This window comes from Anabrus simplex, chromosome 1 (genome assembly GCF_040414725.1).
Source record: "Anabrus simplex isolate iqAnaSimp1 chromosome 1, ASM4041472v1, whole genome shotgun sequence".
NCBI classification, from domain to species: domain Eukaryota; kingdom Metazoa; phylum Arthropoda; class Insecta; order Orthoptera; family Tettigoniidae; genus Anabrus; species Anabrus simplex.
The window spans coordinates 464,099,207-464,387,564 of NC_090265.1; the positions used below are offsets into that span (position 1 = coordinate 464,099,207).

General features: G+C 40.1%; 1 protein-coding gene across 2 annotated transcripts; it reads left to right on the forward strand.

Moving 5' to 3' along the window:
- Nucleotides 1-88,487: 88,487 nt before the first annotated feature.
- Nucleotides 88,488-240,716, forward strand: LOC136867320 (uncharacterized). 2 transcript variants are annotated; one of them, XM_067144484.2, is made up of 4 exons: nt 88,488-90,026; nt 195,610-195,776; nt 217,024-217,229; nt 239,851-240,142. In XM_067144484.2, exons 1-4 carry the CDS (start codon nt 89,498-89,500, stop codon nt 239,993-239,995), a joined length of 1,047 nt encoding a protein of 348 aa, XP_067000585.2. In that variant the 5' UTR covers nt 88,488-89,497; the 3' UTR covers nt 239,996-240,142. The 2 variants fall into 2 exon arrangements, with proteins under 2 accessions (XP_067000585.2, XP_067000577.2); XM_067144476.2 differs by having other exon boundaries at nt 88,493-90,026; nt 217,024-217,203; nt 239,851-240,716.
- Nucleotides 240,717-288,358: the final 47,642 nt, after the last annotated feature.

The following is a 288,358-nucleotide window of genomic DNA, read 5'->3' on the forward strand; positions in this document are numbered from 1 at the left end:
AATCTGTACTTGGCATAAGATCGGTTTAGGAGCACCCATCGAAGAAAAGGAACCTCGCCAGGGGAGTGATATGAACACGGATCTGACAGGATCGCACTATAGCAAGTACGCTACGATGATACCAGCTGAAAACCAGGGTGTGATCGTGTTTGATGCTGATTTCTTGGTATGGCTCTCAAACCTGTCTTAGCCACTTGCAAATTTAGCAACACCGCCTCGCAAACCCATTTGAATTCGATCTGATTGGCTGACAAGATGTCAACGGTGCGATATACCGAATTACTTTTTTCAATTTATTTATTGGTACGTTCAACCCTCTAACGCGCATAGACACGATTTACGTTGTTTCCGATTATCCTGTAGGTGACGAAGTAGGCAATCAATCAATCAATCAATCAATCAATCAATCAATCAATCAATCAATCACCACTGATCTGCATTTAGGGCAGTCACCCAGGTGGAAGATTCCGTATCTTTTTTACCTAGTCTTTTCTTAAATAATTGCAAGGAATTTGGAAATTTAATGAGCATCTCCCTTGATAAATTATTCGAATCCATAACTCCTCTTCCTATAAACGAATATTTGCCCCAGTTTGTCACTCAGTCTAAAATATTTTCTATGTCTCACTGGAAGCCTACAGTTGAGCCTTACTGGAACAACCTCTCCTAAACTATCATCACACCAGACAGTAATTTTGCAAGTGTGTCTTCAATCAACTCCTACACTTGCTGACAAATAAAAACTGAGTGGACACTTGTACAAAAGAATCAGCATCAGACTTTGAATACCTCGTCTCGTGCAATGGTATTTCGTAATAAAATAGCTCTTAATTAATATGCATTTGCTCAACGCATACTTTGCCAATAAACGTGCGTAGTCCTATTATGTTAAGAAAGTGACAAACAGAGTTCAGGGCAGTTTGTAGCGAATGTTATCACTCAAACTCGTTCTAAAGGCACAGAAGCCTGCTCCATGTATTAACCAAGAAATCTTTATCATAATGTGCTCCTTTCTTTCAGTCCTCCTTGAACTCGGGAACATAGAAGTTCGAGCTGATAGCGTTCTGTGTCAGGAAGTGTGTGAAATTGTCGCCTAGTTCTTCAAGAACGAACGTACGAAATTAAATGAGTTAAGACTCAAGCCGTTCGGAGCAATTTCATAGATTCGTGTCTAGATTTACTCGTAACAAACCTATCAGGACAAGTTCTTGTCATCCGGCGTCCTTTGAGACTGTTAGCGGTTAAGGACAACTTCTTGTCATCCGGTGTCCTTTGAGACTGTTAGCGGTTAAGGAGGAGTTGAACGTATTGTTATGGCTTATCGGGGTCTTTAAAATAAAATTACTACACAGAAAGGTGGCGTGTTTTGCTATCCACTAAAATAACTTTTATTTACTCGTAATTAAGAGCTCACTCGCGTCTAGTTTTCCACTCGACGCTAATACCAGCACTCTCGTTCTCAACACGGCCTCACACAGCACAGTGTTGCTCCAGAATATTTCACAATGCCAAGACTTGGTGAACTCCACTCAGCCGTCTGATGGACTCATTCCCGATGAACGACTCGTCACAGACTGGCGACATCTCGAACTACTTACTTTCACCCGCGATTGACTCACCGCTGACTCACTCGTCTGACTCCAGACGGACTGGAGTGCACCAGTTGCACTTTGTTTAAAGGTTCGCAGAAAATTCTAGTAGTTCCCACTTCCAGATCATTCTTACCGCCTGATCTATTGTTATCGCGAGCCTCAATAGTTCACCGTCCATCTGTCCTTGTATAGGTATTTAATACTGCCCTGTGGGACGCCCCTCTTAATCACTAGAGCATCAGATACTGTAACACTTCACCTCCTCTAATTCTCTGAGTTCTGTTTTCTAGAAATGAAGCCACCCATTCAAACACTCTTTTGTCTATTCCTATAGCGCTCATTTTCGTCAATATTTTCCCATCATCTACCCTATCAAAAGTCATGGATAGGTCAACAACGACACAGTCCATTCTGACCTCCTGAATCTAAAATATCTTCTATACCTTGCTGAAATCCTACAAATTGAAACTCACTGGAATAACCTTTCCTAAAACCGAACTGCCTTCTATCAAACCAGTTAGTAATTTCGCATATTTAATATAGTCAGAAAGAATGTTTTCCCACAGCTTACAAACAACACATGATAAGCTGACTAGTCTGTAATTATTCACTTTATGTTTATCACTCTATTCCTTGTAGGGTCTACAGTGGGGCTACTGTTGCAACTCTCCATTCATTTGGTATCACTCCTTCACGCAAACAGGAATCAAATATTTCAGATATGACACTATATCCCAACACATTGCCTTTAATATCTCTCCAGAAATCTTATCAATCCCAGCTACTTTTCCGGCTTTCAACTTTTATATATTTTTGTAAATTTTATTACGATAGGCAAATTTCAGTCATTCGCCAGTATTAGTCACCTCTTCAATCTGATATTACCGATGCTGCTGAGTGAATACTTCTACCTTCTGTAAGTCCTCACAAGTACCCTCCCCTTGTTCATAACGATCCCTGGTATATCATTCCTCGAACCTGTTTCTGCCTTGAAGTATCTATACACATCCTTCCATTGCTCCCTAAAATTCGCATGGCTGCCAATTATGTCTGCAATCATGCTGTACTTAGCTGACATTTTAGCTAAATACAATTTCCTGGTAAGCTTTTTCAATCTCTCCTTACTCCCGCAACCATTCCTAGCTATTTCTTTCTAATCTGCACCTCCTTCTTAATCTTAATTTACTGTTATAATATAATGCGTCCTTACCATCCCTTGCCACTTTTAGAGGTACATATCTATTTTCACACTCCTCAACATTTGCTTTAAACCCATGTCATAAGCTATTTACATTTTATTTACCAATTTTCATTGATCATAATTGCTTTTTTTAATCTCCCCATACCTCTCTTATCAACCACATAATATTGCGTAATATTCCCACTTCTACGACATTCCTTTCTATCACATTTATTTTGAACTACGACAGAGACAGCTTCATGATCACTTATGCGATTTACCACTTCAGTTTCCCTAGAGTTCATCTGGTTTTATCAGCACCACGTCTAGGATACTTTTTTCCTCTAGTTGGTTCCATCACTCTCTGATTCAGCTTTCCTTCCTATATTAAATTATTCACCATTTTTGGTCATGCATTCTGTCGTTCGCAGTCCCTTCCCTGTTAACATTTGGCTAAGTTCAGATCACCCGCTACAACAACGTTCCTTTTTGTGTCGTTCCCCATATAGCTGATTGACTTATCAAATAACTCCGCATCAGCGTCAGCGCTAGCCTTGCGAGGTCTGTACAACCCAAGAATATCAAGTTGCCTATTATCCTTAGGGATAAGCCATGCACCTAGAATTTCGTATTTTCCCTCCTTACCTTTTTCGTAGCTTACAAATTCTTCTTTCTTCAGTATGAATACTCTCCATTCTATCGATCCTAACATGTCTCTACGATAAACACTCCAGTTCCGTAAGAAAATTTCCGCATCTATAATATCACTTCTCAGCCATGATTCGATTCCTAATACAATATATGGTAAATTTTTCTTCTTCTTTATCTGTTTACCCTCCAGGGTCGGTTTTTCTCTCGGACTCAGCGAGGAATCCCAGCTGTACCAACTTAAGGGCAGTGTCCTGGAGCTTCAGACTCTGGGTCGATGGATACAACTGGGGAGGATGACCAGCCTCACCTGCGGGGGGATGGGACGATTGGGAGGGATAGACAAGGAAGAGGGAAGGAAGCTACCGTGGCCTTAAGTTAGGTACCATTCCGGCATTTGCCTGGAGGAGAAGTGGGAAACCACGGAAAACCACTTGGAGGTTGGCTGAGGTGGGAATCGAACCCACCTCTACTCAGTTGACCTCCCAGACTGAGTGGATCCCGTTCCAGCCCTCGTACCACTTTTCAAATTTCGTGGCAGAGCTGGGAATCGAACCCGGGCCTCCGGGGGTGGCAGCTAATCACACTAACCACTACACCACAGAAGCGGATTGGTAAATTTATACCTATTAAGTTACTTAATTCTATTCCTTTCCTTACTATACTCCTACAGTCTAACATTAACCATTTTATGTCATCCTTACTTGACCTCCTGCTTCCAATGCTGTCATCACCGCTCCCTAGTCCACCCCGTTTCCCTAAATGTATCTCCCTACAACTCTTCTAAACAAACCCCCTAACTTATAATTATGTACCATTGGGGTTCAAGTGAAGGCCATCTGAACGTAGATCCTTATATCCTACCCACCCATTAGGATCTATAAATTTCATTCCCAGTTTTCAGCATACCCATTCCATAGTCTCATTTAAATCCCCAATTTCCAATTCCATCATTTCCATTTGATGGAGGAATCCATTGATATGAATCCAACGCAGAGCCTGTTAGTCTAGTATACGATACAATATCTATTCTATGATGTCTCTAGCACTGTAGTAGTTCCTATATTTGTCACTAATTTACATACTCTTTATTGATTTTCCGATGTTCCTAAGAGTTATTTCATTGTGAAAGCTTAACATATCCTGTGGTTGTCTTTTCAAGTGAATGAATATCTTTAAAATAGTCATTATGACGCCATGTACAATAGGTGGTCTCTGTGTAATTCTCTGTCCGGCTCTGCAACTAACTGGTTAGTATGCTGGCCTTCGGTCCAAGAAGTCCCGGGTTAGATTCCTGGCCGGGTCGAGGATTTTAACTTTCATTAGTATTTTCTGTGGTTCGGGCCTGAGAGTTGGTACCGTCTTCAAAAATAAATTTCACACACTTTAGAGCTCCATTCTCACAGCCGTGCAGGTGGCCGCTGGGCGTCATTTCGAAAGACCTCACCAGGCCTCTCTAGAGGCCATATGTCACTATAAATTACAGTAGAACCACGTTTATTCTGATATCCGGACTGATTGTGTAGATAATATTTCTACACGTGCTTTAAACTTCAGAGGATTTAAATGTAAAAATTAAAATTCTTAATGTCTAAGACAATTGTTGTGAAATACTCTGAGGTGATTTTCTGTTAATCAAAATTAATATTTTAGAATAAAAATATTTCTTTTGTCGATTAAATTCTCTTGATCTAAACAATCGTTTTTTGCTACCGTACATTGTTATGTTGGTGTGTGAAAAATTAGGCGTGTGAACGTAAAACATGTATTACTTTGAAAAAATTGCAATTTTGAAAAAATTTGACTGTATAGTGCGAATGTTTCAGTGGTTTAGGCAAAATTTCCGCTTCCTTTCTACTGTTCGTTGTACTGTAAACATGATATCCGAAAGAAATAAAGAAAGAAAGAAAGAAAGAAAGAAAGAATAAAAGAAAGAAAGAAAGAAAGAAAGTAGTTATTACATTGAGAAGAAACTGGACGCGCTGTAAAGATTCTATCAAGGCGAACTCTTGAAGACCATGTCGTTACATAATTTACCATATTATTCGGATTTTCGTTCATTCGGATCGGACCTGATTCTATTTGAGTCGGTTAAACGAGGTCCCACGTATTCACGTCCCTCTACCCTCCTTTCTCCATAATTGAGCTTCAAGATGGTTTGCAATTTGATATTTGTAAAAATTTGCCTTTGCTTGCGGAACGTAGTGTTTACAGAGCACTATTTTTTCTAGTATAGGCTAGAGCAATTTTGTTACTTTCATTGCCCTGTCCTAGTGTTACCCTTGGCTGCGACATTATGAAAGTGACTGAGGTATGAGCAATGCTAGTAATGCCATTCCTGATGCAGCCAGTCCCTGTTATGAATGATCTGAAAATGTTGCTCATAGGGTCGGGCTTGGCAGACTGATATGTAACACCAACTTCTGGCTCGGTGAGGAAAGCAAGAGGAAACTACTTCACTCGTCATTTCCCTAGTACGCCTCTTCAGTGATGACTAGGCCATCTATGACAGCTGATAGCAGAGCTGTTGAGGATCCAATCAGCCTTAGGGCTGAGTACCAAACATACATATATTTATAAAAATACTTGAGGCAGGTTTCATCGGCGTATAACTTTTATATTAGATTTTCTTCAAATGAAAATGTTCCAAGAAGAGTTACTATAACAGTCGAAAGTTATCGTAAGCCTGTGTGCTATAACTTCATTGTTGCCGTAGTGTATAATACTGTATTAGCTTTCCAAAAGAGGTCACTGGGCTGGGAGAGGAGTCGGTCTGCCAGACAGGTCTGCACTTTGTTGTCCGAACCAAAACAGCTAACACTGAAGCATTTCCTCTGAAAGTCAAAGAAGTAGAAAACGCAGGGCCGCATGTCTATACTATACAGTATATTGATTGTTGCAGGATTCCCATCACAAGATGTGCAAATGAGCGGTTGTTTTGAGGGAGACGTGTAGCCTAGAGTCATCGTGTAACGACATAACACAACACTGGAATTTTAATTTCTTGACATTTTGTTCTTTACAGCTTCACGCGATAGTTTCAATATCTGACAGCATATTGCATTATTCACGGAAGCCTACTCATGGAGGAATTATTCAATGCTTTGTAAAGAAGGAAGTAAAGGCAGTAAATGCTGCACTAGAGACAAAAGAGGACATCATTAAGAGAAGTTCCAGATTTCAAGTTTCTAAGTATTAAACAGAAATAAACAGAAATATTCTGAATATTTGAGTGTGACTTGATAATATAATCTGATGAAATGAAATGTCGTATGGCTTTTAGTACCGGGATATCCCAGGACGGATTCGGCTCGCCAGGTGCAGGTCTTTCTATTTGACTCCCGTAGGCGACCTGCGCGTCGTGATGAGGATGAAATGATGATGAAGACGACACATACACCCAGCCCCCGTGCCACTGGAATTAACCAATTAAGGTTAAAATCCCCGACCCAGTCTGGAATCGAACCCGGGACCCTCTGAACCGAAGGCCAGTACGCTGACCGTTCAGCCAACGAGTCGGACATATAATCTGATGATGTTATTTCAAGAACAAAACATGTCATTCTTTGTTTAATAGTCTGTATTATTATTCCTTGTTAATCTGGCTGTTTTGCAAGTATGTTATAGTGTTATATTTATATTTACCGTGTGTGTTCGAAAGACTGAAAAGCTTTCAGGTTAAAAGTTACATTGAATTCAATGAATCTCAGACTTCTCTCGCCTAAGAAAACAGTCATTATATTTTTCGAATCGTATAGTACAAGTAGAATGTTGTTGATGGTAGAGGTATTGAATGCTGCATGCTGCTTCGTTTCATTTCTTGTTCGAAGTGGTGTACAGAGTAGTATAGCAATGTAAGTTCTAAACCACCTCCTCAGCATTTTTTCTGCTGAGTCTGCACCCGAGGTCATTGACCCCGGCCAAGGTCATTGACCCCAGTCACGTGGCCACAACGTCACGGCCACGTGCTATTGTTTGTTTAAAAAAAAGCCACGTGCTCTTGACAGCTGTCATCTTGACAGACCCTAACCTCACTTTTTTAAGCACGTGGTCGCGGCTAGCATCACTGCTGTCATCTTAACCACGTGGGCGCGGAATTTGAATAAGTGACAGTTGTCAAGATGACAGCTGCTAAGCACGTGGCTTTGTTTACAAACAATAGCACGTGGCCGTGACGTCATGACCACATGACTGGGGTAAATGACCTCGGGTGCTGACACAGCTGAAAAAATGCTGACAAGGTGGTTTAGAACATACATTGCTATACTACTGTACAGCATTGCATTCTGTCCCTTTTCTGTAGAGGAAGATCCGATCACTCTCGTATCATACGCAAGTCAATTCGACGAATCTCTTAAGCATCCAGCAAGGAATTTGGCAACCATTTTGAACACACTTTCCTATATGCTAATCTCTCACTCACACCTGTCCACAAGCTACCGTGACTGACATATTCCAGGGAACGTACTGTAACTCTACAATATTCCTTCACGCGTTTTGTAACTACTCGAGCAGTTTCGTAGTAATGCAAGTGTGATATTTCCTAATGACTAGGTGGGCTCGGATTTGAAACCTGAGTGCAGTTTTATTTTGGAATAGCAGCGAGACATATCAGATATTTCCGAGCCACCCTGGCCCATTCCAAATCAAGTCAGATGCCCTTATTGACGTCACGTAATTTTTCAGACGAAAAACTAGGATCCATCGGAACTAGTTCGTCGGCCATGTGGCTTGAGAGCCAGCAACTAAGCCACAGTACCAACCACTTTATTGTCAAATGAATGCTTTCTCATTATCTAAGAAAGTACTTGTATTCACATGCGCCGCAATATGGTCGTAGCCGAAATGGTTATGCTTAGTGAACGGTACTTCACCTGGAACAACATGGGTTCGATCCCCCGATATGATATCGGAAAACTTACAAACGAAATTTCAGTTTCAGCAGAGTCACATGGAAATCAGAAAAAACCTACACCAGAAATTAGTACCAGATTAATTCATGGTGGCACAGGCGGGCGGGCATGGAACTAATCACTCTTTTGCTCCCACACAGTGCCGAGGTTACGGCTGGTGAAAACCTCTACATTCCACTCTCCAACAAGGAGCTCCTTCTGTGGATAAATGGTAGAGTGTCGGCCTGCGGACATTAAGGTCCGAGGAGAAGTCAGTTATTGAAATCCCATTAGATACTCCATGTCATAAAATGTTGGCATGTAAATAATCTCTGTTGACACTTTTGGTATTCATCAAACAAAATTAATTAAAATTCGGCGAAGGACCACCTTACAGAGTTCCAGTTTCTCTGTCATCTGGTAGAGTGAAACTGAATGTCGAAATTGACACCAAGATAGACTAAACAGCGTCGAATCAAAACGTCAGAAACCGTTAGTTGAGGCCATACAATTATTATTATTAGCGTATGTCACCTCATCTTCAGCATTCTTCTGTAACATCATATTTCCAAAGTTTCTATTCTCTTTCTTTCCGAGCTAGTTATCGTCCATATTTTACTTCCATACATTGCCACGCTCCAGACGAAAGTATTCAAAACATGACACTGATGTAGTAAGATTTCATTGATCTTTCTCAACAAGTTAAGTGATGTAGAATTCTTATGATTGATGTTAAGAAATATTGGTTCTCATATGTATGGTGATGCTCCTCGGAAGAATACTGATAGCTTCAGTAATGGTATTATAATGTCCTCCTTTTATTTCCACATATCTTCAATAATGAGCTCATTCCCCTAAAAGGAGCCTCCATCACCATTTTCGTTCAACTATGGTTTATAATTATTCCGTCATATGTTCTACAATCTCGTCAGTCTAGATTTCCCTCGCTCACCTTATTCTAATTGCCTTCAGTGAATTGGCTTCGAGTAACACCGTCTACCAGGGATGGCCATGTTATCTTACATAACATGAGCGCACGTGTTGGTTTACGTACAGTAACATACATGTTAGTATACATGTAGCTTGCATATCATGGGAGGCGTGTTTAAAGCTCACATACCATGCCATGAGTGTAGCTCACTTAGCCTAAATTCCATTCAGTACTGAGACACTTCTTTTACTTCAAGTCTGAAGGCATCCTTCCCAATCCCTTTCTCAAGCATTAAATTAATAATAATAATAATAATAATAATAATAATAATAATAATAATAATAATAATAACGGTGATATTTGGATCACCAGTCCATAAACTGCTTTGATTCAGCTCTCCATGCCACCATATCCTGTGCAAATCTCTTCATTTCTACATAAATACCAGATGCTAAAGCTACTCTAATTTGTTTGTCATATCCATACCTTGGTCTACCACTGCCGTTCTTACCGTCTACACTTCCCTCAAAAACCAACGGAACTGAACTGTCCTATCATTCTATCCCTTCTGGTCAAATTTCTCGAAATCGTTATCTTGTCATCAATTCGATTCAATATCTCTTTACTCGCGCTTCGATCTACCCATCTCATCTTCAGCATTCTTCTGTAACACCATATTTCAAAGTTTCTATTCTCTTTATTTCTGAGCTAGTTAACATCCATGGTTCTCTTCCATACAATGCCACGCTCCAGACGAAAGTATTCAAAAACATCTTTCTAATTTCTATATCAAAGTTCGAAGTGAACAATGGATTGGGTTATCTTTCCTCTCTTAAGAACGGCCTTCGTTAATAATTGTGCTAGTTTTCCGTGGTTTCCCATTTCCACATCAGGCAAATGCTGGAGCTGTACCTTAATTAAGGCCACGGCCACTTCCTTCCCACTCCTAGGCCTTTCCTATCCCACCGTCGCCACCGTCGGTGCGACGTAAAGCCCCAAGCAAAAAAAATAATTGTGCTAGTCTGAATTGTGTGTTCTCCTAACTTCTGGCATCGTTAGTTATACCACAAAATAAACAACGGAATTCGTGTGCCAGTGTAATGAAGTACGGTGGAAAAGAATACTTCAAATCTTTCACTGACAGTTTTGCGGAATATTTCTCCTCCGTACCTCAGAGAAGCAAGAGGAGTTTGATTTACTGAAAAGTAAGAATACGGAAAAAAATCCATTGATTAAAGTGAAAAATGTTAATGAATTGAAATTGAAGTGGAAATTGAAAGAAACTGAATTGAAGTGGAATTGAAATTCAAAATGCAATACGCGAGATGAAATCTGAAAAAAGGCGCCGGCTCAGATCGAATCCCTCCGTATAAAATTAAAGGCTGTGGAGATATCTCCTGAGTTATCCATTGATTCTTACTTGATCTAGCCGTTTTTCCTAACCTTTCTTCAACAGCCCTACTGATATCATTCTTCATGACTGTCCATTCTTAACCTCTTGTGTTTTTCATTTAGTCCTCATGCAACATGTTCCTTGAAAAAATCCCTCGCTCTCTTTTCCTTCAGCTTGTCTAGCTCCATTCTCCTTGCATTCCTTCCTTTCTTAAATTTCTTCAACTTCAGCAATTATAAGCAACAGTGGCAGATGGACAGAACAAATAAAAAGTTCAAAAATGAAAGAAGAATGTTCTTTGGCTAGTATGAAAATACTACCGGGCGAGTGAGCTTGCATCCGGGAGAGAGTGGGTTCGAATCCCACTGTCGGCAGCCCTGAAGATGGTTTTCCGTGGTCTATTTAAAGAAAAGGAAATAGGCCTATATTTAAAAAGATTCGAACAATAGTTTCATGCTTAAAAATAAGCAAAATCTAATTTTTTCCGATTTCGTTTTAAACAATTAATTGGGAATGTCCGACTCGTTGGCTGAACGGTCAGCGTACTGGCCTTCGGTTCAGAGGGTCTCGGGTTCGATTCCCGGCCGGGTCGGGGATTTTAACCTTAATTGATTAATTCCAATGGCACGGGGGCTGGGTGTATGTGCTGTCTTCATCATTTCATCCTCATAACGACGCGCAGGTCGCCTACGGGAGTCAACTAGAAAGACCTGCACCTGGCGAGCCGAACCCGTTCTGGGATATCCCGGCACTAAAAGCCATACGACATTTCATTTCATTTTAATTGGGAATATTAATGTCGTTCATGTCGGACTACTCACACTAAATTCTAAAATAGGATGTAGAAACAATAATATTATTATTATAAACTCTTAAATCGGGATGTTTATCTTGATAGAATTCTGGTGGACACTTTTCTCGGCACCATCCTTATTTTTCTTATTCGGCCCACAGCCAAATCCGTTGGTAGTTTCGGGCACGTCACCTTCGGATTCGAATCCTTAGAATGTGATAACTCTTTCAATTCAGTTAATTATTTTCAGTTTCAAGTCAATGAATACTTTCCTATGTGAAGAGAATCCTTCGAAGTATTATTTAGCATAACATAACACCATTCAGCTCGTCATCAAACCTGCCGGGAGTAATAGGCTCCTTATGATTCTAACGAGGACTAGGGTTTATTAATTAAATTAAACAGCGATCAACAACGGGGAATATGGATCGTTTCCATTATCATCATCATCTTCATCTTCATCATCATCTTCATCTTCATCATCATCGTAATCAGCAAAGTCTGATAAGGAAGTCTAGCCTTATTCCAGTGAAACGGGAAGGAAGGATGGTGACATTTGAGAGTCTATAAATAACTGGATTGCAATCTGGTCGTGGGTTCGAATTATCTGTCATCCTTGTGAAAGTGTGTTATATAGACCTACACTATAACCATCTTTGTCTGCTTTTAGTGAACAGAAAGCTGAGTGTGATAGGTTGCAGCAGCTGTTTGACCTGCCTTTAAAAGTCCACGACTGCTTGAAGCACCACCATACCAGACTTACTTTACAGTTTTGACACCAATGTTAAAAGTAGGCCTCTTTGTCTGTGCCTGAGTGCTTGCTTGACCGACTGGCTAGTCGCCGGCTGACTCGCTCACTCACGAGTTCTCTTTTTAATCCGTCTCAAATGTCTACCACTCAGCAACTTCCTTGAAGAGTTATTGAGTTATTCTACAGTTCCCTCTGGTGCATGAGCTTAGATTACAGTGACTCTAACGAAATGATGACGACATACAAGATTGTTCTAATCTACTATAGTGTCTAGTCGTCCTACTAGAGTTACCATACATGTTACATTAATAACATACATACATACCTATCAGGGGCGTAGCCAAGGGAGGTTACTGGTGGGTAGATCCCACCTCTACCCCATGGAATTCTTCTTCTTCTTCCTTATCTGTTTACCTTTTTCCCTCAGACTCGGCGAGGGATCACACTCTACCGCCTCAAGGGCAGTGTCCTGAAGCTTCAGGCTCTGGGTGGGGGATACAACTGGGGAGAATGACCAGTACCTCGCCCAGGCGGCCTCATCTACTATGCTGAACAGGGGCTTTGTGGGCGATGGGAAGATTAGAAGGGACAAGCAAGGAAGAGGGGAGGAAGCTGCCGTGGCTTTAAGTTAGGTACCATCCCGGCATTTGTCTGGAGAAGAAATGGGAAACCACGGGAAACCACTTCGAGGGTGGCTGAGGTGGGAATCGAACCCACCTCTACTGAGTTGTCCTCCAGAGGCTGAGTAGACCCCGTTCCAGCCCTCGTACCACTTCTCAAATTTCGTGGCAGAGCCGGAAATCGAACCCGAACCTCCGGGGGTGGCAGCTAATCACGCTAATCACTACACCACAGAGGTGGATCCATGGAAATTTTACCAAAGAAAATAAACAGGAATTGACAATAAACCAATGAAAGTCGACTCAATGGAATGGCTCTTTTGATCATTCACAGAGACGTACTTGTAAAACCAACAGATCTCTTGAATCTATTTTCTAAGAAGCCTTGAAAGTTGGATTTTAGATTGTAATCTGAAGGTAGTATTTGTCGTAAAACTATTAACCTTGGTCATATAGTTATTGTTCATTCATTCATTCATCATCTGTTTACCCTCCAGGTTCGGTTTTTCCCTCGGACTCAGCGAGGGATCCCACCTCTACCGCCTCAAGGGCAGTGTCCTGGAGCTTCAGACTCTTGGTCGGGGGATACAACTGGGGAGAATGACCAATACCTCGCCCAGGCGGCCTCACCTGCTATGCTGAACAGGGGCCTTGTGGAGAGATGGGAAGATTGGAAGGGATAGTTAAGGAAGAGGGAAGGAAGCGGCCGTGGCCTTAAGTTAGGTACCATCCCGGCATTCGCCTGGAGGAGAAGTGGGAAACCACGGAAAACCACTGCGAGGTTGGCTGAGGTGCGAATCGAACCCACCTCTACTCAGTTGACCTCCCGAGGCTGAGTGGACCCCGTTCCAGCCCTCGTACCACTTTTCAAATTTTGTGGCAGAGCCGGGAATCGAACCCGGGCCTCCGGGGGTGGCAGCTAATCACGCTATATAGTTATTGTTCTGTATTTTAATATAAGATTTTGTAGTGTACTGCTATCTGAATATTATCATAATTCACTTGTATCAGTGTCCTTATAAAGATACTCTTGCATGCGCACACCACATAAGCACCTTCACTATGTTTTATCATCATTTTGTAACTTTAACACCACCACCCCCTCCCACCTACAGGTCGATCCTGGCTACGCTACTGATACATACATACTGTACGTACTGCCTAACTCAGTAGCTCAGAAGGTAGAGCGCTGGCCTTCTAAGACAACTTGACGAGTCAGTCCTGGCTAAAAAGAAGGTGCTCAAATGCATCAGCACTGTGTCGGTAGATTAACTGGCACGTAAAAGAACTCCTCCAGGACGTCGCAAAAACCATAGTTAGTAGGGCATAACATCTATGAAATTATTATTATTATTATTATTATTATTATTATTATTATTATTATTATTATTATTATTATTATTATGTTCAAGCTAGCCTAGGAGGTGCATTTGTTTAATCACTGTCTTTTTGTTTCTAAGATCGCTAATTGATACTTGCCTAAGGTGGGAGGCATTTAAGTATGTTTAAATGCGACAGCTCCGTATCATTGGATTCCAGAAAACTGCAGTGTTACAAGGTAAAACTTTGACACATCTATAACACTAAATTTTTGAAAGTCTTGGTAAGACAGGTATGACAGTCGAGGGAAAGAAATTGTTCCATTTTGACAATAACGCGTGAAATGACCATTAACTCCTCCGATTTGAAGTGCAACGCTTGGCAATGGTCACAACGAACACAAAGGTAGCCAGTGCTAGTCCTACGAGCAGCGAGTATACATTGTTCCAAGAATTCACATTTCAGGCCAATTTTGAAAGGTACGGTATGTTTTAATACCGATTCAGACGAACCCTATTTAAAGAAACAATACGTTGGGCATGTCGCCGGGGACAAATACTGCTTCTCTTGCAAACTTCCTTGCTGAATGAAAGACCAAGTATAACAAACAACCTTCCGCACACGACTACAAAGTCAAACCAGCCTTTTTGATTCTCGGGATCGCACACCGCGTTGTGTCTTCATTTCTCTCCTACACCAATGTCCGGCTCCATGGCTAACTGGTTAGCGTGCTGGCCTTTGGTTACAGGGGTCCCGGGTTCGATTCCCCGCAGGGTCAGGAATTTTAACCATAATTGGTTAATTTCCCTGGCACGGGGACTGGGTGTATGTGTCGTCTTCATCATCATTTCATACTCGTCACGACGCGCAGGTCGCCTACAGGAGTCAAATATAAAGACCTGCACCTGGCGAGCCGAAGTCCTCGGACACATCACGGCACTAAAAGCCGTACGCCATTTCATTTCCTAGACCAATGCGAACACATTCGTGAGTCTGGCTGCAGCAACCTGCGTAGAAAACAAAACACGGAGCGTTGAGAGACCTTTCCCAAATCGCCGTCTAGGCCAATGTAGAATACGCTGCTGTATTGGGCTCTTCGACTGAGCGGTGTCGCAGACGAATGAAAACGGTGATTTTTGTATAACAGCTTAGACAAATGTACAGTCACACACACTTTTCTTTTTAAAGACTCAGTGGCAGTACCCGGAAGTATAGTCCTCGGCACGTAAGCCTGATCACCAAAGGAACAACCTAACTATTTCTCCACTGTTAACACTGAAGGTAGTGATTCATCGTTATTTTCTGACGATTGGGTTCGATTGAGTGTTGCTACCCATACAGGTTAGGGACCCTACTTCCCAATAGTGTCTTACAATTATTTTTAATCTAGCATGTTAGCACTATGTAGTCATGATTTTTTCGTACTTGCTAGATTATACATATTGCTACTGCCGTATTGTGAAAATCACTAGTGTTACATTTGGGAGTATAAGTAAAGCGTATTTTCTTTTCTGTAGGATTGTAAATCTGTAAGTAGAATTGTTCGAATAATGTATTTAAAAACGTAGTAGGTGTGAAATGACGAACGCAGCATTTTGTTAATACGATCTTATTTCGTCTAATTCATATGTGTATGTTGGGTATTCAGCCCGAAGGGTGGTTTGTTCCTCTACAGCTCTACCAACAGCTGTCATAGATAGCCTAGGTATCACTGAAGAGGCGTACTAGGTAAATGATGAGTGAGGTAGTTTCCCGTTGCTTTCCTCACTAGCCAGAAGTTGCTATTACATATCAGTCTGCCAAGCCCAGTGAAATGCATGCACCAACCGACCCTATGAACAATATTTTCATACCATTCATAACAGGCTGCAAAAGGAACGCTATTACTAGAATCGCTCATACCTCGGTCACTTTCTATTGTCAAAGCCAAGGAGACAGGTCAATGAAAGTAACAAATTTATACTAGGCCATTCCAGAAGATGTAGTGCACTGTGAATATTACATCCCGCCCGAATTCAATTAGGATGTATAAAAATCTGCTAGAACTCCTCCGTAAAGGATAGTAATATTATCTACTCTATCAAGATCAATTCAGTTGAATGAATGAATGAACTAAAACCTACAACCTGTTTTCCAGTCATTGACCGTTCGATGGGGTCGCCACTCCCAACGTGATTTATTAATGACTGATAGATGCTATGAAATGAGAATGGAGAGTGTTGCTGGAATGAAAGATGACAGGGAAAACCGGAGTGCTCAGAGAAAAACCTGTCCCGTCTACGCTTTGTCCAGCACAAATCTCACATGGAGTGACCGAGATTTGAACCACGGTATCCAGCGGTGAGAGGCCGACGCACTGCCGTCTAAGCCACGGAGGCTGTCACGACTTTGGTACGGTTTGCAGACTTAAGCTTTGTTTATTTTTATCGACTTACCGGTACGGCATGTGCATGGGCGCCCGCAAGGGGGGGTAAGGGGAGGCGCTTGCCCCCCCCCCCTGGAATTCTAAAATGGTTGATGTTCAATTGTTTAATATCATACCAGATTATTTCATAAACTGAACTTACTGACAGTCATCTAGGAACTGTTATAAGCAGAAATTTCTGTAAAGAATTTAATGTTGCTGACGTTATATTGGTTTTTATATTCAAGAAAATTGTTAATGTGCCCTCCCCCCTGGAAAAGATCCTGCGGGCGCCCATGGGCATGTGCATATGTGGTAATTATATTTGCTTACGGGTATTTTTACAGCGTGATTTCACTTCAGACCGACAGGTAACAGCACATGCAAGAAGGGTGCTGAATTATTTATACCAGGCAAACACCGAAGAATACGGTTATAGGTTATAGTAATGCGTGTATCCGAATAAAGACAGAAATATATTTTTTTAAACTGAGTAAGGGTGAGAGAGAAAGAATGGTTATTTCCTTACTTCCTCACTGAGCTTGAAAACCGACTTAACTATTAATATCTTGAATGATCATTTACTTGGATAAGGGGAACTCCATTATTTATCGATACTTACATTGAGGTTAGTTTGTTGACAGTTACATCCATAGCCGACTACAGTTACAAGCCGGAGTCATGTAAGTTTTGGAACGTCCAGTGGAGGCCAAGGTGAAAGCGCGGGATCTATCCGTGTATACTGATGTCTAGTGAACTTCGTTTCGTGTTTCGTTTAATTTTTCACGGAGATAGTTTGGTATATATATAACAAGATAAGTGATAGAATAAGCATACGTAGAGCCTATTATCGAAATAATGTGAAGCTTTCTAAGCCCAGCCCAGTCTGGTGGTATTTGAAGGTGCTCGAATACGTCAGCCTCGTGTCGGTAGATTTACTAGCATGTTAAAGAACTCCTCCTGGACAAAATTCCAGCATCTTGGCGTCTCCCCAAAATCGTAAAATTAATGGGACGTTAAATCAATAACGTTATTATTTGTGAAGGTGCGGACTGAATTTGGCTTATTAATAAAATGTTTCGTGTATTTGCAGATACCCAGAAAATGTTGTGTTCCATGTATCGTAACAACTATAGCTTTAAAAGGGGGTTTTGTTGCCTCGTTTAGTTTTCCTTCAAACGAATAATTCATACAAAAATGGATTTGTCATTTTAAACGGGATAATTGGGAAACTGGGAAGGATTCAGTCGTATGCATAAAACATGCCACACACGTCCAACAAATGTCTAATTAATTTCCCAAATATGCCAAAATATTTGTCGTCGAAAAGTGTTAAAAGAAAAGATCCTGAAGGTAGGAGCCTGTAAATGAAGAGTAGGATCAACAAGAAGATGGATGATATGCCAAATGTAACCCATTTACTCAAAATTCACCAAGATATGAATGTCACTGTACTGTGCAGTATATGTAAAGTTATCAGGTGTTGGTAAAAGAAATGGCATGTTTAGCAAACGGAAAAATATCAAAGTGGTCTCAACTAAATGCATACCGGTATTTATTAAATTATATAGGAACCACTTCTTGTAATGTTAGTAGTAAATGTGTACAAATAAACATATTAAAATGCTTCGCAATCTCATAGAGTATCGTGAGGTAAGCAGTGAAAGCACACTCTTTGTTTTGCCACAGATTTTTGAGGGAACAATTCAAACTTTGCACTAAAAGGGCCGAACTGAGTGGCTCAGCGCTGGCCTTTTGACCCCAACTTGGCAGGTTCGATCCTGGCTCAGTCCGGTAGTATTCGAAGGTGCTTAAATACGTCATCCTCGTGTCGGTAGATTTACTGGCACGTAAAATAACTCCTGAGGGACTAAATTCTGGCACCACGGCGTCTCCACAAACCATACAAGTAGTTAGTGGGACGTACAACAAATATTATTATTATTTCACTGAAAAGAAGAAGATTTAGGCCCTATCAAAAAAAGTTTCGTTTGAACTGGGAAAGCAAATTATTTACCGCCAAGAAAGTTTTAAAGTTATAACTTAGAAAGAAGGTATAGTTAGTACTTATAGCTTATTGGTTGTAACTACAATGTTACTGCTCTTCAAGTCTTAGAAAGTGAGATGAAAATTAGGATTAAGGGTGTTCTAGGGTTGCGGTGGTGATGCTGGAATGGAAAAGTGAGGTTTGGCTGTACCCAAATAAAATGTCTGATTCCATCAAGACAGTTATTATTGGGCTTAATATGGATGTAATAAACAACTTAGACTCACTTTAATCATGTAAATTTCTTTGTGGGCATTTTGAGATGTCAGGGGTAATATGCTGTACATTTCTGGGTATACACTAAGGACAATATCCAGAAAGTTAAGCTGTGACACTTGTTTAGGTCTGCTGCAGAGTAATGAACAGGTGATCCCTATTTTGAAGTACTTCAGAGGTGGGTTAGTGGTGCCATCACAATGTGTTGTGTGTGTCTGCAGAACAGTGGTATACGAAGACTACCCGGATTGTGAAAATTGTAAAGAATTCATGTTCTCTCTATCCTGAGCTGCTTTAGAAAGAGATGACAATTAACAGTTCTGGTTTGAACACCGTCGTTGTGGGCGTGACAGTAATGGTGCGATAGATGGTTTATTGTCTATATTTTCCAATGTCCTGTTAAATAAGTGCTGAAAGCAGATGAAGAACACGAGTTATGTCAACAGTGAGGATAAAAGCACTAAGCGGAGGAAGCTGTCATCGCTCCACAATAATTTAGTTTGTGAGTACCGGTACTGTTCTTAAAGTGTTTTGTTTATATTCATGTAAAATGTGTATTTCTAACTTCAGTGGATGCATTTACTGATGTGTGTGTTTCTTAGTACCATTTTACGAAGAGTATGCATTTATCATGTCCGCCTCTGTGGTGTAGTGGTTAGCGTGATTAGCTGCCACCCCCGGAGGCCCGGGTTCGATTCCCGGCTCTGCCACGAAATTTGAAAAGTGGTATGAGGGCTGGAACGGGGTCCACTCAGCCTCGGAAGGTCAACTGAGTAGAGGTGGGTTCGATTCCCACCTCAGCCATCCTGGAAGTGGTTTTCCGTGGTTTCCCACTTCTCCTCCAGGCGAATGCCGGGATGGTACCTAACATAAGGCCACGGCCGCTTCCTTCCCTCTTCCTTGCCTATCCCTTCCAATCTTCCCATCCCTCCACAAGGCCCCTGTTCAGCATAGCAGGTGAGGCCGCCTGGGCGAGGTACTGGTCATTCTCCCCAGTTGTATCCCCGACCAAGAGTCTGAAGCTCCAGGACACTGCCCTTGAGGCGGTAGAGGTGGGATCCCTCGCTGTGTCCGAGGGAAAAGCCGACCCTGGAGGGTAAACAGATGATGATGCATTTATCATAATCATCGTGTTAGTCTAAATGTAGTAAATATGGGTGAACTCATTCAAAATCGGACACGCCCCCTTTTCTCTCGGCCTCCGCTTGGCTTTAACTGTAGATGGCTCTGGTTACATCTCAATATGTAACTACTGTAGTCAAGTTGGCAGCAGTAATGAGCCATTTAAAAAAAAGAGAATAGGGCAGCTTTTTAGTGTATAGCCGTATGTGCCGAGTACTATACCGAGTACTATAAATCAGAAATGATAGAAATAAGTACCAGGATAATTAATGAATTCAGAAGTAGCTGGGCATAGAGCTGCACAATGTCGATGATACGAGTGATGGAAGCCACTGTCCTTAATTTCTGCATGGTCCTTTATAATGTGCACGAAGATAGCTTTGCGTTTGCTTTATAAGATGACTGTATTCTTTGTATACATACTTCATTGCATTGTAAGTAGCGGTAATGTTGTGCCTCTCGTACGAAGCTATCAATAACTGAACAACAATAAAGTGACCTAAAACCCTGAAATGAGACAAAAATGACCAATGTACTCCAGCGTGTAGTAGTAGTGACTGTTGGTTTTAAGGACAAAGCAGTGGAATTATCTGCCCCTCTTAACAATGGCTACTGGAAAAATGAGGAAGAATTCCAACACATCGCAGGATGAAGATATCGACTAAAGAAAGAGAAGGATCCGAAAATGAAAGACTAGGTCTCGCAATCCAAATACCATTGTAGTTGGAAGAGAAGAAACGTTGAGCTACAGTATCACAAGACAGTGGGAGCAATTCCAGACTCGGCAAAGGTCACGCTTTTACTGCTCCAAATTCTCCTAGTGTAAACATAACTCACTTTACAAGTGCCTCAAAACGAATCTCTATAAGCATAAATTGTAGCCACGCGATAGAAATTTGCTAAGTAGAGTGCACACACCTTGAGAGTCTCTCTTTCTATTTGCCACGACAGCAAGAAAAGTGACCGTGTATTAACTATTCATTTTCCCCTAGTGGGAATGGCCGCATGTGGTCGCACAGTTATCACTAGGGAATTTCTTTCTTTTCCTCTTGCGTCGTAGTGCCGGAGAACCATTTCTTTTTGCCACAGCAATTTTCCTCTCTCGGACCGATGCGACGGCCTACCGCGAAAATGATCTCGATTTTTCTCGCATACAAATTAGTTATTTGTTTTAAGTAGCACCAACACAAACAGGTCTTATGGCGACGATGGGATAGGAAAGGGCTAGAATTGGGAAAGAAGTGACCGTGGCTTTAATTAAGACCCGGTGTGAAAACAACTGAAAACCCCCTTCAGGGCTGTTGACAGTGGGGCTCGAACCCACCATATCTTGAATGTAAGCTCACCGCCGCGTGACCCAAACTGCGTGACAACTTGCTCGGTAAACAAAGTATTTATTTTATTGTTTTTGTTAGTGGTTTAACGTCTCGCTAACACATTGAAGATTTTCGGCGATGCAAGGATGGGAATGGGCTAGAATTAAGAAAGAAGCGTCCGTGGCCTTTAAGGTACACCCCTGGCATTTGCCTGATGTGAAAATGGGAAACTACGGAAAACCATCTTCAGGACTGCCGACTTCCGCTTCCTTCCACTTCCTAGGCCTTTCCTATCCCATCGTCGCCATAAGATATATCTGTGTCGGTGCGGCGTAAAGCAAATAGCAAAAAAAAAGCAGTTCATAGAGAGATATGAGCGACTATCGTCCAGTCGACTTGATGTCAGTGATTTATAAGGTGTTCTCGGCGGAAATCATAAAGACGATCAGCCGCACCTTACAGAAAAGTCAACCAGAAGGCCAAACATGATTTCGAGCCGGTTGTTGTTATAGACCTACAGTGGACCATGTTTTGCAAACGGTGTCTCAGACGATTGAAAAGACGCTCGAATACAATCAGAGAATCTATATAGCCCTTATCGAAAATTTTAAAAAAAGCACTTGACTCGGTAGAGCACACACCTCTACTAGGAGCGCTGAAAAAACAAAGAGCTGAAAAAGTGCATTCGAATACTTTCAAAACTTTATTCATATTAGTGCTGAAATTAGCAAGAGGATTCAAGCTCAAAGCGGTTTCTATCATAGTGTAAGAAACACGTTATGGACAAAGATGTGCCAATGGAAGCAAAGGAAACTATGTACAAGATATATTACGTACCCATAACAACTTATGGAGCAGAAACTTGGACAATGATAAAGAAGGTTGAGAGTCGAATACAGGCAGCCGAAATGAAGTTCTTGAGGAGTATGATACAGAAGAGTAGAAGAGACAAAATAAGGAATGAGAAAACCGGGGAGAAACTGGAGTGTAAAAAATGAATGATAGAATAGAGAAGAGCTGACTAAGATGGTTTGAGCACACAAAGCGAATGAGTGATGAAAGAATGTCAATAAAACGTTATGGAAATGCAAATGTAAGGAAGGAGAGGCTGCGGACGACCACGACTGAGATGAAACAACAAGATCCAACGCACTATTAGAGAAAGAAATCTGAGCTGGGACACAATGTTGGAGTAGGAGTGGTGGAAAGACCGAAGAAAGTGGAGAAGAACTATATTTGCCCCTACCCGGCTACAACTGGATAATGGGAAATGATGATTATGATGGTGATACTAATATTAGTGCAAAATTAAGATTGAACAAAGAGGGGAGATTGATCCGGCTGGAAAGAGGGATTCGACAGGGTGATGTCGCCGAAACTCTTCATCACTTTCCGAAAGGAAGTATTTCGGAAGATTAAAAGACAACTAGACAGCTTAGATGGAAAGTTGTATAATCTGTGGGTTGCTGACGATATTATCCTCTATTCTAAATCCGCAAAGGAGTTGACAACACTGATGAAGGAAGCCTGTGAACCTAGTAAAGTGGCGGACCTACACATAAACCCCCCAAAAAAGACAAAACTCATGACAGACAGCGGGAAGCTTATTACAGCAGCGTGGTCAAGTTCTGGAGCACGAAGTTCAACTGTCAGAATAATAATATAATTGGTTATACATCCACCAAACTACACATTATTTTATGATGTTCAGAGACCCCAAGGTGCCTGAAGTTTGTCCCATAGGAGTTATTTTACGTACCAGTAAATATACTGTCACGAGGCTGCCGTAGTTGAGCAATTTCAAATACCACCGGGCTGAGTCAGGATCGAACCTGTCAATACAGAGAAACATAATAATTACAACATGAAACTGAAAAGGAGACACATTAAAGATCAGCCAGAGAAAAGTAGAAGGGAAAAATATTAGGCATCGCCTTGAAGGATAGAATAAGCAAAACGAAAGTGAGGTAAAGGTGGGAAATACAGGACGTAGAAACTGCAGCTAGTTGCCCTAACGCGGAGGAACATCAAAAGGTGGACACACAGACTCGTCACCTGGAACCCACTGATCGCGAGAACGAAACTAGGAAGCTAGAAGACGAGGTATTCAGAGGAGCTGTAGAAAATGTTTAGAAAACAGTAGCCTAGTTGAGAAAGGCAAAAGGGAGAGAGGACTGGGAAAGACTAGTCAGCAAAGTCGTCTGAAAGGCAGAAATTCCCTGGAATGGCTACCCTGGATTTTCCAAACTAGCCACCTTTCAGCACTTGGCGGGCGGGTGCAACTCTGAATTCCGACTGGCCAACCAAGCAGACGACCGGTGACCACGGATAAACCGTGGCTCTATATCTGCATTCGGGAGGCGGAGAAGTGTTGGTCACCTCCGTTCTCTGTCTTGAGAAAAGTTTCTGTGGTTTTCCACTCTCCTGCAGTAAGGCGAACGCCGGGACAGTTCCTAGTATAGGGGACGGCAGCACTCATCAACTCATCTCGAAATCACAAGTCACCGTACCACATCTCCTGGCCTGTGAAAGATCGTAGCCATCGAAGGGGCCAGCCTCCCCATCCAGGGCAGGAATGAAACCTTTTAGTAGAAGCAGTACCCTACATGGGATGCTTCTAGGCTACCTGTAAATCATTTCTACCCATGAATAGGCTAAATGGGGGGATTCAGTGGCCACTACCACCTAACGCATCTGAGAGGCGACCTCCGCCTGACGAATGTGCCGGCGACCAGTGGATGCTTAACCTCACATAATGTCATAACATTGCGCTGGCTACGTGCGCAAGCTTAACCTAGCAGGCTTGGATTTGAATCCAGGCGTAACGTCACAGGGACACTAACCAGACAAACCCAACTTCGATTCCCAGGCTAACCGCATAAGAATGGAAGCTTAATCTTAGAGACTTGCATTCGACTCCAGGCTTAAACTTACAGTCACTATTCTTACACACTCAAGTTCGATGCCTCGACTAACCGCTTAAGAGGGCAAACCTTAACACTAAAGGCTTGGATTTGACTCCAAGTTTAACCTTACAGGGCAGAGGCTCACAATTTTTAACTTAGGATCTATTAATTTTATCGGACTAACTTTTGGGAGCTGACGCAAGGGCTACAGACAAGATGTCTGCTATACATTGCTCGTATGCGACTACCTCTGGAGAGCTACCTGAGCCGCTCACAACTTGTAACTTAGGACCCATTAGTCTTTTCAGGCTAACTTTGAGGAACTGACGCAAGGGCTACTGAGCCAGATGGCTGGTATATATTGCTCTTATGGGGCTAACTCTGGACAGCTACCTCAGGGCTCACAACTTGAAACATAGAACCTATTCGTCTTATCAGACTAACTTTGGGGGACTAACGTAAGGGATACTGAGCCAAAATGGCTGCTATACATTGCTCTTATGGGACTACATATGAAGATGAACCTCAGAAGCTCACAAATTGTAACTTCGAGTTGGGTATCCCGGATAGCCTCGCAGACTCGACTTCGACTACTTGACTAGCCCTAACCTCACAAGTCCAAGTTCGACTGCCCGGCTAACCTTGCAGGCTCGAGTTTGACTCCTTGGCTAACCCTAACCTTGAAAACAACGGCTGAATTAGTTTCGTAGTACGCGCGTTCTGAGTTTGAGTTCAAGGTTTCGATTCTCGTAGGCTTCAGTTAATTCTGCCAGTGGAAGTTGCTTTATCCTCGTCCTTCTCCTCCTCAATCGAACAGCGTTACCACAGTTGTCCATAAGTGGTACTCCCATACAGTATAGCCAAAATGTAAGAAATCTTGGCATAATATTTGACGCACATCTGTCCTGGTCTGCCCAAACTATATCTGTGTGTAGGAAAATATACGGAACGCTACGCTGTCTCAGTAAATTCAAATTCACTTTCCCTTTTAAACTAAAGAAAATTCTTGTTGAATCACTCGCATTACCTCATTTTGATTATTGCGACATAGTTTACAACAACCTAGGAGTAGACTGGGGAAGGAAATTACAGTGCGCTCAGAATGCCTGTGTAAGATTTATCTGTGGACTTCGTTACGCTGACCATGTCACACCGTCTTACACGCGGCTCGGGTGGCTTCGCCTGCAAGAACGACGCACACTTCATACTCTTTGCTTCTTGCATACTATTCTTAAAAGTTCTCAACCAGCCTATCTCCGTGATCGAATGAAGCTCCTCTCCACAGACCATAACAAAAATACCCGATCCTGCAGCACCATGTGTTTATCCCTTCCTGTACACAGAACAGCAATCTACACGAAATCATTCACCGTTACCGCAGCCCGACAATGGAATCTCTTACCAGTGGACGTCAGAAGCATGTCCAGCAGCTTAGCTTTTAAACATGCCTGTGTCGAAATACTAGGTAAACATGCATGAATCATCAAATTATGACCTGAAAACACCTACTCCTACCGCCTCAAACTTTTTCTTAAGTAGTTGTTATAGTACTCATTATTCATAATGATATTCTTAGTACTCATTATTCATAGTTATATTCTTAGTACTCATTATTCATAATTATACCCTTAGTACTCATTATTCATAATTATATTCTGCACTTTACGTACGATTTATATTATATAGATGATATGATCTTTTTTTTAAGTGTGGTTACTTTTGTTAATGGTATTACTGTTACTATTGTCCATATTATCATATTATTGTCATCAGTAGTTATTATTAAGTGTTCTAGGTTAAGACTGGTTAAGTGTAAGAAAGGGAGTACATCCCTAACTTTGCCAGGATAAATAAAACATATTACTTACTTACTTACTTACTTACTCACAAGGGGCTCTATCCTTCACCACCTCACACTCGTATTACTGAAGAAAAACGTGCGCGTGTGTGTCTGTTTTTCAAAGTGAGTGGCAGGTTTGATTTGACTGTGCACTTGTTTCTTAACACTCAGAGCAAACTCTTGCGGTGATCACGTTGCCTGCTGCGCTACCCTCCGAGTTTATCTTCGCGCATTACTCTATGTCATTTGGTGACTGGAACACTCAATTTCTGATTTTAACTTTCGATCTTACAGATTTGAACTCTGGAGATTTCTAGTGGCCTACATAGTTTTTACATGACCCGAGGGTAGATCCCTTGTGTTCAGTACCGAAGACTGTTCGCGCTACTTGCCTTACCTGATATACTTAGGACGTTCCCGAGACATTTAACTGTCACAGTCGTCTAAGAGGTATTCATGAAATAATGCTTAACCTGTAACGCGATACAAAATAGTTATACTTCGACAGCTGTACATGTGTTCGTTAATGAAACTAGAACTAATTAAGTTATTCGGAGCGGTGGTTAAAGGGATAGGCTTACTGTAACGAAGAAATCAATATCGTTTCTTTTTTTGCTTATCATATTGCTAAGAGCCAGCCCTGTGGTAGCCCCTTTCGGCACTTCCTGGAAGAGGCTAGTAAGTCAGAGGACCGGGGATCTCCAAGCCGGCCTGTAGGCCCGCCTTTCCCTGTATTGTTCTCGTAGGCTGGTTTACCTGTGAGTTTCTGGGAGATGCAACGAGAATGTTCAATCCCTAGTCAAGTCACGAATATTCTAGTACACATCAACCGAACTATACAAAGGGAGGCCAGCCGCGGACAGTCAGCCAGTGTTAGACTCCATGTTTGAGTCAGTGTCTGTCTCGGAGTCAGTGATACAGTCGCTGTGGGACTCGGTACTGGAGTCAATGTGAGGCTCAGTGTGTTGGGGTTCGGTAGCTGGGCTGAGGGAGACAGAGTTGTTGGCTGTAGCTAGTGTCCCACCGAGGTCTGAACGAGGAGTTGTGGTTGTTTCTGCGTCAGAGAGACGAGTGAGTAGCTGAACTGAAGAAGGTGTACGGAACGGAAGACTGTATACTACCTGGGAGTACTGTCTGACTGTGTACTTCTGTGGACTGAAGATCATCGTTGAGTCGGCGACCGGAGGAGCTATCGTGAGTGTAAGTGGAATAGCACTAATGGCAGTTTTGTGAGTACTGTCCTGCTGTTGAGCACTGTTGAATTGTTACTGTTTAGTTGTACACCACACGTGACTGTGTAAATCACTGGAATCGAACCAAGGAACAGTCATTGTATGTTCCGTGGCGAGTAGCTCTGTGTCCAAATATAGCTGTCTGCACATAGTTGCTGTCTAAGGTGACTGTACTTGGAGAAGTGTAAGTAAGGCGGGTCTGTGAATAGGATTATAGACCTTACAGGTATGTGTGTGTACAAAACCGAGACTTCTAACTAGACAGCAATTATTATTAAGCATGGCCATTCATGTTTGAATAGAATTGTTTGTGTATATATACCGGGTGGTACAGCTGCCCCTATTTTTTCCCGAATAAATGCAACCAGCTAGGACGTAAATGCCTCTTAGTCCCATCTTGCGCAACACCTTACAGCAATGTTATGTGCAGTTAACCCGATGTAGACTTCTCCGCACAATGGAAAAATGGTACAAGAGGCAGTAAGTGAGGTCCGTCTCAAAAACACTGTACCATTGTATGTAGAGCGGTGTCCAATACTCTACTAATTTTTACGAAATGTTACTATACTGTACAAACCATAAACACGCCTATAGCTGTCGGTAGAGAATAGCGCGCCTGATTGGTCCAAGAGGCCATTTTCGTTTGATAGAAAGGGCGGTCGTGGTATCATAGAAAACGTGATAGGGTAAGACCAATTACAGACATGTCAATGCACCACCATTTTGTACAGTCTCATCACATCGAAATTGATAGAAACGTGTTTTGCACTGTAGTTTATAATCTGTGGCACGCAAATGCTGTACAGCAGATGTGATAGCTTACGCCATGTAATTACTACCGTTAGAGCGATCAAAAAAGGCATAAAACGGGACCAAAAGGCTGTAACTCATCAGTAACTTATCGAAGCGGGAACTTCCGCTCTCCTCGTGAATACAGAGTTACAAGGATGGCGCTTGTACGTTGGAAATAGCTGCGCGGAATTACGTATGGAAGACGTACCTCGATAGGTTACTTGAAGCAGGAAGGGTTCCAACCATTCTTGAGTCATGCATTTTTTTATGTCATTTCGTATTCGCCTAGGCATCGTTTACGAAGACCTTTCTGAAGTCTCCGATATTCTTCTACGGAAGTTATAATAAACAGGTATCATAAATATCGCCACATACGCACCGATTGTGAATACCACCTGAAACATAACGCTGGACTAATTCAACCAAGTAACGCGTAGAAAATGGTTGGAACTATCTGGGCGTAAGAGAGACGCGATTCTTTAGTTCACTGTGGTGTTTGCACATTCGAGTTCAGAACTTTCAACATCAACGATCAGTATCGAAGCGATAGCCTAGGTAATTCCATTAGTACAGAGATACGAGACCAATTCTTTGTCGCCTGTAGTGGCTACATGGCACCAATCGCAGCGAGCATACGATATGTTAGCAAGCATTTAGAGTTCGAATCTAGTTACGAGCTTTTCAATTTTATTTTTATATTATACTTGTAAGGCCATTCGTAATAAATATTTAACGTTCATAAGTCTCAAAAGTAATTTGCCACCTTTACAAAGAAAGCATACATACGAAAGGAATAATAACATGCGACTTCCATATGGCAAACGACTACAGGGAATGAAGCGCAGTGCACGTGTTGTCAACATTCTGACCCACCCATTCAACCAAGCAACTGCGCACGTTCGACTCGAAGACCAACTAACAGCGGTCTACACTTCATACGTAGGGCACATGAAACAGCATGTCGTAATCCTAGCAGCAACGTGTGAGCACGTACTGTACGGTTAGCACGAAAGCAAACATTATGTATTCACGGGATGATTATGTGAATATGGTACTACTTTATGGAGAAGCAAGGCAAAATGCACGGGAAGCCAGACGCTTGTATCAAGAACGATTTCCTGGACGAAGGCTGCCAACTGCAGATACATTTCGACGTGCTGAAAGACGGTTGCGTGCAACGGGGTCATTTCAAACATTGCCCCCGTTCGGGATGCTCCAGTGACGTCTGGAAATAACGACGAAGCTGTTCAAAATGCAATTGCATAAAACCCGCACACAAGCTCACGGGCCATAGGAAATGAACTGAACATCAGTCATGTATCTGTACTGCGAATATTGCACCGCCATAAATTCCACCCTTTCCATCAACAGCTGCACCAGGAACTTCACGGAGATGACTTTCCAAAACGGATAGAATTTTCGCAATGGATATTACAAAGAGTTGAAGCTGATGCGAATTTCTTAATGGACATTCTCTTTAGTGATGAATCCAGATTTCACAACAACGGAACTGTTAATCGACACAACTTCCATTACTGGAGCGTTGAAAATCCTCACTGGATCAGGGGAGCTCGATTTCAGGTACAATGGGGCGTCAACGTGTGGTGCGGGATACTAGGTGACAAGATAATTGGACCATATTTCTTCGAAGGAAACCTCACGGGACGACGCTATCTAGAGTTTCTTCGTGAGTACCTCCCACTCTTATTGGAGGATGTGCCCCTTATGACACGGTTACGGATGTGGTTCCAGCAGGATGGAGCTCCCCCACACTGGTCGTTGGCAGTACGGAACCACTTGCATAGGACATATCCTGGACGATGGATTGGACGAGGGGGTCCGGTCACATGGCCGGCTAGATCACCTGACCTTACTCCGCTCGACTTTTTCCTCTGGGGTTATTTAAAGGAAAGAGTCTATGAGCAGGAGCCTGAGAGCCCGAATCATTTACGGCGGCTCATCACGGAAGCCTGCAGGCAGATTTCACCACATATGTTGCAGCAAGCAAGAATGTCTCTCCTCCACCGTGCTCAGATGTGCATTAACGAAGCAGGTGGTCATTTTGAACATTTGCTTCATTAATCGAATGGCCATGCATAAGCCCATCGCACCGCTGTCGGTACAATCTCACTTTATTGCAAATAGCTCTTTTAAGAGCTCCTTAAAAAACAAACATAGCTGAGTACCTGCAATATGAGAACTGATCATGATTTAGATTTGTCGTCAACAACACGACTCTCACGAACATCAACAACGCAATAAAAATATTCGTCGTACACAGGACTCGAACCGCCTACTAACGAACACCGGTACTCTCCTCGAACTTTTAGCAAGCTCGGCTATCACGGGTTGCTGTTTAGCGCTGTTGTGTTGCTGCTACTTCTAGTCATTCACCAATAATATTCTTTGTACAGGACGTTTCTGCGACACATAATTTTCACGATTCTTTACCATCAATCGGTATTTTATCATTAATGCTGATTTGCTTGACACGAATAAACGAATTATGGAAAGCGTTGTAAGAGCAGACATTGTAGTGAGTAGTCAAGGTCAATATTTTTAGGTTCGACTATAATCTGCGGGTTGCATAAAACTGCATGAATAGGGGCAGCTGTACCACCCGGTATATATATGTATGCGTGCGTGCGTGTGTGTGTGTGTGTGTGTGTGTGTGTGTGTGTGTGTGTGTGTGTGTGTGTGTGTGTGTGTGCATTGATTGGGTCATTCTGAATAGAATTAAAGTGATGAAACAGTACAACTCGGATACAGCTATAAACATATCTTTAAAATGCATTGCTTAATTCACGCATACACATCCTACAGTCTTTAATCATTGGAGTTGGTCCATCCCAGTCAGTAGACCACTTTTTACCACGATCACTGTAATGTCGTCAACGTCTACATGCCGCTAAGTCTCTTGAAATCTTAGTGTGGAAGTGTTGGTGGTGACTATTGTTTTAAGAGGAAGTACAACTGGGCAATCAGTTTCAATTAACACTAATCAGAGGGAAAATGTGAGGGCTTGACACCTTTAAAAATGAATACATCGGCCAAAGTACACAAGGGCCACGAAGGGCGTGAACATTAAAGACTCCGTAGCCCTCGGGATCTAATAGCGTCGGGGTCTGAAAAGAACAAGAGTTAAGCAAGGGAGGACAGGTAAGATAGAAGAAAGTGAGGAGCCTGGAACAAGTAAATGGAAGCAATGCCGGGACTAAGCCAAGGGCCCCGTGGTCGACAACCCACGCTTCCAAGTTAAGAGTCCATGGGGCCCTTTTAGTCACCTCTTACAACAGGAAGGGGTTATGTTGGGTGTTACTGGACCACCCCCACCAACAGCGGTCTTTGTATGGAGGGGTAGAATATCCCGAAAGTAGTCTATGTGAGAAGACGCATACGTAAACAGAGAGTCGGGCGGTAAATAATGAATTAGATGCTTTGGAATGTCAATAAGCTCCTGTATTTATAAAAAGACTTAATATAATTACTCATTAGTACATCAGACTCAATGGTGCACAAGCAAATTTCACATTTACAGATTTTTTGGTGGGAACCCTTTCATCTTCTTTAATCGTCTCATTGCTCATCTCGTCTATGGTGTGATCCATGTGTCTTTAGAGGTCGTTTCATCTCTATATGCTTTGATCAGAGGCATCAATACATAATTTACAGGTCTAAGTTCACGCATACACTGTCTATAGTCTCTTTTCTTATTGGATTTGAGCCATCAAAATCATCTCCACCTTGACAACTTATGCATGCGGCTACTTCTAATGACATCTTACTGTGGAAAGGTAGCATTTCCCAAGCGAAATGCATATCTTAAACAAAGTATGTTAATAGAAACCCAGGTGGTAAATACGTAATCGAATGCTGTGGCGTACGATGTAAGGCGTTTATTTTCATAATAAACTATAATAGACTTACTAACTAATGCATCGATAGGTTCGATGCAAGATTTTCATTAAAAGTTTCGCTTACTTCTTTGATATCAAGATAATTCACTGAGTTGTCTCCGCTTTCTTCGTTCTGCTCCATGATCTTCGACGCAGAAGGACACACAGATGTAAAAACATTCTTACGTATCGTCAGGTAACGATATTCGATTAGCGTGTGAATGATGGGACAATAGGTTGTTGTGTTAGCAGGAATATTTTCAGATATATCAAATTCTAGACGAATATTGACAGCAAAATATTTTATAGTCTCTTCATTATAAGAGCAATCTATAACTAAAATCGGTGCTTATTTTTTATTTCATTCAAGATAAAACAGCGAACGATCTTTCTGATAATGTGATGATTGAAATTTACAAAACATGTCATACACCAAAGTAAATTTACTCTTCTTGAAATTAATCACCATGTTTTCGTAGGGGAAATTCCGTTGATGTATAGTCAAATATTTCTTAATTTGCAGTGATCATGGTTGAATTTACGATTTCTTCGAAATGCACAAATAATATATACTGGTTCTTCAGTGAAACGTTATGTTTTTGCAGCTCAGCTATACTTATTTATAGTTGGTAATACAGGATACTCATGCAGCTCCCAACTTCGCGAACGTACATGTAATGGTGTATCATTTTCTACAATCTTGATCAATCGAAGTTTTTCTCGATCAGAAAATGGCGCATGCGGAATCCTCCACAAGATACATTAAACCATGAATGCCGAGACTATTTGTGCTGCTGCTGCTGCTTTAAGATCAGTGTAATCACTTGGATTATGGATTAGAATTAGCTCTCCTTTTGTGTTGATTATAATATATCTATAATCTTCAGGGAAGTCCAACACGTTGAATGAACGGTCAGCGTACTGGCCTTCGGTTCAGAGGGTCCCGGGTTCGATTCCAGGCCCAGTCGGGGATTTTAACCTTCATTGGTTAATTCCAATGGCCCGGGTGCTGGGTGTTCGTGCTGTCCCCAACATCCCTGCAACTCACACACTACACATAACACTATCCTCCACCTCAATAACAAGCAGTTACCTATACACGGCAGATGCCGCCCACCCTCATCGGAGGGTCTACCTTACAAGGGCTGCACTCGGCTAGAAATAGCCACACGAAATTATTATTATCTTCAGTGAAGCCGAGAATATGTTTTAATGATAACATACTTGTAAAAGTACCATATTTATTCATCGAGCAGTTGCTAGTAGCTTTTGAACACACCCTGTCATCCGTAAATGATTACTTTCTTCAACACTAAAATAAAGGTAGAGTTTCATTGCACGTGTAATACCAGCCTTATTCATCCTGTCTACTTCTACACTATTTACTTCATAACGAGCTTCAGAAAATAGAAAGGATGGACCATGGTTGTTTGGTTGAGATGTGCTCAGACATCTTCCATCTGCCTTATCTACGAGTCCTTCATATAGACGTATCTTTCATGAGGTAGGCTGTTTACATCTTGATAGTTGATGAAGATGACGATGACGCGAATTTCACCATTGTTATTGATTCCAAACATAAAATATTTGATAAGAATGGCACTTCGTACTACAGTACACCTGCTTGAGTTTCTACCATGCTCATAATGTCTAGCATCTCTTCAATACTGCTGTAGTTGAGTATAACCTAAGTCGTAGAGAATTTGCCTATGCGCATCTGTTGACTCTTCACAAACATGTGGTATCTTTCCTCGATGTACACCGTGTTTTATAGATTTTCATACTGGTTTAAGATTAAGTTTATGAGTTACGTACTTGTGACCATCTAAATTAATGAGCTGGTTTTGTTTATTCACAAGCCTAAGGGTGATATCACTGATGTGTGTTACAGTCACTACATTATGAAGCACTGCTGACGGTTTCTCACGATTGCTATAACCACCTTCTTCTGTAATGATGAATTCGTGCAAGATGTGCGAAGGTTGTTGATTACTATACAAGTCTGCATTGATTTTACGACTGATGCTTACATGATGGTCATCGAAAAGTGTTATAGGTTTATTAGACTCACTGCGTACGTTCGGTGTTGGTTCTCTTGATGAAAATCCGAGCAACGGTCCAATTGAATCAGGTTTTTATATAAAGCCAATCTTGAAAGAAGATTCAATGACACATTTATCTGTGATGTTGCTTTCTGTAAGTAAGAAATTATACTTATTATTACTAAAACTGTGATCACCAAACTGTTCAATCAACGTAGTTTCAATGTGTGCATGATCTACTGAATACGTACCTGAAGGTAGCGTTAGCACATACTCATCGTAATAGGACTTGTTTATTCCATCTCGCACGTTATAGATTCTATTGTAGCTTTCGAACGATACTAGTCCCAGACAACGAAACTAATGATTGAGTTCGATCGCTAGATTATAGTAGACAGTTATTGTAGGTCCTCCTCCGCGTGCTGAAGAATGAAGTTATCGATCTGCATGATTTAGGATGTGCATTGTGCAGAAACGATTGAAATGCAGATCATGCAGATCGATAACTTCATTCTTCAGCGACGTTGGGCATCAGGTGTACACTAATGCTCTTTGCCTATAATCTGGGCTTCATATAGAAACATTAGACATAATCGGACGCACATGTGTGCATTCAATTTTGTGCGCGGTTTTTATTGTAAATAATGCCTACACTGCTTATGAAATAGCGTATGAGCTCAAATGGAGGGGTAAGTCTCCATAGTATCGAAATACCCTACTTTTAATTTACATTTTACGTAAGCAACGTAATGAGTTCCAGGTCCACGACTGTCGTCTAAGTTAATCATAGCACCTTCACGTTCGTTTGGGTATGTGGTAGCTGATTTTGCATAAACACACAGCGAAAATAATAAATTCGTAGTTGTTTGGGAAACGCAGCAACTTCTTCGCAGGTTAGAGCTCGATGTGGCAGTGCATTTAGTAGACGTTGCTTGGCTATATGTAGGTACCAAGCTGCTTCTTGTATGGCGCTAGCTTCATGTGTACACCTTTACGCGCAATTCAATTATTATGACTCCACTCTCTTTCAACTGTTGCTTTGCCCCTTCTGCAGCCTTGACAGTTCTCGTTACAGCACTAGCGCCACCCACCCGCTTGTCCAGAAAACAGCGCTGGCAGGAATCCGCCTCGTTTCGGTACATGAATAATTCGTACATACTTGCGAAACATTGCTTTACCCTTAGGGAAATTCTCGCTTTCTATTTTATAGCACCAGTGACGACAAGTGCTGCTCTCTTCTCGGCAAGAGTAGCTTTAGGTGATATCACACCCACCATAGCCTTATCACGGCCGACTTGATGCGTCGCTCTAGCTAGAGCGTAGCGAGGGATCCAGTCGGCCGTGGCCTTACGAAGCAGAAATGTTATCAGTTCCACTTCTCATTTCAGGTTAGTTTTTACGATAAGCAATACCATGCTCTTTGTATCCAACATGTTAATACCACGATCACCACGCGCCAACCGTGCCTCGAATCGATTTCTACGTCCACAATTCTGATAGCCAGTAAAATGAAGCAGAAAAGGAAGAAGATATATCACTTTATTATGAGCCTATGCCTAACATACGTCCTCACCTTCCTCACAGCACGTCTCTGCACCCTTTTCTGCGTATTTTTATCCGCTGTCTTCGCAAATGTGATAAGTGTTCATAAGTGAAGTCAACTCTTTTGTATGTCCTTGATACGGTTTAATGAGCTGACATGTACGACAGAGTCTCACTGAGTGTCTCTAAACTAGAATCACTTGTTTATGATGTAAACTATTCGTTTGATGCTCCGACTGAACACGGTCTTGCGTCCACTCACAAAGCACCTTCTCCCACATTTTCTTTACAGCATTCACAGTTACATTCACTATAAATACCTTTGGTAATGCATACAGCTATTCTTCAGTAAATGTGTTAAGTTTCTTTTTGCAAATAAAAAACTTTACGATCACCTTTTGAATAGCGTTACACGTAGTATCAAATAGAAATGACATGATGTCTTCACAGAATAAATATATTTCCCTCCTTCTGAAACGACATGTGTACACCGTAATTTATGTTTGTAGCCCATCTCCCGTCATGCATTGTGACACAACCGATCTAAAAGCAAACGCACATGGCGCAAAGAAATTATAGTCGTTTCTACAGAATTCTTCTTTGTAATGATCGACATCCTAAATCATGGTGATCGATAACTTCACATGTTGATGGTAGATACTCGCTCAGCCGTTCCTTCTTTCAACAACACTTCAAAAACAATGAGCGTTCATGAACATAGCTAGAAATGGATAAGGAATAACTTTTTCTTCCCACCACAGCCCCAGATTCTTTTAATCCATTGCATCTGCCTTTTTATCTTCATCCGCTTGCACGCAGTAAAACAAAGCGGGCTAAACACTAAACTGACGTCCTTTGGTGCCCTCAACACAGTGCAATCCAACAGAGCTACCTGTTTGAACACAATTTGTTGCCGTTCACTTTAAAGCCTTGAACATCAACTATCAATGTTCTTGTCATAATGCAACAAAAAGCAAACAACTCTCAAGCACGGAATCTTATCGACTAATTAAAACTTGCTACTCATAGCGTGTTTATTAAAAACTTGTGTTCACGATAGAGAGAGAGCCTTGTAGCGAACAAGTCAACACACATGACCGCGTCCACGTGATCACTGCATGTCAAAACAGTGTGACCTTAGTACAGGGCCTCTCAGGGTGCATGCGCGTGGTGCATGCACTGTGCACGGTGCAAAAGACGACTTGGCTTGGTTGACCAGAGTGCAGACCCCCACTCCTCGATTTGGAGCAATAGCGCTGTCTCTCTCTTTCCCCACGCCTGTCTCGCTCGCTCCGCCTGTCTCCCTCTCCCCCACTTGCGCCGTAGCGCTTCAAATCCTGGCTGAGTTGAGCCGAGTATAGCCGAGTAGCCCAGAGACGAAGCGTTGATCCGAGCCATACCGAGCGGCACCGAGCGGCACCGATGCACAGTGCACGGAGCTCTTGCGCCTCGCTCTGCACGCGTGAGATTTTGGGCGTTTGAGAGGCCCTGCCTTAGTATTTCACACGCTCTGCCACGCCATCTTGCCTCACACGTTAGACATAGCTGCCACAGCTGTCACAGCTTCGAGTGTATTGTGAACACATATAAAACTACTGTAGGCTACTATAAGTCTCCAGAGTTCAAATCTATACATTCTAAAGTTCAGAAATTTAGTCTTCCAATCACCAAAAAACGCGTAAAGGTAAACCTGGAGGCTAGAGCAACAGGCCACGAGATCACCGCAACAATTTTCTCTGGGCGTCAAGAAACAGGTGTGTAGATAAGACACAACCTGTTACTCACTCCGAAACACACATATTTGTCTTCAATAATGCGAGTGGAGGAGGAGGATAGAGTCCTTTATGAAGAGGAGGATAGAGCCAATAGCAGTACCCAGTAATAGAATTATCTGAAGCCACCAAGAATCGAAATCTTGAACTCATGCTCAGGAATGGCTAACTACTAAACTAATTCAGAACTCGAGTTAGTAATGTTAAGGTGTGTCAAAGAGTTGAACTCAAGTCTCCGAGGTTAGGCGAGAGGGCCTGTAAGGAGTCGAACTCTAGTCTGCGAGGTTAGCCGGAGAGTCAAACTTGGGCTTGTGAGTTTAGGGCTAGTCAATTAGTCTAACTAGAGTCTGTAATGTTACCCGGGATGTCGAAATGGAAGTTCCCTGCAGTATTATCTTCATTTTTAGCCCCCAAAATAGTAATATATAGCAGCCCTTGCATTAGCTTTTCAAAGTTAGTCCGTTGAGAGTAATACGTATCAAATTGCAAACTGCAAGTTCAGACTGTAGTAACTATAGTAAAATAATTCATCTTACATAAAACACATTTCAAATGATAAAAGTGGCTTCCAACGAACTCCATGTAGTTTTGAAACGAAATCTAGGTTATTCAAGCTCTCTGTATGTTTGCAGGATCATTCGTGACGAACAAGAAGAGCCCCCGGAAGATATTCCACCTAGTTGGTACTATCTTTTAAAATATGCACCAGTGACTTCCTGCAATGTTGAACGGTCTTTCTCAGCCTACCAGAGAATTTTACGGATCAGCGCCAAAACATCACAATGGAAAACATGGAGAAATACTTGGTGACGCACTGAGCATCACAATAAAAAAGTTGCTATACTACTTGTGTTACTTAATAGGGGTTTAAAGATATATTCTATGTTAACTCCATTCAGTAACGTTCCCTGGTTTCATTTTCAGGGCACGAGGGCAACAGGAAATTAGCTACAATAATGCATTGTGTAATAAACTCCGAGATTTACAGTGCATAACATTAATTTGCAATATTTGAGGTTGTTTTTTCTTTGCTAGTTGCTTTACGTCGCGCCGACAGATGGTCTTATGGCGATGGTGGGACAGGGAAGGGCTGGGAGTGGAAAGGTACAGCCCCAGCATTTGCCTGGTGTGAAAATTGGAAACAACGGAAAACCATTTTCAGGGCTGCCGACAGTGGGGTTCGAACCTACTATCTCCCGAATACTGGATACTGGCCGCACTTAAGCGACTGCAGCTATCGAGCTCGGTGCCGCTTCATTTAGTATGTTCACCAGCAACTTGACCTCTTAATATTTATAACAAATGTCCTACTTGGAAAGCAGCGTAACAGTCAACCGGAGCGATGGCCGAGTGGTCACCGTACTTGCCCACGAGCCGCGACGACGTGAGATCGAGGCCCGCTGGAGCTATATTCCTTTTATACAAATTAAATTGTTATTTGAGAGAACTTGAAGGTAAAAATGCGAATAGAACATTAGGCAAACTTCAGTGAACTTTATTTTCTACCGCAAATATATATATATATATACACAGAGGGAGAGAGAGAGAGAGAGAGAGAGAGAGAGAGAGAGATCCAGCAGTAACTGTGAGAACGTTTAGACCTATATTAATTCCAGGTAGAAAATAAAGTGTGTCCGCCTCTGTGGTGTAGTGGTTAGTGTGATTAGCTGCCACCCACGGAGGCCCGGGTTCGATTCCCGGCTCTGCCACGAAATTTGAAATGTGGTACGAGGGCTGGAACGGGGTCCACTCAGCCTCGGGAGGTCAACTGAGTAGAGGTTGGTTCGATTCCCGCCTCAGCCATCCTGGAAGTGGTTTTCCGTGGTTTCCCACTTCTCGTCCAGACAAATGCCCGGTTGGTACCTAACTTAAGGCCACGGCCACTTCCTTCCCTCTTCCTTGTCTATCCCTTCCAATCTTCCCATCCCCCGCAAGGCCCCTGTTCAGCATAGCAGGTGAGGCCACCTGGGCGAGGTACTGGTCATTCTCCCCGGTTGTATCCCCCGATCCAGAGTCTGAAGCTCCAGGACACTGCCCTTGAGGCAGTAGAGGTGGGATCCCTCGCTGAGTCCGAGGGAAAAACCAACCCTGGAAGGTAAGCAGATTAAGCAGCAGCAGCAGCAGCAGCAATTTGCGTAACGTTTTTGTTCCCATCTTTATGTTCCCTCACGTATTAAATTTGTAAAAAAATTATAGTTGGGACGAGACTCTAACTCACTTCTACGAGATTCGCAGACAAGTACAGTGACCACTAGGTCACCAGTCCGTTTGCCTGTTATGTAACTCCAATTTCATATGCGTTGCATTGGAATCGGGGATTCATCAATTTTTCAGAAATTATTGGGTTGCGGACCTGACATGTTTAAGTAAAATTTGTTCGCCTTTTAGTGTGTTATCACCTCCACTTTGACCGGAGCGGATCCTGTGTCGTGACATATGACCTCATTTCTTTGAAAACCGAAAGCGCAAAGAGAATGAGTATTGACCTAAACGCTTATACACGAGTTACTGTTGAGTGTCCCCCTACAGTAACATTGAAGCTCGTTGCAATTCGTTGAAATCGGTTGACCACAGGGTCTGGCCTCTCCTTGTTAGATATTATGCTTGACACAGTCTTCATGTAATTGTAAGCGACTATGTTCACGAGCGCAAGGCAAAGGTGTGTAAAATTCTGCAAAGAATTCTTGCTGCCATGGCAACATTAACAAGGCATTACATTATTTTCCCCGCAATAAAGGAATGCCCGAAAATCATTCAAGACATATCAATTATCACATTTTCCCGGTGATGTAGGAGCCTTAGATTGCACTCATATAAGAATAGGCTATATCAAATGTTGTGATATAACAGTCCGTTCTTTCATTTTTCAAGCACACTCGCATACTTTCAAATTAAATCTATAACAACATTTGTCACGCATTCATCATAATAACGCTTGTGTTGCCTCTTACTAGACATGTTTACGTCTTAGCGGTCTCCGCTAACCATAACCTTTAATAATGTCAACCATGTGTGATAAATTACTTGTTCTACTTCTTGAAATTTTAATGGGCTTCTGATGATAAAATACTATTTCAACACACCACTAGGAGCGCTTTATGTAAAGAAACAAAAGACGCTCACTGCCAGACGCGTTTAGAAATCTCACGGAAATGTCTTAATTTGTCTATAGTTGTTTCGCAACAAATGTTCGAAATGTGTTCGTGAAAAAGAATACTTTTACCCGAAGTGTTAAGTTAATAACAATTGTTAGTTAGTATTTGTTGAGTAAAATTTAACACAGAGTTGGAGAAACCGGGCCTATACGAGTTGCGTATCTATAGCTGTGATGGTGTGGGAGATATGGGGGTTGGAAGTGGCCGACTATATATATGACGGTTTGAAAAGTTCTCTGGAATCACTGCTAGATGTCAGTGCTAGAGCAACGAGGTTCCCGCGCAATAATCATACATCCTTTGTGAGTGAACACGTGGCGCGTCAATACTCTAGCTACAGGGGTGTGGTAGTGACGACTCTTTGTTGTTGTTCCCGCGTAGTGATTTGTGACAATGGAAAAAACTGAGATTCGAGCAGTGATTAAATACTTTGTAAAGAAAGGTATGAAAGCAAAGGAAATTCATGCCGACTTTCAGAACACACTGGGGGACTCTGCTCCTTCATTTTCAACTGTTGCTAAGTGGACCAGCGAGTTTAAATTTGGTCGGGAGAGCTTGGGTGATGATCCGCGTAGTGGACGGCCAAAAAGTGTTACGACCCCAGAATTTATCGCAAAAGTGCATAAAATGGTTATGGAGGATCGTCGACTGAAAGTGCGGGAGATTGCTGAAGCTGTAGGGATGTCTTCTGAAGGGGTATATTATATTTTAACTGAAGAATTGGGTATGAAAAAATTATCCGCAAGATGGATGCCGCGGCTCTTGACATTGGACAATAAACGCACCAGATTGGAAATGTCCGAACAAAGTCTGGCCCGTTTTCAGTGCAACCAACAAGATTTTGTGCGCCGGTTTGTGACTACAGATGAAACTTGGGTCCACTACTATACCCCAGAGACAAAACAGCAGTCAAAACAGTGGAAACATGCTGATTCACCACCACCAAAGAAAGCAAAGGCAGTGCGTTCGGGCGGAAATGTCATAGCCTCAGTTTTCTGGGATGCAAAAGGCATTCTGCTGATAGATTATCTTCCTAATGGCCAAACAATTACGGCAATACTATGCAAAACTCCTAGACCAACTACAGGAAAAGATACGCGAAACAAGGCCTGGTTTTGGCAAGGAAAAACATCTTTCATCAGGACAACGCTCCGCCGCACACAAGTGTTTTTGCTATGGCAAACCTTCATGAACTGGGGTACGAAGTCACATCCACCTTATTCACCTGATTTGGCACCATAAGACTTTCATCTATTCCCCAAGCTGAAAATTTTCCTCGGTGGACGGAGTTCTACCAGGGAAGAACTGACAGCCGAATTGGAGAGGTATTTTGCAGGCCTGGATGAATCTCATTTTCGAGGTGGGATCAAGGCATTGGAACATCGCTGGACCAAATGCATTAGTCTACAGGGAGACTATGTTGAAAAATAAAAGCAGTTCCACCGAGGTAAGATACTTAATTTTAGTACATTCCGAAAACTTTTCAAACCAGCTATGTATATACATTTCACCTTGCAGATAGAACTACCCATCACAGACCACTGGTCTTTATGTGTGGTAGTAGCCTTGAGTCTCCCGTCGGGGTTGCGTGTCTGTAGCTGTGGTGGTATGGGAGATGTGGTGGTTGACAGTGACCGACTATATATAAAAATAGACTTGTGTGTTCGTATACTTCACCTTGCAGCCACAACTACCCATTACAGACCACACCACAGGTGTTTGTGTGTGGTATTAGCCTCGAGTCTCCCATCGTAGATTATGGTGGTTGCAAGTTCTATAGCTGTGGTGGTGTGGGAGATGTGGGGCTTGAAATTGGCTGACTTCGTCATTGAATGTATTAAAATGAAGGATCCGAGTGAGAATGCACTTTAGAAATCTGTGATGTGTACTCCTTGGTTTTATATACTACCTTTGATTCATCTGGTAGCAGTAAGGTGATCTCAGAACCATATCAGTTTGCTGCTTGAGTACATCTGTGAGTATTTTCTGTAATTCTTGAACATAAAGCAGATACTGAAACAGCTCTTTAACGATATCATTTAGGCAGTAAACCTAACCGGCAAAGAAAAAAATGAAAATCGGTTTTTATACCAAGAATTCCATTGATCTCAAATTATTTGTCATTTTGTTTCAAACGATTACAATTTCCAATGAGATTACCTTATAATATGATTATCAATAAGGCTCAGGGTCAAATGTTCTTACCGGGCGAGTTGGCCGTGGGGTTTGGGGCGCGCAGCTGTAAGCTCGCATCGGGGAGATAGTGGATTCGAATCCCACTGTCGGCAGCCCTGAAGATGGTTTTCCGTGGTTTCCCATTTTCACATCAGGCAAATGCTGTGGCTGTACCTTGCTTAAGGCCACGGCCGCTTTCTTCCTATTCCCAGGCCTTTCCTGTCCAATCGTCGCCATAAGACATATCTGTGTCCGTGCGACGCAAAAAAAAAAAAAAAATGTTCCATTATTGCGGACTTAATCTGAAAGATTCCTGTTTCACACATGGTCACCTCTACGTTGCTTTCTCTCGTGTCGGACAAGCAGAAAATCTGTTTGTGCATGCGCCAGACAACAATACATCAATAATTGTAGTGTATACGAATGTATATTTATGAAATGGCTTAATATCTTTATGTACCCCGAAAAATGAACAAATAAAAGAAGAAAAAGAAAAGTGGTATTTTAATCCACGTTTCCTGTATTATATAGAGAAAACAGCACGGAAGTACAAAAAACCAGCGAAGCGGGGTGTCTTCAGATAATGATAATAATATAAATGCCTGCCGCTTCATTTTTTTTTTTTTTTTTGCTAGTTGCTTTACGTCGCATCGACACAGATAGGTCTTATGGCGACGATGGGACAGGAAAGGGCTAGGAGTGGGAAGGAACCGTGGCCTTAATTAAGGTACAGCCCCAGCATTTGCTTGGTGTGAAAATGGGAAACCACGGAAAACCATTTTCAGGGCTGCCGACAGTGGGGTTCGAACCTACTATCTCCCGAATACTGGATACCGGCCGCACTTAAGCGACTGCAGCTATCGAGCTCGGTGCCGCTTCATTTAGTATGTTCACCAGCAACTTGACCTCTTAATATTTATAACAAATGTCCTCCTTTCGTGGTTCCCATTTGCTCTTATAAGCAATCAGGGTCTTTGTTTTCACGATTGTTACTTCCTGCATACGCATAAGATGTTCCAAATCTACCCACATTGCACTTGCGTTCATCAAAGTCGGCTTGGAAACATTGCAGTGGAAGGATACTGTGCATTTCATAATTTTTCAATACGGTAAATATATTGTTGGCTAATAAGCTGGTTTAAAAGTGAGGTAATTGCTGGACAAAGCAGAGAATGGACAGTATAATCTCTCCGATAATCGTGTCGTTTTCTCCAAATTATTTGGGATCGGCATTACAGATGGTTCAAGCCCATTTTTACGACTGAATGTATTTGCACCCCTATGTGGAGGATGTATTCACTGTTGCGTGTTTCTGTGATCCCTGGTAGTGTCACATGTCATATGTGAGTGACGATGCACTGTATATTAGGACGAACACACATACTTAACCTCCGAGCTTCAGGAGTTAATCAGATGCGGCTAAAATACTTTGCCCGGCCGGGAATCAAACCCGGAACCCTCTGAACTGAAGGCTACAGTACTGGCCATTCTGCGAAGGAGCTAGAATAATCCAGCAATATGCTAACGTTCAATAAATAGACTATACTCCGTATGGCTCTACTTCTAAATTGACGTTTTAGCAGATTTTGGCTCTGTCTGGTGGTTATGCGCTGAAGCATAGACATCCAACCAATCCCAAGCTGCCATTCATATCGATTTATATCGGCAGAGCACGATCTCGAAACCCAGTTGCCAACTCTAATATTTACATTCGCCACGTGGTTAACCTATCTCGCTCAGCGTGTTTGGTATTCGGTACGGTTCGCGATCTTTTGCATTTTCCTTCAATATTTAGTGTGTTTTCCATATTGTTGGAGGGTTCCAGTGACTCTGAGATCAGTAGTGTGTTCCCTTTGCAGGCCATAACCTCCTTTCTGTGCCAGCCATTAGCCGTTAGTGATGTGTTATTCCCTCATTCTCTTTTATTGTTAATAATATATTCTCTTTTAGTGCCAGATATTGTTAGAAAGTGTAGTTCTTGTGAATTTGTTTTCAATCCATATTCATTCGTTTTTCTGAGTATGTATTACAATTTAAAAGGGCTGTTTACCGCGGTCATATTGCATCAGCTGTTCTCGCAGGCGTAGCGCGCTGGCAACAGAGGGAAGGCGATGCTCATTTGTTTTGTGAAACTTCAATTTAGAAGTAAGGCCGTGCGGAGTATAGAAGAGAGAGAGAGAGAGAGAGAGAGAGAGAGAGAGAGAGAGAGAGAGAGTGTGACATATCTCAGCTATAGACATATTTCTACTTCGATACTGCTTAGTCTCTGATCTGCTAGACCAGCATTCAGCCGGGATGAGGTTAAGGAAGTTAAAGACGAGTCCTGCTTGTCCATCGATCGCAATGGACTGGTCGATCGCCACAACTTCTGAAGTCGATTTTCATTTAGTTTCATTTTCTTCTTCATCATCATCTTCTTCTTCGTTATCTGTTTACCCTCCAGGGTCGGTTTTTCCCTCGGACTCAGAGTGAGATCCAGCCTCTACCGCCTCAAGGACAGCGTACTGGAGCTTCAGACCCTGGGTCGGGGATACAACTGGGGAGCATGACCAGTACCTATCCCAGGCGGCCTCACCTGCTATGCTGAACAGGGCCCTTGTGGAGGATGGGAAGATTGGAAGGGATAGACAAGGAAGAGGGAAGGAAGCGGCCGTGGCCTTAAGTTAGGTACCTTCCCGGCATTTGCCTGGAGGAGAAGTGGGAAATCATGGAAAAGCACTTCAGGGTTGGTTGAGGTGGGAATCGAACCCACCTCTACTCACTTGACCTCCCTAGGCTGAGTGGACCCCGTTCCAGCCCTCGTACCACTTTTCAAATTTCGTGGCAGAGCCGGGAATTGAACCCTGGCCTCCCGGGGTGGCAGTTAATCACACTAACCACTACCACTACACCAGAGGCGGACTAGTTTCATTTTATTTTGAATTGAAAATTGTGGACTGCAAGTACTGTACATTACGCTGAGTTATGTTGTTTTTGTGAAAAAGGCACGTAACATTTTGGTATTAACATTGTATTTGTATTATTAGCACAATTAATTTTGATGTCCGGTTGCTTGGCTGAATTGGCAGCGCAGTGGTCTTCCGCTCAGAGGTCCTCGGGTTCGATTTAAGACCGGAGAGGGAATTTTAACATCGTCTGGTTAGTTCCTCTGGTTTGGAGGCTGTTCATCTGAATGCAGTACACGCCATCATTTCCGTTCAGCACATCACACTACAAACGGCTACAGACACACGCATTAGTGAGTTTTACGTCCCACTAACTACTTTTACGGTTTTCGGAGATAGAGTGTGTACTTCTCTGCACATAGGGTTGGCGTCAAGAAAGGCATCCGTCTGTAAAACTGGGCCAATTCCATACAATGTGCTGACCCCAGTTAATAGTCCGGCTCCATGGGTAAATGGTTAGGGTTCTGGCCTTTGGTCACAGGGGTTCCTGGTTCGATTCCCGGCAGGGTCGGGAATTTTAACCATCATTGGTTAATTTCCTTAGCACGGGGGCTGGGTGTATGTGTTGTCTTCATCATAATTTCATCCTCATCACGACGCGCAGGTCGCCTATGGGAGTCAAATCAAAAGACCTGCACCGGGCGAGCCGATCTTGTCCTGGGATCTCCCGGCGCTAAAAGCCATACGCCATTTCATTTTCATACCCCAGTTAATTGGGAAAATGGGAAGAAGAGTGCGCTTAATTTTAGCTTAATGCTGGCTGTTGAAATTCGATAATTAACTAAACTAATTTCATGACGATGATCTCAGGGATAAAAAGATCGTACATCCCTCTTATAAATTTTCTCATAATATTATAGTTTCAAGCCACATTGCTGAAAATTGTACATAATAACGGATATTCCTAGTATAATGCCTATCGCAGGGCTGAGTGGCTCAGACGGTTGAGGCGCTGGCCTTCTGATCCCAACGTGACAGGTTCGATCCTGTCTCAGTCCGGTGGTATTTGAAGGTGCTCAAATACGCCAGCCTCGTGTCTGTAGATTTACTAGCACGTAAAAGAACTCGTGCGGGACTAAATTCCGGCACCTCGGCGTCTCCGTAAACCGTAAAAGAGCAGTCAGTGGGACGTAAAGCAAATAGCATTATTATTATTATTTAGTATATTGCCTATCAACGTAATATGCGTCCTCCTCTGTGGTGTAGTATTTAGTCCGAGGGAAAAACCAACCCGGGAGGGTAAACAGATTAGGAAGGAGAAGAAGAACATAAGTCTTACTTCCACGGCGAAGACGACCTTCGTCCGCAACAGCTTTCAGTTAACGATGTTCACATTACAACTGCCTGGCTCCATGGCTGAGTGTTCAGTTTCTTATCCTTCTGATCTCGGGACCCTGGTTCGATTTCCGGCTGGGTCATGGAATTTTAATCGTTAACAATCTCTCGATCCGGCCAGTAATCGTACTGAAAGCTAAGACGCTAACCACTCAGCCATGGAACTGGGCATATTACGCATTGAATGTGTACGATAGCAGTTGGCAGGTCACTTTTGCACTGATCACTTTAGCCATACAACGATTGACAGATGGTTATTTGGATCCTCCCACTAGTGCAAAAGTAGGTGAGCGTTGCCAGGCTCCGGTACTGTATCGTGTGTTGCCAGTTCTAGTCAAGCTTTGAGCACATTTGCTTCAGTTCTTTGTTCGTAAATTCATTTAATGTTTCAATCACATATGACTGACTTTATGCCTAGCTGAGGTGTGATCATATCTGGGAAGAACGTGGGTTCAAGTCAAAATATGTACTTCTAGAGAGGCCCATGGTTCTGGTGTTCAACTAGTCTACATAGGAATCGAGTATCAGGTTAATTCATGGAGCAATGGCGGACGGACATAAAGCTCCCCATATGTTCTTCTATCTTTCTGTCCCACCTAGAACCGAGGTTACGGATAGTGGACCGAGCTCGATAGCTGCAGTCGCTTAAGTGCGGCCAGTACCCAGTATTCGGGAGATGGTAGCTTCGAAGCCCACTGCCGGCAGCCCCGTGGTTTCCCATGTTTACACCAGGCAAATGCTGGGGCTGTACCTTAATTAAGGCCACGGCCGCTTCCTTTCCACTCCCAGCTCCCTGTCCCATCGTCGCCATAAAACCTATCTGTGTCAGTGCGACGTAAAGCAACTAGCAACGGATAGTGGGAGGCTTTGCTTTCTACTTCTCTAAAACCTTAATGACCTGCACAAGAGATGAATTTGATTTGATTTGATTTGATTTGATTTGATTTGATTTGATTTGATTTGATTTGATTTGATTTGATTTGATTTGATTTGATTTGATTTGATTTGATTTGATTTGATTTGATTTGATTTGATTTTGGTTGAAACAAACATAGACATGTTTTTTTCTATTGGCTTTACGTCGCACCGACACAGATAGGTCTTATGGCGACGATGGGTTAGGAAAGTGCTAGGACTGGAGAGGAAGCGGCCGTGGCCTTAATAAAGGTACAGTCCCAGCATTTGCCTGGTGTGAAAATGGGAAACCACGGAAAAACATCTTCAGTGCTGCCGACAATGGGGTTCGAACCCACTATATCCAAGATGCAAGCTCACAGCCGCGCGCCCCTAACCGCACGGCCAACTCGGCAGCCCTGAAGATGGTTTTCCGTGGTTTCCCATTTTCACGAAGCAAATTGTAAAAATAAACGTCGGGAAACAAATTCAATGCAAGAAATGATAACTGCTAGCCCAAAGTATTACGGGATAATTACACTGTTACTGTAATACGAAAGGAAAAAGAACAATATCCCGATACATTTTTGAACTGATATCAGCATATGCAAAAGTTTATCTGCTCATTTATTTCAAACTGAAGTTCAAAACAAATTGAAACTGCCTAAATTGTTAGAAATATCGAAGTAAAAATACATGTACGCATTTATTGGACACAGAGTACATCCGACGTTCAAGTATGAGAAGAGAGGGCGAGTGGAAAAAAAAGATCAGGAGCCATCTATAGCTTACTGAGAAGTAGGCTAATGCCATTATCAGTCTGTCTGCCTCTTATCGAGGAAGATACTCAAACTGATAACCTCCATTTATATGGAATGAAGCATGCAACTGCACTGACCTCCTTTTCTCATTTGCACAGTGTGATGTATCCGTGGTAAGCTGGCTATGCTATGGACACTTCTCCCAGCTTCCTCAATGCGAGAACTCTTTAAGAGAATTAAATGCAGTGTGCGAACGGAAACATTTCACGCCAAGGGTGGGAATCTGTGAATAAAATAAATATCATAAACGTAATAGCATAGAAAGAGGATGTTTAATTTCAGTAAATTCCATTTAGTATGACCAGTCCAGTTATACAGAATGTAGGAAAAACGCCGTCCAAAATACCAGACTGTAGTAAAAGGGATGAGGGCAATTAAAATGAGGTTAAGAATCAATTATCTAACTCGCAATTTTCATCCATATTCAAATGAGACATGTAACGTAATAGCGTTTTATCAGAGGTCTGCAACCGGGAAAGGAGGGGTTCCGCAAGTAGTATTATTGGACCTTTATGTTTTCTTACACATATATAAACGTTATGTGTGTCTGACTCGTTGTATGAATGGTCAGCGTTGAGGCCTTCGGTACAGAGGGTCTCGGGATCGATTCCCGACCGTTTCAGGGGTTTCAACGCGTCTGATTCATCCTTTTGGCTCGGGGATTGGAATTTTGTGTTTGTTCCAACACTCCCTCTTCATATTCAGACAACGCATCACCCTACAAACCACCGCAGAAGCACGCAATAGTAATTACAACCCTCCATATAAGGTTGTGTCAGGAAGGGCATTTGGCCGTAAAACAGAGTCAAATCCACATGTGAGGCACAGTTCGTACAGGGAAACTCACAGATGTGGGAAAAGCGGTACGAGAAGACGATATAACTATTATGAGCAAAGATCACCGGTAAGGCTTTTTGTTGATGATGATGTAATGTATAGTGTAATAAATAAGTTACAGGATAGAGTGAGACTGCAAGGAAGACATCGATTATGTTTTGAGATGTACAGAAGACAATGGTATGATGGTAACATGTAAACTCGTGTCCTCATTCCGAGATGGTACAGCTCTTTTCAGGCTCACCCCCAGTGGAGGCGAGCTGCATGTACCTTTAGAACCACACACCAGCCCTCCTGCCATTCTTAAATTCCTGGCAGTACCGGGAATCAAACCCGGGCCCGGGAAGACGGAAGCTAATAAAATAACATTAACCGTTACGCTATGGAGGCGGATGGTATGGTGGTAAACAAGGAAATTAGGATGTAAGTTTCACAAAGAGGAAAAGTCCTCTCAGTTTTAATTACAGTGTTGTTTGGGAAGAAGTAGGGTAAAGTGATACATATATTCGTGACAAATCTTTGAATAATCTAAGTATCATGAACTTCCCTATTGTAGACTAAGCATTTCAACATTACTACTACTAGTTCCTGAATTCTTAACAGATATCTATAGCTGCTTGCATTGATCTTCAACGCGCTAGCGGACACAGGATACTTATTCCAAGATTTATCACGAACAAACCTCCCTTTACTCTACTTCATGGGGATCTTTGGAAGTACTTAGGTGTTAATGAAAGAAATCACATTGACGAGGTTGTAACGAACGTTACGGAGCTCTTCGTATGGTTATGCGAATATTTAGGGGTTGTAGTAAAGATGAGGCCGGGCTGAGTGGCTCAGACGGTTGAGGCGCTGGCCTTCTGACCCCCAGCTTAGCACGTTCGATCCTGGCTCAGTCCGGTGGGATTCGAAGGTGCTTAAATACGTCAGCCTCGTGTCGGTAGATTTACTGGCACGTAAAAGAACTCCTGCGGGACTAAATTCCGGCACCTCGCGCCTCCGAAAACCACAAAAGTAGTTAGTGGGACGTAAAAAATATTATTATTATTATTATTATTATTATTATTATTATTATTATTATTATTATTATTATTATTATTATTATTATAAAGATGTAAAGGAAGAGGCATATAAGTATTTGGTAACACCCCATTTAGAGTATATTCCCAGGCTTACCAGACACGATAACTGGAAAAATTACAACGCAAAGCAGCACGGTTTATTCTGGATGATTTCTGGCGAAAGAGTAGTGGTACAAAAATATTACAAACTTTGAGCTGGGAATACTAGGGAAAAGGTGACTAGCGGCTTGACTAAACGGTATGTTTCGAGCTGTCAATAGAGAGGTAGATGGGAATGACATCAATAGACGAGTACGTTTGAGTGGAGCTTTTCAAGGTAGGAAAGATTATAATATGAAGATAAAATTAGAATTCAAGAGGAAACATTTAAGCAAATATTCGTTTATAGGAAGATAAATTAGGGACTGGAATAATTATCAAGGGAGATGTTCGATAAATTTCCAACTTATTTCAAATAGTTTAAACTGATAAGGAATCTCCTACCTTGGGGACAGCCCATAACTTCAGTGTCGATTGATTGATTGATTGATTGATTGATTGATTGATTGATTGATTGATTGATTGATTGATTGATTGATTGATTGATTGATTGATTGATTGATTGATTGATTGATTGATTGATTGATTGGAAGGCCTCGACAGGAGCCCCTACGACGTCCCAAATAACAGTTATGCTACGAAATTAACTTTTTCCGCGTGTAGTGGTCATAAAACGTCAACGCACAGGTTTTCTCTACCAAATAGCAGAATAAGGCGACCTATTCAGAGTTATAATTAATTTTGGCAGGTAAGCACCAAATATGTCACCAGAGATCCTTCACTTACCAACATCGTACGGCATGAATTGCAAATTGTCTCCCTTCCGCCCATCAAAAATCCGACTACTGTTCGATACTGGTCGAGGCCCCTGAGTGTAATGAAGGAAATTGTTGTGAGGAAGTGTGAACAGCACCAAGAAAGAGACACGTGAAAGTTCCATCACTGCTATTAGGATCTTCTATTTAGTGCTAAAACATTTTACTTACCTCATTCCAGTGGTTCAATCAATCAATCAATCATTGGCCTGCATTTAGGGCTACCACCCAGATGACAGATTGCCTATCAATTGATTACTTAGTCTTAAATGATATCAAAGAACTTGGAAATATATGGAATATTTCTCTTGAAAAATAGTAAATTATTATGTGTAGTCTACGCATCACACCTAAGCGCTCTGAGTTACAACAAAAACGTCATACTGTTAATACCATAGCCACATGATCCCCAGTTGTATGTAGAATCCGAACCTCATGGATATGACTTCTCATTTCAAAAGCCCCACAGGGATTCATACCGCATTCACCTTGACCAGTACAATGTCACTCGGCCGACAATTAGAAGTGGTTATTCAAAGTAAGGATGGAAGTATTTGAACAAAGATAGACTAATAGTAACGCTCGGCCATCACGACATTTTAGCATCCATGATAACGTTATTTTTATTTAGTTCTTCTTCCGGGTTGAACGGTGTTGTTGTTTCCTGTACAGTACATTCCGTACAGTTCGCCGACTTAGCTGCCTGCGGGACTAATTATATTTCAAAAAATGTGTCGATCTCCGTTTATGTACATATTTCACAAATCTACTATGCTATCGTAGCAGGGGGAGAGGTGATACTCCCACGTGGCGCGTCGCAGGTGGCGGATAGGGCGGTCCTAACCAGCTTGTCAGCTGACTTGAGGGAAATAAAATACCTTTCGCGGACCAAACACACAACCCCCTGCGGGTGGGGGACGCACATGTAGAATATACCCACGGTATCCCCTGCCTGTCGTAAGAGGCGACTAACAGGGACGACCATGAGATTACCTGTGATTAGCAGCATCACGCGAGTCGACTGCCCTTGCGATTAGTCCCACTATGCGAGGAATACCGCGGGTCTGTGGGTGGGTCACTTTGGATTTACAGTACCCGTGTATAGTATCCGCTACTATGTCGGAGGCTCTCCTTGGTCCAGGTTCGGTTGGAAAACCCCAGGGAGATAAAAAGAAGCTAACCTAGCTGGGGTGTTTCAGTATCTGACTGTGAACATTATGGGTCTGCATTTCGAGGAACACCACGGGTCTGGGTGTCGCCTGTGATTAGTACCACTATATGAGCTACACCGTAGGTCTGCGTTGCCTGTGATTAGGACCCACTATGTCAGGAACACCACGGGGTAGTACGGGTCACTGTGATTAGTACCACTATGTGAGGAACACCATGGGTTTGCGTTGCCTATGAGCGGCGCCATTATGTGAGAAACACCATAGGTCTACATTCTATACTTAGCAGGTTGCTAAGCTACTAACACTTTCATTAATATTCTGATATACTGGCATGTGTTTTCATCCTTAGTAATGTTATTGCATGAAGCCATGTTTGATTACTATCTGAGAAGCCAGAGAGTATACACTTCCTCTTATGATGAAAGAATACTATTCTCTGCTAGATACTCTTTGAATCTCTGACCTTCCTCAGCTTCTGAATATACTCAACAGATGGCAGAACGTTTCTAATAACTCACATGTTGCTAAGAGAAAACACTCTACGTACATACAGACGAGAAGCAATCAAGTCGACTAGCCTTTTGTATGATCATTAATAAAGCGCAGGGTCAAACGCTTGAAAAAGTGGGTGTCTACTTATCCGAACCAGTATTCAGCCACGGCAAATTGTATGTTGCACTATCTAGGGAAAGATCGTTTTAAAATATTGAGATCCAGATACGGCCGAATAGTCGAAGCACAGTGAATATTGTATGGAAAGAAGTGTTGTAAGCTACATTACGAATGAATCAATTACTATGTACCGGTATTAAATATTCAATAAAACTATTGAAAAGGGCAGGCAAAACAATATGATTGCGACAGGCATATCAAGACGAGTTATCTGACCAATTTATAAGCAATGCTGCGGAGCAGTACAGGTCCACTAGTTAAGATGTAAGATTTGTTCCAGCGATACTGATACCGATAGATATTGAATACAGTAATATGAAATACTTATTTCTAGAAAATACACAGGGCTAAGCACTCATGCTTACAGTATGTATAATTTGTAGACTACTCATGCATCCTATCATTACCATTCTTGGCTTAACATTCCCTCTTCAACAACTTTGGTTAAGTGCACTGGGCTGCGTGGCTCGTACGGAAGAGTGCTGACTTACTGAACCCAAATTGGCAGATTCGATCCCAGCTCAGTCTGTGATAGTACCTGAAAATGATGAAATTCGCCAGCGTCCTATCGATATATTTAACTGCACGTAAAGGAGCTCCTGCGGTACAAAGTTCTAGAAGCGTAGCTTCTCCGAAAACCGTAAAAGTAGTTAGTGAGACGTAACACCTTCTTCTTCTACTATTTCTTCTTCTACATCTTTTCCACATCTGTGGGGTCGCGGTTGCAAACTGTGTCACACATGTGGAATTGATCCTGTTTGACAGTGGATGCCCTTCCTGACGCCAGCCCTATATGGAGGGATGTAATCACTATTCTCTGTTTCTGTGATGGTTGGTAGTGTACTGCGTTGTCATAATATGAAGAGGAAAGTGTTGGGTCAAACATAAAATCCCAGTCCCCGAGCCATAAAAATTAATCAGACACGATTAAAATCCCCGAACCGACCGGGAATCGAACCCGGGAACCTCTGAACTGAAGGCCTCAACGCTGATCATTCAGCCAAGGAGAGTGAGACGTAATACCAATAACATTATTATTATTATTATTATTATTATTATTATTATTAAGTAAAATAGTACCTTATCCAAACCTGCATATTGATAACCTTGTCAGTGTCTATGCCTAAGCCAGGGAACCACCCCCAATAAGTACCCATTGCACATGGCCTTAGTGAAAAAGGAGTGCAAGTGTTCGCATCCTAACATTTTGATTTTCGGCCACTCCTTTGAAATTCACTTGAAAATACTTAAAATCCTATGTGGGCTTATGGCCCGAAGTTACAGAGGCTAAGCCTATACTATGGAGATGACTAGATGTTTAGAAAGTTTTAAATTACAAGAGGTAAATTTTGAAGTTTAAAAAATCAAAGTTACCTCAGTACCAAGTTGAAGGGGAATATAAGAGGGTTCGCACTCTTTATTCCTTAAGTCATACTAAGGTCTTAGACCTGATTGAAAATATACCTTGAAAGATTACATTAAGAAAGGATTTTTGGAACCTTCCCCTCGAGTTAGCTTTTTGAGACCATTACATGATTAAAAGTTATCTGCCATTACCTTGAGCTTGTGGGCCTACTGGAGATGGACGAGACAAGCCCCCTGCCACCTCTATGGACACATTCTAAACCTCTTGACTGGAGTGATCGAAAGACAACATGGCCCAAAAGGTCCCAGCTTTTATGGCGGAGAGGAAGGTTCTAGAATTCTCTGGGATGAGGCCTGCACACACCCACAATTTTGATTGGTTGATTAAATAAATATAAAAAATTCTTGATTGGCTAAAATTTTAAGCAAGCGGGAAGTGATAGAAGTGCTAACAACCTTAGAACACCAAAAACAATCTACAAACAATTCAGTTTAGGAAACCAATGAATACAACAATTCTCTTGAAAATTAATTGTCCATCCTCCCACCAGAAGGGGCACATAAGTCGACAGTAGAAACATCTGACGGTAAACATTCAAACTTCTTCCAATAGAAAGTTCACTGTTCGTACTATAGATGGCCTTCTGAAAAGCGCTTGGTTTGAATGTACGGAGCTGGTATACCTCCGGTGTAATAATAATAATAATAATAATAATAATAATAATAATAATAATAATAATAATAATAATAATAATAATAATAATGTAATTGGCTTTACGTCCCACTAACTACTTCTACGGTTTTCGGAGACGCCGAGGTGCTGGCATTTGTCCCTACAGGAGTTACTTTACGAGCCATTAAATCTACCGACAGGAGGCTGACGTATTTGAGCACCTTCAAATACCATCGGACTAAACCAGGGTCGAACCTGCTAAGCTGGGGTCAGAAGGACAGCGCCTCAACTGTCTAGCCGGGCCTCATTGTGGGTCTCCATTTGGCCGGCTGGTCGAATCGTGCAATATCGAGATTTGTGGGGCATTCGGTGTGACAGTGGCCTGAAGGCAAGCATAGTTGTCATCAAAGTTCCGGTCGACCACTTGTGACCACCACAAGGGAGAATCGTCGTACTGTGCACCAAGCATATAGTAACCCCTTCATATCTACGCCTGCCATCCGAGAACAAGTAATGGACTCCCTGCAACATTCTGTGTCATCCCGCACCATTGGTCAGAGACTGGCAGCAGCCGGACTAGGGAATTACCGTCCCATGCGTAGACTGCTGCCGTTAGCACCACAACACAAACGGCCGCATTTGGAGTAGAGCCGTGACCGGAAAGCGTGGACTGCTGATAAATGACATCGCATTGTGTTCAGCGATGACTTGCGGTTCTGCACTACCCTGGATGTGCATCGTCTGTGAGTATGGCGGTGACCTGGGGGTAGGTCATATTTTTCTAATGTTTTTGGAGAGGCACAGCGGTGTTACTCCTGGCGTCATGGTGTGGGGAGCCATCGGACACGACTTCAGGCCACAGCTGGTAGTGATTGAGGGAACTCTGAAGGCACAATGGTACGTAATGGACAAACTGCTCATGTGACAGTATCATTTTTCAACAGGACAATGCTCGTCCACACATGTATCTATGAACTGTCTGCGTGATGCTGACGACCCCGATAGAACATGTGTGGGACCAGCTCGGACGTAAACTCCGGGCCAGTGCCATATCTGGAATATCAAGGACCATTTACAACATCGTGGTCCAGCTTGCCTCAGGAGAGGATATAACGGCTTTATGATACCCTTCCCAACCGCATCGGTGCATGCATCCAGTCCAGAGGGGGTGCAACATCATATTGATAAATGGGCTGGTACTGACAATGTCTTTGTAAATTTGACTCGATTTAGTAATCACTGAAATAACATCATGTACCCTCTCAACACGTGAAATTTCATTTAGTTTACTCCTTTCCTTCTGGGTGCTTCAATGTTCTTCGTTTTGTTTTTGTATTTTTGTATGTGTGTTAGGTAGTGTATATAGTATATAGGTTTGTGTTTACGTATTTTTACATTGTAATCATGAATGTTATTTTTTATATGTAACCCCTCAAAGACGAAACTGATGGTGTTCTCTACGAAGACAATTCGGACAAATTTCACAATAAAAGATAAAATAGTTGAGCAAGTGTCTTCTCTCAAATATCTGGATACCATCTTGGATGACCAATGTAACTCCAAACGGGAGATAATATCTAGAAATGAGCAGGCCAGGAAACAATTCATTACCATGAAGAAATTCTTTGTGAGGTCAGATCTCAGTCTCCAACTACGAATTCGTATGATCCCCTGCTATATATTTTCTGTTCTCCTATATGGATGTGAAAGCTGGACTCTGGATCCAATCTTAGAAAAACGTATTGATGCCTTCGAAATGTTCCTGTATCGCTGTCTCTTGCGGATATCCTGGGTAATGAAAATCTCAAATGCCGAGGTCCTTCGTCGGGTGAAAAAGCAAAAAGAACTACTGCTTACCATAAAACAGAGGAAAACACAATACCTAGGACATATCATGAGAGGTGAGAGGTATCAGTTATTACAACTTATTATCGAAGGGAAGATACAGGGGAAGATATCTGTTGGGAGAAGAAGAAATTCATGGCTGAAGGACCTTCGAAGATGGCACTGCTGTACTTCAGAAGTGGCATTCCATTCTGCGCTGTCAAGATCAGAGCTAGTTACGTGGATCGCCAACCTCCGCTCGGAGACGGCGTCTTAAGAAGAAGAGCGCCTGCATGTTGTAACATAGCCTAATTTGTACAGAGGATAATGTCAGAAAGAGTACTCCCTTGTTGATAGTCAGCATGTGTTATAAATAACGTAATAGGGTAATTGGAATATGTAAATATCTTTTTTTTTGCTAGTTGTTTTACGTCGCACCGACACAGATAGGTCTTACGGCGACGATGGGACAGGAAAGGGCTAGGAGTGGGAAGGAAGCGGCCGTGGCCTTAGTTAAGGTACAGCCCCAGCATTTGCCTGGTGTGAAAATGGGAAACCACGGAAAACCATCTTCAGGGCTGCCGATAGTGGGATTCGAACCTACTATCTCCCGGATGCAAGCTCACAGCTATGTAAATATCCTCTCTTTAGAAGAATTGGTCTATATTGTGACTACATGGAACTATGACTATATGTCACCCCTGTGCCTGGGGGCGGTAGAATAACACTCACGATATCTCCTGCCTATCGAAAGAGGTGACTAAAATGGGCTCCAGGAGCTCTTAACTTGGAAGCGTGGGTTGGTGACCACGGGGCCCTTAGCTGAGTTCTGGTATTGCTTCCACTTACTTGCACCGGGCTTCTCACTTTCATCTATCCTATATGACCTCCCTTGGTCAACTCACGCTCTTTTCCGACCCCGACAGTATTAGGCCTAGGTAGTCCTTTACTTTCACGCCCATCATGGTCTTTGTCTTTCTTCATTTTTTACATTTTTCGAAGTTTCGGACCTCTTCCATTTTCCCATCTGATTAGTGTTAATAGAGGATGGTTGTCGAGTTGTACTTCCTTTTAAAAACAATAATCATCATCACCACCACTATGAATACGTGTGGCGTCCCCTAAAAATAGATGAGATCTCCAGTGGTCACTTTGAATAAAATGTGCTAGGAGATTATAAAGAGATGAGTATGCTCATCTCCAACTACGTTGTCATAATATCTGCATGAGAGCATCTTGAAGGATTTCGTTGTAGTTATTTGCCATGTACGATCCTGTAACTAAAGTTAAATATATATCTGGAAAGGAACCTCAGTAATGGGTCAGTTAGTTTCTCTGTAGCGAAAATAACCAGTTCAATGTATATCTGAATTCTGTGAAAGTATTGAAGTCAAGTTTTAGCTATCAAGATTTCTCGTGAGCTGGCAGTTGTGGTATTAAACAGGATAAGTTTGCCCATTTAGAAGTTGTAACCGTCCAGGCTTCTCCAGCCCTACTAATTTAATATAATATCATTTTACGCGATATCATTTGATATCAAGTTTATCCGCCATCGGCAATTATTCGTAATAACATATTTATTCGACGTCAAGCATTTGTAAATAAGGTTTTTGCAATCGTGTTGTATATATTATAACATCATTTATTATTTAGTATTATATTATGAAAGATAGGAATTTATTATGTATTGGATTTGGTTAAAATGTTGAAATATAGTTGTTGTCATTTCATCTCATATTTGTATATACGGAAAAGGTTATTCTTGAGCGTGGAAAATTACATGACTCATGGGTTTAACTCATGAGCCAAGGCTAGTAAACAGCGACCCGCGAGCGAGGCTTGCAAGCTGGTCAGCTACATCATCGCCACGCCTACTGGACTTGTCAAGAAAGAAGAGAAGGGGAGTTGATAAATCGATCTACGAATCAGATACTTCGTTGTATATGAGTTTTGAGATTGAACTGTTACCAAGAGTGGGGGTGAGCCCGCATATATAGAGATTCTCACCACGAGAACGGCACCTAACGTCCTAACTACCAATTCTGCTGTGATCCTAACTACTATTAGAACTTCTACTGTGAACATCTACTGTGAACGACGTTATTGATTTTTGAAACAGTGTGTGGTCGCTCCGCGACATAGTTATTTTTGTACAATGTGTTATCGCTTCGATACAGTACTTAGATGCGGTTATGTTATCGGATCTGCGTGAGACGAAACAAGCTTACGGCTTGTGTTATATTCAGTAAATCTTCTGGAAGAAGAACTATGTTTAGTTCAAGTCTACGGAATTTGGTACAAGTCTGTACCGTATAAATAGTATAGCTCAGTTGGATTGAGATTTCTACTAATATGGAAAAATTCATATCTCTGAATTTTCTCCTCATACGATCAACGCTGATCAGCTTTTACAAGTATAGGGCCAATGTCTAATTTAAAGACTAGGCAATTAGGGAGTGCTAGTCCAGATAACCCGTACCAGATCAGAGAAGGAAGGAAGGATGCCCATGGAGCAAATTCTACATCGAGAAGAAGAGAACGAGTAACCACGGAAACCGGATGACTTCAACGGAAGCTGCAATTGGTGAGCTTCAATTAGATAAAGCAAGCAATTAGTAAATTCAGTAAAGTAAATTCAAAATTCCTCCACGCTTTAAGGAACTTTTCCGATTCATCTCATTTTTTTTGTATAATAAATTCATTTGTATTTTATATTGCGTTAATTTTCTTTCTTAAGCGATACTTAATGGTTAATTATTTAAAATCCTACCCGTGTGATTTAAGTATAAGTCTCTATGCTAGTAAATATAAATTTTGGTTTACAGTTTTGTTTAAAACTGTAACCCTGGCGCCCAAACATCACATAGAGAAATGGGAAACCATGGAATGTTAATTGTTTCTATTTGCGTGGCAATTTACGGGCAAGCCACAAGTAGGTTATTTGATATTCATATGTCCCAAGGTAATAACTTTCATCTCCCCAAGTGTCTTGATGAGGAGAGCGAACAGTTACAAAGTTAAATAATTACATATCATTCATCATCTTCAAGACATCAAATTCACAAAGAGGAAGAACAACTGCATTCAAACTGTAAGTGAAGTTAAAGTTGTATTGGACCTCTTCGATCATCTTCAAGAATTCAGATGATTATTTTCTATTACTGCAACAACATCTGATACTCCAGTTCACCCTAAATAGCCTGTGTAGATCACAATTATTTAAGCAACATATTAGTTTAGTTTATTTAGTAATAATATTATATAGTCAGTCTCTGTGGTGTAGTGGTTAGTCTGCCTAGCTGCCAACCCCCGGAGGCCCGGGTTCGATTCCCGGCTCTGCCACGAAATTTGAAAAATGGTACGAGGGCTGGAACGGGGTCCACTCAGCCTCGAGAGGTCAACTGAGTAGAGAGGGGTTTGATTCCCACCTCAGCCATCCTCGAAGTGGTTTTCCGTGGATTCCCACTTCTCCTCCAGGCAAATGCTGGCATGGCACCTAAATTAAGGCCACGGCTGCTTCTTTTCCTTTTCCTTTTCTGTCCCTTCCAATCTTCCCATCATTCCACAAGGCCCCTGTTCAGCATTGCCCCCCCCCCTTAGCGAGGCACTGATCCTCCTCCACAGTTGTATCCTCCGACTCAAAGTCTCATGCTCTAGAACGCTGCCCGTAAGGCGGTTGAATCCGGGGAAGAAACCAACCTGGAGGGAGAAAGAAAGAAGAAAAATAATATTTTATTTCTTAACGTTCTTATGTATAAAATGAGTAGATTAGTTATTTTATTTTATTTTATTTATCATATCCTCAAAAGCATGTTTACAAGTACCGAGCGAGTTGATTGCGTGGTTCTGGCAGTTTGGGTGTGAGTATGCATTCAGGAGATGGTGGGTTCGAACCCCGCTTTCGGCAGTCCTGAAGATGGTTTCCCGCCATTTCTCGTTTTCGTATCAGGTGGTCGCTTCCTTCGCAGTCCTAGTCCTGTACTACCCCATCACCACCGTAAGATCTATCTTAGTTGGTGCGACGTAAAACCAATAGTAAAAAAAGGGCGGGGGGAGAGAGAAGACGTTCACAAGTGTGGGTTAGATAAGGCCTTCAATCAGATTTGGATTCCTGAATCATTGGACACAACCGCAGATTAATTCACGCTGTGACTATTTAAATTTCATTTTTGAATTTTATGAAATTGTGATATATGCTTCCTGGAGAATCTGCCCGGAAAACTAGGTAGAATCTACATCAGTGCCAACCATAGGTGAATGAAAAAAAAAAGGCGAAAAGATGGAATATTGTTCTCCTGGGAGCGAATAATTATTTATATTTTGTACGGCCACAGTCTTCAGAAATATATTATAGTAGGTGAACATACTGTAGTAAGAAATTATGATGATTTTCTTATCATGACAATTGGCTGGAGTTAGAGAACATTCCACTCTCAGCCAATCTAGAATTGCTCGGTGACCTGAGTTTCAGTGCATCGAACAAATCTTAAATTCGCGACAGAGCTGAAAATCAAACCTAGCCAAATCCTTTCAGGTGAACCAATTCCACCTTTACTTTTTCGATCTCATTTATTGTTAGTTGTTAACATTTTCAGGGTCGAATTTTTGTATAACGTATAACAAAAATCAATATATTTTATCTTCATCGTGTTCCTCAGAATGCTCTAAAACAAAACAAAAAAACGGGACATTAGGAATATACGAGTTTTCGCCGATTTTTCGATGATACAGACCACCATCTGATCTGTAGTGAACTAAGTATCTCTAGGCCTGGGGTAGAGAAAGTGAAATCTGTCTGCAAACGAATAAAGGTAGAAAATCTCCAGGACAAGGAAATTAGACAGAAGTACATGGATATGATTAGTGAGAAGTTTCGAACAGTGGACAGTAAGCAGGCTCAGGATGTAGAAAGAGAATGGGTGGCATACAGATATGCTGTAGTAGAAACAGCAAGGGAATGCCTAGGAACAACTGTGTGTAAAGATGGAAAAAGGCGAACATCTTGGTGGATGATAAAGTGAGAGCAGAATGTAAACGTAAAAAGAAGGCTTATCAGAAATGGCTCCAAACAAGGGCCGAGACAGACAGGGATTTGTACGTAGAAAGAAACAGAGTGAAACAAATAGTTGTTGAATCCAAAAAGAAGTCATGGGAAGATTTTGGTAATAACCTGGAAAGGCTAGGTCAAGCAGCAGGGAAACCTTTCTGGACAGTAATAAAGAATCTTAGGAATGGAGGGGAAAAGGAAATGAACAGTGTTTTGAGTAATTCAGGTGAACTCATAATAGATCCCAGGGATTCACTGGAGAGGTGGAGGGAATATTTTGAACATCATCTCAATATAAAAGGAAATCATGCGGTGTTGCAAACAGCCAAGTTCATGGGGAGGAGGAAAATGATGTTGGTGAAATTATGCTTGAGGAAGTGGAAAGGATGGTAAATAAACTCCATTGTCACAACGCAGCGGGAATAGATGAAATTAGACCTGAAATGGTGAAGTATAGTGGGAAGGCAGGGATGAAATGGCTTCATAGAGTAGTAAAATTAGCGTGGAGTGTTGGTAAGGTACCTTCAGATTGGACAAAAGCAGTAATTGCACCTATCTATAAGCAAGGGAACAGGAAGGATTGCAACAACTATCCGAGGTATCTCATTGATTAGTATACCAGGCAAAGTATTCACTGGCATCTTGGAAGGGAGGGTGCGATCAGTCGTTGAGAGGAAGTTGGATGAAAACCAGTGTGGTTTCAGACCACAGAGAGGCTGTCAGGATCAGATTTTTAGTATGCACCAGGTAATTGAAAAATGCTAGGAGAGGAATAGGCAGTTGTGTTTATGTTTCGTAGATCTAGAGAAATCATATGACAGGGTACCGAGGGAAAAGATGTTCACTATACTGGGGGACTATGGAATTAAAGGTAGATTATTAAAATCAATCAAGGGCATTTATGTTGACAATAATGGGCTTCAGTGAGAATTGATGGTAGAATGAGTTCTTGGTTCAGGGTACTTACACGGGTTAGACAAGGCTGTAATCTTTGCTGTTCGTAGTTTACATGGATCATCTGCTGAAATGTTTAAAATGACAGGGAGGGATTAAGTTAGGTGGAAATGTAGTAAGCAGTTTGGCCTATGCTGACGACTTGGTCTTAACGGCAGACTGTGCCGAAAGCCTGCAGTCTAATATCTTGGAACTTGAAAATAGGAGCAATGAGTATGGTATGAAAATTAGCCTCTCGAAGACTAAATTGATGTCAGTAGGTAAGAAATTCAACAGAATTGAATGTCAGATTGGTGATACAAAGCTAGAACAGGTCGATAATTTCAAGTATTTAGGTTGTGTGTTCTCCCAGGTGGTAATATAGTAAGTGAGATTGAATCAAGGTGTAGTAAAGCTAATGCAGTGAGCTCGCAGTTGCGATCAGCAGTATTTTGTAAGAAGGAAGTCAGCTCCCAGACGAAGCTATCTTTACATCGGTCTGTTTTCAGACCAACTTTGCTTTACGGGAGCGAAAGCTGGGTGGACTCAGGATATCTTATTCATAAGTTAGAAGTAACAGACATGAAAGTAGCAAGAATGATTGCTGGTACAAACAGGTGGGAACAATGGCAGGAGGGTAGTCGGAATGCGGAGATAAAGGCTAATTTAGGAATGAACTCAATGGATGAAGCTGTAGGCATAAACCGGCTTCGGTGGTGGGGACATGTGCGGCGAATGGAGGAGGATATGTTACCTAGGAGAATAGTGGACTCTGCTATGGAGGGTAAGAGAATTAGAGGGAGACCAAGACGACGATGGTTAGACTCATTTTCTAACGATTTAAAGATAAGAGGTATAGAACTAAATGAGGCCACAACACTAGGTGCAAATCGAGGATTGTGGCGACGTTTAGTAAATTCTCAGAGGCTTGCAGACTGAACGCTGAAAGGCATAACAGTCTATAATGATAATGTATGTATGTATGTATGTATGTATGTAAAATCAACATTTTCACGTGCATAAATCATTTTAATAGATTGAGTGTTGGTATAACGTAATCATAGTTATATTACAATATTATACAAGATGATACCAGGGCCTTATTTTGCCGCGCTGGGCCATTAGCAAAACGCCCCCCCCCCCCCCCTATCAGTGAAATTGCCGGTGTATGCGAAAATAATCGGAAGAAAGGGAATGAAATGAATGATCAATATAAACATTATGAATATTAAAGAGGAAAATATACACAGATAACACTCCACAAGTCAATGAACCAATGTTTGGTTTCACTTATCAATATGAGATCACTACAAAAACGTTTTCTTCACGCTTTCTGTTAGGCAAAGGAATCGATCACATAGTATTCTAATAGTTCACTTCCAGTGCACAGAAGAGAAAATTCTTATAAGCTTTCCTTAGAAAGAGAAGTTTTACAATCTGTTTTGCGTCACACCGACACAGATACTGTAGGTCTTATCGTGACGATGGGACAGGAAAGGATAGGAGTGCTAAAGAAGCGACCGTGGCCTTAACTAAGGTACAGCTCCAGCTTTTCCCAGGTATGAAAATGGGAAACCACGGAAAACCATATTCAGACTTGCCGACAGTGAGGTTCGAACCCACTATCTCCCGAATGCAAGCTGTTAGCTACGTGACCCAAACCGCATAGCCACTTACTCGGTAGAAAGAGAAGAAAGAAGATATGTTCACATTAGTCGTAATAAGGAACGGCCAAACTATTGCATACAGGGGCTCACAGACACAAACGAAAACTTACGTGTACACATTTTCAAATCCCTTTTACCGAAACATAATGTGTAAAACAAGTGTTATTGCCTTTGAAGTAATACGATGAGCGCCGACCAATAAGGAAGTTAATTCTGTGTTGCACATGACATCAGAACGTATTTGAAGTTAACACGTTGACCATTCTTAAGAAACTGTGATAAAAGCTTCTGTCATCAGCGCGAATACTAAATTTAAAGCATAATAAAACATCTTGATTCGAAGAAAGTGTTGCCGCCCCGGGCCATGTTGGTAGATACGTAAATATGGAGCTGGCAGATACCACAACGCTTTACTATACAATATGCAGTAGTACAGTCAACTGCCATTTCTCGATGGATGCAGTACATGTGCATCTGTCCGTTCACACCTGCCACTCTCATACATGGCTCTGACAGTATGGAAGTTGCCGATGTGTGTGTGTGGTGTTCAGTAATGACCGGAGCTAGGAATTTTAGGTGTTGCACCTTAATACCTTTTTTTGCTATTGAGATACAAGCAACTTTTGCACTTTTTTAAATGTCAGCACCTTTTCCACGTGTTTAATACTTTTTTTGGCTATTTTGCCACAATTTTTCCTAAAGAAATTAAACAAGGAAAACCGAATGTTTCTTCTAATAAAGCTTGGTTCTATGTAGTTCTCAATTCGCCGCTGCACCGGGCAAGTTGGCCGTGCGATCAAGGGCGCGCGGCTGTGAGCTTGCATCCAGGAGATAGTGGGTTTGAACCCGAATGTCGGCAACACTGAAGATGATTTTCCGTGGTTTCCCATTATCACACCAGGCAAATGCTGGGGCTGTACCTTAAATAAGGCCACCGCTGCTTCCTTCCAACTCCTATACCTTTCATATCCCATCGTCGCATAAGACCTATCTGTGTCGGTGCGACGTAAAGCCACTAGCAAAAATATTGCCGCTAGGATCGTAGGCTCCCCATGCCGCACTTATCAGAGCTTAAGTTTGAAACTGGTGATTGTCTATTAGCTTGCCGCCCTCCATCAGCTGCTTATCTGCCGGCCTTGTTAGTATTATGTACGTGACGATTCAGAATACGCTTTGACTGCGTGTGGTGTCTGCCATCTCCCTATGTTTCCAGTATTAGTATCAGTATCAAGTACACTGAAACAGAAAATGAACGCCGAGAAAATACGTGATAGTGCTAAACAGTTTACAGTATTATAACCCAGATGGTATTCAGAGCGACGGGTCTGTTCTGAAGTGCAATGGTTGTGATATATCAATTACAACTGATAAAAATTGCCAACGTAATCATGTTATGCAGCATATAGTTAGCGTAAAACAGTGAAGAGGAACTACAATGACGTAGTAAGGGTGCAGTGTGATAACAGTTCATTGGCGAGCTTATAGCTCCTCCAAATTCAGAAAAAAGAAATGTATATATACAAAGACAACAAAGATATTTGTGGTGCATGGTATTCCTCTTTTCACCCTTAACAACCCGATGGTGAAAAGGTATTTTCAGAAATATAATGGAAGGTCTGTTCCAGATGAAAGCATATTATGAAAATCATATTCTCAGCCTCTGTATGGAGAAAAATTACAACAGATCAGGCAAGTAATGCATGAAAATCCAGTATATTTTCTACTCGATGACACCAGAGACAGGCAAAACAGATAATTCTAGACATTTTAATAGCATCCCTAATTGGACAGCAAGTGAAACCGTTGTTGTTCAAAATGTACTTTCTGAATTAAACCAACAATACCAGACTGACCCAAAGTTTAATGAATCATGTATTTATTGTGGCCTGAAGGAATACAGTATAATCGAGTGTGGATAGTACTTGCAGACCAATCATTTTACAAGTAATCGGTATTTGTCAACCTGAAACCTATGTACTATAAAATGAAGCATGTGACCTGTATTGCACATGCATTGCATCGAGTTTGTGAAGAACTAGCAACAACCAGGCATTTAACATCGACTGCAAACAAAATATTCAACACTTGTGTTTAATGATGTTGAACATTTCTTTTCTACGTTTACTTAGTGACCGGAGATGCAACCTCACTGAACATAACATCGAAATGTTTAACAGTCTTCTGGACATGTGATTTTAATAACATCGTGTTCTGGAACTTGTTTTAGGCAGATTTTTAATACATAATAATATTATGTGAATTTTGTGTCCTTATCTATCTATCTATCTATCTATCTATCTATCGTCGTTGGCCGATACTCATATCAGAGTTTTCGTTTCTCGCCTGCATTTCCGTGATCCTTACTCCACACGATGAAGATGGCGCTGATTACTTATTAGACCAATTCTTGCATAAAACATGCGGCCACACATGTTGCATCCCATGGAAGGTGGGAGACCTGGCAGTGTTTGACGTAGCTTCTTTATCTGGCGAGTTTCCTCTTCCTGTCTTCGACGCTCCTGCTCAAACTGTGCAACTGCAGCTGAGACGGTAGCACGCCAGCGAGGGTGATCCAATGGGAGAGTATGCCAAGTATTTGGGTTTATATCTACTCTTCTCATGGTCTGCTTAAGTTGGTCTTTATATTGCTTCAGAGGAGCACCATGAGTCCTCTTGCCAGTGCTGAGTTCACCGTACAGGATTTGCCGAGGGAGTCTGCTGTCACTCATACGATGGACATGGCCTGCCCATCTAAGCCGATGACCAACGATAGTGGCTTCGATACTGTTTAGCTTTGCTTTCTTGACAACTGCTATATTAGTTATATAGCCATCCCATTTGACGTTGGTAATGGATCTAAGCTTTTGTTGATAAAAGCGTTCCAGTTTCTTGATGTCCCGGCTATATAGTGTCCAGGTTTCATACCGGTAGAGTGACGTAGAAATAACAACAGCTTTGTACACCATTGTTTTCCTGCGGATACTTAGATCTTTGTTCTGGAATACACGATGTGAGAGACGTCCAAAGGCCGCATGGGCAGCCTGTATTCTGTTTTCCAAGTTGTTCTCAAAGGTACAGTGCGTTGAGAGAATACTCCCAAGGTACGAGAAGTGCTCCACACTTTCCGGAGCTGTGCCAGATATGGTGACGTCAAAATCTGGGTCGGGGTGTCCAGGAGCAGGCTGGGTAAGCACTTTGGTCTTCTGAATGTTGACAGTCAGGCCAAACCGTTCATAATCTCTGATGAAGCAGATCACAGGTTGTTGAAGCTCTTCTGGTGCGTGGCCTGGAGAAACATTGTCATCCGCATATTGCAATATGTGACTCGCGTGGAATAGTTTAATCTTTCGAGTGAAGTCTGGCCCGGTTAAAAAGCCCCCCGTCATACCGATATTTAATTTCCACACCTGTGTTTGTGCAGGCGTTATCTCATAAAGCATAGCTGCCAGGTACAGGACGAAAAGTGTAGGTGCAAGTACACACCCTTGCTTGAGTCCATTTGTGATTGGAAATTCTTCTGAGATATCATTGTGATACAGTATCCGACCAACCATACCATCATGGAGAGCTTAGATCAGACCAACAAAAAAGCTCGGGGCATCAAAAGCACCTCAAAACCATCCACATAGCGTTTGGAAGAACCGCATTAAAGACCTTTTCAAGGTTATCGAACACTAAGAACAGAGGTGTCATTTGTTCTCTGCACTTCTCATGGATTTGTCTTGCGCAGAAGATTACGTGAATTGTACCAGTAGAGACTCGAAACCCACGCTGAGATTCAGGTAGTAACCTATCATAAACAACCTGAAATCGATTCAGTAAGATTCTAGCAAGTATTCTTCCAACTTTGGAGAACAGGGATATACCATGGTAGTTTCCACAGACACTGCGAACACCTTTCGTGAAGATTCTAAATATTCTGGAATTTTTCGTGGCAGCAGGAACGTATTTGCTTTCCCAGATTGGAATAATTAATTTAGAAAAGGCTGCTTTTTAGAGGTATTACTGAGCCACACTCCCTCCCTTTGCGGACACAATCCAGCACAAATAAATACCGTAAAAGAGATTTGAGGCGTAGATCGCGACTAGGAAAGGCCAAAGAACACAGCCTTGAACTGGAAAGGAGCCTGATTACAAAAAAAGTAAGAGACTAATTCTACAAGTAATAAAATTCAAGTACACGCAATGAGGGTTTATTAATATCGTAAAATAAAGGTAGAAGGAAAGAATAAAAGGAATCCATTAAAAGGATAAGAACGGGTACATACATGAGTAGACTTGGTCCAGATGGCGGCAAAACATTGGTACGTGAGCATGACGTTATCAAACTCCAAGATAAATTTTAACTTTCAACGAGCTCACTCAGTTAAATCGAAAATCATTATTGAATATGCCAGTATAAATATTTGTTTCACAGATATAGCAGATCGTTCTTTCCACGAGTTTCATATCATTCATTCTTCTCACACACGTTTTAACTCCACCTTCATACCAACAATCGCCATAGATCGTCCAACTCCCACGCACCAAGGAGAAAAACCCCGAGCAGGAAAAAATAAAATATGTTAGATATCAGCATGGCATAGAGAAACATCTCTGGACCAAGGAAACAATATAAAATAACAAAAGGAGAATCCCAGGTATGCGCATAGCCTAAATATAAGAAACATAAGCATAGCGACCCCATGGGTAAGCGAGTGGACAAGACAGGTGCGAAGGCAAAATAAACAGCACCGTACGGAAAGCAAAAATAAGATACAGAAACAAGATTAAAATGAAAATTTAGCTGACCGATACGTCATTCTTTCACTCCCCTCTCACACCAACATATGTGTACACATTCAGACACAGCCGGGATCGGCAACCAATACGAGCATAGCGCCGGTTAAAAGGCGAACTCAATTTCATATAGCACGACTCCAAGGTCACAAACGAGGTCTCATTAATATCAGAAGTTGCATGCAGAGCACAAAGGAATTAGCTGTGGCATCAGAGAAATCCCGTAGTCATGCACAAACCCATCAGGGTTCGCACTTCGTACGACACGAGTGGAAGCTTGCGCCGACACGAAGGGCAAACAGTCATTAGATGGCGGATTACATTAGAATGCGGTGCACATGAAAAGAAGTACAGTAATATGAGACCCAAGTATCAACATATCATAATCACAATAACCACAAGAAAACATGCAGCCCATTTAAAATGCGGAGCGAAAAGACGCATATCAGCTATGAATAATAGAAAAAATATTACGAAAGAACAGTCGAACAAAAAAACCATGAAAGAATTACCATACCTGAAATATATTCACCAGCAAAGTAGGAAGGAGGATGGTAGTATAGGCTAAGTTTGAATCTATTAAAAATCCTTCTGTAAGTCAAAAACGCCACTCCGATCTGCGTGGGGTCCATTTTTATTCTTCTCTCTAAACCAAAACAAAGATTCGAGTCAGATAAAATTAGTATCTCGTGGGAAAGATCGACCATCCGTGTTCACCATCGATGGAGCTGCTTTCTATAGTACAATCATGGATATAGTTAAGTCATTCATGGTGAGGCCGGAAGAGGTTATTAGCAATAACAGAATAGTTACATTTATGAATCTGCCATGCAGACATGGCTCAAGCCTCCACATTGAATGAGTTCAAGAGGAATGTTAGCTGATCCTGGAGCCTCCCCAGTTTTCATTCTGCCGAGAGCTTTGATAAACATTTGGATGTTTGGAGGAGTATCATTCCAGGGTTGGGGAGTATGTTGAGGAACATGTTGAAGAAAATCTTCAGTAGCAGCAGAACTGCGGTTCAACAGTTCATTTCAAGGTGTCCTGGCTGTCTGTAAGAACGGTGGTATTATCAATAGCTTTCAGAGATTCTGATAATGAGTGGACAGGACCGTACAGCACTTTCAGTCCTGCGTAAATGTTGCTTAAGTCCTTGGTATCTGATCATTTCTGAAGTTCCTTGGCTCTTGGCTGGCACTAGTTGTTCTTTATTTCCCTGATTTCAGACTGACATTCCTGTTTTAGTTCTTGAAAAGGCATTTTCTCTCTGGAGGATGGGTCTTGAAAAACGGACAGATAGGCATCCCGTTTAGCCTTGATGAGGTTCAATGTTTCTTCATTGTTATCAAACCAGCCTTGTCTCTTCCTTTTCTCATAGCCAATGACTTTCTGTGGAGACTCTGTAATGATATTTTGAAATGTGGTCCATTCTCATTCTACATCCTTTGTGTTGATTGGATTGTGAGTTAGTTGTTCTAGAACAGAGTTTTGGTATACTGCGGCAACACTATCAAGTTGAAGCTTAGAGGTGTTGAACTTCTTCCTTGTTGGGTTCATGACGTGGATTCGTGGTTTTTTATGGACTGTAATCCTGAACCGACTAATAGGAAGTTTATGATCTATCTAGCAGTCATCAATATTTCGGGGTGTTTACGTGATTAGGACATCATTCTTGTCGCACTGTCGGGTGATGACATAATCTAGCATATGCCAATATTTAAAACGTGGGTGCATCCACGTGGTCTTGAAGTGATTTGGCAGGTGGAATTGGATATTGGTGATAAATAGCTCATGCTCAGCACACAGGCCAAGAAGTAACAGGCAATTAGCATTGCGGTTCCCAATTCCATGTTTACCCATGACTTTTCCCCATAAGAGGTTGTCCCTCCCCACTCTGGCGTTGAAATCTCCTAGTAGTGCAAGCTTGTCTGTAGCAGGCACCTTGGTGGGGACTGTGTTCAGTAGGTGGTAGAAGTGGTTCTTAGAATCCTCGTCACCCTTAAGAGTGGGGGCGTATGAGGAGATGAGAGTAATGAATCTGCATCTTGCGGAGAGTCATGAGTCTTTCATTTACTGCGATGGTATCAAGTCGATGATCATTCACCTAAATGTTCTTTACTGCAAAACCCACACCATGGATGGAACGTTCATTTTCCTCCTCTCCTTTCCAGAAGTTGGTGTAGTCTGATAAGCCTCGATGATTTTTCCTTCTCCCGCGGATCTGGTTTCACTAGGACGATGATATCTATGTTGAGTCTCTTTAGCTCATGAATGGTGAGAGCTTTTCTACTTTCTGGTCTGTTATCGCTGTCTAATAATGTTCTGAAGTTCCATGCACCAATGGTGATGAACATAGGTTTCTTTCTTTCATGATTTCGACCGCAAGTTGGGGTAACACTTGAGTGCGGTTTCCCAGACAGATTTTGAAAGTGACTACCGATATTTAGCCCACATTTTCTAGGGCATTCTCCATTCAGGGTGGGCAGCCGTGGTCCTAAATAGGCCTGCCCAGTCACAGATGCAGGACCGGATCCCTGAGTAGACATAGGGTCTCAGGAAGGTGACCATGAGACACCTGCCGCCAATGTGCAGGTCCAGACTAGAAGATTCCAGTTTACCCAGACCTTCTTCCGTCATCCTTATCCTATCGCCGTTGGGCTTTTAGAGGAACAACAGGAGAGAATGCCATAGGCATGAGTTTGTTTAAGGTGCATCGCAACTTGCCGGGGTGTGACCCACACGCTATGGTCCTGGAGCCATTCGCTGAGGCACGTACAGCATGAGACATGGAGTTTCCAGCACCAGAACTGCAATGGACTGCCGCAGATTCAGTGTACAATTGAGTTGTACCTTTACAGCCAATCCATCTGGCATGATCTCTTCCACATTCACAGCCGTTGGGAACTAAGAAATAAGAGGTTCCTCCTCTGCCTACTTTGTCAGAACACACTGGATTTCAGTGGCATTTCCTCCACTGGGGGACCAACACCCAATCCTAAGGAGGCTCCTCCGCCCGAAGCCGCTGGCCTACCTTAGAGGGTCGAGTTACTTATTGCCACTCAACACTCGGCGTTAGCTGTTCTTACAAGCTGGTTGCAGCCAAAATTACCCATCGCAGACCGCTAGTGTTTGTGTGAGGTAGTATCCTCTAGCTTCCCATCGTTCATTATCCTGGCTGCGTGTCGGTAGCTGTGGTGACGTGGTAGATATGGGGGTTGAAAATGGCCGACTATATGTAAAACTACACGCATGTGCCCGTATATTTCACCTTGGAGCCACAAATACCGCCGCAGATCACTCTTGTTTGTGTGTGCAGTAGCCTCAAGTCTCCTTTCGTGCACTATAGTGGTCGTGTGTATGTAGGTGTGGTGGTGTTGTAGATATGGGGGTTGAAATTGGCCGACAGTATATAAAAATAGACGCGTGTGCTCGTATATTTCTCCTTGCAGCCTTCTCAGACCACTGTTGATTGCGTGTGGTAGTAGCTTCGAGTCTCCCGTCGTGCACTATGGTGATTGAGTGTTGGTGGCTATGGTGGTGTGTGAAATGTGAGGTTTTAAAGTGGCCTACTATAGAAGAAATAGACGCCTGTGTCCTTATATTTTACCTTGCATCCACAACTACCCATCACAGACCACTGGTGTTTCTTTGTAGTAGTAGGTGTGAGTCTCCCATCGTGCACTACAGTGGTTGCGTGTCGGTAGATGTGGTGGTGTGGGAGATGCGATGATTGACAGTGACCGACTATGTATAAACATATACGCGTGTGTTGGTATATTTCACCTTGAACGCCACAACTATCCATCGCAGACCGCTGGTGTTTGTCTGCAATAGTAGCCTGGACTATCCCATCGTGCGTTGCAGTGGTTTTGTGTCGCTAGCTGTGGTGGTGAAGGAAATATGGGAGTTGAAATTGGCCGACTGGATATAAAAATAGACGTGTGTGTTCGAATATGTCACCTTGCAGCCACAAATACCCATCGCAGAACACTGATGTTTGTGTGTTGTAGTAGCCTTGAGCCTCGCATCATTCACTATAGTGGTTTTGTGTGTCGGTAGCTGTAGTGATGTGATAGATATGGGGGTTGAAATTGGCCGACTACATATAAAATTAGACGTGTGTGTCTGTATATTTCACATTGCAGCCACAACTACCCATCGCAGACCACTGGGGTTTGTTTGTGGGAGTAGCCTCAGGTCTCCCATCGTGCACTGTAGTGGTTGCGTGTCGGTAGCTGTGGCGGGTGGTAGATATGGTGGTTGAAATTGGCCGACTCCATATAAAAATAGACGTGTGTGTCCGTATATTTCACATTGCAGTCACAACTACTCACCACAGACGACTGATGTTTGTTTGTTTGTGGTAGTAGCCTCAAGTCTCCCATCGTGCACTATAGTGGTTGCGTGTCAGCAGCTGTGGCAGTCTGGGAGTTGTGGGGTTGAAAATGGCCGACTTCATCACTGAATGTATTATAATGTGAGTGTAATGGAAGGATCGAAGTGAGAGTGAACTCTTGAAGACTGTGGTGTGCACTCCTTGGTTTTATATACCGTCTATGATTCATCTGGCAGGAGTATGGTGATATCAGATCCATAACAGTTTGCTGCTTGAGTACATATTTGAGTTTCTTTTGTAATTCTTGAATATAAAGCAGATACTTACTGAAACAGCCCCTTAACAACATCATTGAGGCAGTAATCCTACTCGGCAAAGAAAAAAGGGAAATACTTCATACCTTCCATTGATCTAAAATGATTTGTCATTTTGTTTCAAACGCTTACAATTTCCAGTGAGATTAATGACTGGCAACAAGGCTCGGGGTCAAACGTTCCACTATTACGGTGGCAGTTTGAAAGATTCTTGTTTCTCGCGTGGCTTTCCCGCGTGTTGGATAAGCAGAAAATCTGTTTGTGCAAGCGCCAGGCAAGACGATATCAAATATAGTGTATAAGAATGTGTTTTTATGAAATTACTTAGTATGTAAGATATTTAAGTACCCCGCAAAATTAATAAAAATAAAAGGAGAAACAGAAAAAGGATGGTCTTTTTATGCACGTTTTCTGTATTATAAAAGGTGGTTGGAAACAACGGTCTAAGCCACGTGCAGATTGAACAACAGCGCCTCACGAAGCCCAAGTGAATCCGCGCATGAAGCAATCTGATTGGCTAATTTCATCAGCTGATAAAATGACACCAGCGCGAGATATCAAACTATTTCTTCCAAATATTTTATCAGTATGACCAACCCTCTAATGCTCATATATCCGTTCCACGTTGTGTCCAACCACCCTGTATAGAGAAATCCGCCGGATGTACAAATAACCCAGCGACGCTGGTTATATTCTAATAGTATAGGCTATTATATAAAACTGGTTTTGGTGATGTTTGTATGAATATTTACATTTAAAATTTGAACTTTTTTCGACTAAATTAAAGCACCCTTTCTGCACCTTTTTAACCAAAATTTTGCACCTAAAATTCCTAGCTCTAGTAATGACATTCGGAGCATAACTAGTGCGTCTGTTATGAGACGTGCTACTCATAGGATCAGTCGTCCTGCAACAGCAATGACTGGCCCAGCAAGGGAAGCAATGGCAAACTACTTCACTACTACGATCTCCCTTCTGTTCGTGTTCAGCTGGTACAGTTGGAGATCTTAATCACATATACTTTGAATGTCCATACCACTTTATTCGCACTACTCGTCTACAACAAAAATTATTGTCTTTGGGATACCAGTTACCACCTACTCTTTCGTCATTTCTCCACAAAAGTGCCTACCTTGAGTTATGTGCATTTCTTTCTGATGTTGGACTGCGGATCTAAAACCTTCACCTAGCATCGATCTTACCCTACCAGAACTACACCATTCTTGCCTCCTTATGTTCCATGGCCTACTCAGGTGTACCACTGGAAGTCATAACGGGACTTATGACGAGAAGGTAAGTCCATCTCTCCTGTATCCCACCAACAAATAAAATTAATAAATTACTTCCTTACCACTAGTTGAGTGGGCTTTGTCCCGAATGCCAAAGAAAAAAACATTCACTCCTCAGCTCACCTAACTATCCTCAATTTGGCGATGCCAGTGGTTCCTGGTCTTTCCTTATAATCACTTAACATTTGGTGGTGCTATTTGAGAATCCAACTAGCCTCCGGGCTGATGACCTAACAGACAGGCAGTAGCAGTAACTCCAAAATACGTGGTTTTGTGTATTACAGAATAAACAAAATGTGTATCCTTACCTTTGCTGGCGGGACCTAGTATTTACAGTGCACTATGTCTTCTGGTATAGGCTAGAGCAATGTTGTTACTTTCATTGATCTGTCTCTGTCTTATCCTTGGCTTTGACAATATGAAAGTGACAGGTATGAATGATGCTAGTAATGCCATTCCTTTTGCAGCCAGTCCCTGCTATGAATGGTGTGAAACTGTTGCTCAGTGAGAAAAGCAACGGGAAACTACCTCACTCCTCATTTCCCTAGTACGCCTCTTCAGTGGAGCCTAGGCCATCTATGACAGCTGATGGCGGAGCTGTTGAGGATCTAACCAGCCTTCGGGCTGATGATTAAACATACATACCTCGACTAGCTGAATTTTTATTCAAATTGTTGTAGTTTCGTACTACACAGTCTAGATCAGTGGTTCCCAAACTTTACTGTCCGCGTACCCCCTTGGAAAACATTAAAATTTCACGGATTCCTTCGAGTTTTGAAATAAAACAAGCAGAAAATATGTTACAAACTCCATATGCGTTAATTTAAATATATTAAAATCCAAAAACAATATTATAATATGTGACATCAAACACAGTTTAACATGAACAGTGAAGTTCCTTTTGAACAATTAGCATTGCAATGTTAATTTCAATATTCTCTCAACTTCAGGTTTTAGCTTTGATTTCAAACACGCGAGGTGGAAGAATACCATTTAACACAAATATGTTGAGGGAAACACACACTTCAAAGCTTTCCTTGAGAGTTCAGGATCTACAGTCGCCGGGAAATATTCCCCGAGCGGCAAGTGCAGTTGCTCCAAATGCGACATCACGATGTTAATGATTTCCTTTGTAACATTTTTTCCAGACATCTGGGCGAAATATACCAGACGAGAGAGAGATTTATTAAAGAAATAAATCATCCATCCTCCAATGAGGGTGATCATTTGGATCCGGAATACAGTTTCAATTTCAATGAAGTTTAAAAATATTAAGAAATGAAAATTTAATCGTAGATGCTGTTATCTTCTTTTTTTCAGGGTTAGTGGGGGAGGAATATCAGTCACGTTCTCAGGTACAGATGGAAATGAATGGTTTGCAGAGAGTCCCTCAGTATCTGTATTACTATTTTTTCTAACTCGCAGAATGGAACTTTGAAGTTTTGTAGGGAGGGTGCCTCTTGCTCCGAATAGCAGGCCTCTTGACAATCTACCGATCGATATATATTTTATACTTAGATGAAAGGTAAGGCAAGCATGGAACATAAATAGCTTGCTCTTCTAGGTCCACATCCCGAGCCTGTTTAATGTCTCTTTCAAAGCGGATTGTGGGATCTAAGACCATTGCTTTAACGTCCTCTCTGTTGATGGCTACCAAGTCCGCCCTCCGATTAGAGTCATCGGTAGAGATGCAGTGAACCTCCTCGTGCATCTCCCATCCACGCTGTCTCAAGCCTTGAGCAATCGACGTTCTTACACGGTGGTGGCGATGGTTGCGCATTAGTTCAATGCTCCGGCAGAATTCCAGCACATGTCCAAGGGTTTCTGTCTCGTTGCAGCCGTTTTGGCGGCAACGGGTTATGTTGAATGACCTACCGGGAACCGGCCTGACTGCGGTGAGGTTGCATGTCATCTTCACTGCATTTATGTATTCAGAAGAGGACAGAGGTGATTTATGAGTCATCCAGGAGTTTGCTTTCGGGCAGTCTGATTATAATACTACTCCTTTTCCTTTATGTGGTAGCTGGCACCACGACTGAAAGGGTCGATTTATCATAATTTCACGTAGTTTTCTTCCGTCAATCTTTGGGGGGAGACTTTCTTTTGTTTATGTCAAGTCTATGGAGTGCCACATCTTGTTCTTCAGGTAACTTCCTTACGTATGGTAGGTGAACGTCCTGAACATGGAGTAAGCGATTACAAATATTGTAATGCTGTATATTTGCTTCCCATTCTGCGCAAATTATTCCCATCCCTCTGACCATTGTGGCACTATACAGCATCGAATTTGGAGTATCATCTGGCAGCATCATTATTTTTTTTTGTAAAACTTCTTATAATTTTGTCCAGATCTTTAAGAAAAGTGTTTGATAGTTGTGTCAGGGGGGCACATTGTAGAGGATAGATCAAACCCGGCCAAACAAACTCGTTAATGATCTTGATCTTTTGCTCTGGTTTTAGAAGTTTTGTTTTTACCAGATTATTTAAGTCAGAAGTTATTGTGCTTATTAGTTTATACAGGCCAAGAGTGTTTTAGATATTAAAATGTTGTTGGTCTCTAAACAGCTTCCCTAAAGGTGAGAATAGTACTTATTTCTCTGACACTTTCGGGAAGGAGGTTTCAATCACGGCAGGTAAATACTTTGAATAAATTATATCGTAAATGGCAGTTATATGGTTAGGTAAAGCAAGGATGGAATTATTAGTAGGTTTGAAGACTATGATAGGATGAAAGGTATTTGAAATATCAAGTATGGTAATATGGCTGTGAAGAATGAAAGACTTTACGGAGATGACATAGGGTACGCACAGTGCGCAAGTTGACCACGCGGTTTGAGTCACGTAAATATGAGCATATGATGTTGGGAACTCGGTGACAGATGACAGTGATACGTGAAACAGCTTTGCGGACTCCTACACCCCATTTTGAGAACCTGTGCTCCAGATGGCTTTAACAGTGCCAAAATATGTAGGATGGTGTGCAACACGTCTCGAAGTCTGTAAATGATATCTACAATTACGAACATCACCCAGAAATCATTCTCCACACTGCACATCCTGCACGAGTATAAATAACTTTCCTGAAAAGCTTTTTTTAAATTTTGATAGAAGATTTCCCTCGTTTTGACTATTGTGAGGCGATTTATAGAGACGCCGGGTGCAAGTTATTGAGCAGATTTCAACGTGGTCAAAATACATGTGTGAGACGTCTCTAACCTACGGTACTACGACCGTGTAACTACATACAACAACCTATCTTGGCCCCGACTAGAAATCCGTCGCACTGTGTCATCTCCGTAAAGACTTTCACTCTTCAACTACTAATAATTCCATTCTTGTTTTACGTACCCATATAACTGCCATTTACGATATAAATCATTCACAGCATTTGCCTGCCGTGAGTGTAACCTCCTTCCTGAAAGTAACAGAGAGAAAAGTGCTATTCGCACCTTTAAAGAAGCTCTTTGGAGACCAACAACATTTTAATATCTAAAACACTCTTGGCCTGTATGTTTGGTATATTTCGCCCAGGTGTCTGGAAAAAATGTTACAAAGGAAGCTCTTTCGAGACAACGATCCTACGTAAAATTGACGCTGCTATTCACAACCATTATATTGTAGAAAGTTCATTTAAAAGTCTTAATCCTTTTTATCAAATGTTATTAAATGTCACGCACTTCCTAATTTTTACATCTGTAGGATATTATTTTTAAGCATTTTTTCTTCTTTCAAGACCGTTTTGTTTATCCTTATGTTAATACTCAGTCATCATATTGAACATATATTTAGTTATACTTCACAGCCATCACGTGACATTTGATAACATATAGTTAATTATTGTGACATAGCAGGATATACAAACAATATTATTATTTTGTAATTATTGTAATGTAATATACTGTATATATATTTCTGTGCCTGGTTAGATGGAAGAAAAGGGCTGAAGGCCTTAATCTTGCCAGGTAAAATAAAGCGTTACTTACTTACGTACTGGCTGTGCGGTAAGAGGAGCGCAGCTGTGAGCTTGCATTCGGGAGATAGTGGATTCGAACCACACTGTCGGCAGCGCTGAGGACGGTTTTCCTTGGTTTCCCATTTTCACACCAGGCAAATGCTGGGGCTGAGGCCATGTCCGCTTCCTTCCCACTCCTAGCCTTTTCCTATCCCATCGTCGCCAAAAGACCTTGGCCTATATGTATCGGTGCGACGTAAAAAACTTACACGCTTCGATGAACATAATTATGTACGGTGGTTCCGAAGGGTTAAATCACTAACGCTAACAACGTATAGTGAGGTCTGAATAATCGAGGCAGTAAGGAGTGTTCGGTTCGTTCGGGTTTGATTCCTCGTCAGGGTGTCAAAAATATAACAATAACGTTATTGGCTTTACGTCTCACTTTTACGGTTTTCGGAGACGCCGATGTGCCGGGATTTTGTCCCGCAGCAGTTATTTTACGCGCTAGTAAATCTACCGACACGATGCTGACGTATTTGAGCACCTTCAGATACCACCGGACTGAGCCAGGATCGAATCTGCCAAGCTGGGGTCAGAACGGCAGTGCCTCAGCCGTCTGAGCCACTCAGCCCGGTAAAAAGAAACTTCCACTTCTGTGGAAGCATATGGCCATGAGGTTCATTCAACCTACACCAGAAACGAATACCAGATAAATCCCTAAGGGCTAACCAGTCTATCCTACTAAATCCGGAAGTTACACGTAGTGGAAGCCTATACTTTCCACCCTTCCAAGGGCCTTCGTGGCCTTCATGGAGAGGGCTTTGGTTTTCTTTAACTATAAACAGTATTTATTGAAGTATCTGTCTACATGATTAAATTTCTGTAGCAGCTGTTGGATTAGATACTCCACTGCACGTCAAAGGACCATTTCAATATGAGTATCTCAATTCAGAAATTAAGCTTGCGTGGCTGAATAGGTTGGAACCGCTCAGCCTAAAGAGTATGTTCGACATCAGTTAGGTCAACGATAATTATAAGGAGACCGTTGCGTATAGCCTAGGTGAAATGGAAATGGCGTATGGCTTTTATTGCCGGGAGTGTCCGAGGAAATGTTCGGCTTGCCAGATGCAGATATTTTGATATGACGCCCGTAGGCGTTCTGCGTGTCATGATGAGGAAGAAATGATGAAGACAACACACACATCCAGCCCCCGTGCCAGCGAAATTAACCAATGATGGTTAAAATTCCAGACCCTGCCGAGAATCGAACTCGGGACCCCTGTGACCAAAGGCCAGCACGCTAAACATTTAGCCTAGGTAATTTACAGAGATGCAAAGAACTCCAGCAGAATGAACTTCCGGCACTATCTTGAAAGTGCTAAGAGTCACGGGGACAATGACCCCTAGCGTTCTTATTACCAACAACGGAAATTACAATGTCGGGCTTGTTAGGAGCTCACCTTCTATACTTGAGGTTGTGCTGAGGTGGTGAGACGGCGCTTGATTCACGCGGAAGGACTTGGGTTCGATTTCCCCCAAGACGTATAGACATTGAGAAACGAGACTTTTACTTTGGGAGAGGCGCATGGCTTAGGTGAGTACTCGGCCTGCAACAGCCGTGAGTATCATCTTAAGTCTTGGGAGCAAAGACGGGGGGTATACCTTGAAATTAGGAAGAGTGGGTGTCTTTACCTTCCGCTACCACGCAAGTTGACCACGCGGTTTGAGTCACGTAGCTGTGAGCTTGCATGCAGCAGATATTGGGCTTGAACCCCAGTGTCAGCAACCCTGAAGATGGCTTTCCGTGGTTTTCCAATTTACACTAGACAAATGGTTGGGCTGTACCTTAAAGATGAAGATACGGTAACTTCCTTCTCAGTCCTAGTCCTTTCCTATCCCAGCATCGCCATAAGACCTGTCTGTATCGATGCGACGTATAAAAACAGCCTTCCTCTTCTTCATTGATCTCCATATCCTGTAGTGGGAGACGGCTTGGCTTTGTTTTACTTATGCGGAAATTACGACAATGGTATTTCTGTTAAAGAAGCATTGTACGGAAGTGAAACACAGGCAATCAATCAATCAATCAATCAATCAATCAATCAATCAATCAATCAATCAATCAATCAATCAATCAATCACTATTGATCTGCATTTAGGGCAGTCGCCCAGGTGGCAGATTCCCTATCTGTTGTTTTCCTAGCCTTTTCTTGGTAAGTTATCCCAATCCCTAACTCCCTTTCCTATAAATGAATATTTGCCCCAATTTGTCCTCTTGAATTCCAACTTTATCTTCATATTGTGATCTTTCCTACTTTTAAAAACGCCACTCAAACGTATTCGTCTACTAATGTCATTCCACGCCATCTCTCCGCTGACAGTTCAGAACATACCACTTAGTCGAGCAGCTCGTCTTCTTTCTCCCAATTCTTCCCAGCCCAAACTTTGCAACATTTTTGTAACGCTACTCTTTTGTCGGAAATCACCCAGAACAAATCGAGCTGCTTTTCTTTGGATTTTTTCCAATTCTTGAATCAGGTAATCCTGGTGAGGGTCCCATACACTGGAACCATACTCTAATTGGGATCTTACCAGAGACTTATAAGCCCTCTCCTTTACATCCTTACTACAACCCCTAAACACCCTCATAACCATGTGCAGAAATCTGTACCCTTTATTTACAATCCCATTTATGTGATTACCCCATTGAAGATCTTTCCTTATATTAACACCTAGATAGGTACAATGATCCGCAAAAGGAACTTTCACCCCATCAACACAGTAATTAAAACTGAGAGGACTTTTCCTATTTGTTAAACTCACAACCTGACTTTCAACCCCGTTTACCAACATACCATTGCCTACTGTCCATCTCACAACATTATCGTGGTCACGTTGCAGTTGCTCACAATCTTGTAACTTATTTATTACTCTATACAGAATATAATCATCTGCAAAAAGCCTTACCTCTCATTCCACTTGTTTACTCATATCATTTATATATATAAGAAAACATAAAGGTCCAATAATACTGCCTTGTGGATTTCCCCTCTTAATTATTACAAGGTCAGATAAAGCTTTGCCTACTCTAATTCTCCGAGATCTATTTTCTAGAAATATAGCCACCCATTCAGTCACTCTTTTGTCTAGTCCAGTTGCACTCATTTTTGCCAGTACTCTCCCATGATCCGATAGATATTTAGACAAAGGCCAAAGGAAGAAAGTAAAAGAAAGGAGTAACTGGAAATTAGAGTGGTATTTCTGTTGACAGGGTTTGGTAAGGAAGTGAAATATAGGGGATAGTATTTGGAGGACGAAGGAAGGTGATAGATAGAAAGTAGGTCTTAGAGTGTTACTGAATATGATCGGATTGAGATGGGTAGATGATGGTAATGCCGAATCAAGTTGTTGAGAACAGACCGACTTAAATAAATTTTTAGGAAGAGATTTGTAGATAGCGACATATCTAGGGACATCTAGGTACCAGCAACTCAGTTTTGGAGATAGATGAGAGTATGTGCTGCGAACTGTTAGAGGGAGACTAAAGTCAAGAGAGCAAATGTCTGTCTCCTAGATTATTAGCCCGGAGGCTGATTGGATCCTCAAATAGTGCTTCCGAAAGTTCTGTGATTATAGAGAAACCACAAAAGCCGATGGCGGCCGACGAAATGAGGCGTATCAGGAAAGATAAGAGGATGTGATGTCGTTTGCAATTACTTTCCTCCCGGGGCCATAGAGTGTTCCTGCAGCACGACTGAGTAACACCTTTCATAACACTCTTCACACGCACTAGCCATGCTCCGAATGTCGTTACTAAGCTCCATCCATAGCACTTTCACAGCCACAAGAGACTGCTGCTTCAGTAGAAGCTACATTTGACTCTGGCCTATGCCAAGAGGCAGATGAAAAAAAAATACTGCATCCTTCAGGAAATAGCAACAGTCAGGGAAGTGTAGAGTACGGTAGGTTGTGATAGTTTGTAGAAAGTTAGAAAATACAGGGTGGCATAGAGAGCTGTGACAAGCCAGGCTTTGAAGTGATAACCCAAACAACACTATATAAATAGGACTGTGTTAATATTATATTCATAATATTCTCTTCATTGTACAGATGTCTATATGTTGGCCTTTTTACTGAGTTCAATTCACATTTGATTCACCTGAAATTTGCGCCGGACAAGTTTTCTTATAATTTCTGATTTCTCTTTTCACTTTCTATTCAGATCTGCCCCATATCTTCTTCCCCATTAGTCGAAATAAAAGAAATGATATAATAGATTTTAACGAGCCTCCGTGGCTCAGACGGCAGCGGGTCGGCCTCTCACCGGTGCATACCGTGGTTCAAATCCCGGTCGCTACATGTGAGATTTGTGCTAGACAAAGCAGAGGCGGGAAAGGTTTTCCTCCGGGTACTCCGGTTTTCCCTGTCATCTTTTATTCCATCAACACTTTCCATTCTCATTTCATAGCATCTATCAGTAATTAATTAATCACTTTGGGAGTGGCGACCTCATCGTACTAATAGCCTATATCTGCTTTATTCATTCCATCCCTGACCCGGTCAATGACTGGAAAACAGGCTGTAGGTTTTTCATAATAGATTTTGGAGACACCTGTTTGTACCAGCAGTCATCGCAGTTATAACGCCTCGCCTGTGTTTCAAATCCGTATAATGCCCCGTCAACAGAAAGAAGATTCTGTTGGACCTACAATTGCCTCCAACACGTTCACCTTATTTCTGTTTAATTAAAGAAATGTTTATTATAACGTATGCTAACGAACAGGGATATTAAAACAGTTCACCATTTGAATTTCAGCGGTAGGTCATATTAATTTAGGTAGTTTCCTGTATAATCAGTAGGTCTGGAAACAAGGACCACGAAATGTTCATTTGTTGTAATAGTTCCATGTGTTGACAGAATTGCCTAATGTTTCAGAACTAGCCGGCAGTGGCAGCACCCTCGCTAGACTGGCCAGCCGGCAACGCGGGACTAGTCTAGTCGATCGAAAAGACACGGGAAGGGAACTGATGGTAGAGGGGGAATGAGGAGGAGGGGAAAGGAAGGGCGAGCCGTGAAAGTGGGACAGAGAGTTGGCTCTGTCCTTGTCGCACGGCGCGCTCTCTATCGCTCTGTCTAGACAACGTCCCAGACAGCCTGTGCTTCCAGACGCCCGCCATTATATGCTGCTACCAGTACATTCCCTGCAAGTTTACACTGTCGACTGGCCGGCAGGCCGTCTGTCGGTCTCGCCATGCTCTTTGACTGTTAGCAGACTGTACCCTACATGCCCCTTCCCTCCCCCCCCCCCCCAAAACACACACTCACGACCTTGTTTACCGCACTTGTGTACTTAGCATCAGACAATATACTGTCTCTTCAATACAATTAGCTTGACCTTGAATAATATTTATCTCTTGCAAGCAGACTTGACACTTTTTTAAGTTTACAGAATGTATTCTTGACAAAGTCTACCACTGTTTCCATTTCTTTATTTGTACTGCTTGCGATAGCAGCGTATATGTGGATTCACAATATCATTAGGAAAATTGCCAAACTGGCAAGAAGAGAAAAATTAGCAATATTACTGTAAATATTAAGCACTACTTTCAGCTTTAAATACAATACTTAACGCGAACCTTAGAAGTTTATTTCGTAGAACTTATTTCCTAAAAGAATCCTTCACGTACACCTGGTAAACCGCTAATCATTTCACAGTTTCTAGTGAACTACAGTATGCTTCCTTATTAGAAAATGTGAACAGAGATATAAGAGAAGGGAAATTACTCAAGTTTCCAAATATGTCATCTATGTAGAATCCGGCTCCATGGCTAAATGGTTAGTATGCTGGCCTTTGGTCCAAGGGGTCCTGGATTTGATTATCGGCCGGGTTGGAGATCTTAACCTTAACTGGTTAATTCCTCTGGCTCGGGAGCTTGGTATTTGTGCAGTGTCTTCAACACTAGAATTCATCTTAAGTAGGTAGGTCTCAGCCTCACAGACGCGTAGGTCGCCTATAGAGCGTCAACACAGAAGATCTGTGCCAGACCTTTCCGGAGGTCACGTGCCATTATTATTATTATTATTATTATTATTATTATTATTATTATTATTATTATTATTATTATTTGTGACTGGGTGACTTTTTGGCTTATTTTCCTCTAAGATGGACGAAGTTCAAAACCTGATGAATACACGAAAGATTTTTAAAAGGTTAATCACGTCTTATCGCTTTCAGTATTCACGTAAAGCGATGAGTCTATGGCTTATAATCAGGAGACTGAAAGTCGTATAAATCTAGAAGCTTGACTGCCTCCTTACTTGCTTCCTTGCTTTCATATTTATTATTGTTAGGAAAGTAGAATGGATAAGAAATGGGCCGTTGACCACGACATATTATGTTGTACCCGCGGTCAAGGAATCACCTTACATCACATGCTTGGCAGTGGAAGAGTTCCATCTATACATACTTCCTTTCTCGAGGGAATCCCATGAAGTACATTGATTCACGTTACCAGGTGCATGCTAACGGTAAGTTACAAATTTAGTGACTAAAATGTTTTCCTTGCATTAATCTCATGTGGTTAAGGTTTATAAGCAGCGAAACTTGATGGAACGCGAAAGCTTATAGGACCACAGATCTCTCACGAGAAAACACGTCACCGAGCGAGTTGGTCGTGCGGATAGGGGCGCACAGCTGTGAGCTTCCATTCGGGAGATAGTGGGTTCGAAACCTACTGTCGGCACCCCTGAGTATGGCTTCCAGTGGTTTCCCATTTTCACATCAGGAAAATGCTGGATCTGTACCCTAATGAAGGCCATGGCCGCTTCTTCCCACTCCCAGCCATTTCCTATCCCGTCGTCGCCATAAGACCAATCTGTGCCGGTGCGAAATAATGCCCATTGTGAAAAGAAAAAAAAACACGTCATAATAATTACTCTTAAAAGTCATCGTTAGCTAACGAAAAATCTTTCAGTAATCCGATGAAATATTCCCATCGTCCTCCATTGCACCTGCTCAACTGATTGTATTTCAAAATCCTGTGATGTGACAAATCTGAATGAAAAGCAATCAAACTATCTACTTAAAAATAAGTTTTTTCTATTATATAGTTTACAAACTAGTACTGATATATTCTTGGATGAATACTCAAACCCCTTTCTTTTGTTACTCGGTAGTTGAACATTCGAGATCAGAGGATCTTATTGACAGGCAATGAAATTTTCATGGATAAGGAAATGGAATTTGTCGCGAGGACAATAGTTGATTTGGTGGCTGACTCGATACCTTTGACGATGAGCATTGTTGGCTACTCTTGTGAATAGTCTTTCCACCTCCCACTCATTTCAGCTGAAGTTCTAAGACACCACTTCTAGTGCTACGAATGAATTTATCTGTATCCATTTATACACATGGACTACATGTACTCCAACAACCGAGCAAGTGATCGCGCGGTTTAGGTCATGTAGTTGTCAGCTTGCATTTGGAAGATAGTGGGTTCGAACCCCACTGTTGACAGCCTTGAAGATGGTTTTCCATTTTTACACAGGCAAATGCTGGGGCTGGACCTTAATTAAGGCCACGGCCACTCCTTCCTACTCCTAGCCCTTTCCTATCTCATCGTCGCCGTAAGACCTGTGACAGTGTGGCGTAAAGAAAATTGTAAAGAAAAAGGTTCTCCAACACATAGAACGTAATAATTAATTACTACTAATTGTGGTCAATCCACAACACTTCCTCCTCATCCTCTTCCTCAGAGCTTTCAGTATATTCCTTCGTATCGCGAAATGTTATCGAGCATACTAAGCAATTATACAACGTTTATAAAATGACTAGTTCCTCTCTTCTCCGTGTCAACTCTGTGTGATAAAACTTGTGTTTCGAATATCCTGTTCACACGTACTGTGAAAGGCTTTCTCCGTTAGTCATATAGCGTATAATCGTAATTTCTATTAAATCCATCATGTATACATAGATCAGTCCAAAGAGTAGAAAAAGAGATGACCATTCTGTCTTCTAACTTTCTAGTTTAGATGGATCTTGCATTGTCACATTATATTAGACTTTGTCTAAGCATATGTTTAGGGGTGACAGTTTTGAATGCTATCTTATACGAGGGAATACGGTGTAGTCGTGGAAATTTATACCAACGGTGGTAGGATTCAATGGATTATCCTCAAGATGCTCTGTCCAGCATCAAAGAAGTCGGCTATTGGTCAGTAAACCACAGCTTCCGCACGGTTGTCGTATCACACGATTTTGGTTATGAGTTTTTCCTTTAGGAAGCTATGTATGTATACATAAATCTCATCGTATTTAGTAGATTCCAAATCCATCGAGGAAATCGCTGGACAGTGAAATTATCTGAGTACCTCTTTACCCGAAAATATGAAGCCATATGCAGTAATTTCATAATGAGTCAGACTATATGCTATGATTATTAGACATTTATTGTGAAACAACCTGTTACTGGAGGAACCTACTATATTTGGTCAAAAAAATCATGAAATGGTGAGGATCTTAATTATGCACTATAATAATTTTTTAATGTTCAGTGTCAAGTTGTGTGATTTGCGGAGATGTCTGTATTATTTTATTATAAATTCTTCCGCCACATAGAGGCTGCCCGAAGACAAAGAATACACAATACAGTGAATATTGATTAAAAAGAAATAGTTTGTAAGGAACTCGAAAAATTAAGCACAATTGTGAAATTTATCTACAATATTTTAAACAATTCTAAAAACAAATTAGTGAAGTTAAAAGCTACAAAATCATTTTAAAAAGTTATAAGAACAACTTGAGAAATATTTCCTACTGTCTGTACGTTGGCACACCTGTGAATAGACAGTATTGGACTACGTTGTCTAGACTTCAGTATATTCATGTTGATGCTGTGTACGCGTTGAGCATGTACAAATACTTTTCTTTATATATATATAAGTGTGTTGTATGTGTCACGTTGTTGGCTTTTAAATCATTATTAAAGACCTAATACATGTTGTTGATGTTGGCAGACCTGCGCGCTAGAGCCTCACTCCGTTCGTCGGTCCGGCTACTAGACTGCTGTGTGCTGTGCAGTCTACTGGCTCAATACCGACTAGCTTCACTCGACGCTCGTGTGGGCGGGTCGTGTTGAGTTGGTTAGTCTGGTTGGCTGGTCTGGCAGTAGCAGACAGGACTTGGCAGCGAGAAGTTGGGCTAGCAGTCAGCAGCTGCAGTTACTGCAAGATCGCCGGCATTTGAAACATGTGAACGTAATAGCAAGCAGTAGCTAGTACTTCCAACGACCAATATTCTCTCAGATATTAACTGGGTTCTCCGATGAAAAGAAAAAGGTGTTACAACTCGAATCGACATGTATCTAGTGATCTTTATAATTCATTCTGCAACTAAACAAAGCTCTAACTACAATACAATCCCGTGTTCGTGCTTATGTGTTCTGTGACCTCAAGTGAAATCATTAAGTATTTATATTATTATTAAATAGACTCAACATTTATTAAACTATGTTTCAATCATCATTAACCTCAAATACCAAAGAATATGAACGTATTTTAAATGACAGGGATGTATAAGACTTTAATAATATGTATACATCTTATATTTCATTATTTCTGACAGTAAACATATTTTATTTCCTCGAATGTAGAATTTTATAATTTCAACATAGTTGTTTAGATTTTTCGAATCCAGGTGTATGTTAATCTTCTTATCGTTCCGACGTCTTCAATTCCGTTAGTTAATGAATCTGTAACTTATTTATTTTGCGTAAAAAGAAGAGAGGTTAATTATAAAATAACTATTTGTAAAAATATAAGCGAGACCGTGTAAAAAGTAAATAATAATAGTAACTTAATAGTAATAATTTATGTAAAATATTACCTGCATTCCGTACTATTATAATAATTTATTTGTAAATTGTTCGATAAATTATAACAAAGAAAACACACTATTTACAATAGTAATTAAAGTCGTCTATATTTATACGTAATTAGACTAATATTCTTCAGAAGACAAGGAACCAATATTTGTAATTAATATAATAAAAATATAAAATACATATTATCCGTATTGTTGAAAGGAAAGGTAACAATGAGGAGAAATGTGATTTGCCATAATCTGCTATGTCGGGATCGGATGGACGGAATAACTTACTTGTGTTGACAACGGCTCCGAAGTGGTGGGTGTATTGGCTAATCTTGGAACTGCAGCTTGCTGCAACGATTACTCAAAATTATATTGGCCGTCTAAGAAAAACTACTGCAACTTATATTAGTGAAGACAATAATAATAGTAACAATAATAAAGTGGCGAACTTCGTAATTGTTGACGATTATGTTGATGATAATAATAATAATAATATAGGTACTGTCATTTCGGCTCGGAACAGAAACAGTAAAGTGTCAAGTTGGTTATTGAAGGAAGGTCGTGCTCGTGGAAGTATTGTCGTCGAGACGAACACTGAACGCACTGTTGGAGAGCAGCAGCGTCCCATTCGCAGCACGCGGAACTACGAGGCAGTCGTTGCAGTGAAAGTTCAGCACCCCTCTTCTTCGCAACGTGTGGTGACATTGAGCACGAGTACTGAAGGCTGTTGCAGTGAGGTGACGTTTCCGGGGCCCATGACACCCCATACACCGCCTGTGGAAGCATGTGAGTAATCTTATTCTTGACAATGAAGTTTAGTTATTATAGATTGCTTTCTTTGATATGATGGTTAATTAAGCATTTAAATGGAAATATTATTTTATTCCTAATTTTAAGCATTTAACTGGAAAGTTAGTTTTACCCCTAAATTGTAAAATTCTTTGCTATCTTTAAAAATGGCTCTTGCTGTTTTGTATGGCATACAGATTTTTTTTACAGAGTTTCTATTACGAATTTTATATCATGACATTGCTTACACATATTCAATTAAACCCAGGGAATTTTCATAGTTATATGTAATTAGCGGTTCAATTTGTTTACATTTATAAAATATGTCATTTACTAAGCCATTAAGTCCACAATTATGAGTTTGTTCTTTTCTTCCTAATTTGTTATTAATTGGCCAATACATTCAAACTACTCATAATCGGTGAATCTGTCACTCGGCGTTTATGTTTCCCAAGGCCATGCATGAAAAGATGCGTTCTGAAAATAATTTCTGAGACTTGAGTAACTGCATTTGTAAAATATGTTTCGTTACATTCAAAATCATCACTATCCATATTGTGGGTCCAGTTTTTCAGGAGAAACTCTGTTTGCATTAATTGAAATCCCAAGGATTACGCGTAGTGCTCCTTTTGCCAATGTAATTTTCACAATCTCAACTGTCATACTTCGGATTTACTCAGAAAACGGAAGGTAATCGGCATATAAACGGAAAATGAAAATGAAAATCCACAGCCTGTTTCCAGTCATTCGATCGGGTCAGGAATGGAATGAATGAAGCCCCATCTAGCGGCGAGGATAGGATATGTGCCGGCTGCCGAAGCCTGTCGCACTTCTCTGAGGCAATGATAAATGAATGACAGATGAAATTAAATGTTAATGGAGTGTGTTGCTGGAATGAAACATGACAGGGAAAACCCGGAGTACCCGGAGAAAAACCTGTCCCGCCTCCGCTTTGCCCACCACAAATCTCACATGGAGTGAGCGGGATTTGAACCACGGTATCCAGCTGTGAGAGGCCGGCGAGCTGCCGCCTGAGCCACGGAGGCTCGCATAAACGGAATATATGAAGTATAAAACGTTTTCCAGTAGTTTGTAGTGGCTTTCGGTGGCCGATGATGACCTCGATGTCAGGCGTTTAAAACAGCAGCCATCATCGTCTTCCTCTAGGAGCTTTCATTATTCATGATGACTCCAGCTCGAATCCCTTCGTGACTCCCGCATGTCCATTAGGTTTATAAACTTCAGCTCATTGCGTTTTGTATCTAAAAGAACTCTGGATCTTTTAATCATTTCACATTCATGTTTAAAGCACGAAGATACGTACTTGAAGGATCGTGAACAAAAAAAAATGTTTTTTAAGCTGATAATTTGGAATATCATGACGAATTTAGTATATATTTTAAATAGTATTAAGTAGAATATTAGAAAAACTAATTTTGTAACTCATCTTTAAAGGATTTTACGATCGGGTCTAACTGGTGAAATTCAAATTTGAGTCAACTCACATTTATAGTCTCTCTACATCCTGACAGTAGGGCTATACTGTCTGATCGGAAATAATTTATCCTTCATTCTAGAGAAGTTTGAAATATGGTAATTCATTATTATGTATGTTAAGTATTCAACCCGAAGGCTGGTTTGGCCCTCAACAACTATGCCATCAGCTGTCATAGATTGCTTGGGCGTCACTGAAGGAGCTTGCCAGGGTAACGAGGAATGGAGGTAGTTTCCCGTTACTTTCCTCGCTGAACTAGAAGTTTCTATTAAGATATCAGTGTGCTAAGCCCACTGAAATGAAATGCACACGCAACCTATGAGCGATATTTTCGCACCATCGTAACGGGGACTGGCTGCATAAGGAATGGCATCACTAGCATCACTTTCATATTGCAAAAGCCAAAGATGAGACAGAGTGGTGGTTATTGTTTTTAGAGGAAGTACAACTAGGCAGTCCGCCTCTGTGGTGTAGTGGTTAGTGTGATTAGCTGCCACCCTCGGAGGCCCGGGTTCAATTCCCGGCTCTGCCACGAAATTTGAAAAGTGGTACGAGGGCTGGAACGGGGTCCACTCAGCCTCGGGAGGTCAACTGAGTAGAGGTGGGTTCGATTCCTACCTCAGCCATCCTGGAAGTGGTTTTCCGTGGCTTCCCACTTCTCCAGGCAAATGCCGGAATGATACCCAACTTAAGGCCACGGCCGCTTCCTTACTTCTACCTTGTCTATCCCTTCCAGTCTTCCCATCCCCCGCCAAGGCCCCGTTTCAGCATAGCAGGCGAGACACTGGTCATCCTCCCCAGTTGTATCCGCGACCCAGAGTCCGACGCTCCAGGACACTGCCCTTGTGGCGGTAGAGGTGGCCTCCCTCGCTAAGTCCGAGGGAAAAGCCAACCCTGGAGGATAAACAGATTAAGAAAGAAAGAAAGAAAGAAAGTACAACTAGGCAACTATCCTCTATATAACACTAATCAGAGAGAAAAATGGAAGGAATCCTACACTTCGAAAACTGAGGGTATCGGCCAAAGAAGGAAAAGGGCCACGAAGAGCGTATGAAAGACCCCCTAGGCCTCCAGTCGTAATACCGTAGGGGTTGGAATAGAATGGATAGAGTTGACCAAGGGAGCTCGAATAGGATAGGTGAAAAGTGAGGAGCCTAACTCAAAGATGAGACTGAGACAGGTACAATGAAAGTAACAATCTGTTCTAGCCCACACCAGAAGACATAGTGCACTGTAAACACCAGGTCTTGACAACAAAGACACATTCGTCATTAGATTATAGAAATTTAAATTTGGATTCGCATTTTCATCAGATCTCAAAGCCTGCTTGAATTACGACACTTACGGACAGCCACTATTAGCTACAGCATTCGAACGTTGCATGTGCAGTCGGTGCTGCACTCCAGTCTATCGCTCTTCTGTCAGAGCTACAAACATAAGTCGTTGCAGAGAGCTTTAATAAGATACATTATTATAAGTCGCTGCAGAGAGCTTTAATAAGATACATTATTATAAGTCTTTGCAGAGAGCTTTAATAAGATACATTATTATATTTTTCATAAATATTTTACTTTTTATAGATTTTCAGGTCAATGCACAAAGAGAAAAGTTATATTATAAAGATGGAAAGCTAATAAAACTACTTCGACTTCATATGGATAATATTTTAGATCTTCTTCATAAATCATTATCTTGTGGTCTGTTCTTCATCCGAAATTTGACTTTCGGCCAAAATGGCAGATATTAAAGAAACAGTAGGCCTAGGTGTACATATTTGAAAATATATCAGAAAATATGATCGAGAAAGAAAGCTAGTATGTTAAACATGCCCTCTCCTTAAATAGCGAAATATACTGTCTAATTAGAAAAGTAGTCCCTCTAGAAGTCACAGCACTTGGTCAAAAGTAATTAGGTAAGAGAAAATGTTAGCAAAACTAATAGTACCGTAGGCCTATCTACTCCATGACACTTCATTGTTTACGATGATCGTCTGTAAAGCTTGAAAAGTAACAGTTTGATAGAAACAGCTCTTTACTGCACAAGAGCTTTATTATTATAATTACTAATGATGACTGTCACCTTACTCCTCCTGTTTTATCTGAGTGCAGATTTCAGGAATGCATTGTAGTTTGGAAATGTGGGTGTCAGATTCAGCGGTATCTAAGAACTAGGAAAATTGAATGAATGCCCTTTCGTCATCAAGATTCAAGATGCCACCACTGAGCTAGAGATCTTAGGTTACAAAGTTCACATACAAGTCTGAGTCGCGAAGTTATGCGGTGTTGTACATCAGACTTTATCCCAAATCGTCTGCGGTGAACGTGCAGGGTTGTACAGCTCTTAGCTTAAAATTATTGTCAAACTAGATCAAGTTTCAATTTTAACTAACCACCAGGGTTTAAAATAAGAATGTTCAATAGTTTCAGAACCCAGCTATTGAGTATTTTATATATTTTTATTTATTTATTTATTTATTTATTTATTTTTGCTAGGGGCTTTACGTCGCACCGACACAGATAGGTCTTATGGCGACGATGGGATAGGAAAGGCCTAGGAGTTGGAAGGAAGCGGCCGTGGCCTTAATTAAGGTACAGCCCCAGCATTTGCCTGGTGTGAAAATGGGAAACCACGGAAAACCATTTTCAGGGCTGCCGATAGTGGGATTCGAACCTACTATCTCCCGGATGTAAGCTCACAGCCGCGCGCCTCTACACGCACGGCCAACTCGCCCGGTATTTTATATTTTAAAATAGGGTCTCTAACTTGTATACTCTTTGAAGCGACTTTAGAAACTTCCATTCTTACATCACATTTCTCTCAATTAAAAAAAAATTGAAAACATTGTTTGTATTGATTCATTTTAGTGACTGTATTATCTTCGTCTCTGGAAGTTGTCTTACCAATAATTATTTGAACTTAGGATGGGGATATATTCTGATGGATTTTAAGTGATGCATTGTCCAATAATCTACTTTCTCGAGGAACTACCACATTTCCTGGCGTCGAAATCGCATTTAGCTTCCCAGACTTGCCTCAAAACTTGTATTATCTGCGCGTTCGACTACAGAGTTCATTGTCTTAATGGAAATAGTCTTCATAAGCAATAAGAATGATGATGAAATATACTTTGACGGAGTTTGAATACCAGGCTTTCCGGAATCAGGGCCATTGTCCATCCCTGAAATAATTTTCCGTGGTTTTTTTATTTTCGGTTCCAGACAGATATCATGATGGTATCTTTATGAAAGACCATCCCCTTTCTTTTAAGTTCCCAATTTATTGTAAATTATTTCTTATCCCTCTTAGACCGTGTTCGCGGTCAGATGAAAGACTTGTGTTCCGAATTAAATGCCCTTAACTTACAATGTGTCCGCCTCTGTGGTGTAGTGGTTAGTGTGATTAGCTGCAACCCCCGGAAGTCCGGGTTCGATTCCCGGCTCTGCCACGAAATTTGAAAAGTGGTACGAGGGCTGGAACGGGGTCCACTCAGCCTCGGGAGATCAACTGAGTAGAGGTGGGTTCGATTCCCACCTCAGCCATCCTGGAAGTGGTTTTCCGTGGTTTCCCACTCCTCCTCCAGGCAAATGCCGGGATGGTACCTAACTTTAGGCCACGACCGTTTCCTTTCCTTGCCAGACCCATCCAATCTTTCCATCCCGCCACAAGGCCCCTGTTCAGCATAACATGTGAGGCCGCCTGGGCGAGGTAGTGGTCGTTCTCCCCAGTTGTATCCCCGACCCAGAGTCTGAATCTCCAGGACACTGCCAAATTTAAATTTCTATAATCTAATGACGAATGTGTCTTTGTTGTCAAGACCTGGTGTTTACAGTGCACTATGTCTTCTGCGGTAGAGGTGGGATCCCTCGCTGAGTCCGAGGGAGAAACCGACCCTGGAGGGTAAACAGATTACGAACGAACGAACGAACTTACAATGTACTGCCTGTTAGGACGGTAGAGGAATTACCCTTCCCTAAGGTCGAGGAAGAAGCAGCGCTGGGGCGCAAACCAACAAATTAATAAAAATAAATAATATTCATTGATTAGAAACTACATCGGTATTAAACTATTTTTTAAAGATTCCGAAATCCGTTTGTAGACTGTGCAAGGCACTTTCACTTTCATTCTGGCCTCTCAGTCAGCTGGTGAACTGCAGTGCATAATATAAATCGCCCGCTCCAAGGTCATGAGACCCGAAGGACACGAGAGGTTCAGCGATAGAGACTACTGCTGTTACTTCATTATATGAACTTGGGATGCGTTGGTTCTGAGGAGTGTCATATTGTTGTGGTGTCTGTACTACTATGTGTCTGTAATTGGAACAAAATTTGACCGTTAATGTCAGTGGAATAAGAAACAAAGGTAGCACTTTATTGTTTTTCTAAGATTGAAGTGTAACGGAGCAAAGTAAAGCCATCTGAAGGATATCTGACTGTGGGACTGTAACTCATTTTTCCCTAAGTGTATGAATTGTGGCCATTGTGGCTGTAGCTTAAATGGACTGAGCTATCTTTACTGTAAGCGTAAAATGTTAAGGTCTATTCTAATAATGTTGTGGTTGATCTAACATCTGGAGAATCTGACTCCGTAACATCATTAGCTTCTACGGCTTCCTTCGTGGAGGGAAAAATCTAAGTTTTGATTTTACATCTATTTGTAAAATCGTTCGCAATGATGATGATATTAAAAACAAACAAACTTCATGATGCTAAGCTCCGATGGGCCTTGGCCTACCAAGCGACTGCTGCTAAAATTGCTAAAATTGAAGTCCTGCAGATTTCGAGGTGACGCGGGCTCAACGCGGCGAATCCTCTCGGCCGTTATTCTAGATCGCGACCGCTATCTCACCGTTAGATAGCCCCTCAACTGTACTCCCTTAGGTTGAGTGGACCTCGAACCGTGTGTCAGTTCCAGGTTACAATCCCTGACCTGGCTGGGAAGAAACAGGCATACTACTTCACGGCATGGTATGATAATAGCATCCATTATTCGAGTGAACCGTGATTCCCTGTAGACGAATCCCTGCACGCTCGGTTGACGCAGGATAACAACAACAACCCGTGTCAGCATATTATTTACTGGTAAGTTTAAGAACCCCATTTCAGGAAAATACTTACCGCACTCTGAAGTCCCACAATAAAGAACGCTAACACAGTCCAATTATTGCCATAGAAGAGAATGCCTGAATAACTTAGTGGCCAGGGAATGGTGGCATAAATTAATCACTAATCAGATAAAGTGTAAAGATTTATGGCGTCTTTAACACCTTTTTCTAGAAGCTCGCAGCATTCTGCTGCTCTGAAAATACAGTACATCAACACCTGCAAAGACTGTCAAACTTGTTATTATAATAGTTGTGATGTTGATGGTGTTGGTTATTGTTTTACGGGAAATACAAGGCAACCATCCCCATCTTTACCCTCAATAATCTTGCAATTATCTGCTATTTATAGGAAAATGTGTGCTTGTATGGTGCTGAATCGTGTTGTATGTTTTCCGGGAATGTTGTGAATAACACAAAACACCCTGCTCTCGAGACAACGCAAAAAGCGTTCACAATTATAGTACCATGACCCGAAAGTAATTGAACCCAGGACTCCGAGGCCCGAAGACCACGACGCTGATCTGTCAGCCACAGATCCCGCACAAATCTAAAGGATATGATGTATTAGATTTTTCCTTAAACATGAAAAAATTGATGTAGACATTTTGTTGTTATTAGTGTTTCTCAGCCATTTAACGTGGCGTTTACACTGGCAGGTATTCTGGTCGTATTTCTAAGGTGTTAGAAAAGTGTACTTTACGAATTTATTTTACAATTTGCTTCACGTCGCAGGTCTTATGGCGACGATTGGTTAGGAAAGGACTAGGAATGGGAATGAAGCGACCGTGGCCTTAATTAAGGCACAGCCCCAGCATTTGCCTGGTGTGAAAACGGGAAAACCATCTTGAGGACTGCCGACAGTGGGGTTCGAACCCACTATCTCCCGAATGCAAGCTTAAAACTATGCGACCCAAACCACGCAGCCACTTGCACAGCCTTTTAATTTTTTTAGGTCTGTAAAGGCGAAGTTGATGTAGAGAACAAACCGAGGACTGTAGTGCTTCAGACATCCTTCCTTTAAATGTTTTGTAATATCTTCACATCACACTAACACATATATAGTTCTCTGGCAACAAACGGACCGAATGGGTAGGACGTTAAGGTACAGCCCTGGCATTTGCGGGGTGTGAAAATGGGAAACCATGGAAAACCATCTTCAAAACTGCTAACGATGGGATTCGAACCTAGCATCTTACGATTGCAAGCTTGCAAGTAGCCTACACGACACGCAACGCGTAGCGAGCTCACTCGGTATTGACAATCTATCTAGCTATGTATCTTAAATATCTTCTTTAGAATACATGCATGTACGAAGTAAAGGGATTCACAAGATCCCGATGCACTTTTCTATGGTAGTGGTTAATAATCTCCTGTTTGGAGGCTTTTTCGATTCTCAGACCAGTCAACGATTTTTTTTTTTTTTTTTTTTTGCTATTTGCTTTAAGTCGCACCGACACAGATAGGTCTTATGGCGACGATGGGATAGGAAAAGACTAGGAATGGGAAGGAAGCGGCCGTGGCCTTAATTAAGGTACAGTCCCATCATTTTCGTGGTGTGAAAATGGGAAACCACGGAAAACCATCTTCAGGGCTGCCGATAGTGGGGTTCAAACACACTATCTCCCGGATGCGAGTTCACAGCTGCGCGCCCCTAACCGCACAGCCAAGTCAGCGATTTAAGAGTATTAATATGAACTGTTCTGAAGCTCTTAAGCTGGTGAGGATATCTGGGAACCTGCCTAATTCTCTTGTAGATCGAGGAGTAGAGATGAACTAGCCACCTCGCAGGATTCGAACTCGGTCTCAGGACGTCTATCTAGCGGTCCTAAGCGAAGCTAGCCAAAAATCAGGTTAGGCTGTGTGGTGTCTATCCCAGGAAAGCGCTGCAAAGAAATAATTGCCATTATAGGATTAGATCAGCACTAGCTTCGGCATTAAGAGAAATGAAATGGCAAGTTTAGGACTGTGTCTCTTCTGCGGGGTCGAATAGAAGAGTCGACATCATTGTCATTCATCAAAAAATGAACACATTTTCAAAGAGTCATTGAGTAGGCGACTGAGGTTCACACAGGAAAGAGAGATGTATGAACCATGCCTTTCTTATTTAAGCGAATATTACAATATCCGACCTGAACATTGGTCGGTTAAAGGACTGTTATTTGGTAGCAGGGGAGGTACTACATAATACACCTGGAATATTTTGAAAGAGTTAGGTATCCTCCGAAATACACTCAACATCACAATAGACATTATCAAAAACTCGTTAAGCATTCTGCACCACCTCATTTATATTTCATGACTGTCAATCTAGCCCACCCTATGAAACTGTTGTATTTTCCTTTCGTGAAGTATGAGTCCAAGGAGTTCTTTATTTGTACATCTTCTTCTTCTTAATCTGTTTACCCACCAGGGTCGGTTTTTCCCTCGGACTCAGCGAGGGATCTCACCTCTACCGCCTCAAGGGCAATGTCCTGGAGCTTTAGACTCTGGGTCGGGGATACAACTGGGCAGGATGACCAGTATCTCGCCCAGGCGGCTTCACCTATGCTGAACAGGGGCCTTGCGGGGAATGGGAAGATTGGAAGGGATAGACAAGGAAGAGGGAAGGAAGCGGCTGTGGCCTTAAGTTAGGTACGATCCCGGCATTTGCCTGGAGGAGAAGCGGGAAACCACGGAAAACCACTTCTAGGATGGCTGAGGTGGGAATCGAACCCACCTCTACTCAGTTGACCTCCCGAGGCTGAGTGGACCCGTTCCAGTCCTCGTACTACTTTTCAAATTTAATGGCAGAGCCGGGAATCGAACCCGGGCCTCCGGGGGTGGCAGCTAATCACACTAACCACTACACCACAGAGGCGGACTATTTGTACATACAAATTATTTATTTATTCCAAATTGTAACATTACGTCTAGTAGTGTTTTTGTAAAATTCAGGATCCTTATAGTTACACGTAGTACGTGTGCTGATGTTTTTATCTATATATATATATATATATATATATATATATATATATATATATATATTGGAATGAAACTGACCGCTTTTTCTTTAACGTGCTGCGGTACTAAATTCCGGCACCTCGGCGTCACCGTGAAAGAAAAGTTAGTGGGACGTAAAAGCCAATGAAGACAAATCGATGTTGGGCGCAATGAATCGCATCCTTTCACTTCTTTCATCAGTCAAGACAGTCTACGCTTTCTGTCTTTTTCCTGAAAACCCCCGAAACTTTCTAATCCTATTGAGAAATATAAGCAGCTTTGATCAAGTGGCTGCGCGGTTTGGGTCACGTAGCTATCAGCTTGCATTCGGGAGATACGGGGTTCGAATCCCACTGTCGGCAGTCCTGAAGATGGTTTTCTGTGGTTTCCCATTTTTACACCAGGCAAATTTTGGGACTGTACCTTAATTAAGGCCACTGTTGCTTCCTTTCCACACCTAACCCTTTTCTGTCCCATCGTCGCCAGAAGCCCTACCTGTGTCGGTGCGATGTGAAGCCAATTATAAATATATAAACATACCGGGTTGTTCACCAGCCCCTTATTTTTTCGGATGCAGGCAACACAAATAACGCGTATGACTTAAAATAATATCCTTATAATTTAGTTTTATGAACACCATATGAATTAAAATTCCTCCTTGTGGTCAGTAAGGCTCTCCGCTACCCGTGTGTCATCACTGTAAATTGATCCACGGACCTATGCAAAGGAAAAGCTACTATGCACAATTCCGCGGGTGTTGCAGCAACACGTTTCTCATAGGCCTTAACCTCAGTCAGTTACAGTTACACAAATCCGACATTACAGTAACACGTATATTCGGATAGATCTCACACGCGCAGTAAATCCACTGTTATGATTTTCACAGTCGCATACGTCTTTTTCTTGAGACTGATCCTACATGTGGATTTAGTCCTTTTTCCTGCCAGATACCGTTCCGACGTTAACCCTACGGGGAGTGATGTATTCACAAGTGCCTGTCTGTGTGGTTGTTGGTAGCGACAGCACATGCCTTTAAAATTCATCAGTGTGTAATGGAATACAGTTTAGAAATTCCCTGCCATAAGTCGAGGCGAAATAAGCTACCGGTACTCAAGCACCGAAGGCCAGCTGATAAGTGAATGACCTTGCAGTGTGTTGATATTTAGTTTGTCAATTTTATTTCCTTACTTTTTTCAATTCATGGCATATAGAAATTAGCTGACTTTGAGGAGATGCCTGACTGAATTTTACCACTCTTACATTTTTAATGATAACGGTATCATTACCAAAGTTTTTTTTCTTACACGTGGCTTTACGCCGCACCGACACAGATAGGTCTTATGGCGATGATGGGATAGGAAAGACCTAGGAGTTGGAAGGAAGCGGCCGTGGCCTTAATTAAGGTACAGCCCCGGCATTTGCCTGGTGTGAAAATGGGTAACCATGGAAAACCATCTTCAGGGCTGCCGACAGTGGGATTCGAACCCACTATCTCCCGGATCCAAGCTCACAGCCGCGCGCCTCTAACCGCATGGCCAACTCGCCCAGTTTACCAAAGTTTAATACCTCATTTAAACTCTCATTAGTAACATCATAACAATGTACAGCCTTTTCGTTGAGTAGTTCCGAAATCATTTTAAATTCTTGTAAATATTTGCTGTAATTATGTGTAATAAAAGGTGAGTTTAATATCAACCGTGCCGCACCGGCATTTGAAATCATTTTATGTAATGTGATTGCCTATTTCTAAAATTGATTGTATTTTTACGGTGAACTTAAATATTTCTACATATAAAAATTTGTCGAAATATTCACTTTTGAAACTCACAGCAAATTAAATTTTAGTTTATCAAGTTTTGAAGAGACTTACATTGCAGGGACATTTTGTATCAGCTTAGAATCTGTATTGTATGCAGTCTTTTTAAATTGCTATTAAAGTCGTCAAAATCGCCGGAGTAACTAAGAAATGTCGTATGGCTTTTCGTGCCGGGATATCCCAGGACGGGTTCGGCTTGCCAGGTGCAGGTCTTTCTATTTGACACCCGTAGGCGACCTGCGCGTCGTGAAGAGGATGAAATGATGATAAAGACAACACATACACCCAGCCCCCGTACCACTGGAATTAACCAATTAAGATTAAAATCCCCGACCCGGCCGGGAATCGAACCCGGGACCCTCTGAACCGAAGGCCAGTACGCTGACCGTTCAGCCAACGAGTCGGACATCGCTTAGTGGTAGGTGAAGAATTGCTCCCACTAACTAAATCCTTATGGTTTTCGGAGAAGAAGTGCCGAAAGTTTGTCTCGTATTGGCTGGCGCATTTGAGCACTTTCAAATACCACCGGGTTGTAACGTGATTGAACCCACCAGCTGAGGCACAGGTCAGCGCTTCTACCGTCTAAACTAGTCGATCCGGCAATCTTCATGAATATTTTTTAATTAAAGCTCTACCTTCAGTCAGTCTAGTTACACAGTGGAAGAAACTGTAAGGTAGACACTGGTATTATTAAGGAAAACAGTCATCCTTTTACTCATTATTAAAAGCACTTCCTTGACATTCTCCTAGGGAAGACTTCTCACTCACTATTCGCTTTAGAGTCCAGTACACCAGCGATGTGCTGCAACCTTATTGCAAGGAAGCCTTGGCCTTAATTGTGACTGTTGAAACAGTAGAAACGTTGCATAAATGAGCAAGGTTGTCTACTGCAAGGCACGTTGGCTTGTTTCTACTTTTAATTTATTTTAAGGGCCATACACGTATTATCCTTAGTCATTTGCGATGGTCCGTAATCCGATGATTACGATGATGATTGTAGCTTTAAATGCCTTAACATGAGAGTAATCTATATATAGTGTTACTGGAATGCTTGTGATAGTGTATCTAAGCTTAGATATTCTTAGTCTAGCACAAGAATGGGAATCTGGTGTTTAAAACAAAGCGTTCTAGCATTTTCGTGTAGCTCATGAGCAGTAGCGTTGCTTGTGAAAAACACGGGCGGAAGTCACAACAGCTATGAACGCAGGTGAAGAAAATAAAAATATCAGAGTGTTGAGGTAGATCAGGTGAAAACAAGGGGCATCTGTAGTAATCGGGCGAAGTGATACACAGTGATACACAGGTCCTCGCCCCCAGTCCCAGCCCCCATCAGCCAATTTGTCTAATTAGAAAGAAAGGAAACGTGTAGTTTTACCTGACTGTTGATATCGTGACCATAGCCACGGGACCTCCAGTATTACGAGGAATCCGAACCACAGGAACATGAATTTTAATTTCAGAAATACCACATGCATTGTCCAGAATTCGAAACACGACCGCTTTCGTGAGAAGCCAGTGACAATGACACTGGGGTCTCACCCAATCTTCCCCAACTTTTCTCTCAATCCCTTGTATCGATTCTTTTCGAAGTTAGAATCTTTAGTGTTATAATCTTCGAATTTTTAATGGCAAGTTTAATATTAACTGGACCTATTTGCCCAGGTGAGTGGCTCAGACGTTAGAGCGCTGGCTTTCTGAGCCCAAGTTGGCAGTTTCGTTACTAGCTCAGTACGATGGTATTTGAAGGTGCTCAAATACGCCAGCCTCGTCATGGTAGACTTACCGGTACGTAAAGGAACTCCTGCGGGTCAAAAGTCTTGCCCCTCGTCGTCACTGTAACCGTAAAAATTGCTAATGGGACGTAAAATCAATAACATTATCATTAGGACACGTTTACAGATCTCCTTCGGGTGAGTCATAGAAGGGAAGTTTTACTTAACGTAACTCAACTGCAATATTGTCGTAAAGCCTGCAGTGCAAGGAACTGAATAACGACAGTGTAAATCTATAGTAATGTCTAAAAGTTCTTGTTTCGAAGGTATCGGTATAGTCTCTCATATTCATTTAATACCTCCGTTTCTTAAGTAGTATCTACGTTTTCTTTGCTTCATTTATTTTACTGATTTTCCACAAGAACAATGTGTTCAAACTCCTGGGAATTCCTTGACCCGTGTAATATTAATTTAAATTATCGAAACTTACAATTCCACAATTCTTTCTTTGAAAATTTCACTGTGCATATAAAACGCTAAAATGCACCTTCACCAGCATAATAATAATAATAATAATAATAATAATAATAATAATAATAATAATAATAATAATAATAATAAACCAAACCCCATGGCACTACAGCCCTTGAAGGGCCTTGGCCTACCAAGCGACCGCTGCTCAGCCCGAAGGCCTCCAGATTACGAGGTGCCGTGTGGTCAGCACGACGAATCCTCTCGGCCGTTATTCTTGGCTTTCTAGACCGGTAATAATAATAATAATAATAATAATAATAATAATAATAATAATAATAATAATAATAATAATAAAAACCATTGGCGCAATACAGGCCATTAAAGCCATTGGCTTGCCAAGATGGCTGCTGCTAATTTTAGTGTTACTTGGTTAGTGTATTACTTGGCTTCCGTCACCTCTCGAATCAGCCAGCCCCTCAGTTGGTCCCACGAATTTGAGTGAATTCCGGCCGAGTCCTCGGTCCAGAATTGAAATTCTTGGACCGACTGGAAACCGAACCGATGGTCTCTGGGTAAGAGGCAGGTACGCTACCCGTATTATTATTATTATTATTATTATTATTATTATTATTATTATTATTATTATTATTATTATTATTATTATTATTATTATTATGGAAGTTTAACGTCCCGTCCAGTTCAGTACCATGTGGGACAGACTGGTTCTCTCTGGAGCCCGATAGGTTTTGTCTTCAGGATTTAACTAAATTTCTATCGCGGGCTGAGTGAACCTCAGAACCATGTGCTTCCTTTGATTCGGCAGTGACGTTTCTAGATTCTTCGACATTACGACGGTGAAGTGAACCCACATCCTATAGGGTAAAGCAAACACGCCTTTACTACCCAGGCTAAGAAATCACTTGGGTAGCCCATGTACAGTATGTTTCAAAATTCATATATCATTGCTGGACGTCAACCACCTTGGAAATTAAGGCCTCCAGCCATTATAATGTCTGTGTATTGTTTGATATAAATGTATTTTACTAGGCAAATTTTATAAGCATGCAGTATTTAGCATAATACGTACGGTATTAAAATGTATGTATGTATTCAATGACGTAGTTACAATTACAAGAGTGATACCGTGACATGTTCCGTTCGGAAACCAAAGGATGGAATACCGATGTTTATAATCATCCATCTGCCCTTTTCACATTGTAGCAATTCCCCAGATTACGTTTTATTTTGATTTTACCGGGCGAGTTGGCCCTGCGGTTAGGGGCGCGCAGCTGTGAGTTTGCATCCAGGAGCGAATCCCACTGTCGGCAGCCCTGAAGATTGTTTTCCGTGGTTTCCCATTTTCACACCTGAATTAAGGCCACGGTTGCTCCCTTCCCACTCCTAGGCCTTTCCTATCCCATCGTCGCCATAAAACCTATCTGTGTCTGTATGACAGGCCTGGTGCGATTTTTTTCTCGCAGACGCCCTACTGGGCGACCTGCATGTCTGTGATGATGAGGGCCCTACCTACGATGATTTCTAATGCTGAATACGCCACACACACACCCAGCCCCCGAGCTACTGGAATTAACCAATTAACGTTAAAATCCCCGACCCGGCCGGGAATCGAACCCGGGACCCTCTGGACCAAAGGCCATCACGCTAACAATTTTGCCATGGAGCCGGACGTCGCGACGTAAAGCTAATTGTGAAAAAACATTTTATTTCTATGGCACGTCCCTCGGTCCCAAATAACAATAGTACCCAAATATAGGCTATCAGTATAAAGTGCATTCACCCATCTTTCACTCAGTACATACCGGGTACTGAGTGGCGATGATTTCATCGTCCTTAGGCTATAAAAAGTGCATAAAACAGCTCTAACTACAGTAGGTATGGAAGATGTTTCTGTATGATTATGAGAAAGAGGGAGTTCAAGGTTCTAGAATTGTCCAATTTCAGTTTGAAGAAACTCTTCCATTAAAACAAAATATTAATGCTCAGTGAGGAAGCTGCTCTACTGCATTGGAATAAAGTAAGTCTTTCGTAGCCTTCAATTCGCACGTAATGATTACGATAAGAAACATTCCTTCAGGTCCTTGTTTACGATGGTTTTCGGAATGAATTAAATCTGGTGTGATGCTACAATACAATATTATCATTAAGTATGATATTTTTAATGAACTAACGAACTTAAAATTATACTGTGCTTGCAATGACACCGGTTTACTTAAGTTATAGTTACTGCAGTTTACTAGTGACGCTGCTGCTTCAGAAGGGAAATATTTTCTACAGTAGTAGTGCACTGCTACTTTCTCAGCACTGATAACTAGGGCCCGCAGCTTTGTGTAATATCAAAGTGCGAAATACGGACTATCCGGGAAATATGTAATTATTTAATATTCCCAAATAGGTAACTAAATAAATAATATTCATAAAATATGTAATAGTATTAATGCCCTAAATTTACAAAATGTTCGTAAATTCCTTTTGTTATGACTTAAGGTTATATCACAGTTATATACAGTCGTGAAGCTCTAATAAAAGGAAGGTTCATCCACTTGATAGCTGGAGCGACACTAGCACCTCTAGCGGCTAGGTAGAGGCAACTTGCTAGCAGACAACAGGGACCGAATTACCACCACAGTCTAAAAAGGTCATAACTTCTGAACCATCCATGCAAATACTGTCCTGGCAAGGTTATTATAATCTTTATGAAATAGTGGAGGAGGTCAAACAATTTATTTCGATGAGGAGTTCGAGGATAATATCGAAATATTTAATCCTAAGGAGTTATGTTTTTTTTATCGCGGACTAGAACATAAAATCGCTTCTAGAGGGCAGCCGGTTCGAAATAGGTATATACCATCGCGGACTTTTTTTTTTGTAGAGGTTTCAGGCAGCGTAAGCCAAGAAAGCAAGCGACCGACCATGGTAGAGCGCTGGCCTTCTTAGCCCAACTTGGCAGGTTCGATGTCGATGTCGATGTCGCTCGGTCGGTCAACGATAGACCCCACATGTAAGCGTAAGAATTGTAGAGCATTGAAACCTCTACAAAAAAGTCCGGGATGGTATATACCTATTTAGAACCGGTTGCCCTCTAGAAGCGATTTTATGTTATAGTCCGCGGTAAAAAAAAATAACTCCTTAAGATTAAATAAATATTTCGATATTATCCTCGAATTCCTCATCGAAATAAATTGTTTGACCTCCTCCACTATTTCATAAGGATTACAATAACCTTGTCAGGACATTATTTGCATGAATGGTTCAGGAGTTATAACCATTTTAGACTGTAGTGGTAATTCGTTCCCTGTTGTCTGCTAGCAAGTTGCCTCTAGCTCGCCGCTTGGAGCGCTGTAGTCGCATCAGATGAAAAATATCATCAGAGCCTCGCGACTGTATATATTAGACTGTGGTTATATTATGAGACAATAAACTTGTTTAAAATATCTCCATATTTTATGACAAAGTCATCGTTGTTGCTTTAGATTACTGTACATATAGTCTACTGTTTTCTCATTTTAACTAGGCCTATATTAAATAATTGAATTAAAGGCATAATCAAAATACCTCAAATATTACAAAATAACGTTATGCATAATGGTTTAAATTGTCCATTTCGTTTTCAGGGTTCCGTTTCACTTATAAATGCTTAATAGATGCCCAAAGTTGTTGTTAATAGCCCCCATATTCTTATGTCATTACACAAATTCTGTTTCGTTACTTGTAGAGTATATTACACAACGCATTATTGCAGCTAATTTTCTGTTGCCCTCGTGCCCTGAACAAGTAAATGTTACCGAATGGAGTTAACATAGAATATGTCTTTAAACCCCTACTAAGTAACACAAATTGTACAGCAACTTTTTTTATTGTGATGCTCAGTGTGTCACCAAGTTTTTCTCCAAGCTTTCCATTGTGATGTTTTGGCGCTGATCCGTAAAATTCTCTTTTAGGCTGAGAAAGGCCGTTCAACATTGCAGGAAGTCACTGGTGCATATTTTAAAAGGTAGAACTAACTGGGTGAAATATCTTCCGGGGGCTCTTCTTGTTCGCCACGAATGATCTTGCAAACATACAGAGAGCTTGAATAACCTAGATTTTGTTTCAAGACTGCATGGAGTTCGTTGGAAGCTTTGACCAATGAAAGGCGCCTAGCCATCCCAAATTCTGAGGAAGGAGTGGTGCTGTTATATGCAGTTTAGGCACTCGGACCTACTTTCCCAGACAAAGGGTTAGAAATCCCAATATTCTATATACTGTAAGACTATTTTACTGTAGTTACTAGGTAGGGGTTATTCTTCCCGAAGGCAGGTCCGAACCTCCGCAGAGGTGTTCCTGAGCTGGAGTTTACGTGCGGTAGGGTGGCCAGCTCCTTTCCGCTCCTCCATTCGCTTACCCCCCCAAAACAGCGCGTGGCAACCCATCCAACTCCTGACCACGCCCAATGTTGCTTAACTTCGGAGATCTCACGGGATCCGGTAAAAGGTAAGGGTGTGTTCTACCCGAAGGCAGGTCCGAACCTCCGCAGAGGTGTACCTAAGCCGGAGTTTACGTACGGTAGCATGGCCAGTTCCTTTCCGCTCCTCCATTCCCTTACCCCCACCAACAGCGCGTGGCAACCCATCCACTTCTCAACCACGCCCAATGTTGCTTAACTTCGGAGATCTCACGGTATCCGGTGTTTCAACACGGCTACGGCCGTTGGCTACTGTAGTTACCATAGTCTGAAAATTAAGCAAGTTAACACTATTTTACATTTTTTAATGATTTCCTATATATGTACAAAAATGTTACATTTTTATATAATATGTGAAAATATATAATATTACTAAGAATATGTAAAAATATGTACAATGTGACACGGGTATAACCATATCAGAAACATAATTCACCGACATTTTCCGTTGTCTACAAGTAAAGGAATGGAATTTGAAATGACATAAGGATCTGGGCGCTGCTGTTAACAACTGTCAACTAAAAGGTGCTAATTTAGGCAACTATTAAGGATTTATATGTGGAATAGAAACCTGCAATCGAAGTGGACAATTCAAACCAAAGGGATGCTTAGCTCAGCCGGTAGAGGCATGACTGGCTCACCCATTAGGACGTGGATTCTATTTCCTGTCAAGAAGAACAGAAATGTAGAAAAGACACTTTCACTCTTTATCAGGTCAATGCCCAGAGGTTCATTTAGCCTACTACTATGTCGAATCATGGAGACAAAGGCGGCCAGGCAAAGAGTTAACTATTCTGCCCCGATTAGTACTATCAACGGATAGCAGAAGCTTTTAACTCTGCTTCTTCATGGGCTTTCATGGTTTGTACATAGATGGATTTATACATAAAGCCCGACGCCTCTGATCTCATTCTTCAACTACAAGGTTCAAAATGATCATTTAACTATAATTTACTATATAAGTATTGTTGACTTGCCAACTGTCACGGAGAGCACGTTTAGTACATAGAAACTTGTAACAATTAGGGAACCATTAGATTTATTAGATTTTGTACTGTGTGAACTATAAATGAGCAAGCTTTCAGTAACGTCTGGGGTCAGTACTTGTAATTTATGACACAATGTTTTATTTGTTTTATTTATAAAATGAAGAAACTCGAAATGTCAAGAAATGAGTTCTTTAATTAAAAATGATTTCTATTTTAAAAATGATTACGTAAAACTCAAAATGAATGAAAGAAAGAAAGGAAGGAAGAAAGAGAGCGAAAGAATCAAAATTCGAATTGCAACCAGTTTAGTGTACAGCTGGTGAAATGTAACTTAAAATCTGACTTCCGAAACTCAGGATTCTGTTTGAAGTTCAGTTCACCCCGGTAGCATGCAGGGATGCTTCAGTATTACAACATGATGTTGATTTGTTTATTGGCACTTAACTGATGATGAATTTGTAAGTATTCTTTCAAATGCAGTACATTAATTCTATACAGGTCCGATCCGACACCTCTGTCCGGCTGCATGGCTAAATGGTTATCGTGCTGGCCTTTGGTCGCAAGGGCCCCGGGTTCGATTCCCGGCAGGGTCTGGAATTTTAACCATCATTGGTTAATTTCGCTGGCATGGGGGCTGGGTGTATGTGTCATCTTCATCATCATTTCATCCTCATCACGACGCGCGGTTTCGCCTACGGTAGTCAAATCAGAAAATCTGCATCTGGCCAGCCGAACTTGTCCTCGGACACTCCCGGCACTAAAAGCCATACGCCATTTCATTTCATTTTTTCCGACTTCTCTGAAAATTACTTGCTACTGATGTGGTGTGAAATAACTGTTTTGCTAGTAATTTTACATTATTTTCTCAGCAAAACTTGAGGTTCTAAGATTATTGTAGACTTTATTATTTTTATTATTATTATTATTATTATTATTAGAAACTTTTAAAACATCGGAAACCTACGTTAAACCACCACCAAACTTTTAAATTGCGTTTTGTCCTCGAAATCGTACTTCATTCTACTCAACATTACCGAAAGATGAGCATCGTTCTCTCGTATAAAATCATTCGATTTAAACCGAATGTTCTTTGAAAAGTGTCTAAAGTAGATCGATAACCCAAAACAATGTTTCTGTAGTGTACACCCCTACTTCAGGCAGGGGCAAGCTATATAAACCTGCGATTCGGCAATGCTTTGTTGGTTGCCTACCACAACGGCGTTCAGCACCGACGTTTGTACATACATTATTGCAAGTCTAGCGGACAGCAGTAACCTTACAGTATTGTTTCTGTTTCTACTTATTTCATTGCATATCTGAAAGTTTTGAAATTCATATGACTCCGGAATTAGAATAGTTATGGTTACTTCTGAAAAAGTGGTTCAAGATCATCGTGAAATATTAAGCTTTTCTGCAGCTTGTCTCTTTTCATTCGGCATAAATCCCAAACTATCCAGTTAGTATTCTGTGAAATTAGATGTTAAAGTGAACAACATTAATATGCAATTAAACATTTTAAGCTCATATTGATATTTATATAAATTTAATGTTCGACTCCTTGGCTAAATGGACAGCATTGAGGCCTTCGGTTCAGAAGGTCCTGGGTTTGATTCCCAGCCGAGTCGGGGATTTTAATCGCTTGTGATTAATTCTTCTGGCTCGGGGACTGGGTGTTTGTCTCAACACTTTCCCCTTCATTTTCAGAAAACACACCACATTACCAACCACCACAGACACATGCAATAATGATTACTTTACTCCATGTAGGTTTGGCGGCAGGAAGGGATCCGGCCGCAAAACAAGGCAAAATCTACTTGTGTCATACAGTTCGCACCCGCAACCCACAGGTCTGGAAAAATTCGGTAGAAGAAGAAACAGAAGATATAACTTCAACTTTAACTCAACATATACCGAGCTCGATAGCTGCAGTCGCTTAAGTGCGGCCAGTATCCAGTATTCGGGAGATAGTAGGTTCGAACCCCACTGTCGGCAGCCCTGAAAATGGTTTTCCGTGGTTTCCCATTTTCACACCAGGCAAATGCTGGGGCTGTACCTTAATTAAGGCCACGGCTGCTTCCTTCCCACTCCTAGCCCTTCCCTGTCCCATCGTCACCATAAGACCTAGCTGTGTCGGTGCGACTTACAGCAACTAGCAAAATAACTCAACATAAAACATTCCCTTTCCACTCGTAATTTAGTAAAACATAACATTCCTTACTAGTATGTAGTCGATTCACAACGATGAGAAATTCAGTGTAAACGCCTAGGCGATGGTGAAAAAAATCTTCAAATGGCATAGACTATCCACAAATAGCCTCGTCTATTCAGGCTGAAAACTCTTAAAAAAGCACATAAACGAAGTACATACTGCTAGGGTTATCGGGATGTATTGTTGGCAGACAGCAGTAATGAGGGCATTCCTATTGATGCATTCCACCCACAATAGTAGGCTGCAAATTGGCACGATAAGATATTCCGTTCCTCTCTCAACCCTGAACTGTCATTTACAATACTCCAACTGATAATTTTATCTTCTGGCGTATAGGCATCTTAAGCAGGTGCCTAAATGTAGATAAATCTGTTGTGTTAAATCCCAAAAATCTCGCCTGCAAGTTCTTGTTCGTAGGAATCTCGAACGAAAAGAGAATTATAATCAGGGGTCGAAAAATACCGGGCGCCCAGTCGCCATGGCGCCTGAAAATTTTTACCTGGCGCCTAAATTTTCAAATTCGGTTTTGAAAATTTATTTTTTGAAATCCGGAGTTCCCTTACATGTACGTTCCCATCACTTTACAAAGTAACAAGGCGTGTGGTGTTTCACGTTGTTTCCTGTAGCTCATATATTTTAATACTAGCAAAATACCCGTGCTTCGCTACGGTATTATACTGAAATTTATAATTGAATGCTTATTGTTTTAGATATATAATCCGCTGAAATTCGCGATCTAACTCTTTTTCTGCGAGAATCCACCAAAATTCCCGATCTGGCTCGTTTTTTATTAGATTACGGCACGTTTCCTACCATTTTTTCAATCTTCCTTTCCAGCAATCGATTTCGTACTTCCCGGGCTAGGCTCAGGTATTCCTCCCGGTCAGTTGAGTCCGTAAATCTTTGCCATCTTTTCCTATAATCATCTTTAATATGGATAAAATCCTTCAGGAGATCCGGTTGGTGTCTTATTGGGTGCCTTGGTGGCACTGAACCCGCGGCCGGACTGCATTCTTAGTCATTACCCGTCCAGGAGCCGTTTCCAGCGCGGTCCGCACATTTGACGACGGTCCGGAACATTATTATTATTATTATTATTATTATTATTATTATTATTATTATTATTAATATATGTTGCTGGAATGGCTGATGACAGGGAAAACCGGAGTATCCGGAGAAAAACCTGTCCCGCCCCCGTTTTGTCCAGCACGAATGTCACATGGAGTGACCGGGATTTGAACCACGGAACCCAGCTGTGAGAGGCCGGCGCGCTGCCGCCTGAGCAACGAAGGATCCCTATAAGTACATTAAGAACAGTAAAATCAATTGGTCTCACCTCCTTCTACACCCCATCGCCGTTAAGTTTATTTATCGCCAACCCCCCCCCCCCAAAAAAAATAAATTAAAAGGGCTTGTTTCTTTATGTTTAAAGGAGATTCCAAACACCACTGTTCACGTCTATTACCTTCAGTTTTGAGATATAAGTATCCCCATAAAAATAATTTACTTTCTTCACTTCATTTCACACTACCACCCCCCACCCCCTAAGTGAATTTTCCCGCAAAAAATTCTTGTTTCTTTAATAGTATACGATCTTCTAAATACCAATTATCACGACTCTAACTTCTTCAGTTTTTGATTTATGTGTCTTCATGAAAGGAATTCAACTCCTTTACACTCTCGCTCTCCAAGATGGTTCCCCACCCCCCAAAACGCGTTTTCCTTTGTTTTAAAGGAGATCCAAATACGAATTTTCACGCCTGTAACAACTTTAGTTTTTATTAGATGTATGTATTATCATACAATTAAGTCAATTAATTTTTCAATTCTTTCACCCCCCCCCCCCTTCATTGGATTTTCCGAGTATACGTGTTTCTTTACTTTTAAAGCAGATTGCAAATATCAAATTTCACGTCTGTAAGTCTGTAACATCTTCATTTTTGAGATATCAGTAGCCTAATTAAAAGAATTCAACACCATTTTCAGTCACTTTTACCCCCCTCCTCCCAAGTGGTATTTCCGAAAACTGAAAATACACGTTCATTTATGTTTAATAGAGATAAAAAATACCATTTTTCACTTCTGTAACATGTTAGGTTTTTTTAGATATACTGTAAAAATTCTCATTTTAAAATTTCACCCCTTTTTAGTTCCACTTAAGTGGAGTTTCCAAAAACAAATCACCTATGTTTCTTTACATTTACAGGAGATTCCAAACACCCATGTTTTACGCCTGTAACATTTTACGTTTCCAAGATATTCTGTAGATATCGTCTTTCAAAAAATTCACCCCAATTTGTCACTCCTGTTTAACCGCCATTAATTGGATTTTCCAAAAACTAAAAAATACGTGTTTCTTTATTTTTAAAGGAGATCCCCTATACAAATTTTCAGTTCTGTAATATCTTTCGTTTCTGAGATATATGTATCCCCATTAAAGGCATTCAACCCATTTTTCACCCTTTTACACTCCTCCTATTTGGATTTACAGGAAACAAAAAAATACGTGTTCCTTTATTTTAAAGGAGATTCTAACTACCAATTTTTACATCTGTAAATTTTAAAGTTTTAAGATGTAGAGACACTCATTTTAAAAAATTCACCCCCCCCCCTTTCATCCCCAATATTTGGATTTTCCATAAACGAAAAAATACGTGTTTCTTTACTTTAAAATAGATCCCAAATACCAAATTTCAGGTCTGTAATATTCTCAGGTTCTGAAATATAAGTAGCCTCATTAAAGGCATTCAACCCATTATTCACACTTTTACACCCTTCCTATTGGGATTTTCCGAAAACAAAAGAATACATCTTTCTTTATTTTTAATGGAGATTCGGAATACCAATTTTTACATCTATAAACTTTAAAAGTTTTGAGATATAGATACACTCATTTTTAAAAATCACACCCTATTCAACCCCCCCCCGCCCCCCATTAACTGGATATTCCAATAACACAAAAATACGTGTTCTTTACTTTTAAAGGAGATCCCAAACACCAATTTTCAGGTCTGTAATATCTTCAGGTTCTGAAATATAAGTAGACTCATGAAAGGCATTGGACCCCTTTTTCAACCTTTTCCACCCTTCCTATTAGGATTTTCCGAAAACAAAATATACGTGTTTCTTTAATTTTAAAGGAGATTCTAAATACCAATTTTCACATCTATAACCTTTAAAAGGTTTGAGATATAGATACACTCACTTTAAAATATTACCCCTTTTCACCCCCCTTAATTGGATTTTCCAGAAGCAAAAAGATATGTGTTTCTTTATTTTTAAAGGAGATCCCAAACACCAATTTTCAGGTCTGTAATATCTTCAGTTTCTGAGATATAAGTAGCATCATTAAAGGCATTCAACCCCCTTTTCACCCCTTTTCTCTCCTATTGCGATTTTCCGAAAACAAAAATATACGTGTTTCTTAATTTTTAATGGAGATTGTAAATACCAATTTTTACATCTGCAAACTGTAAAAGTTTGGAGATATAGATTCACTCATTTTAAAAATTCACCCCCTTTTCACCCTCCCATTAATTGGATTTTCCAAAAACAAAAAAATACGTGTTTCTTTATTTTTAAAAGAGATCAAAAGTACCAATTTTCAGGTCTGTAATATCTTCAGTTTCTGAGATATAAGTACCGGTATCCTGATTAAAGGCATTCAACCCATTTTTCCCCATTTTCACCCTTTTTCACCCCTCCTATTGGGATTTTCTGAAAACAAAAAAATACGTGTTTCCTTATTTTTAAAGAAGATTCTAAATACCAATTTTTACATCTGTAAACTTTTAAAGTTTTGAGATATAGAAACACTCATTTTAAAATTTCATCCCCCCTTTTCACCCCCTTAGCGAAGGAATATCCAAAAATTCTCTCTTATCGAGCACCTACATCTTAATATCAATATATCCCCAAAATTTCATTTCTTTATGTCCAGTAGTTTTGGCTCGGCGATGATGAATCAGTCAGTCAGTCAGTCAGGACAAGTTATTTTATATATATAGATGTGCAATAAACATTTTCTGTGCTTCTGGCAGTCTTGAATTCTGTAATTGCTCTTCGTACCTTGGAACTGGACGTTTCAGTTCTGCGCGGGAGCTGCCTAGCTGTCCCCGTCCAACAAGTATCCTTACATGTGGACATCGAGTTCCATTACAGATGATCAGCTATCGGTAGCCGAGTACAAAGATCAGACCAGAGTTATGGAGAAATGCAGAGAACTACTAAGTGAAACAATTCCACAAACACTACATTACCGCCATCCTTCCCGTGACTAGCCGTTCCTCAACTATTGCCGCCTAAGCAGTGCTGATAAATTCCCGTGGAATTCATTCTTTGCATTTAGAACATATGGAATGACGTGTTTATCAATTCTTGTATTTTCACCGAACAATATTTATACTTTTAATTTAATTACAGCATCTTGGTATTGAACGGTTTGCACTTTATAAATACGGTTGTGTTTATTCCTGTGCGTTTACGGAAAATTTGCAACGGAGCATCAGACATCGAAGCTCGCGAACTCGGAAGCCATTTACCGCTGGTGTATTTTACGTTTCTATGCTCTACTTGAGAAAATCGGCAAAATGAAACGAACAAAACCGCACAAATTGACTGATGTGAGTAACAGTGTCTTCTTTCAGATTTCTTCATAAGTAGGGCCCGTAAATGTAACACAAAGTGGTACAAAAGGGCGTGAATGTGAGAAAACACTTGATGGAAGTGCCGACTGTAGAGTTCAGGACGACAATGACCAGCGTGAAATTTATGGTGTTCAAGACAATGATAGGTCAAACATCAAAAATTTCAATTTTCAGGCAAACGGAAATTTCAGCACTTTCAGCGAAGTGCGTAAAGAAAATGAATGCTAATGTTACAGCATATGAATGCATTGTTCATGGCATCTTATTATATTGCAAAAAATAACAGACCCTACACTGATATTGAAGGTTTGGTTACATTGTTAAGCAAGCTGAATGTTACTGATTCAGAGAAGTATGAGAATGATACACAATGCAGAGAATCGTAGCTTGAATGACTACCGTGGCTGTGCTATGAAGAAGGAATTGCGAAGTGTAAATTATGCATTAACTTTCGTAGTATTGCCGACAAACATTCTAAAGGTGTATCCGGATTTTCAGGACCATTTAAACTGGAAATGTTTAAAGGAAACGAAAAATTCTATCCTCACTCGAAATGTTAGGAGGCTGAAAAATGGCGTAACAGCCCCAAAGTGCCTTGGCCTACCAAGCGACCGCTACTCAGCCCGGAGGCCTGGAGATTATGAGGTGTCGTGCGGTTAGCACGACGAATCCTCTCGGCCGTTATCCTTGGTTTTCTTGACCGGGGTCGCCATCTCACCGTCAGATAGCTCCTCAACTGTAATCATGTAGGCTGAGTGGACCTCGAACCAGCCCTCAGATCCAGGTCAAAATCCGTAACCTGGCCGGAAATCGAACCCGGGGCCTCCGGGTAAGAGGCAGGCACGCTACCACTACACTGCGGGGTCGGCAGGAGGCTGAAAGTTTCATGAAAAATCGTGAATGTGCACTTTTAGCGAGATGCGTCAAGAAAATGAATGCTAAAAAAAACAGACCCTACACTGATTTTGAAGGTTTGTTTGCATTGTTAAGCATGTTGAATGTTACTGGTGGGAAATCAAACAGGCACATGTAGTGTAATTTTAAAAGATGCTGCCCTTGAAGGTGACTGGTGATTATTTGGGTTAGTATATCTTAAAATATAAATTTACATTCTTATATGAAATGAGACTATACTACTTAAGGTCATATTTCAAAAATAATACGTAGCTTTATCCTAGTCTAACCTGTGGTGTTCATAATGTATATTTGTGAAAAATGTGCTGGCTCCTGATGAAAAGGGGCTGGCTACTGAATTATTTCTATTTTCTTCTACCCCTGATTATAATACATTATCTTGTGCTTAGGAACAGGAGGGTCTTGATCCGTTCTGACATCAGAGGATTTTGCCATTCGTCCATTTTTTTACGATTTGTTTTACGTTTTACGTCGCAGATAGGTCTTATGGCGACGATGGGATAGGATATGGCCGTGGCATTTGTCTGGTGTGAAAGTGGGAAACCACGGAAAACTATATTCAGGGCTGCCGACAGTGGGGTTCGAATCCAGTATCTTCCGGATGCAACGTCCATCTAGTAATGGAAAACATATCCGACTTCAATGTCGGGAAAGCACAGTGTTCTTGATATCCTTCAGTGCCCAAGAAAACGTCCAGTTTGTATATGAAGTATTTGCTACTAATGGAACAATGTGCATTTCATCCTTGAGTTGTGCAAAAAACTTTCTGCTTCTGAATAAGAATATGATCTATATGAGACAGGAATTATATTCTCCAAAGTAGTCATCGCCAGATTTCCCAAAATATTCAAAGCAAACTTGTAACTTGTAAGTCACTGCACTGATCACAAAGGTTCACAAAGGTGAGCTCCTTTGGTGTGGTAAACTATTCAGGACGATCATATTTGTGTAGTGTGGTACTTCATAATACATTTTAAATCGGATCTTCTTGATCGATTGGTTTATCTCTCCCAAGAAATTATTTGACCACTTAAATCATACGAAGAAAACGAGAACTATCTAGAATTGAACGCGCAAAATATGTCGACGTCTTGATGGATACTACTGCAGTAGTTCTAACAAAATGGTACGCTGTAAACACCATTTGAAAATTTAACATACTTCAAGTAAGAAATATTTCAAGTAAAGTATGTAAAATATGTGGGTTATTCCTTACATCAAATTCTGTGAATTTTCAGGAATGAAAGCAACTGGTTGCAACGTTAAATCATCTTCACTTCATTGCAATTTGTTCAAAAACATGTAGTAATATCCTCTCTTGGTCGCTATTTGGTTAGCTCGGTTCGCACCGAGGAGTTGAAATGAAATGTCGTATGGCTTTTAGTGCCGGGATATCCCAGGACGGGTTCGGCTCGCCAGGTGCAGGTCTTTCTATTTGACTCCCGTAGGCGACCTGCGCGTCGTGATGAGAATGAAATGATGATGAAGACAACACATACATCCAGCCCCCGTGTCATTGGAATTGACCAATTAAGGTTAAAATCCCCGACCCGGCCGGGAATCGAACCCGGGACCCTCTGAACCGAAGGCCAGTACGCTGACCGTTCAGCCAACGAGTCTGACACCGAGGAGTTTATAATACTGGATCATCCACCATAGTCATGACAAGTGAGTAATAATGTAACATTACTGGAATGAAAAGTGACAGCGCAAAACAATAGATTTCACTTTGTCCAGTAGAAATTGCACAGCCGGTAGCAGAGAGTTGAAGCCAAAATATAACAAAATAGATCAACATCTTAAGAAGTCAGTCGTGCTTGTACCTGTTAATTGGTCACAATTACAGCTAAGACCAAGTTCATCAGCCCAATGTGAGGATACAACGTACACAATACCTCAAAGGATAAGGGGGGGTCTAATAATAACTTGTAAGGCAGACCCTGCGGATGAGGCTGAGTGGCGTGTTATTGTGGTGATGGATAATGTAATGTGGAATGAAACTGCAATAGCATAATGCGAAAGCGAAGAGTCCATTTGTCAAGTAACTGTGACTGCCACATAATGTCACCAGATGTTGAGTCCCTTGAGTGATCATTGGTGGATGAAGGGTTAGAGAAGTATGAATTGTCAAAGGAAGCTATCGTAATAACATCGAGAATGTGCGGGAAAAACAAGGGGGAAGTGCAACCTACCTGCCAAATGGGAGACCACCTTCAAGGCTGCCAATTGTTGGGATCAAAACCATCAAATCCCGTACCGAGTTGTTTCTCACAACATATACCTGTCACAAAGGCCTAAAACTTTTCGAACAATCCAATATATCCAATCTGAATCACATTTGTGCCTTAATTGCTATGAAAATAAACGATGCCTAAAACATTTTAACTCCTTGTCGGTGCGTGTCATGAACTTTTATCACCAAACTGACAGTGCTAGCCCGATTCCGTAAGATCCCAATGAGATAAGTAGGGTAGCTAGTCGTATCAATTCATAAACCGTTTTCAAAACGATAAGCCTGTTGTCACTTATCAATAGAGATGACCATATAATTCATGAAATTCCACCTGCCATTTTTCTGTGAATGTTCCCTCTAGCGATTAAATGCGTGGAGGGTTTAACGGTTAACGAAGACTAAATTAGACCTTTTACAATGCAAGTTTCATACATGGCTGATTAGGAAGAAGTCTGGGCATCGTATCGGCCGAAAATGTATGAACAATTAATATAATTCGTTAATCATGAAGAAATCTGCCAGGCTCCTTGGCTGAATGATCAGCGTAGTTCTTAAGAACCTGGGCTCGATTCCCAGCTGGGCCGGGGATTTTAACAGCGTTTAGTTAATTCCTCTACCTTGGGGAGTGGGTAATTGTTATCGTATTAATACACTTATTCATTTACGTAAACCCTACCAAACACCACAGAAACACACAATAGTGAATACATCCATCTACATAGGATAGGCGTCAGGAATGGCATCAAGTCGTTAAACTGGGACAAATCCACATCATTTGCCGACCTCAATAATTGGGAAAAAGGGTCAGGAACGAGGAGGAAAATAATAAAAAGAGCATTCAGTAGCAGAGTCTTCAATCAATGTGCCCTTCAGTCACTCGATCAGTAAATCCGTCAATCAGTTCATCAGAAAATTAGTTTTCGTCCATTCTGTTAATTAGTCAAGAGTACAACTAATCAGTCTGTCAGAGGATCAGTCTATCAAGCAGTGGATCAATTACTCAGTCAAGGATAAACCCCCGAGACAACAATTTCCTCATTCTGAGAATCAAGCTAAGATGAAGCCGAACATAGATACAAACAAGCATCATTCTCACAATGTACATATTTCGGGTGAACTATCATAACAAGTAAACAGGCCATAAAATAGAACATACTTTTGTGAGAGATGGAATGTGGACTCGTATTTTGCTGCTCTATCTTCAAACTTGATTGTCTTAGCTGTGAGGGTCATCGAGATTCTTGGTTTTATGTGTTCTATCAGTGGGTGAAGAGGTTGAAGGCTTTGGAGCTGCGCCAAGAAATGCAGCTACTCCTCTCCTTAACACTCTGCCCGCCTGCATGCCTTCCTTCAACATAATTCCTCTTTTTTTTCCTCGTAAAGGAAATGGTAGTAAATTTTGTGCAGTACGCCCGTTAAGTGATAACTGATAAGCATGACACTAAAACCCGTCTTCTTCAGCCAATAACTAGACTAGTCAAGGTTTTCAGTTCACAGGTCAGCTGTGACAAGTTTACCATGACCATAACTGATATAGGCCTACTGTTGGTTCATTTATCATTTTCCTTCAAGTGTATCTTAAGATTTGTATGACAATTGTTTCAGTGACTTGATGATGAACTATTCCTCTAGGAACTGAGATACGCCCACACAGTTTTTAGTAGGTAGTTAAGTACAAGCTTGATACGACTACGCCGCGCCGAGTGGCTCAGACGGAAGAGCGCTGGCCTTTCGATTCCAAGCTGTGTGCCAGTGGCAGCGTCCAGTTTATGATCACAATATCGTAAATTCAATCTCGGCTGGGGTCGATTTTATGATGGGCGGTCACAAAATCTTGGCACTGAATGCATTGTTGTCGGCGTTTTATAGATTTATCAGTGTCTCCAGACAAAATTAAATTAAGTCAGCCGGAAGAATCGTCCGGTAGAATTTCGCTTTCGTTGTTGAACAGCACCACAATCGGAATGCCGAAATTGGTAAGCAGGCCATCTTGGACGGCACCGTTTCAAAAGGTCTGCAGTCAATAGCTGAACTCATGTGATTATTTATTTTCTGATCTCAAGTTGGAGAGTAAATAACACATACGATTTACATATCATTAAAGAGTCTATGTTGCACTTGTGAAAATAAAACCTCTTTCAATTTTCTGTCTCAGTTATCCTTAGAGACAGAAAATTGTAAGAGGCCTCGGAAGTAACGAAACAAATTTACGGCTAATTTAATTTTTTGTGAGCAGAATATTATTCACATAATCTTGATTTTGAACCTTTTCTGCATCCATCTTGAAATGTTCGTATTTAAAAAGCTCAAGTTAATGTTTGCTGTCTTTTTTGCTAGTTGTTTTACGTCGCACCGACACAGATAGGTCTTACGGCGACGATGAGACAGGAAAGGGCTAGGAGTGGGAAGGAAGCGGCCGTGGCCTTAATAAGGTACAGCCCCAGCATTTGCCTGGTGTGAAAATGGGAAACCTCAGAAAACCATTTTCAGGGCTGCCGACAGTGGGGTTCGAACCTACTATCTTCCGAATACTGGATACTGGCCGCACTTAAGCGACTGCAGCTATCGAGCTCGGTGTTTGCTGTTTTTGTCCGGTTTGACATAGAATGTTCCATACGCGTATTATTATTATTATTATTATTATTATTATTATTATTATTATCATTGTTGTTGTGGTATAAGGTCCCGAAATGCCGGTCTTCTGGTTTAACGCTACATGGGTGAGGGCGCGCGCGCGCGTGTGTATGTTTGTGTGTGTTTTCACTAGCAGGTTACGCCATTGTAGTTTATTACAAACAGCCGTCCTATCAGCGAAACTGGAATTCTCCGTAGATGGTTTAGAATGCTGAAGGAATGTAGCCGAATGAGCACCTAATGTTTGCACTATTGATAATTCCATGCTAAGGAAACAGTATTACTTTTATGGACCTAAAAGGAGCGAACACACCCATTCTTGGATACCCTTAATTCCTCGCGATCAAGGAGCATTAATGTACTTTATATTGTACTTTATATTGTACTAGCAAGATACCCGTGCTTTGCTACGGCTTTAAACTGAAAGTTATTATTCAAAGTTTTACATTTTGGAGAGTCCACTGTCACCTGAGCCTGTAAAATACGTCCCCAGATCATACGTCGAACGGTTTGGGGGGGAATGGTTATTTATTTTCTGATCTAACACTCATTTGAACCCCACACGGAAGAATTTGAATATTTTAAACCTTACCTTATTTAACATCTAAGATGTAAAAGCGACCAACCTGTGAAATTTTGATTTTTACATCGAACGGTAATGGAGGAGTGGAATTTTTTAAAGGGTAAATGTTTTTAAATATTTATTAACATCTAGGATATAGAAAACCACCCTTCATAAAAATATAAGGTCGAGCCTGAAATGGTTTCGGAAGAATGGTGGATATTGTGTTTTTGAGATTCAACCGCCATCTAAACCCCTTAAGGGAGAAATATTTTGAAGTATACGATATTTTACACCTAGGACATAAAAGAAGAACCTTCTCGTAAAATTACAAGTTTGTACGTCAAACGGTTTTGGAGGGATCAATAATTTCGTTTACGGAGCTAACATCATTTGACACTTTAGGGGGTGTAACGTTAAAAATATTTCCTATTTCACACGTAGGATTTAAAATATATACCGCTATTTGGAATTTTGTCCTCGTACGTTAAACCGTTTCGGAGAAAGGAATGAATATATTTGTTTTCGGATCTTGTAACCCCCATTTAACTCTCTGAGCGGTTAAATTTGTAAACCTTCTGTTATTTAACACCTAGGATATCATTTGAAATTTCAACTTCATAATGCAAACGGTTTCATATAAATGCTTATTTTTGTTATTCCTCATCCCCCCCCCCCAGTCAAAACCCTCTTTGGAGTCTGTTGTCTTAAGTCCATTTCTTATTTGTATCCTCAATTCCTTTTACACCCACTTAAGTTGATTCCACCCTCCTCCACCGCTTCAAATTACGTGCGCCTTTATTTTTAAAGGAAGTTCCAAATACCAATGTTCTCGTCCCTAACATCCCTCGTTTTCGAGATATAAGTATCCTCAAAGAATTCAACTCATTTATCCCCCCTTGATTGGAGTTTTCGAAAACAAAATTATACGTATTTCCTTATTTTTAAAGCAAAGCAAAGCAAAGCAAAGCAAAGCAAAGCAAAGTCACCTCCGTACAGGCCATGAAGGAGTGGAAGGTAAAGGCTTCCACCATTGTTAACCTCGGCAAGTGATGGGGTAGAGTGGTTAGCTCTATGCCCGGCCGCCTTTGCCCCCAAGAATTAACCTGGTACTCATTTTTGGTGTAGGCTAAGTGAACCTCAGGGCCATATGCACCTCCGGAAGTGGAAATCTCTTTTCTTAAATTTTACGGCTTACTCACGGGTATTTGAACCCACGTCCTTCCGGGCGAACCAAGCACACCTTTACCGCCTCGGCCAGACAGCGCCTTCTTTATTTTTAAAGGAGACTAGCAGTTTCCCGCTGGCTCCGCCCGCAATGTATGGTGTTGTTCGTTACTATCCTCACGGATGTATTTGCAAAGTTCCGACTTAATGAAATAAAGCACATGATCTGCTGCGGTAATAGAATGTAATATTGTGTCAAGAAAACACTTGAAAATACATTACACAAAGAAATTGAATTAAACGTTCCTTGGAACAACATTGCGCGCCGAACTAATAAAAAGTCCTTCAAATATCTTCGTCATGGAGACAAATGTACTCATAACTATTCTCATAATCTACCAATGTAAGTAGTTATTACCTCAAAATAAATCGCTTGATCCACTGAGCGTTTTTAGACCAAAACAAACTGCGTACCTCAATTAGAACGAAATATATGATTGGTTCAATGAGAAAAAATGTTGAAGAAATGAGACGTCAAATTTAATGTGCACTCATAACTTTGCTCAGAATTAACCAATCTGAATAGTTTAGAAATGAAATGAAAGAACCTGATCCACTGAGTGTTCTTAGGTCAAAACGAACCCCGTACCTCAATTAGAACCAAAGATACGATTTCTTCAAAGATACAAAAAATTGAAAAAATGAAATAATTTGAGGACAGTGGAAGTTAAGTGATTTATAGTACCTGATGACAAATTTGTACATGAATACCTTTAAGTTAAAACAAAAATGAAGGAAATCGACCGGATAGAATGGCCGGACTGACTGACTTTAATTTTCATAAATTTTTTTATTATATATATTCCAAATACAAATTTTCATGTCTGTAACATCTTCAGTGTTTGAGATATAAGTATCCCTTACGTGTTTTCTTTCGAAACAAAAAAATACGTGTAACTTTATTTTTAAAAGAGGTTAAAAATACCAATTTTCAGGTCTGTAATATCTTCGGTATTAGAGATACCAGTATCCTAATAAAAATAATTAAACCCCCTTTTTCAGTCATTATACCCCCCTTAAACGTTTTTTCCCAAAACAAAAACTACGCGTTACTTTATTTTTAAAAGGAATTCAATATCCGTTTTCACGTCTATAACATGTTAGGTTTTTAAGATATACTATAGATATGCTCAATTAAAAAATCACGCCCTTTAACAACACTTTTCCTTAAGTGGATTTTCAGAAAACAAATTATGCACGTTCCTGTACTTTTACAGGAGATTCAAAATACCAATTTTAACGGCTGTAACTTGTTACATTTTTTAGATATATTGTAGATATACGCATTTTAAAAATTCACCCCCTTTGTCTCCTGTTTACCCCCTCTCAAGTAGATTTTCCAAAACAAAAAAAATACGTGTTTCTTTATTTTTAAAAGAGATTACAAATATCAATGTTCAGTAATGTAACATCTTCAGTTTTTGAGATATAAGTATTTTCATAAAAGGTATTCAACCCCCTTTTCACTCTCTTTAGGGGATTTTCTGAAAACAAAAAAATGCGTGTTTCCTTATTTTTAAAGGAGATTCCAAATACCAATTTGCACGTCTTTAAACTGTTTAGTTTTGAGATACAGATACTTACATTTTAAAATTGTCCTCCCTTTTCATCCCTTTAGCGACGGAATATTAAAAAATCCTCCTTTATTGAGCACCTACATTCTAAGTTAATATAAATATATCCCCAAAATTTCATTTCTTTATGTCCAGTAGCTTTGGCTCGGCGATGATGAATCAGTCAGGACATGTTATTTTATATATAGATTATGGAAGAAAAATAAGGCATTTTTTGTCCGTGCATTATTAAAGTAACTATTCGGGAGATGGTGGATTTGAACACCACCAACAGTAATCCTGAAGATGGGTTTCCGTGGTTTCGTAGTTTCACACTAGGGTGTACCTTAAGGCCACAGTCGCTTCCTTCTAAGTTCTAGTACTTTCGTACCCCATCGTCGCCGAAAACCTTGAAACACTCGAAGGAAATTCGGCCGTAAAAGTGGGTGAAATACACATGATTGTGTGATACAGATCGTCAGTAAAGGATAAACGGATATACGCTGGGTTTCCTTTCTCCTCCGAATTTCCTTTGTCAACTCTTGTTCTTTTCCATATTCCGTCGATGCTAGGATTGCGAAGCCTAAGGTGTCTTTAATTTTCACGCCCTTTGTGTGCAGCTTCTTGTTTGAATGGTCAGCGTAGTGGTCTTCGGTTTAGAAGGACCCGGTTTCGATTCCTGGCCCGATCAGGGACTTAAATCTTAAAATGTTAATTCCCATGATTTAGAAGCTGGGTGGTTTTGCTTTCCCCAACATTCCTGCAACTTATACACCAAGCACAACACTCCTCTACCGTAATAACAGCCCGTTTGCCATCATACACGACAGATGCCATCTTCCACCGTCGGAGGATCTACCTTACAAGAGCTACACTAGACTTGGAATAGCCATACAAAATTACTGCTATATTTACACCCTTCGTGGCCGTCTCTTTCTTTTGTCCATCTTTCGAAGGGTCGACTCTCTTCCTTTCCTCCTTCTTATTAGTGTTAATAAGGGAAGGTTGTGTTGTTATACTGTACTTCCTTCTTTCTGGCCTTTTTCCCAATGTTATTGGGGTCGGCTTGTGGATTTGGTCTAGTTTTAGGCCAGATACCTTTCCTGATGCCTACCATATGTGTAGGGATGTATCTGCTACTGCATTTTCTGTAGCGATTGCTAGTGTGGTGTGTTGTATGTACATGTAGAAAAGTGTATTAAGACGAACGTAAACACGCAGCCCCCCAGGGGAATTAACCGTACGCAGTTAAAATCCTCGGCCCGGCCGGGAATCGAAACCGGTGCTCTCTGAACCGAAGGTCAGTACACTGGTCATTCGGCCAAGGAGCGGGATTCTAGTTGTACTTCCCCTCAAAACAATAAACACTTCTACCACCGTTACTTGCAGTGGTGTCATGTCCACTCTCCGTTGCGTAACTGTTAGCGCTATTAGCTGCCGTCCACGGAGGCCTGAGTTCGAATCCTGGTACTGCCAGAGATTTAAGAATGGCAGGAGGGCTATTATGTGGTTAAAATGGTGCATGTAGCTTACATCCATTCGGGTCGAGGAAACGAGTTTACTTGTGGAGTAATGATAATTATTGTTTTCGTAAGTCGTGGTCTTTCTGTGCTACTTTTCCCACACCCTGGTCGGGACGTGGTTGCGATCTTTGCTCCCGACCTCAGGAAAAAATCTCGACCGAGACTTCTCACAACGGTGAAAGGTTTTAAATGAATTAAGCAACATCTTCGTGAAACGTAGAGACTTCTTATGTTTGCTTCTTTGACATGACAAAAACGCAAATACATAATGTCTAAAAAGCTATAGCTAGCATTAACGTGCCAAGCAACTTTCGCCGACCTCGAGCTAACAAACAAAAAATTCGTACAAATTGATGCTAGGGGCTGATAATTATATTGTTCTTTTCTGGGACGAAGAGACTACAATAGCCAACTCCAATATCGCCGCAGCATACCGTTCATGAGCTGAAAGAATTATTGTGGGTTCTGTCCCAGTTATTGATTACTCAGCTCGGTCAACTAGTTCGTGGTACTCGTGGAAGGATTTTTCCACGTTTCTAGAGAAGTCTATTTCATTTAACTTCCCATGAAAAAAGGGATCGTCACGTCGTGTCGTCCGATATGAGGGCATATCAGTTTGCTCTTGGCCTGATTGTTACTCTAAACTTAATAGCAATACAGTGTAATTTGTAGACAGCTCTTATCTTTTGTAATGATAATTTTTCCAGTGACCTCCATTGTCAAACATTTTAACTCGCGAACCAAGTGGGATTGAGAAATGGGGTAGTTCAAGTTCAATTTACATTCATTTTATACTGTCATTCGGTATTTGATTTTCCCCCTCCTTTTCCTAGTGGTTTAAAGTCGCACACATAGGTGTTCAGTGACGCAAGGATGGTAAAGGGCTAGGTCTGAGAAGGTAGCGGCCGTCGCCTCAATTAAGATGCAACCCCAGCATTTGCCTTGTGTAAAGAGGGGGAAACCACTGTTTCACAATTCAGGGATGCCGACGGTGGGATTCGAATCCACCATCTTCCGAAGGCAAGCTCACAGCTACGTGACCCGAACCGCACATCTAACTCGCTTTCTCCCTCTTCCTCTCTCTCTGTTTTCTTTGTAACTATTAAAATACTACTACGATTTATCCTTCATTCAAGGAGCTCGGCCCTTCTGAGGGGCTGAGCGAGTAAGCTGCGCGGTTCGAGGCTTGCATTCCAGCTATACGAAATGATTGAGGTTTCATGGTTTTCCGTTCTCACATCAGGCAAATGTTGTGTATCTTAATAAAGGCCACGGCTTCTTTTTTCCACTTCTTGCCCTTTCCTGTCCCATCGTCGCCAGAAACCTATCTGAGTTATGCGACGTTAAATCACTAACAAAAACAAATACCCTGGGGAGAAAGAAAATCGTGTATTGTTCGACATTTGGGAACTCTTTAGAAATATTCACGCTGTGCCTCTTTGCAAAAGATGTAGCAGTACTATATCATTAATAACGATGATAACGATTTCAATGGCCTTTCAATTGTCATATAGGCTTGCATTACAGCTGCACGAAATGATGAGGTAGTAGGAATTTTTCCCTAAAAACTGATATCTTTAAACGGACCAATAAAAGACTTAAAGAGCGAACCCACAATGCTGGGGTTCCTCCCGAAACATTAAGTGCAGAAAACGAGCATCTCAGCCTACTACGCTGCGCTGCGGGTTGCATATGACAGGAGTGAATAGGGTGGTATTTTTGAAAGCTGTCCTTACATTGAACCAATAAGGTGATCGCTAGGCAAAGAGAATAATAAAGTAATGATACTGTACGTGTAGTAACTTTCGCTTTTAATATACAACAGGGTGCCAAAGTTTTTTCCTGAAAAAAGAAAACAGGTTCCTTTATGTGTCAGCATATCCGTTGTCATGGGTAGGTCTTTCGCGTTTTAACATTTTCCCCACAATCCTGCGCATGGTAGGTGGCACCTCCAGGAGCTCTCAGATCGTGAGCTTAGATTGCAACCACATTGCTGACATTGCTTCCACTTATGCCAGCTTCTCATTTTCATCTTCCCTGCCCGATCTCCCTCGGTCAACTCATGTTCAGTTCTCCAGACTTAGTAAATCTCTCATTTTCACACAAATCGTGTCCTACTTATTTTGTCCATTGAGGATGGTTAGCCAGTTGTATTTCCTCTTGAAACTATAACCACCATCACCGATACCTTAATTCTTCGTAATTTCGGCGTCTGTCTTTCTCAACCCCCGCCTCTCCCTCTCTCTCCTGATTAGAGTTAAGAGGGGATGGTTGTCTGCTTGCACTCCTCCTTAAAACAATCTGCATCACGGCCACCGAAGACGAAGCCCAACCAATAGCGATATAAATGAAACGAAATAGAAAAATAAATTTAATGAACGACTTTGATAGAAAACCCAAAAAGGAAAGTAGTAAGAAGAGTACGAGACAGAAAATCACGTTTAATTCGCCTATGAGATTAAGGCATCTCTAGAACTTCCATGTTTGTTATTACTACTATTGTAAGCCGGGTCTCAAATTAGTCCGACCTGTGTTATGAACACCGGAAGTTGTTAGAAAAAAATCCAGTCGCTGAAGAAAAGATATATTTATTTCCTGATTGGCGGATAAGTAGAGAGAGTAGAATAGTTTGATCAGTAAATAGGAATATGTGTTAGATAGGCATTAGTACTGCTAGTGGAGCCATACCCAATTCTTAAAATACGAACAAATGTATGAAACCAAGCGATTTTCAAGAAGGTATGCTTTGATTTAGTGGTGGTGAAATATTTTTAATCCGTATTCTGTAATAATTTTAAGACCAATATTTCAACAATATTGAATACCTACCGGCAAAAACGTTAAAACCCTCACTTTTCCAGAATGATGGGTTTCCGTGCATAAACTATGTATGCGGTCAGAGTGAGGCATGTAGGAAGTTATGTTGGCAAACTTGAACGTTAAGCGCCTTTTTTCTTTTGTTTAAATTTTGCCACGGGTCGTGCGGGTGCAGAAACGTTGTATCAATGGAAAAAATTGCATTTTGAGGGTTATAACTTTTTTGCCGGCAGGTATTCAGTTAAGAAACTATGAATGACCAGATGAGAATCTGTTGAAATATTATGATGGGCGAAGTGTAATCCTCCCCTTGCATTGAGGTTAATAAACATAAAAAAAAAATAAAGGCTATGAAAGCATTAGGAGTGGAAGGTAAAAGATCTCTGCTAACCGTGGCCTCACCATTCAGCCCCCTTAATATTGACACGCCACTGTATACTAATCAAATATATAGAGCGATTTGGCCGTGCGGTTAGGGTCGCGTAGCTATGTGCTTGCATTCGGGAGACAGTGGGTTCGAATGCCACTGTTGGCAACCCTGAAGATGGTTTTCCATAGTTTGCCATTTTCATGCCAGGCAAATGCTGTGGCTGTACCTTAATTAAGACCACGGCCATTTCCTTTCCACTCCTAGCCCTTTCCTATCCCATCCTCGCCATATGACCTATCTGTGTCGGTGCGACGTAAATCAAACGGTAAAAAAATCGAATAATATGTAGCCTGGTGCACAACTCGGCAACCTCTGGAATTAAATACCGAGTTTCAAGCAATTGTGTTGAGCCGTTTTCCCGACATATCGTAACAAACAAAGTCAGATAGACAAAAATTGAACAAAACCTACTGTCTACGTTTGCTTAGCTTTGTCTGTACATTACTCAGAATTTTAAAAATAATGGTATTTCTGTATCGGACGAGTCCACAGTAACAATAAAATGTAATTTTTAATGTTCCGTCATGTCTGTCTGTCTGTATGTATGTATTTATGTATGTATGTATGTATGTATGTATGTATGTATGTATGTATGTATGTATGTACGCGCATCACGAGAAAACGGCTGAAGAGAATTTAATGAAAATCGGTATGTAAAGTCAGGGAATGGGTCACTACAATCCAAGCTATAAATCATTTTATTCATGCTGAGTGAAATGGTAGTTTAGGGGAAGGCCTAAAACGTAATTCTCAAATATTTATGTTATTAGTGACCCCATAGATAGATACTACATAACTAAAGTTATATAAGATGTAATTTCCGATCATTTATGTCTTATACATTTTTACCGTACCGACTGTGATAGCAGAAATATTCATGAATTTGTGTTTTTGTTGCTAAGTCTATATCAACGCCGAGCTGCGAGCAAATAGATAAACAGAATTTAATTAAAATATGTATGTAGAGTCTGGAAATAAGAAACTAGTTTAGGCTATAAATAATTTTATTCACCGTGGATGAAATGGTAGTTCGGGGGAAGGCGCCTAATATTAATTTGTAAATACCTATGTCATTGGTCCTGTCGAAAAGCACTACATAACAATAATATAGAGAGTACAATTTCCGATTATGTATATTTTATTCAGATTTACCATGCCAGTTATGATAAGAGTGCTATTTCAGAGTCGGAAGAAAACTATATGTGAAGGCCTACAATGTCGAAAGCTCATAAAATTGATCAACAATAACACATTGACCATTGTTTGTTGTGATATTCGTTGTCTCTTATGCTGCCACTCATCTCAGATAGATGGAATTACAACTGCATATCGAATGTAACAGCCTGCCTGAATATTGACGGAAAATAGCCGAGGAGTCAGATAGATAACTTTCTTCTTTAGCATGTCTTTCCTCTGGTTCACAAATTTTTTGATACTACTGGTACGTAACACACTGGTTCATCATAGTATTCCAGCAATTAGATCCCTATTCTGACGCGCTGATTTGAATGAGCAGTATGCAAACTTAACCGTTTTCGGCACAGGAGTGTTCACAGCTGTCTGCGGCCTGGTCATTCCAGCTCTGGAACTTTGGACTGTTAGATCGGCAGCATAGTACTGTTCGTTAAATGTGAGGAAATGTATGGTTTTTCATTTGATCGAGTATTTTATATTATAGCATTGCTTTTAAGCGCGACATTCCTACCGACGCCATCTTAATGACCTACAGTATGTTGATTTCAGTTGGGAAAACCACTAAGACAGCCTTTCTGAGGATGAAAATTCTCCAACTTGATTGTGACTGATAGTAAGCAAGAGGGTCTATCATTACAATGAATCCATGGCTAAATGGTTAGCGTGCTGACCTATGGTCACAGGGGTCCCGGGTTCGATTCCCGGCAGGGTCGGGAATTTTAACCATAATTGGTTAATTTCGCTGGCACGGGGGCTGGGCGTATGTGTCGTCTTCATCATCATTTCATCCTCATCACGACGCGCAGGTCGCCTACGGGTGTCAAATCAAAAGACCTGCATCTGGCGAGCCGAACTTGACCCTTGGACACTCCCGGAACTAAAAGCCATGAGCCATTTTTTCATTACAATGAAAATTTCCTAACCCAGTCTTTACATGAGAAACGATGTTTGGTGACTTCCCCATCGCGTATGTGAGGGTAACGATAAGAGCTATGCAATTTAATACAATCTTACCCACAACGTGTACACTATCTAACCTAGAATTATGTATACAATGTAGAATTCCGTAGCGAAGCACGGGTACATCAGCTAGTCTGGTATAGAAACGAAGTATGAGGTAACAATTGTAGTCAAAATGATAATTTTATTTATATAGTTAAGCATTAATGCATGCGCATTTTTGTTTCAATGTACGTGAAGGATAGAAATAGATTGTGCTTATTTAGTTATCTGAACAAGGAGACGAGATTGCATTATTCTAAATACGAGAAGATATGCAACGTTCCGCTTTCGTTGAATATTCAGTTACCTTATTCGTCAATGTTTCTATGCTCCAATGACTGCTGCTTTTCAGACATGTGTTGATGTCTGAACTAGACTGGAGCTCAGTGAGACATTGAATATTCAGTTACATTATTCGTTTCTATGCTCCACTGTCTACTACTTTGGTGTGAGGGTTATCGGAAAACTTTCTCTACACGCTTTACACACCCCTAGTGTGGCTAGACTAGAGCTCAGCGAGACAATAGACCTTGTGTGCTAGGATCGATTCCCGGGAGAATTCGAGGAATTGAACGCGGGTAGGCTAGCTAGCTGGCAGACAGTCTGTCTTCTGTGCGCATGTTTTTCAACTACATTCCATTTTACCGGCAGCCAGACAGTGACCTGGATTGAACCCCGGACATCCGTACTCTTTCCGTACTCACTAACATTTAACTACGTCTGGCGATATACCGTATATTCAGAGAAGAATACCACCCCATCTTATCTCCTATACTTTAACGTTTCAAGAAATGTATTTTTCCTTGACTGAACATGATCTACTCCGTAGGTATCCACAGGGAGCTACGAAGGGTTTATTTTAGCTTCCTCCCTTCTTTTTAGAGAGTATCTTTCTATAATTTCACCTACATAAGTATGTACCAGAACTAGGATAAGGCATTTTATGAATATTTCTGTGCAAATCTGGCTGTTGTCCCTCGTGACTCTTAGTCTTTTGTACCTCTTAGTACCGAACGAGCTGTGTGCTCTTACGGACCAAGTAGCTCTGACCTTACATTCGGGTGGTGATTGGTTCGAATCCTCCGTCAGTGTCCCTGAAGATGGCTTTCCGTGGTTTCCCATTTTCACACCAGACAAATTTTGAGGGTATGCCTTAATTAAGACGGCGGCTTTCTTCCCGCCAGCTGTATCCCTTTCCTGTCCCCTCGTCGCCAAAAACCTATCTGAGTCAACGGGGAAACTACCTTTACATGCCCATTCTATAAGGACTTTATGTTCTCTCTCTCTCTCTCTCTCTCTCTCTCTCTCGCGTGGTGTTGGTGAACTAGACGTTAACTCAAAAGTAAATTGACGTACCGCGAGGCATAATCGTCTTAGCACAGACTTGCACGAGCTCCTTTCCCGAAGATCCATCAACAGTTCAGTCACCGACGTTCAAAAGTAACGATGAGTTTTATTCCATTCTTTTTCTTCCTGGCTTTTTCATTGGGGTAGACATATTGTGTGTATTTCGCCCAGTTTTACGGCCGGATACCTTTGCCAATCCTCTATGGTGGTAAGTATTCACTGTTGCGTGTGTCTTTGATGGGTTGACTCTAGGCCCACACAGCCTAGGCCTATGTGATTACACTTAAAGGACTATCTGACGATGAGATGGTGGCCCTGGTCTAGAAAACCCAAGAATAATGGCCGAGAGGATTCGGCGCACTGACCATGCGTCACCTCATAATCTGCAGGCTGAGGAGCGGCCACTTGGTAGGCCAAGGCCCGTCATGACTGTAGTGCCATGGTTATTTTGTGGTGGTTTTTAGTGAGATAAATTGTTTGTAAATGAGTATGTGAATTTAGAAGAAGACAACCCAGATTGGAGAAATTAACAAGACAAAGTTAAAATCCCCAACCCGGCCGAGAATTGTATCCTAGGGCCCCTGAACCAGCCAAGGAGCCGGACGTTTTATTTCATACTATATCGAATTTCATATGTTTACGTTCTTAAATAATGTGGAAAGTGGAACTTGAAATTGCCACAGCTACTTACCGCCCTCAACTTGTACCAACATAAAATCATACCATCAAAAACCTTTTTCAATGCATGTACCCCAACCCGGCCGAGAATTGTATCCTAGGCCCCCTGAACCAGCCAAGGAGTCGGACGTTTTATTTCATACTATATCGAATTTCATATGTTTATGTTCTTAAATAATGTGGAAAGTGGAACTTGAAATTGCCACAGCTACTTACCGCCCTCAACTTGTACCAACATAAAATCATACCATCAAAAACCTTTTTCAATGCATGTACCCCAACCCGGCCGAGAATTGTATCCTAGGCCCCCTGAACCAGCCAAGGAGTCGGACGTTTTATTTCATACTATATCGAATTTCATATGTTTACGTTCTTAAATAATGTGGAAAGTGGAACTTGAAATTGCCACAGCTACTTACCGCCCTCAACTTGTACCAACATAAAATCATACCATCAAAAACCTTTTTCAATGCATGCAGAAAAGTTAACGACCGCACTGCGTCATGTGGGCGAGTCTATACATCTATCGATTGATTCTTGAATGACATCGAATCTTTCATGACTGGCGTCGACTGTTTGAATGGTGGGCCCTGAACTGCGTATGTTTTTTCATATTAATATTATTTAAATAAATATTAAAAATACACATAGTATGAAAAACAAATTGTATATTACAAGGGCGAAAATGTTTCACGTTTCATTGGAAAACATCTCAAATCATACGTAAAACCTCACTGTAACGTACGTCACTATTCTCACCTTCCATTCTCAGACAGGTGAGGAAAAAACACGTATTATTTCTTGTACTAAAATATCGACATCCACTTCCATTGTTACCACCTGCAGGATTATTTTATTTCATTCATTCTAGAAACGTTGATAGTATGCATGATAAAAATTCTTTGGGATATGTCCTTTGCTCCGCCTATCCCTCTCAGTGAGTTGTGTAATGCAGTGAAGAGCACGGTATCAATAACTGGGAAGCGAAGAACGAAATCACAAAAATCTAAACTTCAGAAATATATATATTTTACTACTTGCTTTACGTCGCACCGACACAGATAGGTCTTATGGCGACGATGGGACAGGGAAGGGCTAGGAGTGGGAAGGAAGCGGCCGTGGCCTTAATTAAGGTACAGCCCCAGCATTTGCCTGGTGTGAAAATGGGAAACCACTGAAAACTGAATACTGGATACTGGCCGCACTTAAGCGACTGCAGCTATCGAGCTCGGTCAGAAATAGATTCGATAAATTTTGTGTAGACTTCGGAATTTAACATCTTCATATTAGGTTCTGTGTGCCTAATTAATATGATAAAATAGGTTCTAAAATCCTGTCCTGTATTGGTTATCTGACTCTACTGATATTCAGCCCCATAGTTCGGCTCCATGGCTAAATGGTTATCGTGCTGGCCTTTGGACACAGGGGTCCCAGGTTCGATTGTCAAAATTCCTCTGGCACGCGGACTGGATGTATGTGTCGTCATCATCATCATTTCATCCTCATCACGACGTGCAGGTCGCCTACGGGAGTCAAATCAAAAGACCTGCACCTGGCAAGCCAAAGTCCTCGGACACATCCCAGCACTAAAAGCCATACTCCATTTCATTTTTTTCTCAGTCCCGTATACTGAAATGTGTGAAATTTTCGTCTCAGCCTATGGCGCTATGATGTATATGCTGGTGTTTGTCGTTGTAATTAACCTGCAGTTTCTGTCGGTTGTTCCCACATATTTATTTAGTCTAATCTCGGAACTTGAGTCTCTGCACAGCTCAATACAGTTCTACCGGTTGCAAAATTGTAAATATTCACGTTGTAAAATTTGTCGGTTTTTACCTCAGATCGAATTCTCATTGTTTGCACTCCGCGTGTACCATGGAGTCAATTTGTATAATTATATCATGTGGCCCTATGGGCCTTCCGTTCGATTCCCCTTACGGAAGTCGAAAGATTTAGAACTATAAATGTACATAATGATTATTAATTAAAGGTTTGGCTTGTGTGGTTGTCAGTAAGGCAGTCGACAGTCCCTTGGCCGCATCTCACAATATGCGCTCTAGAAAAAAGACCTTAACAAGTTAAATGCTACCTAAGGTTGGGATTTAAAGGAAATGGTCGTGACATATAGGCCTACAGTATATTAATTACCATCTCGGCATTCGGCAGAAGAGGAAGGTACAAGGCATTATCTTATTTTCTAAATTAGCGCTCAGAAACTAACATTTTACCACCATTGTTATCTATTGCCGGTAACTAATAAAGATGCCTAACAAAGGCGGAAAAAGGCGTACTCGATTGGTCGTACGGAAGGCCTTCGGTTTGATTTCCCGTCTGAAAGCTGAAGAAGTTGCAACGAGACTTCTGCTCCTGACAAGGCACATGGAGCTAACACACCGTCCCATTTAGTACTGAGGGGAAACCTTTACTTTTCATTCCTGCAAGGACCTCCATAGCCTGTACGGATGTGACATCGCTTTGCTTTACTCCTGCCTATGACAATTACAGTCATGTGCAATCCTCGAAAAATAAATTGCTTGTAAAAAATATTAACTGTTAGCACACAAATCACAGGCTATTTACACTGATACAATACAAAAAATAAAAATAAAACACGAATATCTTGATAGCCATTTTGACCTTGCATTAGCGCCATGCAAAAGTTTGTCTGCTGAGATATATATTTTAGTATGTGTTATACAGAGTTCTATATTGCACTTTTGGGGATGATGAATTAGTTGTACCTCCCGTAAAACAATAATCACCACCAGTCACCACTACATTGCAATTTTGATACACTGTTTTTCCCTAAAGAGTTGATAATGCAGTGAGTTCGCAGTTGTGATCAACTGTATTCTGCAAAAGAAGTGTGTTTTCGGACGAAACTATATTTACATCGGTCTGTTTTCAGATCGACATTGCGGTACGGAAGTGGAAGTTGGGTGAAGTCAGGATATCTTATAAGTTAAAGTGTCCGACTCGTTGGCTGAATGGTCAGCGTACTGGCCTTCGGTTCAGAGTCTCCCGGGTTCGATTCCCGGCCGGGTCGGGGATTTTAACCTTCATTGGTTAATTCCAGTGGCCCGGGGGATGGGTGTTTGTGCTGTCCCCAACATCCCTGCAACTCACACACCACACATTACACTATCCTCCACCACATTAACACGCAGTTACCTACACATGGCAGATGCCGCCCACCCTCATCGGAGGGTCTGCCTTACAAGGGCTGCACTCGGCTAGAAATAGCCACACGAAGAAAAAAAAAGTTAAAGTAGCAAACAATAGTAGCGAGATTGATTGCTGGTTCAAGCAGGTGAAAGCAATGCAAACTGGGTACTAGAAATGAGAAGATAAATACTATGTTAGGAATAAACTGCATGGATGAAGCTGTACGATTAAACGATTGAAGGAGGACAGGATACCTAGGAGAAAGTAGACTCGGCCATGGGGAGTGAGAGAAGTAGGCGACCAAGGAGACGATGGTTAGACTAATGTTTAATTATAAGAAGTGCAACTAAACGAGCCCACGGAGCTAGTTGGAAAGAAGAGGACTTTGGATTGCGGAACTGCTTAGTTAATTCACAGAAGCTTGCAGACTGAACACTGTTTATATATAAACCTATGACTTGCACATTCTCATCTTGTACAAGTAATAATGAACAGTTCATTCCGTCGAACGTCACGCCTGGAGACGTATACGTATAAATATTAGAATTTTCCAGAGCTCATATGTGGTTACTCCACCGCCATGTCATGATAATCTGAATCTCGTGCTGATACCAAATGCTATGGGTAGATTTGTGTCCAAAATATGCTCGAAAAACATAGCTCAAAACACGAGCAAGTAACTGCCGGGTGGGAGACAATTGTCGAGAGACAATTTAATTTTTACAGTGAATACAAGTTTATAGACAGAAAGTGAACACTCAATGTCTGCGGATGTCACAGGAGCATACTTATGTTTGGAATTATTTTCACTCAAAAGTCACATGTTTCTTATTTCTTTTCACTATCCGGCAAATATATTCGAAACATAATGGAGTTCTTGGCAGCAGTTGTAGTAGTTTAGTTTCTGTCTTTCATTTAGCTGACCAATGACTGCAAAGTTGCCAGATATTTAGAGTTGAAATACCCAGCATAGAGTTATAATATGTAGCCTCCGTGGCTCAGGCGGCAGTAATATAATATATACTCTTAATATTTTTCACTGCTACAATGGACATTGCAGATTACTAACTGACGAGCCAAAGCGCCGCGGAGACACGTATCATAATACTCGTAATTACCGGCAGAGTGCATTACTAAAATATGAAATTTAAAATATTTTCGCCATGAAAGATTTATGATCGTTAATGAGCATTAATTATGCTATTAAACATGCTACTTGTGTATTCATTTAAAATATTGATGCCAATAGTGTACAAATGCATTGAGAACTAAATTATAACAACCTTTTGTTGAGAGACTGGCGGACAGTTTCAGGCTTCGAGTAAAAAGAGGGACTGTACGAAACGGAAGTATCGCTCTCATTGAGGGTATTTAATTTGTCTAAACACTGTGCAAGTTGGCCGTGCGGTTAGGGGCGCGAAGCTGTGAGCTTTGCATCCGGGAGATAGCGGATCTGTCGGCAGCCCTGAAGATGGTTTTCTGTGGTTTCCCATTTTCACACCAGGCAAACATTAAGACCACGGCCGCTTCCTTCCCACTCCTAGGCCTTTCCTGTCCCATCGCCGCCATAAGACCTATCTGTGTCGGTGCGACGTAAAACAAATTATAAAAATAATGTCTGAACATATAAAGGAATGATATAATATTTGTATAATTTGAGCTCGTCGATTTTAACTTCTCCCTTTACCCACGGTTCCATAACCATGTCTCTTTCCCCTCGTGCGTGTGAACTGTCCTTGTCTGGAAACGTTGAATGAATGTACTGTAAGTAAATTTTAAATTCATTGTTATTCCATCTTCGTTTATGCAGATCTGGCATCTTCGAAGGAAATTTTGTGACACGCGTAGTAATTGGTCTTCTGTTATTTCACTTATCAGTCTTCTAATTTCGATTTCCATCGTCTCAACTGTACGACCTCAGCACTGAGTTAGGCGAGATACCACACTCCTGTGATGTTTTTGTGTTGTTTTTTAGTTCTTCGTTATCATCTCAACGATACTACGCCAGTTTCAAGTAAGTTTAAAATCAAAAACAATATTTTTAGATACAAATAGCATAAAGTTAGTTTTAACGACAATTTAGGCTGTATAAATGTAGCGCCATTACTTGTTATAGTCCATGAAACGTGTAGGTAAAATTCAGCACGTGTCTATTCCTTCAGGAAAAAGTTCAAAAATACTAAAATCCGACGTCAGTTCACTTTGAAGCAGCATGATACTGAACTCTTCCTTAATTAATGCTAATTTCTTGTGGAAAATACCATTACGAAAATGGGACAGCACGTCACTATACTGCAATTGCCTAAAACTTACATGTTCAGTAAATGTCTGCTGGTCAGCCGGTGAGAGGAGGTGACGAGGAAAATATGTCAGAAGCATGACTGAAGCTAATTGACCCTTATACCATTAGGGATTCTGGTGACTTACCAGTTTATTTTTGAAATGCTTGTTTCATTTGTATATTGTAATATGCAGCTGAACAGCTGGCCTAGTGCAGGTTGAAAGAGACCAGCACTCGCTCCACAATAGACCAAACATAAACACACATTGCCAGCCTTCAGATACTCTGCAGAAAACATGCATGCCAAGGCTGCTCACTGTCGTTAATCGACTATATTTCTTCTTTCCGACCTTGGTTGTCCATGTAAATTATATAAATGTCTAATTTTACTCTATTTTTAGGCGTTTACCACCCTGTAGGATCGGCTTCACCCTTAGAGGTGTCGATACATTAAATATTTTGACCAGTTAACCGAGTGCCTTTAATCGGTTAATCGAGTTTTAATCAGGTTCTCACAGTATAAGTTCGAAAAAAAACACCTGGCATAATATATTATTATAATTCGATATGCTATAAACAAATATAATATTTTAAATTTTAGTTGTATTGGTGACATGCAATTAATAAAGAAAAAAGCAGTTAATATTTTAAATATATTTCAATACTGATGATTTAATGATACAAAAGTTTGAAACTCTGAAGTTGACCGTTACCTACAGCACACCTCTTTGCTCCAGGACTTTAGACAGTCAGTACGTTGACATGTTCAGAACTAAAGGCCGCCCTTCTCTTAGTAACAGTATTTTCAGCATCACTGAACTCTCTCATAGGAAACTAAAGTAGCTGGAATGCAAAGCAATTTTGTTTCGCTATACGTGCGAGGATCTGGAAGCTGGAGTGAATGTGTTTTCCACGTTTGGAGAGGGTCTGCGAAATCATCTTGTAGTTCCAACCATCACAAGTGGTGCCGAACTCGAAACCGACATTGCATGATCAGAATTCTGCTCGTCTTCGTCGGTTTCAAAATCCATTTTATTCTTCTTCCTGCATGGATTTACTGGAAATTGTACTCCATTCACTTCTCTCTCCGAAATTATTTTCCACGCAGATCCCCGGTCTTTTTTTTTTCTCTTCTACACATCTGCGATATGTAAATCTAGCATCGAGAGCAGTAGCTTCCTGGTATGTTTCAAACTACGCCAATCATTTATCCTAGCCATTATCTTCTGCAAGAGTTATTTTAAATCTCGTTGTGTACCCAGGATCGACATCGGAGCAACGTAAAGATAGTTTCAAGTGTGTTATTGCAGACAAGGCAAGGCAAGGCAAGACAAGACAAGACAAGACAAGACTACCTGTGGCATATTTGCCACCACCAAGGAGGTCTGATATTTCTAAATAATCATACAAACAAACAAACACGCAATTAGTTTTCTATCATCTCCTATCCAGTTGTTATTGGGTGGGTCGAGAGGACGTCTATAATACGTCTTATAGCTTTCATAAGGCTCTCGAACATGAAATATGTGCTATTACATCGAGTAACTATGTCCTGTTTTTATTTACATGCATCAAGGACTTGTTCTTTAAGTTTTTTATTAAGCTGTTCTTTTAGATAAGGCCTGTGTTTAAAATGACCCACTAATTTCCTGTACTTTGGAAGTAATGTTTCGATAGTAGCATCTTTGATAGGCTGCACACTCCATTTCACAAGTTTATTCGTAATTTCAGTTTCCTTATATTAGAGGTTTCATAAGGCTCTCGAACATGAAATCTTCTTCTTCTTCTTATAAATAAAGTTGTTCGTGTCTGTTTGTCTGTTCCACCATCACGTCGAAACGGCTGGATAGATCTCAACCAAACTTCATATTTAGAGTATACTGACTCCGGGGAAGGTTTCGATATGCATATCATTTTAAAATCTTTGAAAAGACGGGGGTTTTATAGGAAAAACGGTTTTCCTCCATTTTCTCTTATAGGCAAAGTATCGAATTTGTCGTATAAGGACGAGACAAAGCTCAATTTAATCCTCTTGACGCAAAGAACAAAACTCGGTAAGCCCTACGGGCCCGTAAACCATGTTTTAAGGCCCTAAAACCAACTGTTACGGAGATATTGGCACCACACTACCCCTGCTCTAGGAGTCGGATAAAGAAATGAACTGCCGTAACCATGGCAACGTCAGCTCCAGGATTCTAGAGCAGTGAGATTATGCATGTACGTTTCGGCATAGCTGCCAACCAAAATTGGTACAAATAAGACTTAATATCTGGAAAAAAATATACTGTTGTGTAAGGCACTCATAGGACTCCTTTGGGCGGGAATGGAAAGGGAGTGAAGTACGAGTGTAAAAATCTTACTATATATAGAAATGGAAGTGTGTGTGTAAATGACACATCTCCAACTAAACCACTGGAGCAATTTCAACCAAACTTGGTACACGTATCACTTACTATCGGGAGACGAGCACTGTGGGGGTTAAGCCATCTCTAGCGCCCTTAAGGGAGAGGGCCGGGGGGGGGGGTAGTTACAATAATAATCGAGAATAGTGTCGAATTCATAGTTTTCGGGGTCGCTAAGTTGAAAAGTAATACTCTAGAATTTTTTAAAGTCCAGCCCCCTTTTAGGTGGGGAGCAAAGGGTGGGTGGGTGGGGGGGGGGGGGGGGTGAGATATAGAAATAATTAAAAACAGTTTCGAATCCATAGATTTCAGGGTCTCTGAGATGAATAGTATTACTCCGGATTTTTTTGCAAATCCAAGTGGGGAGCGAAGGGGGTGAGATATAAAATTAATCGAAAGACTGCATATAAAAATGTTATCTTCTTCGTCTTACTATATATAAAAATTGATGTATGTGTGTGCGTGGGTGTGTGGGTGTGTATGACACAGCTCCTCCTAAACCACTGGAGCAATTTCACCAAACGTGGTACACTTATCAATTAGTATCAGGAGACAAACCGCGTGAGGGTAAGACACCCCTAGCACCGTTATGGGCAGGGGTCGAGGGGGGTGGTATAAAAATAATCTTATAAATAAAGTTGTTCGTTTCTGTTTGTCTGTTTGTTTGTTTGCTTGTTTGTTTGTTTGTTTGTTTGTTTGGCTTATGTGCGGCCAGTATCCAGTATTCGGGAGATAGTAGGTTCGAACCCCACTGTCGGCAGCCCTGAAAATGGTTTTCCGTGGTTTCCCATTTTCACACCAGGCAAATGCTGGGGCTGTACCTTCATTAAGGCCACGGCCGATTCCTTCCAACTCCTATCCCTTCCCTGTCCCATCGTCGCCATAAGACCTATCTGTGTCGGTGCGACGTAAAGCAACTAGCAAAATTAAAAAAAAAAAAATGTTTGTTTGTTCCACCATCACGTCGAAAGGGCTGGATAGATCTCAACCAAACTTCATATTTAGTGTATACTCACCCCGGGGAAGGTTTCGATATGCATATCATTTTAAAATCTTTGAAAAGACGGGGGTTTTATAGGAAAACCACAACGGTTTTCCTCCATTTTCTCTTATACTATTGATTTTCTGCAAACTCTGTGGACCGTATGTGAAAGGTCTCTTCATCATTAACAACTTTCGTTATGTTGATAATTTACCTTACTCTTCAAATGACGGAGAAATTTACTATTTTCTGCCGATACCATGCTCGGCATTGAGTGACCGACAGAGCGATAACGAATATATGGGTTACCATGGCAACGTCTCTGACTGTTTGCCAGCAGGGAAGTAACGTATTGCCATTTTCCTCATCATTCCTTTAAATTCGTGGTTGTTCCTTGGGTAGAAAGCAAGAGAGTCGTCAATCGGCCATTCTGCGGGATATTGGCGGAATATCATTGGAGGTTATAACCGTCCTCGAATAGCTTAAGTAATAACACAAACATTCATCTTCTTATCTGATTACCTAAGAATCCCTGCGCCTAAATTTCTCTCCGATTACCGCTTTCTTATATCCATAACTCACACCGGCATAATTTATTGAGGAGCATTTGATTTTCCAATACATTCACTTGGTATTTATATATTTGTCGTCATTCGGATGTCCTCAGTTATAATCCATTTTCTATTCATTTCAACTTACTAAACTGTATTATTTTCTTCCTTAATTACCACGTATGTATGCGAGTGCTAATCCCGAATGCTGCACACTCTTTCCTTTGAGGAAATATTCTAAGCTATGCAAATGTATAACTTTTGGCCCAGGAAAATTCCGAAATATGGATGCAATTTTAACGGCGGTGCAGACCTTCGTTTCGGGGTAATTGGTGGCTAATCAGTAAGTCGTATCACAAGTCACAAAGCAAATGGCGTTTCATTTTGGAGAGATCTGCAACTTTTGTCCTATGACTTTTCGTCGTATTTCTATCCCTAATACATTAAATACAAGTTGATTTTGTACTTTTACACGTATATGTTATCATTTGGCACACTTATAGGAAAGGTAGAATCATGACATTCGGCACGCACATTGACATGACCATTGGCAATGTTATAGCCAAATTTTATGATTCTAGCTGTCACATGATAATCAAAAATATAAAGTAGCATACAAAAACTGTACAAGATTTCACCCCATTCAATGACTCTAACTCAATCTAACCCATGAATATAGGAGATACGAGAAGATGTCATAGGACCAACCATGTAGAGCACTGAAAGGGGCGTCTGATGGTGAAGTCCGTTTGTAGATACGTCGTACAGTTACAAAGCAGTAACTATCGAAATAAAGGTCTGCACTTCTAGAGTGTGTCTGTACATTGACAATTTTGGCGAAATTTCCGTACAGTTATCCGTTTCAGGTGTAATAATGACCATCTGCATATATTCAGTTTTGGTGTCTGTTTGTTTGTTTGTTTCTTTGTCTGTTTGTCTATAACTTGGAAACTACTGGATATATTTCTACGAAACTTGATATTCAGAATCCACCTGTCCTTTGGTAGGTTTTAGGGCAAATATTGTTTCTAAATCCCTGAACTGACTGGGGGATTATACGAAACCGAAACCGTCATTTTGCATTCTCACAAAATATAAACAACCAAACTTAATGTAAATTTACCTGCCTTAATGGAAATTCATTTCTAAGCCTTTTTCCTCACGTGCATCATTTCAATACGAGGATTAATAAGGGAGATACCATTAACGGACCGTTTTCCGGTACAAGTCCCACCGGACTTAACTCAAGAGCGGGTGCGTGTAAAGCGTATGTTTTACAACCTGAAAACTACTGAAGATATTTGAGTCAAACTTTACATTAACATCCACCTGTCAAACGCTACGTGTTAATCGTCAATAACATTTCATGTTCCCGGAATGGACTGGCGGTTTATAGGGAATCGAAATGGTGATTTTACTCTTACACAATATATACAGTACAAGACCAACCTGACTGGAAATCGACAAAACGTGATGGAATTCCATCTCTAAAACTTTTTTTCACGTGCATTTTTTTAACAGAAGGATCAATAAGGGAGATATTATAAACGGTCCGTTTTTCCGGTTAAGTCCAGCGGATATAGCTCACAAGGTGTTGTACGTGGAGCAGGTTCCTTATTTATCTATGTAAATAAAATCGTAACTACTGTGTGCCTGTACATTGACTATTTTGTCGAAATTTTCGTACAGCTACACGCTTAAGGGGTAATAATGATCATCTGCATATTTTTTGGTTTAGTTTCTTGAAAGTCCTACTTTTTACACTTCTCACCGAAAACCCAGATTGCGGCATAATCTGCCAGTCGAGAAAGAAAACTGAAATTTGGCAAAATTTTACCGTTTTAGCCTGTAACGGGCGGAAAACTTCCAAGAGCTTAAAATTTTTCTCTTTCTATCCCGAAGAATATCGAAATATGGAGGCAATTTTAATGATGGTGCAGACCTTCGGAAATTCCTATCACATAACGGATTGCACAATCTCCGTTCAATTTGGAATGATCTACAACCTTGGTCTTATGACTTTTTGCCGTATCTGTATCCCTTTTACGTTTGATTTTTCTCTATTAATCGATGTTAAGTCAATTTGGAATTTTCACATGCATAATTCATACTTTCAATTACTTATATGAAATACAGAATCATCAAACTCTTCACGAAAATTGCTCACCTAGTAGCCATATATGAGCCAAATGCTATGTACGTAGCTGTCACTTAATTATCCGAAAAGCAATGCAATGTGAGATAATCTTACACAAATTTTACCCTATTCCAAGTTTCTAACTCAATCTGACCCATGAATAGATGATATATCATAAGACCAGCAATTTAGGCCGCTAAATCCGGCGTCTTATGGTACAAACCTTTCTCAATATGATGTACCGTTTAGAAGCAGTTAATCTGTAAATGAAGGTCTGCAATATTGTAAACAAGCACATACTTTCGTATGTCGAACTGTATATATTCACTGATGTCGATTTTGTAGCGATCGAGAAAGGGTGTGTCTGCTATTGTAATCAGTACTCCGCACACCGACTATGACTGGCAGTAGGAATGGAGTCCTTCTCCAATTCCTGTGTAACTGGCATTAATGAGGCAGGCCTACCATTGTAATGAATAATTCACTTCTCGATTTGACTTTCAGAAAGCAAGGGAGCATGCAGCATACAGTCTTTGGCTGTAGGCAAGCATTCCCGCAGTTATAAACAGATGTACCCATCTAAAATGTGACTGGCATTAGGCATACTGGCCTGCTATTTTGATGGAAACTCATCAACTTGGTGTGATTGGCAGGAAGCTAGCTGGCAGTTGGAAAAGGGGCCTATCATTATAATGATAACTGCACAACTCAATTTTGACTGGTTGTAGGGAAGTTTCCTACCATTATAATAAAAACTCCTCAATTTGTAATATGTCTGGAAGTAGGAAAGGGGGGCTGCCACTGTAACGGAAACTCCCTGAATCGATTGTGACCGCGCAGTAGGCAATGGGTCCTGCAATTACAATGTAAACTTCCCAACTCGATTGTGAATGGCAGTAGGCAAGTGAGCCTGTCGTTATCATCACAAATCCGTAACAATCACTTTACACTGGAAACAACGTATGGGACCTCTCCATATTGTTCCTCGGATAACGCTAAGAGACATACTATTTTAAAACAATCTTATTTACTGCATGTACAGTATTTACTTCAATATTCGTATACAATGCAGAATACCGTAGCGAAGCACGGGTACATTTGCTAGTATGAAATATACAGGCTATTAGGTGCTCCAACGTTGACTGAGATGATGACTTAGTAGTGACATTGATCGACGCAGGTACACTTGGGAAAGGATGAATATGCAGTAATAATAATAATAATAATAATAATAAATGTTTTTACGTCCCACTAACTACTTTTACGGTTTGCGGAGACGCCGAGGTGCCGGAATTTAGTCCCATAGGAGTTCTTTTACATGGCAGTAAATATATCGACACGAGGCTGACGTATTTGAGCAATTTCAAATATTACCGGACTGAGCCAGGATCGAAACTGGATGAATATGTTTTAAGATGATATTCAAGGCTACTTTTATTTCCAATATATCTGAACGATTTCCCTCATTTCTTACAAAACACTGTTTTTCTGTCTGTACCATTATCGTTTAGTTTAAATCCGAAACTTTCACCAAGTTTTCCTCGCATCATTTTATAAGGCTTATTTGTAACTGAAGTTCACAAATATCGAATGTGGAATATACAATGCCTTCTGAATAACAACCACACGCCCCAACTGAGGTTTAAATTGCCACTTTTTCTACTGTGCCTTTTTAGCAATTGGTATCTGTCCATTCGCACATTGCCTGGAAATTCCTTAATATAGTCCCTTCAAGTAACTTCCCTACCCGCACCCATTACGCCACCTGGCTGTGTTTTGTAAAGGTCCGCTAATATACAATAGCCTGTCCGGTATTTCCTGTCCAATAGTTCGTAAAAGCAAGGGTCATAACCATCGTTTTAGAAGAAAATAATTAAGGAGTTATTATTGTTTTTACCTTTCTGAAAGAAAGACAAGAACATCAGCTTATTTTAATGACATGTCAGTCATGTGCTGAGGCTAGCACACCAGATGGCAAATGATAATACATTGCACAGATTTTGTGCCACTACACTTTTTTCACTACACTACAGCGTTGAAATGAAATGTCGTATGGCTTTTAGTGCCGAGATAGGACGAGTTCGGGTCGCCAGGTGCAGGTCTTTCTATTTGACTCCCGTAGGCGACCTGCGCGTCGTAATGAGGATGAAATGATGATGAAGACAGCACGTACACACAGCCCCCGTGCCACTGGAATTAACCAATTAAGGTTAAAATCCCCGACCCGGCCGGGAATCGAACCCGGGACCCTCTGAACCGAAGGCCAGTATGCTGACCGTTCAGCCAACGAGTCGGACACTACAGCGTTAACTAGGTTCGATTAATCGGCTAAAACACATTGATCGGTTAATCGGACTCTTATATGAATCCGTTAATAGGTTCGATTAATCGATTGAATCGACAGTTCTACTTAGATTTTCCTTCTTTCTTGCTGGTTGCCGTCGTACTAACACTTGGAAGATTTTTCGGCGATGCAAGAATGGGAAAGGGTTAGGATTGTAAAGTAGTGGCCATGTCCTTAATTAAGGTACAGCCTCAGCATTTACCTTGCCTGCTGTGAAAATGGGAAACCGCAGAAACCTCTCTGCAGGGCTGTCGACATTGAGATTCGAACCCGCCATCTTTTGAATGCAAGCTCACAGCTCCGAGACTAGAACCGCTCACAATTGAGAAACATGACCAGTTCATCATCCGAGCAGCTTACTCACTACGGCAATACAAATATCCCGTATGATTTAGAAACAAAGTAGGATATGTACATATTTTTGAATGAAAGTGACTCGGGCCGGGACGAAGAACCTATCCCACTGTTTATCTGTAATTGAAATGTTCAGCACTATTTGGAGAATGTCCGATGGGAAAGTGGGGTTTCCACCTACTTCCTCCCGAATCTACGATGTCCAGTTCACCAGCTGATCATCAGCGAAGTTTTATTTTGCTATTATTGGCTCTGCTGTAGGTTACAATTAGATGTGTTCTCCTCCGTTCCGGGTTCATATATTAATCATAGCATGCGACATTGGTTAGTAAAGAATATTCTGAGTTCTCTGCTTTCTTCTGCCACGTTCATTCGCGGTTGTTCTTTGATGTGTCTAATCAGGAATACTAATAGTGAATCACATTTCCTAATGCTGTGATGACCGGGTGAGTTTGCCGTGCGCGTAGAGGCTCGCGGCTGTGAGCTTGCATCTGGGAGATCGTGGGTTCGAATCCCACTGTCGGCAGCCCTGGTTTTCCGTGGTTTCCCATTTTCACATCAGGCAAATGCTGGGGCTGTACCTTAATTAAGGCCACGGCCGCTTCCTACCAATTCCCAGGCCTATCCTATCCCATCGTCGCCATAAGACCTATCCGTAAAGTCCGTAGCAAAAAAAAAAAAAAAAAAATGCTGTGATGTTAGTCAAATTGATAGCTTTTGTGTCTTTTTCCACATTTACTTAACTACAATATCAGTCATAAAATTGCCATCTGAAGTTATGAATAGTAGTAGAAGGCTTTACATTCAAATGTGCCAGGGACCTCCATTGCTTATACGGAGATAGCTTATTGCTTTGTTTTTCTTTGCTTTGTTTTGATTCACTTGTTTTGTTATAGACTTGTATGCCTTTCAAGCACTCAATCTGCAGGCCTCTGTGAAAGATTTCTTACATTACATAACAATTCCACCGTTACTGTTGGAAACCAGGTGATCTTTAAGTGAACTATTCAGACACGAATACTTTGCTGTTTGAGATATACATCCGAAGCCGTTTATAGCGACATCGCTTTTAACGCTTTTAAGATTTCAAAGGACCAACACTGTACTCAAGCCGTACTCTATTGCTGCTAATGTTCTATAAACGTAATAAACCAAAAAGAGTGTCTTCGGCTTGTCAGCTCTTCATTTGGAAGGCGGTGGGCTGGTCACACCATCGGCTGTCCTGAGAATGGATTTCCGTGCTTTCCCATTCTCCTCACTAAGGCAAATGCCAGGACATTGGACATTTCCTCTTAAGGACCACGGCCGGTCCCTTCTCACCCATCTCCGCACCGCAAATCACCGCAACACATCTCCTGGTCTGAGAGGAGGCCCGCCGCACCCATCATGGTATGAAACTAAAGTTTAACAAAAATATTAAAAAACTAATAATACATCATGGTGCTACTCAATTTTAATTGGAGGAATTGGTGATCACTAGTCCAAACACTGAAGTCCAACGTACAGAACTTTGTATAGCGGCATCGGGTTCAGCGACATCTAGTCTATACTTTCGGCTATTGTGTGATACCAACATAGTCCTCAAAAGGAAAGTGTCTCTTTATCCTTGCTTAATACGACGAACATGTATACGTCTACCTATTTAAAACTGTGGCCAGCCCCGCTGTGTAAGGTCAGCGTGCCTGTTTCTTTCCCGGAGACCCCGGATTCGATTCCCTGTAGATCACGGATATTTACCTGGATCTAAAGGCTGATTCGAGATCCACTCAGCCTATGTGATTACAATTTAGTTCCTATCTGACGGTGGGATAGTGGTCCCGGTATAGAAAGCTAATAATTATTATTAATTAAAAATACAATTTAATCTACGTCGCTCGGTCGCAGATAGGTCTGATGGTGACGATAGGAAGTCGAGAATAACAGCCGAGAAGATTCGTGCCGACCCCCACGACACCTCGTAATCTGCAAACCTTCTGGCTGAGCAGCGGTCGCTTGGTAGACCGTGGCCAGTGGTTTTGTCATATTGCAAAATGTAATTTTAAAACCTCAGTTTGGATTAGAAATTTTAAGAATCGAAAGTATTTTAAGATCTCTATTATCACTTGGACATTCTGAAGCTGAAGACGATGTCGATGACAACGATCATTTTTCTGAATTGCTGCGAAAAATTAGCCCACTATTATGAACCAAAGTGACTATGAAACGTGTGCAACACTAGACGATGGCCTTGTTTCAACGGAGGCACAAAAGAACGACGATACTGTAAGTGAAGAGGCGAATAAGAGCCTTAGTGACCAAGAGAAAGAGGGATAAGAATAGTCTGAAATGCTTATACCAACAGTAAGTAGGCTCCACTCAGTCTGCTGAGTACTGTAGTTGTAAATTTAACTGTACTTCTTTATACTGTATACTAGCTGATGAACCCGTGCTTCGCTACGGGATTCTCGGAAAGACTGACTTGGTGGTTTTCCTAACTGAATTCAACATAGGAATCTAGCGACTGAAAGCAATGTTATCATATAAAATACTCGATCAATGAAAAACCGTACACTTTCTCACTTTCAACGAACAGTACTACGGTGCCGATCTAACAGTCCAAAGTTCCAGAGCTGGAATAACCAGGTCGCAGACTGCCGTGAACACTCCTCTGTCATTATTCCGTTAAATATGCACATACTCATTCCAATCAATGCCTCAGAGTAGGGATTGAATAGCTCGAATGCTATGATGAACCAGTGTGTTACGTACCAGGAATATCAGAAAATGTATGAACCAGAGGAATGACATGCTAAAGAAGAAAGTTATCTAACTCCCCAGCTACTTCCCGCCAATATACAGGCAGGCTGTTACACTCGGTACGACCAGGCGAGTTGGCCGTATGGTTAGATGCGCGCAGCTGTGAGCTTGCATCCGGGAGACAGTGGATTCGAACCCCACTGCCGGCATCCCTGAAGATGGTATTCCGTGGTTTCCCATTTTCACACCAGTCACACCAGACTGTACCTTAATTAAAGCCTAGACCGCTTCCTTCACACCCCTATTCCTTTCCTATCCTATCGTCGCCATAAGACCTACCTGTGTCGATGCGACGTAAACCATATTTAAAAAACCTCGGTACGCTGCAGTAATACAATCTATCGGGGATGAGTGGAAACAAAAGACAAAAAGCACATCACAACAAACAATGGTCAAAGTAATGTTATTGTTGATAAAGTTTATGAGCTTTCTATTTTGCAGGCCTTCACATTAGTTTTCTTTCGATTCTGTGATATTAGGGCGTCTTACAAAGTTATTTATATCGTAGACGATAGTTCCTTATTCTCAGACTTTACATACCTATTTTCACTTAATTCTGTTTACCCATTTTCTCGTGACTCGGCGCTGATATGGACTTAGTAACAAAAATCCAAATTTATGAATATCTCTGTGATTATATGCGGTACGGTAACAATGTATAAGATATAAGTGATCGGAAATTTAATAATTTCTTACATAACTACTAATAACTTACGACATAACTAAAATTATGTCAGTTATGTAGTATTTATCGATACGACCACTAATAACATAAATAAGTTATTTGAGAATTAAATTTCAGGCCTTTCCCTAAACTACCATTTCACTCAGCGTGAATAAAATAATTTACAGCCTAGATTGTAGTGGTTCATCACCCGACTTTACATTCCGATTTTCATTAAATTCTCGACAGACAGACAGACAGACAGACAGACAGACAGACAGACAGAAATTACGGAAAAGTAAAAATGCATTACTTTGTTACTTTGGACATGACCGATACAGAAATGCCATTCTTTTAAAATTCTAAGCAATGTCAGACAAAACTCTTATTTTATATATATATTACATTTCAGGCCTACCCCTAAACTACCATTTCACTCAGTGTGAATAAAATTATTGATAGCCTAGATTATAGCGACTTATTCCCCGACTTTGCATACCAATTTTCGTGAAGATACGGCAACTAATATAATAACTATTTGAGAATTAAATTTTAGGCCTTCCCCTAAACTACTATTTTTCTGAGCGTGAATACAATTAATTATGTATAGCCTATATTGTAGCGACTTATTTCCCATCTTTGTCTACCGATTTCCATTAAGATACAACCACTAATAATATAAATATTTGAAAATTAAATTTTAAGCATTTCCCTAAACTGCCATTTCACTCAGCGTGAATACAATTATTTATGGCCTAGATATATCGACTTATTACCCCTATTTTGCATACCGATTTTCATTAAGACACGACCACTAATAACATAAATATCTGAGAATTAAATTCCAGGCCTTCCCCTAAACTACCGTTTCGCTCAGCGTGAATAAAATAATTTATAGCCTAGATTGTAGTGGTTTATCACCTGAATTTACATTCCGATTTTCATTAAATTCTCTTCAGCCATTTTCTCGTGATGCGTGTACATACATACATACATACATACATACATACATACTGATGATGATGCTTGTTGTTTAAAGGGGCCTAACATCGAAGGTCATCGGCCCCACGTACATACATACATACATACTGTATATACATACATACAGACAGAAATTACGGAAAAGTAAAAAAAAAATGCATTTCCTTGTTACTGTGGACATGACCGATACAGAAATCCATTCTTTTCAAATTCTGAGCAATGTACAGACAAAACTCTTAATTTTTATATATAGATTATGTTGTAACAATTCCAGTTTGGTACTTTAATGTTATGCTTAAAAGTAAATATGTGCAATCTAAAAATAAGCCTAATTAAATTGTGTTCTATATCACATTCCTCTGAAATAATAAATCTTGGGTACGATGACACTCGTTTATGACACAATTGATCAGATCGTTGGATGCCGTTATAACAAAAATCTGCTGTAAGCATATTAAGAGTAGAATCTTATATTGTGAATGAAAATGTATTTAATCATGATTAGATGCCAACCGATTACGTCAGGATTCTATCGTGCGTCAGATATTACGGTACTCAGCCAGTCATATGTGGAGTTTCCTACTGTGATCCACAAATCAGTTATTGCCGCCGTCCTCTAGGTCTAGCAGACTGACTTTAACATATCATCGTTCCACTAGGCTGTTGTGAGTTTGAATTTAGACTATGTTCTGAATAATTTTAATCCAAATGACGAAATGGAACACGGTGCACTAAGCTTCCTGCGAACGACGGAAATGAGAAGTGGAATATGTCGGTCAAACTGGGAATGGTTTTCCAAGGTTTCCCACTTCATCCGCGAGTGAATACCGGAAATCTAATATGCAGTCACAGCTAGTGCTTCCATAATCCTAGATTCAGTGAATGAAATAAAAAGCGCTTAGAGTAGTTACCATAGTTACAAACATTATTGTACGAATTTCATGCCAACCTGAGTGGCAGAGTCGACTAGTCGTCCTTCTGTTTGCAAGATAATGGGTGTGATCCCGATTGAGATCGGTGGTATTTGAGGGCGTTTAAATGTCACAGTGCCGTGTCGCACACACATATTAAGTGATCAAACATCCGACCCCCTGGCATCTCCTAAAATAGCACTTCTAGGGACATTAAACAAATAACATATTATTATTATTATTATTATTATTATTATTATTATTATTATCACCATCACCATTATTATCACGAACTTTACATCTACTTGATACCCGAGAGTGTAGACCATAGTGTTCAAAGGTCGCACAGTGAAATGGAAATAGCACATAGAGCGAGTTTGTTACGCGGTGCGATTCATCTAGCTGTAAGCTTACATTTGTGAGATAATGGGTTTGAACCCACTGCCAACATTCCTGGATATAGTTTTCTCGTGATTTAGCATTTTCACATCGGACAAAAGCTGGAGCTGTATCATAATCAAGGCCCCAACCTTTTCCCTTCATATCCTGGCTCCCTCTCAGCGCATAGTTATCGACTTTAAACCGCTAGCAAAGGAAAAAGAAATACATTGAGTAAAATGTATATGACCACAGATCTTTTGGGCGCAAAATACATCATTTGGGTGTTGGGTGTGTGTTATAAACACCGAGCGAATGACTACGCGGTTTGGTCATGCAGCTATCAGCTTGCATTCGGAAGATAGTGTGTTCGAACCCCCAACGCCTGCATTCCTGAAGATGGGTTTCTGTGGTGTTTCACTTTCACACCAGGCAATGCCGGAGCTGTACCTTAATTAAGGCCACGGTCGCTTCTTTCCTACTCCCAGCCCTTTACTCACCCATCGTCGCCATAAGACCTACTGTGTGTGTCGGCGCGACGTAAAGCTAATTGACAAGAAAATAGTTAGAAACAAGAGAACATAGGTTTAAAGATGTACTTTTGGCTGCACCTTCCACTTGCGAATGTTGCGCAGTCACAATGTTTCCAATTTCCATCGTCTCGATTATATCATTGAGTAGGGTAGGTTTCCACTTAACAGCGGCTAGTTTGGTGTGAAAATATCGCTAATAGGGTCGAATGGTACATGCATTTCAGTGGACTTGACAGACTGACATGTAATAATAGCAACTTCTGGCTCAGTGAGGAAAGCAATTGGAAACTACCTCACTCCTCATTTCCGTAGTATGCCTCTTCAGTGACAACTAGGCTGTCTATGACAGCTGTTGGTGGAGCTGTAAAGGATCAGACTAGCCTTCGGGATGAATACCCAACATAAAACAGTTTTACTAACCTTGCAGTTCTACGTTCGGGAGGTGGAGGGCCTGTTCCCCACCGTCAGCTGTTCTGAGAATAGTTTCTGTGGTTTTCTAGTCTCCTGCATAGGCGAATGCCGGGACAGTCCTTTTATAGGCCAATGCCGCACCCACCCCACCTTTCCCTCAAATCACATCAGCAATACAAATTTCCCTAGCCTGGGAGACGGCGTCACCGTCTAGGAGGCCCGCCCTCCCCTCTGCTATCCACACGCACCTAAACGACGACACCTCCTTGAGTGTTTTCGGGCGTATCTATCTCCAGAGGCTGGACGGAAGCAGTAGACAAACTCGGTTATTGCTCGTGGCGCTTGCCATCTCGGCTTTCTTACGTTGTGTATAGGCTCTCGTACGCTCAGACTCGAATATTTTCGACTTGTTCGATTATCTCGGACTCGTTCTTTCTACTTGTTTCAGGCGTAAGGCTTAAACTTTTTTTTATGAAGTTGCTGAGACATGAGATATTTTCACAAAATTATCAACTACTTCACAATTTTTTACGCACCTAGTGAAGTTTTCTAAGAAACATGTCGATAGATCCTGCGTAGACGAAACCAAAGACACGTCGCGGTCCCGAATTATACCAATTTTACCGCACGCTGCGATCTCCGATTTCACCACAAAATGACGGATGCATGCCGCTCACTGTTACACCATCTCACCTTGAAAGTTATTTGATTAGACTCTTTGGACCTTCCTCTTTTCATATCAATTACTGCATTTTGCTAGCTTTTATAGTTATGTAATTATTGAAGTAAGTCTGATATACATTCTTCTGAGACACACACAGTTTTACCGAGAGACCCAGTACTGAAACGAAGCGATAGATTAATACTATGTCAAAAATAACACAGCATAACTATTATATGTACAAAAATGATTTTTTGTTTAAAAATAATATATATAAAGGAGGATACATTGGGATTCTGATTTCAATTATTCAGTGGGATTAGAATATTTTAGATTATTTCATGCAACACCTTTGCACAATACAGAATTAAGTAATAAATCTCTATTCATCCTTGATGTTGACGGTAGGAAGATTTCCTCGTTGACGGCAATAAGAGTTTTGTACTCCCCTGTCGTGTAAGAGACTGTATCTGCCCCTGGCGGCCTAGCAACCCGCCGGTATCCCTGGAAACCCACTCTCCCTCCACTACCCCCTTCTCACTTCAGCCAACGCCGCTCTCACTCACCCAGTCGCAAGCGCTATATTGAATTTTAGCCCCCGACTTCATAAGGGAAAAACAGTTCCCAGAAATTGGAGATGAGCTTTCTCCCTTCTTGGTTCGTTCCATCATATCCACAGAGACTGGTAAACTGTCTAACGACCTAAACACGTGTTACGTGTTTGACTGATTTCTAGTCTTTCCTTAGCCACAAGTAAACGTATCTACTAAATTCGTTTCTGAATACACTTTGGATTATGAAACATTCTTAACGAGTTATCCTTATTACTCATACTAATAATGTTATTTGCTTTACGTCCCACTAACTGCTTTTACGGTTTTCGGAGACGCCGAGGTGCCGGAATTTAGTCCCGCAGGAGTTCTTTTACGTGCCAGTAAATCTGCCAACACGAGGCTGACGTATTTGAGCACCTTCAAATACCACCGGGCTGAGCCAGGATCGAACCTGCCAAGTTGGGGCCAGAAGGCCAGCGCCTCAACCGTCTTCAGCCACTCAGCCCGGCGTATTACTCATACTCGCCCAGTGTCATCTTCCATAAACCCTTCTCCCATCCCCACCTGTCCCTTGGGATAGCTCAGATGCTTTCTGCACCAGACAGTGGAGCTGCTCTGTCCGGAAGTCGTAGCTTCAAATGGTAGATTATCCCCAGTGTTTTCTTCTTCAGCGTTTTCCTCAACTGATTCCAGGAAAATGCTAGGATAATACTTCACCCTCTTACATCAAATTTTGTCTTCTTTCGTTGTTGTTTCGTCTTTTGCTACTGCTGAACTCAGTCGTGATGTAGGCTACACAAGATGCATGTCTCGTAGGGTGTGAAGTTGCAAGTTGGATAATAGGGTATCTTATTTGATGTTATCGGCACATAATAACTAGGTTAATACAGGTACCGTATTTATACAATAAAGGAAATTATAACCTCTGGTTAAATTGTCAAGATAGATTCGTTCTTTATGCGATGAATTACGGAGAATATTATACGGCACGACGCGATAAAGCAATTGACCTTACAATCGAATATAAACAGAGATGTCTTTCTCAAATCATAGAGATAAATGTCATTATTTCTTAAAACACCGAACTGGAGTCGAAATAATTGGTTTAACAACTAACCTAGTTACGGTTATCAGAATTCCGTAGTAACATTATTCATAAATCATTCATTAAACAAATCTGATCGTTAACCCAAATCACACGAATTCTTCCGATAAAACTCTGCATTAAAATACATAAAATAATAGGGATAATAATCTTTCGGAGTGAAATTTCCTACGATCCTTTCATAATAATTCTTCTTTTAGACAAGAAAACAAATAATCCTTAAGAAAAAAGAGAAAACTTATATTCAGATATAAAGTATACTCGTAACTTGAGTAGAGGGTTATTCAAGACATAAGCACCGAGCGAGTTGGCCGTGCGGTTCGAGGTGTGCAGCTGTGAGCTTGCATTCGGGGGATAGTGATTTCGAACCCCATTATCGGCAGCCCTCAAGATCGTTTTTCGTGGTTTCCCATTTTCACACCAGGAGAATCCTGAGGCTTTACCTCAGATAAGGCCGCGGCCGCTTCCTTCCTATTCCTAGCTCTTTCCTATTCCATCGTCACCACAAGACCTATATGTGACGGTGCGACGTAAAGCAGTTGTAAAGTTTAATTTGAATGGTTTTACGTCCTAGTAATTACCTTTACGTCACAAGTATGTTATAAATGACAGGAGATAAAGATTTACTCCAGAGAGACTAGAACAGTTTTTAGTCATACACTGTCATATCAGTAAGCGAGATCATTTTAGAAGTTGATAGCTGGATTTCCGGTCCCTCGATACAACCAAGTGTTAATTGTGTGAATTTTCTATTTTCATAGAATTCATAAACTATAGAACAGTACTATTAAACTGTCTATTTTATACTGCCAAGAGTTTTTAGAAGGTGTTAATTGGTCACTTTATAATAATTGTTTTAATTTCTGTAGCCTATATCGTCGTTAATAATAATAATAATAATAATAATAATAATAATAATAATAATATCTATTAAGGCCTTCTCCACTGTCTTTATAAGTGCCTTTATCAGTTTAAATGCCCATATGAGCACCTACTCTTCAACATTTTAAAGTGCCTTCTGGCCTATAATATTTTTATAATGTTTATCGGTCCGCTTTCTAGCCAGTCATTACTATCAGCCATTGCATGCTTATAGGTTTGCTCAGACCTTCGGCTCCTAGACTTAACAATTAATCTTATCGTCTCCGGCTTAGTATACTAACCACCTAAATAATAGAAGAAAAGTAAAGCGTCTCCTTGTAGACTTGGAGGAGTGGAGGGTTCCATTATCCGTAACCACTAAGCATGATTATAGTTCTATGCCAGCCACATTTGCACCCAGGAATTAACATAATACTCACTTTTTATGTAAGCTGCGTGAACCTCAGGGCCATATGACCCTCTAGAAGTGGTAATCTTGTTTCTAAATAGTTCCTCTTCCAGACGAAGGATTGAACCAATGTCGTTCCAGATGAACCGAGCACGCCTTTACCCTGCTACCTTGGTTAAGCAGCATTCTCCTACGTAAGCCTCTCCTCATTCATCTTAGAACACAGGCTGCGAATTCCCGCACTTCAATTTTGTTACGATTTTCCCTTCAAATTTTTCCCTTTGCTCGGAAAAGCTTGGTATTCTTTCCATCTCGCCGAAAACCTTTCTGTGTTAGTGTGATGGTAAAGGGCCGTCTGCCAAATCATCAGCTCAGAGGCTGGTATAATTCTCATATAGCAAAACAGAGGGTTATACAGCTACGAGTAAACAGCAAAAACCTATTTCGGAGCTTTAATAATAATAATAATAATAATAATAATAATAATAATAATAATAATGGCGTATGGCCTCCGGAGAGGCCCGGTGCGGGTCTTTTCTCGTAGACGGCCTATTAGGCAACCTGCATGTTTGTGAAGATGAGGGCCCTACCTAGGATGATTTCTAATGCTGAATACGTCACACACACCCAGCCACCGAACCACTGAAATTAACCAATTAAGGTTAAAATCCCCGACCCGGCCGGGAATCGAACCCGGGACACTCTGGACCAAAGGCCAGCATGCTAACCATTTAGTTCGGAGCTATGATGAGGCGTAATAAGCGAGAGGATACATACATACATACATACATACATTATCATTATAGACTGTTATGCCTTTCAGCGTTCAGTCTGTAAGCCTCTGTGTATTTACTAAACGCCGCCACAATCCTCGATTTGCAACTAGTGTTGTGGCCTCATTTAGTTCTATACCTCTTATCTTTAAATCGTTAGAAACCGAGTCTAACCATCGTCGTCTTGGTCTACCTCTACTTCTCTTACCCTCCATAGCAGAGTCCATTATTCTCCTAAGTAACCTACCCTCCTCCATAAGGAGTGAGCTAATTTGCCATTGCTTCCCTCAATGACTGACCCAATAAGTTGCACCTTTCACCGCATATAGATGCACTAGTCGTGCTCTGAATGTCATTTCGCTCATTCCTCAGCAGCTTTGTCTTTTGGCCCCTGGAGAGGCCTGATGCATGTCTTTCCAGTTGGCCCCCATGGGCGACAATTGACGATAACAAAAATACCCACTCCCTGAGTCAGAGGAATTAATGAAGGTTAACATCCCCGGCGCGCCCGGGAATCGAACCCGGGATCACTTAGACGAAATGCCAGCATGCTAAGCAGTTTGTCACAGAGCCGAACGCGATGGAAAATTAAGCTTAAATTGCATAACGATCTTTTACAAAGACCCTTTTTAAGAAACAAGTAACGCAGTGATCATCCATCCCTTTGTACTGTACTTAACATTGCAAATGAATTCCGTCAGCGAACATTTGTATTGTAATACCTTAATTATTGCCATGTGCACCTCTAATTAACTGGGATGAGATGAGGAAAGAGTGCCCTGGGCTTTTATAAGATACCAACTCAGCATTTATCTGAGAAATACGTGGAAGAGGAGCGGTAAAATACATTGAACAGGTCAGTATAATTATCTGTTATGACAGAATCTCTTTGTCTTTCAAGCAAACCCATTGTACATGGCTTTTAACATCGTCTTTTCAACGTTAAGCACTAAGGTTAGTTAGTCATTGGTTCCGTGAACTTCGTGAATTAATTGGTCTTCTCAAGTCAAATTGGAGGAGTTCGATTCCGGCTAGTCCAGTAATATTTGAAGGCACTCAATACGAGACGTCAGCCCCGTGTCGGTAGATTTACCAGCACGTAAAGAAGCCCATGTGGGACAAAATTTCGGCATCTCGGCGTCTCCGAAAACCGTAAAACTAGTTAGTGGGACGTAAAGCCAATAACATTATTATTATTATTATTATTATTATTATTATTATTATTATTATTATTATTATTATTATTCGTGTGGCTATTTTAGCCAGGTGCAACCCTTATAAGGCAGATCCTCCAACAAGGGTGGGCGACATCTGCCGTGTATAGGATACGGCGTGTTATTGTAGTGGACGATAGTGTTGTATTTGGCGTTTGTTGCAGGGGATGTTGAGGACAGTATAATCACCCAGTTCCTGAGCCAATGGAACTAACCATTTAATGTTAAAATCTCCGTCTCGGCCGTGAATCGAACCCGGGGCTCTGTGAACAAAAGAGCACTACGCCGACCATTCAACCAAGCAGCCTGAAAAATCTCTTGTTCTCTCCCGAGATGGTGCAGCTCTCTTTTTAGGCACACCTACGCTACGGAGGCGGACATGGTGAGTGAAAGTGGTAAGGAGATGGAAGGAACCAGCTGTGGCGTATGAATGGAAACTAACCCGGCATTTGCTTAGAAGTGAAAATGAGAAACCACGGAAAACTATTCTCAGAATAGCCGACGGTGGGGTTCGAATGCACGCGGTCCATAGCCGTAGCGCGTTAACACGCGCGGCCACACCACTCATTAAAGGCAGATTAATGTACAGTATGTATCTACCCCTTAGTCTCGTTTCTTGATACGGGATCGGGGATGAGGTGAGATGAATTTACGTGACATCTTTTTACGGCAGGATGCCCTTACTGACGCCAGCCTCACTTGGGAAGCTAATGAAGGTGAAATGAGTGATAGTGAATGAAACTGGGTAAGGGGGTGGAAGGAATCGGCTGTGGCCTATGAAATGGAACTGTCCCGGCGTTTGCCTGCAAACTACAGTAAACCATTCTTAGGACAACCGACGGTGGGGTTCGAACCCATGCATCTTCCGAACGCAGAGCTTGACTCCATAGCCGTAGCGCGTTAACACGCACGGCCACTCCGGTAAATTTATTAAAGTAACCACATACTTGTTTCTGAACTATTTGATAGCTGTCACAGCCTCTGAAGGCTACGTTTGAACTGATGCAGAGAATTGACATTTGTGACTGAGTCGCAACTATTTCGGAGTGATTTCACACCTACTGAGCGTGTGCTCCTAACTTGATATTTAGCATTCTTCTCTGCTTTATAATCGCTAGAAACATTAACAAATGTTATATTTCCTAAGGACTTAGTGCCCCCCAAAAAACGAAAAAGAAAAACGGAAGGGTGACTTTTAGTGATCTCCTTTGTCAATTTTAAAAGCAAAAACTCACAATTTACTTTAAAGACCAGGATATTAACTAACGGTAGCTTATTACAATGATTAGGAGAGTTCTTAGGTATATTTCCTGTTTACCCTTGTATGGGTGAACAAGTAACAACAAAGCTTAGTTTGTGACCAAGAGTCACCACCCAAGAAGCGAGTTGAAATACTATTGTCAGTCAAATATTGTTATGGCGTTTTCTCCTTCATTACCAGATAGATACCGGGATTCTGCCTTCTTCATAAGCACGAACTTTTATTTTCTTGTTCTCTATACAATTCACCCAGCTTTCCATCCCCAAAACGTTCGCATCTCCCTGCATTAGACTGAACCACCTGGATGATGGACCGATCCTATTTCGCAATCGAACCAGTCCGATTCTCGACTCTGGCTTCCAAACAGTGAAGGACTCGCGTAGTCAGCCAGTCAGTCAGTCACTACTGATCTGCATTTAGGGCAGTCGCCCAGGTGGTAGATTCCCTATATGTTGTTTTCCTAGCCTTTTCTTAAATGATTGCAAATAAATTGGAATTTTATTGAACATCTCCCTCGGTAAGTTATTCCAATCCCTAACTCCCCTTCCTATAAACGAATATTTGCCCCAATTTGTCCTCTTGAACTCCAACTTTATCTTCATATTGTGATCTTTCCTACTTTTAAAGACACCACTCAAACTTATTCGACTACTGATATCATTCCACGCCATCTCTCCACTGACAGCTCGGAACATACCACTTAGTCGAGCAGCTTGTCTCCTTTCTCCCAAGTCTTCCCAGCCTAAACTTTGCAACATTTTTGTAACGCTATTCTTTTGTCGGAAATCACCCAGAACAAATCGAGCTGCTTTCTTTGGGATTTTTTCTAGTTCTTGAATCAAGTAATCCTGGTGAGGGTCCCATGCACTGGAACCATACTCTAGTTGGGGTCTTACCAGAGACTTATATGCCCTCTCCTTTACATCCTTACTGTAACCCCTAAATACCCTCATAACCACGTGCAGAGACCTGTACCCCTTATTTACAACCATACGTATGTGATTATCCAATAAAGATCTTTCCTTATGTTAACACCTAGGTATTTACAATGGTCCCCAAAACGAACTTTCACCCTATCAACGCAGTAATTGAAACAGAGAGGATTTTTCCTATTTGTGAAACTCACAACCTGGCTTTTAACCCCGTTTATCATCATACCATTGCCCACCGTCCATCTCACAACATTATCGAGGTCATTTTGCAGTTGTTCACAATCTGGTAACTTATTTATTACTCTGTACAGAATAACATCATCTGCAAAAAGCCTTTTCTCTGAGTCCACTTCTTTACTCATATATATATATAAGAAAACAAAGGTACAATAATACTGCTTTGAGGAATTCCCGTCTTAATTCTTACAGGATCAGATAAAGCTTCGCTTACTCTAAATTTTCTGAGTTCTATTTTTTAGAAATATAGCCACCCATTCAGTAACTCTTTTGTCAAGTCCAATTGCACTATTTTTTGACAGTAGTCTCCCATGATTTGCCCTTTACACTATAAATTGAGGATAATTATGTCCACCTTTTCAATACAATCAATACGGACCAAAATGAAGTTCTTAACTTTAAATGATTTACGCTATCAAATGCCTTAGATACGTCAATCGCGGTACAGTCCATTTGACCTTCTGAATCCAGGATCTGTCTGTCTGTTAGGTCATCAGCCCAGAGGCTGGTTGGATCCTCAAATAGCACCACCAACGGCTATGCAGTTATAGGAAAACCACAAAAACCAATGGTAGTACCAAAATTAGGCGTACTTGGCAAGACGAGGAGTGAGGTAGTTTGCCATTGCTTTCCTCACTGGGCTAGACAGTGCTATTGTAGCACAACTAACGCGATGAGCAATACCTTTCATAACACTCAGACGCACTGGTTGTGCTCTGAATATCATTACTTAGCACCACCCATACCCCAGGAGCTTCCATATTGTCATGGCCATGGATGAGACTGGGACTTCAGTGGAAGCTACACTTTGCTTTGGCCTGTGCCAAGAGATGGAAGCAAAAGTACTGCACCGGGCGAGTTGGCCGTGCGCGTAGAGGCGCGCGGCCGTGAGCTTGCATCCGGGAGATAGTAGGTTCGAATCCCACTATCGGCAGCCCTGAAGATGGTTTTCCGTGGTTTCCCATTTTCACACCAGGCAAATGCTGGGGCTGTACCTTAATTAAGGCCACGGCCGCTTCCTTCCAACTCCTAGGCCTTTCCTCTCCCATCGTCGCCATAAGACCTATCTGTGTCGGTGCGACGTAAAGCCCCTGGCAAAAAAAAAAAAGAAAAAAAAAAGAAAAGTACTGCATCCATCAAGAACTGGCAGCAGGCAGGGAATCCAGGATATCTGCTATATTTTGCGGGAATCCTATAAGTTGAGCTTCAGTGGAATAATCTTTCCTAACCCAGAACTACAACTACCTTCTATCGAACCAGTTATTAATTTCGCAAACATGTCTAATATAATCAGAAAGAATGTTTTCCCAAAGTTTACATGCGATGAATGTCAAACTGACTGACCTGTAATTTTCAGCTTTATGTCTGTCACCCTTTCCTTTATACACAGGAGCTACTATAGCAACTCTCCATTCATTTGGTATAGCTCCTTCATGTAACAATAATCAAATAAGTACTTCAGATACGGTAGTCAAAGCAGAACAGAGTAGTTATGAGTGCTGATGTAGGGAAATGAAACGCATAATTGTAAACGAGGAACGAAAATATGGCAAAATTATGACAAAGTAAATGGGCTATGTTTCCAAACGAAGATTTCTCCTGTAGTCTTCATAGCAACTGAAGGATTGATTGCCAGAAGTGTATATAATTTGAAACTTTTTTAAAAAAATCTTAGAACAAATACTTCGATACAACCTTATAGTAGTCATAAAATGACTGTTGAAATAATTATACTGGGAAGTTCTCCTGTTTTTTTGTTTTTTGTTTTTGCAGTGCTTTTTAACGTGAAGAATTTCTATCACACTCTTGGTCCCATCCACAATGAGTCATTTATTTTTTGTGACTTTGTGAGAGTCTTCTATTTCGAACAGCTGAAAGGAAAAACAGTCTTTACTGTGAAATAATGATTCGTAAACCTAGGTAAACTAGAATAAGAGATCCGTATAAGTACCATAACTTGTAAAGATTATATATATGATGATGTTGATGATTGTTGTTGTTGTTTTAAGGGGCCAAAGATCGAGGTCATCGGCCGCTATAATCTCAGCGCAATCACATGTGAAATGTACCGTTCGTGAAGGAATGTTTTTGTTTTGTTTTGCTACTTGTTTAACGTCGCACTAACACATCGAAGATTTTCGGCGACGAAAGGTTGGGAAAGGGCTAAGGGTGGGAAGGAAGCGGTCGTTGCCTTAAGGTACAGCCGCAGAATTTCTCTGGTTTGAAAATGGGAAACCACGGTAAAGCATCTTTATGGCTGCCGACGGGGGAATTTGAACCCACAATCGAATGCAAGCTCACAGCGATCCTAAACGCACGGCCAACTCGCTAGGTGGAATGATTAACGTGGTGATAAACTATTCCAAGTCTATTAGTCTAGTCCCTGTCTTTTGGAGCAAATTTAATTGGAGATAGCAATGTAAGCAAATTTTCAATGTAACAGCAGTATTATCGGCAGTGCTTGGAGTGAATTTAGTGCGAAACCTATAGAAATTACACGAGATGTTCCTTTGGAAACATAGTTTATTATTTGCATAACATGTGCACGATATTTTAAAATTCATATTCTTTTCTTGACTTTGTCCACCTTATGAGCGCTTTAGTTTAATTGATTCTTTGTTTGATGAAGTCTACAAACTTTGAAGTCACGTTGAGAAAATTAACCCAGCCGACTATTTTATTTAATACGTGTCATTTTCTAAGTTGGCTCTCCATGACATTTTGTGTGCGCACACCAGCATTCAGATGTTCATTCGTCAGGTTTGAGAGTTTTGTTGAAATCAGAGCCTGGTTGAAATTGGCAAATTATTAAAAAAATCTAATGTTGGCCATATGATTCGGGCATTGGGTGGGTGACGAGGTAACGGTATCGGCTTCTTTGTCCCTCAAAACAATTTCACTATCAACTAAAAAAGGATCTTCGGATAATTATCTATAAATCATACAATTGAATGATTACAAAATGTGGTAGATTTGTAATATATAGACTACATTTTGTTCAGTACGAATTCTCTCGATAAAGTACATTTTTTTAAAGCACCCGCCCCTTCTTGGGTATTGCTCGAAAGTAATTTCAAAATACTCCGCCGACGAGAAGTTATGAAGCTGCTGTAAGTGAAAATACAATGGCTGGCCAGGTTATCATATTTAGTTCACTGTCTGGACGGAAGTTATGGGTCAGTGAACTATAAACTACCGTCATGTGAAGGAAGTGGAGGGGAATGAGGATTTGTTTTAATAACAAAAGAAAAGTAGCTAATTTGATCAGTGGGCTGCGACTACTCGCTCCAGTCAGCCAGTCGATGCCAGAGGTGGACCTTGAGCAGGCAACCCGGGGGAAGGTCATCGCACGGGCGCGGGGTCAGTCGCCCGCCCCCAGGCGACTCCAGCGCTCCACGTGGCCGGCTGGCCACTCAGGTGATCAACCGTCCCGTTTACTTTTTTCAGTACCCTTTTATCCTTTTCTGCTCATTGCTTTTTGCTGGGACTATACCTTTTAAGCGGGATGTAGGAGGTGTACTGTGTACACCGTGTTTCGCAAGGCGAATGATGAAACTGTTGTTATCCTGTCCTGTTCAATTCTTGAGCCATTGCCGGTTTCAAAATAGTCGACGGGACTTACAGCAGATATATTCGGTATAGTTATCTGACCACAAACCCCGGTAAGATCTTGCTCCATTATATTCACCAGCGTCCTACTTGAGACTAGAAAGCTAATGGAGGTCTTTCTTTTCGTTCCTGAAGGTGTTAAATATTATTGCGTGAATAAAATTGTTTGTCCTACCAGTGTTATACTGGTAACTGTAACTCGTAACTGCATGATCTTGAAACAATCCATAATATAACCAAAGGCTGGCATTAACAGCTTATGAACCATCTCGGATCAGTTATGAACACAACAATTCACGGAGAGAAAGCGAATGACCAGAATCAACTTTTCACTTCATCCTCAGGTATACAATTCTACCATCTAAATGTATCTCCCTACACTACATCAAACTACACAGCACTGTTCCTGAGCCTCTGCTCAATATTTTCTAGAGGAGTGAAAGCATATGGGTACTCCAAAGGTTGAGTAAATGGAACGAACCTCCCACTTGCTTTTATATATCGGTACATCTGAAACATCGTATCAATTGAAATGACGTGAAATGAACTAAATAACCAGACATTGGTGAACCTAGTGGTACCTATTCTAGCATGCGTTAATTTGAGCGCACTTCAATCACTCGTTGTTAAAACAGGTTGGGAAAATAGCGCTCTAAGTTTAGACTTTCATTGTAAAACAAAATTGTGAGATTATAATACCACCATATACTGTCAACTATAGAAGAATTGTTAGCTTGCTGCTATGTTCTGTTACTAACCAAACCCGTAATCTAGTACGTACGGCTCTTCTCGGCGGTACCAGGCGGTACTACAATCAAAGAGGATAGAATAGAATAGAGATGAAACTCAATGATAAATTTCGGTTCCAAGCCACTTGGCGCTAGTAGTTTTAGTCTCTTTTCCGAGATAGCGCCACAGTGTGCATTCTGATGCAATACCTTAGTATTACTATCAACAGATAGCGCGGAGAATTAACATCCGGCGCAGTGACGCACATCCGGGTATGCTAACGGCTCCTCCCCCTCCTTTCCCTGCCCCTCACCCCCCCCCCCAAAAGGCGATAATAATGCAGTTCTACTACTTCCATGCCCAATACATTGTAATTCATATATTTTGATTTCCAAGTACTTACTACGTTATAAATAATGATCTGATACCCCTAGTTCGTATGGCATACTATGTTACTGAGAACATAACCACACACCTCAAAGCAGCTTTAACTTCAAATGAATGATTGACACATTAACACAAAGCTGATATTATAAGAAATAAGAAATCCCTTCGAAAGCAAGACAACAGAGCACACCATATGCAAGAAAATGGGGTATCACATCAATATCCAAGTACCACATGAAAATAAAAATAACAGAATTAAATGCACTGAGACAGGAAATATATAGAACTACATTAATAGAACCATTCAGCTTTCAGCCCCTGATGTGTACTCAAACAGGAAATACAGGATTTCAGGAGGACTGGCGAAGATATATTTCAAATAAACAAGCACAAGGAGCGAAGATTTACAGCACAAGCACATGAGCACTTGGAATTCAAACAACACAAATACTGTAGCATCATGGGAACTATCGATTAAAATCGATATAAGTTCGAACAAGGTTAATCGATTGGCTAAAGTCGAATTCGATGCAATTCAGCAATATTATCTCCACAATGCTTGACGTTTTATGACTAATTAATTTGTTAGAAGGGCCCACTGACTGAGGTTAGACTTTAAATACTTTAAATACTTCACTTCGAGACAAACTGCCTTTAATTATTAACAACGCTCATTTCATGCTTACTTGGGTGCCATCTACAGAACGTGTATATAACTATTTACACGTTATGAATGACCTCCAGCGCCATCTAGAAAAAGAGACTGAAACTACCTGAAGCTAGTTACAGATTGGAACCAAAAGCCCTATTAGAGTTTCACCCCCCTGACTACAATATTCCACTGTAGCATTCGTTCGAATGATTCTCACGGGAGGCGTTACTGTCTCAGTGCAGCAGGTTCGCCAACGTTGTAAATGCTTCCATACTATCTTTCATGAGACAACCGGACTTATAATGAACTGCAAGCTTTCGGAAATTGCTTTTTGGAACTGTATAGTTTTGCTCACAAAACCTATTTATAATCTTAATGATATATATTGTTACGGTCATTCTCAAAATATATTATTTGTACAAATCCCATTGTAGTGTTCATGAAACTCTTTTGGCCAAGTACTTCTCGTTCAATACCCCGCCACTGACTGAAGTTCATGTGCATGAAAGATGTAGTTTTAGGACGAAAGTATACAGCTGCAAAGAATGCAGGACGATGGAAGTGATTTAATCACGTAAATGGTCAAGATTTTATATTTTTATCCTCGTAGGGTAATGATTTTTTTAAATAACGGTTTTCGTTAGAAACGCTTTCTTAGTTTCATATGTTCGCCAATTGTAGCATGAAAATTAAGTCTAGATGGCAGTGACTGCTCCTCTGGAAATGACAGTTATGAGAAAGGGTTTCCTTTGACAGGTGAATCCAATATTAATGTAATTTCTTGTGTTCATCACACAGGTGTGAATAACCGCGGAATTTATAATTAATACGCTGTATGAGGTGCCTTTATTTACGCCGTGAATGCAATGAAATTAAACGCTGGACGTCCGATGTGTTCACTTTAAGGTGCTATTAGCATAGAGCCTATGATCGGTGTTCACTTTTCGAAAATTTCGTGTATAAAGTATAATTTCGGTAACGTTGCTGTTTCTTGACCCCTGTTATTGAGCGAGTGATTTGCAGTCTGTACTAATGGGTATGAAGAGTCCGATAACGTGCAAGATATTTTAATGCTGTAACGTTCATTGCGATTTTATAAAAAGGGAGAGGAGAAGCAAACTGAAAAGAAATATGCTAGCTACTTGGTAAGTTGTATCTGATGTTTTTACGTTGAGCGTTATGACCACTCTGCGTTTTAATACATATGGGCTTAAATGGAAATTTTGATCAATTCACTGAGGTATAGTGGGAGTGTATTTGAGAGTTACTGTACTTATGTAAATTAATGATGGCAAATGTTCCCCTCTGCTAATATTAAAAATTGCAGCACTATCATTTTAAGGGTTTATGTATCTGGAGCTATCATTTTAAGGATCTATCTATCTGGAGGTTCTTATGAATATAGGACCCTGTTGGTATCATCTGATAAGAGCTGTAAATAGCAGAGTTGAGACAGAATCATTAGGCTTCCATCCCCTCTTTGAAACTTATATGCTTTAATATTGAGGAATGGGGCTTCAGCCCTATATGTTTTACGAACTGGCTGGTATGCTTTTCAGGTTGACAACTGAGTTGAAGCGAATCGTGTGTTGCAAGGGACGATCGAACAGATGAGGTGAGCCCATCTCTTCTTCTATGCAACCGCTTGAAGTCACTGAGTTACCAATTTGCTTGTCAAACTTGCGGCTAAGCAATTCTTTTATTCAGGTTTCTTTCAAATCTCATTTTGAGTTAAATATTTGAATGAAATATTTTCTACAAGCTTGATGCTCACTGGGTTATTTGCTTTGTTTTTCCTAATTATATGGCTCCAAGTTGGTTTTGGTGGGTAATGTCATGTTGCATTATGCTTTTTTCTTTTCTGTATACCTAAAACCTAATTTGGAAATGGGACTTTTATTAATGCATTTCACATTTTTAGACTTACTAAATGTGAAAATACATTGTTATGCTGTTATGCCTTCAGAAAAGCATGAGCCAAAAAATTAGAAAGTTTGGTTATGTTATATGAATGCATATCATTTCCTTTTTTTGTTCCTATCTTTAGTAAATTGCCATTGCACTCTTTCTATTGCTGTTTAGTGTAGGTTATAGCTCAACCTGATAAGTTTTAAAACTATAACTTAATGTGGTTATGGAAATATATAGGCACAAATTAGTTGGAGAGTAAATTAATTTTGGGATAGATTCAGCAAAGTCATGTTCCAATGTTCTAAACAACTTTTCTTATGTCAAACTCGAACAATTGGCACCTGGGGAATGACTTTTCCTGTACTTACATTAAATAGTAATCTACTAATTTTTTTTTTTTCAATAGGCCTATATGATTGGTAACTTAATTCTTGCGTAATTTGTAGTACTATACATGATTGTCTTTTGCATTTATTCCATATGGTGTTGGTGAATATTATTTTGAGGGGAACAACTAGGCAACCATCTCCTCGATTTATGCCCTGTAAAATGTAAGCAGCAAAAACTCCATAAAATTAGTGAAGGGTTTTGTTTTTAGGTCTGTTGTATTATGTTGGGATTTTTACACTCTTTCTGTCATTAAAATAGTTCTGTTTCTTTTAGGCAAGCATAGGGAAGCCTTTTGTGACATATTCACAATGTTGCATACTTTATATCTAATTTGACACTGCATAAATTCGAAGGATTAGGCTTTTCCCTAGGAAAAATTGCTTGGCTTTATTCATAAAATCTTATGGATGGTCTGAAATAGCAAGATGTAGGCAATGTTATAAGAATAGATGTTAAAGGTTAGACATTTGAGGAAGCTCTTTTTAAAGTAGGTTGAATGCCTCTATGCATTGCTAATGATCATGAACGGATCCCAGTATTTTATGTTTATGTAGTGCTTGGCCTCCTGCAGCATGTGCATCCTCCTGTAAGTAAAAGATCATCTTGAAGATCAGCTTGCGAATATAGATATCGGTGTTCTGAGTCTGAGAGGGTCTTACCTTTTAAGTAGCTACCCTAATTATTATTCTGTTCATCACTGCTCTTATATCATTGTTGTGAAGCAATAGCAACTCTTAGGTTCCTTCATTTGAGAGGGAGTACATGAAAAGTTTATTCTCCAGAAATAGCACGCATTCCAGGCATTTGTCCACAACAATCTATCCTAGTGCACAGCAGCTAGTAAAAAGGAAAGTATGTGAAATTGTGTCCACAGTAAGACTTGCAGGTTGCCATTATATTTCGGTAGTCTTGCCAATCAGCTTGACATGTTGTATGTAAGGTTTGGGAAAGCGTTCTTTCTGATATTAGACACGTTTACAATATTACTAACTGGTTTGATAGAAGGCAGTTTGGGTTCCGGAAAGGTTATTCCAGTGAGGGTCAACTTGTAGGAATCCTGTAAAATTTAGCAGATTTTTTTTTTTTTTTTCTATGGGCTTTACGTCGCACTGACACAGATAGGTCTTATGGCGACGAAGCAGATATTTTAGGTCAAATAAACTGTATCGCTATTGACCTATCCAAGACTTTTGATATGGTAGATTAAAGAAGACTGCTCATGGAATTGAGCGCTTTTGGACTATAGAAGAATGGTTGAATGGATGGCTACATGTAGGCCCTATAAATAATTGAGAATTGGATTAGGGGGATACTGCAAGGCAGTATTATTGGGTCTTTGTATTGTTATGTACATAAATGATATGAGTAAGGAACTGGAATCACAGATAAGGCATTTTGCAATAGTGTTATATTGTGTTGTGTGTTGGGTATTCAGCCTGCAGGCTGGTTGGATCCTCAACAGGTCCACCATTAGCTGTCATAGATGGCGTAGGTGTCACTGTAAAGGCGTATTGAGTAGTAAATAAGTTGCAGGGTTTTGAACGACTGCAAAGGGACTTTGGTAATGTTGTGAGATGGATGGCAGAAAATGGTATGATGGTAAACTGAATGAAAAAGCATGATGTAAGTTTCACCAAGAGGAAATGTTCTCTTTTTTAATTTCTCTGTTGACGGGGATTACTGTAAGTACTGTACTTGGTGTTAATTTATCACATTAATGAGGTTGTAAAGAAAGGTTACAGATCTCTTCATATGGTTAAGAGGGTATTTAGGGGTTGTAGTGAGTGTGTAAAGGAGGTGGTGTAGGTACCGTGAGTCTTTGGTGCAACTGACTATGGTTTCGGTGTATGGGATCCTCACCAGGTTTACTTGATACGAGAACTGGAAAAGGTCCAAAAGAAAGCAGCATGATTTTCTAGGTGATTCATAATCTATAGGCCTAATCATAATCTATAAGTTTCATTTCTGTATTGATTATATTCACAAATATGAAGTGTTGAAGCTTCCAGCTAATCAGTACATTTCTAGGTGATTTCCGACAATAGAGTAGTGTTGCGAAAATGGGCTGGGATAACTCGGTAGTTAGGAGAGGAGCTGCTTGACTAAGTGGTATGTTGCAAGCAATCATCCGCATTTTACATATCAAAACGGTATTGATCAGGTGGAACCATAGTGTTCTTTACTTTATTAAGTGGTATGTTCCGAGCTTCATTGAAGATATAGCATTGAATGACGGTAGTAGTAGAAGAATGTTTGAGTGGAGCTTTTGATGGTAGGAAATACAATATGAAGATAAGGTTGGAATTCAGAAGACAAATTAGGATAAATATTCACTTTTAGGAAGAGGAATCGGGGAGTGGAATAATTTACTAAGGGAAATGTTTCATAAAATTCCAAGTTTTTTGAAATCAGTTAAGAAAACAATTCATAGGGAATCTGCCACCTGCGTGAAAGCCCGAAATGAAGATTGACTGACTGATTGATTGAATTTTCCAAGGGACAGGAAAAATTATATTATGGGTAATAATGTATTGTTGATAAATCATAAAAATTCACTTGAAAGTTTATATTTTTGAAAAAGAACATATTGACAACAGTGTGAAGCAATATTAAGTGCACCACTTTATTCTCATTATGCTCCTTAGACACTTGGAGCTTGTTGAGGAGAATGCCTCTTTAAGAATTGTATTCCCTGTACCACAAGATACCAACAGTACCATAGTCTTACTTCCTTGCACTGTAGTTATAAAGTCGATCTGCTTACTCTCAACATTACATCTTTTCATCTGAAGGGGATTCGAAAGAAAGCTTGAAGTTATTAGGCATCTTTTTCTGAGCTTGAAATGGGGGTGCTGATTTCTGAGACCTTCCACGTACCATGGTATTACTTTAGACTTACTTTTGCTAGGCTGAGTGGCTCAGGCAATTGGGGCGCTGGCCTTCTGACCTTAATTTGGTAGGTTCGATCCTGGCTCAGTCCGGTGGTATTTGAAGGTGCTCAAATACGTCAACCTCATGTCACTAGATATACTGGCACGTAAAATAACTCCTGCAGGACACCAGTTCCCGTTTTGCAAATGAAATTGTAATGATTAGCAGTGATGGAACTAACAGTTCTATGAATATCGATACAAGAACGAGTCTGGATGATGAGCATACTCCAGATGCTAAGAATTTAGAGCCTAATTTATTTTTCAGATATTGCACTTAGTTCATACCAGATTTTAATGTTATTTGTGTGTTTGTACTATAGTTTTCATATCAATTGTGTGTTTTTACATTTGTTTAGTTATTAGATATATTACATTAAGGCTGAAGATGGCCGGCCAGCCAAGGCCGAAACTAGTCCCTATTGCATCATATAGTATTGAATAATATGGACCATACAAGATTAATTTAATAACTATTATTGTGATCACAATTCAATACGGATCAAAACCATGAAGTTTATATCCTATGATAGTGGGATGTAAAGCAACTAACATTATTATTGGACTTGCTTTTTAAAACAGGCTTTGCTTATTCAAATCCCAGACATCTTTCACCATTATATTTTAGTTTGATTTTAGATGTGTTTTTTTTTTACAGCTTGCTTTACGTCGCACCAACACAGATAGGTCTTATGGCATCGATGGGACAGGAAAGGGCTAGGAGTCGGAAGGAATCGGCCGTGGCCTTAATTAAGGTACAGCCCCAGCATTTGCCTGGTGTGAAAATGGGAAACCACGGAAAACCATTTTCAGGGGTGCAGACAGTGGGGTTCGAACCCACTATCTTCTGGATGCAAGCTCACAGCTGCGTGCCCCTAACCACACGGCCAACTCACCCGGTGAGATGTGATATTAAAGAAACACCTGCATGATGTTTGTTATGTTATAGCCTAACTTTTACTCTCCAATTTTGTTTGCTTACACTTATTGTGTAACTATCAGTAGTATTTACGAACTGATTTAGAGAGCATGGAGAACAGTCAACTTGAAGACCTCGAAGAAGAGGTCATTTGAAGGCTAGAACAAGTAGCCAGGAAAGAATGGTCATGAAATATATCAACAAAAGATTAGCTGGTAATTAACAAGAGATATAGGTTGATGATAGTTTTTATGTTACAAAATCAGGTAGAGTTATCACAAGTAAAACCTCGTTAATGTAGTCCTGCTTGTAACGCTATTAAATTCTTATACTCGTTTTGTACAGTCCGTGGATGTTCCATATATAATTCTGCATAATGTTACTCCTATACAGTAACACTTCTAAATACCATTTAGAGCACTCTTCTTTGAATAGGAAATGAGTGTAAATTCTGTATAAATTGTGGAACTTGCGTTTAAAAGTATGTACGTGAACTTGTGGTCATTGTGCCTTAAGTGCATGAAAGAAATTTCACCCTCTAGCCAAAGATACTTTCCAGTCGGTACCATTTGGAAAGGGGTGTACTTAACGCTGGTACTTGTATTTCTGTTGATGGAATTTAACCCTGAAAAGAACCCCTGTCAATACAGATATTAGGAGATGTTAACTCGGAAGATTTTGTGTTGGTTGACAATGAACTAGTAATGTCAGAAACCTGTGATGTTGATGAAATGATTGTGAATCATGCTCCTACTGCTCGCGACGAAGATGATACGGAAATAGACTCTGCAGAGGAAAATGTCTTCGAATGAAACAGCTCTCAGAGCAGTAAATCTGCTTCAAAAATAGGTGTATTAGTGTTGCTCCTAGCAGTGTATGAAATGATGTTAATTCTTACTTGACCCACATAGAAAATGCATACCAAAACTATTCATAATAGCACTAGAGGCACATGCCAAACAATAATCTAGACTTTTCATAAAAAATGAGATCGTATTTGCATTTTTTTCTGGAACTATTTAAGATTATGAAGTGGTGTTAAAATTGCATTTCCCATCTCATAAAACATTTCCTGTCATTAGTGCTGTGCTGCTTATGGATTTAGGCCACAGTCCCTTGGGCATTTAACAGGGTTTTATTACTTGAAACAGGGCTTCTGAAAATGAAATTGTTGTAAAATGCGAATAGTTTTCTGTTCATGCTTTGAGTTGTCTACAATCTTCTTTGTATTTTTGACTGATAAATATACAGTCTACTGCTTGAAAACATAAGATAGCATTTGACTGCCTCTCTCAGTAAGGTTGATCTCAATGAGTAGAAGCTCCATGTTCTAGAGATGGTTAAAAATATGTTCACCCTCTGCTGCTTGAATTCTTGTTTTAAACAAAAATGTTGCATAGGCATGTAAAATAATTTGAGAGGAATATAGAGAGGGTGCTGCTGGTGTAGGGTTGCCCCCATTTCCATATTTTAGGCAAAGGTGTCTTGTATTGCTTTTCATTTTTCTTTATTTTTCAGTAGCAAAATTTGAGAATGCAACTGCAATCTTAAGCTAAACTTTATAAGATCTTGTGATATTTGCAAATAGAGAGAGGGAGAGAGTGGTTTGATGCCAGAGTGCACTCTACCTGTTTGAAGACTTCTGAGTTTCTGGAGACATCCCTTTGGATACCCAGGAAAGTAGTGGTAATGCATCATAGAAGTGGTTAAAAGTGTTTGCCAAATATATCATGAAGTGCATAAATTTAAGGAACTTGAGAAATTGGTGTGTTTCATGAGTAGTGTTCCTGGTTCAAATAAGTTGGTTTGAACGTATATTCTCCTTGAGGCAAGCAAGTGGTCTGATATGAAAAATAAGATACAGTACTGTACTGAGTGTCCGTTATAAAGAGTGAACTTCTGATTTCAAGAAATATATGAATGTCATATCAAGAATTCTGTACGTTGATGAAATCTGATGCTGATGTTTTAAAGGCACGAATCCAAATAGCAAATACATGTGTAGGTAATAAGGTAGAGTTCTCAAATCGTCTTCATTTTTACCATAGAATGTCCTATATTTTCAATAATCTGTCCCTTGTTTTGTTTGACAAAAGGTGGCAACCGTGTGCTGGAGAATAAATGGGATTTCAGCTGATGAGAACATCATTCTAGAAGACATTTAGGCCTAGCAATGTTGATCCGATTGAAGTCGACACTAATTTAACGTGAGAGTTTGTGGAGATGCTAAAGAATTTACAAATGTTTAGAGAAGCTTGGATATAATTAAAAGGTTCAAGTTACTTACAACCTGTTAATGAACTGCTTTGAATAGCATTCCAACTGTAATAAGCCCTGCAAATTGCAACAAAACAAGTTTTTTTGTGAAAAATGTGATTGGAAATAAATAATGAATTACCTACAGTTAACCCTGTAAGTGCGATGGATTTCCAGATGTACAGATGCATAAACACCCCTGTGGTGAGTTCTTCCACACAACTTAGTCTCATTCAACATCAAGGCGCTAGGGCAGTTTTAACACATTCTCTCTCCTCCTTTTCGTTCCATATAATACATTAGGCTACAATTTATACACTTGTACTCTCATCATAGAGATTGTAAATGTAAAGTAAAAGGTTCTGTAGACTATCACAAAGAAGGAAAGTCTACTTTCAAATGACAGTGCCTCTGACAGCTGGAATGTGGAGCTAAAAAGGTGTGAATATAGTGCCAAAGCATTTTATCAGTAGCATTACCACGTGGGTAGCACTCATGACAAACCATTTTGTCAATAATGCCACAAACAGTTGAAATGTATAACTAAAAAATTATGCACGTGTAGCGACAAAGCGTTTAGTCAATAGCGTTACTGAGTAGCGGCACTCATGACAAACAGTTTCATCAGTTGCACTCTAAAGGTTAAACAGACATTGAAGCAGAGTATTCATGTAAAGGAAGTTTTATATCTGATGGAATTTTGAAGGCATTCTTTACCATAGGATACTCTCTACCAGTTAAGTTTCAATTCGTACTAATGAATAGGACATTTTTGAAACTACATTATTTGACTTTTGTCTGAAGAAACATTGAGCTTCCTAGTAGGTGTCGGAGGGGCAGGTTGCCAGGGATGATAGCAAGGTATTTCGGAACCAAGCGAGTTGACGTTTGAGGTGTGCAGCTGTCAGTTGCATTTGGGAGATTGTGGGTTTGAACCCCACTATCGGCAGTCCTGAAGATGGTTTTGTGGGTTTGAACCCCACTATCGGCAGCCCTGAAGATGGTTTTCTATGGTTTCCCATTTTAACATCAAGCAAATCCTAGTGATGTATCATAATATTAAGGCCATACTATGTGCCTTCCCTGTCCTATCGCCAAGTCACCAGAAGACCTCTCTGAGCCGGTGTAACATATAACAAATATATATTGAAGGCTTAATGAACTCCATTGCTGACTTCTAGATCTATAATAAAACTTGTCACAGAGTTGGAGACTGAACCTAAAGCCTTCTGTACATAAATTATACAATGCTAACCATTAAACCAGAAGGACAGTATTATTTCCAGAAATTATTTTAAATTGAGGATTATTAAGAGGGAGAGTGTAGCCCTGTCTAGTATATCTTCATATACATAAATTATGTTGAATTCATATTGAAGAATGCCCCAACCCATATCCTAATTTACCAAGCTGTCTGGTTGACAATATGATGTAGCTGGCTTATTTTGGGAGGGGACTAACCTGTTATAATGTTGAGATTAGCAAGAAAATAATCAGAGTTACCAGGTGTAGGCGTAAGTTTTTGCTGTTTTTTTTGTAAGGATAACACACAATTTTCAAGGGAAATTCATTGTTTGTTTATTCAAAATATTGGCTATCGACTTCTACACACTTTGCCCATTTTTCAGGTAAGTTATGAATACCATGCCAGAAAAACTGCTTGTCTTTTACGGCAAACCATTCATCAAGTCATTTTCCAACTTCCTCAAAATTTCTGAAGTGCTGCTCTGCGAGCGCGTGCCCCGTTGACGCGAAGAGGTGATTGATGACGGCGGGTGCGGAAGGATGTCCCATCCAAGTGATTTCAAGGTGTCTTTCGCTGGTTTTGCTGTGTGAGATGGCGCATTGTCGTGTAACAAAATTACTTTGCCATGTCTTCTGGCCAATTCTGGTCGTCTTTCGATCAATGCGTGATTTAAATGAATCATTTGTTGGCGATAGCGTTGTGCATTAACAGTTTCACCAAGCAATTGCTCATCTTCACACTTCTGTGGACTACCAGAGCGCGCTTTCTTTCACATTGAAATCACCACATTAAAATTGTCGAAACCATGTCTCACATGTCTAATCGATGCAGCGTGTTTACCATATGTTTCTGCCAGCAAGCGTTGCCTTTCCACAGCCTGCTTCTTTTGATTAAATAAGAAAAGCCATGCATGCCGCAAATTTTCAGGCACAAATGACATGATCACTGAACGATACAACACAATGCCAGTGTTTGGTGGACTCAGTTTGTCTGTGTTGGTAGATTATTGTCAGACGGAAAAACTGATGTGTCTAATTCATATGCTGCGTAATGTTGCTGACGCCACATATGGCAGCTGTTACACAGAACATACTGGTGAAGGTTAGGTGAACAGTGTTTGAACACCCACAGTATAGCCCTGATCTGTTGTCATGCAACTACATATCTTTGGCCCATTAAAAAAGGCACTGAAGAGTCAGCGCTTCGACTTGGTAATAGTCATGGATGATTTTCACACCTGGTTCCAATCTCGGCTAAAGTTCTACGAGCAGGGTTTTCACCAATTTGTGAAATAGTGGGACAAGTGCTTGTCTAACTTTGGAGGTCATTTGAAATAAACCTTATTGATTCTAGTCTGTGGCTCAGTTGTCAGGAAGTAATGTATATTGAGAAAATGGTTACTTCTGTTCTAGCCCAGCAAATGAACATTTCCTCAGAACTAATCCAATACCGTTATCCATGAAAGTTAACTCTGTGTGCCATATACTGAGAAAATCCATACAGATCCTGCTCCTAAACAGATGTAAATTACAAGCGGTGAAGAATATCTACATGCGGAAATAACTTTTGACACTTTGCCTTTCAGCATAAGCTCTGTAAGCAAAGTTGTCTTCTCAATAATTCCTTGTTTACTGGTAGCTTTGAGTCTCCACATTTTGTATGTTTTTTTACCTTGAATTCATTAAAATAATGTAAATTCTGTTTATCATCTTTTCCTCTGGTTGTCTTATTCTCTATGGCAAAGAGCTAGCCTTCTGACCCCAGCTTGGCAGCTTCAATCCTGGCTCAGTCCGATGGTATTTGAAGGTGCTAAAATACGTCAGCCTCATGTCTAGATTTACTGGCACGAAAATCAACTCTTGCGAGACTAAATTCCAGCACCTTGGCGTCTCCGAAAACTGGAAAAAGGTAGTGGGACGTAAAGCAAATCTATATAAAATAAAAGAGTTTTGTTGTACATTGCTCAGAATTTACAAAGGATGGTATTTCTGTATCAGTCGTGTCTACAGTAACGAGGAAATGCACTTTTCCGTAATTTCTGCCTGTATGTATGTATGTACATGCATAACGAGGAAACTGCTGAAGAGAATTTAATCAGTATTCATAGTTGGGGAATAAGTCTCTACAATCTAGCCTATAACGAATTTTATTCACGCTGACTGAAATGCTAGTTTAGGGGAAGGCCTAAAATTTAATTCTCAAATATTTATGTTGTTAATGGTCGTATCTTAATGAAAATCGGTATTCAATGTCGGGGAATAAGTCAGTACAATCTAGGTCGTAAATATTCGTATTCACGCTGAGAAAAATGGTAGTTTAGGGGAAGGCCTACAATTTAATTCTCAAATATTTGTTATTAGTGGTTGTATCGATAAATACTACATAACTAACATTATATAGTATTAAATTTCCGATCATTTATGTCTTATAAATTATCGTACCGGCTATGATCACAGAGATATTCATGAATTTGGATTTTTGTAACCAAGTCCATATCAGCGCCGAGTCATAATTTAATAAAAAGCGGTATGTAAAGTCGGAGAATAAGGAACTACAGTCTGTGCTATAAATAATTTTCTAAGAGGCCCTAATAACACAGTCGAAAGAAAACTAAATGTGAAGGCCTACAATGTAGAAACATCATAAACTGTCTCAACAATAACATTACATTGACCATTGTTTGTTGTGATGTGCTTTGTTTCTTCTGTTGCCACTCATCTCTTATAGATAGGATTACTGCTGCGTACCATGTTCTTTTATTAATAGGCTCTACGTCGCACCGATACAGATAGGTCTTATGGTGACGATGGGATGGAAAGGGCTAGGGGTGTGAAGGAAGCGGCCTTGGCCTTAATTAAGGTACATCCTCGGTATTTGCCTGGTGTAAAAATGGGAAACCACAGAATACCATCTTCCGGGCTGCTGACAGTAGGGTTCGAATCCACTATCCCCCAGATGCAAGCTCACTGCTGCGCGCCCCTAACCACACGGCCAACTCGCCCGGTCATACAGAGTGCAACAGCCTGCCTGAATATTGGTGGGAAGTAGCTGGGGTGTAGCTCTTCTTCAGCATGCCATTCCTCTGGTTCATAAATTTTCTGATACTACTGGTACGTAACACACTGGTTCATCATAGCATTCGAGCTATTCAGTCCCTACTCTGAGGCACTGAATGGAATGAGCAGTGTGCATATTTAACTGAACAATGACAGAGAGTGTTCACGGCTGTCTGCAGCCTGGTCATTCCAGCTCTGGAACTTTGGACTGTTAGATCGGCACCGTAGTACTGTTAGTTAAAAGTGAGAAAATGTACGGTTTTTCATTTGATCGAGTATTTTATATGAAAGCATTGCTTTTAATCGCTACATTCCTACTGACATTTTTGTAATGACCTATGTTGACTTCAGTTAGGAAAACCACAAACAGTCTTTCCGAGAATCCCGTAGCGAAGCACGGGAACATCAGCTAGTATCATTATTATTGTAATGTTAGTTGTGAATAGAGGATTATGAAACTGCTTAGTTTATACAGATGCTTGAAGAACCAACCTCTGAAAGGCAAATCAGTATTTATGTAATGAACTTGACTACCAATATCTAGCTTTCCGAGATGTAATGTATAAAAATCCTAGAGAGTTAAAGGTTGATGGGATTTGACTAAATGTTTTTACCTATCATATTTTTTGTGTGTGTTTGTTCAAGTAAACAAACTTTATGCTTGCATTCAAGGGAAGATGGTTTTGAACCTAACTGTTGGCAGCTCTAAAGATTGTTTCTCTCTTGGTTTCCAATTTTGAAACCACCTTGATTGACTATGTGACTGTGACCTTCTCAATTCTTTTCCCAGCATTACAAAAAACCTGGCTATGTTTGTGCAGTGCTCATTGGATAGAAAAATAACTTTGAGCCCAAGATTCATATTGTGTTGCAGACTGTCATGCAATTCAGAAACAGGCTGCCATTGCTTTTGATTTCATTAGTAAACAATTACCTACCTATTTTCATCCATGTTTTAAGTGTGGAATGTCTGGATCTCATTATGCAGTAATTTTTAGACGGTAAAAGAAAGTCAGTACCATATTTGAAATTGACAAGACATCACATGCACGATTTTTGATGTTTATGAACATGAATCAGTTATTTTTTTAGGTAAACTTAATATACAGTAAATACATAAAATTTGGTCCTGGGAAAGTTTATTAGCAGACTTAGTTGCCTCACATCTTCAGAGCTTGAAATATTTCTACTTCTTGTCTTATATTACCTGCACAGTAGTGTACTCAAGTTTGGCATAAGCTTCACATTAACATTGAAGGCTTATTCAATTGTTGAGTAGAAATGTCACACTGAGGATGATTTTGTTATACTTCATGTAGTACTACAAAAGCACTATCAATCCCCTAAACTGCATACCTAAAGAAAAAATATTTTCAAAGAAAAACCTTCCGGTTCTCATTCAGCTATAAAAATGATGACGGTATTGAATTTTATAATACAGAGTTTCATATATTATGCTTGTAAAGAGTTTTGAAGCCTTTTAAAAAGAAATTGTTGCATCTCTTTGTCACTCATAGTTTCCATCTGTGGTCTCTCATGTCCTTCCTTCCTTCGATGCTGGCGATGCTTCCATGTTTTGTGCCACATGTTTGTAGTTGATGTTGAATCCCACGTTGACTGAAGTGGTCCTCTTGGAATTGTAGATGGCATTGTAAAGCTGGTACTGTTGTTCAATCCGGGGTCTGTAGTCCTCTTCTGAATGAAGTGAGTATAAGCTGAAACTGTCAAAGGAGAATTACGAAAAGTCTGTGCCAGACCAGAATAAATATTTCACACAAACTTGGCTCTCCGATGAATATTTCAAGATATCTGGAAGAAAAAGGAAGAGTTTAGGCAGTATATATATTTTTTTAAAAAAAGCAAAGCAAAGTCATCTCCGTACAGGCCATGTAGGCCCTTGGAGTGGTGGAAGGTAAAGGTTTCCACTATTCGTAACCTCGGCACTTGATGGAGTACAGTGGTTAGCTCTACGCCCGGCCACCTGTGCCCCCAGGAATTAACCTGGTACTCATTTTTGGTGTAGGTTGAGTGAACCTCGGGGCCATATGCACCTCCGGAAGTGGAAATCTTGTTGTCCTAATTTTACGACTTCCTGACGGGGATTCGAACCCACGTCCTTCCGGGCAAACCAAGCACGCCTTTACTGCCTCAGCCAGGCAGCCCCTTAAGGCAGTATCACTGGGGTTAAATATCCTCAAGGTTGGAAGTATGGCTTTTAGAATCATTATGATTGGAGTTTTTTTCTACACAATTGCTTCTCATAATTGATTCACTTGCTTCAGAGAATGTTCCACCTCGTTCACACTCGATAGACACAAGTTTAGCCTTGAGCTGGGCCAGCATATCACATGATCTCGCACACACACTTTACTGCAGAGTGTGAAAAGGCAAATAAATCAAAATGACTTCAGCTCACCACAACCTGGCTGAATGACTTGGAATCTGTCACCACTAATATCTTGAAAATAACACATCATAGGAATGACACTGGCTGTTAGAAGAAACATGATTATTTATGCAGAAAACACAATTTTGACGGGGACAATATATAATATAAATGATATGAGTAAAGAATTGGAATCGTAGATAAGGTTATTTGCAGATGTCATATTGAACAAGAATTGTATGAGTTTCAGGATTATTAGCGACTGCAGGGGGACCCAGACAGTGTTATGAGATGGACAGCGTACAATGATGTGATGGTGAACGGGATGAAAAGTCAGGTTGTAAGTTTCATCAAGAGGAGAAATCCTCTCACTTTTAATTACTGTATTGCTGGGATGATAGTACCTGATGGGGATCGCTGTAAATACCTAGGCTTTGGTATAAGGAATGAGTTTCATTGAGGTAATCATATTAAAGAGGTTGTTAAGAAAAGTATGTAGGGGTTGTTGTATTGGTGCAAAGCAGAGGGTGTATAAATCTCTGGTAAGACCCCAGTAAGAGTATGGTTCCAGTATATGGGATCCACACCAGGGCTACTTGATACGAGAACTGGAAAAAATCCAAAGCAGCACGATTTGTTCTGGGTGATTTCCGACAAAGGAGTAGTGTTACGAAAATGTTGCAAACTTTGGTGTGGGAAGACTTGGAAGTAAGGAGACGAGATGCTTGACTAAGTGGTATGTTCCAAACTATCATAGACACTATTTTTAACCAAACCCCACAGGAAAATGTTATGTGGAATCAAATTGGGTGATTTTAGGGACCGCAACATGAGAGTTAAGTCTTTGTTTGCAGAGCATCCAATCACCGATTAGGAAGAATAGCATTAGGATATGTAGGCTATGCACACTGAAACTAAAATGCAGTGGTGGTTCATCGTTTTGAAAAATGTCACTTGCTGCACTATCTTTCTGCACTTGTGGCATTAACCAGTTTCCAACATGTCTAAGTAGGTAATACTCTTAACAATAAGAAAAATAGTCTGTACACTTTACAGGATGAAACTGCACAAAATACATTGATTTTTGGAAAGTCACGGACATGTTCCACTCTTACATGTGGATTTCTCAAGTCCCAAATATACACGTTGTGCTGATTGGCCATTCAGCACCGAAAAACTGGAACCCAAGTGTATCGGCAAAGCTATCGTTCCTAGCCTTGCTTGCAGTTCCTCATTGAACAGATGATGTAACCTTTTTATCTAATGGAGTGCATGCATTAGTTCCAGCCGGTATGGTTTAAAGGCAAGTTTTGCATAGTGTGCACCAGATAGTTTTCTGAGACATTTGTAGTTCCCAACTTGTGTGATATGTTGACTTAAGTTTGTGAGGACTGTGGAGAAATAATTGCACATACTATCCACAGTCCCAGGCGATGGGTCCGGTCTGCTTGGTCTTCTAGTGTCACTCAAACAGCTAGTCATTATGAATTTTCTTTACCACTCTTATTGTCTTATCAAAGGATGTGTGATACTTTGTATGAAATGTATGTTGAACCATTGCAACAGACTCACTTTTACCAAATTGCAACACACTGAATGCTTTCAGGTCTCATGGAAATGCCATGATGGCACACTACTGACTCCTGGCAGAGAAATGCACAACTACATTAGGGTGCCTAATATGAAAGAAACTCTTACATTACTATCCTGTTGATTTCTGAAACCCCAGAGAGACCTACTGGCTTACCTATCTCGTACATCTTTCTGATACTTCCTTTTCCCACACTGACCTGTTATTGTGTTTACTACTCATGTTATATATTTTAAACATGGTTTGATTCATCACTTGTTTCTTTCCATTACTGTACTATCAAAGATGTCAAATTAAACCTGGTCTTTGGTTGCTGTCTTTCCTTACTACAAACTGGTTTTGATGAAGCAGGACAAGCAAGCTAGCATGTAGTTTTACTGGACAGTTACCATGATCATACCCACAGGTCCTCCAGTTGTACGTGAAATTAAAACCATAAGGATGTGTTTCCACTCAAAAAATCACTAGTGCAATGGCCAGGATTCGAATCGTGGCTGTCTTGGTGAACAGCCAGTAATGATGCCCCATGGATATTTCACCCCTTCAGCAGGAGATTGTCTACCATTCACATCCTTTTCCACTTAACTGCATATTTTTCATTGTTGCATGGGAAACTTTGAAAGTAGAAAATAAAATTGTCAAACAAATGTTACACTGTTCTTGCTGGAGGCAGTTTTTTTATGCCTTAAAATTTGCAGTCAACCTCAACGAGAATAATTACTGTGAAACCTTATCAGTTGCTAACCCTGAGAATAATGATATAGAGGTAGTACATTTCTAGTGAAGACATACAAATAACTCTGCAATTTTCTTTAGCAGTTATCTGTCATATAGAAATGGTTTTTCTTATAATGCATCATTTAGCAGGCTTTTTAAAAAGAAATATCTCATTAGTTAAAAGTTCATAATTTCTAACATTTTCTACAAGGAAAAGACTTTTTTTTTTTTTTTTTAGTCCCAACACGAATAAGTTTCTTACATTGCTTTAGAAAATGTATCTGTCTCCTCAATTGAATGCTTTATTTAGAGAAGCATTTACCCATTTCTCTTAGGGAAGTATTTAAACACTTAGTTCTTGAAAGAGATAGTTAGCTTCTACTAATGAATGACATTTCCATTATAGACTTAATTTTGAGGAATTTTATATTTACATTGCTGACTTCAGCAAAAGAGAACGGACCAGGACAAACATGAAAATACTGGACAAAGACAATCTCCATATCTTCTTTCGAATACTCCCTCTTCCTACGCCAACATGTCATTGTGTTTATTTTATCGTGTTTCTATCTTGCTATTCTTTATTCTGTACCCAGGACTCTCTGAACAAACCAAACGCTTGCACAATTCTCTTCTCCCAGCTATCACTGCTGCTTCTATATGTTAAACGTCATGTCATTGAATGATTTCTTAAAAGGTTATTTGGTTTGCTTGTATTTTAAAATATAACTATTGCCTTCTAGATCTAGTCGAGTGATGGCATAGATGGCTAGGAGCTTCTCAACCTATGCTAAGAGTTGCTGGATCAATTCCCAGCACAATTAGCTTGGACTTTAAGAGCTCATTACAAGATGTAAATGTCTAAATTATCTGGTACATCAAAGAATCTTTCATGGCTAAATTCCTGCGCTCTGTGGTCACTTACGACTGATAGCAGTTGAGAAGACATTAAATGTGTAGCACTTTGATATGTCAAATGCACTTCAGCCATTATTCCCAGAGGCTGTTGACCTTATTGTTTGGCCCCCTTAAAAAACAATTGTCATCCTTACCATTAACTATAGGTCTTCTTTGTATAGTGGCTTATTTACACAGCATATTCTTGCACTTCTATTAATGTTCTAATATATTAGTCTGCTTATTCTAACAGAGTTATTGACACATGTCAGACTGCTTGCATGACTTCCATTGAACTGAATACTAGCCTGTTAACATTTTTCTGTAAATAAACATTTCAAGTGTTCTATAATAGTGAATCTACTTTGAAATAAGAATTCAGTTTGCTACTGACTACTGACAAAATAATTATAAGGGCTGAAATTTTGATGCATTTTACATCCTTTTTCTGGTGATAAGAATTCATTGTTTAGTTATAGATAGGTTTTAGAAGAAAAGGATTTACGGGGTGTGATGTCTGAGTGGCATAGTCACTGGGAGGGGCGCTGTGGCTCAAATGCTGGTCAATGCATGCAGAATTTAAAAAATGAAATGTCAGGTTCTTGGGGTTTGCATTCCACCCGAAATTAGAACTTCCATGACTAATCACCAGGGTTAGGATTTTTAGGTGCAAATTTCAGATGAGAAAAGGAAGGGAAAAGGTGCTCAAATAAGGTTAAAAAAAAAAAAAAAAGGGACAAAAAGGTGCTGGTTTATTCAACTAATTCATCGATTTCTCTTTCCTCTATTCTAGTTTATTGAATTATAAACAAGTGCATCAGATTATCACTCATCAAAAGAAGGAAAAAACATGAAGCTGTTGTACTTCAAGACATTAAGCATCTTTTCATTCTTAAAAGTAAGCTTTTTCTGTTAGGAGATAGAATGTCTTTGTAGATGCTAAAGCTTCTTTCGACATCCACAGAAACCATTGGGGCAAACCTTGTATTCACTCGGAATGGCAACTCTACAGATGTGGCAAATTCCTCAATGTCTGGATTCTTCTGAAGACTAGACTCAAGTTTGTCTTTGGCAAAGCCATTTAACTACTCCCTCATGGAAGTAAAAATATCCCATTGTTTTTCCTTTCCCAGACTTTGCTCTTCAAATTGTTTAATAACTGCAGTCAGGTACTTGTAACTGTGGCCACAATATAGTTCTGTCTGCAAATTATGTACTTTCTCCAGTAACAGAAGTTGCTGTGCCTTGGAAATTGCACCTGTATCGGCTGGATCCAAAGAAAGTATAAACTCTCTCATTTTGTCAAAATTCTCACACAACATAGCAGTACACTCAATCCACGATCCCCAGTGAGTAATGTCCAGAAAATTCGGAAGGGGCAGGCCAGTGGTTTCCCTGCAGGCAACAATACAACTCGGAGCTTTCAGTAGAATCTTCTTCAGAGCAGAGATGAATCGATTTGCGATGTCGTATTCTTTCCTTATGGATTCACAAACCCTGTGAAAGGCATGAACCAAGCATGTTCACATGCAACTTAGGAAATAAAGGTTTCAGTTGGTCAACAGCGGAAACCATGTATGGAGCTTGGTTCGAAACCACAAGAAGTTTTTCAAACTCTATACCAGTAGACCAGAGTTTTTGGCAGAAGTCTATAATTGATTGCATTACTGTGCTGGCATTGAGTTTCTGCAGCTCATACATTTTTAACATGGGCTTAACATTCTCCCCTGCTAAGGGAAAAACTAAAATGTTCAAACCATATCGTTCCATTGAGTGTATGGCTTCATCCACAATGATTCCCACATCGCAATCACACTTCCTCCTTGATTCTTTGTATTATAGTTTCTTGGTAAACAGGCTCCATGTAATTTTTTCTTAAAGTACTCTCCTCGGGCACTGACATCTTTGTGTATTTTTTCAAGAAATCCCTCGAAGGCTGGATGGTTCACTTATTCGGTGGAATTCCTACTTGTGTAAGAGCTGCACACAAATTAATGTTTAATTACTTCAAATTTTGGCTTTTTGAAGAATTCTGTTGAAACACATTTCATAGGTTGCTGCATTTTGTTTGCTTGAGAGATTTATTCATTTGATGCTTAGAGCTGGAAATGTGGTGTTTGATGCTATCTTGCTGATGTTTTTCATCTAACAAAATTCTTGAATCGCAAATACTACAGTACATAACAGTTCCATCAGTGTCTATGACATCTTGTTTGAATTCCAGAGCCAGAGCAATAAATCAGGCACTGGACACCTTTGGCATGGAAAAATTTAGTAGTATACTCATTTAGTAATGTAGCAAAGTGCTAACACCAGTTCACTTGGTAACTCAATGCGACTATCACACAACTCACTCTTGCGCTTGTTCACTGTCCACACACTCTTCTAACACTGCGACAGTTACCAGAATGTTCTCATTCATGGTGGAACTGCAGTCTCAGTGATTTCTAGTAGCTTCGAGCAGAACCCAGTCTCAATTCTCGGAACTACGCGGGTGCAGTTGCTGACATCTCTGTGTCCCCAGCCTCCGCCTCCATACATACAGATGACGTCTATCACAGTAACAAACTCACATTCACGAACAGCAGGCTACTGATTCTAGTGGGATAGAATCACTCATTGTCAGTTGCATTATTGTGGGCTACATTATAGCGGTAATAAAGTGAAAGAAAGAGGTTTTGTTGAACACACTATTATTTTCCATTGTTGCAGGTGTGCTTTCAATTCCCGCGCGGTATTTACTGAAAGAGGTAGGCTTACTATTTGCACGTACACAGCAATGTGAGGAGACGTTCATTGAAAGTTAAATATTTTATATTGATAAGAAATCTTATAGAATAAATTGGAATTAAACCTAATGGGTGTGGTTGGGGAAAGAGGGATAAAGGTCCCAGAAAGGGAAGAAGGTGCATGAAAAATGCCTCTTTTTGCAACTAGAAACATAATTTCACACTGTGGTATCTTTCCGAACAGCTTTAATTTACCCTAACAAAAAAGGTGCACACCTAAAAGTCCTAACCCTGGACTAAACACACTATCAACTATCACATAAAACTTTGAGTGTGTTCTAGGAAGAGTTGAATTGAGCATCTCTGTTTTATTGCAATTTTTGTGGATGTAGTACATGTTTAATGTATTTTAATAACGTTTTAGGACACTTTTAACCATTATTCTATTTTGCTTTTATCGTGCTTATGCAGGAGGATGGAAGAAATTTAGGGTTGGTTTCTTTTCTTCAAAGGCCATTTGGTTTGCTTGTTTCTTAAAATATAAAAGCTAAATTATGTTTCTATTTCAAAGGACCAGATAGGGGCAATTGAGTTCCCCTTCTCTACCTAGTATTGTGGCTGGTGGATTTTACGTAACTTTTTGTCCGGTGAAAACTGCGCAGTAATCTTGGTCATATGCTTTAGATGACAGTGTTAAATCATTTGCTGCAAGATAATTAGCACATTTTCCTTTGACAGCCTATGGAAATGGTTTCTTGCATATCATTGAAGTTCTTTAGACCAAGAATAATGTTAATTAAAATTGATTCTCTGGGTAGTTTCTGTTTCTAGCTGCCTTTACTTCCTTTTGAAAGAAGAGCCGTTTTTATATTGTGACATTCATAGCATTGTTAGCAACACTTGCATTTATAATTTCATTACTCCAACGACAGAGTACAGCGAAGACTCTCACTTTTGGACCATTGTTTAACCTTGACAAATTGTCATTTTTACCTTTCATGGTTAAAATCATTTAGTCTTTTTTCTATGTGGTTCAAAATCACTTTATTTGCAAATGAGTTGCCTACCTCTGTGGCAAATGGTACACAAAAATACATTTAATATCAAGCACTAAATTTTTAAATTAACAAGAGACGATGTTTCCTAAAATACAGTATTATACAGTTTACACTAACAATTTTTTTAATTAATCACACAGCTCATCCTTAATAAATGTATATTATTTACAAAATTCTACTCATATCTTCTGTACTTGTAATCATAATCAATTTGTATACAGTATGTGGGATTACTTCAAATAATACTATACAACTGTGCTATAAGATTAAAATTTATATTGCATTTTTTTTTACCCATTTTGAAACCTAACAAGCATAACAAGCTGCTGCGTCCTAACCAGAGCCCCCTTTGCCACCACTTTTCAGAGTTCCTGAAGGGCCTTCACAGCTACCGTAGTGGTCCCAGGGCCCTCAAAGCCCCCCACTGTACTTCACCCCTACAGGCTGTCCTCTGCTTCAGCAGTCCAATCTCCGTAGACCAGAGGATGTAACAAATTTATTCACCAAAATTCTTTATGTACAATGACTGCCCTGGTTGAATGCCCTCTAATATTTCATTTCTTTTCTCTATTGGTGTTCATTCTTTTCTTGAATATCTGTACAGATTTTGGAAAAGGATCAAACACTCCCCTAGTAAACTGTTCCACTCCTTCACACCCTTCCCAATGAATGAAAATTTACCCCAATCGCTTCTGCTAAAATCCCTGCTAAATTTTATACTTGTGGTCAGCCCTGCTGATGTAATTATTTTCCAACTGAAGCCTCACACGGATTTCACCCCGCTTCCTCTCCTGTATAGGCTCTATGTAATCTTATAAGTTTCTAGTTTTCTCTCTTCTCTTACTTAAAAGTTTCCCACCCAAGTAACTATGGAGAACAATCTTCAGGGCTGCCGGCGGTGCGGGTTCAAACATTTTAGGGCATGGTTTGTATGGGTTTCAAGTATGTGAAAACCTGTGTAAATTAACATTTCATAAATCTGCAAGATTAGAACTCCAAAATATGTTAGAGGAATTAACTGAACTACAACTCTTATTAATTGGCTGCATCAGAATGGGGTGTCTGATTACTTTATTTTAGTGTGTGTTAAAAGGCTTCTTGAGCTCCTCTACATTGTGGGGTTTTGCACCAAAATTGTTACAACTTTGTTCCATGTGATAATTCTCCCATCAGTAGGTACTGGATGTAAATCCTCTTAATTTTGGTGAAAATGATGATTGATGTTTTCTGGCACAGTTCAGAGAAGTTACCATCCATTTCTAACATTTACTGACCGAGTGAGTTGGATGTGCGGTTAGGGGCGTGCAGTTGTTAGCTTGCATTCGGGAGATAGTGGGTTCAAGCCCCCACCATCGGCAGCCCTGAAGATGGTTCTCTGTAGTTTCCCATTTTCACACCAGGAAAATGCCAACTCATTCCAGTGTCCAATGCCGGAACCAACTATATTGGTATTATAAATGTACTCATTTGGAACAAATATTTCAGGTCCCTATGGGAATCAACATCTTTATCATCTGATGGCCAGGCAGGCATCAGTTTTTAAAAATGAGACGGTCGCTCATAGTGCATTGGCACTGTCGATGACTCCAAGTAGCCTACGCAGTGGCCTCCACAGTATGCACTAGCCATGCATCTTGGTAGGTGTGCTATTTACCAACTGATGAACCCAACTTAGTATGCTGGGGCGAAACGCTAGCAACCAAGAATGAGTTAGCTGGAAAATTTATAATGTCCAATAACGGACCAACTATATTGGTATTATTAATTTATATGATGTCGGTGTAGCATTCTAAATTCAGAGAAACCTGGATTCTGTAAAACCATGACTTTCTTTTCGATTAAGTCCTTTATTCATGACTTTTTTCACTTCTGTGTTAATAATTTTTTCATGCCATTTATTGTTCCTACATTTTATGGTTTTGTTTACTACTTCATCTGGATATCTCTCAAATATGATTATTGCATTCAAATTTTATTGTCTTTCTACTTATTGTAAGTATTTTGTACAAATTGCTTCGAAAGAGTTGTTGCAATGCCATTTTACTGCAGCAGAAATCTACAATCAACAATACAGATGCTGCTTCTCAGTTTCATATCATTTGGAGAATAGTATAGAAATTTTGTAGCTAGTTGATTATTGATTTTTACACATTCTTTCTGTGGAAAATAAAGGAAAAGTAGCAAGTTCAATTTTACAGTTTGCTTTGTCACACCGACACAGACAGGTCTTATGGCGACGATGGGATAGGAGTGGGAAGGAAGTGGCCGTGGCCTTAATTAAGTTACAGGCCCAGCTTTTGCCTGGTGTGAAAATGGTATACCACAGAAAACCATCTTCAGGGCTGCCAAAAGTGTGATTCAAACCCACTGTCTCCCAAATGCAAGCTCACAGCTGCACGCCCCTAACCACACAGCCAACTCACCTGGTTGAAGTAGGTTCAAATTTAAGGTATGGTGCAACTCTTCGATTATTTTGCTGTGCACTTTCTTTGAAAAATAAGGGAGGACATCTTCCACTATTCTGATTCTAGTATTCACCATTTCAAGAGTAGTTGCTCTCTTGTGTTTTAAATTTAACAAAGATCTCTGCTGATTGTGTTCAAAATTGCAATATTGTCATCCTTTTGAGTTTGACACAGTATGCTGATCTTCAGCTGCTATGGTTGTGGTCATTGTCAACATTTTCTGAAACTGTAGTGCTGAGTAAATCAATTACTGTATTTACTTGTGTATTTACTTCCTGCCCCCACCCTTCCCTCTTGCATAATATCCTCGTAGCTCTGCATCCATTAGTAAGACCTTGAATGCTTTCATTATTATCCATATCTCTTAATGGTCACATCAAACTAAATTCTGGACCAAATTAGTCTGAGCGTATAATGAAAAATATCACACTTGTAAATTTTTCATATTTAGTAGGATACATTGCTTTTCCAAAATTCAGCTTCTGCATATACTATCAATATAAATGCCCAGTGATGATCATTATGGAACAATATTCATCAAATATATTCACAATTTCTAGATTCCCTCTCATTCCAACCCTACGTATTATAGTGGCGTAGTGCTGTAGTTCTATTAACAGCCTGCCTCCCCAAGGCTCTGTTTTGGTCATGGTGACTTGCTTGTTGCAGCTCATCCCAGTTAATCTCTTGATCTGATCCATCCATCATGATGGTGCATGTCACCTCCATTGCCTCTCTTCTGCTTACAATGTGACCAAAGTACCTAAGTTATTTTTGGCTGATAAGGGTTGACCGTCCTGTTCTGATGTCTAGCTGTTTCATGATTGATTCCTTGGTTGAGAATGCTGTCCAATGTATTTGGAGTCATTTCTCATGTGTGGGACAAACTGTCTATCTGCAATTTGTGGGAAGGTCTTCAACCTCTCGTTCAGTACCATGAGCATGACTTGGCTATTCTGAGAAACGAGGGCTATTGTCCAATACCACCACATTTCTAGAGTATCAGTTTTCCACCAATCAGCTCTCTTCTTCTTATTCTAAGATTCTGCTACATAGCTGCAATAGGGAAAATTGGAGTTTGCATGAGGATAAGCTTTGTCTTGGTGGTGATAGAGATGTCCTACCAAGTGCAAAGAAGTTTTGCTGTTGAATTCCTCACCATTGCAATATATCGGTGGGTTTCACACTCCCAGTGTCTGGCATTAGTGAAACAGATCCCAGGTACTCAAAAAACCAAGGACCTCATAATCAACCGTTCTTGTAGTTTCAGGTCTGTTGTTGAGGTTGTCAACAGTCATTACTTTGGTCTTCGAGTTGTCGATTTCAAGACCATACCCTCTGTTCTATTCATCTACCTTCCACATGATGGTTTGTAGTTCACGTTCATCTGTGGCAATTTTCAAGAGTGTCATCCACATGTCCAAGAGTTTCATGCTGTCATTTCAGTTTTCCGGTTCTTCCTTCATGATGTATTTACACTCCTTTTTGTTTTTTCAGGAATGCATATTTTGGCATATTTTTGTTTTTAGGGTATTGTATTAATTGGATGTATACCTCATTATTTTGATTATAAACTGTATAATTCAGGATTCCCTTCATGAGTTAAGATGAAAATAATCTGAAAACCGCCCGAATCACCTTGGCTGATGGTATGCGAGATTTATGCAGCATAGCATGATGAAATGTCAAGATTGTATCATATTTTGTCCTGCATGTGAGTCACAAAACATACTATACTTCAAGTTTTCATCGAGGATAGGATTGATCACCTAGGTGTTTGGCCCCCCTTAAAATAAAAATCACTGCCAAGGATAGAACAAAATTGGTTAAATTAAAAGGCCACATAATTTACTTTTTTTGGTACTAGTTTCATTTTGAATATAAAATGACTTCACATGTGGATAACGTGTGGTGAAAACAAACAAATGCTAATTTTTCCCTACAATTTGTAGCAGTGTTTGGACAAGGTGGCTCTTTCATGAAATCAAAACCAAAAGCTTTCTTAATCACACTGTTTGTTCGTATTCCTTCTTGCCAAGACTCTTCTCTCACTCTCACACACACACACACACACACACACAAAAGCTTTTCTTCTTCAAAGTTTATCTACTTTTGAGTTGTTGTTTCTCAATATGCAAAATTATTGTATTTTGATCTTTGGTTCTAAATAAATTATTCTTTACAGCATTTACTTTATCCTGATAGCTTTCTTAAGTTGTAGTACCAAAAAGATATATTGAATTTCGTTCGGAATATTATTCTTTAACATTTGTTTGAAATTGGATTATTAAGCTGCATGGGTACATTTAGTGAAAATGATGACTGGTAACTCTTCAAGGATGTAAAGGAGAGGGCATGATAAATCACAGGTAAGATCCTAATTAGTGTTGTTCTGGTGTATCAGATCTTCAACAGGATCACTTGATTAAAGAACTGGAAAGGATCCAACAGAAATCAGCACGATTTGTTCTGGGTGATTCCTGACAAAAGAATAGTGTTATGAAAATGTTACAAACTTTGGACTGGGAAGATTTGGGAGTAGCACTTTATTCTTTCTTTTTGAGACGTGTGTTTATTGTGAACTTTCATGACATCAATCTCCTCCATACCCTCTGAACTCAGGTGATATAAAGTTTGTCTCTCCTCCATATTGTCATTGAAGTTATTACAGCATTCAATATTTCTTCGGAGTGTTTGATTATTTTGTGTATATAAAAGTAGTTGTATTTACATTTGCCTCCAATTTGTGTGTTCTAGTGCCGGGGTTGGCAGTGCTGGTGCTGGTTGTGGCCGTGGTGCTGGCCACTCTAGGCCTGGTAACGTGCGTCGTGAGCCATTACCGAGCCGGTGGCGGCGGTCTGGGGGGCCGAGCTCGCTCGTGGCACAGTGAGCACCCGCCCCCAGGCCCCGCCCCAACGGCACCCGTAAGTAATGCATTTTAAGCTTATATTACACATCTGCGGTTTTAAAGAATTAAATGTTTCTATATCTCCTAGATGAATTTCCCTACAAATTCCATTTCTGGAAGTGAGACAATTTACACTCTTGTATCATTGAGCTAGCCTAGAATGAATGCGTGATGATTCTTTATTATATCTTCATCTCATGCGCCTAACCTCTATAGACAATTAGTGAATATTCAAGATAAACTTAAATATTATAACTAAGTGGTCCGCCTATTCAATACAATATATAATTTATTATATTTAGTACATGTATCGTCCCCTAAGGGACATCATCAGCTAATAATAAATTAACATTAATATATCAGAAATACAAAATAGATATTATTAAAATTGGAAAGACACATTAAAATATTGATGTATGTTTATGACATTTAAAATAAGATCTTCAAAATTTTGTTAAAATTGTAAGTCATATGATAGAGAAAATAGTTAAATTGTCAATTTTACTCTTGATGATATTCTTGGATAATACCAGTTTTGCTTTATAAAATCTTAAATGATCAATTGTTGTAAATAGCACACTTGATTTGTATCTCTTGATGAAAGATTATTATTACTTGAAATGAAGCTGTTAAAGCTTATCACTTGTAACCTCTATAGTACATACAAAATGTATGATTGAATTGTAGCGAAATACTGCTCACTGGAATAATTCTATCCAAACTCTTGTACTCCAGGCTGAGTAGTTGGAGGTTGCAGACCACTTTACAAACTTATACATAAATAAAACTTTGTTCTACTTCTATCTCTCTGAAAAATTCCAATGGAAATGTAGAATTTTCAAGGGAGCACCTGCATTTACTTCTTGGAATTTATTTAAGAAACCTTAAATCCACTATGTTAGCTATGTTTTTCTTTTCTCTGCCACAGTCTCACTGCCTATCACAATACAACGTTCACTTCCCATAGACTTCATTTCAACTACTTGGTCATTTATGATCACTTCGAAAATGCTATATATTCATTGTTCAGAAATAAAACTACCAATCATTGGATTGCACAAATAGTTCCAAATTGTAAGATTTGTATAGGTCTTACAATACATGAGTTATGTGTAATACTGCAGTTATTCACTTGTTTAAAAATAATTTTATTATGATTATTGTTCTCACAGTGTCAGGTAGGAGTTTGCTTGCTGACACAATGTTAAATGAAAGCAAATTTCTGTATGATTCTTGTACATATCAATATATAGTTATGTTGGCGTTGATCTTCAGTTTATTGAATGTCATGTGGCATTGATTCAACAAGACTTGCAACACTGAACTGTCCAACAGCAGTAATTGAGTATTGTGTACAAGGACTCGTAATAAAAATGATCTATATTAAAAATGAATTAATCAAGTGTTCAAGTGTTGTTTCTTGTTCAATGAGTGGCAATATTTACTTTTTATAAAACGATACAGTGTGTACCTTACGACAGAAAAAGTATGTTGGAAAGAAATCAGCCTAATAATAATTAATATTGCTGTAATAGGTCACCAAACACCAAGTTTTGGGTTGTAGTAGGTGTTTCATAAGAAGCCTCCGTGACTTAGGCGGCAGCGCGTCGGCCTCTCATCGCTGGGTTCCCTGGTTCAAATCCAGGTCACTCCGTGTGAGGTTTGTGTTGGACAAAGCAGAGGCGGAACAGGTTTTCCTCTGGGTACTCTGGTTTTCCCTGTCATCTCTCATTCCAGCAACACTCTCCAGTATAATTTCATTTCACCTATCAGTCATTAATCATTGCCCCAGAGGAGTGCACAGGCTTCAACAGCCAGCACAGTTCCTATCCTCACTGCTAGATGAGGGTTTCATCCATTCCATTCCTGACTTGGTCAAATGACTGGAAACAGGCCGTGGATTTTTATAATTTCAGTAGGTGTTTCATAAATTAGGATCTAATGTAATCAATACCATTACTGGTTATTTTATGAATTCATTTATTCGTGTAAACTAAACCATGCCTTTTTAGTAAACAGCACTAATTCATTGTTTAATTCACCCCTGTTTACAGACTGCAGGAAAAAATTTCACTAATGTTCTCGTGTGGTTAAATTCCTTGGGCTTTAACTTCTAAAGCTTAAATTCAAGTGTTTTAGTTTACCCTGGTAAAGTATTTGCATATATACACAGTATATACAGTCGCGAAGCTCTGATATTTTTCGTCCAAGGTGACTTCAGCGCTCCAAGTGGCGAGGTAGAGGCAACTTGCTAGCAGACAACAGGGAACGAATCACCACTACTGTCTAAAATGGTCATAACTTCTGAACCATTCATGCAAATAATGTCCTGACAAGGTTATTGTAATCCTTATGAAATAGGTCAAACAATTTATTTCGATGAGGAGTTCAAGGATAATATTGAAATATTTATTTAATCTTGAGTCATTTCTCTTTACCGTGTACTATAACATAAAATCGCTTCTAGAGGGCAACCGGTTCGAAATAGGTATATAGCATCGCTGACTTTTTTTTTTTTTTTTGTAGAGGTTTCTATGCTGTACAATTCGTATGCTTACACTTCGGGTCTATCACTGATGGTTCACGCATCGTAAGCCAAGAAAGCAAGTGACGAACCGACCGACATTGAACCTCCCAATTTGGGGTAAGAAGGCCAGCACTCTACCATGGTCGGTCACTTGCTTTCTTTTATCCCTTTGACTCTATTTTAGTTCGTGTTTGCGTATTTTAATATATTAATTTAACTTTCAACTTGAATGATATATATACCAGTACTTCAAGACAATGCCTTATTCTATTATAATCAATAATTTATACATTTATTAGAAAATAAGGTGTCGCAAATTAGATCCACTGATTATTTTAATCTCGTCTTTTTTCATCATTTATTTTAAATTCTAGTCAGTGTATATATTTTAAAATTTTAATTATCATGCCTGTTAGTTACATCTCGTACTATTAGGGGCCGATGACCTAGCTGTTAGGCCCCTTTAAACAAGCAGCAGCATCATCATCATCATCATCGAGGTAGGAACGTGTTGAGAGATACGGTAAGCATTTAAGTGATACCATATAACTTAAAATTCAGTTCTCATGCCCTATCAAGTGATACTTTTGGCTTTGTCAATACTACATCTCTATATTTGAGGCGTCTAGTATCAAAACCGGCCAAGTCACTCGAGGCATATTTTTCAATATGGATGAAAAACCTGTAGAGACGAAGCAATGATGGTCGGAAAAAAAATTTTTTTCACAGTTATATCCTCAATGGTTTAATATTTAAGTTCCGCTGTTTTGAGAAATCTAACTCATAATTAACCCATCTTTTTTGTTAATTTAAATTTTGACTTGGCCGTTTTTGTTGCAATTTTGTACAGTTTCAGTCTGTTTTTGTAAAACTATATTCTTTTTAAATTCCAAACGCTTGTGAAAAAAGGAAATTAAATGAAAATAAATTGACATTTTAATTACTTTTCTTTATTGCAATTAAAAAAAGCATTTCAGCATAAATGAGATAATAATAAACGAAGAAGAACATCATAAAGCTGAGGAGAATACAAAATAGGATTTCTCTCACTAAAAGTTTATAGTTCACTTAGATCTTGAATACAGTAAAATAAAATGATCATCAATAAGTCACTTATGTTAATAGAATCATTATTAAGATTGGTACTGTTCAAACATACTAAGTAATATTGTTGTTGAAAGTCTTCAATTTGCTCTCACTTATAATACAATATCAGGCATTTCTCGTGGACTATTGATACAGACTTCAGAGACGGTTTGGGAACTCTCTTGACCAACGAAAGCTGTTTCACTTGCTAATATTACAGTTTTATAAAACTGCAGTGCTGGACGATTTCTGACGCTATATTATTATTATTATTATTATTATTATTATTATTATTATTATTATTATTATTATTATTATTATTATTGCTATGGTTTTTAATGTGAGTTAGAACACACACTCACACAAACATGTATAGTTAGATCATCTTAATTTTCTTCTCAAATGTACTCATTTGAATTCTTTTTTAATCTCGAAATATGAAACATAGAAACCCATATTTTAGGTTTGACAGTTCTGCGAGGCTAATTTCTGAAAAGACATCAACGTAACTGCTTCAAGAATCGAACGAGAAACTTCGATAATCTGTAGTAAAATAAAATGAAATATTATTCTTACCGCTCTCGTTTTCGTTGTGATTTCCACTGTGACGTATCTCTTGTTCTCTTTCTAGGGGTTTAATTTATTGATGTTTCCATTATGTGGCACAAGGTATGAAAATAAATTTTTCAGTTCACCACTCGGAACAATATCCACGTTACAGCACACAATAATGACTAAATACGAGCACACCGAAAATAGGATTGCTTTGGCGCCAATGGCGGTAAGAAGCCCGCGAATACGTAAATCAGTGTTGCAAATGAACAAAAGACAAAATATTATGACTTCAAAGAATATACATTACAAGGAACGATTTTGCCTACTGATATCACATTGTTGCTTAATGTAACAACACAAGGTTCCAGACAGTAATGTTGCATCATAAAGATTGTCGCTCGTTCCTTGACTTGGCCGGTTTTGAATTCACTGGCTGCATGACTTGGCCGATTCTGTTGCACGACCGAGAATTCAGTGCTCTATAACATGAAGACATGGACGATTTTAAAGCATATTCTTGTTTCATCTGATAGTGCTATACTTCTACTTCATAACCTTAACTCATTTTCGTAAATTTTGTGACTTGGCCGGTTTTGATACTAGACGCCTCATTTGTTTTATTTTGAGGGAGCTGGTAGAAAGTGGTTGAATGGTAAGTATTCTTGCCCGTATTCTTTAATTACATCTCAGCATACGTTTCCAACATGTAAAGTACAGTAGAAGTATGTTGTAGTGAGAATTCATAACAGTGGAAAATTTACTTGCTGTATTGTATTGTCGTTATATGCCATTTTTCATAAAGGTTAAAAAAAAAGGAAGATAACACACACACATTAAAATGGGTATGTAATTTCAATCAGTTTGTTCAAAACTTCTGTTTTCACGGATGATTTCCATTTATGGCTTACTCGTTAGTTTTCTAATTTCATCCTATGTGAACGCAGATGTTCCCATTTCGTTCTTAAAAATTGTAATAGTATCACTCTAGAAACTTCTGTGGCAAATGTTTCAGTTTTCTTATTCAATAAAGTCACCTAACCTAACTGTGTATGTACCATTAAAGCATTTTAAGTGCCAGTAGAGTAATGATGACCTTTTCTCTATAAATTTATATGGAAATAGCCTTTCTGAAATTTAACCAGATGCAAGAAAATATAAACTAACCTCATGCATTCTGCCATATCTTGAGGTGTATCATATTCTTTCTTAATTTCAGTACCTAGCATTAAGATTACGCAATCGTTTACTTCAACGAGTTAACAACTGTTATAGGCCATGTTATTTACGCATTTACTGCAAAAACATGCTCTCCTCTTTCATTTCAAATTTTGTTTATAGTAGGAGTTGCACACAATGAGAAAACTATCCCGAAGATGATCGATCATGTTATATATATTATTTGGAGTGCATAAATATCACTTGTAATAACGGATATGTCAGTGATAGGGTTCTTGCTGTAACCAAAGGATATTACACAGTTTTATATAGGAATTTTCTAGGGAGAGTTAAAACTGTCATTACAACAGGGTTCTTGGTATATGCCGTACTCATTATAGTGGACTTCTGCTGTATATGAAAGCTCAAATAATTTATTACAAGGAGAAAATAAACTTCAACATTCACTATAAACTGTTAAATGACAAAGTTGTCCAATAATCACATTAACAGTTAGTATTCTACTAATTGTGTTTTGCCAGTTTTTTGTTACTGAACTACCTTCAAAAGTCTCACCTCATTAACTGCCAAATTAACTAAGTGGGTAACAGCATGGAACATGAGCCTAGACTGATGTCTGCAGTTTGAATGTATCTAGTAGCTTACGTGTATTTTTACTTTGACTTCTGTTTTTAATGGCATAATTTCCTTTGTTTTAGTACTTGGTTATTAATTATGCTTACCTTTAAACTGTAATATAGATTGGTTTTTGTTCCTCTATATGAAATCCTCTTTTTCCATTTCATCTTACTGGAATGGAATACAATTACTGAAGAGGAGTGGTTTAAGGAGAGACATTGGTGGAGAAGTACAATCAACACCCCGACCTGAAGGAGCTGGACAAGGGGAAATGAAAATTATCTTACTAATGTTGAGCTAGAGATGAGACTGGTTCAGAGGTGTAGTGTTTGCCATTTGCTATCTCTTCTCAGGCATCCAGTATGACAGCCCACATTGTGCCCGTGGTGGCTAGTGACTTGGACCTATTCTCAATTTATGTCCATTTTAATCTCTATTCTTGATTGGTCTGCCTCAGAAGGAAGGTAGTCAAGGAGCTCGACCTTGGTCCTGCTTCGAAAATCCTTCTTGAACTAATTGGAACTTGTGGACCGAAGACTGGTTGTGCTGGAAACAAATAACACCATTTCTGGAATGTGAACATATCAGTGAACATGAGGCTGCCAGAATAGTGTTCGCACCGAGCTCGATAGTTGCAGTCGCTTAAGTGCGGCCAGTATCCAGTATTCGGGAGATAGTAGGTTCGAACCCCACTGTCGGCAGCCCTGAAGATTGTTTTCCGTGGTTTCCCATTTTCACACAAGGCAGATGCTGGGGCTGTACCTTAATTAAGGCCACGGCCGCTTCCTTCCGACTCCTAGCCCTTTCCTGACCCATCGTTGCCGTAAGACGTGTGTCGGTGCGACGTAAAGCCAATAGCAAAAAAAAAATAGTGTTCGCTTCTCTACAGTGTTCATATTCTGCATGTGCTCCTCAATGCAATGCCCAGCACACAACAGCACTGTCTCTTTAAATATTTTAGATTATTTTATTGCATACTGGAAAGTTGAAATGCATGTATGGACCCATTTTTGAGGAAAATGCACATTTATTAGAAAAGGGAAATTTGATCTATCACAGTGCATACGTCCTTGGGAAATGCAGGCTGTTACATGCTATCATCATCAGTAAGGCTTTGTTTCTCAGCAGCTTTCTGGGATTTAAAACCTGCATAATTTAAGGATTTGGGTACGGTTTTGCAGGTGGCAGGAAAATGAGTTGCTTGCTTTAGCTGCATGACATTCTGATAAGTGTTAAAATGTTCATCTTCATTGTAGGAGAACAAGTTGCATGAATTCCAGCCATTCCCTAAACTGCCTCTTTGTTGCTCTATACCGTTGACCTGCCTCTGGGATATAAAGGTCTTCTTCCTTAGAATGACCAATAATATTCTTGTTTGTCTCCTACTCATTGTGTGCCATTGTAGAAGGAAATATTTCTTGGGATATGCTATAGAGTGCACTCTACCCCCTCTACTAATACTGTTATTTTGCACATGATTATAGTAATTTACAGCAGTGTTTCAATCTTTTTTTTCATCATACTGCATAGCTTTTCTTTTGGCAACATTTCTATGCTTGTTGATTCATTGCCTTTTGAGTATTAAACCAGGAAATGCCTACTCAAGAGCACAATGAGTTTCATCTCAACTTCTGGTTCCAATTGTCCAAAGGGTCTTAAGCATTATCTGCATTGAGAAGCGTGTATATCCATATATAAATAAAATGAGAATTTTGTCTGTACTTTACTGAGAATTTTTTGTAATTAGTATGTCAGTCATCTGCAGAATAAGGATATGCACTATTTAAATTTCCATAATGTCTATACGTGACGTATGTATATATGTTACCAGAAAGTGGCTAAATAGAATTTAATGAATATTAGTATCCTAAGGTCAGCGTGGAAGGCATTACAATCTAGGCAATAAATAATTCATGCTGCCTGAAATAGTAGTTTAGTGAAAGTTCTAAAAATTAATTAGAATTGGTCATGTTGATAAATGCGATGTGAAAGAGTTGTAGAAAATGAAATTTCCTGTTTTAGTTGACTCTACAATGAATAATAAAGGGAATATTTACAATTTCTTAATTTCCTGTGTGTTACATACTGTAGTTAATGTTAACTTCACCAAAGAATCCTTCATAACAAGAAGATGTGATAGTAAATTCTGATCTTGCGTACCTCATACATTTTTGTCGTAGTAGAAAGGTTACACGTCCTACGTAAATATTGTCCTTCCCAAGGTGGGTTGTGAGCAGACATGTGTATGATGTGCAGTCTGGAGGAGTTACCTTGCCAAGTGAAACATTCTCTCTCTGAATACTGGCGGGAATGAGCTAGGATTAGGATGATAGCGGCCGTGACCTTACTTAAGGCACAGCCTGGTGTGAAAATGGGAAACCACGGAAAACCATCTTAAGGGCTGCTGACAGTGGGATTCGAGCCAAACATCTCCCAAATGCAAGCTCACAGCTACGGAACCCTAACCACAGGGCCAGCTGTCTTGCTATCTTCTTGCTGTTCCTCTGGATCGTGTGTATTCTGTTAATTACTGGTACTTGACACACTGGCCCTTCATAGTATTCATTATTCAAGCTATTTGAATAGGAATAGCTGCGAATCAGATTGCTTTCTGCTATATGCGTGAATCATTTTCATGGCCAACCTATTGAGGGTAGATACAATAGCTAATACATATTTTGGATAAAATATAGTAAAGTCATCTTCATTTCCCGTTTCCAGCTTACCGGTCGGGTTGTGAATCAAGAACCTCCATCGCTGCCTGTCTCTCCACCACTCTTCTCCTTTTTTAAGTACATCTTCTGGTCTTCCTTCCCTCTTCTCTATGTACTCCCACACTGAATCTGTCCCCTCTTTCGGGGTCTTCCTCGTGGTCTCTTTCCTGTTAAACTTCTCAGAAAAAGCTTTTTTTGGCACTCTCTATTCTCCCATTCTCATCATATGCCCATACCACTTTATCTTTGTTGTTTCTATCCCGTCTTGAAGTTTCAAGATTTCTGTCCTCTTCCTCCTCTTCATTTCTAATTATATCCTTTCTGATCTTGCCCTCGATACCTCTTAGGAATTTCATCTCCGCTGCCTGTATTCTACTCTCCTCTCATTTTGTTGTAGTCCATGATTGATCTGCATAGGTTAGTAGAGGTTCATAATAGGGACTTCAGCAGATAGCTGGTAGGGACCCTCTTCTGAGGCAGCCTTACCCAGGGAGTGGCGACCCTGCCTATGTGAGTCCCAGAGCACACTGGACCCAGTGTGTAATATCTGGTATGAGTCCCAGCTCAGGGTTACGAGTGAAGACCTCAACGACATCTACGGCGGAGGTGGACTTCGGTACGGAGAAATGGCGGAAGAGGGAAACCCGTAGCGTCTGTGCCCCAGAGGAGCGGCTATGAAAGGCATCTGACTCCATGTTTGGAGCGGCCTAATTTGAACCTGGCAGAAGGTTATAGAATGTCTTTGGAAGTGGCGAACCCATCGTACAAACAGGCTATAAAATGAGTGCAAGTGATTTGAGGCCTCGGGGAAAAAAATATTAAAGCACTGATATATTGTTAAAGTTATGGTTCATGGTGTGGGTTACTGTAGTCACATCACAGTTTGTGAACCACCATGGGCAACGGCTGAGTGGCCTAGTAAGTGGTCCTGAAAGTCGGGATACCAGTTGCTATGGAATAGGAGTGGGCATCTTGGACATATTCTGAGCCATGGCCCTCCTTATGCTCAGGCGGCTAGGACTATACAATCCACCGGTGGTCCGTAACCCATTAGAGGAGAGATCCTCACTTGGACTATGTGTAAGTAGGGTAGCATCCTGCTTCATGAATTTACCGAACTCAGAACATTTTAAGCAAGCCCTGAACCTATGGGAGTAACGGAGTGCCACTCCCATTTGACAGGCGAGGGACTCGTGGAAACAACTTGGTGAACAAAATGGAATTCGAAGGGAGCTATCAATATTAATGGGGCTTAAGGAAGAAAGAAAGTAGAACTGGTTGAGTCAGCAAAGAGGATGCATCTGGATGTGCTAGGAGTAAGTGCTATTCGGGTAAGGGGAGATGAGGAAGAGGTAGGAGATTATAAAGTGTACTTGACGGGTGTTAGAAAGGGAAGGGCAGAGTATGGGGTAGGGCTCTTTATCAGGAATACCATTGCACGCAACATAGTATCCGTCAGGCATGTAAATGAGCGAATGATGTGGGTAGATTTAGCAGTTGGAGGAATTAGGACGAGAATTGTCTCAGTGTATTCACCATGTGAGGGTGCAGATGAGGATGAAGTTGATTAAGTTTTTATGAAGCATTGAGTGACATCGTGATCAGGGTCAACAGCAAGGATAGAATAGTGCTAAAGGGCGATTTCATTGCGAGAGTTAGAAGTAGAACAGAAGGATATGAAAGGGTGATTGGTAAATGTGGGGAAGATATGGAAGCTAATGGGAATGGGAAGCATATGCTGGACTTCTCTGCTAGTATGGGTTTAGCAGTTACTAATCCATTCTTGGACCATAAGGCTATTCACCGCTACACATGGGAGGCTAGGGGTACCAGATTCATAATAGACTATATCTTAACCGACTTCGAATTCAGGAAATCTGTTAGAAATGTACAAGTTTTCCAAGGATTTTTCGGTGATGCAGACCACTATCTGATCTGTAGTGAGCTAAGTATCTCTTAGGCCTAGGGTAGAGAAAATGAAAATCTCCAGGATGAGGAAATTAGACGAAGTACATGGATATGATTATTGAGAAATATCGAACAGTAGACAGTAACCAGGTTCAGGATATAGAAAGAGAATAGGTGGCATACAGGGATGCCGTAGTAGAAACAGCAAGGGAATGCCTAGGAACAACTGCGTGTAAAAATGGGAAAAGGCGAACATCTTAGTGGAATGATGAAGTGAGAGCAGCTTGTAAACGTAAAAAGAAGGCTTATTAGGAATGGCTCCCAACAAGGGCCAAGGCAGACAGGGATTTGTACGTAGATGAAAGAAACAGAGTGAAACAAATAGTTGTTGAACCCAAAAAGAAGTCGTGGGAAGATTTTGGTAATAACCTGGAAAGGCTAGGTCAAGCAGCAGGGAAACCTTTCTGGACAGTATTAAAGAATCTTAGGAAGGGAGGGAAAAAGGAAATGAACAGTGTTTTGGTCTTAATGGCAGATTGTGCTGAAAGCCTGGAGCCTAATATCTTGGAACTTGAAAATAGGTTCAATGAATAAGGTACAAAAATTAGCCCTTCAAAGACTAAATTGATGTCAGTAGGTAAGAAATTCAACAGAATTGAAAGTCAGATTGGTGATACAAAGCTAGAACAGGTTGATGATTTCAAGTATTTAGGTTGTATGTTCTCCCAGAATGGTAATATAGTAAGTGAGATTGAATCAAGGTGTAGTAAAGCTAATGCAGTGAGCTCGCAGTTGCGATCAACAGTATTCTGTAAGAAGGAAGTCAGCTCCCAGACAAAACTATCTTTACATTGGTCTGTTTTCAGACCAACTTTGCTTTACGGCAGCAAAAGCTGGGTGGACTCGGATATCTTATTCATAAGTTAGAAGTAACAGACACAAAAGTAGCGAGAATGATTGCTGGTACCAACAGGTGGGAACAATGGCAGGAGGGTACTCAGAATGAGGAGATAAAGGCTAATTTAGGAATGAACTCGATGGATGAAGCTGTACGCATAAACTGGCTTCGGTGGTTGGGTCTTGTGAGGCGAATGGAGGAGGATAGGTTTACCTTGGAGAATAATGGACTCTGTTATGGAGGGTAAGAGAAGTGGAGGGGGACCAAGACAATGATGGTTAGACTCAGTTTCTAACGATCTAAAGATAAGAGGTACAGAACTAAATGAGGCCACAGCACTAGTTGTAAATAGAGGATTGTGGCGACGTTTAGTAAATTCAGGGGCTTTCAGACTGAACGCTGAAAGACATAAGTCTATAATGATAATGTATTGTACCAGGAAAAGCTGCTGCAAAATGAGCGTGAGATGTGTCCTAGGTAGTGTTCAGTTCTTAGGAGCCGGTACAGAGAAAGGTACTCTCAGTGCGAAATAATGATGTTCTGTTTTTAAGGCTAGCTTTATTCAATTGATGTGATGCGTAGAAAACTTTATTATTTCGCATGTGAAACCAGATTAATTGTACTTTCGTTTTGTAATAATTATTATTGCATTGTAGAAAATTCTCAATAAGTGTTTATAGCAAAAGAGTCGAAAGAATCACTCTTGAAATAAATGTTGGCTTCAAAAGAGTCTTTGAAAATTTAATATCAGATAAAACTTAGTTTCCTTCAAGAAGTTAACACTTGAAACTTAGTCTTTCCGTAAAAATGCCTACAGTCTTTTTAATAAAATGTCTACAGTCTTTCCAAGATTATTATCACCTGAAAAATAACCACTGAAAATTTCTTGAATACTTTAAAATTTGTGAGTTCTTTGAATTAACATTTGAATAAAAATAAAGTAATTAGTTCATGAAGTCTGTTACGAATTAGCGACTGAACTGTATTATCACTTTGAAATGACTTCAAAATTTTATCACTGTCTCTGCAGTTTAAGAAGTTTTGAAATTAAAGGCACTCATATCACCTGAATTATTATTCAATCAGGAACTGGTGAAATCTAGTACAGCAAACAGCATTGATGATCTCCATTGATGTCATGATGTACCATCTCCCACGAAGTACCTCGTTGTACCACGTATTATCTCCCATGTCGTACCATGTCATATCTCGTTCGGATTGATATGATAATGGCAACACTCGGTCAAGATTTCTGTGTCGTGTGTTAAATTGTATTGACACTAGAAAGTTCAATTGATGGACTAACTTATAAGAGTGTTGAACTAGCACGATTCTACTTATTTGGAAGTCAGTAAAATAGCACTAGGTATTGCAGTTCATGTCACAGTCTATCATTTAAAGTTGAAATTAGGAGCATAGTTCTAAGTAAAGATATTAGACTAGCAAAGAATTCACTTTGAAATGAAAGCACAGTTCGAAGTTTTGAAGTACAATCCACAGTTAGAAATTCTATCTTTATAATACACTTCAAAGCATAGATCATTCTATTTACACAGTCCACAGAACAGCTCATTCTATTTACACGAAAATAAAGCCACATTCTCTCTGGGTTCATGGTATTGGATTAAAAATGAATTTAAAGAGTGAAGTGAAAGTTCCGTTCTCTAACCACACACAAAAATATGTTTGAATGCCCCTAGTTGTTCACTGCACCAATATTAAGCAAATAATATTTGGTAATTTCCTTCAACTGAGTTGATATTTCCTTAATTTATGGTAAAATAATTTTAAGATTGACTGGATCGTTTTGTATTCTTGTTCACAAATAAGATGACATCTGGTAAATTTAGTCACTGAAAATGTTAATTTCAAGAATTTTTCTAACTCCTAAGTATCATTGATACGAATTTTATGTCTTGTGTAGCACTGGTCGAATGTTAGTCACATTATCATATGCGGTAAATTTTATAAGTCCCGAGTTATCGCTCTCGAAAGTTAAGTTCACATTGATACAGGCTGAAATTTTTCTCAGTTCCAAGTAAATCTCGGAGATATGTTAATCTCGACACATGCTGGATATTTTCAAAGCATCGACGCACTGTTTAAAAATTTTATAAGTCCGGCGACTAGTACAACATTACGAACGGCAAAGTTCCAGTTTCGCGATCCGCACAGTGTCAGCGCGACACACCATCACAGTTGAGTTACGATGCATAACTGATTCTACTTCCCTGAATGCTATCTTTTATATGTGCAGTCGAGGTCACTGCTGTTTGCTCACAGAAAAATGTTTTCTTTCCACTACAATATCGCTGTAATCTGTGGGTCTATTGACTTGAAATTTTAACACAGTGACATCCAAGTATTGGGCTTTATGGTGATATGCTTCATTTTTTATATCTCAGCAGGTTTCCCTAATATAAAACGATTTTTGGAATGTTGCAGATGATAGTGAATCAGCTACATGTGGCGATTACGTCACAGCCGATGACGTACCCTCTCACTCGCTCTGAGCTTCCGCGCCGTTTCGTTAGCTTGCACGCTCTAATCAGCTGTTCCATGCTATCCTGTTGCAAATACTTGGTGACATAATGAACTATGTTCCAGGAATAAAATATGCCCTTAGGCATTCCTGGTACATGTTCCTCCCACACTGACTAAAGAAAATTCGAAGGATTTTCTTTACTACTGATCTATTCCTTTTGCTTAATGTATTTCTTCAAATTAGACACATTGTAGATTCCTTCTATTGTATTGTCTTAGCGAGCAACTTGGTAAGCACACATTCGCAAGATAGCTTGAATGCGATATGGTCCAATGAACATCGGACAGAACTTTGTAATTATTCTCTGTTCTGGATTAGAAGTATCTGGTCTGATCAGAACTAAATCTCCTTCATTCAAGGGCTCTCAAAATTTTCTATTCCGTTTGTGTCATATCTTAACCATTTGAGGGCTTTGTCAATCTTGGTTTGTTGCGGAATGGCGTCAGGTGAAGTTTGAAGAATTGTATTCCATGGCCTCTCGGATGTAATTCCATGATGCAAAATGAGGGGAATATCATGGGTGGATTCATGAGTTGTGGAGTTAACAATTTGCTGCATAATAGGCAGTACCTCTCTCCATCTCCAGTTGTTATGGCTACAGTAGATTCTACAGAACTTTGCTAGTTCTCTCATCACCCGTTCCGCAGGATTGGTTTTGAGGTGCCTTATAGAATTCGTTATGTGGTGGATCCCCATTTCATGTAAGACCTGTTGGAATTTGGCTGACGTAAATTTTGTCCCGTGGTCCGTTAAGAGGTATTCGGGTTTCCCCATCTCTGGGAAGATGTTGTTTTTCAACCGCCTTAGGATGTTTCCAGCATTTGCTTGTTGGATGGGTAACAACATGATGTACTTCGAGAACACATGGGCGACTACAACATGTCTGTTCCCTCGGGTCGCCTTGGAAGTCCATATAGGTCGAGTGCCATAATCTCTCTGGGTTTCTCTGGAATCAACGGTTTCAGGAATTCCTTCATCAAATAATTGTTAGGTTTGACACATTGACAAAGGTCACAAGACCGTAAAATTCGACATGTGTCCGTCCTGAGATACTCCCAAGTGAATTTCTCCCTTATGTCCACGACTTTGTCAGTGCCTGCATGCCCTGAAATCGAATGACAATGCCAAATAATTGCATTTCTGATTTTAGGCAGTGTGTAAATGTGGGACTTACTTTTGGCTTGATCAATGTATTTCATCAGCAGCCCATTATGAAAGCAATAATTCTGTGACGTGTGTTGAATACGGGGATATTCATCATCATCGTTGGGAATTGACCGTGTGAAAAACCTGATTAATTCACAACATTTCCTGTCTCTACGTTGCATTTGCGGGATATACTGTAGTTTACGTAGAAGTTCTTCATCGGAATCTTTGACTACTTTTATGTATTGAGTTAGAACTACGTCAGATTACAACTAAGCACATCTACTAAGATGTTCTTGCGACCTGGTCTATGGATGACTGTTAGATTGAACTGTTGGATAGAGCCCATCTTGTAAATCTCTCATTGGTCATATCAGAGGATAGGATGAAAGTCAAGGCCTTATGATCAGTGAGGATCGTGTTGGGATAGCCATAAACAATCTTCTCCCAGTATTGCAGGGAATATGCAATGGCTAAGGTTTCTAGCTCGGTTATAGTATATGACTTCTCATGGGTTCTCAGTTTTCGAATCATAAAAGAAATAGTCGATGGTAGAGATCTTCTAGCTTAGTCTGATACAGGACTGCACCTATGCTGACAGTTCTGGCATCATACTCTATGAAGAACGGCAGAGAAAGGTCAGGGCTAACTAACCGAACGTTACTCTTAAGCATGTCTTTCGTACCATTAAAGGATTTTTTTCATTCTTCGGTCCATTTCCACCAATTGTTGTTCAATAGCAGTTGTGCCACAGTCTCGGTGTACCTTGGACAATGTTGCGCGAAGAATTGACAAAGACCTAAAAACTGTTCTTTATTCTCTGAGGTCTTGAGAAATCTATTATGCATTGTATTTTGGCTGGATTTGGTTGAATACCTTCGCCACTAATTATATGCCCCAGAAACAAAACTGAAGTTTAAAATAATTGACTTTTCTGAGCATTGATTTTGAAGTTCTTATCATGAAGTTCTCACAATACTAAATGAACATCCTTTACATGTTGTTCCAGAGTGTCTGAGACTATCAAAATATCAACATAAATAGTTGTGATAGCTTTGACTTCATCTGAAAGATGCTCTTCTAATGCTCGAATCGGCACCGCTCCCGAGTTCTTAACTCCATAGGGGAGCCGATTGAAGACATAAGTGATGTTTTCAAACATGAAACCAGTAAAGAGTTTGCTCTCAGAATCTAGGTGGATATGGTAGTAGGATGAGGTTCCATCTAGACAACTATAGAAATTCTTCCTGTGAAATCTGCAAATAATATCCTTGAGAAGAGGACAGTCGTATTCAAGTATTAAGCGTTCGTTGAGAGCGCAAGCATCTAAGCAAATCGTGATACTGCCATTGGGTTTTCTTACTATTGCCAGTGGATTGATATATTGTCACACAGAGTGAAATTATACTGTATTCCTTCATCTTTTGAATAAGCACCCTGGCTTCATCTCGAAACTTTTCTGGGATTGGATATGGTTTCCTCTTATACGGGGAGTAGTCGGTCACATTTAAATGGTACTCAAAACCTTTAAACTCACCAGGTTTGTTTTAAGAACATTTTGCTTGCCCTCTCCAATTGTAGACTTAAGTTCTGGGTCCTCAGCTACGCTGATTACGGACATGAAGTACTCCAGGCCGACGATTGAATCTTCTCATACATTGGACTCTATATCGCCCTCTACAGGATCACCCTTTCTACTAATCGCTTCGGCTTGCGCTCTCTCGCATTCAGCGGGTACAATATTGTCATCACCGGCATTTTCGATATGGGCTCCAATTTCTTGAACTTCTACATCCCCTCTGTCCATCAGCTGTAGCTCTACAGAATCAGTTTGTATTACGAGGGCAGATCGGAAAATAAGTTGCACTTCCCAGTTATGGCCATTTATTACACCACCTATACAACAGCAACAAGACTATAACGACATACACTGTAACGTCACTTTTCCACATAGTTTCCACGAGACTTCAAACATTTCTGCGAACGCACAACCAACTTGTCGATGCCGGATGCATAGAAATTTCCTCCAGCGTTCTGCAACCACTCGGAGACAGCGGCCTTCACCTCCTCATCGGTCTGGAAACGTCGACTACCGAGCTCCGTTTTGAGCGTACTGAACAGATGAAAGTCACATGGCGCTAGGTCGGGACTGTAGGGTGGATGTTGCCAGACCTCCCACTTGAAACGCTGCAGCAGTTCTCTCGTTTGGCGTGCCTTGTGAGGTCTTGCATTATCGTGCAATAAAATCACACCGGCGCTCAATTTCCCCTGGCGCTTCTCTTTAATCGCTTCATGCAACTGGTGCAACGTTTGACAATACGACGCCGCGTTGATCGTCGATCCTTTCGGCATGAATTCCACTTGCAGCAAACCCATATCAAAGAACACTGTCGCCATAACCTTACCAGCTGAAGGTTGAACCTTGGCCTTCTTTCGTTGTGGTGGTGGTGATGAGGGGTACACCCATTCCCTTGATGTTTCGGGGGTGAAGTGGTGGACCCACGTTTCGTCGCCTGTTCCGATTCGCCACAGAAACCCGTTGCCGTCTGCGGCACAGCTTTGCAAAAATGCCAGGGAGGATTGGAAACGTTGTCCCTTGTGCTCATCGGTGAGGAGACGTGGGACCCATCTTTAACACAGCTTACAATATCCAAGGTCCTCGTGAACAGTGGTGAACACACTACCATACGACATGTTCAGCTGCATTGCAGGTTATAAATTTCATCTTCTTTGTCCGTATTGAAGCTCTACTTGCGATACAAATTCTTATAATTTTGTTAATTACCACCTATTCAATACAATATAAACATAGTACAAACTTACATATTTATTAAGATGTTTATATGGTACATGTTCCGCTCCTTTTTCGTGAGCATCATCAGCCAACTGTCATTCACTTAAGGTTGTATAAGATCATGAAACAATTCTTTTGGATCAAGATTATTCCTATAAAACTAATTGACAAATCTTATAACATTTTAAAAGTAAGTTAAAACTTTTTGTCTAAAATCTAAGTCTAACATTTTATTGACGAAACTCATCTGGTGAACATCTTTTAAATTGTTTAAAAAATAAAAAATAAAAAACTTTTGAGATCTGGCTAATTGTATTGATTCATGTTGCTTAACTTGTATGATTGTCGTTAAAACTTCGTAAACTATCAACTATCAACAATTATCAACTGCAGAAAATTGTCAATATAGTTTACGAAGTTTTAACGACAATCATACAAGTTAAGCAACATGAATCAATACAATTGGCCAGATCTCAAAAGTTTTTTTTAAATTTTTTTAAAATTTTTTAAACAATTTAAAAGATGTTCACCAGATGAGCTTTGTCAATAAAATGTTAGACTTAGATAGATTTTAGACAAAAAGTTTTAACTTAAAGGCATAATTTTATTGTTGTGTGACTTTTAAAATGTTATAAGATTTGTCAATTAGTTTTATAGGATTAATCTTGATCGAAAAGAATTGTTTCATGATCTTATACAACCTTAAGTGAATGATAGTTGGCTGATGATGCTCACGAAAAAGGAGCGAAACATGTACCATATAAATATCTTAATAAATATGTAAGTTTGTACTATGTTTATATTGTATTGAATAGGTGGTAATTAACAAAATTTTAAGAATTTGTATCACAAATGTCCAGCTGCGTCGCAATTTCTCTCAGTTCAATGCGCCGGTTCTGTCTAATGATCGCATTCACACTGTTGACCTTTGGACGGGTCCTGGACGTTGCAGGCCTGCCTTTGCGATGGTTGTCCGTGATATCCGTGCGTCCGGCTTTGAATTGCTGACACCATTTTACGATACCTTGCCGGGAAATGGCCTGCTCCCCATACACAGCACTAATTTCACGATGAATGTCCGTGCAATTCTTCCTTTTGGCCCATAGGAATCGGATTGTCACACGCACCTCATATTTGGAGTGAACGTCCAGTTGACGCGCAGTTGCATTTGGACGCTATTCACACAATACTAGATGAGACACCACAGCGACCTGCCTAACAGACGTGTGGGCGGTGTCTGTCCCTTTCTCCGCTGTGCCTACATTTGCGACACAGCGCGCTGCTGCGGTGCGTTAGTGCAACTAACCTTTTGATCCACCTACGTATTAAACTTTTCAAGATTGGCATCACAGTTCCTCTGTATTTGATCATAAAATCCGATCCCAAAATAATGTTGAAATTTAGACGGGGCACCACTAAGAAAATATGTTCAAATAACTTGCTATTGATCCTTAATTCCAAAAAAACCTGAGTTTTACATCTAATATTTTTATCAGGAACAATTCCTTTTACTTTGATCTGCGCCACTGGCAAAATAAGAATGTCAGCTTGGTTTCGAAGTGACTCGATTAACTTATCTGAAATAAGAGATGTTTGAGCTCCAGAATCAACAAGAGTAATGACTATTAAATCACCGGCACGTACTGTAATAACGGGTAGTGATCTTAATATTACAGGTGTATGTGATTGTACTTCTTCAAATAATAGCCCAGTATCATCAATGCGCCAATATTTTATGATGGTCGTACAGGTGTTTAGTTGTTCGTCCTCTCTTTACTTCTCAGGCAATCTCCTTATTGTGGATTTGGAGTTTTTTTTGTTCCAGTTAAGTTGGCATCCTGATCTGATCTATTTAGAAATCCATATTATCTCTGGTATTCTAGAGAAGTAGCTCCTGGTTCCTCCTGAGTACGGTTTTGATCTTTCACATACGCCAGAGTATCTTTCCACCTCTCCAGCTCTTCTCTCCTCGAATCTCCAAGTTCTTCTGGGAGTTTTCTCCAGTCTCCTCCAAGAAGTCCTTGATTTATAGGGGTTCCTATCTGGGTTGCATTGCCTTTGGAATCTTCGAAACCTATTCGTAGTGGATTGATTACCTCTTAATTTCTTCCCTCGGTCTGGGGTCATCTCTTTCTGGAATTTTCAGTTCAGTAGAATTAGCAACTGTTTCGTTGCCTCGGCTGGTTATAGACGTAGATTGTGTGTTTGCAGCGACTAATATCTCCTGCACGTGCGACGGAAATTTTAAGTTAAAATCTGGATTAATTCCATATAAGGCAGTGGAGGATCTAAAAATTGCATTTTTTTAAGTTGCATTAAGAAGTAATTGGAGTATTGTGAAGTATTGACAGATGTGTTATACTTCCTAGAGTAGAGTTGCATCTTTACTAAATGCTGGGTTTCGAGTAGCACTGGTCGAATGTTGGTCACATTATCACATGCGGTAAATTTTATATAAGTCCCGAGTTATCACTCTCGAAAGTTAAAGTTCACATTGAAGAGGCTGAAATTTTTTGACGTTCCAAGTAAATCTCAGAGATATGTTAATCTCGACATATGCTGGATATTTTCAAAGCATCAACGCGCTGTTGAAAAATTTTGTAAGTCTGGCAAATAGTACAACATTACGAACAGCAAAGTTCCAGGTCCGTGACCCGCACAGTGTCAGCACGACATACTGTCGCGGTTGAGTTACGATGTATAACTGATTCTACCTCCCTGAACGCTCTCTTTTATATGCGCCGTTGAAGTCAACTGCTGTTCACTCACAGAAAAATGCGTTTTCTTTCCACTACAATATCTCCGTAACCTGTGGGTCTATTGGCTTGAAATTTTAACACGGTGACGTCCAAGTATTGGGCTTTACGGTGATATGCTTCATTTTTCTTATATCTCACCGGGTTTGAGAGATATAAAAAGGTTTCTGGAATGTTCCAGATGATAGCGAGTCAGCTACACATGACGATTACGTCACAGCCGATGACGTACCCTCTCACTCACTCTGAGCTTCCACACCGTCTCGTTAGCTTGCACGCTGTAATCAGCTGTTCCATGCCGTCCTGTTGCAAATACTTGGCGACATAATGAATTATGTTCAAGGAAAAAAAATACGCCCTTAAGGCATTCCTGGTACAGTACGTATGTTTTGTAAATCTAATTTAGATACTTATTTCTACAATCTGACCATCATTGCATTAGGATGATAATATGAAGGAACTTTGACTTGGACTCAAATGTTTTTTATTTTAAGGTGTAGTCCCTTCAGTTAAGCCTCTATATTTATCCTCTCCTTCTAGATGCTGGCGCTTCAGCCGGGGATGGAAAGGCTGAGTCATGAGCTACGAGACCGCCAGGTGCGTCTGCACTCAGTTAGTACAGATTTGGAGCTCGATCTACCACCCAACATTGCACTGCCTGATGGAGAGGAGATTCCTTATGGCAGCTCCACGCGCTTACAGATACGGGATCCGGAGCAGGTGAGCTCTCCTGCAGTGCTCCTGGGGTTAGTTACATCCAGACTTTTTTGTTTTGTTTTGTTTGTTTGTGTGTTTGAAATCATGCATTCAAAGAACTTCCCTGGGAAGCCATCTGGTTAACTTCCACAATTTCTGTAATGGAGGAATGATTCATTTCTAAAAACCAATTGCTATGAGAGGTTACTAAAACCAGGAAATTGAATTCATTGGCTCTTGGTGAGAGAAAACTCTTGCTCCCTCCTTAGTCCTTTGCCCTTCACAGGGCATGGTGGCACTTAATTCAGTCACATGTCTTATTCTCTCTCGCCAGTCATCTCTTGACCCTGGCTCTTTGGTTGCCTCGTGTAGAGACTTCCATACCTACCAACCTGTATGGTTTTTCCATACAATTTACAGAAAGGCAGTGTGTTTTATGGATGAACTATAACATTTTATGATTTTACCTGCCAAGATCTTTTTTAAAATTCATACCATAACAAGTTTCCGCAGGCCACCGATACATGCTGTGTGACCAGCAAATTTTTGATACATCGCTCTGATTTGTATTCATCTGATCATTACAGTCTTTAACTGGGAATACGAGATACATCCTGAATCCTAGTCTATCAATATTGATTTGTTTGTGTTGAAAAAGACTGTCTCTTGGATAACCGTTTGCTTGTTCTGTAATGCATTGATTCGTTCAATAACCTTTACCATCCTGTGTACAAAATAGTTCTTTTGTTCTTCACCACGAATTGCAAACCACAGATCGTGTTGTAGTTATGGAATAACGTGTGAAGTAGGTTTGTCGGTTAATTTGCTACATATTTCTTGCCACAATGTTGCAAAGCTGAGGTTATGTAGTTCTGGAGTAACATGATTTGTGTCCGTTGCTTATTTTGTCTTATGAGATAGTATTGTTTATCGCTAATCTATATACTGTATATAAAATAATAGTTTTGTCTGTACATTGCTCAGAATTTGAAAAGAATGGTATTTTTGTATCAGTCATGTCTACTGTAACCAGGAAATGCACTTTTAACTTTTCCATAATCTCTCTCTATCTGTATGTATGTATGTACACGCATCACGAGAAAATGGCTGAAGAGAATTTAATGAAAATCGGTATGTAAAGTCGGGATATGAACCAATACAATCTAGGCTATAACTAATTTTATTAACTCTAAGTGAATTGGTAGTTTAGGGGAAGGCCTAACATTTAATTCTCAAATATTTATATTATTAGCGGTCCTATCGATAAATAGTACATACCTAACTAAAGTTATATAGAATTAAATTTCCGATAATTTATGTCTTATAGATTTTTACCGTACTGGCTATGATAACACAGATATTTATGAATTTGTATTTTTGTTGCTAAGTCCATATCAACGCCGAGCCACGAGAGAATGGATTAACAGAATTTAATAAAAATCGGTATAGGCTTATAGAGTCGGGGAATAAGAAACCACAGTCTAGGCTATAAACAATTTTATTCACCGTGGATGAAATTGTAGTTTAGGGGACAGTGCCTAAAATTTAATTTTTAAATACGTATGTTATTGGTCCTATCAAAAATTACTACATAACAAAAGTTATAGAGAATACAATTTCCGATCATTTGTGTTTTATTCTGTTTTACCGTACTGACTATGATAAGAGTGGTATTTCAGAGCCGGAAGAAAACTAAATATGAAGGCCTACAATATCGAAAGCTCATAAAATTTATCAGCAATAACATTACATTGACCATTGTTTGATGTGGTGATCTTTGTCTCTTATACTTAAACTCAATTCCAATAGATGGGATTATTGTGTCCCGTTACGTAGATCAACCCCAAACAACTGCGATAACGGCAGTAATATAAGGACAAAACAAACTAGCAGAAAAGCAAAGAGCTAGTTCAAGGAGAAAAATGATAAACAGGAAGCGTGAACAGACACTCTCAAACATGACCAAAACAAACCAGTAGGTGACTTACCTTAATAGATGGAAGAGTGTCACTTAAAACCCGTGGAAAGAAAAGCAGGAACCTGGTATCAACTACTAATTTTCTAAAAGAACAACACCAACCCTTTCGTGAAAAGGTATAAATATGTAACTACTGCAGATGTTGAAATACTGAACAGATAAACGTTGACTCAACTAAGTGTAAATAACAAGGATAATGGGCGCCACCTGCCAAACAATTGCAGGAATATTTAATTATGTAGAGCAACGAGCCACTCCCTCTCCCAAGGCGACGGTCATCAGGCTGACGAGGCTCCAGACTTGCTTTATAACCTTACCTGTTGCTATATAACCCCTGAAATTAAATTTGGGTAACATGCCAGGTTCAGCCTTACTCCACTGACAAAAGACTCACTTTAAGTTTGATTCTATGACTTTACTCCCAGAATAAGAACTAATATGTGACAAACACCAACAAAAATAAACACTTATGCAACCCACTTAGTGCTTGCTGTTTACATAGAGCAAATATACACAATACTACCCAACAAAATCATCTCTTCACGAGATTTACTCGTTTGCCGTCTACAAAGGCAAATTACACATCATTAAAATCACCAATAAAAATAGAACATCATTATACTTTTAACATACCTCCAGGTAAGAGCCCCTTCGCACTCCACTGTTACCGTGAATCCTAATCTGGTAGAGAAAAGTACGACGACTATTTCTCTACATATGGATGCAACCTTCTTTAAGACGAGCATCCCTAACCTTATTTACACTTCTTCGTCGACGTCTTGAATTCTTTCCAATTGCTGGCTGGACAGAAAGCGTTACATGTCCGGAGGCAAGCAAACAGCAAAATTCTCCAACTGAAGCTGCATACTCGGGTGACAAGTTCCAAACAAACACTTTCTTTTTCAGAAAGTCCACTGCAAAGCCGGTAAGTCGTTGAGATTATACCATGTTCACTCCGTAACAGATACTCACGAACAATAGCAGATCGTATAGCAAACTGCGCAAATACGTCGCTCCCGCAGACCAGTACAAATGAGAAACGCACAGAATCAGCATCAGAGTCAGAATAAGTATCAGAATCAGAATGACTCGCCGCACACGCGTACCCACTTATATATGCTTGCTACACGTGGTTATCGCGTCCTGAAAAGTTTACTGGTAGCAACGCTCACACCGGCACTTCTTCCGCGTCACTCTGTCAACCCAAACCTCGCTCAAAACAAAGCCCTCGCATTGGCTATCGAGTATATGATGTGACATAGACCGTCCACTCATGTATCTCCACATTGATTCACTCCAATTCTTCAACCGATACAACCTGCCGTACCCCGTGTTTCAAAGCCACTTAGTTGCAACACACACAACCGACCTCAACCGTCCTTCCCGATATAGTCGCTGTTTTCCCGGTTGCACAATCCTTACGGCTAGGCCATATTTACAGACTCTTACCCAAATGGAAATTTATACAAAATATAATGATGAACATATGCAATGTTCCCTAACTATACATTCTTCTTATAATATTACGTTTTTACATGGTAAATAAACAAAATTACATGATTTTAACCTTACAAACTATATACGAAAATTTCCTAACCTAAAAACTCGTGGATCGTACATACGTACGGTTACAAATAGAATTTATTAAATAAATAAAATGTTTAAAAATTGTAACAGAAAACGTCCACGTAGGAAAATTGAAAATTAAACAGTTAAAAATAAATTAATTTAACACATCCAAAGAAAATTAAAGTGTTAAAATTGGACAACCACCGCACAAGAAACTGAACTAAACATAACGTGAATTAATGGCATTGGGGCCCCATGATATTAGAGGAAACAGCATAATTGAAATAATATTTGTTCATAACAATTCTCATTTTCTTCTTTTTTTTAAAATGAGAAAAAAAAAAGACTTTAACCACCGAGTTTTATCCAAGGGCAGGGATAACTAGGAGACCCGGTAGAATAATCACAACTCTTCACACACAAAGAAAATAAAACAGGAAATAAACTTTGAAAATCTCAAACGTGAGCGAGAAATTAAATCATGACAAGGAGAAATCATTCAATTACAGGAAACACCACTTAAGATAGTAAGCCCAGAAGAAATCGGGGAGAGAAAAAAAAAACTTCATCCATCAGATTATTTTTATCAACAATTACCTTCATCAGCCGTTGTCATGGTAACCCAAGAACGCCATGAACAACGCAAAGCCAAAGGGAACAACGGAAAAAAAAAAAAAAAACCAGGAAAAAGGAAAGCAAATGTAGGTCGAAAGTACCAAGATAGGAAAGAAAAGTATAAAAACAATACCGTGAAAAATTTAAAGAAAACTCCAGTCTCCTTGGTTAGAACTAAGTGGTTCGAAACACAACCTAGTTGGGGTGAATAGAAAAGCAGTATTTTAAAAAAGGTACTCTATCATATTCCATTTTTGTTTAAACAATTTAGATCATAACTTACTTTCACCCCAGAACAATATTACAAGTTTATAACGACACTAACAGCATGTGATCAAAGTGTACATCTCTAACATCTTACCCAAAAGTTTTTTTTTTGAAAAACAGATCATTAAGATTTAGCTGAGAGTAATTCAATGAACGCAATAAAGATTTAGGTACACTACGTCATACCGAAAAGTTCCTTTTGAGTTCATAAATGCTGAAGGTGGATGTAAGGTTGACAGGATGCCTCAGCGCCATTTTGTACTCGCGTATGAATGCAGATTAAATTGACATAAATAAATAATCCTTACAGTCTGTGGACGTTTACATTTTGAAACTACACAACACAAATCCTGAGGGCTAGAAGGAGAGCCCTCTCAAGTTATTATTTATCCATTTTCCATCTCGCCGGCTGTAAAGTCGTCTAGCACGACCGACCAAGCACACTCACGATGCATCTTCTTTAAACTACAAACACTTAATGGCTGCTCTCCCTCAGTAGCGAATAGCCTCCGAAACTAGGGAGCTCTCATTGGTCAAGGGGCGGAGCCTCGTAGTACAAGTACTCCGACAGAGGTCACCACCTACAAGGTCCATTACTTCCCGCGGTTAGAAGAAGAATAATGAGCGCAATGCTCAAAGTACATGTGTTTTAAATAAAACTAGAAGTAGTAAGAAACAAAATAGAAGATAATACCACGAAGGTAGAGTTAATATGACACAATTTCCATGCCGTTTAGGCTACATTGAAAACGTTGGGAGGAGGAGAAGTAAAATAATATCACGATGTCAGTTGCTGTGAACTAAGTATAACAGCCTGACTGAATATTGGCGGGAAATGGCTGGGGAGTTAGAAAACTTTCTTCTTTAGCATGCCATTCCTCTGGTTCATACATTTCCTGATACTGCTGGTATGTAACATACTGGTTCATCATAGTATTCCAGCTATTCGATCCCTACTCTGACGCGCTGTTTGTGAATGAGCAGTGTGCCCACTTATGGCAGAGGCTCACTTAGTAGTAGTAGTAGTAGTAGTAGTAGTAGTGTGACCTGGTCTAGAATTACAACTTGGACCTATTCCAAATTATAGCACCACAATTCAGTAAATAACTCAAAATTCAACCCGGAAAAGAGCCGTTTCTTAAGAAAAGGTACTTCCTCTCCATTTTTATTAAATTCTACATTAATTTTATTCCAAATTAGCAGTGAAGAGGGGGGTTTGTGCTCTGGCTTGGAGGAAAAATTTGCCTCCAAGTCAGATAGATTTTTCCGCCGCCAGTGTACTGAATTGAGATTTTCCGACTCACCGGGTACTCCTAAGAAACAGATTAGTAAAAAGACATAGTTTTTGCCCTGGAACTCTGCACTATTCGACTTTCCCCGCTGAAAAAAAGATGGAGTTTTCACGATCACGGCTGTTTGTGGCTTGGTCATTCCAACTCTGGAACTTTGGACTGTCGGATCGGCAGCGTTCGTTAAAAGTGAGAAAATGTGGGGTTTTTCATTTGATCGACTATTTCATATAAAAGCATTTATTTTAATCGCGTCATTCCTACTGACGTCATTGTAATGACCTATGTTCATTTCAGTTTGGAAAACCACTAAGACAGTCTTTCTGAGGATGTAAAAAGGCAGGTGGAGTGTGAGTATCTGACATTATAATGAAAACTCCCCAACCTGATTGTGACTGATGGTAGGCAAGTGGACCTACATTTACAATGAAAATGCCCTAACCCAGTTTTCATATGAGAAAAGACGTTTGGTGAATTCCCCCTCACTTTTCTAGGGTCACGTTGTAAGCTATCCAATTTAATACAATCTTGCTCACAACACGTACACTACCTAACCTCGAATTCTGTATACAAGGTAGAATTCCGTAGCGAAGCACGGGTACATCAGCTAGTCATAAATAAATCTATGAGAAAACATCATCAGGTGTTTAGGGAAACCTATTCTTTGGGTTTCCCATGTATACTGAAATCTAGAAAAGGAGACAAAGTTGTGTTTTATACCATGTACTCTTGTGGTACATACAGTATTTTCTCGCATAATTTACGCATCCCAATATTTTTGGGTCCGAAGTGGAGAAAAATAAATGTTCATGTGTTCTTCAAACATCCATCACGCAGCTCCAGATACATTTCGAAATAAAGATCTCAGCTACTCGGTTAGTAGCCTTCCTATTGCGAATCCAGGCATTCTAAATACTGGGCAACGTGCTGTTATCAGCCGGTATGAAATACCACTGCACTAGTTCATTGAGAGAGTCAGCGCAGAAGTGACTAGTGTTGCTCTGTTCCAGTCTGGTACAACCATATTTTACGAGTCTTCGGGTACGGGACATGCGTTTTCTTTGATCTCAGAATTGTTTGTTAGTTCACTGTGAGCAAGTATTTGAGTAATACTGAATCATATAAACTCGCTGTGATCGGTTACACTGAAACATACGGGAATAGGGCAGCGTGCCGCAAGTATTCAGTGTTTGAATGCAACGTACGCTACCGCGGTAACAGTGAGTCCACTTCAAACGACCAAGTCTCGCAAAGCATTTCCTGGGCCAAAAAGTGGCAAGTTTCTACAAATAGAGGAGGATCTGCTCAGATATATGATTTTGTTACACAACATTGCATATGCAGTTTCTCACGAAAATCCTGTATTTTAAAGGACGAGAAATAGCTGCTACACAAGGAATCTGTGTGTCAGATTTTAAGTTTAGCCACGCCTGGATGATTAATTTTATGAGGAGAAATGGACTTTCTCTTCCAAGAATACCGAATGATTTCAACCAAAAAGTAATTGATTTTCATCGCTTTGTGATTGAGAAGGGTAAAGTGAAGGAATATTTGATCTCCCAAACAGGAATGGCAGGTTGGACATCATCAGTTTCCGTGTGCCACAAAGCTGAAGTCAAACAGTCGATAAGAAAGGGACATTGAGTGTTATCATATGCGAAAGACAACGATGTACTGCAATGCTTGCTGTAACAACTGATGGCAGAAAGTTTGCCTCTTTCGTTGTTCTAAAACGAAAAACAATGCCTAAGTAAAATTTTCGCAAGGGATCCACGTTTGTATCCAACGAAAAGGGTGATGGATAAATCACTTGTACAAGATTGGATACGAACAGTTTGGAGAAATTTAGCTGGGTCCCTCCTTCGATGACCGGCCCTTCTCGTGTTGGGACAGTTTTCGTTTTTTTTTTTCTTTTGGCTGGTATGTCATTATGTACTTGCATAAAATGAACTTTTATTAGTTCCTGTTTATTTCACTTCAGGTCGTATTGTCAGCTCGTAACGGGAAGAATGTTTTCCAGCGTCGGTACGTCAAACCCACGTGTCCAACTTACCTGATGTATTCTTATTTGACTTTTCTGAAAAAATTCTCACGCCTGAATTTTACGCCAAATGATGATAACTGCAAACGAGTTGAACCAATTGTGTTTATATTATCTTTGATGTATCTTTTAAATGTAAATGAGTTGTAAATAATTTTCAAATGTCTGAATTCCTTGAATAATTTACGCATCCAAAATTTTCGCCTGTATTTTTCGTCAAAAAAAATGCGTTAATTACATGAGAAAATAACTAGTACATGGCAGCAAGAATGACCTGACTAAGGGGAAATCAGAAAATAAACAGTTTCTTTACCAAAGCTGGAGATGATGTTTACAATGTAATCAAGTCCGAGTGTTTTCTTACTACTTTTTTAGTGGAACACAGCATTCCATTGAGTGCAGCTGATCATGCAGGAGCTTTATTCAGGAAGATGTTTTGTAAATCAGAAGTCACAAGAAGGATATGGCTATGGTCGCACAGAAACGTGTGTCCTGAACGAAATGGTGCATACTGCAACATAGGACTTTGCTGCGAGGACTGATCAACAAAGATTGAGACTGATTTTAACCTGTAGCTTCCGTGATAGTTTCGTATCTGTAACATAAATATTTGAAAAGAGCGGATTTTTATGTATAATGTCCGTTAGCCGGAGCACTCTCGTATCGGTAGGTTGGTAGTAATGATCTATTTTGTAGACGCTACATGCATTTCGCATACCAGGCAATGGAGAGAGGAGCAGTACAGCACAGTCAAATTCTGTTTTTGTTTAAACCATACAGCCACCAAAACTTGCAAAAAGCTGAAGTATCATTATGATGCTGAAGAAAAACAAGCCAGCACAGTGTGGAAATACCCCAAGAAAAAGGCACAAGTTGTTCCATTTGCAGGGAAAGTGATGATCACATTTTTTTACTGTAATGGAATGATTTACCAGCATGCAGTTCCCCCTCACACTACTATTACTACATGTCAATATTGGCTACACTGAGGAAGCACATTACAAAGAAACGACCAGTGCTTTCTCGGACTGGGTGGCGACTTCATCACGACAGTGCACGGCCTCACGTCGCAAATCAAGTCGTGCAGTTTCTGGCTTGATTCAACATTACTTGTGTAAGCCTACCACATCCACCATATAACCCTGATCTTGCACCCCGTGATTTTTTAAAATTCCCATCACTAAAGGCAAAGTTTAGGGGCATTTGATTTGAGAACTCTGAAGCAGTGCTCCAGAAAAGTGAGGCGATTCTCAAGGACCTGACAAAGAATAGTCTGCAGCATGTGTTCAAAGATTGGCAGAGACTCTATAAAAATTGCATTGAAGTAGGAGGGGACTACTTTGAAAATGATCATGTAAACATTGAAATGGAGTAATAAACTCTGTGGAAAAAAAAAAAAAAAAAGTCTCTCTTTATTGATCAGCCTTCGTACTTGTTTACAGAATGGCCCATTTTCTTTGTCAACAGATACTGATTCCAAGTTTTGTCCCATAGTAGTTACTTTTTATGATGCTGCTCAAGAATAAAGTATCAGCAATGGAAGTGGATTCGACAATAGCAAGAAAGCTGCTATTGTTGCAGTAGAAATTAAATTGTCAATTAAGAATTGTCTGGCATTCTGTTCAGACAATGCTCCTGTTGTGATTGGACAGAAAAATGGAGTTCTAGCAGTTATGAAAAAGCTCATCAGGATATTTTTGGCATTGGTTACATCTGCCATCTAATTAGCTGTTGAAATAGGCTGCTTCAACTTTATACCAGTTAGAATTGATGAGATTCTTGTTGATATTTTCTATTACTTGGAGAAAGGTGCTAAAAGAAAAGAACTTCTTCAGAAATTTCGAAGTATGCATGGCAGAGAAACAAAGAAGTTGTTGAAGCATATATGCACAAGATGGTTATCCCTACTATACATGTCATGTATTAGACCCCCTTTCGCTTTTTGAGACGAAGAAAATGAAAAAAAACCAACGTGCATACAAGACCCCCCGTGTAATTCGTCAGAGAAGAACTAGGATTCCGCTTCGAAGCGGGTACAAGCCTTACTGCAGCTCTGATATCACACAAATTTGTGAACATTTTCATCCATACGACCCACGCATCGAAGTCATGCGTTACATCCGTGTTTCATAATTAAGAAATGTCCCACCTCCGTAGCATGGGCCTACTGCAGCTCTGATGACATTGCACAAATAGGTGAATAGTTTCGTGTCCGACCCGCGCATTGCGAGTACACATCTGTCTTGTATATAAGATGATGCTCGTTGTTTATAGGGGTCTAACATCTAAGGTCATCGGCCCCAGTCATGTATATACAGTGAAACCTCGTTAGTGCACTCCTCATCTACACGTTTTCCCGCTTAGCACGTCATAAATTCAAAGTCCCAATTCTCGTCGTATTAAATCTATATAAAAATACATCGCTTATCGCTTCACGAATTTTTGCTGTTACCGCTTGGTACAATCGCATTTTTTTCTAGCCCTTGTTAAACAAACGTGAATTCTAACTCTGGTAAGATCCGTCACCACAGTGGCATAATTACGGAAAAATACCTAAAATTCCTGAACTTCACAGGATAAGTTGCACCTTTGGGGAGCAAGCTGTTAGCCTCAGGAATGTTCAGTTTTGCTTGCTGGTTAGCAGCAAGATTGCTGAATAACACAGTGAGTCCATTTGTGCTTGTATTTCACATTCCATTAAGAAGTTAAAAATTTATTGTATGTTGAGTGGTGCAGTGAAGTTTTCTCACGTGATACGGTAGCCTATATCTGGGTTAGGAACATAATCGTGTGAAACTGACTAGCATGGTGCATATTTGTTTTGGGATAGCCTAGGTATGTATACGGAAAAATAGAAATTCCTTTCTAATGAATACGACATTAAAATCTTTCAGACTGTGGACTGGCATCCACATCTTTAAGCGCGCAGAGGTCGTGAATGTTGGGTTGAACTCGCACCTTCGAGTTTCGACTTGGTTGAAATTTTTCAAAATGGTGGCCAAAGTCCTTTTCTCGCAGTCGCACATGGTAGAGTATAACCTCCATTTCATTGTCTAAGAGTGTGTCCAGAAACTAATGTTTTATAACCCACTGCTCTGAAATAAAAGGTTTCTACTAACATTTGTTTTAGAAAGAGTTTGATCTGCAGTAATACTTTTATTGGCCCCCGTGCATATGTTTTCATATTTGTTGTTTGGTGTTTTTCACACAGTTCAGTGCACCTGTTTTTTTATAAGCTCCAGCAGAAAAGGTTTCCATATTTGTTCGTTCATGCTTTTCACACCTTTTAATAATTTCCTCTCATCTTGAGAAATTGTAGATATAGTTTTCACTGTACCTACGGATATACGACTTAAAATGCCTTCATAATACCAATATAAATGGTCTGTTATTGGACATTATAAATTTTCCAGCTAACTCATTCCTTGAAATATTTGTCCCGAATGAGTAAATTGGTATTATACATTTATTCGGGACAAAAATTTCAAGTTCCCTATGGGAATCAACGTCTATAATCATCTGATGACCAGGCAGGCATCAATGCTTGGTAATGACAGTCTCTCATAGTGCATTGGCACTGCCGGTGGCTCCAAATAGCCTGCACAGTGGCCTCTGCGGTATGCACCAGCCATGAGTCTTGGTAGGTGTGTTACACTGACTGACAGAGCAAATGCAACACCAAGAAGGAGTGGTTTGAAAGGGATGAAAGTTGGGGAAAAAACAGAGACGGCACGGACGAATAATTGATGTTTATTTCAAACCGATATGCAGGTTACACAATGCGCACGGCATCGACTCAGTAGGATGTAGGACCACCGCGAGCGGCGATGCATGCAGAAACACGTCGAGGTACAGAGTCAATAAGAGTGCGGATGGTGTCCTGAGGGATGGTTCTCCATTCTCTGTCAACCATTTGCCACAGTTGGTCATCCGTACGAGGCTGGGGCAGAGTTTGCAAATGGCGTCCAATGAGATCCCACACGTGTTCGATTGGTGAGAGATCCGGAGAGTACGCTGGCCACGGAAGCATCTGTACACCTCGTAGAGCCTGTTGGGAGATGTGAGCAGTGTGTGGGCGGGCATTATCCTGCTGAAACAGAGCATTGGGCAGCCCCTGAAGGTACGGGAGTGCCACCGGCCGCAGCACATGCTGCACGTAGCGGTGGGCATTTAACGTGCCTTGAATACGCACTAGAGGTGACGTGGAATCATACGCAATAGCGCCCCAAACCATGATGCCGCGTTGTCCAGCGGTAGGGCGCTCCACAGTTACTGCCAGATTTGACCTTTCTCCACGCCGACGCCACACTCGTCTGCGGTGACTATCACTGACAGAACAGAAGCGTGACTCATCGGAGAACACTACGTTCCGCCATTCCCTCATCCAAGTCGCTCTAGCCCGGCACCATGCCAGGCGTGCACGTCTATGCTGTGGAGTCAATGGTAGTCTTCTGAGCGGACGCCGGGAGTGCAGGCCTCCTTCAACCAATCGACGGGAAATTGTTCTGGTCGTTATTGGAACAGCCAGGGTGTCTTGCACATGCTGAAGAATGGCGGTTGACGTGGCGTGCGGGGCTGCCACCGCTTGGCGGCGGATGCGCCGATCCTCGCGTGCTGACGTCACTCGGGCTGCGCCTGGACCCCTCGCACGTGCCACGTGTCCCTGCGCCAACCATCTTCGCCACAGGCGCTGCACCGTGGACACATCCCTATGGGTATCGGCTGTGATTTGACGAAGCGACCAACCTGCCCTTCTCAGCCCGATCACCATACCCCTCGTAAAGTAGTCTGTCTGCTGGAAATGCCTCCGTTGACGGCGGCCTGGCATTCTTAGCTATACACATGTCCTGTGGCACACGACAACACGTTCTACAATGACTGTCGGCTGAGAAATCACGGTACGAAGTGGGCCATTCGCCAACGCCGTGTCGCTACGTGTGCAGCACAGCGGCGCATTTCACATCATGAGCATACCTCAGTGACGTCAGTCTACCCTGCAATTGGCATAAAGTTCTGACCACTCCTTCTTGGTGTTGCATTTGCTCTGTCAGTCAGTGTATTTACCGACTGATGAGCCCAACTTAGCACACTCGGGCGAAACGCTGGGAACGAGGAATGAGCTAGGTAGAAAATTTATAATGTCCAATAACGGACCATTTTTATTGGTATTATAAATTTACTCATTCGGGACAAATATTTTAAGTTCCCTATGGGAATCAATATCTATATCATCAAATGCCTTCATGTTGGAATAAATTTTATCTAGTGTTTCCATATACCTGTCAGATAGTTTTTATTCCTATATTCAGCAGTACATTTTCTCACTTAGAACATTCATTTTTGCTGCCCCCTGCAGAAAGTCTTAATGAGATTTTACTGTATGTCTGTGTTTTTGTAGTTAAGAATGTCCACCAATGGTTAGCACAGTTAGCTGCCGTTCTCGGGAGCCTGAGTTGTATTCCCGGTACTATATTGCCAAAGATTTACGAATGGCAGGAATGTTTATTTGCGGTAAAAAATGGTACATATAACTCCTTTCCACTGGGGATTTGTCTTAAAAAAAGAGCTGCACCACCTCGGGATGAGGAAACGAGTTTACTTTAGTTAAAGAAATATTCCTGGTTGTTGCTGTTAACCCAATGAGCAGTACCGCTCTCTATTTACGTTCTCGAACTTTGCACCTCAACAGTACCGCCGTCTATTCGTGATTCATCTTGAATGTTTGAAATTGTTTCCTGACGACATACTAGCAGGTTTTGAGAACAATGATGGAGGATGTTTGACATGTTCAGCGAACTTTATTCTGTGTTTAATCATATCTCATATGTTTTGTGATGAAGTTCTGTCCCAGCATCTGTAGTCACGTAACCTAACTTCTTACATGATTTTGCTACGAATTACAACACCTGGGAGCTGTTCTCTATTGTTGTTTCCTGAGTGCATTGCACGCCTATTCCTTGACAATACACATTATTTTTCTCTCTGGTTTCCGTAGAAACAAACACTCTTATAGTAAACAAATACATATGTTAATGGCAGGATTGAATCGAGGATGCAGGCTTTTTCCCCAATATATAAGTAATATATTGACTAAACGAGGGGTCTGATGATGAAATTGATATACATATATATTTATATACAAGGCGTGTTTTTTAAGTAAGGTCCGTTTGAAAATAAGTACACAACGAAAGTTTATTTCAAAAAAGTAAATGTATTTTCAGAAAGTACATACTTCACTCTATTTTTCGACATAGTTGCCAAGTTTGTTCAAACCCTTATCATACCTCGTAACCAATTTTAAAATACCCTCTTCATAGAAACTTGCCGCCTGCTCCAATAACCAAGAGTTCACTGCCGTTTTCATATCGTCATCATTGTAATGGTTGCCACCGAGGTGATGTTTGAGGTGGAGGAACAGATGGTAATCGCTCGGTGCAAGATCAGGACTGTAGAGTGGGTGGTCTAAAACTTTCCAGCGAAAACTGTCCAATAAATCGCGGGTCTGACCTGCAGTGAGAGGTCTTGCATTGTCATGGAGAAGGACAGTTCCCTTTGTCAGGATGCCGCGTCTTTTGTTTTGAATTGCTCTGCGTAGCTTTCTCAGGGTTTGGCAGTACGCTTCTGCATTGATAGTGGTTCCTCGTTGCATGAAGTGGACCAACAAAACACCATGCCTATCCCAAAACTCCGATGCCATGATTTTGCGCTGGGAGAGAGTCGGTTTGGCCTTCACCTTTACAGGCGAGTGTGTGTGTGTCTCCATTCCATGTTCTGTTGCTTCGATTCGGGCGTGATATGCGAAACCCATGTTTCGTCTCTAGTTACGATCTGAGTCGAGAAGCCGTCACCTTCTTTGTCATAACGCGTCAAGAACTTCATCGCACACTCAAATCTTTGGTTTTTGTGGTCCTTTGTTAGGAGTTTTGGGACCCACTGGGAGCACAGTTTCCTAAACTTTAGGTGTTCAGAAACAATGTTGTAAAGCACTGATCTCGACAAGTAAGGAAATTCGTTTGAGAGACCTGTTATTGTGAAGCGCCTGTTCTCACACATTTTCGCTTCAACTGAAGCCACCAAATCGTAATCAAAGAAGGGCGACCGGAGCGGTCCTCATCATGGACGTTGTCACGGCCATCTTTGAATTTTCGTACCCACTTACGCACTTTGTTTTCACTCATAACAGTATCACCGTACACTTCGCAAATCTGTCGATGAATTTCTGCGGCTGACAGGTTCCTTGCTGACAAAAACCGTATCACTGACCGAACCTCACACGCGGCGGGCGAGTTGATAGTCTTAAACATTTTGAAAGCACAGAACAGAACCGTACAGGTTAGCTACAGAGCTGAAACTGAGCACAGTTGTTCCCGAGGCATGCCAGTACACGGCGCATGCGCTCGTTGCGATATGCGCGCGAACTAATAGTGTCTACAACAAAACGGACCTTACTTTAAAAAAACACGCTTCGTATATATGATGGTGGTAGTTATTGTATTGTGTCCAATGGGAGTGAAGTGGGTAATTCCTCGGAAGATAACACGGAAAAATTGGGGACGAAGTGCCGCGCTCAGCTGTCACAAAAAAAAAAAAAAAGCTAAACTGTCAGCTGTTCAAACCTAAGGAAGAAAATGGAGTTCTGTAGGCAGGTTTTTTCTTATGCTTTCTGCTCATTTTGACTCATCAAATTCAGGTGTTAAGTCATTTTGATTCATCGAATTCAGGTGTTAAGTGATAATCTCCATTTGAATGATAATAACAGTGATTCAAGACTTGAAGTGTCGATTTTCAAAGAGTTTGTTGATCGTAATATTATGAACTCCATAGTGTCAGAAATGAACCTGCACTACTTATTTGTTACAGGAAAAACGGTCGTAAAGGAAAATTGAAGTTACATAAGTGGCAAGGCATAACCGTGGAGACTTTGTTTTCCTGGCAATTGTTTTGTTGAAGGGCCATGTGAAGAAAAAACACTATGAATGACTATTGGTCAACAAATAAATTGATTGAAACTACGATGTTCGGTAAAGTGACCTCTAATACCAATATAAATGGTCCGTTATTGGACATTATATGCACTAGCCATGCATCTTGGAGGGTGTGCTATTTACCAACTGGTGAGCCCAACTTAGCACACTGGGGCGAAATGCTGGCAACCAGGAATGAATTTGTTGGAAAATTTATAATGTCCAATAACGGACCATTTATATTGGTATTACAAATTTACTCATTTGGGACAAATATTTGAGGTTCCCTATGGGAATCAACATCTATATCAAAGTGACCTCTCTTGACATTTTCTCCCTCATTCTAAGACAGCTTCACTTTTCTGACAACAATCTGCAACCCCCAGTTGACAGACATTACGGAATTCGGCCTATAACAAACTATTTCAGAGAGAAATTCCGATCTGTATTCTACCCCTTCCAAAATATCTGTATTGACGAGAGCCTAGTTACGTGGGAAGGTCGCCTAAAATGGAAACAATACAGTACATTCCATCTAAGTGACACAGGTCTGGTATAAAGGTGTTTATACTTTTCGACTGTGATACTGGGTTTATCCCTAATTTTATTATTTATACTGGAAATGATGCGCAAATTGAACACGAAGAACTCAGTGTGTCTGGGTCAATTACCATACCCTAAAGAAACTGTTGTAAAGTCTAGTCAGTGTGTTGTAAAGGATACAAACTTGATCACACATAGAGAGTAATTATGTTTTTGTCAATTTTACTCCTTTCAGTACTTTAAGAAAAATATTTTCTACGCCACTGATTTCAATTAAATTGAAAATACCATAACTGTAAATTATGTAACTTGATTAATAGAGAAAAGTTAGTATCAAAATAACTTAAAATTAAGGATTCAAAATTTTCAAGGAAAAAACTCAACTCCTGCAAGTGTCACCAAAAACTCACTGGTCAAAAGGTTAATATAGCAGGCGAAATCATTACGAGTGATCATTTATTATCTTGTACCTCAGGCCAATATAATTTTTTTTTTTTTTTTTTTTTTTTTTTTTTGAGAGATATAGGTTTAAAACATGATAAATACAATCCAATCATAAAGATTCTTTTTCTCACCAACGTACCTCACGTCCCCACTTAACAATTTTTGGAGACGCCGAACAAAACTAATTGCACATTAATAAAAAATGGAGACTACGATAGTATGAAATAAAACATTATGATGGTAAAACGCATTATCGCTATGCCTGTAGATATCGATAAATATGGCAAACTTTCTTGTTATCCATTTTTAATCTCCCTGTCGTGGAACTTCTGGCACTATGCGGACACTCGATAGCATAGCATACCTAACTTAAACAATGTGGTCTCTCTTATCTCATTTACAGCTGTGTAAATCCTGATGTGGTAAGTGTGAAGAACAAGCATGAAATATACTTAAAAATAAGGGTTTGGCTTTCAACAGCTGGAGTTATCCAAAGAACGCTTCCAGTCCCTATGCATTGCATTCGAAAGTACAACTCGTAACATACGCCAAGTTATCAGCTGGTTGTTTGGCACGCTTCCTACAGCGCGGCTTTATTCAGGAGTAGCTTCTGCAATACATACACCGAGAGTATCAGAGGCCATCTTCAGAAACCATTTGGGAATAGATACTCACTGTTTGGACCCTATAGTTCGGAACAAAACTATTTTAAAAAGTTTCAAAAAAAGATGGGACCTCGAATGCTCTCAATGCATTACTGACAAGATGGCAGTGAAAATGACATCATTTGGAATGGCGAAATGCTGGTAGCAGGGAAGTTTGCGGTTCAAGACGATAATTCAAATGAAAGCAGTGATCATGTTTACTCAGGTTTACTGTGTGGTAGGCCTGTTGCTCAACTGACAGAGACAAATGACTGGCCATTAAGTTATTGCATAATATTGCATAATATGATAATACGATACTCTTGTTCCTTGTCGAGTATAAAGGGAGACGAATTTTTGTAGCAAGTTTTTATGACCGTATGCCCTTCCTGACATCAACCTAATCAGAGGAATTAATGAGATGAACGATGAGAAATGAGTAACTAAAACTATGTAGGTCTAAAAGTTGTGTTCACCATTTATTGGCTTTTTACATGTAGAAATGCTCCCTTCCAATGAAAATAGCCACTATAACTCAAATACATTCATAAGTTTGTTAAAGAATATTGTAATAATAATGTTATTGTTTTTACGTCCCACGAACTACTTTAGCGGTTTTCGGAGACTCCGAGGTGCCTGAATTTTGTCCCGCAGGAGTTCTTTTACGTGCCAGTGAATCTACCGACATGAGGCTGACGTATTTGAGCACCTTCAAATACCACCGGACTGAGCCAGGATCAAACCTGTCAAGTTGGGGTCAGTAGACCCGCTCCTCAACTGTCTGAGCCACTCAGCCCAGCAAAGAATAGTGTAGAATGTTTACATGTATAATTCATAACTCCTTATGACCTAGAAGTCATGAGTTCACTGCACAGAATGTGAGGTTATCGCATATTGGAACCCCCGTTACTTTTTTGGCTGTGAAGTGGGGGGGAAAGGGGGTCTAATACGAGAGTTAATACATTATTTAGACAGGTTACACTTTTTTTTGTGCGGTAAAAAGGAAAATAGGTGGGTTTTATCAATTTCTTAACGCAGAATTCGAGAAAAAAATTAGTTTTGGTGTATCACGTCTGGTTTAGTGGCAATTTTACAAAATGTTATTTTGTTATGTAAAATTCTTGATACTTAGTATTGATTAAATTTGATATATCAATGTAAATTTCAGCTTGCGAAACGTAATCATATTTTGCATGCATTAAATACACATAAATGCTGCTTTGTAAGCAAGTAGATGGTTTGTATTATATTTTTAATGTATATTGAAATTCGTGAAACTTAAGCATAAAGTGTCTATTTAGTTTCGGCTGTACAGTTGCTTTTAAATTAATATAACCGTACCTTGACAAAAATTACATGGTTAAACATACATAGTTTTGTTACATTATGTGCAGTTTAGATTCACACCTCTGTCTTTTTCCATTTTCCGTGGAATTTCCGGGTTTTTGAGGTTCTTGAATGATCTCTAGAAGGGTCGTCTTGTGCAGTCTTCCATCATATTCACATCCCAACGTCCCTGATAGCATCGTTCTGCATCTTTGAGATCCTGGTGAAACCTTTCACCTTGTTCTTCACTGACAGCTCCTAAATTTGGAGGGAAATAATCCAGATGTGAAGCTAAGAAATGAAGCTTAAGGTTAATATTACAACATTCATTAAACTTTACCAACATTTTCCTTACAATTTCTTTATATCTACAGCAAGAGTGCTCAAGAACCTCTACATGAACTTCTATTTTTAGTTCAAGAAAATTGTCATAAGTGTTATAGTTGTGTTCACTTCTTGCCATTTTTGTGTTGGCTGATGACATAGACATGTCGAAACCGGTCCGAATAACATATTAAATATGTTGCTACATTAATTCATACAACAATATTATTGTATTGAATAGGTGGAACATCTTTCTCTTTTTAGCATTGTCCTTAATGTTGTTAAGGAATTTAGTCACTACATCTTTGAATGCGTTCCATGCCTCTTTCTCAATTTTGGTCATCGTGTCTGTGAAATTTTTTCCTTCATCAGTTTATAATACCAATATAATGGTCCGTTATTGGACATTATAAATTTTCCAGCTAACTCATTCTTGGTTGCCTGCGTTTCGCCCTCATGTGCTAAGTTAGGCTCGTCAGTTGGGACTTAGCTTCAATGCTGGTGGCTTCAAGTAGCCTATGCAGTGGCCTCCACGGTATGCACTAGCCTTGCGTCTTGGGTGCCCACTCCCATTTCATAGCAACTGGTATCCCGATTCTCAGGACCAATTAACTAGGCCACTCAGCCGTTGCCCATGGTTCACAAACTAGGACGTGACTACAGTAATCCACACCACAAGCCATTAGAGCAAACTTGCAGGTACGTATTGACTTGCCCTCATAGCTCACGAAATATGGCAGTCACAGAGCGACAGTTACAGCAAGCTGTTAAGAGAGTGGTACGATGGACCTTAGAACATGGCTTTCGGTTTACAACTGCAAAGACCTCTGTTGTTCACTTCCGCCAGAAGCACACACTCTTCATCCCCATCCTGAGCTTTATTTACCGGGGGTTGTTCTTCCAATAGTTGACACTTGCCGATTTCTTGGGCTCTTTTTTCCATAGTAAATTATCCTGGAAACCACGCTTGCATCAGTTAAAATTCAAATGTGCTAAGAAATTGAATATTTTGAAGTTTCTTAATGGCACTAAGTAGGTGCCTGACCACACGGTGCTTTTATAGGGCACGTATTTTATCCAGGTTAAACTACAGCATTGCAACATATGGATGAGCAAGGCAAAGTGTCCTTGTGAAACTGAATAGCACCGAACAAATTGGCCGTGAGATCATGGTTACGCAGCTGTGAGCTTGTATTTGGGAGATAGAGTTTGAACCCCACTGTTGACTGTCCTGAAGGTGGTTTTCCATGGTTTCTCACTTGCACACCAGGCAAATGCCATGGCTGTACCTTAATTAAGGTCATGGCCGCTTCCTTCCCACTCCTAGCCCTTTCCTCTCCCATCATCGCCATAAGACTTATCTGTATCGGTGCGATGTAGAAAAGAACATTGATAATAAATAAAAGTATTATCCACCTTAGCGGAGTTAGATTGGCAACGTGAGAATTCTGTACAAGCCCCATTGCTAACCTCTGTTTGACTGTAAACGTGAGACATCATCAAACACTATTGTTCTATGCTGCAAATTTGGGGCAGATGCCACTTCACCCAAGCTATCCCTGGGTATTCCACAATGGCAGCCATTGGTTGTATGCTGCTTTTATCCATGAACATCTCGGCCGGTTGGTATGCGCTTGGATAGCAGTTACAGATTGTTTGATGTATGTTCAGTTCCTCTTCTTGTTAGATGACTAAATGTGGTACCTCCTTGGTTAATACAACGATGGGAAATCATCCTGGATCTGCATACCACCCCAGAAGTGAACACTGACTTCATATATCGAAGGTTCTTCCTGTCCATTGTTAGCCCGGTATCCAGGTTCAGTAGTTATTTACACGTATGGTTCGAGGGCAGAAGCAAACCTAGGTTGTGAAATATACAAAATGATTCTTATGCAGTCCTGAAATAACCCTGAAAGTTTCAAGAAAATGTGTTCATAATTAGCATTCCTAGAACACTTTGTCACAATAGGACAATAAAATCCCACAAGGGAAGAAGATTGAAATATTCCATCACATTAGCATTATGAGGGACTTGAGCCTGTAGGCCTAATGCTCTAGCAACAAAATTTACAGAATTCCTTGGTATTTCAGGCATGGGCGCCCATATGACAGTTTCTAGAGGGGGGCCCAAACCTGGGGGTACGTAGTAATTTTAATATTTTGGAAGATTAATGGCGATTTGTATTTTGCATTAGAATAACCCACGGTATCCCCTGCCTGTTGGGGTGGGGAACGGTACTACCGCTTTTACGTAATACTGACTTTTAAATCATTTTCTTGAAAGGAAAACACGTGACCACACTAGATTTTTGCCTTTCCCTGAGAGCTAGAGGGGGGCCGCGGCCCCACCTTGCCCCCGGGTATGGGCACCCTTGATTTCAGGGTAATTCACCTTTTGAAACCTGTTTGGAAAAAATGTGCCTGGCCTACTTACATGTGCATGATGAAGTCTGTTCTGCAATGGTGTATAGTCATCTGATAAATTATCCACACTTCCTCCTACTTCACCTGTATTTTCAATGTCCTCAGAATCATTTTCATTATCAGTTTCACCATCACTAGTCACTACCCTCATCAAAAGCTCATAAAATATCTGATTCACTCAGCAATGTTTTTGATCTCTATGCTGCTATGTTTGTTTGCTACAGTCACATGATAACTAGATAAGAGGTAAATGTATAGACATGCAACTCCAACAAATACTAAAAAAAGTGCCAATAGTGGTGATAAGTGTGAAGTAGAGACATTCAAGGTTGATGTAGTATGAATGTTTCACCAACAGGTGGCATGACAGTCAAGAAAACACACTTTTCCTGAGGATCTCAATAAGCGATCCTGGCACCACAGGAAGGTGCAGTGAGCCACTTTTAGCGATCCTTGGCTCTTCTTGGGTTAAAAAAAAAGCTCCTGTGGGATAAAATTCCAACATTTGATTCCCTGCTATGATAATCAGCTGTTTGAACTGATGTTAAGCAGCCATCGTCACTATCATAAAATAATGGATATCATTTCTTAAATTAATTTTATGGTGCTGCTGTTAATTTTCTGTGTAGTAAAGCAAGCAAACAGCTTGTAATTTTACAAGACTTTTATCATTGGTCATCTTATAATAATGTTCTTGTTTTTACATCCCACTAACTACTTTTGATGTTTTTCGGAAATTTGAAGGTGGCAGAAGTTTGTCCCACAAGAGTTTGTTTTTACATGCCAGTAGATCTACCAACACGAGACTGACGTATTTGAGCACCTTCAAATACCACTGAACTGAACCAGGTTCGAACCTGGCAAGTTGGGGTTAGAAGGTCAGCGCCTCAACCATCTGAGCCACTCAGCCTGGTAATGGCCATCTTGGCATGGTCATTTGGCATTAAGAGTCCTACTGTGAGGGACTTGCGTCGGTAGTTTTACTGGCACATTGGATTAGCCCATTTTAGGGTAAAATTCCTATGTTGTTGTTGTCGTCCTTCTAATTATTATTATTATTATTATTATTATTATTATTATTATTATTATTATTACCATATAAATGTAAGCTGAGTAGCTCATTGTGTTGATCATGGGAAGTGTTTCTTGCTTTGTCTCTGTGATAATTATCAGTATTATCCATTTCTTCATATAATTATTAACGTACAAGCTATCATATGGTTTTATTGTTTTGTTTTAGGAAAGTGAAATATACCAAAAGTGTATTCGGCCACCTCCAAACCGGACAGTGTTCGACGGAGAGTCTCCCCCGCCATACCGTTCGAGCTCTGCAGGCCTTCTGGCCCTGGGTGGTTCCAGCGACTGGTCAAGCAGCAGTAGCGTGACACACGTAGTGAGGTGCCACAGCCTATCGAGTGGCGGTGGAACAGTACGTCACATCCCGACGGTCATCGTGCCCGCTCGCACGCGTCGCCTGTCGGCCTTCTCAGACCCGCCCGTGTCTACTCCGGCAGGTGGTACACTGGCCGGCCTCACCATGGTCCCGTGCCGAACCGAAGGCGGGACTGACCCTGGTGGCTCGGGCAGGCCTGTCTGACCGCCTGCGAAGCTAGTGATAACGCAAAGTCTTTCAGCAGTAGCGACTGTAGTAGGCATGAAAACAAGATCCCTGAGGCAAGGTAGTAAGTTGCAATAAGACTTTGGAGACAAACCTTGCACTTGGGACAGTCCAAGCTTGTTCAAGTGCTTGCAAATGTGTGATATCAGTCAAACCACGTTTCTTCTAAAGAAAAACTCTTTAACGAATCAAAAGAACCTTTTGATATATATACCTTAGTCTCTTCCAAGAAGAGCGAGCAGTGGAATAAAAAAAAAAAGTGTGATATATGCTAGGTGGATTGTGTGTTAATGCATGAATGGGCAATTTGACACTACTCTGTGTTTTTCATAAAGATGTAGCAAATTATTTGCGATCTCAAAAAAGTGTAAGGATATGAGAAACAATTTGTGTAGTAGCTGCATTTTGAAGATATATGCATTACTTTGTGATAATAATATATAGTTTGTGGGCTGGAGAGCACACACACTCGTGTGAATTGAGATAAATTTGTCTTATTTTACTTTTGAATTCCTTTTACTTTCCTAACAAGTTCCCTATCTAGCTGCCATTAATTTGTTGTGATGAATGGTTTTTGTATAAAAAACCTGGTAAACAGAGGGAAAAAAAAGGTATGGTAAAGAAACGGAAACATTCTTGTGGCTACAGTTGTGCAGTCGTCAGCTCTATGAATAAAATAGTCTGGTCTTTATATTTTGAATTTTTGGCAAAAAATGTGTTTATTTCAGGTGAGATGTACCGTGATCAATTATGATCTAAGTTTTCAAATTTGTTTCTGGTATGAAATCGTGTAAAGCTACAGGAGTGAATGACATATAGTCGTCTTACAAAGAAAACTAGACTAAATTTTAAGTTTCTTTAGGATCTTGGTGAGAGCGTAAAAAGTTTTCATTATACTATGTTTTAGAAAGGAAAAATACACTATAATACAAATTGTATACATTTCTAGATTTAACTGTTGCTGATATATCCTGTCGTATGAACGTGAGCAGAGGTTGGTTAAGAGGGCGAAAGCTGATCGTGAATGAGCAGCAAGGTGGAGGAGAAATCTGCCACCTTCTATCCTGCTGCCTGGTATATGGGCTTACTCCTGTCATTCTCCCTGTCGAATTTCAGTTGTCAATGCTCACACTTTTGTCACCTATATTTTATTGAAGAAATTTAACATACATATTGTGCAGAATTTTTAACTAGCATATGTCAATTCTCTCTCTCTCTTTCTAATTATTATCTTTTGTAAAATTTTTCTTTTTGAAACTATTATAAACTTCAAAAATTATCACATTCTTCCATACTAATTGACTTACATAGTGGCCCTGTCATCTTATTAGCTATCAGAAATGCTATTAATTTGGACTCTCTTCTGCTGAGTTTGCACTGTGCAGATATTAAGAGGATTCTTTTAGAAAGTGTTTGTGGTCAATGAAAATTGAGCTTCAAGATTTAAAAGTAGCTGGAATTTTTTAAACAGTGTTGAAATATTTCATTCGTTTTATATGGAGGACAAGTTTATTTGAGGTGTGTCTTACACATACTTACCACTCCTTGGAAAATATATTCTGAATAAATAATTGCTGTCACTGAAGAATGAAAGAGAAGATATATACACAGGCAAGAATTCACTCAGTTTATGTTTCACTTTTATCACAATGAAATTGCTTTCTGCCTGCAACACCTATCGGTATGCTGCTGTAGGTTAGGTTTTGTAAAATGAAATATTAAGTATACTGCTAGGTGTTATTTTGCTTTACCTGCAGTAAATTACGTGTTGAGCATCCAGTAAATGATTATGTACCAATATAAAATACAAAGGAATATTGTATATAAAGTTATGAATTGTATAATTCTTAAAGATATGAACATACTTCCTTCAGTTTGGTCATTCAGTTTTATGGTATGCAATTCATTCAAATATCCTTTTTTTTTCTTTTCCTTTTCTCTTATAGTTAACTGAGGAAAACATAAATAAGAGATATTTATTCTTGGGAGATTTTTATTCTATATTTTGTTACTAACAGTAAATCTAGACATGGAAAATTCCATTGAGCATCTATAAAACAGCTTTCTACCAGTAATTCTTATTATATTAGCCCTGCTTCAGCTTTATTTGTTTTTTTGTTTCAATACCCGTAATGCACTAGGAATGATAGTCTTGTGGGTTTTTCATATCTCCCATGACGTAGACTTAAAGTCCTGTCATGGCTTGGACTAATCGTACCTGTTAAAATTACCACGGCGAATCAAATATAAATGGGAATTACTTTTAAAAATTGGCATCCACTAAAAAAGTACACATATAGAGATCACTTTTCTACATAGTGTCCTGCCTTTGATACACATTTTCTCCATTGGATTGGTAAGACTTTTATGTCCGTCCTGATAGAAAGAAGAGGGGCGTGTGGAGCCAGTTGTGCACGAACTCTTTTACACTTGCATCATCAAACTGCTGTCGTCCTAGGTCTTGTTTGAGTGGTCCGAACAAATGGTAGTCACAGGGCGATAAATCTCGACTGTACAGAGTGTTTTCCAGAGGTGTCCAGTGAATTGCATTGTCGTGGAGAAGAATGACATTTCGGTTTGATTGCCAGTCACTTGTTGTGGTGCGCAGCTTTTGCTTCATCCAAAAGGTGACAGTAATAGTCTGCATTAACTGTCCTTTGTTTATGTAGAAAATCCACCAGAAAAATGCCCACGAAGTCCCAGAAAACGGTTGCATGCACCTTTCCAGCAGATGGGCGTTTTGGCCTTGACCAGACCTGCTTCATCTCTTCGCCACCACTTTATGCTTGCTTGCTTTGACTCTGGAATGTAATGATGTATGCAGGTTTCATTACAAGTCACAAAACATCGCAAGAAATCCTGTCCTTCCTCCTCGTAGCGATGCAGGAGTCTCTGACAAACTTCGTGGCCTTAACTTATCTGTTCCTGGTTGAGGAGATGAGGAACCCACCTGACAGACGATTTTCTGAAATGGAGTTCATCTCTGATGATGGTTTGAACACTTCCATAACTTATTCCTGGCTAAAACAATTTTCGAAATTTTTATTCGCTTATCTTCAGTAATGTGATGAATGGCAACAATGTTGTCTGCAGTGATGCTTGTCTACAGTCTCCATTCATGAGGTTCATTTTCCACAGCTTCTTTTCCTGCCACAAATTTTTTAGCTCACTCATACACTCGATTCTGCAAAAGTGTTTCTTCCCCAGACTGTGTGGGGAGCCATCTCAAAATTTCAGAAGATTTGGTGCCCTCTTTTGTGAGAAATTTTATAATGGTGCATTGCGCAACAGTTGTGTGTTCCTCTTGCTCACTCATGGCATACCGAAGCAGCCCAGCTCTCCACCATCGTTCGCACACACAAATCCCTTCTCCAGACACCCCTCCACCAACATCCTGGCAAAGCCCAGCCTCAAAATTATTACTAACAGCAGCAGTACATTCAAATTCCCCTTTATATTTGATCCGCCTTCGTAAGATTATGCAAGCTGTTGGATTTTGGTTGAAATATTATCATTTTGAAATTTTTCAGCATATAGTTGATGTACTGTAATATTTAACACAGTGACTTAGAGAAATGGTGGGGATTATGGTATGGTTTAAAGCTAGGATAATAAGATGACTTCCAAGATTGACACAGTAGGGAAGCATGATAGTTTAAAGATAAAAATTTCATTGTTCCGTATTGAAAGTATTAACGTTAAAAATTAAATAATTGAAAAAGAGGTTCAACCTATTCAATACATAAAAGAAAGAAATGTAGTGATTACATTCTTATTTAATAGTAACTATAAATGGGACCGGTTTCAACCCTAGTCCAGGTCATCGTCAGCCGTAAAAACATGTAAAACAATGCATATGAAAAAGAAAAAGATTAAGTGAACTCTGGATCGGTATAAGATGAAACATAATTTTTTTTTTTTCAAGTCGACTGTTTTCCAAGAATTTAGCAGGAGCACAAGTACTCATTCAATTATACTGATTTGCGTTGTATATTTCTATATATACGTACTTAACTTCCCGCAACCGAGACAAATACTGGACCTTCAGGATATTCTCCGTTCTACTTTGGCGTTCGAGACCGCAGCGCATGACCTTGAATGTGCCGCGCTGATCACAGAGAGCTGGCGGTTTGCTTCTACAAATCTATTCGTCTGCGACTTCAAGTTATTTATGATCTTCATATATTATTTGATAGTGTTGTGACTTTGTGCCTGACAGAGTGTGGAAACTGACCCATTTGACCGTTCTCCAATATTCATAAACATTGTGAGACTTCGCCTATCATTGCGTGTGCCATACTACCATTCTTAATATTACGTACTGTTTTCTTTTAAGTGACTCACAATTTCTACCCCGATCGTTAATTTAGAAAGACCTGCACCTGGCGAGCCAAACCCGTTCTGGGATATCCCGGCACTAAAAGCCATACGACATTATTATTATTATTATTATTATTATTATTATTATTATTATTATTATTATTATTATTATTATTATTATTATAGCTTAATGACACTGTTGCTGGTTTCTCTCCAAGGCAACTGTGGTACAAATCCCGGCCAGTAAATGTGGCATAATGTAAAATTAAATATCATGTCCCTGTTCCTCATGTTCCATGTGAAAACTGAAGGTCCTGTAGCAATGATCACAATATCTGTAGTTGCGTAAAACTACAAGCTCGTGCTTTTTTATTGATCAATCGGTCAATCCTTGATCTGCATTTAGGGCTGTCATCCAGGTGGTATTTTCTGTATCATTGTTTTACCTAGTCATTTTTAAAATGATTTGAAAATGCTGGGAAATTTCCTTTGATAAATTATTGCAATCCCTAATTCCTCTTCCTAAAAACAAAGGTGTGCCCCAATTTAGTCTCCTTACTCCCATGTCTTTCCAGCCCAAAGTTTGCAACATTTTTGCAGTGTTACTCCTTTTACATAAAGAGATCCAGTTCTTAAAAAGGAATTTATTAAATACACCTATTCAATATTTGTCATGCTAACTATATTAACAGTTCATTTAAAAAACTAAGGCATGTTTCGGCCTTTGATTTTGGCCATTTTCAACTACAATCAAAAATGTTGAACGTCACTTACATAGATACATGATTTAAAAAATACATAGTAAAAAAAACACACATTAATGTTACAATAAAAGGAGTTTTGTGCGTTTGAGAATGTTGTAATCTTTTTCCTTGAAAAGCAAATAAAACAATGTGAAGACGCCACACTACTATTTCCAACATGTGTTTTGGTGAATGCCGGTCGTACATAACTGGAAGCATTACACTTGTTTTGGATGCAGGCACTTATATGTGGAACTACTGTATGTTGGATTGTTATCAATTTGGAACTTTATGACATGTTGTTAAACTGGGCAAACTTCTGAAAGTCTTCTTAAATCATATCAAAATTTGGAATGAAAAGAGAAACGGAAGATGAATATTCTAGAATCTCTACGACGGATAGTGAGAATTCAAAAATGTGAAAAGATGATCTCTTACGTTCTGTCTTCCAGCCTTTGATGTTTTTGTCAAGTGAGATGGTCATCTGAGTGCGCGCTGTTACTTGCTTTGAGCTATTACTGGTGAGGGGAAGTAGGAGCAACCAGAATAGAGGAAGTGGCTTGTTTAAAGCTTGTTGCGAATATTTTTTTGCCTGTTGATTACCGTTGTTTGTCAATTCTTCAAGTAAAATATAGTTCCAAAATCAAATCAAATCAAAATCTCTTTATTTGCAAATGAGGTGTCTACCTCGGTGGCAAATGGTACACTAAAATACATTACAGTATTGTCAAGCACTAAATTTTAAATTAACAAGAGACAAAGAAAATTTTCCTAGAATACAATATTATACAATTTACGCTAATAATTTGTTCTATTAAACACATACATCATCCTTAATAAATTTATATTGTTTACAAAATTCTGCTTATATCTTACAAACATAGTCAACTCATATACAGTATGTGAAATTACTTCTAATAATAATATACAACTGGTATAAGATTAAAATTAACATTGAATTTATTTACATATTTATATTTTACCCATTTTGGAACATAAGTAGCATAACGACCTGCTGCGTCTTAACCAGAGCCCCTTTTGCTACCACTTTTCAGAGTTCCTGAAGGGCCTTCACAGCTACCGTAGCGGTCCCAGGGCCCTCGAAGTTCCCACTGTACTTCACCCCTACAGGCAGTCCCCTACTTGGGCTGTCCAAACTCCATAGACCAGGGGATGGAATTAATTTAATCACACACATTTTTTATTTACAATATCCTGCACTGGTCGAATGCCCTCTAACATTTCATTTATTTTCTCTGTTGTATATTCTCTTCTTGAATATCTGTACAGATTTTGGAAAAGGATCAAACACTACCCCTGGTAAACTGTTCCACTCCTTCACACCCTTCCCAATGAATGAAAATTTACCCCAATCGCTTCTGCTAAAATTCCTTCTAATTTTGTACTTGTGGTCAGTTCTACCAATATAATTATTTTCCAACTGAAGCCTCTCACGGATATCTCTCCATGCTTCTTCTCCTGTATAGGCTCTATATAATTCTATAAGTCTAGTTTTCTCCCTTCTCTTACTTAAAGGTTCCCAACCAAGTTCCTTTAACATTTCTGATACACTACTCTTTTTCCTGAAATCCCCTGTTACAAACCTTGCTGCTTTCCTCTGCACACCATCTAGTTCTTTTATTAGGTATTCTCGGTGAGGATCCCAAACACTGTTTGCATATTCCAATAATGGATGAACCATACTTTAGTAACTTTTTTCTTTTAATTCTTTGTTGCATCCTTTAAGTAGCCTCATTATGACATGTAACGATCTGTATGCTTTCCCAACAATGTCATCAACATGACCCTTCCAGTGCAAATTACTTTCAAATCTCACACCTAAGTATTTGCACTTGCCATCTTTAGGGATAACTACCTCATCCAAAGTATATTCAAATTCAGTTTTAAAGCTCCTGTTTGTAAATGTTGTAACAGTTGATTTGCCTCCATTAACCTTCATATTATTTTCTTCAACCCATTCTTGGATACTCTCAATGTCCCTTTGTAATTCTGAGCAATCCTCAATGTTATTTATTTCCCTATAAACAATTATGTCATCTGCATACAATCTTATTTTCGATGTTATATTGTTCCCTAAATCATTTGCGTATATTAAGAAAAGTAACGGACCGATTATACTACCATGTGCAATTCCCTTCCAAACTTTCTCTTCGGTGATATATAATTTCCTACTTTGACTTTCTGAACCCTTGAATTTAGAAATGTTCTTAACCAACGTATAACCCTTACATCCAATCCTATTCCCTCCAATTTCTTTAATAATATTCCATGTTCCACTCTATCAAAGGCTTTGGAAAGATCTATGGCTATGCAATCTAACTGGCCTCCTGAATCCAACTGATCTGATATGTCCTGCTGAAATCCCACCAGTTGTGCCTCACAAGAAAATTTCTTTCTAAATCCATACTGGCTCCTCATGAACCAATTTTTATCATCACATATCCCTCTGATGTACTTTGCTATTAAACTCTCCAGTATTTTACAAACTATACTGGTCAGGCTGATTGGTCTGTAGTTCTCTGGTTTCCTTTTATCACCCTTTCCTTTATAAATTGGTATTATTATAGATTCCTTCCATTCCTTTGGTATTACACTATTATTTATGACATAGTCAAAGAGAAATTTTAAATAAGGCACTATATACCACCCCATCGTCTTTAATACCTCCCCAGTAATTTGATCACTTCCTGCTGCTTTTCCTTGCTGAAGCAGTTGGATTTCTCTGAAAATATCTTCATTTGTGAATGAGAAGCTTCTTGTTTCCCTCTGTGTCTCTCCCTCTCTATCTTCTGTTATGGTTTCCAAGTCCTGACAATCTTCTACTGAATCTCTGAATTCCCTACTGAAGAGGTTTGCTTTCTCAGTATCTGTTAAATAGTGTTCACCCCCTTCTCCCACCATTGTAGGAATTTGGATTCCTTTTCCTTTTTGATTCCTAATATATGAATACAGCTTTTTCCATTTCCCTTTGTGGTCATTACCCTCTTGAAGAATGCCATTCATATAATTCTCTTTTGCTTCCTTTTTCACTCTATTCAGTTCCCTCATTAGCTGTTTTCTAGTTTCTCTATTCTCCCTACCCTCTTTGATTTTCCTGTTTACTATTCTACATTTTCTTTTTAATTTTCTTATTTCCCTTGTCTATAGTTTCATTAAGATTGTGCTTTTGATCAATGTAACACTTCTCCTTTGTTCAAAATCACCCATAACAAATCTTACTTTGTTTTGGATCTTTTCCCATTCTCATATCAAGTAATCCTGTTGTGGGTCCCATACACTCGAACTGTACTCGAATTGTGATCTTAGCAGAGACTTATACACCCTCTCATTTTACATTTACTACAACCCCTAAATACCCTCATAAATAGAGGGCATACGTGAATGACCTAAAATAATAAAAATATGCAAGCAAATATGACCTAAAAAGTATTCAGATATGACTCAAAGGGGCAAGTGAGATGACCATCTGAGTGCGCGCTGTTACTTGCTTTGAGCTATTACTGGTGAGGGGAAGTAGGAGCAACCAGAATAGAGGAAATCGTGAGGTTGTGGGTTCGGATCCTACTGGTGTCTGGTTGGCCATTTTTGTTCTGTACTTAACATCTCTTCAACACGTACTAAATGTACGTAACACGACCTTATAGGTTGAAAGTTGGTTTTGATTACAATGCGGTCGTGAAAATTCAGTATTCAAGAATATGAACTTTACAAATGAATTAACACTAGAACGGCTGACATTCTGGCACTCCTAAAACGGCCGCGGCGGTCAATTTGACCGCTGTATTGAAATTTATGGAATGATTATACAGCATATCTTAATAGCACAATTTCTAAGGAAATATTTCCAAACTATGTCATCACTATGCTTTATTTACTGTATACAACAATACAACAATATAGAACTTAACATTATTGGTAGAATTAAATCCTTTCATCCTACAGGGTAGGCCTACAAGTCTTTCTTGCTGTGATTAGCTACTTGACATTACAATTCATGCACACAAACTCTTTCTTGACCTTGTCCGTGCATTTTCCGCACACGGCTTTGTTACACAATGAGCACAAATCCATTGTTTTGTTGCCATTACAACGTGCTATCTGACACTGACACCTTTTCATTGTAGTAGGTTCTTCCTTGTTGCCTCATGACATTTCTGGATCATGGATTGCTGCCTTTTAAGGTTTCTTCCTTACGTACGAGTCTCTTAGTTCCTGAGCCAACTGAAGCAAAAATGTTCTTTTGACTAATTTTCTTTCCAGTGACACCTGTATAGAGTACTCGGGCATTTATTCCTCCAAAATCCAGCATATTTTAGAAAAACTGAACCGGCCAACGTCAGGATGGTGTTTTCGTTGTGTAAAAGCGTGCCATTTGATCTACTACGTCCACTCCGTATTTTGTTGCATTGTAATACTTATTTGTTTCAGGCAACTTCTTTTTGTGACTGCTGTCTACATAACATTACATTTGGATGCACTGTACTCAAAATAACGTTCTTTCATTTCTTCCCTTGATACACAGTGAGTGTAGTGTCACCACGCTTCAACACTAAGGTGCTATATAAATCTGCATTCGAATTTCGCACTGCCTCAGGAACTTCTCGCCGCGATTTATTCACTGTACCCACAATACTTGTTCTCGTCTCTTTCAGTATTTCCGCAAGACTCACCAATGTAAAAAAAAAAAACTTGTCAGTTGTTACATTTCTTCCCTTGTCCATGAATGGATTAACAAGACGTAGAACTACATTCTCAGATAATGTCTGGCCTACTGGTCGTAATTTGTCCTTTCCGAGGTAAGGAAACGCATTCAAGATATATTTCGAATTTACATCCACGTTGACCCAGAATTATATGCCAAACTTGTCAAGTTTGTTTGCCATGAATTGGGTGAATCTACATCTGCTTTTAGTAGGGAATAGTTGTTCATCAATGCGCATGTTTGCATCTGGCTTGTAGCATAGTTGACAGTTATCTATGACATAAGCGCAAACTTATCATTCTGCAGACGCTCTGACCTTGTAGATTTCATATCGAAATGCAGGTAACGCATAATACTTTTGAACTTCTGCCATGACATTGTCTCACTAAAGAAAGCTGGCCCCAGTCTTTCGACCAAAGAAAGTCGACAGATTTTCCCTTCACACCATACACACCACGAGCGTAAAGTAATGCAGTAAATGCATCCAACTCTTCCAGTGAAATGGTCCAGATATTCTCTTGAAGTCTCCTCCTAGCTTCTGCCTCGGTACATTTTTTTATATTACTAATTGATTCGTCAATCAACAGCCGAAAAGCACTCGCTACATTATCACAAACACTGTGTTTAGCAAATGCAGTAGAACCACAAGCTTCACATAAGATGTTCTGCTCAGTACGTTTTGATGTTGAAGCACCAACTTCAGTAACATCCCATGGTAAACCATCACGAGCAATCAACTGATTGTTGGCATTGTTCACAGGGAGTGTACTATTAGCTTCAGGAAGAGCTGACAACTGCTGAAGTGCACTTTCAACTGAAGAAAGGGAAAGAGCTATTTTAGCAGTTTGATAATTCCCTCATATTACTGAAAATAAGGTTCTATAACTAACAGAACAACTAAAGCCGTATGTGAAACGCTACAACTAGAACAAAATAATATAAGTGCACTAACAATAAATCATGTCATATTACATCATGATTTTTACTAACTTGATTTTCCTGTTTTTTTTTTTGCTAGTTGTTTTACGTCGCACTGACACAGATAGGTCTTACGGCGACGATGGGACAGGAAAGGGCTAGGAGTGGGAAGGAAGCGGCTGTGGCCTTAATTAAGGTACAGCCCCAGCATTTGCCTGGTGTGAAAATGGGAAACCACGGAAAACCATTTTCAGGGCTGCTGACAGTGGGGTTCGAACCTACTATCTCCCGAATACTGGATACTGGCCGCACTTAAACGACTGCAGCTATCGAGCTCGGTTCCTGTATTTTGGGGTGCATAAATTTCATTATCACACTCCATGACATCATCACTATCCACACTTTCACTCTCTAAATCACTGTGAACTGTACGTGGAATGTATTCCAGATCACCACTGTCACCTGAATCATCGGATTCTTCAGGACCAGACTCATTTTCTGCAATATTTTGCAGTCTCCTGCTCACTGAGCCCACGTGAACGGTGAGCCATACTACTCCCAGTACACAGCCACCAGTGCGCGAAAAGAATGAGTTGGATGTGTTTATCTTGAGCAGGATCAAGACCATTGTCGTAACGGACTTATTTATTTGTACAGTTCTAACAAAGTGCAGTGCTCCATTATTGTGTATCAATCTGTATTATTCTATAACAATATCGTAGCTCAAACACGAATCCATCGATCTATAAAATATTCCCGGTCAGTTTAACCGCTTCGGCCGTTCTAGGTAGGTCGATGATTTTTACGCCACTGCTTGAAGTTTTCAGTCTAAATAAAACGTTAATGAGAACAGCTCACCACATGAGCATTTCGTAAACCTCCGGTCATAGGAATAAAAATCATGGACATGGCAAAGTATTAAAGTTCACAATCGGTCAAATTGACCGCTGCGGCCGTTCTAGTATTAATGTGTAAAAAATATCCTATCACACTGTATATATGCTAATAATCCCACGCATATATTTTTCAAAATTTGGCGGCAGAAATTTGGGGTTCGAGCATTATTTGCATCGAGGTCGGTACAGTACTCTCAACTTACAGAAATCTGGATGTTTGTATTTTTTCGGCCCATACAATTGGCAAATTTGTTCCCACTAAAACCAAAAAGCGCGCCACGTTCATATAGTGTTCATTTCCATGGTGTCAGTTTAAGTAATATCAACGGCCAATGTGAGTTCTCATTCTAGGTCGCTCATAGCTAAAGAAAAGCTCCATGATAATTGCGCAGCGGGAAGAAAATACGATGAGGACGAGAATTCTATTCGTGAATGGGGGGGGAAACAAGGCTCATCCTGAATGGACAAGGAGTAACCGCCGTGCATTTCACGGACAAAAAGCAAAGTTTCCAAAAATCAAAAACAGAATATGCAAATATAAAAGTGAAAAAAATAGTTTGGGTATGCAGTGACGAGCGAAATGTCACTTGAAAGCTATAGCAAAAGCCAGAATGTGAAAAATTATGGGCTGCAAGGTTAGTTGTGGATTTTTCACGGGTTTCTGAACAAAATATCTTCAGTTTCCATAGGAAAAGAAGCAGTGCACGTCTGCCAGCAAATTACAAAGAAAATATTGTAAATTTCCAGTGTTATCGGTTTGTGCCAATGAAATACATTTAATTTGCAAATGTGGTAATGCAGATCAGACGTATTTATTGTCCTAACAAGAAATAGTCCACTACAGCATAGTGAGTAGTGCATATAGTGAGAACCCCATGGTAAAGACAGTTTCTTTTATTCCACTTGAAAATTTCTATATTAAACAGTGTAATATACTTTGGTTACTACAAGAATCCTTTCTCTGTGTCTTCCATTATTACGAATGATTTATGTGCATACCTGCCAAATTTCCCGATTTAGGCGGGAGACTCCCGATTTTCGACAGTTTTTCCCGTCTCCCGATCATTATTTCTCCCGATTTTAGCTTATTTTTTGGTGAACTTAAAAAATTTGTTTTCAAATCCCGCTATTTCACCTTTGTATGCAAATGGCCGGAAGTTCTTCGCTCACTGCCGCTTTCAAATGAAATATCGGTGTTTATTAATATAAGAAATGCGTGCGAATGTGCGCTGTTTATTGAAGCCTATATATCGCGACACGTATATCAATTATCAATCTCTCGTTCTCGTGTACTAGGTTCGTGTTCGTTCACATCAGTCTAGTCGATTCTAAAGACTCGTTGCTAGGTTTGGAGTCTATTTTAACAATTTAGTGACAGAATTTCAAGGATAGTGACTAGTGACTTTTCTAGAGATTTTAGGAGCCATTCGGAGACAGTTCTGGCAAATTTTAATTTATTACTTGGTAAAAATAACATAGTGCGTCGCATAATCACGTGAGCGCATGATACAATATATTCTGTGCATTTGCTAAGTAATGGCATCTTAGTGTATTACTGATTCACATGTGTGGAACAAGAGTTCATACTATTTTCCGAAGACTTATCAGAGGCCGATCACCTCACTCGCTTCCAGTGAGGGAATAGAGATGTGTAATTTTTAACCTTGTAGCCTAGTATAGCAGCAGTCGTGTTTTGAGACAATAAGTGTTATAATATACCAATAGTACTCCTGTATTGTGCAAGGCATGTAGAATAAGCAGTTTTGACCAATTGTATCTCCTGATTCCTCCCAATTTTTCCTGATTTTCATATCCAAATCTCCTGATTTTTTTGTTTTGTAAAGTTGGCAGGTATGAACACACATTATTTTTCCGTCATCGATATTTATATACCACAATGTTTATATTGAATACGATCGATCATTACCCATCAACTTGCGACTCCAGACAAGCAAGCTCAAAAGGGAAGAATGTTCGGAAGAATGTTTTTTTTTTTTGCAATAAGTGCTTTATATAACTGGCCGATAGCTGATGTTAACTCGTCAAAAATAAAGGCTGAAGTAAACGACGGCTTAATTTTAATACTAGGTACTGAAATGAAGTAAGAATGTGTTCTCAAGGTACGGCAGCGTGCATCACTGATTTCAGGGGATTGGTTATATAGTCTCGCATCCGTTTGTATTTTAGAATGGCTGTTCCCTCATAAACTTTTATTGGAAAGGAGATTGTTACTCTACTGGGGCTTGAAGTATGTTTTCTCTATAAATGCATGCTGAGGTGAGGTTAAGTGACATTGAGTAATAAAAATAAAATGTTTGCTACAGAAACCTCATTATTTGAATTTATGTGAATAAAATTGAACATGCGCATTCGTGTAGCATCAGAATTAGAAAATGCCTTAACAAGTAAGTCATAGTACAGAATCCGTGAAAACTTTTGAGTAGTTTTGAACAAACTTGATTATACAACCTGTGACAAAGTTCCATGAATAGTCCTGTACTATCAACATAGATGAACAGTGCAAGACAGTGACCTTACTGTCCTTCGAAATAGTCCCCTCCCATAACTGTGCACTGCCGAGATCGGCGGCACATGTCCTGGAAAACTTTGCAAGAAGGCTTCCTTTGGGATGGTGTTCAAAAGCCTCGTCACGTTTTGTTGGATGTCAGGAATATCGTCAAATCTCTTTCCCTTCAAAGCCAGTTTGAGTCGTGGGAATAGGAAGAAGTCTGTTGGATTGGGATCTGGCGAGTATGGGGGATGTTTAAGTTGCACCACCCTCTTTTTTGCAATGAACCTATTGGCTGTGTGTGAGCGAGCGTTGTCATGGACAAAAAACCATGAACCTTGTGTGTACTGGGGTCGTACCCTGCATAGACGTTTCATGAAACGGATCAAAATTTCAATGTACCGTGCAGCATTCAACGTCTTGTGGATAATGCCTTGACTATCGAAAAAGGTGATGAGCGTTGTTTTGATGCGTGACTTTTCGGCTCTGCCTTTTTGCGACGAGGGGATCCCAGGGAACGTCATTCCGTGCTTTGCAGTTTCGTTTCAGGGTCGTACCTGTGACACCAGGTTTCATCCTCAGTGACGATACAGTTCAAGAAATTTGGTGTCGCATCTGCCGTTTCGACAAAATCCTGTGAAACCTCTAAACATGCCTGCTTCTGATAGTCAAGTGATGTGGCACAAGACGGGAACACGTTTTCCTCTTCCCTAACAACTGGGTAACGATTTGTCGCACGGATTCACGGTTAATCTGGAGTTCATCCGCTATCGTGCTCACAGTTAATTGCCGATCGTTCGTGATTAATGTCCTCACCTTCTCAATGTTTTCGTCACTGACGGTGGTCGACAGTCTTCCGCTATGGGGGTTGTCAGAAACACATTCCCGGCCTCCGCGAAAACGGGCAAACCGCTCATACACACACTTCAAGGACAGTGCTTGATCTTCATAAACACGTACCAGCATCACATGCATTTCTTTCGGTGTCTTGCCAAGCTTAAAACAAAACTGTACATTGATCTTTTGGTCATTCATGTTCCTGTTCACAGTTCAGAACCAACACTCTAAATGCGCACTGTCACAACAGGTCTTACACGGCACACACACGATGCTCAACTGAACAACCTTCGGAGCAGGTGGTCAAAACCTGCTGCTACGCAGGTGCAGCGTTGCGTGTTGCCGGATTGACTGTTCCGACTTCATTCACCGAACTTTATTGTCGCAGGTTGTAGTTTCATAACAATTTTAATGACTTATGAAAATTGGAAATAACGACAAATGACTTATGAAAATTGGAAATAACGACAATCTGCTATAGCGAATAAATTTTTTGCCATCATGAATTACTGCTATGACATATTTCTGTTGTATTGATATTTAACAAAGCTATATATTTTATTTTTTAACTTTTTCTAAATTTCCATTCCTAAAATTAGGGTTTGGGGATTATTTGCATATATGCTACATTCCTATCATCTATCAGAAAATTCTTTGTTCCACTTCACCTTCAGCTATAGTGGGTTACGTACTCTAAAAAGAAAAAAAGAAAAATCAGTGACAAGCTACTTGGCTAGTACCTAATCAGAAAATTCTTTATAAAAATAAAGAATAAAATATCTGTTCCTGGCATAAGTTCCCACGGTCTATGAAATTACAGTGGATAATCATATGCATTTTCAAGTTGGCAAACTAGAAGCCTCTTCAGTTGTCAGATACAATATTTTTATTCCTGGAGAAACTCTGCTAGACATCACATGATGATGAGAGAAAATTTGAATGAAGTTATTTCTTTCAGAGGAAAATTGTGGTTTAGAATCCTTAAGTTTTGCTTTGTGTCCACAAGAATGTCACTTATTTTACAAAGTTTAGAATAACTTATAACAGCACCCCATCCAATTTTGTACTAATTGTATCAACCATTTTACCTTTTGGTTGTTTTTGATCTTGTTTGTTTTACAGTTTTCATTGCATCACAAAGTGGAAGCACTGCAATTTCAAGATGAGCAATTGTTCTTGTTATTGTGTCAAGTTTGATGTTGTGTATGCCAAGTTTCTGATCAAGCTCTTAGAAGAAATCAAATCTCGCACAAATGCATGACGAATCAGAAGGATCAAATACTTGAATTACCCTCTCAAAGGAATAATAATTTCAATTGTATTGAGTAGCATCGAACTCTGCCCCACGATTAAGGATAGGTTGGGAAAGAAGTGGTAGAGCAGGAGCTGCTTCTTTCATCTGCTTTTGAAGTGTGGAGCTTTCAGGGACATTTTCTTCCCATTAGAAATTACCCTGTCTACCTTGGGGTAGTTGCTTTGAACCTCTTCTGCCAAAAGGAAAGCAAAGTCATCTCCATACTAGCCATGAAGGCCCTTGGAAGGGTGGAAGGTAAAGGCCTCCACTATCCGTAACCTCGGCACTTGATGGGATTGAGTGGTCAGCTCTATGCCCGGCCGCCTTTGCCCTCAGGAATTAACCTGCTGCTCATTTCTGATGTAGGCTGAGTGAACTTCTTGGCCATGTGCACCTCCGAAAGTGGAAATCTTATTTCTTAAATTTTACGACTTCCTGATGGGATAACCTCTTCTGCCAATCAATGTAAACCATGCACAAGACACCTAAATGGATCATTTTGGGATAAAGTAATTTAAGTGCTTTCTCTGCCTAGATTAGCATTGGTTACAAACCATTGAATGTGTTCCCTCTTTACATCATCTGGCCAGAGTAGTTTCATAGCATCATCAAACAGCACTGCAGTGGCAGAATGATTTACTTTCTCCAAGAAGATCATGTTACAAGAAACACTTCACCAGGCTGGTTCTCTTTCATTACACCAATAATGTTAGCTATGTATATTGCATTTACATCCATTGTTTTCTCCACCAAAATCCAGTCTTATTTGTAAGAACATCTTTTGTAACACTTCTTCATAGCAAGAGGATATATATTTTTTTGTAATTGTTGATTCATTATGCTGTCTGATATACTTCTCTGAGAAGGATCCTTACTTTTTTTTAAATAAGAATATGGATGTAACCATCATTATGCAGAGATCTGTAAATAGTTCCTAACTGTTATCTAATGAGACTGTATTTGAAGAAGCTGCCTGTTCTCCATGGTGAAAAATCTTGTTCACCACCTTTGTTGCTTACAGTATTGTTGCACATTAAAACGGTTTTGAGTTGACCTTATCTTCACTGAGTTTACCGTATAAAATAACATCACCGCTATTAAAAATCGGTTCCCCAAATTCTAGTATGATTTTCCTGTTTTGCACTCTCTGAACACTTTTGCAGTAGTAATGAAGTTTGCCACAAACTTGCCAGTAATATGAAATTGTATGGAATATGACAAAAATATGGCTTTATATACAATTGAGCAGAAATGTGACTAATATCTCAGAAATGTTCAAAATATGACACTAGGGTAAAATAAATACTCTGCAATTTCATACAGAAGACATGATTTATTAATTTTGTTTACATAGTTTGGTTTTAAAAAGCTTTAATTTGATTTCCATACTCATAAACATGTGCAGAGAGATCTGTAACCTTTTATTTTAAACCTCGTTGATGTGATTAACCCAATGATAATCTTCCTTGTATTAACACCCGAGCACGTGGGGTGATCCTTGTAAGGTACTTTCACACCATCAACTCGGTAATTAAAACTCAGAGGACTTCTTGGTGAAATAACTTGACTTTTTATCCTATTTACCATCACACCATGCTATCTCACAACATTGTCGAGGTTTTTTTTTTTTTTTCAAACTCTTACAATCCTGTAAATTAATTACTACTTGATACACTGTATCATCATCTGCAAAAAGCCTTATATGCTTATTATTTATTTATCATATGGCATATAAATATATACAGAAACAAGAAATTAAGTACATTATATTTTAATTTCCAAAGATGTTATCCATTCTAGAGCCTCTGTATTGGCCTCTAGAAAATCAAACCAATCTCCAGGGTAGGCTCTTCTGCTACACTCCTTTACAATGTGTTCGATGGTTTGAAAAGGAGCACCACAGTTCTCTACTCCCATCATTTACACTTGTGTTCATAAAAAACAGAACACCTTGAAAGACTACAGATTGGAAGTTCATATTTACAGGACATGTTCATTAGTATGTTCTGCAGAAACGATTAGGATTTCAGTCACCTAGATTCAGTATGTGTTCTGTTGCCTAGTAGGCACTGGGTCCTCCATGGGCACTGATAACTTGTTCCATGCGTGATGACATCGATACATATAAGGCGCGAGTGGCGTCTTGGGGTATAGCCATCCATGCTGCATTCACCTAATTTCACAGTTTATTTTTGGTGGTAGGCATTGCGTCACAGCACCGCACCCATCGTTTCATCCTATCATAGACATTATCGATTGGCAACAAGTCCGGCGAGCGGGCAGGCCAGGGCAACAGTCTGATATCCTGTGACAACAAGAAGGCAAGGGTTTGTGCAGTAACATGTGGTCGCGCACTGTCCTACTGAAATATGGTGTCTGGGGTGTCGTGCAGGAAGGGTATGGCTACGGGTCGCAGGATGTCATTAACGTAAGTCAAACTGGTCACAGTGCCCTGGACATGCACCAACTGTGATTTGTGATTGTACCCAATAAAACCCCACATCATAAGGCCTTGAGTTGGCACTGTATGTCTTGTGCGAATGCAGTTAATGTGATGCCTCTCCCCCTGTCTGCGCCGAACCAAAATGTGGCATCATTTTCAAACAAACAGAACTGGGATACATCCGAAAACATTATCTGCTGCCATTCCTGTCTCCATTGACGTCGTTCCATACGCCATCGCAGTCTAGCATGTTTATGCACATTAGTCAAAGGTAGGTGGAGAAGTGGATGTTGCGCCGGTAACCCAGACCGTAATAAATGTCGACGGACTCTCTCTCCTGAAAGTGTATCGTGTTACACTGTTGCACCAGAGCCGAGGACGACGCAAATTGTCCTGCAATGCCATTCGGATGAGGTGTCAATCTTCTCAGGGGGTGGTCTGGATGGTGCGACCAGACCCATCTCGTGTTCTACGGCCTTCTGTACGTACGCGTTGCACTGCTGACACACTTCGACCCACATGCGTAGCAATTTCCCAGATGGATGCATCACATCCTCTCATGCCAATAATGCGCCCTCTTTCAAACTTGCTCATTTGATGGGACGGTTCTCGCATACATCTGCGAGGCATCCTGCACACCTGCTCAAGTCACACTGATCCACTACCTTCAGTTTATAGCAACAACGTGAGCCACAGGCACATTTTACCAGTTGGTGGTGGTGCGCCGAGATATCGATGTAGACCTTGAACTGAGGGCTGACATGGTTCAAATGCTAATCATTTCTTCACAACATACTAATGCACATGTCCTGTTAATATGAACTTTCTATCTCTAGTCTTTCAAGGTGTTCTGGTTTTTATGAACATAGTATATATACATAAGGAAACAAAGGATCGAGTGAGTTGGCCATCTGATTAGGGTTGCGCATCTGTAAGCTTGCATTCAGGAGATAATGTGTTTGAATTGTGTCATTGGCAGCTCTGAAGATGGTTTTCTGTGATTTATTATTTTTACACCAGGTACCTCAATTAAGACCACGGCTACTACCTTCCCAGGCCTAGACCTTTCCCTTCCCTCAGTCGCTCGCTGAAAATCTTCAGTGTGTTAGTTCGACATTAAATGAGTAGCTAGAAAAAATATATAAAGGTCCAATAATACTGCCAATAGGACACCTCATCCTAATCATTACAGGATCAGATAATAATGCTTCACCTACAGTAATTCTCTGATTTCCATTTTCTAGAAATTGTCACCCATTCAGCCAATGTTGTTTAGTGTAATAGCCCTCATTTTCATTAGTCCTGGATCTAAAATATCTGCTACATCTTGCAGAAATGCCACAAGTTGAACCTCGCTGAAATAAACTTTACAAAACCCGAAATGCCGCATACCAAATCAGTTGGTAATTTTGCAAACGTGTCTAATTAATCAGAATACTTCCCAGACCTTGCATGCAACATGTCAAGCTGACTGGCCTGGATAGGCTTGGATAGGTCAACTGGCCTTCATGTTTATGACTCTTTGCGATTTAGTTCTATGCATCCCGCTGCTTTTACTAAAATTCTGAAATACATCGGTCCCTCTCCCTAAACCGGAGTAATATAACAAGATGTGTGTTTGCGAGCTAGAAGACAGCAGGAATCGTGAGCGCCACTAGTAATTCATTATGGGTCCTTGAATGAACCCGTAAAACAAGCACAGATACGAAGAACATGTACTTAACAACAGGAGGTGCACACTAGTGATGGGCATCACTTGAGACTCTTGTAAGAATCTTGAGACCGATTCTCCTGTGCTGTGATCTGTGCAACGTTCCAGTAACTACAGGTGTAAGCTTGATAGTTCAGCAATTATTGCATGAAATAACGTTCTCATATGGAAACGTGTGTGCCAATAAATTTTGTCAAAAGCATATTCAACTATGAGCTGCTTGATATTATTAACGAAAGTGAAAACAGAATGCCAGTATCCTAAACGGTTCGAGAGTTATTTCAGGTGGACATCTTAGCTGAATAACCCTACATAATTTGTGAATAACCTGTATACCTCAGTTGTTGTCGACAGGATAGCTTCTTGTGATGCAGGCTGGGCCGGAGGTTTTCTCTGTGAGGATTCCCCTTCAGCGATATGTGTTTTTTTAAGTGCCGAATCATCCAGAAGTATTTCTCCTGACGTATTTTACTTCTTTTCAGTAAACAACACAGCAGGCTGTGCTATGTCTATGTGGCATCTCTTCAAAATAACCTGAATCCACAACTTACGTTGCGTTTCAGACATCGTCTTAAAGTTGTCGCGTACACAATTGCACATTGCACTGTCATATACCAAAGTACCTAATTATGACTCAAATACTCTATAACATTTTAAGGAATTATTTCCTTCATTACCAAAACATTGGTAAACACAAGCAGTAGTCAAATGGGGTATTGAATGTGGGGTCTGATCAATTTCAAGTGATAACGATGTACACCTACAGTAACCGTCAGTTCCTGTACTCAGCCTACTCGTTCGTGTATTTACCACTGCATACAATGCAAGAATGCATATCCTTTATAATTATGTTATGCTGCGTCAAAATAGACCTCCGTAGAAATGAACGTCCTAGTTGCTTGTTGACACGTATTTATGAAATGAAGAAGGCCCCTGGTTGGCTATTCTCATACTTGGCTCAAACAGCTCTGTCTACCTGTATGCCTATTACATGCAGATTGCCACACAAGGCAGGGACAATGCTCTCGAGATCTCTCTAAATTTCTCGCGAGAAACAGTGCCTGAGCTAGTCTCGAAAAATCTCGAGAGCCCGTCTCAGCCTACTCATCACTACCAGCAACCCACAATTGGCATATCTCGATGTAGTGTAACCTTCGTATATATCTCGTACTAATTCATCTTCTAGTTACTAAATGGCTCTTGTACGTTCCTTTGTGAATGCACAAGCTCAGCCTGTTGTGGAAAATTTTTGACGTGGCTTGTATTCTCACTTTTCTCTTAAAAAGAGGCTTTGTGTCTTGGCGCTATCCTGCTGATGGTAAAAACGATAACTCACCAGTGGACTGTTTGAAGCTTGCTTCATCATGAAAAAATAAACTAAACTGGCAAGCAGAGATTTGGATTGTAAATTAGAATGAGGTTTAAGTGAAAGCGAGGGCCGTGCTAGTGATATGGATTACCAACCTACTGGAAAGAAACAAAGTTGGCATTTTAGCTTGTACAAGTACAGATGTATTGACAATGTAAATACAGTGGTAGTGATGATGATACTGTAAATAATGCAAACATTCCTCTACAATGGTACACTCCACCTTTTTTTGCTTTACGTCGCACCGACACAGATAGGTCTTATGGCGACGATAGGACAGGAGAGGGCTAGGAGTGGGAAGGAAGCATTTGTGGCCTTAATTAAGGTACAGTCTTCATTTGCCTGCTGCTGGTGTGAAAATGGGAAACCACGGAAAACCATCTTCAGGGCTGCCGACAGTGGGGTTCGAACCCACTATCTTCCGAATACTGGATACTGGCCGCACTTAATTGATTGCAGCTATCGAGCTCGGTCCAGCTTATGATTGGGGCTTCGTTTCAGTGTGTAGTGGATTAAACTAAACTGGTAGTATGAAAATTCTCTTAAAAAGCTACATTTGAAAACCATGTTTGTTCAGGAAATGAAAAAAAATTGTTAGACTTTTGATAATTATGGAACAAGTGAAAATGCCTCTCTTGCATGTATATAAGAGTACTGATGAACTTGTATAAAGTACTGTCTTACCTAAAAACACAAGTAGGAACAGATTTAACACTCAGACTTAATTTGCACTTTAATGTACTACAGTTCATAAAAGTTTAACTTGATTTTGTGATATAGGCTATTCCAGAGTTACAGTTTTTATAAGTTTAGGGTATTTTTTATTTATTATTATGCTATTTTTTCAGGGTGTTGACACATGTGGATCTTTTGCCCGTACTGGCACCATATTTTATGAACTTGCGTGTAATTGTAATGGCGGTAGTGTGGAATGTTGTGTGTAAGGAAAGGAAGATTAAGGATGTCACAAACACCCAGTCTCCAAGCCAGGGTAGGCAAAAGTTTTAACAGACTGCAGGGATGCTTTCAGTGCCTAGCTCCAGGGGTTGATTTTGACAATAATGCTGCTACTGCCAATGTTACTGTCTGTTTTACTCTTAGATAGGATTACTTTTTTTAAATATACATATTATGGTAACTATATGAATCTGATGCACAGACAGTCTGTTTGAATCTTACCTTGCTCCAGTTTTAATGGAGAGAAGCAGGCTAATAGTACTTGTCATGCATGACAAATAATACGATTTTATTCATTGTAACCTATTTTAGCAGAGATTTTATTTCTAAAAACAGGATGTGTCAAATATCATCTAGGAACATTTACAAATTTCTCAGATTTTAGACGAATACTGACTGAATCCAACAACAAACCTAAGCTTCCTGTTACTTTGAGAAATTAAAATAAAATTTATTCGTGAGAGGTTCACGACTGCATGCAATAGAACATGTTAAATGCTAAAGCCACATCATTTCATCTCAAGTAGAAGCAAATAGCGATTAACATTTTTATTCGAATGATAAAACATAAATTATAACAAAATAAATATCAAGGTAATAAATTCTGTATACCAGTAACTATGAGCATTTCATATACAGTGTGGTCAGAAACAACATGAGCCGCATATATATGAGCATTAGAGGGTTGGTCATATTGATAAATATTTTGAAAAAATAATTCAGTATCTCGCACCGTTGTCAGATCGCTTTGCAGGCAAATTCAAATGGGCTTTGTGAGGCAGTGTTCCTGAAGTTGCATGTGGCTTAAGATCGGCTTTAGAGCACCAAGAAAAAGAACTTTGCCAGGAGAATGATTTGAACACGGATCTTCAAGCTGACAGGATCACGCCCAAGTACGCTACGGTGTAACCGCCTGAATTCCACGGTGTGTTTTTGGTTGATGCTGATATCTTGGTTTGGCTCTCAAGCCGATCCAAAACACTTGCAAATTTAGTAACATTGCCTCGCAAAGCCCATTCAAATTCGCTCGTGAAGCAATCTGATTGGCTAACTTAAGAAGCTGATAAAATGACAACGGTGCGAGATATAGAACAATTCTTTTTCAAATTATTTGTCAGTATGACCAACCCTCTACTGCTCATATACAAGGTTCATGTTGTTTATGACCATCCTGTATGGGTTTTAAAAAAAATTATTCTGCACTTATTCATGAGGTGTATTTTTGGGCTTATGCCGTGTAATTAATTATAAAAACACACTCAACGCGTTTCGAAATGAACCTTGCCTTTCTTCATCAGGAGACACAGAGAAATGAAACGACGCATAACAGGTTGCTAGGAGAAAGCAACAAGGAACTTTGCCCTAAGATGTAAACGGGACGCCATTTTAGCCCCAGATAGAGACAACGAATGGCAACAGTAATGCATTACTCTCTAATGGTTCTGATAATAGGTAGCCATGATTCACTGAGGTTGTAGCCTGTATCGCGGTTGAAATTATCTGGATGTTTACGTATTTCAACCGCCTCCCTGATAATTCTTGGGCGATATTGCTTATACGGGCAAGAACATCCACTTCTTGGAACAAAACATCATGACCAGGTGTTAAGGCATGATCAGCAACAGCTGATTTATCAGGTTGGTTGAGTCTGATACATCTGGTATGTTCTTTGATGCATGTACATACCGTTTCCACTGTATTGTAATTGCCTAATCTCAGATGTAGATGCTGGTGAAGTTTAAGGTTGTGTAGATAGATTGTAGATTTGTTGCCATTTGAATTATTCACTCTCTAAAATTCCTAAATTAAAGAAATTAGGAAGAAATATTAAGTGGCCATCCTTATCTAGCATCTTTCAACCAGTTGTAAGTATTTGTTATTGTAGCTTGGTGTCTTTTGTTTTTGCTAAGGTTTCGTCATAAAGGGTTAGAGATCCCAATCCATGATAAAGTTGGTTTATTAATATGAAATTTATTCTAAGAAGTCAGATAAAGTATAACAAACATAAATTAAATCAATATTTTAAATATATTCCTGCAAGGATTTACAGCATTCAGCTGTAACTTTGTCATAAGTAAATTGAGAATTTCTGAGAAAAGAGTAATGAGGATTTCTTTCAAAAACTATTGGGAATGGAAATTCTAAAATAAATTTGATTGGCTGTTCTAAGTATCTTTTAACCAACCAATTGTCAGCATTTTTAAAATTGTAGTTTAATTGTCTGATGTAAACCAAATAGTGTAGAGGATGAAACATATACAAATATGACTGTCAAGTTTTCTGGATTTTATTAAGCAAGAAGTCCTAATTTGCTTCTTTAATTTCTTTCCAAAGTTGTCTACCCCACGCTTGATGCTAAACTCTTACATGATGCTATTTTGGAGATGGCACCAACCTCTTCTTTATAGGATGCAAACGCTTCTTGTGGATTCTGAACCCATGGTCCTTCAAGTTTTCTTCCACTCTTAACAATAGATTAGTCATGGGAAGCCAGATCTGGATTATGCAGTGGATGGTAGTTCTTATTCTTCTTCTCCTTCCAATGACCTGGAGTCAGCACTTGGTATGGATTTAGCCCACTTTTACAGCTGGATGCCTTTCCTGATACCAACGAGATGTGGAGGGCTGTATGTATTCAGTATTGTGTGTTTCTATGGTGGTTTTTAGTGTGATTTGTGTGTAGATGAAGATGTATACAGTGGATATTTCACCAAATACACTTCCATTTCATGCAGAAATACCATAATATTCTTAATGTTGTGAGCTGAGTAAAGCAAAAATACTCACAACCTGGAATTTAGCCTACTTTCTGTCAGTACTCTGAAATGAACTCTTTGCAAAGGCAGGTTTTGACTATATTTGTTTCATGACATTGAGTAGTAGCAATTTTGTCACTTGCAGAGTAGGAAATGATAACCATCTCCCAGCCACCACTTTCTATTCGTGCGGGCTGTTTGCTTTAGTACTTCAACGCACTGCCAGAAAATAATAAACTGAAAAGGATTTTATTCACTGAACATATATTCAACAAAGCCTTCATAAAACATATATCTACTGTATCTGTTTGCAATCATGTTAACAAAACATACATTTTCTAATCAAGAAAAGTGCACCCATAATCTTGTATCTTCCCTATTCGTACAAGCAAATTGAACACTTGAAATAAACAAAAAATAAAGGGTTTCTTGGAACATGTTAGTATCTAGTGGAATGTCCCCTAGCCTTTACAACTGCCTGACATCAACACCGCATAGAATATACTAATTTCTTGCACATGTCATTGCTGATTTTCTGCTATTCCTGAAGTATCACACTTTTAAGTTCCTCCTTCGTACGCACACGTTGCCTACGGAGATTCCTCTTCAACGTAGCCCAAAGATATTCGATGGGATTTAAATCTACAGACTGGGGAGGTGTTCTAAGCTGCTTAGAAATGTTCCAGATCAACCATGTCTTATTAGTATCAGCAGTGCGTTTTGGGTCATTATCATGCTGGAACGTATAAACAGGTAGCATCCCCATTTTTTCGGCACTCTGCTTCACGTTTTCCTTCAGGATTGCATTATAACCCTTCTTGTTCATTATTCCATCAATGAAATGTATGTTACCCACACCTCTGGCTGACATACAGCCCCAAAGCATTACAGACCCACCACCGTATTTTACAATTGGGAGTGTATTCGCCACATCATTGTCCGTACCAATGTTTCTCCATATTCTGTGGATGCCATCTGACCCAAATAGGTTTATTTTTGTCTCATCAGACCAGATAACATCATTCCAGAATTCGTTCTCCTTATTTATATGCTCCTTAGCGAATGTCAGTCCAAGCCATCTGTTTTTTCTACTTACATATGTCCTTTTCCGAGGGATACAGGATCCGACGGATCGTGGAGTTGCTGATCTTCTTTCCAGTTTGTTCCTCCATGAGTTGCCTCAATAATGGTGCACTTAATCTGGAATCTGACTTTATCACCCAAACAACCCTTTCAGTTAAACACTTTCTCCTGGATTTCCTGGGCGTGTTCTTAACAGTGCCTTTGTATTTTAAATTTATCAACCACATATTGCACCGTAGAATGTGTTCTATTAACCAGCTGTCCAATCTTTCATAATGAAAATCCTTTAAGTGCCAGTTTAAGTATAAGTGTTCTTAAGCTCCGTACTTAACTCTGCACTCCTACCCATGTCCACCACAGATACACTAGAAAGGAGAGTAACACACTTGACCAGTCGTATTCTGTCACTGAGACTTTCCCGTGCATCGCAAACAAACAGTGGGCATCATCCTGTCCATGTGTACGAAAACAACTGGTACACGCATTTGTCGATGCCGGCACATTCATATCAAATATTCTTGCCTGTATGGAAATAAGTATGGCTTTCACTAACGAATTATCATTGACAAACCATGTTTTTACCCGTAAAGTACGTTTTATTTCAATTTTTCAATCGTTAATGTGAATATACGAGACTTCATAAGAAATTGAAGCCTGTACGAATAACAGAGCCACCTACTGTATTTTGATGAGGATCAGCATTTTTTGATAAGATACCTGTATGATTTTGGGTCTTACTGATATATATCCAACTGCATTCCCTGTGATGATCATTGGGAGCACAACTACTGTTGACATCTACTTACTGCTGCAACAGCAAAACATGCACATTCTCTTCTCATGTTATTACCAATCAGAATGCATGGAAGCTACAAACATTGTTGGAAAGACACTTGCTTGGCAGAGAACTTGTTAATTTGATCCACATTGGAGGACCCCAAATGTATCTGGTTCATTGTATTATTAACACAGTTTGGCAGCAATTCAGAGAAACTGTTATGGGCAGCTGCTCTTTGAGCCATTTATACAGATAAGGTTATTTTTCTTCATACTTTTGAGAAGTCCTCTGTTGACTGTGAATGGAGATCTGTTATCTTCCAGTATGATTCTACTTTCTGCTCCGTATGTGTAATATTAAGATTGAAAATGCTGAAATGCTTAAAAGAAATTATGATAATGACAGGTAAGTACAAGGGTTGGCTTTTTAAAGTTTTGACAACTATTTTATTTATAGATACAAAGCATACATTCATGGTTCTAAGTTTCATAGACCTTCGAAGTAGTAATTAGCGTTGCGTACAACAAATTCCCAGTTTTGTGGTAGCCACTGAATTCCATTTGGCACTGCCTGGTCTGTTGATGGTGCGAAGAGAGCGGTCGGTGGCCTGTAAAACATCTTCAATTGTATAGAAGGGGTGATAGAGCACCTCCCAGCCCCAGCGATTGAACAATTCAGACCCAACTCTTGCCATGTGTGCCCTAGCATTATCATGCAGAGCAGGTAATGGATTATCTGTGAACTGCCGCTGTTTTTCTGTTGAGAACTGCTCACAGGTTATTTTGCAAAAATGAACAGTAGTACACCGCATTAACGGTGGAATGGTATGCGTTAAAATTACACCAACACAATCATAGGCAAGAATCAGCATTGCCTTCACGTTGGTGGGGGTCTGCCGAACTGTTTGTTTTTGTGGTGACCCGTGATGACGCCACCCGTTCGAATGACTGTTCAGCTGTGGTTCATAAGATACGGCGCAGGTTTCATCAATGGCAATAATACGCCGTAAGAAGTCCTCTGCTTCACACTCATAGCACTGCAGGTGCGTACGAAAAGCATCATATCGCAGCCATTTCTGCATATAGAGTACATTAACTCATGCAGAACCCATTCTGATGCAATTTTTCGCATGTTCAGGTGGTCCTTCAGGATGTGAAGCACAGTCAAATGCGCCAGTCCTGTATATCAATGTAATAGATAAGAAAAATGTTCCACCGATCAATACATTTATTGTGGATGAATTATTACACTAGTGCCAGTTTCGACCTATCTTGGCCATCATCAGCTAGCACACAAATTTATAGTCATGGGATAAATTACAAAGAAGTTACTTAACAGCATCCGGATGTCTGATAAAAAATGGAAGTAAAATATATTGCAGTATGTTGCGTTAAAATAGCTCTGATTAAAAGTAGTGATGATTAGAATGAACTAAAACCTATTGATTGAGCATGGACATGAGTACATAAACACATTAAAATATATATGGCACATCATAAGACACTAAAAATATATAGCACATTAAACACATTAAAACATGGTATGTTATAAAACGTCTATACCATGTTTTAATGTGTACTATATATTTTTAGTGTCTTATGATGTGCCACATATATTTTAATGTGTTTATGTACTCATGTCCATGCTCAATCAATAGGTTTTAGTTCATTCTAACCATCACTACTTTTAATCAGAGCTATTTTAATGCAACATACTGCAATATATTTTACTTCCATTTTTTATCAGACATCCGGATGCTCTTAAGTAACTTCTTTGTAATTTATCCCATGACTAAATTTGTGTGCTAGCTGATGATGGCCAAGATAGGTCGAAACCGGTACTAGTGTAATAATTCATCCACAATAAATGTATTGATCGGTGGAACATTTTTCTTATCTATTACATTGAATCCAATCAATACGGAATATGAAACTTATAAATAATAATAGTCCTGTATATTGCGCTAATTCATGAAATGTTACGTTCTGATCTGTCTGCACTAATGCGGACACAGTCTGTAAATGTTCGTCACTTACTGGGGGGGTGACCAGATTGAGGCATGTCCAACACATGTTTACGTCCTTGTTGGGAAGCTGCTACCCACCTTGCTATCTTTCTGTTAAATAATGCAGGTGTACCTCTCGCCTCTCAAAGTCCTGTCGTGCCGTGTGACCTCTAGTACACTGGATTTTTAATCAGCCTCTCTGTTCATGCTTGGGAAACATAGCAACTGTCTTTTGCAAGTGCTTGCTCACAACTGCCCATCTTCACCTGGCCAATGTGAATGGACATAGAGGGGTAAGGGCGAGGTCACATACTCTGAGGGAGGGAATGCAGGTCAGCAACCTTTGGTAAGAATGACAGAGGCCAGCACTGTTGCATGGCTGTGCTGGAACATGGTTGCCAAAACTTAAAAAAAAAAAAAGACCTATGTATTTCATTACATTATGGTTCCCAATTGTAAGTGAATATTTTATAAGGGTGTGATCAATTCCAGCTGTGGTACCAACCTCAAACACAGTTTCAAATTTATGGATCGAGGTGAAAAAACTAATAAACATGTGTTGCTATGGGGAGAGTACAGTTTATTTCTTGTGTGGGAGTTGTTGGTGACTAGTGAGACCACTTCAGGCAGCTGAATTAAGTCAGACAAGTTGTTTACTCCATTCAATGAGCAAGAATGGCTTTTGGACTATTTATTAGTCTAAAATCCTCGATAAACCTTTCAGAACTGACAATCGCGAAGATTAAAATACTGGAAGCCTTAATATTACATGACCATAATAACATATATCCACATACAAGAAAGAGAGTTTTACCATTGGTACATACTGGTTATAAATTAAAATATGAATACAGCATGCTAACTAAATATTAATAATAATTCCTTAATTCCAGTTATTATTTTACAATTACTGGTACCACCAGATAAAAGAACATGAAGAGGCATACATTGTCTATGTATTGATGTGATGAGAACATGTGTACATTAATATACTATCCTGAGTCCAGCTCCTTTGCACTGCCAACTCGCCCGATAAACACATAAATTTAATACGGTATGTATTGTACTCGTTTCTGTTTACTGATATAGTGTGTAAGTATCCTTCATTTCAAATTTGTGTGGTGTTTGAGAGCAGCACAATCACATAGATGTTTCAGCAACATCAGTTCGGCTGGAGTTGTTTCCATCTGACGTTCTAGATAAAACATTTGTTTTTCCAGTTGTGCTGTTACCTCCACATGAGGCATTACTTCTTCACCTAAAATGTCACTTTTGTTTTCCAATTCACCATCACTGTCCTTCTCTGTATCACAGGTGGTAATACTTTCGTCATCAGTCATCATGCCCTAACCAGCATCACGTCATCCTGCAATCAGGTATTTATGTCACTATCACCTACATCCAAACAACCAGGAAAGTTTGCAAATATTTCAAGGAATTCAGATGTATCAACAACTTTAGAAACTTCAGCGGTAGAATCCCAAACAGCAGGCCATACTGCTTTCCATGACTTCTTAATTGATAGTTCAGTAACATGATCCCAAGAAGGTGCAACCATAAAAATCACATCTTTGATATTTACCCATTTCAGTACAGAAATCATGCCAACTTCTCCCTTGTCTTCAATTAATTTACCCAGTAACTGTCTTCTGTGTACACGTTTGATATTGTCCAGTACACATTGATCCATCAACTGTAAAACAGCTATTAAGCAGGGAAAAACCTTCACTCTAATATCACCACTGATGAGCAGCTCCACTCCACTCCCAGATGTGATGTTGCATTGTCAATAAACAATGTGGCCTTTGGTGGAAGATCCTCTTCCTCCAAATATCTCCTCATTCTTGGTACAAAATCATCGTGGAACCAGTTTTTAAAAGTGCCACTGTCCATTTTTTGTGATTTGGAAAAAAACTGGTAAGCAGGATCGATTGACATATTTCAAAGCATACAGATTTTGTGATTTCCCTATCAGCAGGAGAGGGAATTAGTGTCTCCCAGATGAACTGCTACAAGCCATAATAATTACAATTAGGATTATAACCCCTTGCCGAGTCATCTAAAGTTGTACTTCCTCTTAAAACAAAATCACTACCACCACCACCCGATGTACATCGACCTGTCTTGGTGGAGACAGACGGCTGATCACCCGTTGCTTTTTCTGTTCTGCCTTGGCCATTGTGTCCTTCAGGTTTTAAGGCTTTCAGGACTGGAAACCAGGCTTTGTTTACCCGTTCAGATTCCTCCTTACAGTTGAAGCTGTTGGTGTGCTTCAGGATTTCAAGCTATTTCCTGTGGAATGACAAATTGACAGTGTCACCATGGGCAGTCCTCTGAGTCTGGTGATCGCAAATTTCTATATGAAAAAGTTCGAACAAACAGCACTCGAAACCGCACCACTGAAACCTAAGGTGTGGCTGAACTTCGTAGATGACACCGTTGTGATCTGGAGCCATGGAAAGGAACAACCACAGCTGTTTTCTACAGCATCTGAATAGTATTAACACCAATATTCAGTTCACCATGGAGAGAGAAAACAAAGGGAAACTCCCTTTCCTTGATGTTCTGGTAATGAAGATTGCCAATTTAAACTTGGGACACACAGTGTACTGCAAGCTGACCTACACAGACTGCTATCTTCAGAAGACATCCAATCACCACCCACAGCAAAAATACAGAGTGATTAAGACGCTAGCTGACTGTGCTAGGAGAATTTATGAATCCCAACACTTAAACGAGGAGCTCAGCCACCTTGGTATGGCCCTACTCGGTAACGGGTACACCCATAAAGATATCCAGTGAGTACTCCATCCCAGACGTCCAACAACCAGGGAGAAAAAAGAGGAGCGGCCGGCAGCTAAAGCCTCTCTGCCGTATATTGGGGAAACAACTGAAGAATGGGGAGGCTACTGGAGTCCTATGGGGTAAAAACCACATACAGGTCAATGAATAAAATCCAGGAACTACTGAGGTCTGCCAAAGACAAGCACCATCTTCTCTCCACAACAGGTGTTTACAAGATTCTGTGCAGCTGCGGCAGGTGTACATAAGCACTACAAAACTCAGCATCGCCACATGATTGAAGGAGCACAACAATATAGCCAGCTGGGACAAGCAGATAGATCATCAGTTGCTGAACACACTGCTAGCAGGCCATGACATACAGTACAGTGACACCAAAGTACTGTCAACAACTGTGTCTTATCACGCCTGGCTACAGAAGGAAGCCATTGAAATCCTGATTCACTCCAATAGCTTCAACCTTAAGGAGGAATCTGAATGGGTAAACAAAGTCTGGTTTCCAGTCCTGAAAACCTTAAATCCTGAAGGACACAATGGCCGAGGCAGAACAGAAAAGGCAACAGGTGGCAGGTCGATGTACATTGGGCTTCTTAATGCTTAACTATTGGCCAAAGACCAGTCAATCAGTGACTGACCCCCTTCTCCTCCAGGATGGCAGACCAAGAGGCGAGCAGCGTACTGTAGCTTGCACTATCTAATAAGGTGGAATTACAACACCACTTCATTCCAATGAGAGCTTCGCTTCTATCAAAGTCAGTCAGAACCCTTGACAATGCCGAACGCAGGCTTTGGTGAAACGTCGGGACCATGACATACTCTTGGACCACAGCCTACAAGCCTGGAAAACACTGACATCATTTGTAGCACCGGCCATGAAAGCCTCAATTGCTATATGTAAATACTAGCAATTACCCATGGCTTCGCTCGTGTGGATTTCATAATTTGATCAAAGTAATAGTTCCTCAGCATTGTACTAAGACATTATCTGAAAATTCCTAAAGTATAAAATCTCACCCAAAAATTGAGTTTCATTTATCCCAGAAATTCTTTGTAAATCATGTTTGTGTTATTACCTTTTGGGACTAAGATGTCCTTGCGACATAGAACTGAACACGTGAAAAACCGTCTTCTCTCAAGTCGAAAAAATAAATACATGTTTCTTTTTTAATGGAGATTCCAAATACCTATTCCCACATCTGTAACATCTTCCGTTTTTGAGATACACATAAGTATCCCCATAAAAAGAATTCAACCCCCTGATCAATCCTTCCCCCACCCCCACCACCATCTCCATCTATGTGTATTTTCCGAAAACAAAAATACATGTTTCTTTATTTTTAAAGGAGATTCCAAATACCAATTTTCACGTCTGTAACATCTTCAGTTTTTAAGATATAAGTATCCTCATAAAAAATAATTCAACTACTTTTCACTTCTTTTCACACCCTGTTAAGTGCCTTCTTCAAAAACAAAAAGGTACATGTTCCCGTATTTTTAAAGGACTTTCCAAATACCAAGTTTCTTGTCTCTAACATGTTAAGTTTTTGACATACTGTATAATGTATTATATAAAGCGTATGGCTTTTAGTGCCGGGAGTGTCTGAGGACACATTTGGCTTGCCAGGTGCAGGTCTTTTGATTTGACACCCATAGGCGACCTGTGCGTCGTGATGAGAATGAAATGATGGTGAAGATGACACATACACCCAGCCCCCTTGCCAGCGAAATTAACCAATAATGGGTAAAATTCTCGACTCTGCAGGGAATCAACCCCGGATCCCCTGTGACCAAAGGCCAGCGTGCAAAAAATTTAGCCATGGAGCCGGACACATATAATGTAGATATACCGGTACTCATTTTAAAATCTCACCCGCTTTTCCAATTTTTTTTCCAGCCCCTTAATTGGATTTTCCGAAAAAATAAATAAATATGTGTTTCATTATTTTTAAAGGAGATTCCAAATACCAGTTTTCATGTCTGTACATCTGTAACACCTTCAGTTTTTGAGATAAATGTATACTCATAAAAATAATTCAACTTCTTCTTCACTTCTTTCCACCCCTCTCCTGCCTTAAGTGGACTTTCCGAAGAAAAGAAAAAAGAAACGCCTTTCTTTATTTTGAAAGGAAATTCAAAATACCAACTTTCACATCTGTAACAGCTTCAATTTTTAAGATAAAGTATCCTCATAAACATATTTCAACTCCTTATTTACTTATTTTCAACCCCACACCCTTTACGTCAATTTTCTGAGGAAAACAGATGCTTGTTTCTTTATTTTTAAAGGAGATTCCAAATACAAATTTTCATGTCCTTAACATATTTAGTTTCTGAGATATAAGTATTCTGATACAAATAATTCAACTAATTTTTCAATTCATTCACCCCCTTAGTGGACTTTCCAAAAAGTAAAGGACATGTGTTTCTTTCCTTTGAAAGAAGATTCCAAATACAAATGTTCATGCCTCTAACATCTTCAGTTTTTGATATATAAGTATCCTCATAAAAAGAATTAAACTCCTTTTTCACCCCAGCCCGTTAAGTTGATTCCCCCCTTCCAAAAATGCGTGTTTCCTTATTTTTAAAGGAGATTCCAAATACAAATTTTCATGTGTGTTGGCCTAATATTAAATATTTGAGATATAAGTTTCTCCATAAAAAGAATTACATTTTTTCATGTCCCTCCCCCTTAAGTAAATTTTCCGAAAACCTAAAATACTTGTTTCTTTATTTATAAAAAAGCTTCCAAATGCCAATTCTCATGATTGTAACATTTTTAGTTTTGAGATATGTGTTTCCTCATAAAATGGAATTAAACTCCTTTTCCACCACCCCCACCCCCAAGTTGATTTCTCCCCAAAATGAGTGTTTCTTTATTTTTAAAGTAGACTCGAAATACTAATTTTCACATCTGTAACTTCTTTAGTTTCTGAAATATAAGTATCTTCATACAAAAAATTCAACTAATTTTTCAATTAATTCACCCCCTTAAGTGGATTTTCCAAAGACAAAAGATTACGTGTTTCTTTACATTGAAAGAAAATTCCAAATACAAATTTTGATATCTGTAACTTCTTCAGTTTTTGATTGCTGCTACTGGATAAATATATGATGTCACAGACTTTTTTTGTAGAACTTGTTATGCTGAACAATTCTTACCAACAGAGTATAGATGTAACCTTAACAGTTCACACGGATGACCATTTATTTCTTTGACTTGCTTCACTGAAGTCGTTACATTTCCTTATTTCGGAATGGAGATTCCACGGAAAAATGAAAACGATGATCGCTTAAAATATAGATGAAAATTACATTCTATAAATGACATTTTAATATATCATCTGTTTGGTCCACTTAAAAATGCTCTAAGAGGCCATCGATTCAGCTCCAATCAACAGGTTAAGGAAACAGTGCATACATGGCTTGCTGCACAACCAAAAAAATTTTTTGCAGAGGGTATCAGAGAGCTTGTGAAATGGTGGACCATGTGCATTGAAAAGCAGGGTGACTATGTTGAAAAATGATATCATTAAAAAGTGTGTACTACTATTTATTTTCATGATGATTAATTGATTAACTTAAAAAGGTTGTTTCTAAATTATATTGTTTTTCTTTTACTGTAAACTGTAACATTAAAACCCTTATAGCGGGCTATGTGTTTAAGATAGACATATGCTGTCATGGATCTTTTTATAGAACTTTTTATGCTGAACAATTCTTATCCTCATAGTGGTTTAGCTAGCATAAGCTAAAAAGGCTCATGAACAGTCACTTTTCCTTTTACCTGCTTTACTGAAGTCATTACTACTCAGTTTCTATTGGTCATAGATTAATGTTTCTATACACAAACCTTTTTTGAGAAATGCTTTATAAAATGGCAAAAACTGCTTCAAATCTATCTAGTGGTTTTTGCGGGCAGCCATCACAGACAGACAGACAGAAAAAATCAAGGACTTTATACTATGTAGAGATATGAGTATCCCACCTTGTTTTATTTTTCTCACCATCAGATAGTATTCAATCAGGTACTGTGGAAGTAATGTTTATTTCATGTTCAGATTCACTAGACTCATTGGTTTCTGTATTATGTGCACTTTCAATCAGAGTCATTCCCGCATGTATGCTCATCATCAGAAGTCTGGATATTGTCAAATGGCACACAATCAGACTCGTCATCACCAGACAAATAGCGCTTCACAGTAATCTGTTCTCGATGAAGAACATGATTCACAGATTCTTTTTCTACATTCTGGAGAAGTTGATCAATTCTTTCTTGTTCCTTAGGATCCATGTCTTCAGTAAGGATAAATAATATAATCTGCAGAATAAATTATTCATACTTTAGTATGAATACCAAATGAATGGAGAGTTGCTATAGTAGCCCCTGTATATAAAGGAAAGAGTGATAGGCATAAAGCTGAAAATTACAGGCCAGTCAGTTTGATATGCATTGTATGTAAGCTTTGGGAAAGCATTCTTGTATGTTGGGTATTCAGCCCGAAGGCTGGTTGGATCCTCAACAGGTCCACCATTAGCTGTCATAGATTGCCTAGGTGTCACTGAAGAGGCGTTCTTAATGATTATATAAGACATGTTTGCAAAATTAAGAAATGGTTTGACAGAAGGCAGTTTGGGTTTAGGAAAGGTTATTCCACTGAAGCCCAACTTGTAGGATTCCAGCAAGATATAGCAGATACCCTGGATTCAGGAGGTCAATTGGACTGTATTGCGATTGACTTATCTAAGGCATTTGATAGGGTAGATCATGGGAGACTACTGGCAAAAATGAGTGCAATTGGACTTGACAAAAGAGTGACTGAATGGGTGGCTCTGTTTCTAGAAAATAGAACTCAGAGAATTAGAGTAGGTGAAGTTTTATCTGTCCCTGTAAAAATTAAGAGGGGAATTCCGCATCCTGATTTGGCTATATAAGGAGGCGCGCCCAATGGACGGGGCTCAGTTCAAGACTTCGCAGTAGAGGGACAGGTCATCACAACTAAATCTCTCATGTGCCGCCCGCGGCCAACCCATCGTCGACGGAAGGGAGTCTTACAGCAGGGGTAAGACTCGGTGCTACAGAGGAGCGGTCATCGTCGCCCTGTATCACCACCTGGGACGCCCTTCCTTGTCAGGAGTCGCTCCCAGCCTGCCTCAAGGACTATTGGCAATCGTTTAACCCCGACGACTCTGACCACATCGATGAGCAACAGTTCATCGGAACCATCTACCCTAATGCTGTCCACGAACTCAGACAGCGTAGCGCACCCTGGGACATCATCGACGATGACCGCCCAGACGACGTCCCAGGCGACGGTCATCACGTCGATGACCAAGCCGGGGACGACATCGGCAATGCCCCAGAGGACGACGACAGCGACGACTACTTCTCGGATGTAGCAGACGGAAGCTTTCTGCGACCCCTCCCTCGTCGGGAGCCTCATGACGACCCACTGCGGCCACCGGTACTTCGTCCCAAGCCAGCACCAACGTCCTACATCTCCGTCGCAGTGCGGGCAGCTTACCCGGTGCCATACCCGGATACTCCACTGGGGAACTACGCATCACAGATTCTTCATCACGGCGTCTCGCTACCCTGGCCCCATCAAGCGCCTCCTGTTTTCCGGACCACACGGCCCTCGGCGCTCATGGACCTAGTGATTGAAGACTTACGGACCCATCGCATCCTCCAGGAAGCTCCGGCTACTAACGCCTTTCCCCTTTTCCTTGTCCCTAAGGACAATGGCACGGCAAGGGTCATTTATGACCTTTCTCCGTGGACCCCAATCATTCGCAAGCCTCACTTCTCCTTCCAAGGGCCTGCTCAGGCTTTATAGCGTATCCCTGCCCACCACTTAGCAGTGAAAATCGACTTACGCAGTGGCTTCTATCAACTTCCCCTCGTGCCACGCTGTCAGTTTCACTACGGGGTGCGGTATAGAGGAAGAACCTACATCTGGACTCGTCTACCGATGGGGCATGCCCTCGCCCCATCGGTCATGCAACGATGGGCCGACGCTGTCGGCCAGCTGCTCTGTATGGAATTCAACATCCAAATGATAGCTTATTTGGATGACTGGCTTATACACGCACCAGACCTATCGCAACGCCTCGTTGATGACATCCTTCTGTATATGGATGCCATACTCGGAATCACCATCAACAGATCCAAGTCTGTTCTAACGCCGACACCGATACTCACGTATCTTGGAGTTACTGTCGACATCCCTGCACAGGAAATAACGTTACATTACTCGGCCCAGCAACGAATCCAGCAACTACTTTGCCTCGTTCCCCACGCCACAGACGACGAGTTACAACAGATCGCCGGCTATATGAGCTGGATCACCTACGTAATGCAATGGCCCCGTTTCGTTCCGAAACGTATCCTATCCCGTGAATTGTTTTGTATCCATAGACTATTGACCCCGGACATCATAGCGACACCTCGCCGGATTGGATCCTCAGACCCTCAGATCGTCATCTACAGCGATGCCACCCTGAGATCGATTGCAGCCCTGGCGCCTCAGGAGAACCAGGGGTGGGCTCAGGCGTATGGAATACCAGCACCTATCCACGCAGCTGAAACGGCGGCAGCAGTGATGGCAGCCACCTGGGTGCTACAGGACCTTCCACCGATCTACAATACTATTGTGATTTACACTGATAGTGCAGTGGCGCTTTGGACCCTTAGAACTGGGCGTGGCCCAGCACTTCATGTTCACAACTATCTCCTTGTAATGTACATAAATTTAATAAAGTCAGCTATTGAGAGGGGTGTTACCCTCTCGTGGCGACCTGTCGCCTCTGCTGAGAACCCGGCTGACACCCCGTCCCGGGCAATTCTGGCGTCACTACACGCGCATCCTGATTTGGCTATGTAAGGAGGTGCGCCCAAGGGATGGGGCTCAGTTCAAGGCTTCGCAGTAGAGGGACAGGTCGTCACAACAAGAATTAGACCTTTATGTTTTCTTATATATATCAATGATATGTGTAAAGAAGTGGAATCAGAGATAAGTCTTTTCGCAGATGATGTTATTCTGTACAGAGTAATAAATAAGTTACAAGATTGTGAGCAACTGCAAAATGACCTCGATAATGTTGTGAGATGGACAGTAGGCAATGGTACGATGATAAACGGGGATAAAAGTCAGGTTGTGAGTTTCACAAATAGGAAAAGTCCTCTCAGTTTTAATTACTGCGTTGATGGGGTGAAAGTTCCCTTTGGGGATCATTGTAAATACCTAGGTATAAATATAAGGAAAGATCTTCATTGGGGTAATCACATAATATGATTGTAAATAAAGGGTACAGATCTCTACACATGGTTATGAGTGTATTTAGGGGTTGTAGTAAGGATGTAAAGGAGAGAGCATATTTGTCTCTGGTGAGACCTCAACTTGAATATGGTTCCAGTGTATGGGACCCTTACCAGGATTACTTGATTCAGGAACTGGAAAAAATCCAAAGAAAAGCAGCTCGATTTGTTCTGGGCGATTTCTGACAAAGGAGTAGCGTTACAAAAATGTTGCAAAGTTTGGGCTGGGAAGACTTGGGAGAAAGGAGACAAGCTGCTCGACTAAGTGTATGTTCCAAGCTGTCAGTGGAGAGATGGCGTGGGAGGACATCATTAGACAAATAAGTTTGGATGGTGTCTTTAAAAGTAGGAAAGATCACAATATGAAGATAAAGTTGGAATTCAAGAGGACAAATTGGGGCAAATATTCGTTTATAGGAAGGGGAGTTAGGGATTGGAATAACTTAACAAGGGTGATGTTCAATAAATTTCCAATTTCTTTGCAATCATTTAAGAAAAGGCTAGGAAAACAACAGATAGGGAATCTGCCACCTGGGCGACTGCCCTAAATGCAGATCAGTAGTGATTGAGTGAGTTGAGTGAGTAAAGTATAAAGTATAATAATACTTATATGTGCACAACACAAACAGAAGAGCAAAGCGAAACACATTTACTCAGAAACAATGTTAGGGTTTGGTCCACCCAATCGATACACATAACTTTACAAGTGAACTATTTAATTTAAAACATATTTAAAATATTTAGGGACATGTTTCACCTCTATTTGAAACTTCATCAGCCATAAAATTACATGGTAGATTACAAAACTCAAAGTTGAAACTGAAAAAGTTCGTAAATTGTACACATTTACTCATGCGGAAGGAAAGACCGCAACTTATGTCGAGTTCAAAGTTTCCTCCTTCAGATGACAATGCACACTAATTTAAATGAACTGTTGTTGCAACTAGCATTGCCATTAGTCCATGATGAGCAAGAGCAAAACCAAACTTAAGCTCCTTGTGAGTTTCAGACGCAAAAAGTGAATGTGCGATTGAAAAGACCATTCAGCGAGTCCTAGAAGTTTAGGTTAGCTCTCAGAAGTGAGATATCAACTATTTCTTCTGTGTAAGACTTTGTGCAAAACTATTGTTTAAGAAGTATAGTTCAAGTGAGGGTAAGCAAACTTATCAAATACTTCTCTAGAAAAACGGCAGCTCTTTCTTAGATATTTTTGATTTTTGATCCTTGTATTTTGTATAAAACACTGCTGCTCAGAAGGAAGAAGTTTATTGTCCAAAGTATAAAATTTACAAACATATTTTACATTGGCCACATCTACTCTTCCACTTAGAAGTTGACATAAATTGTTGAGAACATCCAAGTTAATTTCTTGAATCCTGGCATCTCTCTCTTACTCAAGTATGTCAATAACAGAAAACAGTATTGTAGCATTGTAGTACTGTTTCACTGTCTCAAATGGAGCTATACTCCCACTGCCAGTTTTTGTGGTATTGTTGCCTTTTCTTGGAAACTCTGTCGCTCTAAATCCACATTTCTCTGCTACCTCTGTACAGTGATTGAACAATACTAAGTAAAAAGTTCTTCAGTTCTAAAAGATTGTAAAACATCAGGCGCACTGTTCTGCACTGATTTTACAACTTCATAGGTCACACTGCTGGACTGTAGGGCCTTTGATAACAAGTCACATTGTGTTAGAAATCTTCTGAGTAAAAGTAAATCAAATAAAAATTTGAAATCCTCTATGCCTTTTAACAGAACCTTGGCTTGTCTACCACTGGCAGGGTCAGTCTATGCAAGTTTTCGTAGAGCTGACAAGAGTGGCTTCAATGTTATCTAACAAACACAATATACCTATAGTCAAAACCATTTATTGCGGCATCACTTTTAATGACATATTAGATATAATGGCAAAATCTAAGGCATCACATATTATGACATATCATATAAAATGGTGTATACCGAGCTCGATAGCTGCAGTCTCTTAAGTGCGGCCAGTATCCAGTATTTGGGAAATAGTGGGTTCGAACCCCACTGTCAGCAGCCCTGAAGATGGTATTTCGTGGTTTCCCATTTTCACACCAGGCAAATGCTCGGGCTGTTCCTTAATTAAGGCCATGGATGCTTCCTACCCACTCCTAGACCTTTCCTGTCCTATCATTGCCACAACACCTATCTGTGTTGGTACGACGTAAAGCAACTTGTAAAAAAAAAACTGTGTTTTTTATCACACTTTCAGAGAAATGTATCGATTATAATGCCCAATGCTGATTTTTGTTTCTTATGTGTTTGAAAATAACTGACAACAATGTAAAGCTTATTTCCAAACTCTAATTTTGAGTAGATTGTAGATTTCAAATCAGTCTGTTAAACAGTCAAAGCAAGCATCACTGTGAACATGTTGCAAAAGAAAGGGAAAGTGTTTAATATTGAAGAAAAGTTATAATATGGTGATTAAAAAATGAGGAAACAAACGTCAGCATCGCGAAGGAATTGAGTGTATCACACTCAGTGATTTCTACAATTTGGAAGGACAGAGAGAACAGGTGATTTATTAGCCAAGACCGTGTGCAACATTATTGATCAATTTACATTGTTGTTATTCCTTTCCTCTCTTGTTATTTTATATTTTGATGACATGTTATTGCTGTACATACTGTGTAAACATTAGAAGGGAAATTCCTCTCAGTCCCACTCCACAGATACTGCAACTTGTTACAAATACAGTACTGGTACTTATTTCACTTATGGTTTTTTCTTACCAGGCAAGTTGGCCATGCGGTTAGGCGCGCGCGGCAGTGAGCTTGCATCCGGGAGATAGTGGGTTCGAATGCCACTGTTGGCAGCCCTGAAGATGGTTTTCCGTGGTTTCCCTTTTTCACACCAGGCAAATGCTGGGGCTGTACCTTAATTAAGGCCACAGCCGCTTCCTTCCAACTCCTAGCCTTTCCTATCCCATTATTGCCACAAGACCTATCTGTGTCAGTGCGACGTAAAGCCACTAGCAAAAACAGAAACTTATGGTTTTTGAAGTTACAACTTTTCCCAAAAAACCTTAAAAGTAGTTAATGGGACAAAAAATCAATAACATTATAACTTTATTCTCTTAATTAACCATATAAGTGTGCAGCTTAAAACTTACAGATATGACATTTTTAGCAAAAGGAAAAAAAAAAAAGCACTTTCAATCAATCAATACTAATCTGCATTTAGGGCAGTCACCCAGGTGGCAGATTCCCTATCTGTTGCTTTCCTAGCCTTTTCCGAAATGATTTCAAAGAAATTGGAAATTTATTGAACATCTCCCTTGGTAAGTTATTCCAATCCCTAACTCCCCTTCCTATAAATGAATATTTGCCCCAGTTTGTCCTCTTGAATTCCAACTTCATCTTCATATCGTGATCTTTCCTACTTTTATAAACGCCATTCAAACCTATTCGTCTACTAATGTCATTCCACACCATCTCTCCGCTTACAGCTCGGAACATACCACTTAGTCGAGCAGCTCTTCTTCTTTCTCTCAATTCTTCCCAACCCAAACATTGCAACATTTTTGTAACGCTACTCTTTTGTCGGAAATCACCCAGAACAAATCGAGCTGCTTTTCTTTGGATTTTTTCCAGTTCTTGAATCAGGTAATCTTGGTGAGGGTCCCATACACTGGAACCATACTCTAGTTGGGGTCTTACCAGAGACTTATATGCACTCTCCTTTACATCCTTACTACAACCCCTAAACACCCTCATAACCATGTGTAGAGATCGGTACCCTTTACATTGTTGCTATTCCTTTCCTCTCTTGTTATTTTATATTTTGATGACATGTTATTGCTGTACATACTGTGTAAACATTAGAAGGGAAATTCCTCTCAGTCGACTATTGCCTATAACGGCCATTAATTGGGGCGAAGGTCCATTCAGAGCCATTATTACCGGTTTTTACAGTATTTATTTACAAGTAAAATATGTGACCCAAACTGTATAGTCAACTTGCTGAGTTTTCAATTTTTTTGAGAAAAAAATCTAGACAACCATCATGGTGAACTACCTACGAGTATATACTTGATTTACTTTCTGGCTCCTTCAGCACGTCTAAAGCATGGTGACAACACTGGAAACAAAACACTGCCATACCACATCACTACATCATAGAAAATCCATGGATATGCCCTGATAGATTCCATCTATCCTGGCGTCATTGGAGGACACTAAGCCCAATCAGGACTGGTCAAGGAGGATGTAGTACTTAACTCAAAAAATGGGAATGGCAAACATCACCAAACTGTGACTGTGGTGAGTGGCTGTAAACTGTAGATCACATTGTGTTTGAGTGTCCTCGACTAGTTTTCAAGCGTAATATGACAGACCTTTACATCATAACTGATGAAGCCATTCAGTGGATTCATCAATTAGATTTGGAGCTGTAATTTTATTCCAGACTTGAGGTCTGTGGATTTCTATATATGCAAATCCTTTAATATTCTATATATCAACTCCAATAAGCATATGCTAAATAAATAAATACATTAATCAATTAAATAATTAATTTGAATTCTAAGTTCTAAATACTGTGGGTGAATGCAAGTTAAGACACAACATTAACAGTAGTTTGTAAATCTATTATATTATTTACAAATGTAACATACATTTTCTATACATCCACTTAATAATTATTTTAAGATATACAAAACATATCACATTAGCTCAGCTGAGTTAAATGATAATCCAAAGGAATACAAGATAGATAACATCAAGCCTCTGGAAACTTCCTCAGTTGTGAAAATTGTTACATAACATAATATACATCTTAAATCTAGTTAAATACAGAAAATATTCAGTCCTACATTACATGGCTGTAAGAGGTGATAATGAACCTGAAAATAATGAATTTGTTCATTGACGTTTTCCATTTTATACTCGTGGTGGAGTTTTAAATGAATTATTTTTCATTGTATCTACCTTGAATGAATGCACAGTTTCTTTGCAGCTACATAACACCACATTTGCATTTTCTCCTTTATTTAAGTATAAAGTCAGTTAGTTCAGTTGCATTTTGTCATAGCTTTTTGAGTGTCTTTAAAAAACATGCTGTATAAATGAGGCACTTAATATCAAAGATGGGCAAGCATCACCTACATCAAAATTGAGTGCAGAATTAATCAATAGGATAGGGTGACCATACATCCTCTTTTGCCTGGACATATTCCCTTTCCTCAGGCATGTTTTTGATATTCCAGCTCAATATAGCAACAGCAAAGAGCAGTTAGTCATGGTTCGAGATTAAGTTAAAATTTTGCTTCCTTTCCTAAAAGACTGACTGCTCTTGGCTGCTGTGATAAAAAAATACTGTAATGTATTGGAAACATTTGCAACCTGTACCCAAAGTACATGGAACAACAACACAGTTCAAACTGGCATCATGTTCCTGCCAAATTTCATTTTGAGGTAGAATTATTTTCAGGATAAAATTATGGTACTCTGACCAAGAGCAGTTGAAAGGATTGTGGTGATTACTGTTTTAAAGGGAAATATAACAAGATGATAACCTCCTTCAGTTGAAGGGATATTAAGCACATAGTACAATAGAAACTACTGAAGTAACAATGTATTGAAGACCTGTGTGTGAAAGCAAAGTCTGGCATCTTCTTCCTAATTCCTGCCTTATTGCATAGTCTGCTTGTTTGCACCTTGAATTGTACCTAATTCATGCAATCAGCAGTGTCTTGATTGGTAACCCTGAGTGTTACCAGACAGAATTCCTATGACCGAAAGCATTGCAGATGGAAAACTAGGGCAAACAAGGACACCAAGATTAAATAATAATAAAAATTGACATGGGATAAGAGTATTTAATTAATGAAACATTGTTCACATCTATGACATGGGATAAGAGTATTTAATTACTGAAACATTGTCCACATCTAATAATACGAACATTCTGTAATAAAAGTCAGAATAATGGAGAGTATAAAATTAATTTTTGATTACTGATGTACTTTTCTGACTTGCTTATCATTTCCATCAGTTTTGCATTCCCTTGAAGGTATTTATGAATATCCTTTCATTCTATATTCTGAAATACAATGTACCAGTACAAACAAGTTTCCCAATGGTGTCAACTGAGGGATGATTTCTTTTTTTTTTTTTCTTGTCCACTGGCTCTATATTAAAGAGTACATTGTTTAAATTATTGCACTGTAGGCTGGAATCATGATCATGATTTATAGTTATAAGACAATTCATTGAATTATGTGCATTTTGAAGTGCAGATTTAATACAATACCTTGGCAATTTACAAATTCCCCCAGAGATCCCTAGATGCATAAAGAACTAGGATGTTTGTGGAAAAACCTGGATATCTGGCAACCCTAGTAACTCCCACTATAGTCCTGTCATCTACAGCACATCAAACTGAAGTCCTCATGGTGGGTAGTTTGTAGGAGTCAAATCCAATCCTGTCCTTGGAGCTAAATTGATGTTGCTGTCCAGAACATGTCTCTACCCTAGCAGTTGAGTTTCTTGCAATTTATCAGCAATTAATGCTGCACTAAGTGTTTTCTTTATATTTTGGTTTGTAAGGTGATACAGCCTACCAACTTATAGCATCAATTAAAGCATGAAGATGTAAGTAGAATCTATATACAGTATGTATAAATATGGTAGAGCAAATCCAAATAATAAAAATGTCTTATACTTTCACAAGTAATTTAATTTTTGAACACACGCAGGCTCTCTCTTATATCCAGACCGAGTGCACGGTGTTTGTACTCTGCACTACAGCAGCTGCCTCAGCTCAACGTACGTTGCTTTAAGGCCCGCTTTAAGTGTGTATACAATCTTATATGAAATCTTACCTAATAAAAGATGCTGGAAGTGTCACGTTTCATAATGAGGGACTTCATAAACACCATTAGGATTTGCACACCAACAGCGAGAATTATGACTGTTCACCTGGCCATTAAGATGAAAACCAAGCCTCATCCAAAAAGAACACAAGCTGTGGGTCGAATAAACAATCATTTAATGATGCAAGATACCACTCACATTATCCCACCCTTGTGGCTGGATCAGAAGGTTTTAAACAATGGGCCCATGTAAACCTGTGCAGTTTGATGTGTAACAGCTTTGTAGCTCTGTGTGCAGAAGAATCCAAAACCCCTACTTGTTGTGTTAATTTTGTGAGTGATTTATACAGTGACCATTCATGATTCACACAATTGTCATTTAGCTTTTCCTCTGTTAAAACTGTTTGTGTGCATGCACGTTTTTTATTGAGCACTGAGCCAGTAGTTTCACATTTATTTACAATTATGTGAATCTGTGCTCATGAAGGTGGTACTTCACCAGGAAATTGCTGAACAAATGCATCGCATACCCGTTGAGCCAACTTGTACTTCAAATAACTTTTACATATGAAAATACAGTGTTGCAATGATAACTGTCTCACAATGTTAACAACTGAGATTCAGACAGGCTATTGATGCTAGGTCGAACACATGCATGCTCCTTACAAGGTCAAGAACTATGCGCACTCCTCCCATACAGCTGCTTAGGTCTCGAAGAGTAGAAACGCCGCTGGATGATCTGGGTTTATAAGAAAGACCCTGCAGTTTGTTACATAACATAGCACAAAGATATAGATGTAGTATATATAATATTTATGCATTCATTTCAGTTTGTTAGGAAGTTCCGTATCTGTCTGGGAGAGGATCAGTGATAACGTATTTGACTCATAATTCCAAGTTCATAGATTTAATCCCAGCTCTGGTAGTCTAATTTTGAAGAGCAGTCAAAAATTCTGGCATTCCACGTCCTTGTCACTGGCATGTTAAAAATCTCTGGTAGCACACTCAGTGTCAACTGACAAAATTTAATGAAGTCTGCCATAACAAACTGTCCAGTAAAATTTCATTTTTATTGTTAGATAGCAGCACAATTGGAAAGTCAGTAGACCATCTAGATGGTATCCCTTTAGAAGGCTTGCAATTTGGTAGCTGAAGCCATACAATTGTTATTATTTATTGTTAGAAAGCTTTAGAACTATAATGGTGACTATTTATGCTACCACAATGATGTGGTAAGAGTGGATACAACTTCGATGCTAATGTTTATTTTGCTTTAATTATAAATCCCTCCTCTATAGAGGTACCATATGTTAAGTTTAAGTAAAATGGTGTTCAAGTAACAACAGATGTAGAGACTGTTTGAAGTGATGGAATTGCTTCCCTCCACAGTTAACTCTAATTTAATAATAATAATAATAATAATAATAATAATAATAATAATAATAATAATAATAATAATAATAATAATAATAATAATACATCAGCTGCCACATGCAGACATTTGAATATGACGCCATCTGGCTGTCTGCTCGTCAATTTCGATGTTCCGTTTTACGCTAGGCCTACTAGATGGCAGACAGAGTAAACCGAATCTCTCTTGGGTGCCTGTGGCTGAGATTTAATTAATTTTTTCAGGTAAACATCAAATGTGTCACCAGAGATCTTTTACATGCCAACATCACACGACATGGAGTGTCGAATGGATTTTTTTCCGCCCTTCAAAAATCCGACTACCTCGCCCGGGTTCGAACTCGTTATCTTGGGATCTGGAGGCCGATGCTCTACCACTGATGCACAGAGGCAGCTATTTCATATTATTAAAATGGGAGA

What these genes read in the sequence shown, in the direction of transcription:
- LOC136867320 (XM_067144476.2), top strand. Translation starts at nt 89,498, where the DNA reads ATGTCGGGATCGGATGGACGGAATAACTTACTTGTGTTGACAACGGCT. An exon ending in TACACCGCCTGTGGAAGCAT is followed by an intron (nt 90,027 to 195,609) that starts GTGAGTAATCTT and finishes TGTGTGTTCTAG; the next exon opens with TGCCGGGGTTGGCAGTGCTG. An exon ending in GCCCCGCCCCAACGGCACCC is followed by an intron (nt 195,777 to 217,023) that starts GTAAGTAATGCA and finishes CTCTCCTTCTAG; the next exon opens with ATGCTGGCGCTTCAGCCGGG.